Source organism: Pituophis catenifer, unplaced genomic scaffold (genome assembly GCF_029215685.1).
Source record: "Pituophis catenifer annectens isolate HBS135680 unplaced genomic scaffold, rPitCat1.0.hap2 SCAF_2, whole genome shotgun sequence".
Classification (NCBI taxonomy): Eukaryota; Metazoa; Chordata; class Lepidosauria; order Squamata; family Colubridae; genus Pituophis; species Pituophis catenifer.
The window spans coordinates 44,199,360-44,482,402 of record NW_027256882.1 but is presented as its reverse complement, the minus strand read 5'-3'; the positions used below and the strand labels follow the sequence as shown (position 1 = coordinate 44,482,402).

Here is a 283,043-nt window from a genome sequence, read left to right as displayed (position 1 = left end):
GTTGCCCTTCTCTGAGCCTACGTTCCTTTTGAGATGAAGCAGCCAAAACTGCACAGAAATAAACAAGGTGGTCCATAACTACAAGCTTTTAACAGAAACCAAAGCATAACGGTTATACTTGGGTTTTAATACTACTGAGCAGTAAGGGCAATACTCCGTCAGGAAGGCAATATTTTAGGCCTTAGCTTGATTTAGAAATAACTGCAAAAGACTAATACTTTGTGATGAGAATTTTATTTGACAGAGTATGAGTACAGCCCCCACAAAAACAGTTAAGATGAAAATCATCTTAAGAGAGAATGCAACAGAACAAATGGGTGCCTTAGCTGTCATGAACCAATTTGCTGTCATCTGATATCTTTCCATTATAGTATTAAACTCAGAGCAGCTGAATGCAAGTTAGTTTCTACACTGGACATGGTTGCTATGAATGGGAGCAGAAGCTGGCTAAAATACACAGACACACACATCACAAGAAGTCCTTGATGTCTATTTATAGCAATCTCCTATCCCCCCCCCCATTGTAATAGAATGTATTTAATATGTTATCTGCACCTTAAATATATATTAGCTCAGGACTGAACCACATCATAAATATCTCTGAAACAATACCCAAAGAATCTCAGCTTGCTAAGGCGGGCAATGCAGGCTTCTTGCTGACTCCAGGCAGACACTTGTCTAGTCCCATTCCTTGTCAGCATAGTACAGGTATCCCTTTAGATAGCACAGGAGTTTATTTGTCAAATGTCACTTTCAATTTCAATCTTCAGCATTTGTTCAGAACAAAGAGAAAAGAACAGGTTGCCATATGATGAACCCATAATCATCTATTTTATTTTCCAGATTTATATTCTGCTAATATAGCTATTAAGAGCCCTCAAAGGTTATTTTCCCCCAATTTTTGCATTCTTTATGAATAATGAACGAAGAAAAAGGAAGCCTGGGAATTGTAATTTAAATTCATACAGTACTTCTCAAAAACCACAAGAAACAAATCATGACTTTTCTACCTGAACAGGGACTGATTTCTGAGTTATAACAGGCTAGTTGTCCCTATCAGTTTAAACTGACAATGATAATTTCTGAAGTAATGATATGGCACATGCCATCCCAAACTAAACAAGAAAAAATAATGAATTGGCATTTCTGTTTAGTGGGATGTTATGGTTAACATGTCCAAACCATTCCAAAGGACTGCGCGACTAAAGACTAATAAAATGTTTAAGGCAACAGCTACAACACAGGATGGAGAAAATTTACCCTTGCCTGAACAAAAGGCGGCACTACCAGCAGAAGACAGGGACAACCCATGCTTTTTCCAAGAAATATAAGATACAGGAACCAATCAATATTCAAGGGAACCAACCACAGACATCTGGTTTTTAATTTCAAATATTGATCCAACATATAAATGCAAGCTTAACATCCAGGCCTAACATAGTGCCTTCCCTGCATGTTAGAACTAAACTTCCAGAATTGCCAGCCAATGATTTTATAGCCTATGACAAATTTTAGAAAACAAAATATGCTGACTTGTGATATTTTTGCAAATTAAATCAGAAAAAATTGTTAACACTTATGTAATAGGGAGTGCCCATTTTATTTTCAAAATACATTTTCACTTTTCATTTTCCATCATTGAAAAACATGATTAGACAATAGGAAAAGATTATGTTTCCATATACCAATCTATGAGATCTAAATTATGATAAGCAGACAAGTATGCCATCAGAATTCAGGAAATGTTTATGTAACAAGTACAGCCAGATCACTTTCTCCAATGAGCTAAGTTGCTTCCTAGAAAGAAGCAAAACATAAATACAAACAAGTTTGCTAATTAAATAATATAAACTAAACTGTAAAAATCTTTGAAACATTTTTTCTAGGCTTCAGAAAGTAAATGATAAGATTTAAGGATTTTTTAAAAGATAAGAGATAGGGTATATAGGAAGAAGAAATCATTTGTTCTATTGAAGATAAGTTACTAAAACTGTTTATACTTGCGATAAAGGGGGAAGCCATTCCTTTATATATATATATTTTCGTTACCACATTTTTTGTTTTCTTTATTTGGTGCATTTTCTATTTTAGTTAGTGTTAATTGCCATTTTAGTGCAATTACTGTAAGGGAAGAACGCATCTGGGAGGGAAGCACAATAGCCTTCATAAATGTTGAATTTGCCTCACATTATTAAAACCCTATCTTTAGAACACAATTAACAGACATCATGCCACCTCAAAGAACGACTAAACATTTCAGAGGAACACTAGGTTTTTTTTTTCCTTTTTGGTAGCCACGGGGTTCTAAAAGCCCTAAATAAAACTTCAGAGGTAGAAATAGAGGTCTGAGATCGACAAAGATTTAACTTGCAAAACACGTTTTGTCAAAAAGCTGGTGTGGGACAGTCTCCTGGGTAATCCGACTTCTTCCTTTCACCAACATGAGGCAAAGGAAGGTACCCAAAGCGGATTTCCCTGTATACTTCAGCATCTTTGTGGGGGGGGGGGGGGGGGTTGGACTAGAAGACCTCCCAAGGTCCCTTCCTGCTCTATTCTGATTGACATCTAATCCAACCCTCCACCGCCCAAGCAGGAGACCCTACACCATTTCTGACCAATGACAGTCCAGTCTCTTCTTGAAAGCCTCCAAGGATGAAGCAAACTCCCACAACTTCCGAAGGCAACCTCTGTTCTCATTGTTTGATTGTTCTCGCTGTCATAAAATTTCTCCTCATTTCTAGAGGTCGAATAATTTAATAATCTGGGCTGGACCAAAACTGAAATCTGTGTGACTCATGCAGAGACGTAGCAGGCCACCCTCTCTCTTTAGGGACTTTGCGGCATGCAAGGATTATTGAGAAGAGTCACTAGGTCCTGAAGTCTATAAGGAAGGTACCATTAAGGCTTTAAAGCAGTGGTTCCCAACCTTCCTAACGCTGAGACCCTTTAATGCAGTTCCTCATGTTGTGGTGACCCCCAACCACAAAATTATTCCTAAAACCATTGAAAATATGTGTTTTTCCGATGGTCTTAGGCAACCCCTGTGAAAGGGTCACTCGACCCCCAAAAGGGCTCCCGACCCACAGGTTGAAAACCACTGTGCTTACCTTTGGCTGTTCACCGCCCTGAGTCCTTCGGGAGAAGGGAGATATATAAATTTAAATATAAATAAATAAAAATAAAGGGTTCCTGCCACTTAGCTAGACAACCGGGCTTCCCTACCTGCTTGGCTCGCAGAGGCTTTTTGATCCCCAAAAACGAACCGTCCCAAGATCTCCTCCTCCTCAGCACCTGTCAGGGTTGTCCCAGAAGGAAGGACGCCTGTCGCGGAGCCAGCTACGACTTTCTGGCCGGGATGCGAATAATAATAATAATAATAATAATAATAATAATAATAATAATAATAAGAAGAAGAAGAAGAAGAAGAAGAAGAAGAAGAAGAAGAAGAAGAAGAAGAAGAAGAAGAAGAAGAAGAAGAAGAAGAAGAAGAAGAAGAAGAAATAATAATAATGGTGTGTTGTCCCGAGTGTAAGTGGAGCCCTCGGAGCAATACCCAAAGGGCTACCCCGCTATTTAGAAATTCTAAATTTGCCGGACTTGAACATTTTGACTCTACAAAAAACTTACTCGGAACAGCTTACATCCTCCGACGATACCTTAACAGTTCCTAGGTCCTTGGTTAGGACTCGAGCTGCTGAGCTATTAACCAGCCTCAAAGGCTGTGAATCTCACTAAAGATTAAATAATAATAGTAATAGTAAATAATAATAATAATAATAATAATAATAATAATAATAATAATAATAATAATAATAATAATATTACGCTCTTCTTTTGCAACTGAGGCAACGGCGGAGCGCGGGGGACGCTTCTACCACAAGAAGAAGAAGAAGGCGGCGGCGGGGTGGTCGTCTCCCGCCATTTGGCGCCGGGGTCCACGAGGCCGAGCGCCGGCATGCACGCAAGGAGAGGAGACGGGCGGACGGACGGAGGATTACCAGGCCACCTGCCGCGCGAGGGAGGCTGAGCGCCTTTGAAGTGACAACCGGCAAAGCAATGGCGGGGGAAAACGGCTTCTTCCCCCCCCCCTCACAGAAGCCCCACAGCCAGCGCCCCTCGTCCCCATAGAAACACCTCCCGGTTTAAAGGCCCCTCTCCGCGGACTCCCAGGCCCCGCCCTCCGCCTCTCATCCCCAAATCTCCCCCCCCACTCCTTCGCCGGAGCTCTCCCCCCTCCCCTCCCCGAATGCCCTGGGGGGGGTGTAGGGATCACTCACCTGCCCCCTCCCCCTGCAGGCCCCCGGCGACTCCCCCGCCCCCCGCGGTGGGTTTGGTTGGCTTTGGTTTCGAAACCAAGTTCCGAACGGGCAAGACGCAGGAGGAGCCAGGCCCGCGCCCCGTGACGTGTTTCCGGAAACCGGTAACGCTGCAAAAAAAAAAAAAAACAACCACGTGACGCGGAGGGAGGGAGGGAGGCGGGGGCTACCACGGCGCGAGGAGAGGCGCCCCCCTCCTACCTACTTACCTCCCCCCCCTCCCTCAAGTCGAGGAAGGATCACGTGAGCCCGGGAATTCTGCTCGCGGTCGGTGCAGAAGAGGAGGAGGAGGAGGAGCAGCAAAGGAAGGGGGAGGGGGGGAAAGAAAGAACGCCTCCGCCTTCGTGACGTCATAGCGGGCTCCCATGGCAACTGTTCTTGTTAGGTGAGGGTTTGGTAACACAAAGCCTTAATTTGCCTCGGGGGCTGTGCAGCAACCGGTCCGACCCGATAGCGTGATTAATATAATGCGGAATTGAAATTCGGATTACCGATTTTCTGTTACGTTGCTATCCGACAAAGGGAGGGAGGCCACTGTTCTTTATTCTTCTTCTTTTTTTTTTTGCAAGTATTTTTAAATTAAAAGATTACGATTACAATATTAAAAAAAAACAAATGCAAGGTGAAAGAAAGAAAAATGGTAAAAAGGTGCAAAGGAAAAGAAATGGGACAAAGAAAAGCAAAGAAATAAAAGAATATACTTATGAAAAGAAATGCATAAATAAGTGACTTATAATCTTCATCATAACACATAAAAACAATTTCAGTAACTTTTTGTTTCCTCTTAAATTAGAACTGATGAACTTCCCATACAAATCCATAAAGTATTTCAATCCTGGTATCAGCAACAGGCCATTAAAGGTTACCAGAAATAACAGCATATCAATTTTAATCTTGAGCAAGTAAACCAAGGCTATATTCCTATCTATTGCTTCTAACAATATTTATCTTCAGTACATTCAAATAATGTAATACAAATTGTAGGAAGAAATATCCTTCTGGGTTCAGCTCCAAGTGGGGAAAAAGACACTGGAAACATGGAGACTGCTTGGAAAGATGGTTTAATGGTGGACAGGATCACATGGTTTGAGTTCCTGATCAGAAAAAGGGGCGAGACGCAGTGAGCTCCCGGGTTTTATGCCCTCTCTGGCTTTGAACTTCCTGGGGCCCAGAAAGAGTATCCTGATTGGTTGTCAGACTCCCAGGCGGTGGGGGTCTTAGCTAGCCTTGCTGGCTGATGTAATCTTCCCAGGTGCCATGTGGTGAGTTTCTGTTGCTAGATGGGTCCTATTGTGTTGCAGATGATGGTCCATTGACAAAGATTGAGTTTTTGCCTCTGGCCCATTGACAAAGGGTGGAGGCAGGAAGATGGGAGCTGCTTTGTCTTTAAAACATGCTTTTCCATTTCTCATATAGGGAAACATAATATTCTGCCTTTTTAATATTTCCCAAAATATTTCATTCTTCTAGGAAAGGGGTGGATGCTAACTTCCTATACAAATGACAGCCAATATTTTTATAGCCGATAAAACAGGGCAAGCGGCTAGAATATAAATGGAGAGCAAATCCCACTCCCTACCAACAGCAATGATGTTTAGGTAATGAAACATCTGCAAGAAAACAACCAAGCTCAGGGAGCACCAAGGACCCCTCAAGATAATATAACTTTTGTCCCTTCACATAAGATTCTTCAAAGCTTTAACAAGTCTTTTTTGTACGACCAATACAGGAAAATTATCCAAGTCATTCTCTTGGTGCAGTGGTGGCTTTCAAATTTTTTTACTTCTGGTTCTGTGGGCGTAGCTTGGTGGGTGTGGTATGGCTTGGTGGGTGTAGCTTGGTCGGCATGGCAGGGGAACAATACTGTAAAATCTCCATTCCCACCCCACTCCAGGGGAAGGTTACTGTAAAATCCCCATTCCCTTCCCGATCAGCTGAGACTCAGGAGGCAGAGAATAGATGGGGGCAGGGCCAGTCAGAGGTGGTATATACCGGTTCTCCGAACTACTCAAAATTTCCACTACTGGTTCTCCAGAACTGGTCAGAACCTGCTGAATACCACCTCTGTCTTGGTGTATAGTTTGTATGTCTCTTTTAATTATTAAACCATCAGCCCATTTCTTTTCTATGTGCAGAGTACTTTTTTTATCCATTTCATTCTTGTAGCCTGTCGTATGTAAATCCAGTTTCAACTCAGTCTCTCACTTGTCAGGTAAACATTTTTCCTCTTCCATAATATCTTTTGACATCTCACCCCCACCCCCCAGCCAGACATTTATCGGCCGCTTGAATAATCCCATTAAGCCTTGGGGGTCAATACTGAGCTGAGCTGGATGGAGCAAAAGATATATAACTTTATAGTAGGGTGATGGCAGCAAATACAATATGGTTGCCATAACCTCACTTCATTTTGTTCAGTTGGCACTTTTTCCTCTTCCATGGTGTCATATAATCATCAACTAATACCCAAGAAAATAGAAGTACTACGTATTCAAATAATCTTGATAGGTTGAAGGGACAGGTTAAAAGTGATGCAATGACATTTAACAGAAGAAAAGGTGACTGCAGGGGTGTAGGACAGGAGATACCTGGCATGGTAATACAGAAAATATTGATATAGGGCTGTGAAAATAACCTTGAGGAATAAGGAGATGCAACTGAGGCAACAGACAGAGAAGAGAAATCAGAGTCCAGAGCAAGAAGGTAATTTGAGAAAGTATTTTAGGCTTGATCCTTCCTACTTCTCTTGAATGTAAAGGTAGGAAAGGAAGAGGTCCATTCAAACTTGCAAGACTCTGTTACTTCAACTTTAGAATAAAAATATTAGCATTCAGGTCTGTAGAGATTCTCAGTCATCCAGGTCATGAAAGTCCAGTTGCCTCTTGAAAAAAAGCACTTTTGGGACAACCATGACCTGGATGACTTAGAATCTCTACAGACTTTTAGCTGTACAATTTGGGATGAATACCCTTTGAATGGTGTGTGAGTAAGAATGGATTTCCAGAGGGGAAAAAAATTGCAAACTACAGGAACCAGAAGCACTACTCAAGTGACCTTGAGGACACAGATAAACCTCCAAGTGCTTCAACAACCCTCTAAAAGGATGCAAATGACCAGCTGTCTGCAAGGAATATAAATCCTTCCATTCCCCCCACTATCCTATCACAGCTGAAGAAGCTTCTTGGATGAGAAGTATTCTTGACCAGAGGTTCTACTGTAGTTGGTTGCAAATCAATTAGCCAACAGTGTGATATGTCTGCTTAAAAGGCAAGTACAATTTTAGGCAGCATCAACAGAAGTATGAGCCATGGTGGCACAGTAGTTAGAATGGAGTACTGCAGGCTAAATCTGCCAACTGCCAGGAGTTTGATCCTGACTGGCTCAAGGTTGACTCAGCCTTCCATCATTCCAAGATCAGTAAAATGAGGACTCAGTGTGTTGGGGGCCATATGCTAACTCCGCAAATTGCTTAAGAATGCTGCAAAGCACTATGAAGCAGTATATAAGCCTAAGGGCTATTGCTATAATGTCTAAATCACAGGATGTAATTTTTCAATTCTGTTGTTCAGCCTGCCACCTTGCATACTGTAGAAACAGCAAAGAAATGTGTGTAGCTCAAGGTTGAAATGTTGTATTGATTCTTACATACCTGTTGATTTCTGGGTGTTTATTAAGGGAGGATGTATTTAGGACTACATTTGCTTCCAATAATTTGTTACAATAAAATTTTAATTCAACCCAAATCCAAGACTGCAAGAAAATTCCCAGAGAATTCCTGGCATTCTGAAAGACCAGAGATTAACAGATACAGAGAGATAACCCAGGCTATAACAGGGAGAACCAACACAAATAAAAAACAACGTATAGTACACAAAATTGTCTGCTACCATGTCCTACCTGTCAATGACTACTTCAGTTTCGACCACAATAATACATGGGCAAACAATAGACGCAAACTCAAGGTAAACCGCTCTAAACTTGATTGTAGAAAATACGACTTCAGCAACAGAATGGTCAATGCCTGGAATGCTCTACCCGACTCCATTGTTACATCCTCAAACCCCCATAGGTTCAACTTTAAACTGTCTACCATGGACCTCACCCCATTCCTAAGAGGTCCATAAGGGGACGTACATAAGCGCACCAGCATGCCTACCGTCCCTGTCCCACTGTCCCATTTATTTGTACTCATTACCTGTGCTCATGTCCATGTTTATACTTATACCTGTTATCTCGTACATGTTTGACAAACTAAATAAGATTAATTAATTAATTAATTAATTAATTAATTAATTAATTAAAAATAATATAATAAAATAAAATAAAATAAAATAAAATAAAATAAAATAAACAATGGGCAAGAACCATATAAGACAGAGTTGTCAAACTCAATTTCATTGAAGGCTGCATCAGGGTTGTGTTTGACCTCGGGGGGGGGGGGGCGGAGTGGGCGTAGCCAGGGTGGGTGTGGCCATCTTGATGTCACTCGTGTTGGCCTGAGTGCTCTGCTAGCGAAAATGAGCTCCCGAGCTCAGTTTTCGGCTGTGACAGCCTCCTGCAACCCTCTGCCAGCGACAACGGAGCTCGGGAGGGCCACACGTGGCCCTCCTGAGCTCTGTTTTCCCTGGCAGAGGCACTGTGGGCCAGTCCTTTACTTTTTCCAGGGTGGCCCTATGGGCCAGTTCTAAGCACCCTGCGGACTGGATCTGGCCCCTGAGCCTTGAGTTTGACACCCCTGAACTAAGATGAAACAATTCAAACCAACCAAATTAGCTCACCATGGCTTATACTTCTGGCCTAATCAGAAACAGACACACAAACTCCCAACTGCCATATATAAAATGCCAGCAAGCTCCCTTGTATCAGAACACTGACAAATGCCACTCAGCTTGATCATGAAACATTTGCAGGAAGAAAATGAAGCTCAATAAACACCAGGATCCCAACACCAGGTCCTGTATCCAGTTCTGGATGGCACACTTTAAGAAGGAGTCAGAGAAATTGGAACAGGATCAGAGAAAGACAACAAGATGATCCTGGGATTAGAAAGTAAATCCTGTGAAAAGAGATTGAAGGAGGTTGTTATGTTTAGCCTTGGGAAAAAGACAACTGAGTGGGGGACACAACTGCGTTCTTCAAATACTGGAAATAATGTCACACAGAAGGTTGCTATGACTTGTTCTTCATTGTAGAGTGTAGGATATAGAATAAAGGATTTGTCAGATGTAAATGCCTTATTCTCTAATGTGTAAATAATGTATATATGGAACATCAGGGGTTAACTTATTCTTTGGACTTTAATGTATTCATAATTTACCACTCCCATTCCTGGCTCCACCCCTTGTATATATAAGGAGCCATCCTCCCCATTTTTCCTTGCTTCTATCTTGAATATTCAGCGAATATAGAATGCCTATTATGATTAAAGAGAGATATATTTAAATCTTTAACTTCTATTATCTTTATTGAGTCTGATCCTGAAAATATTGCAACAAGCTGGTAGCAGAGGATGGTTAATTGACTCAATAAGTAATTAAAAATGTCCAAGAAAGATAGGCCCAACACCAGGGCCTACAGCAAAGAAATAGAAACTGATCAAGAGATGATCAACGAATCCACTAATGCGATTTCGAGAGAATCCGAAGAATACACCACTGAAGAAGAAGAACTGATGAGTGAAAACAACGACCAGGAAGAAATTGAGATAGAAAATAACGAACTCAGGTCAGAGATATTAAAGATACTAAAAAGCCAAAAGAATGATGAAAGCCTCATCGCGGACCTCCAGGAGATGCTGAGGAACAGCGGAGCAGCGAGAGAGAAAAACGTCATTAAAGAAAAACCCAAAGATCAAAAAACTGTGAGTGAAATGACTACTGAGAAAATAGTTGTAAAAAAGAAAAGATGTGACCTCGCGCGAAATTTTGAACGGCAGCCATCTTGGTTTCAACGAACTTCAAAAGAGAGTGAAGCAGAGCCAATCAAAACGCTCAGTTCAAAATTTCTGGCGCGAAAAACGCTATCAGACGAAGAAAGTGAAAAAGAAGTCTCAAACTCTTCAGATGAACCAAAATCAGAAAGTGAAGACGATTTAACAAAGTCTCAAGTAAAGTCAGCAATGAAAACGCTTTTTGCTGCTTTTGGGCCAAGATTGAAAATCTCCAAGACATCAACGAAGAAGCAAGAAATCAAACCGACAACTCAAGACCTGCACGCTCCCATCCTGACTTCGAAAACGACGACACCCGAGCCCAGAGAGCCATGCCGATTCCGTCCTACACCGCAGACAGAATCGAGTGCCAGCGCACACAAGAGAAAGAGAAGAACCGTCGCCATCACCAAAGCCTCAAAAACCGAGCCAGAGACCGACTCATCTGAAGAGGAGCGGATCGAGAGAGCTGAAATGGAGAGAACCTTCCACAACGGCGCCAAAGAAGAAATGAGCAACGCGCATGTGCAAAACTACGTAGACGGCCCCGAAAGACTTGAACTGGCCAGAGAACCGCGCAGACTCGTTACAAGCATCCCAATGCCGTTCTGTAATTTCCTGCACTTGAGAGACCACGGACTGCCTCAGGTTGTAAGTAATGGACAAAATAATGTGGGGAACTTACCCAGTGACTTCCCAAAACTTAGAGTTGATGGCATTAATTTACAAGAGTGGTACCAACAGCTTCAGGTTATTTTCATGAAAGAAAATTTACTATTCTTTATAACTAGTCCTCCAAGAAGACCTTGGACTTTAAAAATAGATTGTTTACATCATAGAGCATTTTTCATAATAATTTCTAGCGTGTCTCCTGCAATGTATCATAGCATCAAACCAAACCTAACTGTATCAGAAATAATTCAATGCATGTTTAATCTATTTCACAGCGATAGCGTAGCCACAACCACAAGAATGTCTAAGGATTTCTTTTCTTCTAGAGTGAAACCAGGGGTTTCTATAAGTGAGCATTTGATAAATCTAAACAAAATAAGAGCTGAGCTGCAATTGAGGGGGGAAGTGATTTCAGATCAAACAATGAAAAGTGTTATTATCAATTCACTTGATCCATCATGGGATAGCTTTATGTCACACTTAGATACCATTAATTTAGGATATTTATCAATAGAAAGTCTATCTAACAAATTGATAGCAGAAGACAATTCAAGAAAAAATCGTTCCAGTAACCAAACAGAACACAAATCTTTTAGGAAAGTAGTCTTTCAAGATAAATATAATGAGGCCTTTAGATGCCACAATTGTGGATCCAGGGAACACAGTAGAAGAGACTGTCCCAAAGTCCCAAGGGAGAGACATAGGCCAGAATATAGGAGCAAATACAATTACAGACAATCTTCCACAGATAGACACAAATATAGAAGTCCACCAAATTACAGAGAAAGTAGAGGGGGTAGAGAAAATTCAAAAGAGAGAAAATCTGGGTCACTAAATGGGCTAAATAAACAAGACAGCACCAGAACACAACAAGATGAGAACAATAATTGGCTTATTGATTCTGGTGCAACAAATCACACCACTAACAACAAAAGTATATTAACTTCATTTACAGAAGATAAGTTTGTGATAAAGGTAGCTAATCAAGAAAAGGTTCAAGTATTAGGCAGAGGAAATGTGACCTTGCCTGGTTTAGGGAAAATAGAGGGGGTATTATTAATCCCAGAAATACCTCACAACATACTGAGTGCTATAAAACTAAGCAGAGAATCTGACATCAATATAGTTTTCTCAAAGGGGAAAGCAACTATAGAAAAGAACAAAACAAATGTAGGTACTGTGATGATAAAAGGGGGTCTACCCTATCTGATAACCAAAGAAAGATGGTTACATAACATTGATTCAAATATGGAAGATTGTATTGAAGCAGATGATGAAAATGTCAGTAACAGTGACAATGATGAATGTAAAATAACTCATGATAACAAAAATACACACAATGAGAAGAAACCAAAAATAGGTAAACCAATTCATGATGAGTGTGCTCACATCTTACATAGGAAGTTAGGACATGCAAGCTTTCCCGTAGTACAAAAAATGACTGAACACGCAGAAGGTGTCAAAATAAAAAATTGTGAAAATTATTTGGAATGCTCAGTATGTAAATCCACCAAACTAAAAACCAGTCCCAGACCAAAAAAATCTAACAGATCAACTAACAATATTTTTGATTTGGTACATATGGACTTAGTTGGTCCATTAACTCCATCAATTACCTATAGAAAACGTTACTTCCTAACAATAGTGGATGATTACAGTCGCTATGGTTTTGTTTACACATTAAAGCACAAGGATGAAACCTTTCAGAAATTTAAGGAATTCTACAAACGCATAGAAACACAGCATAATATCAGAATAAAACAAATTATGACAGATAGGGGATGTGAATTCATGTCTAAAGAATTCTCCCAATGGTTAAAGGATAGAGGGATGCTACATTTCACGTCCAATCCATTTTCTGCATTTCAAAATGGGATTGCAGAGAGAAAGAATTCCACACTACAAACCATGATTAGATGCACATTAGAGGATGCTGGTTTAGGCAAACAATTTTGGTCAGAAGCCTTACATTATTCAAATTACACTCAAAATAGAACATGGTCCAGTATTGTGAATAAGACACCATATGAGGTGATGTACAATAGAAAACCCAAATTAGCACACATGCACATATTTGGAGTTACTGCAGACGTACACATACCTAAACAATTGAGAAGAAAGGGAGAAAACGTATCCAGGAGATTAAGATTCATGGGATACGAAACTGGAACCAAAGGGTACAGATTCATTGATAATAATAACAAATTTATAGTATCCAGAACAGCTGTGTTCCATGAGCAGGCCAATTGGTCTAAATTGCACCTTAATGAAATATTTCCTAATAAAAGCAAAGATAATATATCTTGCGAGGAAGGAACAACAGAAAATCAAAATATTAACAAAAGTAAGAACAAAACCAAAACTTGGACAAATAGTCAGCATAAAATAAAGACAGACACATTAACAAAAAAGGAAGCCAGATATTTGCATGACAACCATAGCAAACCTGAAAGAAATATTAGAAACAATAGAAACCAAATACCAAATAAATACAAAGATTACATAATGCATATGGATGGAGAACAAATAACACCTAATACATATGAGGAAGTATTGAAACTTCCCCGTGAAGAAAGAGAAAAATGGGAACTAGCTATGGAAAAAGAGATGGAAAGTTTACAAGAATTAAATGTATTCACACCTGCGATCGCACCTAAGGATAAAACAATTATAGGTACCAGGTGGATTTATAAAATTAAGAATTTGGAAGGAGGTAATACCTTATACAAGGCCAGACTAGTTGCACAAGGTTATGCACAAAAATATCCAGAAGACTATACTGACACTTATTCACCAACAGTGAGAACAGAGAGTGTCAAAACAGCTCTTGTAGTAGCATCTGCACTCAATCTGGACGTGTTTCAATATGACATACAGACTGCATACTTACACGCAAAATTAGATAAGGAAATATATGTAAGAGCACCACACAGTCAATACACTAATAAGAACGAAATTTGGTTATTAAATAAGAGTCTGTACGGATTGAAGCAATCTGGCAAAAGATGGTACGATTGTTTGGTAAAAGTACTTAAGACCATGGATTTCAACGCCACCACTGCTGATAACTGTTTCTTTGTAAAAAAGAGTAATGATCATATTGAATTTGTATTAATTTATGTGGATGATATTTTATATATTGGAAAGCATAAAGAGAGCAGGGAAATCTTTGTAAATAAGTTAAACGAACATTTCTCATTGAAATCACTAGGTAGAGTGAATAAATACCTTGGTGTACAAATTAACAAAACTAAAAGGGGATTCAAACTTACTCAGAAAGATAAAATTATTGAACTCCTAAACAAATGTAACTTAAATAATGCCAAAACATGTGACACACCTATGCAAACTGATTTTCTTAGAAACACTGATGAATCTTCCCCTGAGTTTAAAGACAACACATTTTACAGATCAGTTATAGGTTCACTCCTTTATATATCTAATTGGACTAGGCCAGATATTGCATTACCTCTCAATTTATTGTCAAGATATGTTAGCAAACCAACCTTGTATCATTGGGAAGCTGTCAAAAGAATTTTAAGATATCTGAAAAGTACATTAGATTTTTGTTTAATATTGGAACCAAATAATGACAAAGAACCAAAAATTACTTGTTATGCTGATGCAGATTGGGCTGGTGATACATCATGCAGAAAGAGTACCTCTGGTTATGTTTTTCTATTGAACGATTGTCCAGTTTACTGGTATACTGGTAAACAAGAACTGGTAGCCACTTCTACCACAGAAGCGGAATATGTTTGCTTGTCTAAAGCTGCAAATAACCTTGTATGGTTCAATGATTTGATCACAGATGTTTGGAAGAAACCTACTTTACCATTTATTATGCATGAAGACAATAAAGCGGCCATTGAAATATCTAGATCCGATGCAATTGGACAAAGGTCCAGGCATATTGATATAAAATTTAAGCACGTGAGACAACTATCTCAAGACGGATTCATCAAAGCAATACATTGTGATACTTCTGAACAATTAGCTGATATATTAACAAAACCCTTACCTTCTAAACAACACAAATATTTAACTTCTAAATTATATGTATTATATTGTCCTGAATCTGAATGTAACTGGTGTTGTATAACGAACCGGCATTTAGAGGGGGATTTGTCAGATGTAAATGCCTTATTCTCTAATGTGTAAATAATGTATATATGGAACATCAGGGGTTAACTTATTCTTTGGACTTTAATGTATTCATAATTTACCACTCCCATTCCTGGCTCCACCCCTTGTATATATAAGGAGCCATCCTCCCCATTTTTCCTTGCTTCTATCTTGAATATTCAGCGAATATAGAATGCCTATTATGATTAAAGAGAGATATATTTAAATCTTTAACTTCTATTATCTTTATTGAGTCTGATCCTGAAAATATTGCAACAGGATTTCCATCACAGGGAGACAGATCCTGATTGAATGCTTAGGAAAACAAATATCTTTAACAGTAGCAGCAATTAGTCAAGGGGCTTCCTTACATCCGATGCTTTTAGTAGGAAGCTGTGCAGCCATCTGTCAGGGATACTGCGATTTGGATTCAACCTGGTCAGAGATTGAACTCAGTGGCTTAAGTGTGCTCTTCTAACCCTGCGATTCTGTTAGTATTTGCTTAGCTGATGGCTGGGCAAGCCTTTTATGTACCAGATAGTTTAACGCTCAGCATAAGTCCCAGATCCCTGTAAAGCCCCTGTTTATTTAGATTTCTCTCTTAATTATGATACAAAGGGCAATTCCCCATGTTCCAAAAAGCACAGACATAGGTAAAAGAATCAAATCAAAAGTTATATATCTGTCTGTCTATCATGTATGTATGTATGTATGTATGTATGTATGTATGTATGTATGTATCTGTCTGTCTGTCTATCTATCTGTCTGTCTGTCTGTCTGTCTATCTATCTGTCTGTCTGTCTGTCTGTCTATCTGTCTAATCTTCACACTCTAAAGTCTAAAGTCTATTGTTGCTGCCACCATCCAACCAGACAGCTCTTAATCAGAATTTGATGGTTATGGCAAAATTCTAGTAATTGGAATGTCATGGATTTAGGCCAGTGGTGGAATTCAATTTTTTTACTACTGGTTCTGTGGGCGAGGCTCGGTGGGCATGGCAGGGGAAGGATACTGCAAAATCCCCATTTCCTCCCCACTCCTGGGGGAAGGATATTGCAAAATCTTCACTCCCACCCCACTCTGGGGTCAGCCAAGGTGGTACTTGCCAGTTATCTGAACTACTCAAAATTTCCGCTACCGGCTCTCCAGAACCAGTCAGAACCTGCTGAATAGCACCCCTGATTTAGGCAGTATAAACCACAAGGTAAACAGCTGAAATCCAGGACACAATTATTTTCCTGAGATTTTAGAGGAATTTAGAAGTGGGAAGTTCTTTGCTTTTGAAAATATTACTAGACTGCCCATGAACACTTGGGTCAGGGATATTTCCTTACCGGATTCCTCAACACTTTCAACAATGACAGAGCTTCTAATATATTTCAAAAGTTCCTAAAAATTCAGGGAGATATTCAAAGATGTACGTGCCTTGAACAGATTTGTGACATTTTGTACCATGTCATAAAATGATTTATGATAATTTTTGTCATAAAATGTTTTATAGGTAAAGGTTCCCCTCATACATATGTGCTAGTCGTTCCCAACTCTAGGGGCTGGTACTCATCTCTGTTTCAAAGCTGAAGAGCCAGCGCTGTCTGAAGACGTCTCTGTGGTCATGTGGTTGGAATGACTAAATGCCAAATGTGCACGGAACGCTGTTACCTTCCCACCAAAGGTGGTCCCTATTTTTCTACTTGTATTTTTTATGTGCTTTCGAACTGCTAGGTTGGTAGAAGCTGGGACAAGTAATGGGAGCTCACCCTGTTATGCGGCACTAGGGATTCGAACTGCTGAACAGCTGACCTTTCGATCGACAAGCTCAGTATTTTAGCCACTGAGCCCCCGCATCCCTTTTAAAATGTTTTATAAAATCTGCCATATTTCAAATCCACAGGAGACATGGGTCCCAGATTTTGGACACATTCTGTAAGTTAGCCCATTTGAGGTACTTTTGATTGAAAAGGTTTTTCCATATGTTCACTCTTGTACCCCTATTTTGCAGGTGTGCATAGCAATTTTCATGTTTCCTTCTCAAAAAAGCAGAACATTGATGCTCATTTTTGGCAATGGCTATAGAAAAGGAGGGTTCAGTCCCTAATCACTCAGCCCAAAATCAGACTTTACAACTCTGCTCTATTTGCATCATTGCCTCCCTCACTACTGCTGTCTACTGTTGACCTCACCCCATTCCTAAGCGGCCTTTAAGGGGCATGCATAAGCGCACTACCATGCCTACCGTCCCTGTCCTAATGTTCCCTTTTATTCGTATCCATTTCATGTATTCATAATCATGTTAAAACTTATATCTGTTATTTAATACATGCTTGACAAATAAATAAAAATTAAAATTAAAAATACGGTGCCTCCTATATAAAAAAGCTGCCCATCCCTTCTTTAGATAAAGAGAAAAACAACAGCCAAATGTTCCTTTCACTTCTCCTTTTCTTTTGTTTCCCAAACATTATTTTGTGTCCTCTAGTTATTTTCTAATCATCCACAAGGGATTTTCATTTAGGATGAACTGTTGGAATCTACATATTAATTCCTGTCGTTTTGTAATTTGGGGATTATTTCTGACACAAGGCTTTTAAGCATACCCTGCATTGATCCATGAAACCTGAAACTCTTGAACATGCTGGGATGTTTTAGGGCAGTGATGGCGAACCTATGGCATGCGTGCCACACAGAGCCATATTAGTGGGCACATGAGTTCAGCTCTGGCGCGCATGCACGTGCCGGCCAGCTGATTTTCAGGCCTTCTGGGCCCACTGGAAGTAGGGAAACAGGCTGTTTCCTGCCTCTGGAGGGCCTGGGGAGAGAGAAAAAAGGGCCTTCCGGTCCCACCGTTTCTGGCCTGTGGAGGGTCTTCAGGTGGATGGGTAAGGCCGTTTTCACCCTCCCCAGGTTCCTAGAAAGCCTCTGGAGCCTGGGAAGGGCGAAAAAACGGGCCTACTGGGCCCACCGTGCCATCATGTAAAAAAAGTGGGGGTCGCGTGGGGGGGTCGCGTGTGCATGCGTGGGGGAAGGACGCATAGAATTATGGGTGTGGGCACGCACGTGCGTGACCCCCCACGCTCCGTCCACTTTTGGCACGTGATGGCAAAAAGGTTAGCCATCACTGTTTTAGGGCAATGTACAATAAATTACTAGAATAAAAGGCATGCAGCAAAATGAGAAATGCAGATTTACTAGAAAGAGAAGACTCTGGGTAGCTCTGGGTACCAAATCTTTAAAAGGATTTCTGATAAACAGCCTTCTACTAAAAAAAAGTTAAAATACAACGCTGGAATTAAATGAAATTCTATTTGCTTTTAAGGTATGGTTCTCAGTGACAGGTTCGCATGTAACACGTGCTTTATATCTAGGATTTGATGAATCAATTAACAGGGCTTATATAGAATACCTTAAGCCATAACCAATGATTTACAAACTCCGGGGCTTGGGTTTACTCAGAACAGCTGAACCAAAATTCAACTGCATTATGGCCCAAACCCACTGCATGAGCCCAGTGGGTGTTATTGTTTTCGTTATCTGTGTTAAGGGTGTCTACAGGCTAGGTTAAGCAAAGTCAAGATGATGGCTGTGTCACTGTATTCAATGTGACACATATAAAACATATATCAAGGAGAGAAGCAATTAAGAACTGAGGAGAAATTTCCTGACAGTTAGAACAATTAATAAGTGGAACAACTTGCCTCCAGAAGTTGTGAATGTTCCAACACTGGAAGTTTTAAAGATTATGTTGGATAACCATTTGTCTGAAGTGGTGTAGGGTTTCCTGCCTGGGCAGGGGGTTGGACTAGAAGACCTCCAAGGTCCCTTCCAACTCTGTTATTCTATTCTATTCTATTCTATTCTATTCTATTCTATTCTATTCTATTCTATTCTATTCTATTCTATTCTATTCTATTCTATTCTATTCTATTCTATTCTATTCTATTCTAATCTATTCTATTCTATTCTATTCTATTCTATTCTATTCTATTCTATTCTATAAATAGACAGGGTTTTAGAACACAGAAAACTACCATGATTTCCCAAAAATAAAACCCTGTCTTATATTTTTTTGAACCCTGAAATAAGCACTTGGCCTTATTGCCATGTGCTCAAAAGCCTGATTGGGTTTATCAGGGGATGTCTTATTTTGAGGGAAACAGGGTAGAGTTGGAAGGGCCTTGGCCCAAGCAGGAGACCCTATACTCATCTGGACAAATGACTGTCCAATCTTTTCTTAAAAGCCTCCAGTGTTGGAGCACCCACAATTTCTGAAGGCAAGCCGTTCCACTGATTGATTGTTCTGTCAGGAAATTTCTCCTTAATTCTAGATTGGATCCCTCTTTGATAATTTTCCATCCATTGCTTTGTCTTGCCCTCAGGTGCTTTGAATAATAGGTTGACCCCTTCTTCTTTGTGATAGCCTCAGATATTGGAATACTATTATGCCATCCGTACTCCATCTCTTTGTTAGACTAGATATACCCAGTTCTTGCAACCATTCATCGTATGGTTCATCATGTTTTAGCCTCTAGTCCCCTAATCATCTTTGTTGCTCTTTTTTGCACTTTAGAAAAAGTCTCAGCATCTTTTTTTTTAATTGTGACCAGAATTGGACGTAATATTCCAAGTGTGTTCTTACAAAGGCATTTGACTGAAACATCAGAGTTACCATCTTGACTTTTTTGATACACTGTAGACACGCCTCTGGTCACAGACATGGCCATACCTAAAGATCCAGCTGAATTTTATCTCTAGAAGCAAAACGCTTTCAATTTTTTTCTGCGTAGGTTTGTTGCACTGACTTCATTCTGGTATGAAGAAGTGGATCTGCAATTACAGAAAAATATGAAGGCGTATCTCCTCTCCCCCACCTTATTATTTTGGAAAATTATTTTCCAAAATGCAAAACTAAAATAAATCTTGGCAGAAAAATCTCTCAATGACTATTAGCCAGGATGGCTTTATACAGTCTTCATCTTTAGTAATAATGTGCCCTTGGATGCCAATTGCTTGACAAAAATAGTTGTTGCTTTTTTTTGTAGGCTTCTCGGAAACTAATCTGATCTAGCTCGGCTTTTATAAGGATAGTTCTTCTGCAGCAAAGCTGTAATTGCTTTCCTATTGCTACCGCCACTCTTGCTGTTGCCTGGTTTCTGCCCTTTGGGACTATTTCCAATTTTGGATAATGGCCATGTTTGGCATTTCAGTGTCAACATCTCTGCAATATCCTGCATCAATTCTACCCAGCCCGTACTATCTGAACCAGCATTTCTCATCCTCAGTGGCTTTTTAAGATGTGGACTTCAACTCCCAGAATTCCTCAGCCAGAATTCTGGCTGGGGAATTCTGGGAGTTGAAGTCCATGTATCTTTAAAAAGTTGCTAAGGTTGAGAAACACTGGTCTAAACTAATAGTGTCAGCATTTTCTAGCTTACTTCTAGTTTCTGTGAGGAGAATCGAAACTTGTTTTAAGCAGACAAAGGAACAAGGTAATTTTGCAAAAAGCACTGCCACTTTGGGTCTTTATTTTCCCACAAATGTAAGCCACTCCAGTTGGGGCAGATCATGTAAAACAGTGGTCCCCAACCTTTTTATCGCCGCGGCCCGCTGAGCGCGCGCAGGGGTGGGGCCGCGGCCCGCTGAGCGCGCGCAGGGGTGGGGCCGCGGCCCGCTGAGCGCGCGCAGGGGTGGGGCCGCGGCCCGCTGAGCGTGCGCAGGGGTGGGGCCACGGCCCAGGAGCCTTTGCGCAGGCCCATTGCGCACGGCCCAGGAGCCTGAGCCTTTGCGCAGGCCCATTGCGCACGGCCCAGGAGCCTTTGTGCTGAAGCGTTCCTGTCCCCCGGCCGCTGCGCGGCCCGGTGCCAGGTACTTCACGGCCCGGCACCGGTCCGCGGACCGGGGGTTGGGGACCACTGATGTAAAACATATACACCAGTGTAACTACCTCATGTGATCCATTCTTAGACCATCCTTCTCTGTTTTTGCCCGCATGCTTTGAAAGGAGAGTCCTACATTACCATGTGTGAAACGCTGAAAATAAAAACAGTATAAGAAAAACTGGGCAGAGTGTTAGCAGTCTCACAAGTCATGGGGCAGTGTTGTGTTTTTGATACAATAGAGGTTGTGAGCAGGGTGATGCTGATATATCAAAGAGATGCCGAGAAGGAATGGCCGTAAGAATCAGTGCTCTGTGTAGTAGTTGGAGCTGGGCCATGCTAAGCCGAAAAGCGTTGCTGCTTTAAGCACATGGACAGGGGTAGTAAGTGGGAGCACATGATGGGGAATCATTGGCAAGTGTTGTAGATTTGGATTTGCTCATTGATGTCTTTTAAGATGCTTCTCATCTTGGCTTCCAGCCCATCCAGCTGGGCTGCCTTTTCTTGTAGCAGCTTCTCATTTTCTTCATAGGTTTCTTCCAGCTCTGAGTAAGGAAGGAGGGGAAAAAAGGGTTAAAGATGAAGAAATTCGAACAGTATACAGAATAATCTTCGCCTATGGTGCATTCAGTTCTGACTCTAATATAAACAGCTAGTTCTATGTTGACTTTGTCTGAAAATCCAGGCAAGAAGCCTGCAGTGGGCACCGCCTCTGGCCAAGATACAGATAGTCACTTAGAATCAGAACAGAGCTGGAAGGGACCTTGGAGGTCTTCTAGTCCAGCCCACTGCTCAAGCAGGATATCCTATACCCGTGATGGCAAACCTATGGTACGCGTGCCACAGGTGGCACGCAGAGCCATATCGGTGGGCACGCAAGTTTTGCCCTAGCTCAGGTCCGGCGCGTATGCGCACACTGGCCAACTGGTTTTTGGGCCTTCCGGGCCCACTGGAAGTCGGGAAACAGGCTGTTTCTGGCCTCCAGGGGGGTAGGGAAGGCCGTTTTCGCCCTCTCCAGGCTCCTAGAAAGGCTCTGGAGCCTGGGGAGGGCGACAAATGGACCTACCGGGCCCACCGGGCCATCACATGCCAAAAGCGGGAGGAGTTTGGGGGGATGGGGCACATTGAATTATGGGTGTGGGCACATGCTCGCACGACCCCTTGCACTTCCCCCGCTTTCGGCACACGATGGCAGAAAGGTTAGCCATCACTGTCCTATACCATTTCAGAAAAGCAGCTGTCCAGTCTCTTCTTAAAAACCTCCATGATGAAGCACCCACAACGTCTGAAGGCAAGCTGTTCCACTGATTAAATGTCCTTACTGTTAGGAAGTTTCTCCTCAATTGTAGTTCTAAGTGAAGTTGACTTACAACTACAATTGAGCCCAAAATTTCTGTTGCTAAGCTAGGGCGCTGTTAAGTGAGTCATGATCCATTGGATCATTGTTGTTAAGGGAATCACTGTAGTTGTTAAGTGAATCATGCAGTCATTAAGCCAATCCAGTTTCCCTCATATACTTTCAGGGATGAAATCCAGCAGGTTCTGACAAGTTCTGGAGAACCGGTAGTGGAAATTTTGAACAGTTCGGAGAACCGGCAGCGGAAATTTTGAGTAGTTCGGAAAACCAGCAAATACCACTTCTGGCTGGCCCCAGAGTGGGGTGGGAATGGAGATTTTTTAATATCCTTCCCCCAGGAGTGGGGTGGAAATGGAGATTTTGCAATATCCTTCCCCTGCCACCCCCACCAAGCCACGCCTACCAAGCCATACCACATCCACCAAGCCACGCCCACATAACCAGTAGTAAAAAAATTAGATTTCACCACTGTTTACTTTGCTTGTCAGAAGCTGGCTGGGAAGTCTCCAATGTCAATCATATGACCCAGGGACACATTAAAAATGTATATCTGCACCATTTATTCTGATACACACACACACACACACACACACACACACACACACACACGTCTTAGGCACTCACTGCTCAGCCGCCGTAGTTTTTCGTGAGCATCGCGCAGAAGTCCTTTGGCCTCATCTCGCAGGTGCTCTGCTTTCTTTCGGGCCCCCACGACATGCTGGGCTTTTCTTTCCACTAACTCCTGCATGGTGCGGTATCGATCACCCAGCGGTCCCTCCAATACCTGAGATTCAGTAGGAAACATCAGCAGGCAGTATAGGTAGTCTTCGACATACGAGTATAATTGAGCCTAGCAATCATGGTTGTAAGTCGGTTGTGAAACGGGCCACCACATGACTGGGCCCATTTTTATAACCTTTTTTGCGGTGGTCATTCAGCGAACGCAGAGGTCATAAAGCAAACTCTCCAGTGATTCAACAAACATTGTGGTGGTTAAGTTGCTAAGTGAACCCATTGTTTCCTATAGGCTGGTTTTTGGCAAAAAACTGAAGTAAACACTAGGAGATAGTGAGTGATGATCCTGTTTCTTGGTCTTCGGGGTTTTTTTTTAAGGGCTTTCATGTAAAATGCTACGCAGGAGAGGCTGATGGCTATTAGCAGGATGGAGTATCTGAAGCTTTTCAGAGCAGTGTTTCTCAATCACTTTATTTATTTATTTATTTATTTATTTATTTATTTATTTATTTATTTATTTATTTAATTTAATTTAATTTAATTTAATTTATATACCGCCCTTCTCCCAGAAGGACTCAGGGCGGTGTACAGCCAGAATAAAACACACAGATATAAAATTTAAAAAACAATTTAAGAAATATTAAATAGTTTGGCCCATATCTAATTAAAATAAAACTACCCGTTTTGGACATTTAAAAATTAAGAGTTAACGATTAAAAAATTAAAAAATTAGGCCAGCCCGGCTTGTTGGAATAAAAGCGTCTTGAGGGCCCGGCAGAAGGTGCGTAAGTCTTGGAAGTGTGTGGACTTCAACTCCCAGAATTCCACAGCCAGCATATTAGAATAGAATAACAGAGTTGGAAGGGACCTTGGAGGTCTTCTAGTCCTACCCTCTGACCAGGTAGAAAACCCTACACCACTTCAGACAAATGGTTATCCAACATCTTCTTAAAAATTTCCAGTGTTGGAGCATTCACAATTTCTGGAGGCAAGTTGTTCCACGGATTAATTGTTCTAACTGTCAGGAAATTTCTCCTTAGATCTAAGTTGCTTCTCTCCTTGATTAGTTTCCACCCATTGCTTCTTGTCCTGCCCTCAGGTGCTTTGGAGAATAGCTTGACTCCCTCTTCTTTGTGGCAGCCCCTGAGATATTGGAACACAGCTATCATGTCTTCCCTTGTCCTTCTTTTCATTAAACTAGACATACCCAGTTCCTGCAACCATTCTTCATATGTTTTAGCTTCCAGTCCTCTAATCATCTTTGCTGCTCTTCTCTGCACTCTCTTTCTATTGGGCTACAGAATTCTGGATGTTAAGGTCCAAACATCTTAAAGTTGCCAAGGTTGAGAAACACTGTTCCAGAGGAACAGCGGCAGAGGATGCTGAGAGTTGTAGCTCTCTAAATATTGATGAATATTCACCACAACGAGGCTAGAGGGAGGATGAATATCTCTCTATTTGTTCCTGCACACACCCCTGCAATTCCTAGTAAAAATTAATTTTTATGGATGCCGGTTATCTTGGCCCTGGCCACGGCAGTGGTTAAAATGCAGTATTGCGGCAAACTCTGCCCAGAGCCTGGAGTTTGATCTTGACAAAGCTCAAGGTTGACTCAGCCTTCCATCTTTTCGAGGTTAGTAAAATGAGGACCCAGATTGTTGGGGGCAATATGTAAATAATGCTTACATTGTGAATCTCCCAGAGAGTGCTGTAAAGAGCTATAGAGCAGTGTACAAGTCTAAATATTATTGCTATTTTTGCTACCATGTATTAGCATCTGATCATTAGCTGACCGTTTCTTAGGCCACACGATTTCACTGTTTTGACGGGAAATCATTGTGAGAACAAATTTTGGATAACACCTGATAAAATACAAGCAATTTGTGTGGTACAATTGTCAGGACATATTTGTAGTAATTCTCTTGAGATCTCAATAAAATCAGCAAGCTTGAATCTCTGAAGAGACTGAGACAAAAACAAAATACAGTGAATCTATTATGTCCTAAACAAAGAAACAAGGAGAGTTCCTAAGTATCATTTTTAATCAGAAATGTCTGATTTTGGTTATTTGTTGTGATCTGTACGAAAGGGTGCAAATATTTTAGAATGAAAATTAACCAGTTAAGACTCCAACAGACTGAGTTATGGCTCTGGACACACAACTGAGCAAAGAAAAGGTATTTAAAATCCCAAGCCATTGTTGATTTTTGCCAGAATCCTACCTGTTCAGCTTCCTCAGCTCGGTTCTTGGCAGCACTGGCCGTCTCTTCGGCTCGGGTGGCTGCCAAGATGTTGCTGGCCCGCTTCATTTTGAGGACATCCACCTGCCGGTCAAGATGGCCCACCCGTTTCTTGGCTGCAGCCAACTCAACCTCAGCATTTGCAGTCTTCCTGTTAATCTGGTGGAAAAAGATAGATAAGGGAGGGACAGGAGAAACATGCGTGGAGGCCCATGTTCTGGAAGCATCGACATGTCCAGTGACTTGCCATTCCTGAGGGAGTCCTTGGTCCAGGAGATGAAGCGACAGAAGTGATACCTAGTATTGTGGCTCCGACCCCCGAGCCCGTCTTATCGGAGGAAGAAGGCTCCGAAAGGGAAGAAGAGGAGTTGGCCGGGCCTCCCTCTCCAGGACCCTCCTCTCTGGCAATGCCTCAGGTGTCTCCCGACGGAGAAGAGATTGGCCAGGAGCCAGGTATCCCCGCGCAGGTGCAGTTGGACAGTGATGGGGATAAGTCTTGGCTGGATCCACGCCAGCGTCGGAGAGATAAGCACACACAACAGAAGAGGAGGTGTGCCAGATATTAGGCTGAGTCACTGGACCACACCCCACAGGGTATAAAAGGGAGCGTGGTGGCCAGTCAAGCCTTGTGATGAACAAAGCTGAAAGCTTCCACGCCATTCTGCATTGCCGGACTTTTGCTATAGCCTTTGCTGGATTATATTTGGACTTAAGTTACTCTGTAATTATTGAACATTTTACTTTGATGTACCAAAAGCAGAGAGAAGTTATCTCTTCCCTTCGTGAGTAATAAACTCTTGCCAGGCAGCCACTAGGTTGCTGCCAAGTTCCGTTATCATAAGGATAAGGATTTTGTTGGCTGGTTTGGTATTTAACTCTTGGACGTCTGTTGGTGTGTGTGTGTGGGACGGGGACAGAACACCTAGATACAAGAAGTGAACGCAGCCAAACCTAAGTACAAGCTGAAGTTCAAGCGTATAGTGATAAGGGAGGTGAAGGGCTTGTATTTACCTCATTGTGTTGGTATGTATTTGGCCAGTAGCCTTGTTTGGGGCGAGGGGAACAATTCCCTCTTGAGGAGAAATGAGCAGATAAAATCTACTAATACTGGGCTAACCACAGATGGTTTAGGGATCTAGTGAATGGAGGTGATCCTTCTTCTTGGACTTTAGGATTGATTTTTTTTAAGGGCCTTTCAATTTAATGATTTCACGTAAATGTTTAGAGGTTCTACGCAGGAGGGTTTGATGGTTATTAGCATGATGGAGTGTTTAGAACTTCCCAAAACAGTGTTTTCCTATCCTCCTTTTGTTATCCTTTTATTTTGTTTTACCATTTTATCTTTTTACTGCACTGTTTTGATTTATTGTTAATTACTGAGTGTCCTTGGAGATTTTAGTGATATATAAATGTAGATACAAGTAACATACAGGTAGTCTTCGACCTACCACCACGATTAAACCCAAAATTTCCATTGCTAAGCAAGGCAGTTGTTAAATGTGTCTTGCTTCATTTTACAAGAGTTTTGGCCACAGTTGTTAAGCAAAACACTGTAATCATTAAGTGAATCATGTGGTTGTTAAGTGAACCCGGCTTCCCCCATTGATTTTGTTTGTCGGAAACCCTCTGGGAAGGTTACAAACCCTGTTCATACCCTGCTCAGTGCAACTATCATCAAACAGGCCAGTTGCCAAGTGCCCAAATTTTGATGACGTGACCGTGTGGATGCTGCATCGGTCGTAAGTGTGAAAAACGGTCAGAAGTCACTTTTTTCCCAGTGCTGTTGTAACTTTGGTCACTAAATAATAGTTGTAAGTTGAGGACTACCTGGAACGGCTAACATTTTGATTGGCATGAATGGGAATCTGGAAGACACATTTAGGCTTAAAAAGGTCAATGGCTGATTCATTATATGCCATCAAGCTGGTGTTGGCCCTTAGCCACACAAATTGATTCTCCAGGATGATCTGTCCACAACCTGGTCCATCAGGTCTTTCAGTGATGTACAGGGGTGGGTTCTAAAGTTTTTTACTACGTGGCTTATTTTGTGGGCGTGGCTTGATGATCATGTGACAATTATTTAGGATTTAGCAGAGGTACTGGTCTACCAGGCTTTTAACTGCTTGCAGAGCTATACTGATCTACCCATTTATTTTTTGCAGGCACTGGTCTACCCATGTACTTTTGCAGGCACTGATCTACTCATGTATTTTTGCAGGCACTGGGCTACTCATTTGTTTTCTTTTAACACTGATCAGCTGTAGGGCGGCCCTTTGAAGCCCTGCTGCAAGAGTTTAAACAGTTTTTTCCCCCTCTAGCCATCAGCTGGGACTCAGGAGGCAGCAATAGATTCGGGGTGGGGCCAAATAAAAGGTAAGAATAATGCGGGGAGTGGGAGGTGCGGGGGGGCAGAACTGGTTTGGTGACGTCATATCGTCACCACTACTGGCTTGGGAGAACCGGGCCGAACCGGGAGGAACCCATCACTGCTGATGTACCAATCACCAACGTAACCAAGTCCATCCACTTTGCTGCTGGCTCTCATCTTTTTCCTTTCATCTTTCCTAGCATTACGACTCTTTGCATGATACGGTAATCTGAGCTTGGTGCCTTGGTGCCTTCAGCTGAGGTTGATATGTTCAATGATAAAATTCATTCACTTTCTTGGTTATCCATGGTATTCTTAGGAATCTTTTAATGTTATAAGCCACCCCCAGAGTCTCTTCAAGAAGGGAGGACCGATAAATTTAATTTTAAAAAAATAAAATAAAATCTTTTCCAGCTGTGGGCTTCAAAAGTGTTAAGTCATAAACATGGGTTAAAGCCAAATATGGGAAGCTAGTAACATGGTAGCTTGCGCATACTGGTTAAGCGAGCAGGGAAATTCACAAATCACTACATCTTAACTTGCCTTGCAGGAAATTATTGGCACCTTGCCACTCACGAGCCACAACACCAAGGCAACACAGCTAGAAAGAACTACACAAGCATACAGTACTTAGCGTTGCTTCACAGGTTAAAGACAAATATTAAACGGCTGTCAGGATGTGCTCTCGATTTCAGGAAAGTGGTTTGGAAGCTTGATTGGTTGCCCTCTGGCCTTGAAACCCCCTTTTTAAAAAAATCTTCCAGAACCTCCAAGGTTGCACTGCTAAAAATCTGATGGTAAAATGCTGAGTGACAAATTTGATGGTAAAGTGCTGAGCAACAGTGGTGCAATTCCATGTCAATTTTCATCGGGGAATAAAAAGAAGAGCTGACACGTGAAGACTTGGATATGCAAAATCACAGCATAGAAAAACTAAAGGATGCCCTTCAGCAGCATCATTAATTGTCCTGCCACTAATGGTTGTTATAGATGTTGGCTGTAACCACAAAAGAAGTAATACTACTAGGCATACTTTATCTGACATATCTAATGCAACATACATCCGGACATGTTATTTTCTTTGGGCTGGTAAAAATAATTCATTATAGTGCCTTACCTCATTAACAACTGTGTTGGTGTGTTGGATATCATTGTCTGCAGAGTTGATGGCTTTTTCGGCAGCAGTTTGAGCCCTTTTGGCATCATCCAGAGCCCTTTTCACTGCTTCAGCTGTGTTTTTAACACTCTCTGCTCGAGCGCTGGGGAGGAAAAATTCGGTAAGACTGAATAGAAGCCTACACTCATCAGCAAATTTGACGCAATAAGTATCAACATCAAATGGGAGTTTGTGATATATGAAATGAAATTAAGATAAAATGTGTAAACACTTCTTTTAGGGGAAAAGAACATTTGTCATATATTGATATTTTCAAGAGCACAAAAGGATTTTAACCGATCGAAACACTGTCTGTAATTGTTTGAAAGGATGATGTTTTTATGTTGTTTTTGTTTAAAAAAATAAAAAAATTCTTTTTAAAAAACAAACAAACATCAAATGGGAGTTTGTGGAACTATTAGTGGCCATTATCACTAAATGAAATCTTCCCATTGCAGGTGCTTTGCATAGGTAGTCCTCGACTTATGACTGTAATTCCATTACAGTCACTACAAGTTGCGCCGGTCTTTAGGTGGGTCACCATGTGAGTATGCCTGATTGTGTGATCCTTTTTTTTTGGCAGTCATTAAATAAATTACGACAGCTGTTAAGTGAAAGCCGAGGTTGTTATTAAGAGCCGTGGTGGCGCAGTGGTTAGAATACAGTACTGCAGGCTACTTCTGCTGACTGCTGGCTGCCAGCAGTTCAGCAATTTTGAGTCTCACCAGCTCAAGGTTGACTCAGCCTTCCATCATTCCGAGGTCAGTAAAATGAAGACCCAGATTAGGCTGACTCCGGAAAGCACTCAGAGAGAACTGTAAAGCACTGTGAAGTGGTATATAAATATAAATGGTGTTGCTATTGAGTGAGCATACTTGTTAAAGGAATACATTCAGAGGTGGTATTCAGCAGGTTCTGACCAGTTCTGGAGAACCGTTAAATACCACTTCTGACTGGCCCAGCTCCCATCTATTCTCCGCCTCCCGAGTCCCAGCTGATTGGGAGGAAATGGGGACTTTTGCTGTAACCTTCCCCTGGAGTGGGGTGGGAATGGAGATTTTACAGTATCCTTCCCCTGCCACGCCCACCAAGCCATGCCCACAGAACCGGTAGTAAAAATTTTTGAATCCCACCACTGAATACATTGTCCACAATGTGAGGTTTTTTTGCCAGAAACTAGAACTAAACATTGGTTTCCAGAAAGAGAGAAAAGGAAGGAAGGAAGAAAAAGAAAGAAAGGTAAGGTAAGGTAAGGTAAGGTAAGGTAAGGTAAGGTAAGGTAAGGTAAGGTAAGGAAGGAAGGAAGGAAGGAAGGAAGGAAGGAAGGAAGGAAGGAAGGAAGGAAGAAAGAAAGAAAGAAAGAAAGAAAGAAAGAAAGAAAGAAAGAAAGAAAGAAAGAAAGAAAGAAAGAATAAATCATGGTCATGTGACCAAACCAGGGGTGAAATGCTCCTGGTTCGGACCGGATCGCCCGATCCGGTCCCGATGGCGGTGGGTGGTTCGGAGAACTGGTAGCAAAAATCCCTGCCCCCCATAAGCCCAGCTGAGCCGCACAATCATCAGAGGCTTCTGATGATCGCGCGGCTCAGCTGGGATCGTCAGAGGCTTTTAAAAGTATTTTTTCTACAACCTCTTCGGCCGAAGAGGTTGTAGAAAAAAAAATGCCTTTAAAAGCCTCTGACAATCCCAGCTGAGGTGCCTGATTGTCAGAGGCTTTTAAAAGCATTTTTTTCTGCAACCTCTTAAGATTGTAGAAAAAATGCTTTTAAAAGTAAAAAAAAAAAGTTGGCCATGCCCACCCAGTCACATTAACCCCTCCCACCAAGCCATGCCCACAGAACCGGTAGTAACAAATTTTACATTTCATCACTGGATCAAACCGATGCAAATGTGAGCTGGTTTTCCAAGTACTCAAAAGATGATCATGTGACTGTGTGGTGGTGGTGGTTGAGGCCACCAGAACTTCAATAAGTAGACCTGAAGAGGTCCTTCGTAACTTTAAATGGTTGTTAAGAGACCAGTTACAATTCAATGACTACCTGTATCTCTAATCGTAAGACACTCAGGATATAAAGCAGAGAGTTAATTTGTCTGAATTATGCTTGCTTGTGAATTTCCCAGACCGTTTAAATGAGACCCTATAGTTTTTTGCCAGATCAAGTGATATTGGAGCACACTTCAATTCAGTAGAAAGAAGAGGACAGCCATGGAAAAGGCAGTTCCAATTTCCAACACATAACATATTCAGCTCCTATGCAATCATCCTCCGGAAATTGATCAGAAAAATCCAGGTGAAAAAGAAATTCAGCTCTGCTTTTCCTAAGCTCCCTCTACTCTCCCTGCCATACTTACTTGGCCCGGCGTGCATCCTGCAGTAGCTGTCCTGCGATGCGGACATCGCCTGCTGTTTGATCCAGGATGGCATCCACATTGGCCAGGCTGCTGACCCTCTCCTTGATCTCCTCGGCCAGATGGTGGATCTGCACGGGGGATGCTGGGATGGAGAGCTCCAGCACACGGGAAGCCACCAGTGCAATGCTGTCAGGATCTGCCCCCTCGACTGTATGCAGGATGGATCCATTAGAGCTGTGGAAAAGTAAATGGCAGCCCCCTTCCTGGCTATCCACAGGACTCCCTCTTAAAGGGGCCCCCTGCCTTAAGTCTGGGGTCTTCCATCCCGATGCAAATGTTCTCCCAAATTCCTCCCAAAAGTATATTACTCTATATACCCGTGATGGCGAACCTATGGCACGCGTGCCACAGGTGGCACGTGGAGCCATATCAGTGGGCACGCGAGTGTTGCCCTATCTCAGCGCCGGCCAGCTGATTTTCGGGCCTTCCGCGCCCACTGGAAGTCGGGAAACAGGCTATTTCCGGCCTCCGGAGGGCCTCCAGGGGGCTGGGGAAGGCTGTTTTCACCCTCCCCAGCTCCTAGAAAGGCTCTGGAGCCTGGGGAGGGCAAAAAACGGGCCTTCCAGTCCCACCGGAAGTCGGCAAATGGGCCGTTTCCAGCCTCTGGGGGGATGGTGAAGGCTGTTTTTGCCCTCCCCAGGCTCCAAGAAAGCATCTGGAGCCTGGGGAGGGCGAAAAAACGGGCCTATTGGGCCCACTGTGCCATTGTGTGCCAAAAGCGGGGGGAGCGCAGGGGTGTTGCGCACGCATGCGTGGGGGGCAGGGCGCACTGAATTATGGGTGTGGGCACAACCCCCCTGCGCTCCCCCCGTTTTTGGCACATGACGGCAAAAAGGTTAGCCATCACTGCTATATACATTTTCTCACTGAGATATTTTCCTTTTTAAATTTAGGAGACACTTTGGATGCTTTGCTGAGAAATGGGCCCATCGGGGAGAAGAGGCCAAATCAGAAGAGTCGTTGGCTCTGAGTCTCTCAAGTGCAAAAACAACTCAATTTTAAGATTGCTTTTTTATATATTCTATTTTAAAACAGTTCAATGATGTCTCATCTTTTGTTCTTTTGATGCTTTGCAAGGGTGTCAAAACCAGTGGAAGGCACACAGATGTTGCACACATGTGCAAAAGAGCTTAGATCTCAATATGCCACTTGCATATTTTCACCATCATTGCCCCCCTGCCCCAATACTTTTGTTCTGTTTTCATAAGTTTTTACTATTTTGGGCTGAGGCCCTCAAAAATTGGAAATGGCCTGAAGCTGCTCAGATCTTCGAGAAGATCTGATTGCGATGCCAGATTCAGAGAGGGATTTGGTTGCTGCGGCTGCAGCCGAGGTAACTGATCTATGCATTTAGTTAACCATTATTGCAGCTGTAAACCAATATATCTGGAGGGGTTGGGGAAGGCTGCACAAGTGATTGGTTTTTACAAACTGGGAGAGAAGTAAAGGAAGTAAAAAATTAATTCAGGCATGTCTGGAGAAAAGCATGGAGGAATTTGGGACACATTCAGGAATAGTGACTTTCTTTCTTTCTTTCTTTCTTTCTTTCTTTCTTTCTTTCTTTCTTTCTTTCTTTCTTTCTTTCTTTCTTTCTTTCTTAAATAGGAATAGCAATAGCACTTAGACTTCTTAACCGCTTCATAGTGCTTTATAGCCCTCTCTAAGCGGTTTACAGAGTCAGCATATCTGCCCCCAACAATCTGGGTCCTCATTTTACCCACCTCGGAAGGATGGAAGGCTGAGTCAACCTTGAGCCGGTGAGATTCGATCTGCTGAACTGCAGCTAGCAGTCAGCTGAAGTAGCCTGCAGTACTGCATTCTAACCACTGCGCCACCTCGGCTCTTAACAGTTGCCCTATTAGGGAGATGGGCAACATATGCATTTAATAAATAAACAAACAAACAAATAAATCTTCATGTACTTTCTACTTCTAGTTTCCCGGAATTGCCATTTTTGAAGCAAAATGAGTTAGTGTATGAACATTCATGATCACATTTTGAATCCCAACATTTTAATATTTTTTAAAGATGTTTCTGCCAAATTCAGAGATCTTATAATAAGTCTTATCTCAGAGAGGCCATTCTGGCATCAGACACAGAAGGATTCCCTTGAGTTGAATTTGATTCCCAAAATCATCATAGCTGTATTTAGACAGGGTTCTAGGCAATAATGGGGTAAGGATGGCCTGCTAATGTCTTCTTTGAAGTTGTTTATTCAATAATACCTTTTTTCTTAATTAGATCTAGGCCTTGCCTTTTGTCTAGGACTTCACGGTGTAATATTATATTCCCTTTCCACAACAATAACCCTGTGAGGTAGCTTGTGCCGAAAGGGAGTGAGTGAGGATTTTAGGGCTGAGGGTAGATTTGAACCAATATCTGCCTCCCCAGGCTGGCACTTTAACCATGAACCACAATGGCTCTTTCAAAGTCCTGCTCTTTCTCTTTCTCTTTCTCTCTCTCTCTCTCTCTCTCTCTCTGTGTGTGTGTGTGTGTCTCATCCAAGATTTAGCCACAACTGGGCCTGTTTAGCTTTTTGAAATCAGTCAAAAATGGCTAGCTGTTATCACTGAGCTGGGCCAGGGAAGATGTCAGAAAATTGAATGCTACTGAAGGCACGAAGGCTGGGTTTTCTTTTTTACGCCTTTCGATTTTATTTTATACTTATTAGATTTTCTTGAACGTTTTGGACTATACCTGGAATGTTTTACACAACTTTTTTTGAAAGACACCCTGTTCACAGAGGGCAGAATATATACTTTTAATAAAACACAGCAAAAACAGAAGGGGTGTGTGTCTCGCAGCTCTCATACTTACGATTAAGGAATTCTTTGACTTGCTGGATAAGGTCTCGCAATTCCTTATTTGAGTGCTCCAGCCGAGCTTTGGTGGCATTGGCATGATCCAAAGCTGCCTGTGCCCTCTGCTTTGCTTCAGCTGCCCGGGCCTTTGCGTTGGAGACCTGTCCAAAACACATCCCAGGGCCTAGTCAACCAGCAGGGGGCAGCAGATACACAGGGATGAGGAAGTTGCTGCAGAATTAATGCTGCTTCCCAAAAATGAAAGGAATCCCATTGGGATCATCATCTGATGAGATAATGAAAGGCACAGAATCGAGCTGTTCTCGGATTTGCCCTGCCCAAATGTCAACCACGCAACCCTCCCTTACCTGATGCAGCAGACTTTCCACTTCAGAGACTGCGTTGTGCAGCTCCTCTTCGACATGGCGGGCACGGTTCAGTGCATTGTCAGCGGTGGCCACTGCTCCGTTGCAGTGGAGGCCTCCACAGTGACGTCTGCCATCCTCGTCATAGCAACCAGCCCCTCCACAGGAATCAATGGCACAGGGAGTATCTCCCTGGGCCCCACAGACCTAAAGGGGGGGGGCAGGAAGAGTTACTGCTGAAGCTGCAGGGTCTTTCACTCTACCCCCCTCCCCCCTGCTTTTCACAACAGCTCATCTCGGACTGTTCTTCCCCTCAACTGACACTGGCAATTTGCATAAACCTTCATTTTGACTCCATTATGCCCGCAAGAGATTTATGGCTCCCTAGAGACAAATAAATAAACTTTTAGGGAACACAGTTCCCTTGATTAGTTGAAAAAAAAGAGAGTGGATTTACTGGTATTCATATTTATTTATAGAAACACACTCACAGCGACTGTTGGGGAGGGAGCAGAGAAAGGGGAAGGAAATAATTGAAGGAAAGGTGGGAAATAGTGGTAATTTTCTTCCAAGAGAAAAAGCAGTTCTATGTGACAGATATTCTTTGCACTGATAAGCTAATTAACCTGCAGAGAGCAACCCTTTCTTTGTTTCATATATGAAAAAATGGTGTTAAATCTTGCAATGAACTTCAACTCTGCTACTGCCAAGCTCCCTGAAGCTGACAAACCAAAGAAACAAGAACCACATGGTTTTTAAAGTCAGTTTGTGGCAAAAAAAAAACGCACAAATCTTGAAAATTATGACAATAAATTCCCAGGCAGATTTACAATTAGCTGATTAAGGCAAGGAAACACTTTCTTCCCAAAGCAGCTCATACCTGTATGGTGGATTTATTTCAATTACACTGATATCAAGAGGCCCAAGTTCGCTGATGTGTATATTTATGTATGGTGCAGCTATATGTTTATGTATGTATGTATATAGCATGTGTGTATGTATGTCGTGTATGTGTTTGTGTAGATACGCACTTTCTCTTGAGAGCAGGCAACAGAATTTCATTTTTAAGGTGGCCAGTGTGCTCACAGTAAAAAAATGACAATAAAAGTTTGCCTGCCCCTCTCTCTCTCTCTCTCTCTCTCTCTCTCTCTCTCTCTCTCTCTCTCTCTCTCTCTCATCTATCTATATCATCTAGTCCCACCTTCAATCATCAGGCGACAGAGAGTTCTAGTACCGCCTTAGGCATGAAAACTGATTTGGTGATTTTGGGTCAATCACCAGGAAAATGGTGAGTTCTAATCCTGATTTAGGCATGAAAACCAGCAGGATGACTTTGGGCTGGAGACTCTCTCTCAGCCCAACCCACCAGAAGTGGGATCCAGCAGGTTCTGACCAGTTCTGGAGAACCAGTAGCAGAAATTTTGAGTAGTTCGGAGAACCGGTAGTAAAAATTCTGACTGGCCCTGCCCCCATCTATTCTCTGCCTCCCAAGTACCAGCTGATTGGGAGGAAATGGGGATTTTGTAGTAACCTTCCCCTGGAGTGGGGTGGGAATGGAGATTTTACAGTATCCTTCCCCTGCCATGCCCACCAAGCCACACCCACAGAACTGGTAGTAAAAAATCCACCTCATAGAGTTGTGGGGGAAATAGGAGGAGGAAGGAATATTAGGCATGCTTACCAAGCCTTGAGTTACTTATAAAATAATAAAGATGGGATAAAATAATAAAGATGGGATAAAATAACTAACACAAAAATTTTCCAAGTTGTCTTAACAGACTTGAAACATCCTGTTGCCATGCTCCCTCACCTTCTCATTAATCAGATCCAGGCTCAGCCCTTGGGTGCGCGTTGAGAGGTCCACCAGCCCTCGGCGGTTGGCGGCATTCTGTCGATTGAAAGCTTCCCTTCGGGACGTCATCAGGTGTTCTGTGCGACGCCTGGAAGCAGCTGATTGGCTGACGGGGCTGGGCACAGCTAAGGTCGAGGCATTAGCCTGGTGCTCTGCTTCGCGTGACTGCAGAAAGGACTGGTGGATGCTGTCATAGGCCCCTGCCAGGGGAGGAATTATTTAAAATAAGCATCCCAGGAGCCTCTCCTGGGCAGTAAAACCTCTTTCACTAGACCATCCTAGAATCATCAATGTGTTTCTTAAATTCCCACTTGAGGGAAAGAGACGATACAGAACATGATTTGTTTCCACAGCACAGTTGTAAATCCCAGTTTCAAACTAGGTGAAATACTCCCTACTATCTCATTAGAATTGGTTTGCTCTGTTGGATTTGAGAAAACGAGGGTAGGAGAGGAGAGACCTGGTCTTATCTCCACAGTATCAATTCCAAAGACAGACAAGGAGCATGAGAAATGTGGGAGACGTTTCAATAGAACAGAATATCTATAGCTCAGGGTTGGAGTCAGGGGTGAAATCCAGCAGGTTCTGACAGGTTCTGGAGAACCGGTAGCGGAAATTTTGAATAGTTCAGAGAACCGGCAAATACCCCCTCTGGCTGGCCCCAGAGTGGGGTGGGAATGGAGATTTTGCAATATCCTTCCTCCAGGAGTGGGGAGGGAATGGGGATTTTGCAGTATCCTTCCCCTGGAGTGGGGTGGGAATGGAGATTTTGCAGTATTCTCCCCCTGCCACGTCCACCAGTGAGGGATTCTGGTAAGAGATGGGCTGTACCTCATGAGATCCAGGAAGAATTAAAATGCCTTGCAAACCTAATTCAGAGAGCTTTAAGCTGAATTTTGTGCAGGAGGGAGAAGATAGTCAAGAAAATGATGCAGTGACAGGTACTGGGAATGGAACTAAGGCCGAGATGTGGATATGGAAGCACCAATAAAAAGCGTAGCTCAGAGTTTCTCAACTTTGGCAACTTCACGATCTGTGGACTTCAATTCCCAGAATTCTTTCTCAGGAACAGAAAGGAAGGGAGACTGGGGAGGAAGTGGCCCTTTATCTGAAAGTTCTCAGATTCTCATTGGACAGCTCATTGTTTGTCTGCATAGTGGCACTACCCATTTCAAACAAAATCTTCCTACCCAAAACATGCTCCTCCCCAAGATGTTAATGTAGCGAGAGCCATTCCAGCATTTCCTAAAGATGGGACTTTCCCCAAAAGCCTTTGGGGCAGGGATGTCACCTAATCAGAGGCAGCTGGGAATGGGGATTGCTAGAACAGAGGCAGATGGTACTGTTGAAGATTTCAGGACTGTTTTAGGTTGTATGAATGTGAGAGAAACATGAGGAATAAGCAGCAGACAAACTGTAAGCAAAATAATTAAAGCTAGCTAATAGGTTCACCACCGCCCTATGATTTAAACCCAAAGCAACATATTTGCAGCATACATTTTATATTATGATGATCACCAGAGAAGACACTCCAATGGAATAGAAAGTTTGGAGGATTTGCTGGCTCAATCCATTATAAAGGAGAACCACTGTACTGTATAAGTGGTTCTCACTTAACAAATTTTGGTTGTAAGTCAATGCAATCATTACACTAAGTGACCTGACTTGATTTTATATCCGTTTTTACAACGGTTGTAAAGTGCACCGCAGTTAAGCAGAGCACATGGTTGTTAAGTGAATATCCAATAGGCTGATTTTGCCACTTTCTGCCAGAAAACAACAAAAAAGTAGCAAATCACAGTCATACAACTGTGGGATGCTGCAACTGGTTATAAATGCGAGATGGTTGCCAAGACACAAAATGAATCGTGTGGCTTGGAACTGTGTGTGTGTGTGTGGCAGTCATGACTTTAAGGATGGGTCATAACTTTCTTTTTTTTGAGTCCGTCGTTACTTCAAACAATAATTAGTAACTAGTTGTTAAGCAAGGACTAACTGTAGTGTTTAGCAGGTCAAACTAAGTGGGAAAAACTACATTCTAATTCTCATTCAGTCAAGCAGCTCCACAGAGGCTGCCTAAAGAGAAAAGATAATACCAAGGGTAGGGATGCAGGTAAGAACACCATGTGGATAAATACGGAATAGTCCTCGGCTTACAACAGTTTGTTTAGTGACCGAAGTTACGACGACACTGAAAAAAGTGACTTATGGCCATTTTTCACACTCATGATCCTTGCAGCATCCCCACAGTCGCGTGATTTACATTCGGATAGTTCATATTTATGACGGTCACAGTGTCCCGGGGTCTCTAACCCTAACCTTTTGCGACCTTTTGACAAGCAAAGTCAATGGGGAATCCAGATTCACTTAACAACAGCGTAACTAATTTAACAACTGCAGCAATTCGCTTCAGAAATGAAGCAAGAAAAGACGTAAAATGGGGCAGAACTCACTTAACAATTTTCTCACTTAGCAACATAAGTTTTGGGCTCCATTGTGGTCGTAAGTCAAGGGCTACCTGTATAGACAAGGGATTCGTAGTTGTGGATTGCTTTGTTTTCTAGATGGAACAATGACCGAAAACACTTACCCAGCAGGTTGGTGTTTATGAGAATATTAAGCTGGCGTTTCAGGTCTGCTAGGCTAAGGTTGAGGCTTCGAACGCCACGCTCCAGGGTGCCCAGTGCGTGGTTGGCATTAAAATTCTTGTCCTGGGTGGCTGTCAGCAATCCCTCCAGCTGGGTCAGTGTTTCTGTTATATCAGCTATCTCCTGCCTGATCAGAGCAAGAGAGAGACATGAAATACTTCCCCCAGACTTGTTAATCCAATGTGATGCTTTTTCTTTAGAGGCTACTTTAAGATATGTGGACTTCAACTCCCAGAATTCCCCAGCCAACCAAGGCTGGCTGGGGGATTCTAGAAGTTGAAGTCCACACATTTTTTTTAAAAAAAATTAATTTTTTATTTTATAAATAAATGGATAAATAATCCATCTTTCATTAAACAGTGTGTCGTCTGGGTACAAATATTTGTGCAATAACTGTTAAAATTTACAATCATATTCATTATTTAATCTATTCTTAGCTTAATACCAATACATTAAATATCTGATACTTTACATTAGTTTGCTTAACTCTATTAATTATTTTCTATATTTTACTCATCTACTTTTATTTCTAATTTTATATTTATTCTCTAACCATCGATAAAATGCTTCCCGTATCGCATAACAACCAGTTTGTTCTTTCTCTTTCATTGTCAGTGTTAATCTATTCATTTCTGTACATTCTAATATTTTCCTTATCATATTCTCCTATGTAGGAATCTCTTCACTTTTCCAGTTTTGTGCAAATACAATTCTAGTTGTGGTTATTACATGAATAATCAAATATCCCCAACAGAAATATTTCAGGTTTCAAGTCAATATGTTGTTGTATCATGTTTTCCAACCACGTGCATATTTTTATCCAATAAAATTCCACACATCTTAAAGTCATCAAGTTTGAGAGACATTGAATTAGAGAGACTAGAGTTCAGCGACAAAAAGCAACTGCTTTATATCCAGAAATTCCTCAGTTCCACGTCACTCTTGGAAGAACTATTGCCAGCAGGAATATGATTTTGGTGATAGATGATGCAAAGCAGTTTTCTATAGTCAATGTACTGCTATAGAGGGAAGCTAATAACCAAACCCCGATGGGGACAGAGATACGTTCTCTAATGTTTATTCAGTGTATCTAATCCCTGGAGTTACACCTGCTTGGAAGATGGGGATTTGAGGGCTTTTTAAATTAGGTTAGGCTAAATTCAATATTTATAATAAAGAATAATTATTAGGATTTATCTCATTTTAAGAAAACACTGGTGAGCAATAGTAAAAGAAACATGCAAGTGTCTTCACATATTACCATACATATAATGGCACAATTTGTTTGATTTGGTGCCGGGATGTGTTATGAACTCATCATAGTTTATTCTTTAGCAGGAGTTATGGACTCTATTAATTGTGTTTAGTCAATTAATTGCTTTTGAGTTAATGAATTAATATATCCAATTAATTGCTTTTGAGTTAATGACTTAATTCTGCAGAAACTTGCTTGGGATGGAATTATTCTTTTTTGAAATAAAATCAGCTGACTTCATTTTAAATGTACATTCCTTTGTTGCAGCAGGTATATTGTGTGACTGGCCTTGAATAGGTGTTTAAAACTCTGTGGTCAAGTTAACTGGGGAAGTCTTGAATAACTGGAGATTTTTTAATCAGTCAATTAAAAAATCTCCAGTTATTCAAGACTTCCCCAGTTAACTTGACCACAGAGTTTTAAACACCTATTCAAGGCCAATCACACAATATACCTGCTGCAACAAATTAATGTACACATTTAAGAGACCTCTAGCTTACAAAACTTGCACTCAGGACAATGAATCCTGCCTAATCCCTGTTCTTCCGCTCCTGTTTGCTCCAACTTTTGGGCCAGTTGATGTGAATTATTAGTACCGCTTTATAAATCCTTAGTAAGACCACAGCTAGTATACCGGATCCAGTTTTGGTCACTACATTTCAAAAAATTGCACCCAAATTCCAAAAATGTTAGAAAAAGTGCAAAAAAAAAAAAAAAAAAAAAAGCAACTAAGATGATTAAAGGCCTGGAGACTAAAACATATGAAGAATGGTTGCAGGATTTGGGTATGGCTAGTCTAGAGAAAAGAAGGACTAGGGGGGACATGACAGCAATATTCCAGTATTTGAGAGGTTGCCACAAAGAGGAAGAGGTCAATTTATTTTCCAAAGCACCAGTGGGCAAAAAAAAAAAAAAAAAAGAATGGTTGGAAACTAATTAAGGAGAGAAGCAACCTGGAATTGAGGAGAAACTTCCTAAAAGTGAGGACAATTAACCAGTGGAACAGCTTTGCCTTCAGAAATTGTGGATGCTTCATCACTGGAGGTTTTTAAGAAGAGACTGGACAGTCACTTGTCTGAAATGGTATAGAATCTCCTGCTTGAGCAGGGGGCTGGACTAGATGACCTCCAAGTTCCCTTGCAACTCTATTCTGATTCAGTTTAGTGGAAGTTGTGGCTGGGCTGCCTTTTGACTTACCGCACATCGTCCATATTATGCAAGAGGTGAGTGATGGCAGTGGCGGTGGCATTGCGAGCACTGACTACAGCCTGGATGGCACTCAGTTTGTCCTGCAGCCGACGGAAGGGACCCTCAAAAGTGCCAGCAAGCCCCGTTTGGTGGAGCTGTTGAGCCCGCTGCATCAGGTTGCGAGTGTGGGCAGCCAGGTCTTGCACAATGCGATCCCAGTCTCCAAAACATTGGTGGCAGGGCTGGCAGGCAGGGAAATCACCAGCAAAACCACGGGAGCACTGGTCACAGCGCACGCCAGACACTCCCGGGCGGCAGGAGCAGTGCCCAGTAGTACGGTGGCATTGCAGCTTCTCAATCCCACGTGGATCACAGTCGCAGGCTGCCAACAACACACAAGAAGCTTAGCCCACCCTCTCTGCTCTTCTGCACAGTGCCCCTTAGCAAGCTAAGTTCAGCAGGGCTGCATTCTTCCAGAAATAATTCCTGTAACAAGTTGAACTGAACCTCAGACATCAAACGCATTTTCCTATATTGCGTACAGGTAGTCAGGCCTCAACTCACTGTTGTGGTCCGCCAGCAGCCTGCAGAGCTGGCAGCAGAGTCGGACAGTGAGGAGGCTGGGGACAGTGGTGGGTTCCTCCCGGTTCGGTTGAGCCGGTAGCGGTGACGATATGACGTCACCGAACCGGTTCTCCCCCCCTGCCCTCCCACCTCACCCACGTTATTCTTACCTTTTATTTGGTCCCACCCCCAATCTATTGCTGCCTCCTGAGTCCCAGCTGATGACTAGAGGGAAAAAAACTGTTTAAACTCTTGCCGCAGGGCTTCAAAGGGCCGTCCTACAGCTGATCAGTGTTAAAAGCAAACAAATGAGTCAGGTCGTAAGTGCGATGACTGGTCGTAAGTGCGAGGACCTTCCAGAAATGACTCTGACTAGCTAGCCATGCCCACCTAGTCACATGACCTCCAAGCCACACCCACAAAATAAGCCATGCCCACAGAACCGGTAGTAAAAAAATTTAGAACACACCCCTGTCTGGGGAGGACCATGGGCCAATCCTGGAGTCTGGGGAAGGCTCAGACAAGGGCTCTGCATCGGAGGCAGAGAAAGAGCCATCTGGGAGGTACGTGCTGCCTCTGGAGCCTCCAGAGTTGGACCTCAGTGAGGAAGAGGAACAGGGGGAGCCTGTTCCCAGTATGCGTGTGAGCAGACCTGCCAGAAGGCAAGAACAGCTAAAACAAAAGGGACGACTCAGGAGTAGGGCTGGGAGATGATTGGCCCCTCCCATAAGGCTGCAGGTGCCATCGCTGACTATTGGGGGTGAATCTTTGCCCCCCACAGAGAGGGCTCGCAATCTGGGTGTCCTCCTGGACGCACGGCTGTCTTTAGAAGAGCATATGACGGCCGTGGCCAGGGGGGCCTTTTATCAGGTTCGCCTGATCCACCAGTTGCAGCCCTTTCTGGACCGGGACGCCTTGCGCACGGTCACTCATGCCCTTGTCACCTCCCGGCTGGACTATTGTAATGCTCTCTACATGGGGCTCCCCTTGAAGAGCACTCGGAGGCTCCAACTGGTCCAGAATGCGGCCGCGCGGGTGGTTATGGGCGCAACTCGTTGTGCCCGCGTGACACCCCTCCTGCGCAAGCTGCACTGGCTCCCAGTGGTCTTCCGGGTGCGATTCAAGGTGTTGGTTACCACCTTTAAAGCGCTCCATGGCATAGGACCCGGGTACCTTCGAGACCGTCTTCTCCCACCAATAGCCTCCCACCGACCAGTCCGCTCCCACAGAGAGGGTCTCCTTAGGGTGCCATCAGCCAAGTTATGTCGGCTGGCGACACCCAGGGGGAGGGCCTTCTCTGTGGGAGCCCCAGCCCTGTGGAATGAACTGCCCCCGGAAATACGCAAGATCTCTGACCTCCGGGTGTTTCGTTGCGCATTGAAGACCCTGTTGTTCCGCCAGGCCGGGCTATCAACTTAATAATTTTAAATTGGGGTATTTTAAATTTTTGGGGTTTTAAATCGGCCAAATCTATTTAATTATTTTAATTTTTAATTATTGTTGTGTCTTGTGTTTTTAAATTGGCTGTACACCGCCCTGAGTCCTTCGGGAGAAGGGCGGTATAGAAATAAAATAATAATAATAATAATAATAATAATAATAATAATAATAATAATAATAATAATAATTATTATTATTATTATTATTATTATTATTATTATTATTATTATTATTATTATTATTAAAAGAGGAGCAAAGGCATGTGGGCCTTTGCAGGAAGCAACGTTTGTTCATTCTGTTCAGCTTAAAGCCTGAAGCTCTGTTTGATTCTGGACTCCATGTGGCTTTGCCAATTAGGTCTTTGGCAGCATGTCAAGGGAGATAAAGTTGGGTGATTATCCCGAAGGACTTCTCCCAAAGGACTCTTTACAATTAATTGGGACTCATCTGTGAATGAACAGAATTCACAGCTGTTGCAATAAAAGAGGTTTTGGGGACTACTTGTGTGTTTTAGTGACTCAGGAAGCCTAGGCCAGAACACTCACAACTCATATATTAAGTGACCATTCACAGTTACAATGGCATTGAAACATGACTAGTCCTCACACTTACGACTGCTGCAGCATTCCCACAGTCACATGTTCAGAATTTGATGCATGGCAACCAGCATATATTTACGATGGTTGCAGTGTCCCAGGACACATGATTGCCTTTTTTTTTATCTTTCTGGCCAGCTTTTGACAAGCAAAGTCAGTGAGGGAAGCCTGGTTTTGCTTAACGACCACGTGATTTATTTAATCACGTGGTCATTAAGCAGTTATTTGCTTAACCAATTGCGGGAAGGGCCATAAAACCGGGCACGAGTCATTTAACTTTCTTGCTTAGCAATGGAAACGAAAACTTACAATTGTGATCGTAAATTGAGGATTACCAGTATGCTTCAGTTCTATTTATTCCAATCAATAATAAAAGCTCTATTTTCTCAGCATGGGAGCCTTATTTCAGGTAGGATTGTTTTAAAAGAAGAACCATTGTTTCATAATTTCATCCGCTTGACTGCTTGCACGCTTTCAGGGATATAATTGCACACTTGGCTGTCACAATCTCTGCGGAGGACTCGTTTACCTTATTCTAACACTTTCTTCAGTCTTTTTGGAATAAATGAATCAAACAGTATGCTAAAGTGTCGCTTTTCAATGATAACATTTTTGGGTTGTTGTTTTTTTTAAATGAACTTAAATAAGAATATTAAGACTCTATTAGATGTAAGAAATTTACTTTGCTTTTAAAAGCAACCCGCCAGGGGTGAAATCCAGCAGGTTCTGACAAGTTCTGGAGAACCAGTAGCGGAAATTTTCAGTAGTTCGGAGAACTGTCAAATACCACCTCTGGCTGGCCCCAGAATGGGGTGGGAATGGAGATTTTGCAATCTCCTTCCCCCAGGAGTGGGGAGGGTATCAGTGGTGGGCTGCCCCTGGTTCAGACTGGTTCTTGCGAACCGGTAGTAAAACCGGGGGGAGGCTCCGCCCTCCGACGCCAACGTCATCAGGAAGCTTCTGCGCATGTGCAAAACACGTGCGCGCGATCCCGCTGAAAACCGGTAGTAAAGGTAAGTAGAACCCACCCCTGGAGGTAATGGGGACTTTGCAGTATCCTTCCCCTGGAGTGGGGTGGGAATGGAGATTTTGCAGTATCCTTCCCCTGTCACGCCCACCAAGCCACACCACACCCACCAAGCCACACCCACAGAACCAGTAGTAAAAAAATTGGATTTCACCACTACAACCTGCCTATTCCCCTCCCCCAAAAAAATAGATTGACATTTGGAGTCTGTCATTTTGATAAAGTTTCACATCTTGCTTTCTCTCTTACCTCTGCATTGCTGACCTGGCTGACCCCAATGGTTCTCCTGGCACTCTGAACAGGTGCGGCCTCCAAATCCTGGCCGGCATTGGCATTGCCCTGTGAACTACAAAGATAGGCGCCATTAGGGATCCCGAGGCTGCTAACAAGGGCAGAGGTAGAAATAAGGTGTGAGGCATGGGAGAGAAGCAGGAAGAAATGGCAGTAGAAATAACAATAACAATGTTAATAATACCGGTAACAATAATATACTAGTATATAATATTAGAACCAGTGGTAGGATGCTACAGGTTTAACAACTGGTTTGATAAGCGTGTGCTTTGCGTGCACACGTGTGCTTGGCATGCGCGCACACGCCTAACACGCTTGTACGCAGCATTCAAAATACAGCAATTTGAAGCTCAGCTGCTTAGGCAGCCCCGGTGCGGAGGTGCGGAAATCAGCTGTGCCACGCGAATCAGCTGAGCCGGAAAGAAGGAAATATAGGACAGGATAGGGCGGGGCTGGGTGGGAGGGGCCAGCTGATCGTCACAACTACCGGTTCGCCTGAACCTGTATGAAACTGCTGAATACCACCTCTGATTAGTACATGTTGAAGTATAATCTCTGTAAAGCCTGATTATCTTCTCCTGGTATCTTCCCAATAGAGGTATTGGTTCACAGATTGGTTCACAGATTTAGGTTCTACAATAGAACCTAACTCTGTGAGAATAACCTTGGGAGGCAGAAGGAAGAGCTCCAGTCTAGACTATGGTCTAATAACAGAAAACTGAATCCAAAGAATGGATGGGAGTAGAGAAAGCATCTCAGAAGGAACCTCCCTGGTTCTCAGCGAAGTATAGACAAGGCAGGAGAGGAGTACCATACTTTTCGGAATATAAAATGCACTCCCCCCCCCCACTAAAATAGGGTGGAAATGTTGATGCGTCTTATACACTGAATACAGCCTTTTTTGGCCTCCTGAAACCCCGCCCGTTTTTCTCAAAAATGGGATGCGCAGAGGGTTTGGGAGGCCTGCAGAGTGCTCCTGGGGGCTGGGGAGGACAAAAACACGATGTGAGGGTTTTTTGCCCTCCCCAGCCCCCAGGAGCACTCTGCAGGCCTCCCAAACCCTCTGCACATTCCTATTTTCGCAAAAACAGGACGCACAGAGGGTTTGGGAGGACTGCAGAGTGCTCCTGGGGGCTGGGGAGGGCAAAAACCTTTTTTTTTCTTGTTTGCCTCTTCGAAATCTTGGTCCGTCTTATACTCCGGTGCATCTTATAGTTCGAAAAATACGGTACTTTCAGACTTGAAAAATTCTGTTATTCTAATCTTACAATAGAGGTAGTATTAATACTCATTGTTTTGGTTTCCTGAACGACTAACAATATCTGCACACTACCAAGGTGGAAGAAATGATAACAAATCTATACAGTAGATAAGGTGTAAAATTATGGACATCAGCCAGTTTGGGACAATATGGCTTTCTTGCCCCAAACTATTTAAATTCACTGTGGGGCGGGGGGGGGGATTTCCTGTCAGAAGGATTTCATACGACCTTGGGACACAGCAACGGTCATAAGTACGAACCAGTGGCCAAGCTTCTGAATTTTGATCACATGATCTTGGGGATGCTGCAAAGATTGTAACTGTGAAAAACAGTCGTAAGTCACATTTTTCAGTGCCGTTGTAACTTTGAGTAGTCACTAAATGAATTGTTGTAAGTCGAGGACTACCTGTATTGCTTCATAAGGCTTACAGCACACTCTAAGTGGTTTACAGAGTCAGCCTATTACCCCCAACTATCTGGGTCTTCATTTCTCGGAAGGATGGAAAGCCGAGTCAACCTTGACCTGGTGAGAATCGAACTCCTGGAGTGAGCAGTGAGTTAGCCTGCAGTACTGCATTCTAACCACTGCGCCATCATGGCTCCAGCCCACTTTTTATCCTCTTATCAAGCCTATGAAATACAGCTAATTAAACTCTCCTCCTCTTCACCCAGCCTATCAGTCAAGGGCTTCATGCAAGCTGGGGTCTTCCAGGTTGTGGCCCACCCTGTTCTTCTACATTGGAAGCTCTCCTGTTTTCAGCACAACATTGACCACGATGTCTACGCCTGTCTACACAGAGCTCAGACTGACCTGATTGCAAGCGGGGCTCAATGAGTAATAGGAATGGCAATCACAGGGTTGGCAGCCTTGCCCGCTGGTTAAGTTCCAGAAGTTGGGGGCACAACGGTCACAGCTCTGTCCTTGGACATTGGGTAGGCACTGGCACTGCCCACTGTACCAATCACATTGGCACTGGTCCTGCGAGGAGCATTTGTTCTGCACAGTACCCAGGTAGTTACAAGAGCAACCTGCAGGGGAAAAAATATATACATACAGTATATGATATTCAGCCCACTTCTTTGAAGGAAAAAGGATACAACAATTAGTAAGCCAAGGCATCTTTACAGAGAAGTAAATAAATATGCCAATTAAAAAGAAGCCAATCTCATTGGGCACCATAAACCAAACCTTTTTATTTTGGAGACGGCTGGGATATATAGGTTAGCACCAATGTTTTAGTAAGGTTGTGCAGACTGTCTTTTTAATAAGACAGTCTGCACAATCTTCTAGTTAAGTGTTTTAATAAGATTTGAAGGACTGTCTTTTTCCCAGTCATATCTACCCAACCAGTAGTGGGTTTCAAATCCTGTTGCTACTGGTTTGTTTGTGGGTGTGTGCGTCTTTCTGCGCATGCGCAGAGACGTCCAGGCGGGTGGGCAGAGCTTCCCACTGCCGCAGCTACCAGTTCGCCCCGGGTCGGGCGAACCGGTAGCAACCCACCACTGTATCCAACCCACCATAGGGAGGAGGCAGGGAATGCTATGCGTCCCCTCTGCTAAACAGGTCCATCTATCAGGACCCAGAAGAAGGGCCTTCTCCGTGATGGCTCCCTCCCTTCCAATGGAACATCATCCAGATAGAGATAAGATTGACCTCCCCTGTTGACTCTCTTTTGCAAGGCCATGAAGACGTGGTTGTGCCAATGGGCCTGGGGACCCAGAGTGAGATGAAGCCAATCAAATGGCTCATCTGATTCATATTGCCAAGGGTGGGGGGGTTATTGCTTTTTGTATTGGGTTCCTCTTAAACCACCCAGAGTCATTGTGAGTGAGTTGGGAAGCCATATAACTTTTCTAAAATAAAAATAAAAATAATAATAAAAATAAAAATAAAATAAAATAATAAAATAATAAAATAATAAAATAAAATAAAATAAAATAAAATAAAATAAAATAATAAAATAAAATAAAATAATAAAATAAAATAAAATAAAATAAAATAAAATCCATGCAATCAGTGTTTGCAGCAGACACTTACGGCGGCAGGTGTGTCGAGTGGCATCGCCATAGTAACCCCTTTGGCAGTGTTGACACTGGTCTCCCTCGGTGTGGTAGAGGCAGCGAAGGCATTGGCCTGTGCGTCGATCGCAGGATTTGGGGTCTGCCAGATCAATGTTGTTATTACAGGCGCAGGGCTGGCATTGTCCTCTAACCTGCCAGGGGTTACCATAGTAACCAGGAGCACACTCGTCACAGCGCGGGCCTGTGTGAAAGAAGAGTGCCAGTTGGGACGGCTGGGACAAACAAGAGCAAACTCAGCAGCCCAACCAAAGAACCACTAAGGTTACTCCCACCAACACTGACAGGGCAAGCCATTAAAATATAAATTAAGCAAACCCCCCCCTCCCCATCACCACTGATGACATTGCCTAGTTTGGTAATGAAACATCTGCAAGAAAACAACCAAGCTCAGAGAGCACCGGGATCCCTCATTTCAACCCCGAGCTACAAATATTTTCCTTTATTGGAGCAAACTCACTTGTCTCCCCAACATACATAACCCAACCGGAAGTTTTTCACCTCCCTCAGTTCCAGCCTCCAAAGCCCAGACTTGTGTTCTGTTCTTTCAATGCAGCTGGTGTTGTGTAGAGAGCCATTCCTCCAACTTCGCTACAAGGTGAATGAAGACCTGCCTTTGTGCCCCAAAGCTGGACTTGCCTGTATAACCTCCAAGGCAGCTGCACATCACAGTTCCGGAGGGATTGTCTTGATGGCAAGTGACTGCAAAATTGCGCCCGGAGCCAGGAGCCTCCGGACAAGGGCAAGGACGGCATTGGCCACCCAAGGACAGTGCTGGGTTCCCATAGTATCCACCTACGCATCTGCACATGAGGGAAGAGATTGTTTTAGGAACACGTGATTTTATTTCTATTTTATTTTTTTATTTGTATACCAGCAGTGAACACGTCCAACGCACCTTCCTCCTCCTATTTTCCCTACAACAACAACAACAACAACAACTGTGAGGTGAATTGGGCTGAGAGAGAGTGATTGTTAAAAAGTCACCCAGTTGGTTTCCATGGCTAAGGTGGGACTAAAACTCTCTTCCACATCATCTTCGTACATGATTTCTACTTCCAATTTGGTTTCTTTCACTTTCCTCTTCTTCCATATCCATTTGTTCCCAAGATCCAGTTTTGATACTTACTACACAATGCTTTTACTCAGCAAGGTCTACTCTTGGTTTATCTCTACTACATGAGAGGCAATTGTGCTGTTGTACTTCAAGTATTTATTTAGGACTGAAATGGAAAAATCAATTTGAATGGAGCTCAAGTTCTAGTAGTTTCGTAGTTTTGTTTGTAGTTTTTTGGGGGGCAGGAATACCTTCTCCCAAAATGTGCATTTTTCAACTTACATGTTAGCCTTCAGTTATAATATTATCTGGAAGGTTTCTCATCTAACTATTAAACTATTAAAGAAGCCTACCTTGATTAGCTTCTGTTAAGGATATTGTTGTTGTGTTACCAACCAGCAGAGTGTAGAGCACAGAGAAACATTGCTGAGAGCAACGAATAAGAGATGTGCAAACTGGTTTATCAAAAGTTTACTTTATAGTGAAAAAACAATCTCATAGTCTTTAAATCAATCCAAGTCTTTAAATCAGTCCAGTGATACAGAAACTCTTCTTACTACACAAACAGTAGTTGGTTAGAATAACAAACTCACTCTGGTTCACAAACCACAATGGTAGCAGATCCATCCAACCGATGATAGCACAATGGTAGCAACTCCTCACACAATGGTAGCTTATCATCAACTGAATACGTTACAGTACCTTTCTTAAATATGTTCACAACCAGTGATTATCTAATTACAGCATGACTCAGCATTATAATGAATCAGCAGGAAAACTTTAAAGTCACACAATACATATTCATATTAAAGGCACAGAACACATATATTGCCTGGACAACTTGTTAGGCTCAAACCATATCCTAACAGCTTCCAAGTCTGATAGAGCCACCAGATGATAACTCCTAGCTGTGATGGCGAACCTATGGCATGCGTGCCAGAGGTGGCATGCAGCATGCCCTCTGTGGGTACGTGAGCCGTCGCCCCAGTTCAGCTCTGCTGTGCATGCGTGCACACCTCCCGCTGGCCAGCTCGTCTTCGGGTCTCTGCTGCACATGCATGCAGCAGAGACCCGGGAGGCCGCACACGCATACATGTGACACAGGGCTGCAAGTGCATGCATGGGGGAGGGGTGCATGCACGGGGGCCGAACGCGCATTGCATTTTGGGGGTTCGGGTGCGCTTTGGGCACTCGGTCCGGAAAAGGTTAGTCATCACTGTCCTAGACAAATGGCAGGACTGTGATGAATCATCCATGGTATACATAGTTGTACATCTGGTTTTTGCAAATAGATTTTCTAAATTATCTGTACAACTAAAATGTAATGTACTATAAGCACTCATAAGTCTAAATAGTGGAGGAATGGAAAAATTTTGAGGAGGCAGAAGAAGAAGCAAGAGTTACAAATACTGTAAAGGAACAATGTAGAAAAGTGGAGCTGGCTGTAAAAAATTGATACAAAGACTTTAGGCTACCAAGAAAGTGATAAAAAATGCTGAGAATGCCTTATTATCAATAAGCTAAGGAATTTGCTTAAAGTTACAAAAGAATGATAGCTGGTTACTGAAGGAGCAGAGCTGTGTTAGTCTATGGAAACCCAAAATCAGGAAGAGCCAGTAGCACCTTTTCAGGTTATCACATTTGATTAAAAGGCATAAACTTTGAATAAAATTTGTTTGCTACATAGATGCTTCCAGAATAGCTGGGTATGTCTCAAGAAATGTAAGTTCCACCAACAATTAAGTTACAGATTTATCATCAAATCATGATGATATTTTGAAAAATATCATCATCATATTTTGAAAAAAAATCTTGTCTATTGTATAAATGAAGGTGTAGGAATACCAATAGGAGTATTATTTATAAAGATGTCTTTAAACTTTAAATTTTGGCGTTGGTCACTATCCCTCTTTAATGATCCTGCAATGCATGAATGATCACCCCTGGTTTATATTCAGAGATGAGAGTGGTGAAGTACAGGATGTGTCAATGCTGCACATAACAATTCTGGATGGGAGAGGACGTCAATCTAATCAATGAATGAATGAAGTAATGCTGATTTTGCTTTCCCCTGTCATTCTGGTTCTGCAATAGACATATTAAACTTGCTTTTAACTGAACCAAAAACTTCCCTGGGAAGTTATTTCAATTGGAAGCAAAAACAAAATGCATCTTTATAAAGCGCAGGACATTAAAATATACTTCATACAGGTAGTCCTTGACTTATGGCCATTCATTTAGTGACTGTTCAAAGTTACCCCAGCACTGAAAAAATGACTTATGATAGTTTTTCACATCACAACCATTGCAGCATCCCCATAGTCACGTGATCAAAATTTGGATGCTCGGCAACCAAACTTTGACGGGTGCAGTGTCCTGGGGTCATGTAATCCCCTTTTGCAACCTTCTGACAAACGAAGTCAATGGGGAAGCCAGATTCACTTAACACCCATTAAGTTACTAACTTAACAACTGCAGTGATTCACTTAACAACTGAGCAAGAAAGGTTATGAAATGGGGCAAAGCCAGGGGTAAAATCCAGCAGGTTCTGACAGGTTCTGGAGAACCTGTAGTAGAAATTTTGAGTAGTTCAGAGAACCGATAGCGGAAATTTTGAGCAATTTGGAGAACCCGCAAATGCTACTTCTGGCTGGCCCCAGGAGTGGGGAGGGAATAGAGATTTTGCAATATCCTTCCCCCAGGAGTGAGGAGGGAATGGGGATTTTGCAATATCCTTCCCCCAGGAGTGAGGAGGGAATGGGGATTTTGCAATATCCTTCCCCCAGGAGTGAGGAGGGAATGGGGATTTTGCAATATCCTTCCCCTGCCACACCTGCCAAGCCAAGCCATGCCCACCAAGCCATAACCACAGAACCGATAGTAAAAAAAATTGGATTTCACCACTGGGCAAAGCTCATTTAACAACTGTCTCGTTTAGCAACAGAAATTTTGGGCACAACTGTGGTCATAAGTCGAGGACTACCTGTATTCTAGGCTGCTGTAGATCTTGAAATCCACGCAGGAGATCATGGATGGACTTATGCCTATTAGCTAACGGCCGGCTCTCAGCACACCCAACCATTCCTCCCTTACCTCTCACACCGATCTCCTTCCGTATGGCCCCGGCAATGCAAACATCTGCCTGTCCGTGACTCACATTCTTCTGATCGGCCATTACACTGGCATGGACGGCAGTTTGGGAAGCCCCAGTGACCGGCCTGGCAGTGGTCGCAGCGAAGCCCAAAAACACCTGCCTGGCAAGGACACTGTCCACTGAAGTTATCACAAAAACTGCTCAGGGATCCTTGGCTGCTGCACTGGCATGCTGGAAGGAGAAAGAGAAATTGTATCATGGCAAGCCCTTGCTAACAATATTGCTATTGTTTCCTGATTGCTTATTTGTATCCTATGACTATCATTAAATGTTGTACCTTATGATTTATTTTTTTTAAAATTTGATTTATATGCCACCCTTCTCCGGAGACTCAGGGCGGCTTACAATGCGTTAAGCAATAGCCTTCATACTTTTGTATATTTATACAAAGTCAGCTTATTGTCCCCACAAACTGGGTCCTCAATTTACCTACCTTAGAAAGGATGGAAGGCTGAGTCAACCTTGAGCCTTGGAGAGATTCGAACCAGCAGTAACTGCAGGCAGCTGTGTTAATGACAGGGTGCTTAGACCACTGTGCTATCAAGGCTCCTGATGAACATATCTTTTCTTTTATGTACACTGAGAGCATATGCACCAAAGACAAATTCCTTGTGTGTCCAATCACACTTGGCCAATAAAAAATTCTATTCTATTCTATTCTATTGAAAGTTTCCTACTTGGAATGAAGGAAGGCAGAAAAGACCCCAACGGTTCAGAAAGTAAAACAGATGAAATTAGAAGTGAATCATAATAATAGTAATAGCATGTAGCAGTGGTGAAATCCAAATTTTTTTACTACCAGTTCTGTGGGCGTCGCTTGGTGGACGTGGCAGGGGAAGGTAGGTAAATTGAGGACCCAGTTTGCGGGGGCAATAAACTGACTTTGTATAAATATACAAAAGTATGAAGGCTATTGCTTAACGCATTGTAAGCCGCCCTGAGTCTCTGGAGAAGGGCGGCATATAAATCAAATTTAAAAAAAAAAGGATATTGAAAAATCTCCATTCCCTCCCCACTCTGGGGCCAGCCAGAGGTGGTATTTGCTGGTTCTCTGAACTACTCAAAATTTCCACTGCCGGTTCTTCAGAACCTGTCAGAACCTGCTGGATTTCATCCCTGAAAGTAAATGAGGGAAACTGGATTTGCTTAATGACTGCATGATTCAACTAATGATCCTCTGGGCAATGATGTTAACCCTCTGGAGAGCTGTCCTAACTGTCACTGTGCAATTGGCAAACCATAAACAGATGCAGTAAATTAAAATACTCTCTATGGTGCAGTGGTAGAAGGTCATCAGCAGTTTTTCATTCAGTTATTGTTTCCCGAGAAGCCTCAGGTAGTATAATCTCTGCTGGGCCCTTTTGACCAGTGCTGCAATGCGAGTGCCCCAGGTCAGGTCTTCTTTTATGATAACACCCAGAAACTTAAAACTGGCCACTTGCTTCACTCGGCCTCCATTGATAACCAAGGGCTGGATATCTGATCTATTCTTTCTGTAGTCCACTATAAGCTCTTTGGTCTCATTGGTGCTAAGGACTAAATTATTGTCTCCACACCAAGAAAAGAATCAAGAGAGTGACAGAAAGAACATGAGCTATTTTTAAGTCTGTTCATGTCCCCAGGGCAGAGGATGGCCATGGTCTTCCCCATCACTGATGTGTAACAAGGTTCCCACCACTATTCCTGTGACAACGTGCTCCTTGATGGATAAATGGTTCCTTACCATCAGCCTGATGGTAAGACCATTCTTGTGTCTCCTCCCAATCGTGCTCTACGAATGATTCAAGCTCAATAGGATGCATCTACACACTTCCCCCACCCGTGTCTATATTTTCTTCATGGTCTGTGCCAAATATTTTATCTCTGCTCTCATCTGGCCACATATATCACTAAATGGAAAGACTGCTATTTTGCATAACTTCAACCATCTCTTAAGCATGACAGTTTTTTTTTTAATTTGATTTATATGCCGCCCTTCTCCGGAGACTCAGGGAGGCTTACAATGCGTTAAGCAATAGCCTTCATACTTTTGTATATTTTTACAAAGTCAGCTTATTGCCCCCACAAACTGGGTCCTCAATTTACCTACCTTAGAAAGGATGGAAGGCTGAGTCAACCTTGAGCCTGGGGAGATTCGAACATGCAATAATTGCAGACAGCTGGAGTTAAATTACAATGCATTAGTCTGCTGAGCTATCCAGGCTATTTTGGGCGAAACATTCAGTCCCCCCCCCCTCCTCCGTAAGACTACCCACATATAGAAGTAGCTTGCCATTGTCTTCAGACAATTTCACTTCCCCAGCTTTGTTTTTCTTGGTGATTTCCCATCCAAGTCCTATTTAGGCAAAACCCCACCTGGACACTAAAGGTCAACCTGCTGAAACAAGGTATATATCAAATGAATAAACTACTATAGAATTGGACAACCCACATTCAAGTCCCTCCTTAACCATGGAGCTACTGGCCAGCACTATCTCTCAAGTAGACAATCTTGTTGGATCCTTATCCTACGGTTGGGTAGATAATATGTACTGTTACTTAAACTGCTATAAGATGACATTGAGTAAGTGGTTAAAACAGAAATAAAAGGAAGGCAGGAAGCTCATTCACTCCTGCTCACTCGTGCTCGTGATATTACTGCTAAAGATACTGTGACGGTATTACGGAACTAGAACTGTAAGCAAACTTTGTTTTGTATTGAAAGTGTTATCTTTGTTTATGAGAAGCCAGTTTTGTTTGTTTTACAACAAGTAAAGACTATTTATTTTTCTAACGACGTTCAGAGTCTGAGAGTATCTGTGTTGCAATGCTGCCTGGTCCGTCGCTCTACTCTGCAGAGGGCAGTTTACCCTCAACAAATCTAACATGGAGGCAATGGAGATACATCTTGTTTGGAAATATAATAACCGGTAAATAAACTAATGAGAAGAAATAGCTGATTCCAGATACAGCACAAGATACAGATGTTTTGTATGTTGTGCTGTAAAAGGAGAGAAGCAACCTGGAATTAAAGAGGTGAAGACAATTAACAGTGAAGACAATTAACCAATAAAACAGTTTGCCGTCAGAAGTTATGGGTGATTCATCACTGTAGGTTTTTAAGAAGAAATTGTCAATTGTCTGGAATGGTATAGGGTCTCCTGTTTGAGCAGGGGGTTGGACTAGAAGACCTCCAAGGTCCCTTCCAGCTCTATTCAGATTAATTGATAAAAATATCCATTTATACATGGAAAAGGGCTAAAGTTTCCATAGAGGACCAGTTCCCACTAAATACATTTTCAAAAATAGAGAGGCAGATAGGAGCCTTCAGCTCAACCCCGCCAAGACAGAGTGGCTGTGGATACCGGCATCCCAGTTCCAAGGGAATATTCCATCGTTGGCTATAGGGGGTGAGGTGTTGCCCCCTGTTGATAGAGCGTGCAACTTAGGCGTCCTCCTGGATTCACGGTTGACTTTTGAAGATCATGTTACGACCGTGACCGGGGGGCATTTGCCCAGATTCATCTGGTACGTCAGTTGCGCCCCTACCTGGACTGTGATGCCCTACGCACAGTCACCCATGCGCTCGTCACCTCCCAGATCGACTACTGCAATGCTCTCTACATGGGGCTGCCCCTGAAGACCACTTGGAGGCTTCAGCTGGTGCAGAATGCGGCCGCGCGGGTAGTAATGGGAGTGTCCCGACACTCTCATGTTACACCTCTCCTGCGGGACCTGCACTGGCTACCGGTTGCCCTCCGGGTGAGATTCAAGGTGCTGGTAATTACCTATAAAGCCCTACATGGCTTAGGCCTGGGGTATTTGGCTGACCATCTGTGGCCAGCAACAGCTCCCCATCACCCAGTGCGTTCTCACAGGGAGGGCCTCCTTGGGGTGCTGTCGGCCAGACAATGTCGGCTGGCGACCCCTAGGGTACGGGCCTTCTCTGTAGGCGCACCTACCCTGTGGAATCAGCTCCTCCTGGAGCTCCGGGTGGCCCCTAACCTTCGCTCTTTCCGCCGTGACCTTAAAACATGGCTATTTTGCCTGGCTGGTTTGGACTGAAGGGGTTTTAAAGGGGATTTTAATGGTCTTTTTATAATCTTATTGGGTATTTTTAACATTGATTTTGCTTGTTTTTATTGTTGTGAGCCGCCCTGAGTCCTTTCGGAGATAGGGCGGCATACAAGCTCAAATAATAAATAAATAATAAATAAACTTCATCCTGTCCTTGCAAGCTGCTTCCCTACTTCAACAAGCCCCACCTAAATAATTTCCATCACCTCTAACGGTACTTCCAGTAAATGCTCAGTCAGCAAAAGCAACCAGCTTAGATCAATATTTCTGTACTGTCTCTAGCAGAACATGAGCTGGGCTGGCTTTAAGGAGAAAGGAAGCTGAATTTCACTTACACTTGCATCCCCCGGGCCCAAAGCCAAAGGTTCCAGGAGTGCAGCGTTCACAGCGGCGGCCCATGACGTGAGGCTTGCACTGACACTGTCCACCATCTGGGTTGCACTCGAGGCTCAGAGATCCCTGGAGATCACATTGGCAGGCTGGAGACAGAGGAAAGAACAAGCAGCAGAGAAAAGGACTTGATGCTCTTGATGAGAAGCTTCTTCGTTTCTCCTTCCCACTGGCACAGAAATGGACCAGAGACCCATGCGACTATGGATCCCTTCTCCATTATGTAATGGGGGGAAAATCTGAAGGCGTTTGCCAGGGTCAGCCCTGTCTGTGCTTGCAGGCAAACCAGAATTGGAGAAGAACAGCCATGACTCTTCTCCCAGAGCTCGGTTAGATAACTCCCTTGGACCATTTGCCTCTTGGCTGTGAATGAACAGAAAGCTAAACTGGCATAGTTTATATCCCATTAACCAGTCCCAAAGGTCTCTATTCTGACTTGACGGTGTCTTCATTTCTTCTGCAGGAAACCCCAAGCCCTTCTCTGCATCGTCAAGGCAAGCGTGTCCCAATCATAGCCCCACTGCCATTGGCAATAGACTTGGAGGCGGCTCAGCCTGTGGATTTGGCATCTACCTGTTTTCTACCTGCTTCCATTCCTGCCTTCCCCAGCTGGAAGACCACCTGCCAGACTGGGAGAGGTAGCAAGTGAGTGGAAGAGGAGGCTCTTTGCATGCCAGATCTGAGCTGATCTCTGCCTTGGATCGCTGCCCACAAAAACAGCTGTCGGGGTGTTGGGACCGCACGAGCCAGATGTATCTCTGGTGCTGTTTCATAATGCAACCCCACAGTTCCTGTTAGATATGGTTCAGGCTGATTTTGAACACAGTTTTGGCATTCTTCCAGACTTTAGTGCTCTTCTGGAAAAGCCATAAACCGGTGTTCAAAGGCAGCCTGAACAATAGCAATAGTTTGCTCTCCCTTATTTCACCACGCAGCCATCCCTCCACCACTGATCAGCTGCTTTTCAGACTGCAGCCACAGTAAAGCTACTGCAACCTATGGGCTGCTAAAAGGAAACATCTTAACACTGGAATTATGGACAACTTAAAACTATCTGGAGTAAAGGCTGGGAACAAGGTAAAAGCAACCTCATGGAGACTGGTGGTGGGTTGCTACCGGTTCGGTCCGGATCTTGCGAACCGGTAGTAATGGTGGCGAGAGGCTCCGCCCACCCACCCGGACATCATCACAAATGCTCTGCGTATGCGCAGAAGCACCGCGCATGAGCGAAGCGAGCGAGCGCATGCGTGTGCTCCCGTTGCGAACCGGTAGCAAAGGTAAGTGATGGAGACCTTAGATAAAAGTGGTTACCAGCACATATTCACACCCTGCTGAGATACACGTGGGAAAGGCCTAGAGCGGTGATGGCTAACCTTTTTGTCATCGTGTGCCAGAAGGGTGGGGGCTGGGGGGGGTCGCACGTCTGTGTGCCCACACTCATAATTCTATGCACCCCGCCCCTGCACATGTGCGCGCAACCCCCCCACTCCTGCCCGCTCCTGGCACATGATGGCCCAGTAAGTCCGTTTTTCTCTCTCACTTGGCTCCAGAGCCTTTCTAGGAGTCTGGGGAGGGCAAAAACGGCCTTCCCCAGAGGTCCTCCTGAGGACAGAAATGGCCTGTTTGCCAACTTCCGGTGGGACCGGAAGGCCCATTTTTTGCTGTCCCCAGCCTCCGGAGCCTCTCTAGGAGTCTGGGGAGGGCGAAAATGGCCTTCCCCACCCCCCCGGAGGCCGAAAACGGCCCGTTTGCCAACTTCCTAGAGAGGCTCTGGAGGCTGGGGACAGCAAAAAACGGGCCTTCCCCACCAAAACCTCCGAGGCCCTCTGGTGACAGGAAACAGCCTGTTTCGTGCCGGAGCTGAGCTTGTATGCCCACAGATATGGCTACGCATGCCACCTGTGGCACGCGTGCCATAGGTTCGCCATCACGGGCCTAGAGTCTCCAGGAACCATCTCTCCCATCCCATCAGGGCTTCACTTTGAACCTTCCCCGTCTTCCTCTGAGTGAATGGAAAAGCCTCCCTTAGTACATGAATGATTTCTCTGGGTCGAGCCCCTGGGTTGCAGTTGTATCTGGGCAATTTAACACTCACGGAGTGCCCCCTGGTGAATGATGGCTGACATGCTGGTAAGCAAGTTGGCACAAGCTTCCGGGGTGGGCCCCTTAATCACAGGGCGAGCCTGCTGGGCACAGCGGTAGCGCTCAAAGGTCTCTTTGCGAGCAATAGAGGCGACATCCCCGGCGATGAACATCTCCAAGAAGGTGTAACGTGGCACGAGTACCAACTTCCAAGGAAGAGAAATGAGAAGGAGAGAAGGAGAAAAGAGGATATGGTTGGGTATTTGCAACTAGTTCCACCAGCTATGGTTCTCTCCACTAGGCGTGCTAGGGTTAGCAATCTCAGTACTTACAGAGTCCAAGAGGACAGCAGTGCCTTGCAAATGCTCACGTCCTCCAGAACGGGTAAACTCTACCCTTATGGTGTACCTGACTCCTTGTTCTAGGCAGACTGGCTGTGGCAGCACAATGTACCTGTGGGATGAGAATGCCAGTTCACTTCACAGAGGTCTCCAGCATCTATCTTACATACCCCCCATAGCATCTTTCTGATGGTCCTCGGTTAATGACTACCAGTGTAGGAACTGTTTGAAATTACAGTGGTGCTGAACAAGTGATACTTATGATCAATCTTCAATCAAGTTCCAGCTTTTGCAGTGCCCCCTGTTGTCACATGATCACGAACCAGGTGTTTGGTAAATGGCCCTCATTTCCAAATGTTGCAGCAACCCACAGCTGCTCCAGATTTTCCAGCTTCCCACAAGCAAGGTCAAGAAGGAAGCCCGCAATGGTTACGAGAGGACCTTGCTTAATGTTGACGCCCATGATGAATTCGCTTAAAGATGGCAATTGGGGACTGCCACAACTGTGGTCATTAAGCAGTGCAGTGACATGATGTTGCTCTCTATCACTTAGCAATGGTAATTTTGGGCCCAATTATCATCATTAAGCAAGGACTACCTTTATCAAATGTGCAGAAGAGCTTTCCTGCATCTGGTACTATGGAGATAACTGAATGACATCACCAAGGAATCTCTGCCTCCTGGTATGGATGGGAGGAGAAGCAAAACAAGTGGGCTTCTGTGAATCCCACTTGCTTATTATTTTGCTACATACACAAAAATAATATTATATATATTTTAAATGTACCAGTTATCATGGCTACAGAGAAAAGTTTGTTTAGAGAGTGTCATTAAGACTTTCAAACATAAGAATACAGTATGGTTTCCAGGAAAAATTGACTAAGGCATTGTTACTTGCTGCCAACTTAACCCCTAATCCTTTTTTTTTTCCCCCAAGAGATTTCTGGTACTTTACTGAAGATGGTTTATTATGCTGTTTATATTTGTTTCTTATGCTTTAAAAAACTTCAGCTACAGAAGCAGAATAAATTATGACAAGGAAAAGTCATGCAAACACACTGGAGTTACTCAATCTGTCCTGGCACAGTCCTTTAGTGTCCGTGCCATCTTTTTAAGAAAACAAAAATTTTGAAGATTAAGAATTTGTTAATCATGCAATCCATCCTCGTCCTTGAATTGACACCAAGTATTTAAAGTATTACACATCCTAGTCTCCTGATTTACTTGTTTACTGAATCAATATAAATATACCACACAGAATAAAACCCCCCCAAAACAATTATTTTTTATAGTTAAAGCAAACCTGGACAGTCTTAGCTCAAACAGGATGGAGAACTGAGTTGAGTTGATCCTGCCAATATATGCCTCAAAATCCATCCCTCTTAATCCCAAAGGTGCTTTTTCAGGAGGCAACTGGACTTTCTTGTTTTTTCTTTGAAAACATTTTGCTTCTTACCCAAGAAGCTTCTTCAGCTCTGACTGGATGAGAAGCGAAATGTCTTCAAAGGAAAAAAACCAAAAAGTCCAGTTGCCCCTTGAAAAAGCACCTTTGGGAGAACCATGACTTGGATGATTGAGAATCTCTGTAGAATCCCTCTTAATATTTCCCTTTCTCAGGGATAAAAATACCACTACCTCAATTTACGACCACAACTGAGCCCAACATTTCTGTTGTTAAGTGAGATATTTGTTAACATTTTGCCCCATTTTATGACAGTTGTTAAGTGAATCACTGCAGTTGATAAGTTAGCAACCCGTTTGTTAAATGAACCTAGCTTCTCCACTGACTTTGCTTGGGAGAAGGTCGCAAAAGGGGATCCCATGATCTTGGGACACAGCAATGGTCATAAATATGAACCAGTTTGTCAAGCATCTGTATTTTGATCACATGACCATGGGGGATGCTGCAAAGGTCATAACTGTGAAAAACAGTCATAAGTCACATTGTTCAGTGCCGTTGTAACTTTGAATGATCACTAAATGAACCGTTCTAAGTCGAGGACTACTTGTATTTGTCAGTTCGAACTACACTTTCCCAGCAATAAAATCAAGGTATCTCTATTTTCTAGTTTTTCACTGAAACTTACCGGGATGTGGGTAACAGAGCTGTAGATATCAAGTCATCAGAAGGAATGATGTTTCCACATGGACTGCCACTGGGGACAGGCCCAGGTCGCACCACGGACACCTTCACTTTTTCCCATTTTCCTGGAAACTGAAAGAAGAGGCAAGCAATGTACATTTATCTTTGTAATCTTCTTTGGGTAAAATGAGAAAGAAATTGAAAAGAAAATGTATATTATTAGAAAATTGGAGTTGCTCGGATAACAAATAAGGGAAATATTGCACAAGAAAGGAGAAAGAAAGGAGAGAGGAGGAGAGGGAGAGAGGAGGAGAGGGAGAGAGAGGAATGGAAGAAAGGGGAAGGAGAGGAAGAAAGGATAGGTGGCAAGAGCAGGAGAGAGGCAAGAAGAGGGAAAAGAGGGAGGAGTGGGGGAGAGGAAGGGGAAGTAGGGAAGAGGAGAGGAGAGGAGGAGGAAGAAAGTAGAAGAGGAGAGGAGGGAGGGAGGGGAAAGAAAGAAGAAGGAGAAGAAGGTTTGTTGTGAAAAGAGGGAAAAGAGAGGGTAGAAAAGCAACCTCAAATGTAATTAAAAGGTCTTATTTTTATGCTTTCGTTAGAAAAAAATGTGTATATATGATTAATTATGGATAAGAGAATGTACATTTACAATATGTGTATAAGAAATAAAAATAAAAAACTTTTTTCAAAAAAAAAAAAAAGAGGCCAGCAATGCAGCCTGAGGAATTCTGGGAATTGAAGTCCATACATCTTAAAATGGTTGAGCAACACTGCCATGTAGCAGTCCGGCCAAGAATAAGGGACAGATAGAAAGATTAAAATAATTCAGACTTATATATGAATGAGAAGACTGTGTGTGCCGATGTTTTGGGGACCTTGAATGGATTTAAGACAAAAGGAATGGGAACATGAAGAAGTTTAAAGTGGGGTGGAACAAAGGAGGATTTTGCACAGGCAACACCAGCAAAGGAACTGATTTTTCCCTTTAGCTTTTCCCAGACAATTTAGACCAACGCAACTTTCTTCCTGGGGTAGATTTGCAGAAATCTCTCCAAGCCTCCTATTATTAAACAAAAAAGAGAAGACTTGGTTTGAATTCCTTGCTCAGAGGTGGTGGAAATAAACTGAGAAATGAAACATGTTGATCCTATAAAGTTTACTGAGGATCTCCTAGCCAAATATGACTTTATAACCTGAGGAAAAATTAGAGGCAATTGAGGATACAGGTTCTGGAATCAGTTCCTCCCTGACAATGACCTGAGTTGTTAAGAGTGTTGTTTTGGTGATTGCCAATTTTTTTTTTAAAAAACAGGCTCTATCCTTATGCCTTTAACAGGGATCTTCCAGGCACCAGACACATTTTTTCCTGGCATGAGGAGGACTATGTAATACAATGGCCTCCAGATGTTTTATTTTTGTACAGCAGGTTGCTGTGAAATCAAAGGAAATAGTTTGGGAAGTAGATAGAGAAGGTGAAAAAATACAATAGAACACGGGTGTCAAACTCCATTGCGCCATGTGACGTATCACGACGTTTTGAGCCTTGGTGGCGCAGTGGTTAGAGTGCAGGACTGCAGGCTACTTCTGCTGCCTGCCGGCTGCCTGCAATTTGGCAGTTCGAATCTCACCAGGCTCAAGGTTGACTCAGCCTTCCATCCTTCCGAGGTGGGTAAAATGAGGACCCAAATTGTTGGGGGCAATAGACTGACTCTGTAAACCGCTTAGAGAGGGTTGTAAAGCACTGTGAAGCAGTATATAAGTCTAAGTGCTATTACTTTGTGAAGCCAGGGTGGGTGTGGCCTATGCGTGACACATCCGGCCCACTGGCTGCCAGTTTGACAGGCCTGCATAGAGCAATGTTTTTTAACCTTGGTAACTCTAAGATGTATGGACTTCAACTCCCAGCATGCTGGCTGGGAAATTCTGGTAGTTGAAATCTACACATCTTCAAAGTTGCCAAGGTTGAGAGAGACCGCAGCAGAAGCTGAAAATTGGTGAATACTCCAGATGAAATTTAGCAGCAGACCAAAACAATAGTACCTATTATTTTTTAAACTTTACATTCATAAAATTGAAATTCACCATTTTAAATAGTAACAATGAAAATTTAAAGAATTTTGTTAAAAGTAACCATTGCAGGTAGTCCTTGACCTATGACCACAACTGGCAATGGAAATCGGGTCGCAAGTCATTGCAATCATAAGTAGAGGCACCCCTGTGACCAGATCCATTTTTTTCAATGTTTTTTTCTTGCAGTCGTTAAGCAAATCAAGTGGCCGTTAAATGAAAAGCATGGCTGTTAAGTGAACCCCCTTTTTCCCAAATGGGTGTTTTTTGCCAGAAAATGGTAAAGGTCACACATCGTGGTCTTGTCGCTAACATGCTTTTATTACGCTGATACTTACATCTTATAAATCCCTAGCCACTTTATTAAAGGTTTGACTTCTGATGAGTACAGTATATCATACATTTTGAATCAGGGGTGTCAAACTCAAAGCCCGCGGGCCACATCTGTTCCTTGGGGTGCTTAGATCTGGCCCACGGGACCACTCTGGAAACAGCAATGGACTCGCCTGCAGCGCCTCTGCCAGTGAAAACGGAGGGCTGCTGGCAAAGCACTTGGGCCACCACAGGCTCCCTCAACACGAGTGACATCAAGCTGGCCACACGCCCCCTGGCCACACACACCCAGCCCCCCCCCCCAAGGTGAAACACAACCCTGCTGCGGCTCTCAGTGAAATGGAGTTTTGACACCCCTGTTTTAAATTGTGAAGGGCAGAATTAATAAAAATGTTGTGTTCCCAAAGGATGTATTTTAATGGCAAAGAAGAAGCAGAGCAACAGGTGGCAAGTCAAAGGGGTCTTACCTGAGGTTCATAGCGCAGCAGGATATCATATTCCATAGAAAATGGCACATTATTGATACGGAATTCTACCACGCTGCCTTCCAACGCCCGAGCAAACCCCAGCCCGGTCCATGTGACTGGACGGCCAGGCAGGGGCACTCGCTGTATAACTTCAGCTCCCTGCCAACAGAAGGGACGGTAAGCAATTAACATTTCCACAGAAAGACACCTGTACAGGTAGTCCTCGATTTACAACAGTTCATTTAGTGACCGTTCGAAGCAGTGGTGAAATGAAAAATTTGTTACTACCAGTTCTGTGGGCGTGGCTTGGTGGGGGGTAAAGTGACTGGATAGGCGTGGCCAACTTTTTTTTTTTTTTTTTTTACTTTTAAAAGCATTTTTTCTACAACCTCTTTGGCATGTAAAAATGCTTTTAAAAGGCTTTGACGGTCAGGCAACTCAGCTGGGATTGTCAGAACCTTTTAAAAGCATTTTTTTTACAACCTCTTCAGCTGAAGAGGTTGTAGAAAAAATGCTTTTAAAAGCCTCTGATGATCCCAGCTGAGCAGAGTGATCATCAGAGGCTTTTTTTTTTTACTTTTAAAAGCATTTTTTCGGCAGAAGAGGTTGTAGAAAAAATGCTTTTAAAAGTAAAAAAAAAAAGCCTCTGATGATCATGCGGCTCAGCTGGGCATGCTGGGGACGTGCAGGGATTTTTGCTACCGGTTCTCCGAACCACCCGTCGCCATCGCTACCGGATCGGGCGATCTGGTCCAAACTGGGAGCATTTCACCCCTGGTCCAAAGCCTACTCCCTTAACAGATTAACAGAGTTGGAAGGGACCTTATAGGTCATCTCCACCCAAGCAGGACACCCTATACCATTTTTGACAAATGGCAGTCCAGCCTCTTCTTGAAAGCTTCCGGTGATGAAGCTCCCACAACTTCTAAAGGCAAAGCTGTTCCATTGGTTGATTGTTCTCACTGTCAGAAAATTTCTCCTTATTTCCAGGTTGAATCTCTCCTTGATCAGTTTCCATCCATTAATTCTTGTCTGGCCTTCGGGTTGCTTTGGAAAATAGCTTCACCTCCTCCTCTCTGTGGCAGCTGCTTAAATATTAGAACACTGCTATCATGTCTCCCCTGGTTCTTCTCTTCACTAGACTAGCCATGCTGAGTACTTGCAACCGTTCATCGTATGTTTGAGCCTCTAGTCCCCTAATCATCCTGGTTGCTCTCTTCGACACTTTTTCTAGAGTCTCAACATCTTTTTTTTATAGTGTGGTGATCAAAACCTGATGCAGTATTCTAGGTGTGGTCTTACTAAGGCTTTATAAAGTGGTATAAGTATCTCACTTGATCTTGATTGTATCCCTAATATTTGCTTTCTTTATTAAAAAATAGTATCTTTTCCAAACTGCCGTTTGTATTTCCAGGGTTAAAACTCCACTAAGGATTAACAAAAGGTTAAAAAGTTTTGCTTCTAAGCAATGGGTCTCTGGACTTCCCCTATGCTGCTTATAACAAAACCTGTATGTGTGAACAGAGTTCGGCATTTAGGATTGTGCCTAGGATTTGATTTATAAATGTGGATGTGAGTAAATTTGGCAGCAGGTAAAGACTGACAGCCCCCTTTCCCCCAATCAGCATTAAGTCCTTACCCTGCTTCTTGTCCTCACTGGATCATTTAGCAGTGAAATATACAATTACCTGGTTTTACTGCTTCTGCCCTGTGGCTAGCCTGAGGCCACACACGAATTTACTCCCAGGTAATTCTTTGCCATTCCTCACCTGGTGGAGGCGGGCTTCTTCTGCCTCGTATGTATAGTGATCCAACACTATGCGATAATAGCCAGTCTGAACTTGATTACACTGCCGGCCCACCATATGGCTACGGCAACGACACTGTCCTGTTTCTGTAGCACATCTGTGAAAAGAAAAGGAGCCAGGTTCAAAATAAGCAAACAGATCTCCCAAGTATCGGGTCCTTGGTGCTCTCTGAGCTTGGTTGTTTCCTTGAGACGTTTCTTTACCCAGCTAGGTAACTTCATCAGTATTGATCTTGTTGTTAAACTCTGCTTATGAATCCATGTGGCAGCACTACCTGTTGTGGCCCGTCAGCGGCCTGTGCAGCTAGTAGCTGATTTCGACAGTGAGGAGGTTGGTGTGGTGCTGTGCCAGCAGCCTGTGCAGCTGGCACTCGAGTCGGACAATGAGGAGGCTGGAGAAGATGTGGTGCCAGAGGTGGGGATTCAGCCAGGGCCTTCAGAACCTCCAGAAGCTTCCATGGGTGAAGAGGAAGAAGAGGAGGAGCCTCTTCTCGATACATGGGCGTGCAGAGCTGTCAAAAAGCAGGAGTGGCTCCTCAGGAGGAGGTCTTCTCGAGAGTAAGGCTTGGGGCTAATTGGCCACTCCCTTAGCCTATTTAAGGAAGGACAACGACTGAGGCAATTTGCAGGGAACAATTTTGTTCACTCTTCTTCGCGTCTTGATCTTAGTTCTCTGCAAATTGCTTCTGGGCTTTCTGCCAACCATAGTAAGATTACGATTATTTATTCTTTGGATTGTTGTAGGCTGTTAAGAAAGCTAATTAACAGCCTTTGTTTGAAAAAGACTGATTTAATTTAGTAAACTAAGGTTTGTACAGACTTTGTGTGTGCTGCATTCTTTGGGGTCCGTAGCTGGGGCACTACCGCATGGCACACTCAACCTAACCAACATCTACATGCCATTCAAAAGAGACAATCAAAAAGCCCAAAAGGAAATAATACTGCAATTAAGAAACAACTTGGACAAATAAGCTAACAGTGAACAACTGCCTAATCAAGGAAGAACACCAAGAACACTCCCACCAATGCTGAAAAGGCAAACCGCTTGTATATAAAAATAAGAGCACACCCCACTCCCTTCTAGTACTGATAATATTACCTAGTTTGGTAATGAAATGTCTGCAAGAAAAATAACCAAGTTCAGAGAGCACCAAGGACCCCACAGATCAAAATAGGAATGACCACTCTAGTTTCTGTGTATAAAACGTATTGGGGAGAACTTTATTTCATCTGAGGAAGGAAGTAGTGAGGACATTGATACAGAGAAGGCAAAAATGCAGTTCAACCCTGAGCTACAAATATTCTCTTCCTTCAGTTGAGTGAGAACAGGACTTGACTCAGGGGATAAAACTGGCTCTGGTCTTCTGGAAGTTTACTAAAGTTAAATAGGTTCAGGCTTAGTCAGTGCTTCTATGGGAGACCTCAGCATCTGTCTCAGGTGCAGACACCTTATTCTGAATTATATGGAAGAAAGATGAGATAAATAAGAATAGAGTTCTCTCTCCTTTGCTTCTCCTCCCACAGCAATCTGATTCTTCGCCATCCCATCTCATTTTTTCTCATCCGGGATATTGCATGGATAATACTGCACCCATTTTTTCCCCTGCACCCAGCTTCTCCATCTTTGCACACAGAACTGTAGCCATAGTTCCTTACTGGTTGTCGTAGGCACCCCCTACATCGCAATCACAAGGACGGCAGCCATGCAGATCAAGACTCAAAGCCCAGTGTTCCGGCTGGAAAGCAACATAAAGTTCGTTAGTCCATGAGAGACATAATGCACAAATGAGACTCGCAAGTGGTACTTAATGGTCTAGTACTTACCAGACACTGATTACAGCTGCGCCCGGAAACCAAGCGTTTGCAGAAGCAATCGCCTGTGATAGCATCACATTGGGGGCCCTCTTTCACTGTGCCTCGGGGGTCACACTGGCAGCCTGTTAAGTCAAACATGGCAAGCTCACCCCTGTCTCACAAATTTCCCGGTTTATCAAACCTTAAGGATTGTATTTCCCCACTGAAGAACCACTGGTGGCGCAGTGCTTAGATTGCAGCCTAACTCTGCTCATTGCCAGGAGTTCGATCCTGACTGGCTGAAGGTGGACTCAATCTTCCATCCTGTCAAGGTCGGTAAAATGAGGACCCCGATGGTTAGGGGACAATAGGCTGACTCTGTAAACTGCTTAGAGAGTAAAGTAAAGCAGAGTTCCCCAATATTTCTGACTTTGCAGATGGATGGGGAAGGGAGAGAGGTGATTGTTCCATGTGAGGTACCAGCAAGCGTGTGCACGCTTAAATAGAGCGCACATATGCTTGCCCATTGCTCACACAAGTGAGGATGCACATGTGCATGCATGCCCTTGCTGGCCGTTTCCGCAGCCCGGTTGCAAACCCCACATGGCCCACTAGTGGGCCACGGCTGTAAAGCACTATGAAGCAGTATATAAGTCTAAATGCTATTGCAGGGGTGTCAAACTCGCAGCCCGTAGGTCGGATGTGTCACGTGCTGGCCACGCCCACCCGTTTAGCGAAGGGGGGGGAAAGTTGTGATACGTCATGTGATGATGACATGGCAACATAAGTTTGAAACTGTTAGGATATGGTATAAGTCTAACAAGTTGTCCAGGCAATATATGTGTTCTATCACTTTAAATGTATTCTGTAACTTTAAATGTAATGCTGAGTAATTGTACTGCTGAGTCATTGTAATGACTAATGACTGCTGACTGAATGCTGACTGCAATTATCATAATTGTACTGTTGAGTCATTCCACTGCTGACTTCACTTATCTTAAGTGGATAATTACTAGTGTAAACTGTATATAAGAAGAAAGCCGAGCTATAGGCATTGTTGGACCTGCTCTCATCATTGCTTGACTTGCTGCTTGACTGGAACTGTTGATTGGAACTGTTACTGTCATGTGTGAAGAAGTGGATGGATCTGCTACCATCATGATTTGTTACCAGCATGAATTACTGCTGTTTGTCTGGTAAGAAGATATCTGTAACTTCGGACTGATTTGAAAGGCTAAAGACTTGGATTGACTAAAAGACTATGCAATTGTTTTTCACTACAAGGTAAAAGCTTTGTTAAACCAGTTTGTATGTATTGTATTCATTGCTCTCAGTACCGTTTCTCTGTGCACTTACTCTGCTGGTTGGTAACACAACAATATCCTTAACAGAAACCCCTGTGCTATTGGCTATTCCCAGTTTTTAGAGGACAGACACTGGAGCCCTAAAGCATTTCTTTTATCTTTTTTGGTTTGGCTTTGAGAGACAAGCTGAAGTTTTAACTGGTAAGATTTAGGGCCAGAGTTTCAAATGTATCCTTCATTTTGTTCCTCATGCCACCCTGGCTAAAGTAGAAGCTTCACTACTTTAAGAGAATCCATTCCAAGAGAACAGCCGGGGCTTAAGAGTCACGTGGGGTTCCCCAGAAGAAAACCCCATCTAAGCCCAAGAGAACCCTTCAAGGAGGAAGGTACCTACGCTGGCATCCTTGTGGGTTTTCTGCACTCAGTCCAGAGAAGCCAGATTTGCATCTGTCACAGCGGGCTCCCTCCACATGCTCCTTGCACCGACACTGACCGGCTATCAGCCCCAGCATTGGATCATCGTGTGTGTCACACACTCCGCCATCTAACGCCCCATCAGGATCACAGTCACAGGCTACATGGCAGAGGGGAAAAAAAAAAAGAGCTGTGAATACTTGGAAGGAATGGCCACAAATTCAGATTCTAAAGAAAGACCAGCAAGGAACAATTAACACACAACTGTTTTTAGATCCAAACTAAAAAGCAAAAAAAAACCCACCCCACTCTATCATTTTTCGTAGATTATCACTTGCTAATAGAAAAGGTGAGATACTACATGTAGTCCTCAGCTTACGACTAATTGCTTGACCAATTCAAGTTATGATAGACTTCAGGGCTACCTACGACCGATTTGAAATTCTGTTGGCCACCCATGGTCATACGATCACATCTTGAGTGCTAAGCAACCAGTCCACACTTATGGCCATTTGCTGTGTCTGACACTCACATGGTTGCTATTTATGACTTTTTTTTTTGCTGAAAACCAGCATTTACTTCTACCTGTGTTTCCCCGAAAATATGACCTACTCAGAAAGTAAGTCCTAGCTTGATTTTTACACGTGAGCCCAATATAAGCCCTACCCCCCCAAATAATCCCTAATTAAGACCCCACCCACTCCAGGGTGCACAGGTAAAAATTAAGCTTGGGTGGGGATGGGGGGTGGTGCTCTACTACTTACCTTCGGATAGTTGCAGCCAGGCCTCGCACACCTCGGCCCATTTCTTCCCACGGCCAGCAGGGCTTTCCTGAAGGCCTCTGTAGCCGATAACAGAGCTCCAAATTGATCCACAGTTCTGTTATCGGTTGTAGAGGCCTTCAGGAAAGCCTTGCCGGATGAAGCTCTGATAGCGAAAAAGAGGCCAGAGTCGACACGTGCAAGTGAGGTGAGTCAGTGGATGACATTCCCCCTCCACCCGAAAATAAGGCCTGGTGCCTTTTTGGTGGGAAAAAAATAGATAGGACAGGGTCTTATTTTCGGGGAAACACGATGGTTTCCAGCAAAGAATGCCCATTGCAGATAATGGATTCGCTTAACAATTATGGAGCTCACCTAACAACAGTGGTGCTTCACTTAATGACCACTGTTAAAAAAAGGTTGTAAAATCGGACATGGTCACCTGGTGACTCCTTAATGACTGGCACGACTTACAACTGTAATTCTGGGCTGAATTATGGTCATAAGTCGAGGGCTACCTGTGGTTTATCTTTCCTACTTCAAGCTTGAGTGAAAACACTGCCCTTTTAAGTTCCCATCCTTGTGCTGAACCATGTGCTAAGCCAGCATCTTTCAGCCTCGCCAACTTTAAGATGTGTGGACACGTTTTAAAGTTGTCAAGGTTGAAAAGAACAGGGCTGAATTCTCCACTCTGCTAGCTGAGCAATGACGAAACAGGCAGCTCACCTGTAGGCGGATGTGGAGAACAATGCTCGCTGAATGCACAATGAACATGTTGGTTCCAAAGCCTCTAATCTAGCTTTTGTAGATTGTCACTTAGTGCTTCGTGCTGCTGTGGATCAGCAGGGTTCTGTCTACACCAATTATGGCTAACCTTTTTGCTGTCGTGTGCCAAAAGCGGGAGTAGTGGGGGGGAGTTTGCACATGCGCATGCCTACACACATAATTCAATGTGCCCTGTCCTCCCATGCATGCGTGCGTGACCCCCCAGCTCTCCCCCTGCTTTTGGCACGCAATGGCACGGTGGGCCCGGTAGGCCCATTTTTTTGCCCTCCCCAGGCTCCAGAGCCTTTCTAGGAGCCTGGGGAGGGCAAAAACGGCCTTCCCCACCCCCTGGAGGCCCTCCAGAGGCCCTGAAACAGCTCATTTCCCGACTTCCATTGGGCCCGGAAGGCCCAAAAATCAAATGGCCAGCACGCACATGCGTGCTGGACTGAGGTAGGGCAACACTCGCGTGCCCACAAATATGGCTCCGTGTGCCACTTGTGGCAACAGTGCCATAGATTCGCCATCACAGGTCTATACGTTCAGGGAAAAATGACAAAGCTGCACTAGTAGCAGAGGCACTAATACATCTTATGGCTGTGAGATGGAGAACACAACCAGCCATTCCCAAGAAGGATATTTTTGTCTTGTTCAAATGCTCCAGGCCACGTTTAAGAAGGCCGAAGGTATTTCTCAGTCCTCACTGAAGTCAATTATTGAACAATCAAAGTGCAATTTTCCATTGATCTGTCCCATGACAGGATGAAAGTACTGTGTTTAGTGTTGGGGAGAAATGGCTTTTCAAAATTCTCCACCGTTTTAGGGGAGAAATAAAGCAGGAGGATAGGTTAATTTTCTCCAATGGAAGGAGAAATTCTCCTCAGGAATTTTTCTCAGCAGTGACCGAAGTTCTGCTCCTAAAAAACCCCATGGGGGAAATTCCTATGTTCTCCTTAGGGATTTCATTGAAGCCTGGGAAGTCAGAAGGCTGCTGTCCCTAGTGAGATGACTGAATAAAAAGAGAATAATTATGCATATCTCCTTAGCTATTTTTCAACTAAGTACAGGCACTCCTTGCTTAAAGAACAATTGCTTACCAAGCGTTCAAAGTTACGATGGACCTTCTCAAAAGCTATGTGCAATCTGGTTCCAGAGTTCCGATGGCTGCACACATCCCCACAGCCACATATTTCATGTGTCTCTTAATCTTTAGCATTTAATTTTCAACAAAGGTTCAAAGGGCATAAAGAACCTGGAGATATCAGGGGTTAGATGCCTACATATAGGTAGTCTTCAACTTATGACCACAACAGAGCCTGGTGTTCTGTGAGCGTGTGCTTTGCGTGAGCACACGTGCTTTATGTGCGCATGCGCCTAATGTGCTTGCATGCAGTGTTCAAATTACAGCAATTTGAAGCTCAGCTGCCTACCTTCTAAGGTTAAGTAGAACAGAGGAGCGCAGAAATCAGCTGTGCCGCGCGAATCAGCTGAGCCAGAAATAAGGAAATATAGGACAGGACAGGACAGGGGTGGGTGGGCGGAGCCAGCTGATCGTCGGAACTATCGGTTCAAACTATTGGTCCAAACCGGCAGCAGCCCACCACTGCTCGTATGTTTGAAAAATGGTCATAAATCACTTTTTTTCCAGGGCCGTTGTAACTTCACATGGTCATTCAATGAATGGTTGTAAGTTGAGAACTACCTGTGCTCTCGTCCTCCAACTCTCCCAGTGCTGAAGAGTGGAGCCTGTCTTCAAGAAAATCCCTCTCTTCCTGCAGATTCTCAGACCCTGAGTCCATTTTCTTCTGCCCGCCCTCAGCTGCCTCCCTTACCTCTGCACATGCCAGGATCACGAATATCCTTGGTGGGATCCTTATAGTAGAATGGTTTGCAGAACTGGCAGTGATGGCCCATGGTGTTGTGCTGGCATTGATCACAGACGCCACCGCTGGTGTTGCCCGTGGCCAGGTACACAGCCATGTCGAAGTGGCACCGGTGGGAATGTTCGTTGCAGTTGCATTCTGAGGAGGGCAAGAACGCAAAAGTGCTTCCCTGTATACTCTATCAGTCAATGGCACTTCCCACCCCCCAACCACATCAAAAACAGCATCCAATAGAGCACAAGGATACATCCCCTGAATCACCTGGCTAGGAGATAGAGGCTCTTCTTTAATCTTGTTTGTTCCCTTGTGGCAAAACAGATGCCAGCTCCAGCCAGCCAATCTATGCACACAACAGAGCATGGCTGCTGAGACCTGTCCCAAACCTGAGAGAGCCCTTCTCTAAACCCCTTCACATATAAGAGTTTCCTGCACGTAATTTATTTCCTTGCATGTCTGTGTGTCAACAATCCCATGGGATCTGTTTGACCAAGTTCTGTGGGATCTGCTACCACGTAAGAATTCATCCACTGTTTGTGCTTGAAAGGTAAACCTTTCTTTGTGTATAAAATACTTTGTTAAGTAATTGACAAGTTGCTTTGCTGTACCCTAATGAACATGTGGAGAGATATGTGATTTTCCAGATGTTGCTACATTTAGACTCCTAGCATCCCTTTACTATAGGCCATACTCATCATATTTTTGAGAGTGACTCTGTCCAGTAACATCTGGAAGGCTTCAGTCTACTAGATCCCTCAGGGGAAGGGAGCCTTCTGTGTCGTAAATGTCTTATAATAACAATTGATAGAGTATACCATACTTTCGGCGTATAAGACGCACTCCCCCCCCCCCAAAAGTGGGTGAAAATTGCAGTGCATCTTATACACCTAATGTTGCCAAAGCCCCACCCACCCACCAGCCCCCACTGTTCAGCCATTTTCGGCCTCCGTGCATCGCATATTTGGCCTCCGCACGCCCCATTTTTGGCCTCCGCATGTCACATTTTTGGCCGGTTCCAGGTGGCGGGGATCGGCAGTGGCGAATGGGCCGTGCTGAATGGGCCGCACGGGCGATGAACAGGCTTTGGTGAATGGGCCGCAGCAAACAGGCCGCTGCGGTGGCAAACGGGCCGCAGTGGCGGTGAACGGGCTATAGCTTGTTTTCCTCCCCCAAAAAGTTAGGTGCATCTTATAGTCTGGAGCGTTTTATACTCTGAAAAAAACGGTATATCTTTACCAACAACATCTCTCCTCTGAGGTCCTCTACATAAATGCTTTGGGAGGACACGTGCCATTTTTGACCCCACAGCCTCCCCCAATTTGTCCTTAGAGGCACTGCAGCAGGGATGCCCAATCTGTGGGCTGCGGCCCACTACCTATCTGTGGCCTATTCTCAACCGGGCCTCCTGAGTGGCCGGCTGGTGCACATACATGCACAGCCCCACTCATGAGAGCATCGCAGGTGCTCATGGCCTCACTCACACAAGCAGCAGGCGCTCACATGCACGCACACATCTCCCCTCCCACAAAACCATCCCTTCTTTCCCCCCTCCCGCGTCGCTCTGGGCCGCCAACCCAATAAAGGTTGGGGAACTCTGCACTACAGTGTTCACACACACTCACTCTTGCAGGCATTTGTGCGGCGTCCCTCAGCCGGGCGCCAGGGCTGATCATGGTAAAAGTCGTTGCATAGCTCACAGTTCAGCCCTTTGGTGTTGTGCTTGCAGACACAGCGACCGTGGACCTGTTGGTAGACAAACAAAAGTGGCAGAGGACAGATGGACCCTCCACATGCAGGGACAAGAGTCATGTGGTCTAGGTCTATTCGGTAAGTTTGGGAGAGCCTCAGGCAAAAACAAGAGCCTTGGTACTACAGTGGTTTAAAGCACCCTGTTATTAACACAGCTGCCTGCAATTTACTGCTGGTTCGAATCTCTCCAAGGCTCAAGGTTGACTCAGCCTTCCATCCTTTCTAAGGTAGGTTAAATGAGGACCCAGTTTGTGGGGGCAATAAGCTGACTTTGTATAAATATACAAAAGTATGAAGGCTATTGCTTAACGCACTGTAAGCCGCCCTGAGTCTTCGGAGAAGGGCGGCATATAAATCAAATTAAAAAAAAAAAAAAAAAAAAAACAAGGCCTTTTGTTTCCGGCATAAACTATGGCTTCCTGTGAAAAGACTTTGAAAAGAATGATGCTGGCTCTTAAGGTAACATGGAAAACCTCAAAAGACAAAAGAGAATAGTTCTCTGGTCGGGAAGGAAAAGTTCATACATTTTGCATATGAAGCACATACAGTAGGGGCCAAAATTGTGGAAACCTTTTGGGAAAAGTGTATTTTTGAGGTTTGATGGCTAATAACACCACTTTTTGGGGGGAGTTTCGAGATAACCATATTCCACTGCTGGAATGGCCTGGGAATAACTCAGACCTTAATCCAATTGAAAAGCTATGGAGCTGACTAAAGAAACTTGTTAGTCAGACTCAGAAGCGACCCAGCAATAAAACCCAGTTAATAGAAGCAGTCATTCAATCTTGGTTTCACATTATAACAGCTGCAGAACTAAAAGACTTGGTTCGCTCCATGGGAAGATGTTGTAAGGCCGTAATTCATGCTAAAGGTTCCCCAACTAAGTATTAACTGACATGGTGATAATTTTTGTATATCTCATTTTTTCTACGTGTTTCACATTTCTTCTTTATACTGTAACTGCGATTCTAATAGCAAATCCTTCATAAAAGTTATTGCATTACATTCTTGATTAAATTATCTTTCCATTTTATGGTATGATATCTAATTTTATGGTACTACTCCAAAAAAAAAGTGGTGTTATTAGCTAGTTCTAGAAAATACACTTTCCCCAAAAAGTTTCCACAATTTTGGCCATTACTGTAAATAGCCAAATCTAGGAACAGGTACTGTAGTCCTCAATTTATGACAATAATTGAGCCCAAAATTTCTCTTACTAAGTGAGACAGTTGTTAAGTGAATTTTACTCCATTTTGTGACCTTTCTTGCCATAGTCGCTAAGTGAATCATTGCAGTTGTTAATTACAAGTTTGTTAAGTGAATCTGGCTTCCCCATTGACTTTGCTTTTCAGAGAGTTGCTAAGGGGATCACATGACCAAGGGACACTGCAACAGTCATAAATATGAGTCAGTTGCCAAGCAGCCAAATTTGATCACATGATAGAAGTGCTGCAATGGTCATTAACTGGGAAAAACAGTCGAGTCACTTTTTTCAGCGCTGTTGTAACTTTGAATGGTCACTAAATGAACTATTGTAAGTCAAGGACTATCTGTATTTCTTTCAGCTTACTTAATTTATTTATTTCTTGCCTTTTTTGTCTATCACTAAATTCCAGGAAGTGTGCATGAACTGCACGCTCTACTGATTCAGTAATAAGCAGACTGGGGCAGGCAATGCTATTCTACAGAGGATTATATTTTACTTAAAAAATATAGTTTTGCAGGCTTTCGAGGGGAGCAACATTCATACTGGTGACAGTCAAAAGAGGAGGGGATGATATTTTGAGCCATTCATCATATGATTTAGTATCCAGGCCAGGGGTGAAATCCAAAATTTTTCCCTACCGGTTCTGTGGGCGTGGCTTGGTGGGTGTGGCAGGGGAAGGACATTGCAAAATTTCCATTCCCACTCAACTCCAGATGAAGGATATTGCAAAATTTCCATTCCTACTCCACTCTGGGGTCAGCCAGAGGTGGTATTTTTTTTTTTTAATTTGATTTATATGCCGCCCTTCTCCGGAGACTCAGGGCGGCTTACAATGCGCTAAGCAATAGCCTTCATCCTTTTGTATATTTATACAAAGTCAGCTTATTGCCCCCACAAACTGGGTCCTCAATTTACCTACCTTAGAAAGGATGGAAGGCTGAGTCAACCTTGAGCCTGGTGAGATTCAGACTTACAGTAATTGCAGGCAGCTGGATGATAATAACAGGCTATTAACAGGTATTTGCTGGTTCTCTGAACCAATCAACCACTACCAGTTCTTCAGACCCTGTTAGAACCTGCTGGATTGATTGATTATTTATTTATTTGTTTGTTTGTTTGTTTGTTTGTTCGATTTATATGCCGCCCTTCTCCGGAGACTCCGGGCGGCGTACAATGCATTAAGCAATAGCCTTCATACTTTTGTATATACCTGTTTAGTAGGGCTTTTGCCCCCCCCCAAGCGGTGTTCTTTATACAAAGTCAGCTTATTGCCCCCACAAACTGGGTCCTCATTTTACCTACCTCGAAAGGATGGAAGGCTGAGTCAACCTTGAGCCTGGTGAGATTTGAACTTGCAGTAATTGCAGGCAGCTGGTGCTACTTAACAGCACTTTAGTCTGCTGCGCCACCAAGGCTTTTTCCCCTGATTTCACCCCTGATCCAGGCCCTTTATCATCTTTGTTACTCTGCATTTTTTTCTAGGGCCTCAGCATCTTTGCTGTGGTATCAGGATGCCTTACCATGCCTTCCACAGCAGCAGCAGGACTGCCAGCGAGAGGGGCACATTCAGAGGCATGCCCATAGCAGAAGCAGTTGCCCCGCAGCACCATCTCATACACCGCATAGTAGTATTTCTCCTTGATTTCCCGACGTGAATCCAAGAGGTTGTCTCCCAGAGTGTGCAATTTAGTCAAGTTCATCCTCAGGTTGGTGACTTTCAGGAGATCTGGGCATTGAAACCACGAGATGCAAGAAGATCGTAAGACTGTGGCGACTAACAAAGGAGAATAGTTGTAGCTCAAGGTTGACACAAGGGGTCTTTTTGGGCTTGGTTGTTTTTTTGCAGACATTTCATTAGTGAAATTAGGTAACATCAACAGTGTTAGTGAGGAGTGGGGTTTGCTCTCAGTTTATATTCTGGTGTCTTGCCTGTGTGTGTGTGTGTGTGTGTGTGTGTGTGTGTGTGTGTGTGTGTGGTGGGGGGAGAGGTGTCTTAGAGGATCTTTGGCTGGGCTATTTGCTGTTGGCTTCTTTGACAGTTTCTTGACTGGGGTTTTGTTTACTTGATTGTTGGTCTGATGTTGACCCTGGAATTAATCATTCTGATCTGGGTGCTGATTGTTAGTGGAGAAGTGCTTTGGATTTTTTGTTCCTTTTTGGGCTGGGCGATTGTGTCTTTTGCATAGTCTATAAATGTGGTTAAGGTCTATGTGTCTATTGATGGCTGATTTGTCAGATTGCCAGGCTTCTAGAAATTCCTTGGTGTTTTTGGACTTGGCCTGGTCTAGGATTGTCACATTTTCCCAGTGGAAACTATGATTAAATCTGCCTATATGTTGTGAAATTAAAGAATTTTCATCATGTCTTCTGACTGCTAGTTGGTGTTTGTGGATGGATTCTGTCAGTCTTCTGCCTGTTTGTCCTACATATAGTGGTTGTTGCAGCCAACAGCCAACAGCCCAACCAAAGAATCTCTAAGACCGTTCCCACCAACACTGAAAGGCAAACCACTAGAATATAAACTGACAGCAAACAGCACTCCTTACTATCACTGATGATGTTACCTAGTCTGGGTAATGAAACATCTGCAAGAAAACGAGCGAGCTCAGAGAGCGCCAAGGACCCCTCAAGATGGTGGTGAGAAAGCAAGAAGCTTGACCATTTTAGATTAACTGGCTTGTACAAAGTATCAGCTAGAACCGTGATGGTGAACCTATGGCACGCCATATTGATGGGCACGCGACTCAGCTCCAGTGCACATGCGCGCGCCGGCCATCTGATTTTCGGGCCTTCTGTGCCCATTGGAAGTGGACAAACAGGCCACTTCCGGCCTCCAGAGGGCCTCCGGGAGGGTAGGGAAGGCCATTTTCACCCTCCCCAGGCTCCTAGAAAGGCTCTGGAGCCTGGGGAGGGCGAAAAACGGGCTTACCGGGCCCACCGTGCCATCACGTACCAAAAACAGGGGAAGCGGGTGGGGGGGGTCACACACACATGCGCAAGGGCGGGGCACATAGAATTATGGGTGTGGGCACACACATGCACGACCCCCCCCCCCAGCATTCCCCCCACTTTTGGCACGTGATGGCAAAAAGGTTAGCCATCACTGAGCTAGAATCAGAAAAATATGCACTATTAGGGAGGAGGGAAGGCAAGGGATAGTAAATGCCCAGACAGATCCTTGGAGCCAACGGAGTAATTGCTAGAGCAAAAAATAAACCGAGGGCCAAAATTAACTAGCCAGAAATAGGGCAAAAGACAAGGCCAGCTGCAGACTGCACTGCGAACAGAGTGAACTAACTAGTTAGCTAAATAAATCTCTCCTGCTTTATATGGATAGGGGTGTGTGTATTTGTGTGCTACATAGACTGGTTTAGTATATTTTCTCATTGGGAAGAGATTCTTGTAGGAATAGCATGTTTACCTAGCATTTTAAGTCTAGTGGGGAATATATATTTTTCAGAAGAATCATCACGTTGGAAAAGAACTGGAAAAGTTGGAAAAGTAATTTCATAATCCCCTTCACTGCCAATAAAAGAAGTCCCTGGATAGCTCTTCACCCATGATAAATGGCTATGCAGTTTCTGCTTAATATACTCCGGTGAAGTATTCTGGATATGGAACTGCCTGCCTTTGGAAACCATTCTCATCAACAAGTTGATATTTAGCAACTGAGAATAAAGAAATGGCCTTCCCCAAAGAGATGACTTTGAAATGTATTCTTATCTTTATTGCCATGGTGGCTGAGAATTTTAGAAGCTGTAGTAGTCTCAACACATATGGGACACTACTAAAGAAGCAAAGGCTTTACTTAGTTGCATGTAAAATAGTGGGATCCATTCCTTGAATGTCGCAATGTTTCCTGGAGCATTCTATTCCTCCACCCACACCCCCAAGAACATGCCACCCTATTTGGACTTTTCCTGAAATAAAACTGGAACAGGAAAGAATTTGCAGTAATTTGGACATGGCCCAGCTCTGGAAATCTTGAAGGGAGATGGAATATATTGAATCTTTTCTATACCTCAAACTATTGCTCTACTCCAGTGTTTCTCAACCTTGGTAATTTTAAGATAGCTGGACTTCAACACCCAGATTCCTCACCCAGAAGGCTGGCTGGGGAATTCTGGGAGCTGAAGTCCACATATCTTAAAGTTGGCAAGGTAGAGAAACACTGTTCTATTCTTTTCAGCCCCAGAATCCATAAAAAAAACTCACTCTGAATTTTTGCACTGTAGGGGTCATGGATTGGAATAGCTGGATCCAGCACTCTGTAGATGACCTAGAACAAAGAAGAAAGACATAGCACAGAGAAGAGAAAGAGCCCTGGTTGAATGCAGGTTGTCCTCAACATACAACCCTTACGGAGCTTGCTGGCCAATGACCTACCCATTTTACAATCTTTCCTTGCACTGGTCATTAAGTGAGCCAATGGTTCACTACGGGTGGGGTTTTGTTTGGCAAAACTGTCCTAAAATAGGGTCACGTGACTGCAAAGAGGGTCCAACTTCGGAATTTCAAATCCAGATCCTGAGGCCCTTTTTCAGGTTGGTCATGACATCGCTAAGTGATTGGTCGTAAGTCAAGGACTATGCATTCTCAACTTTGCAGCCCTGAAGCCAGAGGTTACACTCACCTCCCCTTCTGTAGAAGGTTCAATATCCGAGTATCGTGACTCGCAGATCACATCATCCACGCGTCTCAAGGGTCCAATGGAGGCAGTGGGGAAAGATGCTGCACAGTCATATGCAAAATAGCGGTACACCTGCCAGGTGCGGCCAAAGTCTGCCGAGCGCTCCACCAGCATGGCTGCAGGTCGGAAGGTCTGTGGGGTAGAAATGGTCACCCAACAAATCATTCCAAACTGGACTAGAGATCTACAAGAATCACTTTGGGTGTCTTCAGGTTACCATCTGAAGTGTTGTTCAGCTTTTAGTTTTTATTACGATTCTATACTGTCTGCCATTTAAAATTACTGTATTGTTATTATTATTAATAGTAGCAGTACCATCATGATCATTATAGAATAGAATTCTTTATTGGCCAAGTGTGATTGGACACACAAGGAATTTGTCTTTGGTGTATATGCTCTCAGTGTACATAAGGAGAATAAAATACATTCATGAAGAATAAAAAGACACAACACTTAATGTTAGTCAAGGTTATTAATAAGCTATCAAATCGTACTAGGAAACAATAAAAACAATATAAATTGAAAGATACAATCAACATGGTTATAGTAATAAGTGGGAAGAGACAGATACTAGTAAGGAAGAGAAGAATAATAGTAATACAGTCTTAGTAAATTATTTGACAGTGTTGTGGGAATTAGTTGTTTAGCAGAGTGATGGCATTTGGGGAAAAAAATGTCCTTGTGTCTAATTGTTCTGGTGTGTTTTGACTTGTGCAGTATACAGATTCTCAATGGAAGACATTATCATCATTATTAATTGTCCATGTTATATCTTGCCTGGAGTTAAGCTGGATTGAGGTAGTGTGTAAATTTCACAATTAAATAAAATACTGAGATGGGATAATGATAAAGGAATAAATAAACATGGGTGAACCAGGCCCTACATTATAAATTTTGTGTAAAGGTCTGTCAGCCCTTCAAGATCAAGAAACAGACATCACAAAAAACTCCAGAGTTTTACTTTATTGATAAAGACTATCAATACTGTAGGTTTGATTTGGTTTAAGGAAGGAAGAGGAAATATCAGATTTCCATATAAAGTAAAGATAAAGGTTCCCCTCGCAATATGTGCTAGTTGTTCCCGACTCTAGGGGGCGGTGCTCATCTCCGTTTCAAAGCCGAAGAGCCAGCGCTGTCCGAAGACGTCTCCATGGTCATGTGGCCGGCACGACTAAATGCCAAAGGCGCACGGAACGCTGTTACCTTCCCACCAAAGGTGGTCCCAATTTTTCTACTTGCATTTTTTATGTGCTTTCGAACTGCTAGGTTAGCAGAAGCTGGGACAAGTAAGGGGAGCTCACCCCATTACACGGCACTAGGGGGAAATCTGGTGATATTTTTCCTTCACTCTTTAACCAGAGAGAATCAAGGTAAGACAATTCTGAGTTTCTCTCTCACACTTCCTGTTTGCCTGGGCTAAGTTTTATGAATGGTTACCACATATTTTCTCTGTGGTCATCTCTGTATTAATCCACATGGCCCTAGATTTCAGGGATACAGTCAACCCTTGAGTTAAGAAACTCAATTTAACATGGCTATGCAATATGCTGCAATGCTGGCACGAGTGTTGCTTTAGGGAAGGGAAGGGAAGGGAAGGGAAGGGAAGGGAAGAGAAGGGAAGGGAATTTAACAAAATCATCTTTACAACTTGCCTCCAGAAGTTGTGAATGCGCCAACACTGGAAGTTTTTAAGAAGAGATTGGACAACCATTTGTCTGAATTGGTACAGGATTTCCTGTCTGAGCAGGAGGTTGGACTAGAAGACCTCCAAGGTCCCTTCCAACTCTGTTATTCTGTTATTCCCCTCAATAACCCATCAAATCAAGTGCTAATTATACATGTTTACATAATAGATGTAACAGATTTAATCTGATATTTAACAAAGTAGTTTTATAAGGCTTTCCCCCAAACATTTCATAAGAATCATTTGCATCACTGTATACAATGGAATTAGGAAACTGCATACAAAGGTGTTGCCTTTAGATACTGCAGACAGGAAACTTGCCCATGGAAATGGGTGTCTGTTCTGTACTTTAAATAAAGGCCCTCCCTTATGAAGAACTCCATCGTGGGAACCCTCCCCTATGGTCTATGGTCAAATGGAACATACCTTGAAAGTCATGATTAAGTGCGTGAAGTGGAATTCAGCCTCTAAGTCCAGGCGGATACTGACTTGCTCCACTCCTAAAGAAATAAAGAGATGGGTGTTGGTGGACCCCAGAAAAATATCAGGGGAATGATTTCTGACCTAATTTTATTTATTTATTAAATTTATATACCGCCATCTCGCTTATTTGAAACATCTCTAGGCAGCTATTTTGGAAGGGAATCCAAGATTCCTCGGAAACTTTTGGGGATTCTCATTATAGAAAATCAATAATGGTGGTGACCCAATTTCCTGAATGACAGCTGGCCCACTGTTGCTCTTCTTCCCATCCTAACTATATTGGGCAGTGTTTCTTAACCTTGAAAACTTTAAGATATGTGGGCTTCAAATCCCAGAATTTCCCAGCTGGGGAATTTTGGGAGTTGAAGGCCACATATCTTAAAGTTGTGAAGGTTGAGAAACACTCTTGTGTATTTTCTATGAGCCATAGAGAAATCTAAGGACCATAGTAAATCCCCCTCCCCTCTATAGGTACAACATGCAGGGCAGGGGTGAAATCCAGCAGGTACTGACAGGTTCTAGAAAACTGGTACCGGAAATTTTGAGCAGTTCGGAGAACTGGTAGCAGAAATTTTGAGTAATCTGGAGAACCGGTAAATACCACCTCTGGCTGGCCCCAGAATGGGGTGGGAATGGAGATTTTGCAATATCCTTCCCCCAGGAGTGGGGAGGGAATGGGGATTTTGCAGTATCTTTCCCCTGCCACACCCACCAAGCCACACCACGCCCACCAAGCCACGCCCACAGAACCCGTAGTAAAAAAAAATGGATTTCACCACTGATGCCGGGATACCTTAGTTCCAGCAGCAGCCAAAATCCCACCACCAGCAGCTGACAAGGAAGGCAGATGTCTTTTAACAAAACTTCCCCACTACCACTCAATATGTCTTGTAAATCATACAGGTGGTAGGAAAGAGTTCCTGAATTTATAGGATTCTACCATTAGGTCAGACAGAGTTGAACTATAAAGAAATAATTGCATCTGTGCATTTATGATACAAGAATGTAATTCCAGATAATATTGGTAATATATTGGATTATTTTATGTATGACTTTTATAACTGAATTTGCTAGCTTCCTGGGAGGTGTGGTTCAAAAATAAAACAAAATACAGTAAGCACAGGACAACTTAAATTACTGATATATTGCAGTAGTGAAATCCAATTTTTTTTACTACCGGTTCTGTGGGCGTGGCTTGGTGGGCATGGCAGGGGAAGGATACTGCAAAATCTCCATTCCCATCCCACTCCAGGGGAAGGATACTGCAAAATCCCCATTCCCTCCCCACTCTGGAGCCAGCCATAGGTGGTAAGAGGTGGAGAAAGAGCCTGGTGGCGCAGCAGACTAATAGCCTGTTATTAACATTCAGCTGCCTGCAATTACTGCAAGTTCAAATCTCCCCAGGCTCAAGGTTGACTCAGCTTTCCATCCTTTCTAAGGTAGGTAAGTTGAGGACCCAGTTTGTGGGGGCAATAAGCTGACTTTGTATAAATATACAAAAGGATGAAGGCTATTGCTTAACGCATTGTAAGCCGCCCTGAGTCTCCGGAGAAGGGCGGCATATAAATCAAATTAAAAAAAAAAAAAAATTGCCAGTTCTCTGAACTACTCAAAATTTCCGCTACCGGTTCTCCAGAACCTGTCAGAACCTGCTGGATTTCACCCCTAATATACCGTACATATATTCACAACGTTTTTTGAAAACTTACAAAAAGTGAGGTCAGTTTCACACCCCTAGAACTGTGCATTTTTATTTTCTTAAATGGATCCAAACAATCTGCTCTTACTTATAAAAATCCTTTTTGCAAAAAAACAAAACAAAAAAACAAAACCCACACTGTATTGGGCAGATAAAATATTTCTCTGGTGTAAATATTCTAAGCAAACTGTTGTCTTGATTACTTTCTTTTTGGCTGCAAATTGCCTCTTAAAAGCTGAGAATGGGGAAAAAAATAATTCATCCTGACCACCCTCTCCAATCTGGAACAAAGGATAAGAGCAACTCCAGATGAATCAACAGTAGGCAGAAGAAGCACCTGAGAACTTCGTGGAATCAGCTGAAGAAGTCCCCGTTAAGGAGACTTGATTTCTAAGCTGTGTGGGTGATTTTTGGACCCAGAGAGAGACAGTCTGGCTGCCAGAGGTCAGTTGCTGGTGCTGAGTTCCTCTCTGAGTAGCTGGCTCTTCCTGTAGGAGCCCCCACCCCCCCCCCCCACCTGGCAAAAATCAGAGGAAGAAGGGACTTGGTTATACATGATTCAGCATTTCCCCTGCTGTGTGGGAGGAAAAGGAAAGCAACAGGACTCTAGGGAAGCCCTCTCTCCTACTCTGCATGGGAGGTGACATGTCCTGAACGAAGAACACGCAGATCCAGGGCAGGCCAACCCGGTTGTGAGGTTGGCTTGCTGCAGAGAAGCACGGGGGTAGCGCAGCAAGGAAGGAAACGGCTATGCATATCTAGGAGCCCTGCTGGTAGACAGCTTATAACACCCTTGTTGTGATGGTACAGCAGGGATCAGGTCATACAGCTCCCATCAGCTTTACCTCTCCTATGCAGAGCACTGTGCATTACGGTAAAGCATCTGAAGGGTGACTTGAGCACTAGACATTAAGTGGCTTGAGAGGACTTTCTGATGTTTTCCTTGTCTATATATATAAAAGCTAAATACCATTCACTCATCATGAAATCTCCAGAACGCTAAAGCCTACAAACTTGAAATTTGGCACATATGTTCCTCATGGCTTCTAGGTGCTTGCTAAGAAAGTATTTTTCGAAATGACCATCAGATCATCAGTATTTCATATACAGTATTATATTCACACGCTCTGATGCTAAGGAGTTAGACGTTCTATTCCCCTCCCCACCTGAAAGGAACTCTGTCCCAACTGCCAGTTGCCTTATATTAACACGCTCTGATGCTATGCCTTCACTAAACTGAGTGTGGGCATGGCCAATGTGTGACTCATCCGGCCTGCGGGCTGGGACATTCTACTCCCACTCCCCCTCTATTCCAATTTATATTAACACGCTCTGATGCTATGGAGTTACACATTCTACATTAAGTTTCAGGCTTTAAGTGTCAATTTATCATACCCGATCACATAGTTTCGTAGTGAAGCATGGGCATCCAGCTAGTTATCTTATAAAAGGCCTTAACGCACCTTTCTTGGAAAGCTTTTACTCATTATTAAGCAATGGGTCATAAGATATGAAGACTGCCTGTATTCAACCATAAATCTTATAGTGTAATAAATCTAAAGTCTAATAAATAAAGAGATTATCCAGCCTCATTGATGACATTTAATGGAGGGTGGAAGGGGGGCACATGACCACTTAGATGATAACTTTTCCATGGTTTTTTTTTTTTTGCAATTTCTTCTTTTTTTTTCTTTCCACAAAAATATCTACAGAAGAAGACGTAGCACAATGTCTTTTAACTAGTAGCAATTCACATAATCTCCTTGCCCCAATATAAGGGTGACATACAAACCATTTCCTAAGCCCATCTACATCTCGGGATGGCTAAGATAACTCGAGGACATTTACGGTCCTCTACTCCAAAAGATGGTTCCATTTATTTCATTATTTACAGGACTCACATGGTCACCTATCTCATACAATGACTCTAGGCAACAACAATCCATAAAACATAGTTAATACACCCTTCCTAATAGGTGCTAGATCAAACACCCTTATAGTCCAATACTCCATGAGGGGTCCTTGGTATTCTCTGAGCTTGGTTGTTTTCTCGCAGATCTTTCATTACCAAACTAGGTAACATCATCAGCACTGACACCTAAAGATTGGACAACTGATTTGCACTGACGACTGCCTTTACAACTCCTCAAAAACTTGTCATCCTGGCATTTATGTATGGAGATTTCCATTTCTTACCATTCTCTGACTGCCACCAGGTCTTCTTCCGATAGCGAGCAAAGGCAGTGATGACATTCTCAATGCGATGGCTGTTACGGTTGGACACAGCATCATAAGGTCGACGTGAGTCGCACACAAAACACTTTTTCTCATCCTGTTAAAGAAATGGAGCCACATACAGGCTGTTCTCTCCATAGAAATGGATTCGGGGGAGAATTTGATACGGAAGGAAACTTGAATTTTATCACATATAAACATATAGAGAAGGAGCTATTAGTTTTTGTACTGCAAAAAATTAGCTCTGAGTCCTGGAAGGTAGAATTACTAATGAACAGAAGTCCAATTACTGGGGTGCAATTACTGGGGCCATGTTTCAACAACTTTTTGTTATAGTGGTTGTTAAGAAAATGCTGCAGTCAAAGAGCAACAGCATGGTTGTTAAGTGAATCCATGGTGGCCACATGACCATAGGACACTGCAAGCAGCTGTAAATGTGGGCGGATGGCCCAGTCACTCTCTCACAACCCTAGGAAGGAGAAAATGGCAAACCACTTCTGAAATCTTGTCATGAAAACTGTAGGGACTTGTCCAATTGTCAGGAGTCAACAATGACTTGAAGGCACAAAATAACAACAACAACAACAACCAGCGGAACTGCAAAAAACTGTGCTCTTGGAACATCATACATCTTAAGAAGGTACTTGGTTGATACCTAGGACGCTGACAGCAACCCATATCAACTATTAGCACCAGTCAATGGTATTTGTGATGCATTTTTGAATGTTCAGTCGACTGAGTTTCAAGTTTAATGAATAAAGTAAATCATCATCATCATCATCATCATCATCACACAACTCAGCTAGATGTTCAGACTGGATTTGGCTTTTTTGTCTACCTATCGAGTCCTTACCAAGGCCCTGGGATAGGCAAATCTGGATGTTTTACGGTGTTAGAGATATCGTCGCAGGATGGAAGCTGTTCCAAGTAAAACCACATTCTGCAATTGACTGATGGCAAATTTGTCAATGCCTATGGTGTTCAAGTGGTGCTCCAGTTGTTCTGGGATTGCACCCAAGGCGCCTACTGCTACTACTGCTATTATAATTATTGTTGTTGTTATTGTTTCAAGGTTCAATTTTCAAGATTTCTAGATTTGTTTCAAAATTTCAATTATTATTATTTACTTTATTCATTAAACATGAAACTCAGTCAACTGAACATTCAAAAATGCATCACAAATACCATTGACTGGTGCTAATGGTTGATACACGTTGCTGCCAGCGTCCTAGGTATCAACCAAATACTTTCTTAAGATGTACGATGTTCCAAGTAGCACAGTTTTTTGCAGTTCCACTGGTGTTATTGCAGGAAGCTGCAATTTGCTGATGTATCTTATAAAATTCTTGGACACGGTACCAAGTGCTCCGATGACAATGGGTATCACTGTTACATGTTTCATCCATAGCCGTGTAGTTTCGATGGCCAGGTCATGATATTTCATGATTTTTTCCAGTTCTTTTTCTTCGACTCTGACATCTTGGCGATGTCAATAAATTGTATGTTTCGGTTTTCGACAACTGTGATATCTGGCGTGTTGTGTTCCAAGTGACGATCTGTCTGTATTCGAAAAGTCCCACAAGATCTTCACCTTCTCATTTTCTATAACTTTTTCCACTTTATGTTCCCATGACTTTTTGGATACAGGTAAGTCGTATTTTTTTACAAAATGAACAGTGGATTAATTTAGCAACTCAGTCGTGTCTAGCTTTGTAATCAGTTGTAATAAATTATTATTATTATTATTATTATTATTATTATTATTATACTTTATTCATTAAACATGTAACTCAGTCAACTGAACATTAAAAAATGCATCACAAATACCATTGACTGGTGCTAAGGGTCAATACGGGTTGCTGCCAGCGTCCTAGGTATCAACCAAGTACCTTCTTAAGATGTACCATGTTCCGTATTATTATTATTATTATTATTATTATTATTATTATTATTATTATTATTATTAAATCTTCAAATCATTTCATAGCCTGGGACTGGTAAAAACTTAACATTTTAAGTCCTAACCAAGGACATAAGAGCTGTTAAGATAACTTCATAGTATATAGATTATTTACTTTTATTCATTAAACATGAAATTCATGCTTCTATTTATAATTAGAACTAATATTATTAAATTAATTTAATAATTTATTTATTTATGTATTTAATTAAATAATAATAATAATAATAATAATAATAATAAATGAATTTAAATTAAATTAAACTAATCATCATCATCATCCCTACCTACCTTTGCAATCCAATACTCACCTGCAAATGACTGACAATGCAGTAAGGCCGTGGGTGTCGCAGGCCACAGGTAGAAGTGACAGAGAGTCGATCAACCCTGCCTACCAGCAGATCTCCAGTGGCTGGGTAGCAGCTGCCGTGGGAACAGCCATGGGGATGTTCAGGTCCCTGGCACAGCACTCCTCCCAGCACTGTGGAGACAGAAGGTGCCAAAGGGAAATATTATCCTGGAGACAGTGCCCTAGGAAGCACTGAACCATTGGGACCTGAATTACAAGCAAAGAATAAGTTTCCATTAGCAGTATTTGGATTTGCTAAAAGCAAAGTCTGAGTTTCAGGTAACACAAAGCAGTAGTTTTCCAACTGAAAAATTATTGGAAGAGAAACTTTTTCTACTGCATAATTATTCAAGAACAAATTATTGGATCAGGGCATTATCTGTTTATTATTATTATTATTATTATTATTATTATTATTATTATTATTATTATTATTTATTAAATTTATATCCTGCCCTTCTCCCCGAAGGGACTCAGGGCGGTGAACAACCGAGAATTAAAATAACATACAATATAAAAGTTAAAATAATTAAAAATAAATTAAATTAAACGGCCGCCCCAATTTAAAACCCCTAGCAATACAATTAAAAAAACTAACCCATAAAACCTATTCAGTTTAGTATCCATCAAAAAAGAAATCTCAGATAAAACACTAAACAAACTGTTGTAAGTCAAGATCGATCTGTGGTTGCCAATCACTGATCTGCAGATTCCTTCCTGTTATGAGCTGAGGCAAAGTGAAGGCCTGAGCTGGCAATAGCACTATATAAGTTACATTATTTCATCTATTTTTTTTTATAAATAATTTTTTTATTTATTTATAGCATACTATTTCACTATTATGTTATCCCAGACCCCTAGCAGTTTCCTGAAAGAGCTATGTCCAGCTCTTTAAGGAGCAAAAAGCAGAATGGCAGCATTCAGAAGCTGACCAGAAGTGACCACAAAATTGTAGTCACATTCCACTTGAAAACCCAGCCTGGCTCCCACTGTTGAACACCTAACTTTGACTCCCAGGGTCAAGGCTGGTAAAACCTAACAATTTTTCCACACCATAAAGCTAGCACTGGATGGTGTGGGAAAGATGTCTTTTAATATTATTCCTATAGCTAAAAATAAATTAAGCTTAAAGTTGGACAGAAGATGAAGGAAACATCATGGGAACAAAGTGGAAAATTGCTGCTCAGGCAGTCCTCAACGTACGACCGACCAGTTAGTGACTGTTCAAAGTTACAACGGGCACCCCAAAAGGTACGTTACAACCAAGCCTCCTACTGTCCCCTCCCCCCTTTAGACACATGACTGTATTTTGGACACTTTGGACAAGTGGCAGTCCATTACAGTCATTTGCAGACTCCTGCAGTTAAGTGACGGTGATTTATAAAGTTTTTGCCAAAAAAATGGCATTTAATTATCAGCTATGGGTTTCGTTAGCGACCATGGCACTCGCTTAATGACCACCAGAAAACAAAGATATAAAATCGGATCATTCATGTGATAACCTGCTTTACGGATTTATGACCATAATTGCCAGACTCCATTATGGTCATAAGTCAAGGACTACTTGTAATCAAGGGAAGGCTTTGCTGTGCAAATGGGGGAGCAAACCCTGGGGCACTTACAACTAGGTGTCCGAAAAAAAGGAAGGATTTAGAACTTTAACACCACCTCTGAAAGTAAAAGAAGACCAACAAAAAAGGCAGAGCAGGCAGAGCTAAATACTTCAACAAAATTCACTACATTTAATCAGAAAAATGTATGGCTCAATCCTCTGCATATTTACTGAGCAGTGATCTCCTGGAGGCTAAATGGAATTGATTTCCAGGTAACTATATAAGTTATTTTCCCTGAAATCACAGTGTTTTATTGGCTGCATAATGCCCATTTTAAAGAAAACTCATCTCCAATGCATTCTATTTCTTTACTAGGAAAGAAGTATTTTTTTTCCGGACTCCTGAAGAAATAGCTTATGGAAAAAAATACCTGTTTTACTGTATTTGTTTTTTTTACAGGGTCTTCCTGTAAGTACAGCTTATTTTCCATTTGATGTGCTGCTTTGACTTGTTCCTTCTTTCTTGATAATATACAGGGAGCGACTGGCAAACACTCCACAGTCTTATGCATTCCATAGCACTTGGCCCCCAGTCAAGTTTTTTTAAAACTTAAATACGCCTAACCCCCCTACCAAATAACATCCATCATCACATACCATCATTCCAGAGATGTCTTTCTCAGTCTAATGGGGGAAGAGGAAAAAGGGGCCAAATCATTTTGTTCCAAACCAAAGCTCCCTCCAAATACAAAAAAATATTAATTCTGCATATAAACACATTTTAAAAAATGAAGATTTGGACTTTAATGAAGACAGAACAGGGGTGGTCTTCAGTCTGGCTGTTTATTATTCAGATTTAAGAAATGCTTTTCAAATTGTTCTCTTCCCCCTCGTTTTATCTTTACAAAGAAAGCCTGAGATTTTAATACAAGACTCAGATGAATTGAAACTCTATGTCTTAGGCAGGTGTGAACTGAAAAATTGCCTTGGATAAAAGTTTACAAGAGCCCCACTCAAAATGTTCTTTTTTTTAAAAAAAGTAATAAATATATAAGAGTCCGAGTGGACAAACATTTAAATATGAGCCAGCAGTGTGCAGCAGCTGCCAAAAAAGCCAACACTGTTCCAGGCTGCATAAACAGAGGGATAGAATCAAGATCATGTGAAGTGTTAATACCACTTTATAATGCCTTGGTAAGGCCACACTTGGAATACTGCATTGAGTTTTGGTTGCCACCATGTAAAAAAGATGTGGAGACTCTAGAAAAAGTGCAGAGAAGAGCAACGAAGATGATTAGGGGAGTGGAGGCTAAAACATATGAAGAACGGTTGCTGGAATTGGGTATGTCTAGTTTGATGAAAAGAAGGACTAGGGGAGACATGATAGCAGTGTTCCAATACCTCAGGGGCTGCCACAAAGAAGAGGGAGTCAAGCTATTCTCCAGAGCACCTGAGGGTAGGACAAGAAGCAATGAGTGGAAACTAATCAAGGAGAGAAGCAACTTAGAACTAAGGAGAAATTTCCTGACAGTTAGAACAATTAATCAGTGGAACAACTTGCCTGCAGAAGTTGTAAATGCTCCAACACTGGAAGTTTTTAAGAAGATGTTGGATAACCATTTGTCTGAAGTGGTGTAGGGTTTCCTGCCTAAGCAGGAGGTTGAACTGGAAGACCTCCAAAGTCCCTTCCAACTCTGCTATTCTATTCTATACACATCCAGAGATTGGTGCAGTAGTTAAGGCACCAAGCTATAAATTGGGAGATGGTGAATTCTAATCCTGCATTAAACAAGGAGTCAGCTGGGTGACTTTGGGTCCGTCAGTCTCTCTCAGTTTTTGGAAGAAGGCAGCAAGGGAAAAACCACTGAAATTTGCAAGAAAACTGCTGGAACTAGTCCAGGCCATATCCAGGAGTCAAAACTGACTTGAAAGCGATACAGGTTGTCCTCAACTTACTATCACAATGGAACCCAAAATTTCTGTTGCTACACAAGATAGTTGTTAAGTGAGTCCCATTTTGCAACCTTTTTTGCCACTGTGGTTAAATGATTCACTATAGTTGTTAAATGAATCATGCTGTTGTTAAGTGAATCTGACTTTCCCCATTGACTTTGCTTGTCAGAACCTGGATGGAAAGATTACAAACCATGATCACATGACCCCCAGAAGAGTGCAACTATCATAAATACAGGTAGTCCTCGACTTACGACCATAATTGAGCCCAACGTTTATGTTGTGAAGTGAGACATTTGTTAAAGTGAGTTTTGCCCCATTTTATGACTTTTCTTGCCACAGTTGTTATAAGCGCACCACCGCAGTTGATAAGTTAGTAACCTGGTTGTTAAGTGAATCTGGTTTCCCCCTTGACTTTGCTTATAAGAAGGAGGCAAAAGGAGATCACATGATCCTGGGACACAGAAAAGGTCATAAATAGGAACCAGTGGCCAACCATCTGAATTTTGATCACATGATCATAGGGATGCTGCAAAGGTCGTCACTATGAAAAATGGTCATAAGTCACATTTCTCAGTGCCGTTGTAACTTTGAACGGTCACTAAATGAACTGTTATATAAGTCAAAGACTACCTGTAAATAACAGTCATCATGCACCTGAATTTGAATCATGTGATCATGGGGACGCTGCAATGGTCATTAAGTGTGAAACTCGGTTATATTTTCGCCATTACTTTCCATGACGCTGTAACCAGAGCCCTGGTGGCGCAGCAGACTAAAGCACTGTTATTAACATCAGCTGCCTGCAATTACTGCAAGTTCAAATCTCACCAGGCTCAAGGTTGACTCAGCCTTCTATCCTTTCTAAGGTAGGTAAAATGAGGACCCAGTTGAGGGGGCAATAAGCTGACTTTGTATAAATATACAAAAGGATGAAGGCTATTGCTTAGCACATTGTAAGCCGCCCTGAGTCTCCAGAGAAGGGCGGCATATAAATAAATAAATAAATAAAACTTCCAACGGTCACTAAATGAATCATTGTAGGTCACGGACTACCTGTCATCAATTCAGAGCTGCTTTTAAACCGGGAGTGATTTCAATTTGGTTTGGGGTGAGTCGCATTCCCCATCTGCGAAATGAAGCTCAAGGCTATTTGATGTGATAGTGAGAAGAAGGTGGAGGACAGATTCCAACATGCTCTGCGAATTCAAGAACTGACAGTGGCTTTTTGTCATCGCGATCCTCCATCCATCTATCTATGCTCTGCCCCAGGCAGTTGCTAGTTTGGTGATCCTCACGCAGAGACAAATCACACCCCTTGGCCCTAAAAGATCCTAGCAGATCTTTCAGATCAAAGCAGGTTTCCTTCCTCCAGATTCTTCATCCTAATTCTTCCACCTGTTTCTATGGCTCATGCAAGGGTGGGGCTGGAAAAGAGAAATGTCAAAGCTGCCCTCCCCTCCCCTTCCTTTAGGCCTGAGAGCGGAAGCTGCAGCACTGCCAGAAATAACCCTAGCGGGGATTGGCTCTGTTGTTCGGCCAGCCTGGCCCCGGCCCAGAGATGTGGGGGCTGAGAGTTGTATTTGTGAACGATGATGGCTGAGTTTCAGAAAACATCTCCTCTCGAGAGGCTGCGGCGGGAAGGGGGGGGAGGCGATGGCACAGCCTCAAGCAGGGATCACAATCGTGTGAGTGGGGGGTCCTGCTGGACGCCACAAGCATGAGATTCTGTCCACCCTACCCAAGCTTTTACTGCAGGATGGCATGCAAAGCATTCTTCCAATCCACCTGCTTCTTGTAAATCCCGTCCCCCCAAGCAGGGACGTCTCAGCTGCCAGGGAGGTGCGGCAAGTGGGAGCCTTCAATCTCCCCACCACACGCTCTCGCATTGCGATGGTGCTTCCAGGCAGCTGGCCAACTCCCTGAGCCTCAAATCCTCCGGAGCCAAAACTTCAAAGAGAATTGGGAACAAAGGCTCCAGCTGGTGGAAATGGGTGTGCGGCTTCCCCACACAACCAAGGTTGGTTAGAAATCAGGAATGCACAGACCACACACTCCATGGACTCCAAAAAGGCATTAGATACGGAGATATGGAGGTTAAAGGGGTCGACAGATTAAAAACAGGTAACCGATAGACCCGCATGATTATTTAAATGGATTACAACTCTCAAAATTGATAGGCATTCTGGAAGTCGATGCAAGGCGATCAAACTGGTCAGTCGTAGAGGAGATCAATCCTGACTGCTCTTTAGAAGGGCAGATCCTGAAGATGAAACTCAAATACTGTGGCCACCTAATGAGAAGGAAGGACTCACTGGAGAAGAGGGCAGGAAAGATTGAGGGCAAAAGAAGAAAGGGATGGCAGAGAACGAGGTGGCTGGATGGAGTCACTGAAGCAATCCGTGAGAGCTTAAATGGACTCCAGAGGATGGTAGAGGACAGGAAGGCCTGGAGGAACGTTGTCCATGGGGTTGCGATGGGTCGGACACAACTTCGCAACTAACAACAACTGGAAGTCAGAATCTTTACCTGAGAAAGGCACCACAATTAGAGAAGTTTCCATAAACTTGTATTCACAAGTATAAAACTCTGATCCCACTGGTAAGGATGCACCACAAATGAGCCTCTCCCAATTATTAATGCGAAGACTGAATCAAAGAGATTCAGGAGTAAAAATCAACATGCCACGTGCCATTTATAGGTAAAGGGAGGCTTTCCTCCCTGCTCCTATGACAGATGGTGCTTCTTGATATTTATCTTCACAGAGGATATGATACAAGCCCTTTGGCTCTCAGGAACAGCATCTCCAGTCCAGCACTTACTTCAGTATCTCCTTCACTTCCTGAGAGTTTCTCCTGCACAAAAAGTCATAGGACTGAGCTGCTGGTTATAGAGCAGAGGGTGAAAAAAATCAGACCATTAGTTAAGTCTTGGGGGTCCGTGGCTCGTGACCACAAAAGGTATTTTAGGGGGGTCCATGGTGAAGGAAAGGTTGAGAATTTAGAAGATTACAGGTAATCCTCGACTTACAAATTTATTTGCTGACTGTTCGAAGTTACAATGGCACTGAAAAAAGTGACTTAAGACCATTTTTTCCACCAGGGGTCATGTGATCCCCCCTTTTGTGACCTTCTGACAAGCGAAGTCAATGGGGATGTTAAGTTAGTTACTAACTTGAACAACTGAAGTGATTCACTTAACAAATGTGGCAAGGAGTCACAAAACAGGGCAAAACTCAGTTAACAAATTTACTCACTTAGCAACAGAAATTTGGAAACTCAATTATGATTGTAAGTTGAGGACTACCTGTAGTTGGGACTCCCCCATCCTCATTCATCCCCAAAATAGAGGGATCATTCTCCTATTGGCATCTCACCCACCCACCCCCATAGACACCTACACTAATTTGGAACAGACTGCTACACTGAAACTCCCAAAACTGGACTCAAAACCCTTTGGTGTGCCTTCCAGTGGACAAGAGGTGTCTCTCCAAGACCCCTCGGCCCTACTCAACGGGGCCCGAACACCCCAGGGAAAAAAACCCCCAAACCCCAAAATCACAATGGCACTATTACACCCGGGTGCTTTCGCCTCCTCTCCTTCCTCTCTCCTTCCCAGCTAGTCCGGAGTGTGCACCCTCTTCTCTACCAGTGTAACCAACTCTTCCTGCCAACTTAGGTCTGACCTAAGAGTAGTACACAAAATTATCTGCTACAACATCCTACCTGTCAATGACTACTTCAGCTTCAACCGCAACAATACATCAGCACACAATAGATACAAACTCAAGGTAAACCGCTCCAAACTTGATTGCAGAAAATACGACTTCAGCAACAGAGTGGTCAATGCCTGGACTCTGTGGTTTCATCCCCAAACCCCCAAAACTTTAACCTTAAGACTGTCTACTGTTGACCTCACCCCATTCCTAAGAGGTCTGTAAGGGTTAGGGTTAGGGTTAGGGTTAGGGGTGTGCAAAAGCACACCAGCGTGCCTCCCATCGCTGTCCTACTGTCCCCATTTATTTGTATCCTTATGGTGTATTCATAACCATGTTTATACTTATATCTGTTATCTTATACACGTTTGACAAAATAAATAAAATAAAATAAAATAAAAATAGGCATGTCTGGCGGGGTTTGACAAGCCAAGCCTGAGGCAGGTCTCCCCATTTCCCAGAGGGAGCACGGATGAACGCGAGAAAGACTCACCTGCCAGGAGGAAACCCCACACTCTGATGCCCGGTGCCGTCGGCCTGGAGGGAGCCATGGTGAGGAGAGCTGATCCACAGGGGACAAGCCAAAAGATGATGCTAGGAAGGGGAACCCAAGGCGGAGATCCTAGAGACAGGACAGGGCAGGGCAGGGTTGCCCACAGCTTTTCGCTTCGCCCGAGACCGCGCCTCTGACTCGGGACTTCTGCAGCTGGCCCGGCTGGGTCACCCTTTTTCTTTCTTCGTCCCACCAGCAGCCGCTGCCCACCCCGGGCGCTCACCTTCCCCCGCGCTGCGGGGAAATAAAATAGCAGCTCGTTTCACGCCGGCGTCACGGCTGCTCCAAACATTAAACTTCGTCGGAAAAAGTTAGCCACAGGGCCGAAGGAAAAGCGCGGGCCGGATTCTGCTGGGATCCGGGGGTGCCCGAAAACCGCAAAAAAAAAGAGGCCCGCGCCCGTTTGCAAACTCGGTCTGCACCGTCCTAAAGTTGGAAAACGCTGCCGGGACCCCCCCCCACTCCACCCCCCCATGGTTTGTTTATTTGTTGGCTGCATGCCAGGGGAGCTGCTAAGCCATTTGCGTCTGAAAATATGTACTTCAAGTTCAGTGTCAGCAATTATTTAAAAAAAAAAAAAAGCAAGAGAGCTTTGCCGATTTAGAATCTTTTTATTATTATTATTTTAAAATCCCTTCAGGTTTTCAAACAGAAGATGGCATGGATACAACTGTCCTGAGAAGCAGGGTGGATTCTGACATGTCAATTATTATCCGCATCTCCAAAACGTGGCCCTCATTTACTTAGCAAATTGTCAGGCCAGGAGGGTTTTATTCCAGAAGATCCGGGGTGCCCATATGATTATATCTGAATTATATATATATATATTTGGGCAGCAATTTTCAATGGAGTGTTTTAAAGCCATTTGTGACAATCTGTTATTAGCCTTTCTGATCAGTTACAATGAAGGAAGTGGTGTTTGCAAGGAACTACTTTGATTAATGGAAGCAGCTCAAATGGATTAGTGCAATACAGGTAGTCCTCCATTTACAACAGTTCATTTAGTGACCATTCAAATTACAACAGGACTGAAAAAAAGTGACATGACCGTTTTTCACAGTTGCAACCTTTGCAGCACCCGCAGGGTCATGCGATCAAAATTCAGATGCTTGGCAACTGGTTCATACTTATGACCATTGCTGTGCCCCAAAATCATGTGAACAGGTTTTTGCAACCCTTTGACAAGCAAAATCAATGGGGAAGCCAGATTCTCTTAACAACCATATTATTAGCTTATCAATTGCAGTCATTCAGTTAACAATCGTGGCAAGAAAAGTCATAAAATGGGGCAAAACGCACTTACCACATGTCTCACTTAAGATAAATTTTGGTCTCAATTGTGGTCGTAAATCCAGTATTGGAATATCATGAAGATGCAGGTTTTGAAAAGTTAGACTGCGGTCGTTGCTGCTTGGTAAAATGTTGCTTGGTTAAGAAAATACAGAAAAGGAGCAGGTTCAAGAATAACACTGTGAGCCAAATCTTTTCTGGTTTCTTGGCTTGTGGCAGGCATTGTACAAACACAAAAGGATTTCTTCTCTAAACATTAAAAGATAAACTTGTGGCAGTTAGAAAACTAACACATTTATTCTGTTTTGGGCTTTCATGGATTACATTACATTCAAAAGCTCATTCAGAATAAATAAATCAGTGTTTAAAGTACTGTGGGTTTTTTTTGTTTTTTTTTGCAACAGATTAATAGCCACTCTTAAAAGTCACATTACATCGACTAGTTGTGCAGGCCACTGGATAGAAGGGCTGTATCGATCTGTTGGTTCTGGTTCTCAATGGGACTTCCGTGTTTGGGGCACTGGGCCATTGAAACTGGAATTTAAGCACAGATGGACTATATTGGCACAGTGGTTAGAGTGCAGTATTGCAGGCTAACTCTGCCCACTGCCAGGAGTTCGATCCTGATGGGCTCAAGGTTGACTCAGCCTTCCATCCTTCTGAGATCAGTAAAATGAGGACCCAGATTGTTGAGAGCAAAATGTTGACTCTGTAAACTGTTTAGAGAATGCTGTAAAGCACTATGAAGTGGTATACAAGTCTAAGTGCCAGTGCTATATTCTTTGAGAATCAGTTTGTATTCATGGTAAAAAAAAAACCCATATTCCTCAGATGGATTCCACATGAAGAATTAAGTGTAAAATGTCTGTGTTCACTCAAATTTTCTGGAGTTTAGGCCTAGGGCTGTCCCCACTGCTGAGCAGGAGTGCTACACTATACACCCATCCTTAAAATGGTAGAAAACTCCCCAGCATAATAATTTGGGAGTCCACTGCCAATCCCTCCTTATTTCTATTGCATTTCATGCCATGGTGTGAGGACAAAGTAAGAGCCATGTCATAGCAACATGACAGAAAAAATAATTATGTTTAATTTAATGAATTGATAAAGTTGCCCAGTCTGGACACAGATTCTAAGAGTGATGCATAGTGCATTATTATTATTATTATTATTTGCTTTAATTTATATGCCGCCCTTCTCCGGAAACTCAGGGCGGCTTACAATGTGTTAAGCAATAGCCTTCATACTTTTGTATCAGGGATGGGTTCTAATTTTTTTTACTACCGGTTCTGTGGGCGTGGCTTATTTTGTGGGTGTGGCTTGGAGGTCATGTGACTAGGTGGGCGTGGCTAGCTGGTCAGAGTCATTTCTGGAAGGTCCTCACACTTACGACCAGTCCTCGCACTTACGACCTGACTCATTTGTTTGCTTTTAACACTGATCAGCTGTAGGGTGGCCCTTTGAAGCCCCGGCAAGAGTTTAAACAGTTTTTTTCCCTCTAGTCATCAGCTGGGACTCAGGAGGCAGCAATAGATTGGGGGTGGGACCAAATAAAAGGTAAGAATAATGTGGGTGCGAGGGCGGGGGGGGGAGAGAACCGGTTCGGTGACGTCATATCGTCACCGCTACCGGCTGGGGAGGAACCCACCACTGTTTTGTATATTTATACAAAGTCAGCTTATTGCCCGCACAATCTGGGTCCTCATTTCACCTACCTTTGAAAGGATGGAAGGCTGAGTCAACCTTGAGCCTGGTGAGATTTGAACTTGCAGTAATTGCAAGCAGCAGATGTTAATCTGTTAATAACAGTGCTTTAGTCCACTGTACTACAGGCTTTATTTTATTTTATAAAATAAAATGAGAATTCTGTTAAAATCCAGACAACCAGGAAATCCCAATTCTATCCCTTTCTTGATGGGAAACCCAATAATCTCAGCCCTAAAAGTCTGAAGAAAAAGTCATGTTTTTAATTACCTTTCTGAAGACCAACAAGGTTGGAATCAGCTCTACCCATGAGGAGATCTGGAATGATTTGCAGACAGCACAGCAAAAAATGGCACACCTCTTGGGTCCCATCAATTGTGATTGTTTCAGGAAGGGATCTAAAGCACGGCCACTCAAGTACGTAGGACTGACAGATATATTTGGGAAAAGGCGGTCCTGCAAATAACCCAACCCTGTGACTATGGAGAGCTTTATGGATGATAACAATACCTTAAATTTCACCTGAAAGATAATGGGAGGAGCCAATGCAGCTTGCAAAGTAGTAGTGTTACATAAGCCCACTGAGGTGCATCCCTCACACATTTTAAATTGTCCTCTTTGGATCCAAATTGTGTCATGTCTCCAACACCTTTTCCCTTTTAGGGAAGGTTATTCAGAGAGCTGTAGTGGAAGCAGATTATCTGACCCTTTTCAGTCAGGGTTTTGTTCCATTTATAGTACTGATATGGCCTTTGTTGTAGTTGTAGATGACTTCTGGAGGGCTCTGGACAAGCGTAGTGCATCTGTCCTGGCCCTTCTCTCAATAGCCTTGGTAGTACAGTGGTCTAAAGCACCCTGTTATTAAGACCAGCTGCCTGCAATTACTGCAGGTTCGAATCTTGCCAGGCTCAAGGTTGACTCAGCTTTCCATCCTTTCTAAGGTAGGTAAATTGAGGACCCAGTTGAGGGGGCAATAAGCTGACTTTGTATAAATATACAAAAGGATGAAGGCTATTGCTTAGCACATTGTAAGCCGCCCTGAGTCTCCGGAGAAGGGCAGCATATAAATCAATTTTTTAAAAAAAAAAATAGTATTTGATTCTGTTGATCTAGTGTTCTTCTGGATTGACTCCAGGGATTGGAGGGTGGGCACTGTTTTGCAAGGCTTCTCCTCCTTCCTCAGTGGCAGGTTCCAGGTGGCATTGAGTGTGGGTGAGAAGTTAAACCCTTGGGGGCTGCAATGAGGCACCCCTTCAGAGCTCTGATCTTTCACCCCCTTTTTTGACATTTACACCAGGATTTCTACAATGCACTCTACTAGGAGATGCCCTTGAAAACCATCCAGAAATCACAAGCAATTGAGAATGCAGTGGTGCGTGCAGTTCTGGGCACCAAGAGGTTGTCCATGCTGCATTACTACTACATGATCTGCCCTGGCTTCCAGTTCTTTTCCAGGTGCAATTCAATGTGCTAGTTATCACCTTTAAAGTCCTGAAGGGCATGTGGCCAGGTTAGTTGTATCTGAGTGTATCTGCTTGCTCCAAACCAGATCCGATAGCATGGTCATTCTCTGCGTCCTTTCCCTTAACTGGGAAAGGACGACCTAGATCAGGGGTGTCAAACTCAAGGCCTGTAGGCCAGTTTCGGCTCATGGGGTGCTTAGATCTGGTCCGCGGGGCCATCCTGGAAGCGAAGGACCGGTGGTGCCTCTGTCAGCAAAAACAAAGCTTGGGAGGGCCATGCGTGGCCCTCCCAGGCTCCGTTTTCGGCCACTATGGCCTCCTACCACCCTCTGCCAACAAAAATGGAGTTCAGCAGGGTGTGCACACACACACACACACACACACACACACACACACACACACACACACACACACCGAGCTCTGTTTTCACTGGCAGAGGGCAGCAGGAGGCTGTCGCAGCCGAAAACAGAGATTGGGAGTCCGTTTTCGCTGGCAGGAGTGACGTCAAGCTGACCACACCCACCTTGGCCACACCCACCCTGGCCCCCAAGGTCAAACAACCCTCAATAAAATTGAGTTTGACCCCCCCTGACCTAGATGGTGAGGCTCTTGGTAGCTACCCCTTTCTTTTGGAGCAACTTTCCCCCTGAGATCTGGCTCTACCCTCCTAGTTTTCAAGAAAACATTTTCACACAAGCATTGGGATAGTGTGCTGGCGGGAGCCCAGGCAAGTGGTCTCTTGAATGTGATGAGAGAAATTGTTTTATTATTGGTTGTATGTGAGATGGGAAGCTATATAAATCTTTCAAATAAATACAATTGTAGCTCCCAGGTGGTTTTCAAGGGCAGCCACAGTGTGGTAATCCAGTCAGGTGGTGACTAGGGTGTGACTTTGAGCGGGGCCTCTCAATCCATAGTGCAACTAGCGCACAATATGAAATTGTGCAAAGACCGTCTTCGTGACAGCTGCCACCTGCTCTTCTTAACTCTGCACGTGTAAGGGTGTGTTTGTGCCATGGTGATGTACAAGTGAAAAAAGGGACTCTGTTACGATCCGATTAGTAATTCTCCTGGAGTTTTTATAGTGTTGCTTTTCTTCTGTATTGGTGTATTAACCACAAAAAAAAATCCAAATTTGGGGGAAAGAACCCGCAGGTGGAAATGTTTGTATTTGAAATGATATGACCAAAGACATCAGGTAGATGTAGTTAATACAACTCAATAGACACACTATTTATAACATTATTTATAACCCTTGCATTGGGTAGCACTTTATAATCCTTTTTTTAAAAAAAATTAATGAATGATAAGTATTTTCTGCCAATACGTTTAGAAGTATTAAAATATTTTGAAACACTGCTTCAGTAGAAGGGTGCCATTTCTGATTCAAAGGAACATTATAAAGTTAGAATTTTTTTTTGGCATTTTGTGGGTGGCAATAGGTGAGATTTGAATCAGTAAGAAGTGGCTGTTTTACACCAAACAGATCTTTATGTTAGCTGATATTTTCACAAGGGACACTCAGGAACAGTTAGTCCTCCACTTAACAACCATTCGTTCAGTGACTGAAGTTACAACAGCACTGAAAAAAGTGACTTAAAACCAACCTTGCACTTACACACATTGTAGCATCCCCACCGCCACGTGATCAGAATTTGGGTACTTGTCAACCAGCATGTATTTATGATGGTTGCAGCATCCTTTGGGTCACCTAATTGCCACTTGCAACCTTTTCAGTTGGCTTCTGACATGGAAAGTCAATGAGGGAAGCCGGATTTGCTTAACGATGGCATAATTCACGTAACAACTGCAGTGATTCTCTTAACAGCAGCAAAATGGGTCATAAAATCAGACGTGACTCATTGAACAACTGCCACGCTTAGCAATGGAAATTCTGATCCAGTTGTTGAGGACTATCCTTAGTCAGGCTCTTTTTTTTGCTCATTTATAGCCCCCATGTCAATATTCCCTGATGGGAATAACGCAAAGTGCAATAACCCAGAGAGCATGGAAAATCAGCTGCAATTCCAGTTGCAATTTATGGACCAAGAGGGTGAGGTATACATGCTTGGAAGAAAGCCATGGTCTTGTCTGGAACGGCTCTTTTAGCAACACGATGATGAGACTCCAATTAGTAGTACACACAAATTCAACCAACCTTCCTGGATAAATAAGCCTGTCATTTTGCTTTCAATAGCAGCCAGATATTTCTGGGAAGTTTACAAATTAGACATGAATATAAACTTCTCGGTGTAATGTCCGTAATGATTAATGCTACCCCAGAACATGGATATTAATTTTAGCCGTGGTACAACCATATAGCAATTCAATTTATATATTTATTTATTATTTATTAATTCAATTTGTATGCCGCCCCTCTCCGAAGACTCAGGGCAGCTCACAATGCATTTAAAATCATTATAAAAAACATTTAAGAATTAAAAACATTAAAACTCATTCACACCATTCATGGCTGGATCTCGCCGGATCGCAAGAGTGTGATCAACGGCCCCAGGCCTGCTGGAAAAGCCAGGTCTTCACCGCTTTTCGGAAGGCCAATCAGGTGGGGATGGTCCGGACCTCAGGAGGTAACTGGTTCCAGAGAGCTGGGGCAGCCACAGAGAAGGCCCTCCCCCGCGGGCCCGCCAGCCGGCATTGTTTAGCTGATGGGACCTGGAGGAGACCAACTCTTTGGGAGTTACGTGGTAGAAGGCGGTCTCGAAGATACCCTGGCCCTGAGCCATGTAGGACTTTAAAAGTAATAACCAACACCTTGAATTGTGACCGGAGACCAATAGGGAGCCAGTGCAGCTCACGGAGAATTGGTGTAATGTGGGTGTACCTAGGTGCACCCACGACAGCTTGCGCAGCTGCGTTCTGGACCAACTGTAGTCTCCGAACACTTTTCAAGGGTAGCCCCATGTAGAGCGCATTGCAATAATCTAACCGTGAGGTGACAGGGGCATGAGTGACCATGAGGAGAGCCTCCTGATCCAAGTAGGGTCGCAATTGGTGCACCAGGCGAACCTGTGCAAAGGTCCTCCTAGCCACAGTTGTCAGATGTTGCTCTATATAACTGAGAACTATTGTTCTTACCAGTCTTATACTCATGAAATGTTGCTGGATTTCTCTATTCTATTCCAGTATTTTGTTTCCATAGTGAGGATTTAAAAATTTCTTCCTCAGAGTATTGTTATTATGGCAGACAACTAAAAGCCTCATTGAAGCCTCTAAATGTCAATTTATGGAGTTTTATGGTACTTTAAAATTGTTTTAAACATAGTTGCAGCGTGGTGAGCACAGAGTTACAAGGGAAGGGGACACATCCTTATATGAACAGCAAAATTTTCTTTTGACACATATAGGAATGTATCTTTGCTTTTTTTAAAAGACTGGATTATCTAAGATTGTAAAAGATGCCCAACATACTGTATACTAAGAACAAACGATTTTCCTTCTTAATGGTACCGTAGTAAGATCTATTTTGTGGTCATATCCGTCCTGAAATGCAACAATCTACAGTATTTTTCAGATCTTTTTTATCTCCGATTCTTGGAGAGTTTGGCCAAGGAACAGTCAGGATATATACTTAAAAAATTAAATTGGAAGGATTTCTTTGGAAGGATAATCAGGAACAAATAAATAATCACATGGAGAAGATATTGAATTTAAGGGCTGGAAAATCTCCATTCTAGAACTGGGTAGTTAGTTATTCCATTGTCCAATGATCTCTCACTCACAGGCTAGGATGAGTTGAGAATAAAATCATGGTTTCCTGTCACAAAAGGACATGTTTGTGTCATGCATGGCTGCAAGCGTGGGGAAAATATTTTTCTTTTCCATCAAGTCCACACATTATACTCTGATTCTCTACACAGCATGCCTGTAAGTCCCAATGGCTATAACTCTGAATCGGAAATGTCTAGGAATTAAAATCATTTTTCTACAGTAAAAATAACACTCAGGAAGCGGGAGGGACGGGCTGATTTCCCTGTTTTTTCTAAGCTGACCTCCTTGGATGTTCTCAGGAATGTAGCTCTCCATTTCCGAATTTCACCTCCAGATTCTGCAAGTGAAGAACACGGTGCAGGGAGCTGACCTGCTCCAGTTGTTATAGATAAAGCACAACAAAACTCATCCACACAACTATGTTGTTACGTTGTCCTGGCGTTTCAAAAAGAGAAGGGATTGTCTGCAGTCCAGTTTGTCAGTTTAGTTCCACTTCCTATGGCTCCAGACTCAAAAATTCCGCTTCTACAGCAGTTCCATAGGTGAATAATCTGGTTTTAAGTGATCTTCTGCAAGTAGACGGTTAGGCTAGCTAGTATATAATCTGTACTAGTTGACTTGCCAGTGTCATGTCTGCTTATTTCTTAACACAGTACCCATTTCCCCCCCTCCTCCATGCTGTGGGTGGACAAACTCCCATCCCTGCTAAGGAGAGAGAAAGAGCAGGCTCCAGCTTTTCCTATGTACAAAATGGGCTGGTCTTCCAGACGGACTGGAATGTGCTTTCCCTAGCTTGCTCCTTTTCATGCGGAGAGCTGAGCATAGTTCTGAATTCTCTAATGCAAGTTAGGCATGTCTCCCCCTCCTGCTTTTACATGAGGTGTCCCCCCTCCTCATTCCCACTTTTGAGAGATCTTTATACTGGCAAATGGAGAGTCCAGAAAAGGACCTTCTCGAAGGGGTACAAAATGAAAGAGATCTATTAAGTTCCGCCAATGCTGTTTGCTACTGCTACGATGCTGTACGATGGGAAGGGACAGCAAAATAAAGTTTCTCCACCCAAAGCTAAAGGCTGTTTGTCAAAACATGCACTGCACATCCAACGGATCCAGCAGTCTGGGTTGGTCCAATCCTGCCTGCTTCAATCAGCTGATTCATTCTAAAAGGGCAATCTTATTTCCAGCCATAGAATAGTATCTTGTTTCTAGTGTCGATCTAGGAATAAGCCTTTAGGCACTGCTTCGGGAGACCTATGGTAGATACTTCCCTTCATCTGCCAAGCTCTGTGGATTTCGGCAAGTCATTTCCAGATACAGCTACGTATGTGTGAGGGGAAAAAAAAAATCAGGGTTACATGATACAAAGGCTGCTTATCTATTTTGTGAACTAGGAACATTTGGAACCTTGGCCAGTATTTCTTAGCTGGAAAATAAGAACTAATTCCTTTCAATCAATTGATCAATCATCTGCGCATGTGTGTGTGTGTGTGTGTGTCAGTGGTGGTATTCATCCGGTTCTATCCGGTTTGGGCGAACTGGTAGCGGCAGCTGTGGGAGGATCCACCCACCTGCCTGGACATCATCATGTCCCATTTTTGACACTCTGCACATGCGCGGAAGCAAGGGTGGGTTCTACTTACCTTTATTACCAGTTTGGAATGGGAGCGTGCACGTGTGTGCGCTTTGCTCGCATGCGAGTACGCGCTTCTGCGCATGCACAGATCACCCGTGATGTCATTGTGGCGGGTGGGCGGAGCATCCCGCTGGTTTTACTACCGGTTCTATAGAACCAGACTGAAACGGGAGCAACCCACCACTGCGCGTAAGTCCCTGCGCGTGCTCACATTTGCGAACCGGTAGTGAAGGTAAGTGAATACCACCCCTGGTGTGTGTGTGTGTGTGTGTGTGTGTGTGTGTGTGTGTGTGTGTGTAAAATTGAAATAATTGATAATAATACAGTGACAGACTGAAGCAACAACATACTGGATATATCCCTATGATGTAGTTTATCATGCTGTAGGTATTTTTTTTACAAAAACAAGTTTTTATTGATAAAATTTAGCCAAGTATGAGCACAGATGAATGAGTATGAAAAATCAAGTCATTGCCATGCAGGTTAGGTGACAGATTTCATTAGCCTCAAATTTATCCAACCTGTTGAGAAACAGATGGGAAAATATTACTGTATCCTAATTGGGGGGAGCAATAGACTTTTGTATGGCATTAGAGACTTATTATAACACATCTCTTCTTCCTTTCTAGCTTAAAAGCCAGCCGTGGGAGGAACTACCATAAAAACACACTTGTTTTTCTCTTTCTGTTATAGGTAGTCCTTGACTTACAACCATTCATTTCGCAACCATTCAAAATTACATCAGCCACTGAAAAAAGCGACTAACAACCGATTCTCATATTTACTGTATAACCATCAAGCATTCCCATAGTCCTATGATCAGAATTTGGGTGCTTGGCAACCGGCATGTATTTACAATGATGGCAACATCCCAGGATCATCTGATCACAATTTGCAATCTTCCCAGACGACTTCTGAGCAGCAGAATTAGCGGGGGAAGCTAGATTCATTTCTCTGGGGGGCAAAAAAAGGTTGCAAAATCCCTTCGCTACTGCCTTCCTTAGCAATGGAAATTCTGATTCCCATTGTGGTCGTAAATCAAGGACTACCCTGCCTGTATCTGGAAATAAGTGAAGCATTGTTCTTTCCTTTTATTTAGATATCATGTTTAGCTTCTGCTATTAATCCCTCCTCTTAATACTGTGGGCGTGATAAAAGTCAGAGAGATTTAATATTGGTGTGAAAAAGACATGTTTGATTTTTGTCTGACACCCAGCTATTAATGTACATTTTTTCCTCATGTTGGCTGAGAATGATGGGGGTTCGAGTCCAATATGTTTGGAAAACACTAGGATAAGGAAGTCTTCATTAAAAGCCTAGGCCAGGAAAAATTGCCTCAGCAAAGAAAAGGGGATTCCCAAAGATCTTTCCATCGCAAGTAGATAAAGTAAAGCCGAAATATCTAGCTGCAGTTTCAGAGTTCAGGGTTCACAGGAATTCCTTGAAGCATAAATAAGATTAGCATATCAGGAGGCACAGATATATAAATATACACCAGAAAATCAGAAAGGTCAAAGGCTTTATTACTACAAGGAAAGAACATTTTAAAATTCCACTTTGTAGACGTCTAGCTCCATTAAGTTAGGAAAACCCGTAAAGGTAGTGAGGCATTTCTTTATCTCCAGATAATTACATCTGTAACAGGAAAACATTACATGGAGGAGGGCATACTATATTGGGCTAAATATCTACCTAAGTAGCTTTGAAACACAGTCTTCTCTAAACAAATAGGTAAAAAAAAAAATGGCTGTGGGAATCGAGTTGAATGATGGATGGAAGAAAAAAGAAAGAAAAAGCAAAGACCTCATAAAATCTAGGATTGCCTTCAATGCCCGCTGTATTGTACCGGCTCGGTCTGAAGGGGAGGAGGAGACATGCAAATAAGGTAAAAACTTCAATTCATTTATTTTTCTGCATTTGTCAACACGGTTAAAAGAGAATCTCTTATCTATCTCATTCCAACAAATCATCTCTAACTGATCATTTGCTAAATTGTCCAATTCTCCATCTCCATCTAATGTTTAATCAAACGTTGGAGGAAAATTCATCCACAGACTTTGGGGGAACCCTCTTCTCTCCTTACATTTTACTTGTACAGGGGAATAAGAGAACCAGAGTTCATCCTAAACTATTAAGATTACAATGGGTATGAATCTATTTCAATCTTTTTTTTATTCTTCCCAGCCCAACAGAATGTTGGAAAGAAATTATGTAAAGGGATTTAGGATTATGCCTGCCTATCAATCGGTCTGTGTGTCTTTCTATCAGCAAAACTGATGCAAACTGGATATTTAAGGGGTGTGTGCAGAGGGAGAAATCAAGAAAAGAAAAATGGAGTTAGAAAATGGGTTAGATCTGATGAAGAATAATAAAGTTCAGAAACATGCATCCCAGTCCCCATTAGGGGACTGGAGGCTAAAACATATCAAGAATAGTTGCTGGAGTTGGGTATGACATGATAGCAGTGTTCCAATATCTAAGGGAGAGGGAGTCAACCTATTCTCCAAAATACCTGAAGGCAGGACAAGAAGTAATGGATGGAAACTAATCAAGGAGAGAAGCAACCTAAAACTGAGGAGACATTTCCTGACAGAACAATTAATCAGTGGAACGACTTGCCTCCAGAAGTTGTGGATGCTCCAACGCTGGCAGTTTTTAAGATGAGATTGGACAACCATTTGTCTGAAATGATATAGGGTTTCCCGCCTGAGCAGGGGGTTGGACTAGAAGACCTCCAAGGTCCCTTCCAACTCTGTTATTCTGTTATCCCTATGGGAGACTCATAATAGGATGCTACCAGCTGCTCTATTCTTAAGCCCCCACTTATCCTGCCCAGAATAGAGCCACTCTTAAAGGCCTGGAAAGAATTCTAGAAGCCATGCTAAGCATGCTTTCCATAACTTGCTTTTTTAAAAAAATAATATTAATGTGTGCTGATGTCTATGGTAACCCAAAATAATCATTACTGACATTAACTCACTAATGGAAGTTCCTCATCTGGAGTGGGATATAGGAGACCTTCATAAGTATTCATAGGAGGTGAATATTGTGTCATGACCTGCTGTCTTCTCCAAACCAGCGGTGTTGGACTTAAAACCATACAATAGTAAATTGAAAATAAACATGGAGATCTTTTAGTCCAGCCCTGGACTAGAAGATCTTTATATCACGTCATACAAATGGTTGTTCAGCCTTTGTTTGAAAACCACCAGTGATGGAGTGGCCATGACTCCAGGAGGGGTTTCACTGCTTAATGGTTGTCACAGTTAGGAAAATTCTCCTAATTTTGAGTTTGTATGTGTGTTGCTGTAACCAACACCTAGTTGCTAACTGATGACTATGGGAATTGAGGGAACCAGGATAGGAAAATATCTTAGAAAATTATTGTTTTTGTGTATATGTGCATTACTTTATTTAAAAAAAAAATAAGGACACCAATAATTTAAAAAGATGTGAGGAAAGATCAGTAATCTCAAATGGCAGTCAATTAAATTAGCTTTTATGGCATTCATATTGGCAGTCTGGCTGATACAGAAATGATGGCTGTTTCCACACTATAATGAAAATAACATTGTGAATGGTAAGAAGAGGGTATTGAAAGAGGAAGTATATCCATAACCAGGATAATAATTTGGTGCCTTCAAATCATGGTTGACTGGTGGCAACTGCCTGGATAAGTCCCTGCTGTTTCCTTGGCAAGATTGCAGAAGTTGGTTTGCCTGTGGCTCTTTTCTAGGGCAGAGAGTGAGTGACTGGCCCAAGGTCACCTCGCTGGTTCATGCCTTAGGCAAGACTAAAACTCATAATCTCCTGGTTTCTAGCCTAGTACCTTAACCACTACACCAAACTGGTTCCCATTCTACGACTACAGGGGGAATATTCTATCTCTCCAGCTGATACCTTCAGAAACTGGCCTATGTTCCAGAGTCCTGGGTCAAAACAAACTAGACATATTGTTTGTACAAAACATTCACATTAGAATCATCCTATTAACGTCTGATCCCGGGTAGATTTAAGTGCTACACTCAGTTGAGGATGAAATGATCTGGGTTACATTAAGACTCTGGATTTACTGCCAAAGTCTTGTCTCTAAGAGCCAATTATTGACGTCAGTAGAAAGCACCATACCATAGTTGTGTCCAGAGCTGGCAGGAAGCCAACTCAAAGGGCTGTCCACAGAAACCTTGACCTTAGCAGGTAGTATAGGCAGTGGCTTTGTCTTGGATATACCGCAGTAATTCCAGTGCAGTGTACTCCAACTCCTGCAGTTTTGTGGTTTTGCTTGTCATTTCTTTCTCATTGTCCTCAAAGCGCTTCTCCAATTCTGAAAGAATAGCCAGACATTTTTAAAATTTGAGACATTGCAGACTATGGAACACTTACTTTACTCTGGTGCCTTCCAGAAGCATAGGGTTTATACTGCTGCAACAGCCAGAATTTCTATCCAGCTTGGCAAAGATGCAACTTTAGTTACACTAAGATGCAGACCAGGAATTCCATCGCATCTAAAGGCCCCAGATTAGGAAACACTGTCCTGAAATAGCAAGGGGTTTTTTTTTGCTTTTAAGAAGGGGAGTGAGATGTATGAAGCAAAATGCCAAAGCTGTTACATTATGAATGATGGATTCTGATCGTACTGTTACTTCAAAACTCCAAACTTGGGTGATGATAATGGCTCTGATTTTAATTTTTACAAAACCTGCCTTGATTTGAATAGCTGCACTATTATTAATTTAAATATCCCAACATTTGCTAAAGTAACCTGCAAACCCTATTCCAAGTCAGAGTTCCCTTGAAATCATAGCCTCTTTGCATTTTGAATATTTTCTAAAAACCGCAAGATGATTTTCATTGTGCAACTTATTGTGCTATGTTCGCATGGCATGCTTAGCAAGGTCCCTAACACCCTAAATGATCAGGATATTTATGATCATCTGTTATTGTTCAGTAGATTGTTTAGCCTGGGGTAGTGGCACCCTGGACTACGTAGTCTCAAAGGTGCTTTTTTTTCTTCAAAAGGCAACTGGATTGTTTTTTTTCCCTGAGATAGAAGAAGAAAACGTTTCGCTTCTCATCCAAGAAGCTTCATCACTTCTGATGATGTGGGGGGAGGGGGGAATAGGATAAGTATTGACAGTTGAGATTGGATGGGGTGGTGGTGGAAGGATAGATTCTGATAGGATGGGGGGCGGAATGGAAGGATTGTATTTCTTTGCAGTCATCTGGTCATTAGCACTCTTTTTGAGACCTCTAGAGGCCACTTGGGGGTTTATCTTTGTCCTCGGGGTCACCTGAATCAGGGTGCAATTGTTTGTGGAATCTTCTTGGAACAGTTGCAAAAGTTGCATTGTAAACTAGAGATAGGTGGAATCTTACTCCTCCCCCTCTGTTGAGGGAGGGGTGTTCAGTTCTAACACAGATGGATTACAGGTAATCCTCAATTTACAACAGTTCATTTAGTGACTGTTCAGAGTTACAACATCACTGAAAAAAAGTGACTTAGGACTGTTTTTTACATTTATGACAGTTGTAGCATTCTCATGGTTATGGTGATTTATATTCAGATGCTTGACAACTGACTCACATTTATGACAGTTGAAGTGTCCCGGGGTCAGATGATCCCCTTTTGTGGCCTTCTGACAAGCAAAATCAATGGGGAAACCAGATTCACTTAACAACCAAGTTATTCATTTAACAGCTGCAGTGATTCACTTAACAAATATGGCAAGAAAAGATGTAAAAAGGGGGAAAACTCACTTAACAAATTTCTCACTTAGCAACATAAATTATGGGCTCAATTGTGGTCGTACATTGAGGACTACCTGTGTTTACCCCTCTTTCAAACCAATAGTCCTCTCTATCCAAAATGTGGACTTTGTGCCAGACAATGTAGCTCTGTTCCCATACCACCTGTCAATAAATATCCATCATCAACACCAATGTTTATTTTTTGAATATATTTGAGAAGATACATGAGGTTGGGATTTAGCCAAACTCTCCTCTTGGATTCTCACCTTCCAGTTTTCTTTTGCTGTTGTTGGCCTTATCTAGGAGGTTCTGGGCTTCCTCCCTAAGATTTTTCAGCCTGAGCAGGACATCCTTGGGCTGTTTCTCCAATTCGTCCTGCAGCTTCTGGTAGTTCTGCTTCACCTCGTCTACCTCCTGGACACAGAGGGAAAAACATCATCACAAAGTGAATGGGTAGAAGTTGGCAATCAATCCCAGAGTAAATATGGGTGAAGAATGGTGAGGTGGTTGCCTTTGAGCCAACCACTAGTCTATTTCCAGCAAACCAAGCAGATGAAGAAATTAGGTCCCAGAAATTAAGAACAGTATCTAGGTTTCCATACCACCTTCAGAATCATTAGTGGACTTTGCAAGCCATTTACAAACTTCTAGACCCGTGATGGCAAACCTATGGCATGCGTGCCACAAGTGGCATGCAGAGCCCCCTAGGTACGTGAGCCATCGCCCCAGTTCAGCTCCATCGTGCATGTGCATGCGCCTCCTGCCAGCCAGCTGGTTTTTGGGTCTCTGCTGTGCATGTGCGGGGTCAGGCGTATGTGGGAGATGCATGTGTATGTGCGGGGGGGTGAGGTGCACATGGCGGGGTCGCGTGCTCATGCGTGGTGGGGCACACCGGGGGGATGTCAGCACTCGGCGACAAAAAGCCTAGCCATCACTGTTCTAGACAGATCAAATGAAACCATGGCCTATCTCACAATTTATCTAAGTCAGCAGCCGTTCTGCATTTTTCTCTTGATCTGCTTGATCACTTGATCATGGCTTGTCATTTACCATGTTTCTACTCTGCCTGCAGGCTTTATTTTTGGCACTTGGGGGATACTTTGCAGCGGTGACCAATATTTCTCCTGCAATCCGACTGATCTCTATTTTCCAGATATTCTAATTAACAGATGTAAAGCATACAAATAGCGTAACCTCTGGCCGAATTTACATATACATGCACGTAGATTAATTGATTGTGAGTTCATTCTTCTGTTCCCTAACTGTGATACAAACAGGCCTTGGTAATCCTTTTAATATGCTGTAACTTCATGATGTTGCCTTTTGAGTTGTTTTTCAGAGGCAGATTTGGCTATTTCAGTTTTAATGAACAGTGGTCTTTTGTGTCATCCCTCCTCAACAGAGTTTCTGCTGTGGGCCTGATCTAGTATGCTTTCTTTAATTTCTTTAATTCAATTTAGTCACGGCTCGACTCTGAATCGATTCTAGGCGGCTCACAATATAGCAAAGCAAGATAAAAGCACAATACCGCACAAAATAAATTGACAAGATGGGATCCAGCCACTCCATACAAAAACATACACAAAACCTACATTTAAAAAAGGGGCCCCATCCACCCTCACCCAAATCTTGAGCACATAAATGCTTCATCAAGGTTACGATTGATGATTAGGGAATGGGGTCTGTTCAACATCTACTGGCCATTTCAGCATGAGAATATTTCCTCCTCTCTCGCTGTTGGGCATTGCCCTCCATTACCATTTTGGTGTCATGAGAGACTGATGCCATGTGGTTCCCATAGAGACATCTGCCTATCTAATGCCTGATTGATGCTTTCCAAAGTACTCGCCAGATCTTACAAGGTCTCTTTAAAAACCTGGAAACTAGAAAGAGAAACATGGAAACTAGAACAAACTAGAAAAAATGCAGAGAAGAGCAGCAAAGATGATTAGGGGACTGGAGGCTAAAACATATGAAGAACGGTTGCTGGAATTGGGTATGTCTAGTTTGATGAAAAGAAGGACTAGGGGAGACATGATAGCAGTGTTCCAATACCTCAGGGGCTGCCACAAAGAAGAGGGAATCAAACTATTCTCCAAAGCACCTGAGGGTAGAACATGAAGCAATGGGTGGAAACTAATCAAGGAGAGAAGCAACCTAGAACTAAGGAGAAATTTCCTGACAGTTAGAACAATTAATCAATGAGACAACTTGCCTCCGGAGGTTGTGAATGCTCCAACACTGGAAATTTTTAAGAAGACGTTGGATAACCATTTGTGTGAAGTGGTGTAGGGTTTCCTGCCTAAGCAGGGGGTTGGACTAGAAGACCTCCAAGGTCCAAGGTGCAGGAGGCCGAGTGCTGCCTTTCACACCCACTGGCCATGTCCATCATGGCCACGCCCACCCAGCCGGTCATTAGGGCAGAGAACCGGTTGTTAAGTTATTTGAATCCCACCACTGGATGAATACTAATAATTTGAATTATCTTTTCTACAAAGCCCTGTGCAGAAAGACAACGGACCTTTCAAGGGAAGGAGATATACAGGAAGTTCCAAAGAGGAGACGAAGATAGAGGCCATTACCAAGAAGGAGATACAACAAGGTGGGGGAAAACATGTCAAGTAGCAATTCTGGAATTCTTCTGTTTTTCAACCTTGGCAACTGTAAGATATGTAGACTTCAACTACCAGAATTCTCCAGCCAGCATGAATTCTGGGAGTTGAAGTCCACACATCTTAAAGTTTCCAAGGATGAGAAAAACTGCACTATAGTGTGAATCTACAGTTCGTTACTACCACTACGGAAAACAGCCTTTAATGAAAGTAATGACAAGGATGGGTCTCTCACATTTTTAAGCCGGAGGGCTATGTTAGTGGCACGCTCAGCTTTTCCCGTGGCCTGCTGAGCTTGGCGTTGATTATCCTGGGACTTCTTTTGTAAGGTGGCCACATCCTGTGCCAAGTCTTTCAGACGCCTTTCCAGTCGCAGTTCCTTATTGAGGAGTGTTTCAAGCTGGCTCCCAGCCTGAGAGAAAAAAAAGTCACAAAGCATGATTAAGGGTTGACTTTTGAGAAAGGTTACATCCACATTCAGGGCACATCCACACAAAAATGAGTTTTGGAATTGGGACTCCTCCAGTATATCTTTGGCACACAAAGATTGCAATTAATAGAAAGTTAATAGAGTAGAATAATGCTTCCCAAATGTTTATGGAGATTCTCAGTCATCCAGGTCATGGTTGTCCCATAGGTGCTTTTTCAAGAGGAAACTGAACTTTCTGGTTTTTCTTTGAAGTCATTTCGCTTCTCATCCAAGAAGCTTCTTCAGCTCTATAGCTTCCCACGAGCTGAAGAAGCTTATTGGATGAGAAGCGAAATGTCTTCAAAGAAAAACCAGAAAGTCCAGTTGCCTCTTGAAAAAGCACCTATGGGATGCTTCCCAAATGTTTCCTTCATTACCTCAAACTACTTATCAGAAATTCCCTAAAATTGACTTCAAGTCAATTTTATTTATGTCCTGCCTTTTTTGGGAGGGAGGTCAATTGTAACTTTGAATAGTTGCTAAGTGACCAGCCAGAAGTTGATGACTACCTGTATGAGCTGAAAGTTATATCCAAATGTATGTCAGGAAATATTAATTAGAGTCAACTGGGTTAATGTGGGCATATAGGGAAGTCAGAATTCATAGGCTGGTAATAGTTGCAGTACAATGAATAACGAATAATAGAAAAAACAAACATGAGTTTGGGGGAAAATACACAACATTCTAAATCAATGTGATCCTATAGAAAAAAAGTATTCCATTAGATTTCTTAGGTGAATAGGCATAGATGAGATGTGAGACCGCAGAAAAAGTGATTCGGTTATTCAGAAACCCACAAATGAATAGTTTGGCAACTGCTGTTCAGAAATAATTATATGTTGGGCTGTTGGACTGAGCTCCGAGCTTGGCAATTTGGTTGCAAACGTTTCATCACCATTCGAGCGCACTGATGATGTCTCCTTGAATGGTGACAAAACGTTTGCAACCAAATTGCCAAGCTCGGAGCTCAGACCAATAGCCCAGCTACTTATATTCAAATACATTTCATAATTATATGTTTCTTTAGAATATACAACAACGCTTTAACCATAAAACTATTCATGTGCAAGCATAAAAAAAACCTGATTGATTTGATTGTCTATGATGAAAGCCTTGAAAGAATTACTGAAGGTCCAAGTATATATAGTAAGAAGGTCTGAATGTGAGACGTTACGAGTGGATCAGAGAAAAATCATTTTGGAAGAAAGGAAGGAAGTGAAAGAAATGAAAAGTACACTAACTGCAAGAGAAAGCATGAGCCTCACATGAAACAGCATTAGAAGATAGATTAATCTCCTAATACAGGAGGAGCCAGGATTAATAGAAAATGAGTGTAAGGAAAGGGGATTTGGAAGTGATGTGGAACAGAATGATAGGAATTAAGCTGCAGACGACAGGGAGTTTGTGGAATTACATTAATATGAAATATGAAAAAGAATGCTTGCTGGAAGGATGAAGTTGTAGATAAGAAAAATTGCATAGAAGAAAATGATTGCTGCAATAAATTAGAGAAAGGTACTGTATAATATATAGGGCAATAAAATGATAATCGCAAAGGATGCACAGGTAATCCTTGACTTTTTTTTTCTTTTGAAGACATTTCGCTTCTCACCGTGACCTGGTTGACCGAGAATTTCTATAGACTTTTAGCTATATAATTTGGGATGAACACCCTTTGAATGGTGTGAAAGTAGGAATGGATTTCCAGAAGAAAAAAATTGCAGACTACAGGAACCAGGAGCACTACTCAGGTGACCCTGAGGACACAGATATACCGCCACGTGCTTCAACCACCGTCTAAAATAGGCCTGTCAAACTCCCGGCCCACGGGCCAGATGCGTCACGCGCTGGCCACGCCCATGCCCAGTTTAGAGAAGGGGGGAAAAAGTTCTGATATGTCACGTGACACCGCCATGATGCCGTGAGTTTGACACCCCTGCTCTAAAAGGATGCAGATTTACCAGCTGTCTGCAAGGAATAGAAATCCTTCCATTCCTCACTGCCCTGTCAGAGCTGAAGAAGCTTCTTGGATGAGAAGCAAAACATCTTCAAAAGAAAAAACACGAAAGTACAGTTGTCTCCTGAAAAATCACCTTGGGACAACCATGACCTGTATGATTGAGAATCTCTATAGTCTTTGAGGCCACAATTATAGTCATAAGTTGTGTTGGTCATAAAATTGTTTTTTGCAGGGGTCACAGCTTTGCCGAACAGATCTAAGTGCCAATTTTCAGCAAAACCATCATAAAATGCTGTTACATGATTGTGGGAGGCTGCAAATTAGTATAATAGTGACCATGTTGCCCAAGGACCTCAAACTTGATCACATGACGATGATGAGGGCAACCATCAGAACTTCAAATCTGAGTCATAAGTAGCCCCAAGGCAGGCCCGTCGTAACTTTGAAACGGTCACTAGTCAAGGATTAGCTGTATCTATTTTGCTGCTAAATCTGCCTTCTGATGTTTAAGAATAATAAGATGCCAGATAATTTTTTAAAATCTTCCATAATCAGAAAAGTAACCTTCTCATTTCTATCTCATAAACAACCCCTCAATCTGAAGTTTTAGTGCTATACCATTTTGCTTATTTTAACTATATATCGTAAAATAAACTGGCAAGATCGGTATATATTTGACAGATGGTACTGATTATGGATTACTGGGACCATTTCATAATAGCCATGATAGGATTTTGTACAGTGGTGGGTTTCAAAATTTTTTACTACCGGTTCTCTGGGTGTGGCTTGTTGGGCGTGGCTTGTTGGGCGTGGCATGGGAAGGATACTGTAAAATCTCCATTCCCTCCCCAATCCAGGGGAAGGTTACTGCAAAATCCCCATTTCCTTCCGATCAGCTGGGACTCGGGAGGCAGAGATTAGATGGGGCGGGGCCTGTCAGAATTTTTACTACCGGTTCTCCGAACTACTCAAAATTTCTGCTACTGGTTTTCCAGAACTGGTCAGAACCTGCTGAAACCCACCTCTGATTTTGAAGCAGAAGTGACTGTCTTGCGGCACCATAAAAGTCTAAATTTATATTTATGTGTGTATATGTGACATTTTAGCATTACGAATTTGGTATCACAAATACATCTCTCATGCATTAATGGTAATTCCATAATGTTGGGGGCATGTACAATACATATTATATTCAGGTTAAGACTAGATTGGTTGACATTCTGTATGCAGACTGACGCCAAGATCATTTAAAAATGGACTAGAAGAAGTCAGATAAAGCAGGGGATACTGTGAGGGTGAGATAAGCTATATTTAATGCATTAACCAGAGGCCTTTCAAAAGGGTGGTGATATATGGTGAAGTGATCTTGCAAACAATGACGGATACTTAAGAGAGGGAAGTGTAACTCCTTCAGTGAGCTTGGTACTATTAGGCACTGTCTCTCAACCCTGATAACGTTAAGATGTGTGCTGGCTGGGGAATTCTGGGATTGGAAATCCACTCATTTTCAAGTGGCCAAGGTTGAAGAACATTGCTATTAGGTACCCAAAGCTTCATAGAATCATAATCCACTGGCTTAATACAGGTAGTCCTCAATTTACAACAGTTCATTGAGTGACCATTCATACTGGTCCATTCCCATTTGCGATTTTTGAAGCCTCCCCATGATTCACGTGATCAAAATTCAGACACTTGGCGACTGATTCACATGTATGACGGCTGCGGTGTCCCAAAGTTACGTGATCACACTTTGCAACCTCCTGACGAGCAAAGTCAAGGGGGGAAAACCAGATTCACTTAACAACCGGGTTACTAACTTTATCAAGTGCAGTGATTCACTTAACAACTGTGGCAAGAAAGGTGGTAAAATGGGGCAAAACTCACTTAACAAATGTCTCACTTAATAACAGAAATGTTTGGGGCTCAATTGTGGTCGTAAGTCGAGGACTACCTGCATTAAAGAGCTTTTGCCCTCAGGAAATATCCATGACATTTTCAGCTTTGGAGTGACATTAAAGAGCATTTTCTTAAATGCCAGTCTTGGGTCATGCTGAAAAGCAAAAGAGGATTGGTTCATTCATTATGTGGCCATCAAGTTGTTTTCAACTCCTAGAGACCACTTAGATAAAGAGTTTTTCCAGGACATTGTAACCTGTCTTTCAGGTTTCTCAAAAGTTGCACTTATCGCCACTGAACGAGAGTCCAAAAGTGGTTTGGATCTGGTTAATCCCTGGATGGGAGATGTCAAGAAAATACCAGGGCTATAAATTAATCTGGGAATACAAATACAAGTCCCAAGAGAAGGCAGCAGATTGGTTCTTTGTTGACAAGAAAATGGCATGCACGCAGCCCTGAAAACAGGAGGAGCTGAATTTGAATCTTACCTCCAGAATCATCGAAGGGCAGAATGAAAGGGCAGATACAGAAAATACTCCGGAACTGTCCACTGAAATAGCCCTTAGACTTATATACCACTTCACGGTGCTTTTACAGTCCTCTCTAAGCGGTTTTACAGAGTCGGCCTATTGCCCCCAACAATCTGGGTCCTTGTTTCACTCACCTCTGAAGGATAGAAGGCTGAGTCAACCTTGAACCTGGTGAGATTCGATCTGCCAAATTGCAGTCAGCCGGCAGTCAGCAGAGGTAGCCTGCAGTACTGCATTCTAACCACTGCGTCACCACAGAATATCTGAAAAGCTATCCAGGGTCTTGATTACCTCACAACTCCCTTCCTTCCCCAAAATTAGAAACTTCTGCACTTTACCTGTTTGACTTTGCCTTCCACACTCTGGATGGCTTCTTTTGTCTTTTTCAGGGCCTGCTCAGCTGCCTTCACTTTGTTCTTGGCACTGTCCAGTGCTCCAGATGTTTCTGCCACCGTTTCCTGTACACCTTCTGCTTTTTTCCTGTGGAGAAGAAGCACAACAAAACAAAAGAACTTCATCACATTTCACCAAGGGTAACAGTGATTGCATATTAAGCTTTGGGGACGAAAGTACAGGTTACGACAGCCATCTGGAGTGGAATTTCTGTTGCTAAGCAATGCAGTTATAAACCACGATGATATGTAACCACATCATTTAGGCGATAGCAATCCCAACAGTCCCAGTTGCTATCATAACCAAAAACCATGCAGCTTGTTAAGAGAAAACAAACTACATGACCAGAGTCCTAGGCAAAGCAGGCTCGTGGGTGAGGAGCTACGGGTGAGTAGAACTGAATGTGGGTTGGCTGGTGAGGGGCTGGGGGAGGGCACTACTTAGAGTGTGCCAGCCAGTGAGGAGAGCAGAAAGGCGCTCCTTGAATGCAGGGAGACCAGTGGGTACCACTAGAGAGCATGGGCAGGAAAGTGGGTACTACAGAGATATCTCCAGGTAGTCCTCAACTTACAACCGTTCAAAGTGACAACATTTAGTGACCGTTCAAGGTTACAACAGCACTGAAAATGTGACGTATGACTCTTTTTCACAGTTACGACCTATGCAGCATCCCCACAATCATGTGATCAAAATTCTGATGCTCGGCAACTGGGACCGTTGCTGTGTCCCAAGGTCATGTGACCTTCTGCAACCTTCTCACGAGCAAAGTCAACGAGGAAACCAGATTCACTTAACAACTGGGTTAGTAACTTATCAGCTGCGGGCCTTGAGTTTGATACCCCTGCAATATGCTAAAGTGAGGGCTGCATCCTCACAACATAGCGAATCATAACAGGTCCTGTGCTAACCTTTGAACTTCAGAGGGGGTTAATAAAAGATGAGAGGGACCCATCCTACCCAAGGTCACATGCTCTCATTGGCCATTTAGCTTGGATCCCAACTAAATGACTTGATCCTGCAAAATATGTAACATTGTTATTTCCTTACCGAAAAATTTAATGAATAAAATGAGTTGGTTTTGTTCCTGCCAGAGACACTTACCTGGCCTGTTCTGCTTTCGTCAGCAAATCCCTAGCAAGGGTTAGGTTTTGCACTGTACAGTTCAGGATAACATCCACCCTGTTAAGCTGGCCGATTCTGTCCCAGATCTCCTTAATCAGACTGTCGATCTCACTTTGGCTGATGGGCTGGGGAATGTTCAGGACCTGTTGGGCCACCAGCTCAATGCTCTCTGGATCGGCACCTTCCTCTAGGGAGCAAAAGCACAGGCCTTTAATGTCCTCCTACCCTGCAAACTGTCCATCCAGCTTCCCAGTCACCAGCCTAGCCCCCTCCCCCAAAACAAATCATTACAATATGAACATTGTCAGAACACACTTCCATTACTAAGATCCTTATTCTCCTTCCTGCATAGGGCAAGAATGGGTGGAAGCTTTACAGAGGGAGATCCAAACTTAAAATGAAGAATTTTTAGCCCCCCAAATCCTCATTAGCCTGACTAGGTGGCTCGGTGGCTAAGACAAGTGAGCTTGTCGATCAGAAAGGTCGGCAGTTTGTCGGTTCGAATCCCTAGTACAGGTCTCCTGCGTGAGCAGGGGGTTGGACTAGATGACCTCCAAGGTCCCTTCCAACTTTGTTACTGTTACTTATTTCTTGAGCGTGAGAGTCCCTAGAATCATGGGAGCTTCATCCCCGGAAGTTTTCAAGTAAAGGTTGGATAGCCATAAGTCTGTAGATATTCTCAATCATCCAGGTGAGGGGTCTCCAACCTTGGCAACTTGAAAACTTGTGGACTTCAACTCCCAGAATTCCTCAGCCAGGCTGAGGAAGCTGGCTGAGGAATTCTGGGAGTTGAAATCCACAAGTCTTAAAGTTGCCAAGGTTGGAGACCCCTGATCCAGATCATGGTTGTCCCAAAGGTGCTTTATCAGGAGGCAACTGGACTTCCTTGGGTTTTTTTCTTTTGAAAACGTTTCACTTCTCATCCAAGAAGCTTCTTCAGCTCTGACAGGATAATGGGGAATGGAAGCAGAGATGGGTTTCAGCAGGTTCTGACCAGTTCTGGAGAACCGGTAGCGGAAATTTTGAGTAGTTCAGAGAACCAGTAGTAAAAATTCTGACTGGCCCTGCCCCCATCTATTCTCTGCCACCTGAGTCCCAGCTGATCGGGAGGAAATGGGGATTTTGCAGTAATCTTCCCCTGGAGTAGGGTGGGAATGGAGATTTTACAGTATCCTTCCCAAGCCACGCCCACCAAGCCACACCCACAGAACCGGTAGTAAAAAAATTTGAAACCCACCACTGAATGGAAGGTTGGATAGCCATGTGTCTGGGGAGAGCATGAGGATTCCTGCTCTGGGCTGGGGATTAGATTAGAAGATCTCCAATATTTCTCCCAACTCTATGATTCTATGAAGGTGCCTTTTATTAAGGCAGCAGGAGGATACATTTACTTTTAGACATACTTTATTTCAGGTTTGGTGTGAGCAATGCTCTGGTACCTGCTAGGAAGTCTTTTATCTTCTGGATGAATTCTCTCAGCTTGGCTGTGGACTTCTCCACCTGATTCCGAGCTCCTTGAGCATGGTCCAAGATGTCCTGAGCATGATTCCTGGCATCCTGTGCCAGGTTCTGGACTTCTTGCACCTAGAATGGAAGCTTCAGCTTAGTATTTCTCAGGGACATCTAGTAGGGGGATCAAAAAAATGATGCCATGACCATGTAATGCAGGGGTGTCAAACTCAAGGCCCGCGGTTCAGATGCAGTCCACTGAGTGTTTAGATCTGGCCTGCAGGGCCACCCTGGAAACAGCCCGTGATACCTCTGCCAGCAAAACAGAACTCATGTGGGCTGCACACGGACTTCCTGAGCTCCGTTTTTGCTGGCAGAGGGTTGCCGTCGCAGCCAAAAAGGAAGCTCGGGAGCCCATTTTTGCTGGCAGAGCGCTCGGGCCACCACAGGCGCCCCCAACCCAAGTGATGTCAAGCTGGCCACGCCCACCCTGGCCACGCCCACCCCGTGAGGTCAAACACAACCCTGATGCGGCCCGCAATGAAATCTAGTTTGGCATCCCTGATGTAATGCGTGTAGGGTGGGCTTTGTTTGAACAGTGGTAAATACTATCTTGATTTTTTTTTCAATTCAACCTGTGCACTTTACTGTAGTTGGTTTTTTTTTTTTATTTATTTATTTATTTGATTTATATTTATTTATTTGATTTTATTTATTTATTTATTTTGGACACTTTTGTGACTTAACATTGGAACTGTTCACAACAGGAACAGTACCCTGACTTTTAAGGAAGAATGCTTATTTACAGGTAGTCCTCGACTTACAACAGTTCATTTAGTGACCATTCAAAGTTACAACAGGGCTGAAAAAAAGTGACCTGACCGTTTTTCACAGTTGCAACCTTTGCAGCGCCCTCAGGGTCATGCGATCAAAATTCAGATGCTTGGCATCGGAATGGGCATACTTATGACCATTGCTGTGCCCCAAAATCACGTGAACAGGCTTTGCAACCTTTTGACAAGCAAAATCAATGGGGAAGCCAGATTCCCTTAACAACCATGTTATTAGCTCATCAATTGCAGCCATTTAGTTAAGAGTTGTGGCAAGAAAGGTCATAAAAGGGGGCAAAACTCACTTAGCACACTTTTTTTTAAGCCATTCCTGGGGACAGGAGGAGTTAACCAGAAATCATTAATCAGCATATGTGAATCAGCTGCTCAACACAATAAGTCAGAATACTTAGCAAATCAGGCTTAATATCGTCTGCAAAATAGTACCATTTAAAGGCTCACATACGGTTATACATTACTGCATATTGTTTTAGTTTAGGCTTTTAGTTCCTTTCTTTTTTTTTTTTTTTTAAATAATAATCTGGTGTAAAAGTGTGTTAGAATCCGAGTCCAGGGGAGGACTAAAAATGTTGACTAGCCTTGAATCAGTTGATGGGGAGAAAGCTGCGGAAAGCAGGCCCTCCCATTGCTTCTGCAGTAGTTTCTGTTGTGAATGCAGAATCACCTCATGGCGATATGCGTGGCAAACAAATTCAATAAATAAATAAAATAAATTAGTCTGGCAAGATTCCTATCAATAGGCAAGTAGAAATAAGCACACCATTCTGATCAGCTCCCTAGGTCATCCTGGTTCCTTACACCTGACAAAAGCACATATGTACGTACGTACATACATACATACATACATACATACATACATACATACATACATACCAGTGGTAGGATCCTCCCTGTTTAACAACCGGTTCGGTGTTCGTGTGATTCGCGTGCGCTGTGCGTGCACTTTCAAGGAATCTTCACTTCCCAGTTTCTTTGGAGGAGTAACACCGCTGATTTGCGCAGCAATCTGCTCTACCGCGCGAATCAGCTGAGAAGATAAAGGTCTGAAAATAGCGCGGGCGGGCGGGCCCATCTGAATGTCAAGGTGAACCGGTTTGCTCCCAGCTGATTGTCGGAGCTACCAGTTCTCCCGAACCAGTCCGAACCGGTAGAATCCCAACCCGATACATACATTAAATCAATTAAGAAATGTAATCTACAATTTAACAGCATCTCTTCATGGGATGCTTCCATACAGTTAGCCTGGCATTGTACCTTGTTAACAATGGTGACCAGCTGACTTGCTGTAGTCTCCAGCTGTTGTGAGAGATTCTGGGCAGAATGTAGGGCCTTGGTGGACACAGGAAGAGCTCCAGTACAATCAGGGCCTCCACAGTGCCTTTGGCCTGAACTGTCCTTACAGGAAGCTCCTCCACAAGGAGCGTCTTCACAGGCCTCTTCTCCAAAACCTCCGCAGATCTAGAACAAGACAACAAACCAAGATTATCCAGCGAAAAGAAATCTCCGGTGAACAGTGGACCTCATCAATAGACCAAGAATGAAAATGCTGGACTCAGGAACAAGGAGCAGGAAAGGGATATGAATTCAATGTGCATTTGACTGCAAAATTGTCTATTTTTGCTTGTTTGTTTAACCAATATGCATGAACCTAAATTTGGCATTTTTTTTCCAAATTCTGCAATGTAATTTCTATTAAAAATAACATATGAGGGAAAAATCTCAACAAAATACAAATTGCCATGCGTAAACATCTGTTACATTAGGGAATGCGGTGGAATGTAATATGGATTCCCAGGGGGGAGGGGCTGCTTTCCAGAGGGCAAAAAGGAACAGAGCTTGGAAAGTTTGCTCAGCAGGAAGAGAGTTAAAACTAGCAGTTCTCAAGAGTATAACTTATAGTTATATGTAGCTGTAGCTATGTAGATAGTTGCTTTAGTCTGGCAAGATTCTGTCTATAGGTGAAGAACAATAAAGGAAACTACTCAGAAGCTTCTCCCTATGTCATTCTTGGTTCTTGGGGCCTGACAGGGAATATTTTAAAAATTGTGTGTATTAGACACCATTGCAAAGAAAAATGTACATGATTGGAGATCGCATGAAAACCATACATGTTTAAGTGACCATTCTTATAGAAAAGTTCTCAAATTCAACTTAGTAAACCTGGCTGGCTTGCAAACATCAGGAATTGGAAAAAAAAACCCAAACTTTTTAGAACTGGCAAACTTGCAGAATCAGAACTGGCACTTTGGTCCATCTGTAGTCTAACCAGAAGGCGGTTTGGGCAGGGCTACCATTTCCATCTCCGAGCAAACTCCTCTCGGCTTCTCCCACTGCTACTCCTTCCCTCTTACGGAACTTACTTTCTGGTTGATCCTGTTTAGGCTGAGGGCATCGACTTTTCGTTGGATATTATTCAGAGTCCTTTGGCGAGCAGCTGCCCTCTTGCCAAAATCATTTCCTCTTTGTCTCAACAGCTCAACCGTGACCTGCCGGGTATGTTTGGCTTGGACCACAGGACTTTGACGCCCTCTAACGGAGGCATTGGCCTGCCTCATAGCCTGTTCTGACTGCTGGAAGTATTCCACGATGCTACGGAAAGACTCTGCCGGCAGAGGAAAAACAGGGTTTAATCAAGAAAGGAACATGAGTTGTTCCTTTTACGTAACATGGCAACTACAATTAGAACAGAATAACAGAGTTAAAAGGGACCTTGGAGGTTTTCTAGTCCAACCCCCTGCTTAGGCAGGAAACCCTATTTCACTTCTGACAAATGGTTATCCAATCTCTTCATAAAAACTTCCAGTGTTGGAGCATTCACAAGTTCTGGAGGCAAGTTGTTCCACTGATTAATTGTTTAATGTCTAGTTAATGTTTAACTGTCAGGAAATTTCTCCTTAGTTCTAAGTTGCTTCTCTTCTTGATTACTTTCCACCCATTGCTTGTTGTCCTGTCCTCAGGTGCTTTGGAGAATAGCTTGACTCCCTCTTCTTTGTGGCAGCCCCTGAGATAGTGGAACACTGCTATCATGCCTCCCCTAGTCCTTTTCATCAGACTAGACATACCCAGTTCCAGCAATTGTTCTTTATATGTTTTAGCCTCCAGTCCCCTAATCATCTTTGTTGCTCTTCTCTGCACTCTTTCTAGGGTCTCCACATCTTTTTTACATCGTGGTGACCAAAACTGGGTTCCTTACCACTGAAGCTGGCGTTTACCATCTTTCCCAGCTGACTTCTAAGGTAGTTGACAGTCTGGTTCAGTTCGTCTACTTCTTCATTTAACGCATTGAGGTGGCCCCTCTGCTCTGTGACTTTCCATTCAGTGCTATCCAGGCACGAATCTGTATCTTGCAGGTAGTCCCACAGTTTATCCATGTCTGCCCTAAGAAAAGGGAGGTAACATAATGGCACAGGTCCCACTCCGCCATATGCTTTTTGGCCAAGACATTCCTTGCAATAAAGATAGGATATACAGGTGGTCCTCAACTTACGACCATAATAGAGTCCAAAATTTCTGTTGCTAAGTGAGACAGTTTTTAGGTGAGTTTTGCCCTCATTTTACGATCTTCCTTGCCCCAGTAATTACATGAATCATTGCAGTTGTTAAGTTTGCAACATGGTTGTTAAGTGAATCTGTCTTCCCCATTGACATTGCTTGTCAGGAGGTTGCAAAAAAATGATCACATGACCCTGGGATACTGCAACTGTCATAAGTACTGTACATGCCAATTGCCAAGCATCCAACAGTTGTAAATGTGACAAATGGTCATAAGTGACTTTTTTCAGCACTGTTGTACCTTTGAATGGTCACTAAATGAATGGTTCCAAGACATGGACTAGCTGTAAATGAGACACAGAGGCAAAATAATTCAGTGATCTGTACTCCCCTCATGGGGGATATCCTTCTGCTTTAAAAGAAAAACTTCAAAGTCAAATTCAGGAAGATTTGAAAAAAGAAAAACAAGGAAAGCCATAATTTAAGACACTCAATGGAAATTAGCCACACATAAATTATACAACCATGAATAGGACAGAGGACTTGCAGCAAGGGGTGGATATAAATGAAAATACAGAAAGAAAATAATTCAGTGATGCCTATCCCCTTTATTCTCTTCCTCTCTTTAAAGGTTTAGAACTTTAATTCAGGAAGACTTTTCAAAGGAAAGGATAGACATCTCTGTGGTTTTGAAAAAGTCATTCAAGTAAACCTTAGAACCGTGATGGCGAACCTGTGGCACGTGTGCCACAGGTGGCACGCGGAGCCGTATCTGTGGGCACGTGAGCGTTGCCCTAGCTCAGCTCCAGCATGCATGCGTACACCAGCCAGCTGATTTTCAGGCCTTTCCGGCCTTCCAGAAATCGGGAAATGGGCTGTTTCTGGCTGCCAGGGGGGTGAGGAAGGCCATTTTCGCCCTCCTCAGGCTCCTAGAAAGCCTCTGGAGCCTGGGGAGGGCAAAAAAACAGGCCTACCGGGCCCACCGGGCCATCACATGCCAAAAGCAGGGGGAGCACGGGGGAGGTCGTGTGTGCATGGGGGGCGGGGCACATTGAATTATGGGTGTGGGCACACGCACGCTCGACCCCGCACGTTCCCTCACGCTTTTGGCACGCAACGGCAAAAAGGTTAGCCATCACTGCCCTAGAACTATCATTATAAGTAAAGTTCCAAAATTGTAGGAACTATATAATTTTCAAGACCCTGTGTGTACGTATTGTTGCTTCTGTGAGAGGTGCAGTCCAAAGTACAGGTAATCCTTGATGTTGGATATTTATCCTACGGTTGGGTAGGTAATATATAGAAAAACTATGTTTTGTGACTTTAAATGATATAAGAAGAATGATTGGCTGTGCTATTATCAGGCAGCCATAAAAGTAGACAGGAAGCCCGGGAGCTCCTGCTCCTGCTATTTGATGATTGATCACCTGAAGAGGGACTGTGTGTGACTGAAGAGAACTGTAAGCAAACTATGTTTTGTGTTGGAGAGTGATTATTCGAAGACGTGTTATCGTTGTTTTGAGTAGGGTTGCCAGGTCTGCTTCCAAAAAATAGCGGACAAGCCGGGGGGGGGGGGGGAGTGGGGTTAAGTAGTAAAAAAAAAAAAAATTACAATTAAATTATATATTTTCTTACAAACATTTTAACACGTATTAAAATAGTCACTTCAAAACTTTACTTAAAATTCAAAACATCAAATATATAATAATATGTAAAATATGAAATTACATTTTACTTTGCTGTCGTGTGTATTTTTTATTTGACTGCGCAGCTTTGATCAATTCTTTGTGTTTAAGGAATAATTCTTTAATTTCAGTACAACGTTGAGAAATATTAAAAAATATACAATCATAAAGCTTTTGAATAAAAAAAAATGTCCACTATTTTGTGAAAAAAAATAGTGAACATAATGTGAAAAAAGTGGACTGTCCGCTCAAATAGTGGACACCTGGCAACCTTAGTTTTGAGAAACCAAGTTTGTGTTTTCACTAAGAGTAAAGAATGCTTTTTTTCACCGTTCAGAGTCTGTGAGTATCTGTGTGTTTAACCAGCAACGTATCTCTTTGCTGTCCGGTCTGTTGCCTACTATGCAGAGGGAAGTTTTACCCTCAACACTTGACTTATAACAGTTTGTTTAATGACCATTCAAAATTACAACAGCACTGGAAAAAAAAAGTGTCTAATGACGGTTTTTCATACCTACAACCGTTGCAGTATCTCTATTGTCACATGATCAAAATGCGGAAACTTAAGCAACTGACTCATACTTGGGCTCAATTGTGGTCATAAATCGAGGACTACCTGAACAGTGCTTCTTTCAACTACTGTCCACCAGGGGGCCATAGGCAACAGATAGAGAGAGTAAGGATTTACTTTGGGTTCCTTTCCCACCTTGCCTGGGCTTTGTTCGCTAATCTGAGGTCACTTCCTTCTTCCTTGACACAATTGGGATTGGAATGTCAGTAGCTAAGGCAATCATTAAGTGAGCCGCACCCAATTTTACGACCTTTTATGTCATGATCGTTAAGTGAATAATCACAGTCGTTAAGTGAATTAGATGGTCATTAAGTGAATCTGGCATTTGTAGTTTTTTTTACCTAACATGATTTTTTTGGCCTGGCTTTTTTTGGCTTGGAAGTCACTGTCAGAACAGACTTCTAGGCAAAAAATAGTAAAGTAATAGGAAGTGTAGGAAGTTAGCACCCACCCCTCCCCTAGAAAAATGAAATATTCTAGGAAGTATTAAAAGGGCAGAATATTACACCTCCCTAGAGGAGAAATGGAGAAACATGTTTTTTGGCAGGAAGCAGACTCACTCTTAATAGCTCCCACGAGATCCAACAAAGGTAGGATTAGCCCTCAGCCATAATAGGAATTCCCCAAAACCCTCTTCATTACATCATCACCCAGCAAGATTCAACCAGGCCTGGGACTCAAAAAACAACCTACAAAGTTACCCCTGCATGGCCCCATGGGAGTCTAACAACCAATCAGAATACAAGCTCAAATTCAAAGCCCAACAGAGGGTATAAATATATCCCTCTCTCCACCACATGTGCTTTTTTTGTTTTTTGCCCAGGACTCAAAAACCCCACCATTAAACCAACTTTCCAAGTAGTCTCCATGTTTCCAGTGTTTTTCTCCCTACTTGGAACTGAACCCAGATGGACATTTCTTCCAACAATTGTAACACTTAAGATCATCTTAGTGAATTCTAGGATAAGTCTGCAGCTTTAGAACTGTACAGAGAATTGACGGTAACTGACTGAGAATTGATTTATGATGGTCTTAGGTCTTACTTCAACATCATCCATCTCCTCCCACTTATGACTGTATGACTGTAATTTTGTTGCTGGCATCCTTATGATTTATATTGATATTGTTTCCTGATTGCTTATTTGTACCCTATGACTATCATTAAGTGTTGTACCTTATGATTCTTGATAAACGTATCTTTTCTTTTATGTACACTGAGAGTATATGCACCAAAGACAAATTCCTTGTGTGTCCAATCACACTGGGCCAATAAAAAATTCTATTCTATTCTATTCTATTCTATTCTATTCTATTCTATTCTATTCTATTCTATTCTATTCTATTCTATTCTACTTTCAGCAGCTGATGATGATAATGATCATCATCATCAAAAAGCAGAGTGTGTGTCATGCACAGAAAACAAACAAGAGACCACATCTCTGTTTCTCCTACCTGTTCTCCCCACCTCCTGCCTATTGGCATACCTATTTCTCCTACCTTGTATCTGCTAGGAGGTTGTTGAGCTGCTGCAGCACAGAACCACTCAGACTCTTTCCATCCATCAGAAGCTGCTCCACCCAAGCCAAGCTGCTCTCCAGGCTGCGCAGACGGCTGTTGCTGGCTTCAGGTATCGGGCCGCCTTCCTTCAGGGCCCGCACTCTGTCCTGCAGCCTTTGCAGCTGCTCATTGAGCTGGTTCAGCACGAGATCCCACTGGCCAAAGCACTTATGGCAGGGAGAACAGTGGGGAAAATTCTTCTGGAAACCACGTTGGCACTGGTTACAGTTTCTCCCCGTAAAGCCGCCGCGGCATAAACAATGTCCAGTGAGACGGTCACACTGCGGACTCTCAGAGCCGATAGGGTCACATTTACAAGCTGCAGAGGGTAAAGACGGAGGTCATATCCAAGAAAAGTTAATAAGCTAATAAGAGAGAGAGAGAAAGAAAGAAAGAAAGAAAGAGAAAGAAAAATTAAGGAAGGAAGGAAGGAAAGAAGAAAAGAAAGGAAGGAAGGAAGGGTCATCGTATATAATTGTTAATATTATTTTTTTATATTTTGGATCCACTACTAAATTATAGGGACGCGGTGGCTCAGTGAGACACTGAGCTTGTCGAGCAAAAGGTCGGTAGTTCAGCGGTTCAAATCCCTACTGCCGCGTAACAGCGTAACAGCGTGAGCTCCCATTATTTGTCCCAGCTTCTGCCCAACCTGGCAGTTCGAAATCACATAAAAAATGCAAGTAGAAAAATAGGGACCACCTTTGGTGGGAAGGTAACAGCGTTCCGTGCGCCTTTGGCGTTTAGTCATGCCGGCCCCATGACCACGGAGACGTCTTCGGACAGCGCTGTTTCTTCGGCTTTGAAACAGAGATGAGCACACTGCCCCCTAGAGTCAGGAATGATTAGCACTTATGTGCGAGGGGAACCTTTACCTTTACTAAACTATAGAATAGGTTTGATAGGAGATGGAGGTTAGAGCAAGATACCAATTTGGTATCTTGCCCAAGTGTGCAGCTTCAATTTTTTTAAAAAAATTGTGAATGCAACATTTAAGCTCAATGTTTATTTAATATAAATAAATAACACAATAAAGAAAATCAAGCACGGATACCAAAATATGGGGGCATAAACAAGCAACCTGAAATGTCATAAAATATAAAACTAATATATTCTGCTCCCTCATTACAAGCCTACCATTGTATGTGACATTTCACATTTTCATTTGTATGGAGATAGTTCCATTTTCTAGCTTTGATTAGAATTTAAGAGTTTTGATTCTAATGAGAATGATGGCAGGAGACATCTAATATGCCAAATTGGGGAAAGCTGGTTTACAATCTGGCATAATTCTAAACTTATTCCCACGAGAACAACCTCCCAAACAGGTGAAATGTTCCCGGTTTGGACCAGATCGCCCAATCCGGTAGCAATGATGGCGGGTGGTTTGGAGAACCGGTAGCAAAAATCCCTGCCCACCCCCCTCCCATGCCCAGCTGAGCAGCGCGATCATCAGAGGCTTTTTTTTTTACTTTTAAAAGCATTTTTTTCTTTGGCCGAAGAGATTGTAGAAAAAATGTTTTTAAAAAGCTCTGACGATCTCAGCTGAGTTGCCTGATCGTCAGAGACTTTTTTTTTTTCTTTTAAAAGCAAAAAAAAAATAAATGCTTTTAAAAGAGAACAAAAGCCTCTGACGATCAGGCAACTCAGCTGGGATCGTCAGAGCCTTTTAAAAGCATTTTTTCTACAATCTTTTCCGCCGAAGGGGTTGTAGAAAAAATGCTTTAAAAAGTAAAAAAAAAAAAGTTGGCCAAGCTCACTCAGTCACATTACCCACCACCACCACCAAACCATGCCCACAGAACCGGTAGTAACAAATTTTACATTTCACCACTGCTCCCAAACATCCAACTCTTAATCTGATAGGGTTTTCAATCTGCTGTTTTGTGTGCGCATTGTACTGTTGGTAGAAAGTGCCTGATTACATTTGATGCTCATATTTACCTAAGCACTGGTCTTCTGGGTCGCCCCAGTGGTTTTCTTGGCAATGAGAACAAACGCGGCCTCCAAAACCTGGCTGGCAGTGGCACTGCCCTGTAAACTGAGTAAAAATAAAAACGGGGGGGGGAGGGAAGCAATTTAGAATGAGGGCAGTGATATAGCAGAAGCCCCAAAGTCAGCGGGCCTGTTTTAGCACCTCTCATTTGGGGTTAACTTTCCAAAGTCTTAGTCCCTCACCATGTTGCAGTCTGCGCGCAACGAATGGGTCGGATCACAGTTACATGGCTGGCAGCCCAAGTCGCTGCCGAAGCCCCAGAAGTTCTGGGCACATCTGTCGCAGTTCTTTTCCACCACGTTGGCACGGCAGGGGCAATGGCCTGTAGTTTGATCGCAATGGCAGATGCTTTCGGAGCAGTGGGTGGGCAAAGTGCCCTGTTCATTACAAGTGCAGCCTGGGAGAAAAAGTAAAGGATTAGCATCAGTAAAGCTACAACCTCCTTGCCTGCCTGGCTCATAGTTTTTCCTGCCAAGAATTTCTCTGGAATCCACAAACAGAATTTCTGTTTCACCCACCTGTGGGATCTGGTGTGATTCACGAGACGACAGAATGTGTAGCATTTAAGAATTTCAGAAGGAATACATAAGCATATATTGATTTTTGCTTCAGGTGCAGTTGTAAGAATCACATAGGATCTTTCACTGAAGTCTTTTTTTAGAGGTCTCATTTTCCACCCCCCCTGAATCTAGTTTGGGAACAGCTCCCAAACACCATTTTGCCAGCGTGCAGCTGTGCCAAGATATTTGGGTTAATACACACATCCATTGATATCCCGGCCCAGAAGATTTTTGAGGCTTCTCTGGATTGATTAAGCTATTAGCTGTTCAGGAGGAATGTTTCATACATGACCAGGCAAATATACATGCACTAATTCAGATGGATAAATGCGCAGACCGTATATGTGATTTTGGGAGGAAGGAGAGAGAAGAGCTGTTTGAAGGGGTGGGAAAGCACTGGGATCTTCTGGAGTTGTTGGGAGATGGGAGCAGAGAAAATAAGCCCTGATTAGCTGCCCTACTTCTAAACCAGCTTACTTCGTTTTCTAGGAATCCAGCTGAAATTAGTGGAAAATACAAAATATTGGGTGAAGTTGAAAGAAAGCTGGGATGCGAATCAACATGGGGAAAAGGGGCCAATATTGACTCAGATACAGAAACTACATGAAAGAAGGCTCCACATTTTCTCCCACTGATACCAGTGTAAATAGGCTCCAGTCCCAATGATTGTTCACAGCATTACTGGTGTGAATGAGAATTGAAATGTCGGTCAGAAACCAGGAGGACGAAAATGTGATTTTTGAATATAAATTCAAACAAAGACTGGACAACCGTTTGACCGTTTGATGGTGTAAGGTCTCCTGCCTTGAGCAAGGGATTGGATTGCAGCTGGCACTCGAGTCGGACAATGAGGCGGCTGGAGAAGATGTGGTGCCAGAGGCGGGGATTCAGCCAGGGCCTTCAGAACCTCCAGAAGCTCCCTTAAATGAAGAGGACGAAGAGGAGGAGCCAGGAGTGGCAGGAGTGGCTCCTCAGGAGGAGGTCTCCTTGAGAGTAAGGCTTGCAACTAATTGGCCACTCCCTTAGCCTATTTAAGGAGGAACGCCGACTGAAGCAATTTGCAGGGAACAACTTAGTTCACATACCTTCGTGTCTTGTCTTGCTTATCTTATCAGCTTCCTGCAAATTGCTTCTGGGCATTCTGCCAACCATAGTAAGTTTTCAGTTATTATTTTTTGAATTCTTGGCGGCTGTTAATGCAATTAATTAACAGCCGTTGTTGTAAAAGACTGGTTTATTCAGTAAATTAAGGTTTGAACGGACTTTGTGTGTGCTGCATTCTTTGGTGTCCGTAGCTGGGGCAGAACAGTCCCCAATTCCCGGGCCGCAGCCCACTACCGATCTATGGCCTGTTTGAAATTGGGTCATGCAAGCGATGGATAGGCATGCACTCACAAAGCTCCAATTGCGCGAGTGGCAGGCAAGCGCATGTGTGCGAAGCTCCGCTTGTGTGAGTGGAGGGTGCTTGCGCTCACGTGCAAAGCTCCACTTGCACGAATGGAGCTTTGCATACGAGTGTAAGCATCCTCCGCTCATATGAATGCACGAAGCTGCATTCATGTGAGCAGAGGGCACGTGCGCCTGCCCCTCACAGCCCCTCACCCGCCGTACCGGGCCACCAAGCTGGGGACCGCTGTTCTATATTCTCTCAACCCAATCTACTTTATCAGATTGCTGCTGGGAGGATGAAATAATTCCCCCACGCACCATCCTAAGCTTCCAGAAGAAAGGAAGGAGAGAAAGGGAGAGAAAGGGAGACATGATAGCAGTGTTCCAATATCTCAGGGGCTGCCACAAAGAAGAGGGAATCAAACTATTCTCCAAAGCACCTGAGGGCAGGACAAGAAGCAATGGGTGGAAACTAATCAAGGAGAGAAGCAATTTAGAACTAAGGAGAAATTTCCTGACAGTTAGAACAATTAATCAGTGGAACAAGTTGCCTGCAGAAGTTGTGAATGCTCCAACACTGAAAGTTTTTAAGAAGAGATTAGATAACCATTTGTCTGAAGTGGTGTAGGGTTTCCTGCCTGGGCAGGGGGTTGAACTAGAAGACCTCCAAGGTCCCTTCCAACTCTGTTATTCTATTTTATTCTAAATGAAATTAAATAAAGACTTATCATAATCTCAGAACTTCAAGGAGAGGAGTCCACCCAAAAGCCTCTTCTCATTCCCCCATGAATTTCTGCCTATCATTCAAGCTGGCTCAGTCAAGAACTCTGGTGGTGCAGTGGTTAGAATGTAGTACCAGTTTTGCGGGTACTAAATTCTGCCGACTTCCAGGAGTTCAATCCTGACTGGCTCAAGGTTGACTCAGCCTCCCATCCTTGTGAGGTGGGTAAAATGTGGACCCAGATTGTTGGGGGAAATATGCTGGCTCTGTAAACCGCTTAGAGAGGGCTGTAAAAGCACTGTGAAGCGGTATATAAATCCGAATGCTATTGCTATTTCACTCACGTCGGCAGCTCCGTTGAAAGGCATTGCCGTAGTAGCCAGGCTGACATTCGGCACAGTGAGGTCCACCAGTGTTGTAAAGGCAATGTAGACACTGACCAGTATGTGGGTCACAGGCCTCGGGGTCACTGGGGTCAATGTTATTGTTACACTGACAAGGGCGGCAGGCACCACCTTCCTGCCCAGGGCTTCCAAAATAGCCAGGGGAACAGCGATCACATCGTGGCCCTGCCAGAAAAAGAGCAAGTTATCCATGAGATTTTTTTTTTTAAAAAAATGGAACTTTCTCCTTCCTCTTCCTTCCGCTACTTTACAATCGGCCAATCAGGGCCGGATTTTCCTATAGGCTAACTAGGCTTCAGCCTAGGGCCTCAAGATCAAGAGGGGCCTACATTCAAATTGTTAGCAAAATTAAAATTACACTTTCACTATAGGTGAAAGGGCCTCATAAGTGGAATAGCCTAGGGCCTCTTTTCATCTAAATCCGGCCCTGCGGCCAATACTACTGAATTTCTGAGAAATTGGGAGAAGGGATTGGGTTGCAGTTGGTGGAGGAAATTTGGATTCATAGGATTTCTGGTGTCCAAAGTCAGATATTGGATAACCATTTGTCTGAAGTGGTGTAGGGTTTCCTGCCTAAGCAGGGGGTTGGACTAGAAGACCTCCAAGGCCCCTTCCAACTCTGTTATTCTGTAAATAATTACATTCACTGTCCCAGTTGGGTATGTACCAGAGGTGCTATTCAGCAGGTTCTGACCAGTTCTGGAGAACCGGTAGTGGAAATTTTGAGTAGTTCGGAGAACTGGTAAATACTACCTCTGACTGGCCCCGTCCCCATCTATTCTCTGCCTCCCGAGACCCAGCTGATCAGGAAGAAATGGGGATTTTGCAGTATCCTTCCCCTGGAGTGGGAAGGGAATGGAGATTTTACAGTATCCTTCCCCTGCCACGCCCACCAAGCCATGCCCACAGAACCAGTAGTAAAAAAATTTGAATTCTACCATTGGTGTGTACTATATGTCTGTATATGCATGGAAGGGAGGGAAAATTAGCAGGAGATAAATCAAGTGATTGCAAATCTTAAGACTGCACAATCCTGCTCCCTGCATCAGTCTGCAAAAGACATGGGAGTGGGGGTCTCAAGTATCTTCTGACTGTATTCTTTTGGTGAGTCACATGTTGGGCAGGCCAACTTAGCATAACTGTGGCAAAAGTCCAATAATGCTTCAAAGGGATACTGGAGAAGGTGGCCTTGCAAAGGATGGAACATCACAGAATTCTGAAACTTAAATTATTGCAGCAATCATACCCCTTCCTTGACCCAGGATACAGGTAGTCCTCGACTTGCAACCATAATGGAGTCTGTTAATTACAGATATAAGTCATGGTAGCTGTTAGGAACCTGATTTTATGACCTCTTTTGCAATGATTGTTAAGCGAATGCCATAGTTGTTAAACAAATTCCTGTTCTCCAATGGGCTTTTTTTTTTGCCAGAAGTAAATGCCCAAGACAGCAAAAAAACCTACAGAAAATCAGAGTCATGTGATCACGGGACATCACAAATGGCCGTAAACACAAGCCAGTTATGAAATGTGATCACATGACTGTTGGAACTTTGAAATGGGATCGTAAGTAGCTGTGGAGGTCTGCTTTAACTCTGAACTGTCACTAAGCAACTGGTCGTTAAGTGAGAATTACCTGTATACCTTACCTGTGTAGCCAGGAGCACACAAGCAAACGATCTGATTTGTGTCTCTGTCAGCCTGGCACGAAATGCCGTGATAGTGCCGAGAACCTGGATATCCAGGACAGGGACACGGCCGACACTGTTGCCCTGATCCCAGGACTGGGTCTCCATAGTATCCATCCAGGCACCTGCAAGTGAAGCAAAAGTCCAAGCAATGATCAGGATCTGAAATTATCACGACCTTTTCAAGGTTATCTTTCACAAATTAGTATTGTCCAGAATGGGCACTTAAATCGATATTATATCGAACCTGCTGCAGCAGATTCTGTGGAGCACTACCAACATTATAATGTCCAATGAAGAAGATGGTCTTATCAAATACAGGTAGTCCTCAACTTACAACAGTTCATTTAGTGACCATTCAAAGTTATAACAACACTGAAAAAAGTGACTTATGACCATTTTTCACAGTTACAACCTTTATAGCATTTTATTTATTTATTTTATTTTATTTATTTATTTTGTCAAGTACATATTAGATAATATATATACCGTATTTTTCGGAGTATAAAACGCACTGGATTATAAGACGCACCTACCTTTTTTGGTGAGAAAAAGAAGAAAAAGAAATCTCTCTCTGCCTCTGCGCAATTTTGCCTCGTTGCAGCAAACAGCCTGCTTTACTTTCATTTTCGTTTTCAGCATAGCTTGATTAGCACAAGGAAAAAAAATCTGCTCCCAGCAATTTACCTCTTTGCAGCAAGCAGCAGAGGCCCAGGCAAAACAGCTGAGAGCAAATCAGCTGAGAGTCGGGAGGCCAATCCAATCAACTTGTGTTAATTAGGCTGTGCTGAAGCTGAAAGGAGCTGTTTTTTCTTGCTGTTTGCTTGCAAGGAGGTAACTGCTGCGAGGCAGAGGCCAAAGGGTGGGGGCCAGTGGGTGGGCGGGGCTACATTCAGTGTATAAGACACACCTAAATTTTCACCCCCTTTTAGGGGGGAAAAGGGTGCGTTTTATACTCCAAAAAATATGGTAAGTATAAGCATGAATTGAATACAGTTAAAGGGAACATTAGGACAGGGATGGTAGGCACGCTGGTGCTCTTATGCACGCCCCTTACAGACCTCTTAGGAAAGTAGTGAGGTCAACAGTAGCCAGTCCAAAGTTAAGCATCCCCATTTTGATCATGCGATCTAAAATCAGATTCTCGGCAAGGGTCACTTCAGGTCTGAAACAGGTGCTCTATTACTACTTGATGGACATTAATTACTGGGTTCCAGCCCTGAGTAAGGGGTTAGACTGGATGACCTATAAGTGTCTTTTAATTCATAATTTCTATGACTCTAAAGTTAATATTGCACTCTACAGCACCCTTCAACATATTCCTTCTTAACATTTCCCTCCTCAAACTCATAGGTAACCTACTTTCTGCTAAACTTCCTATGCCATCAATTGTTTATTTAGTTACGCAATTTATCTATCATCTCTTTATTGACCGGTTCATAGATGTCACACAGGTTCTTCCTAAAACAACTCTGCAAGCTCAGCTCAACTCTTCCCCTGAAGATTGGTATCTACGGAGTAAGAATAATGCCATTCTTAGGGGAGAATAAATGAAAGGCCCTTCTAGATTGCTTCGAGGCTGAGAACAAGATGGGGGAAGAATACCACTTGTATCTTTGATCATTAATCCTGACCAGCATAAATAGATACATCTCTCAAAACATTTTATTCATTGAAAATGCTTAATCAATAGTTCTCAGCGCAACATTTCTACCATGGCTTAATGAAGTGGGTGGGGCTTACTCTTAACTTTCCATTGGTCTGCCATACTCACCTTTCACAATGGCGGCCTGCTGTATAATCTCGGCATTCTTGACAGGCTCCGGTGTGTGAATCACATTTCTCTGCGTGCCCGTTACAGTGACAAGGACGGCAGTGAGGGAAGCCCCACTGGTCTAGTGGACACTGTTCACACTGGCGTCCCACGATACCTTGCTGGCATCGGCATTGCCCACTGACTGGGTCACAGATTTTGGAGACCGAGCCCTCAGGGGAACAAGCACAGGCTGTGAAAACAAAAACTCAGGGATCAACAAACATGGAGACTTTGATAGATAGAATTTAGGATAATTGGGAAATTGTGTTAAAGAGCATTATTTGAACTAAGAACTATGTTTAAATGTTAAATTGCTATATTTCTAAAATTAAAAAGATAAAGATTTAAATTTGATAAAGTAATAATGGAATAAAGACTTAATGAGCATAATGAAACATAAATAGGGTTGCCAGGTCTGCTTCCAAAAAATAGCTGACAAGTGGGGGGGGGCGGGGGCGGGGGTTAAGTAGTAAAAAAATAAAAAAAAAATTACAATTAAATTATATATTTTCTTACAAACATTTTAACATGCCACTTTAGGTCAGTCAACACAAGCTACAATACATTTTAAAAAATGTGAACTGTACATAATTTTATAATATATTTTTATTTTAATCTCATCATTAATTTTTTCGGAGAACCGAGTTCAATGGATATTCGATCTTTGTCTCATTCTAATTTATGAAAAAAAAGACAAAACGCGATTCTCCTATCCTTATTCTCTTAGACTGTACAGCTTTAGATTACGTACAATTTCATCATAAAGCTTTTGAATAAAAAAAATGTCCACTATTTTGTGAAAAAAAATAGTGAACATAATGTGAAAAAAGCGGACTGTCCGCTCAAATAGTGGACACCTGGCAACATTAAACATAAATATGTTTGAATTGTATTGTCAATAGTGAGGATTTAGGGTAAGAATTGTTGCATTATGAGTTAAATTGAAGTTAATAGAAGGCTTATTGTTTTGATTAAGTAAATATGTGTTGATTTTTTTTCTAAGATGGTATTAGTTGTATATGTGATCTAAGATTTAGAAATAAGTGCTATGGCAAAATAGAATAGATAAAATTTTGTGAAAGATTTTGTTAAAAATTGAACAAAGTGATGACCGGATCAAAGCTCTGTTCCGAAAGGATGTAATCTGTATGTTTGGAAAAAAATAAAAAAACTTTTTGCAAAACAAACAAACAAACATGGAGACCTTATTCTGATGGTGGGTCAGGAAGGCTTATTCAAGGGTGTCCATTGAATGAGAACGGAATTGCAGGGATGGAAGTAATTTGTGTCATTACAGGCAGTCCTCGGTTTACAACCGCAATTGAGCCCAAAATGTCTGTTTCTAAAGCAAGACAGCTGTTAAGTGAGTTTTGCCCCATTTTACGACCTTTCTTGCTGCAAGGGTTAAAATGATCACTGCTGTTGTTAAGTTAGTAACACAGCTGTAAAAGGAATCCGGCATCCCCATCAGCTTTGCTTGTCCAAAGATCACAAAAGATTACCACCTCTTGTTAGATACAGAACAGCAACCTGGGAAAAAAGCAACTGTCATAAATATGAATCAGTTGCCATGTGGCCAAATTTTGATCACGTGACCATGGGGATGCTGCAATGGTCGCAAATGTGAATTGGTCGTAAGTCCAATTGGTCGATAGATTGGGGTGTCACTGAGTTATCTGTTAGGCTATCTATTCTGCTGAACAGATGGAGAATAGATTTGTCCCAGTGGAGGCACAAGTTTCCTGATGCAGCTATTATGCCCATCTCACCTCTGGCACAAAACACTTTTTGGTTTTTTTTGTTACCTACAGTATAGCAAAGGCAAATAGAACATCTCCTTCGAGGTGACCTCAGCTCCTGGTAACTGCATAGTGATGACCATGAGGTTTTCCTGGTCACAACAGAGAAGTGATTTGCTAGTCTGTTGTCTTTTCAGAGATGCTGTTTTTTTCCTGCATCTCAAACTTTAAATGCTGCTGTAATAAAAATTTTCAATGCAGCCTTTGAATTACTGTTGTGTGGATAAGGAGGAAAGACTAGATAATATAATCTCATGTGATCTAGGTTCGGTTCAAATTTAATCACTGTTGGATATTTAAGTATTTTCCATCATTATTTTGGTTTTTGTTTGGTTGAGTACTGCATTTGTTCCAGGGGTGGATGCTACTTACCTTTACTACCGGTTCGCAACGGGATCGCGCTTCTGCGCATGTGCAGATCGCCTATGATGACATCTTGGGTGGGTGGGCGGAGCCTCCCGCCGGTTTTAATACCGGTTCTTGCGAACTGGTCCAAAGCGGGGGCAACCCACCACTGATTTGTTCCCCCAACGTTTGGGCTTTTTTAAAAAGTAGCTTAATATATCATTACATTTTTTTCTACACCAAATTTATTTTTCTTGTGTGTGTGTGTGTGTGTGTGTGTGTGTGTGTAAAACATTAGATATCTTCAACTATGTAGTTTAATTATAAAACAATAACATATTTGATTATATTCTTACTTAGTTTATACTATATATAATCTATCATCTCTCTCCCATCTCTCTATTATCTCTCTCTCTCAATCTAATACTAATCCTGATCCTGATCCTGATCCTGATCTAATCTAATCTAATCTAATCTAATCTAATCTAATCTAATCTAATCTAAATCAAAATTGACATCGCTTGTGCCACAATATAAAGAAAGAGTACCCTGCTTTCAACCAGCTGTTGCATACCTCTCTGACTTAGAATGCTGGTTGTTATTGTGCTTGTGTGTTTCCTTCCAAGCATACACTTTGGAAAAAGATAAAAATGAATTAGCTACTCACAACTGCAGCCATAAGGTCCAAATCCGTAAGTGCCTGGGATACACCGGTCACATTGCCGACCTGTAACATTGGGCTTACACTGGCACTGTCCTCCCAGTTTATGGCAGACGCTGCTAGTGGAACCCTGGAGGTCACACTGGCAGGCTTAGGAGGGATAAAAAAACAGCAATGTAAGAATTAGGGTTATAGGTGGAACACAAAAGACATTCTGCAATCAAGTAAGATTGGACAGATCTTGGATTTTTGGGTCACAAGATGAAGGATGTGAGAGAATGCCTCCCTGGAACACCGAATAAAACTTCTCCCTCTAGAGCTGACTCAGAAGGCAAGAAGTGTTAGGGACATGCCTGCTTATGTTATGCAGTAGATTATGCAGCAGAACTCCAAAAAGCTATTGGAGATAATGAAATAATCAAGGAATTAAGACATAGTTTTCAGCAGTAATCAGGCTACTGCATTCCTGATATTCTCAGCATTTGCTTTATTAGCTTGAAAACTTTAAAGGTTTCTAGACTTCATGATTGTAGATTTTAAGACATCTCAGCCACTGGTCTGGAAATAATGTTTTCTGACTGTGGAATTCAGAAACAATCATTCACAGCAAAATTCCCTTTCTTATACTTCTCTCGTAATGCCTCCTTAGGCGTTTTAGTCACCACCCTATAAAAAAGAGGTTGAGACTCTAGAAAGTTTGTTTTTAATTTTTATATGTATGTATTTGATCTTGGCTGTTCACCGCCCTGAGTCCTTCGGGAGAAGGGCGGTATATAAATATAATAAATAAATAAATAAATAAATAAATAAATAAATAAATAAATAAATAAATAAGTGCAGAGAAGAGCAACCAGGATGATTAGGGGTCTGGAGGCTAAAACATACAATGAACAGTTGCAGGAACTGGGCATGACTAGTCTAGTGAAGAGAAGGACCAGGGGAGACATGATAGCAGGGTTCCAATATTAGAGGGGCTGTCACAGAAAGGAGGGGACAATCTATTTTCCAAAGCATCCGAAGGCCAGACAAAGAATGGATAGAAACTGATCAAGGAGAGATTCAGCCTAGAAATAAGGAGAAATTTCCTGATACTGAGAACAATCAACTAATGGAACAGCTTGCCTTCAGAAGTTGTGGTAGCTTTATCACTGGAAGCTTATAAGAAGAGACTGGACAGCCATTTGTCAGAAATGACATAAGGTCTCCTCCTTGATCAGGAGATTGGACTAGATGACCTACAAGATCCCTTCTAATTCTCTTATTCTGTATTCTTATGTACAAATGGAGCTCACCAGGGGTGGGCTGCTGGGGGTTCGCAGGGGTTCGGGAGAACCTCTAGCTAAGATGATGTGCAGTTCGCAGAACCCCCAAATCCCATTCCTGGCTGGTCCCATCCACCCCACCCCGCCCTGCCCAGGAGTCCCCATACGGCCCATTTTGGATGCAGGTAAGGGCAGGGTGGGCACAGAGGCTCGGGGAGGGCAAAAAACAGGAAGTTTGGGAAGGCCGGAAATGGGCCTGTTTCTGGCCTCTAGAGGGCCTCCGGAGCCTGGGGAGGCCGTTTTCGCCCTCCTGGAGGCTTGAGAAAAGCCTCTGGAACCCGGGGAGGGCAAAAATGACACACACACCCCGTGGTGCAGGAGGCTGACTAGGCCACACCCACCATGGCCACGCCCACCCAGCGTGGCCATGGTGGGTTTTCAAGCCTATCCTGAGGAAACTTCCAGCCTTCAGACCAAAACTTGCTGATTATAGGAAATATTTTGCTACGTTTGTCCCCATTTAATTTTCAGACACTGGGCTCTATCCTTGCCCATAGCATTATAACACCAATTTCAAGAAGATCAAAGCCGGAATTCTCACCATCGGTCCATACATGTTTGTTGACGATTCCTAGAATTCAACATCCTTGGAGAATGAGATACTGGCCCTCTCCTACCTGGGGGTGGGTGGGAGGTAGGGCATTCTTTCACTTACGCAGAGCCCCGTCGTGGATTATGGCAGAAATGCTGCAGAGCAGGTGGGCACAGGTCTCAGGCAGGTCAGGCATGGTGGCCATGCGAAATAATTCCAGGCATGTGTAGTGTTCCAGGGCCTCCCGGCGCTCCACAGAAGCTGGATCGTCACCATGGAGACCAGGTAGTTCTGTCACGTGGGGTAAAAGAACCAGCTGTGGGATAAAGGGGGGGAGGAATCTTAGAGCGGGGAGGAACACTAATGGAAGGAAAGATACATGTCCCAGGATAATGTTGCAGGATCCAATCTGGGTCCATCACTGGCACCAGAGGTTTAGTCTTCCGAGCTTTCGGGCTCGTGCTGGAGCCCATCCTCAGGGAACTTCTTTCTCACCAGTTCCCTGAGGATGTGCTCCAGCATGAGCCTGAAAGCTCAGAAGACTGAATCTCTGGTGCCAGTGACTGAGCCAGACTGGATCCTGTGAAAAAAAAACATTGTCAAATCTCTCTCTCTCTCTCTAACACCCCACCCCCCATCCCCATCTATCTACCTCATTTACCTCTCACTCAATCTTTCCATTCACAAAATGCTCAGGTAGCTTGACACATTAACACATTACAGGTATTCCTTAGTTTACAACCATTCGTTTAATGACCGCTCAAATTTACAATGGCCCTGGAAAAGGTGAGTGATGATCGTTTTCCACACTTATAGTGTCCCCATGGTCACGTGTTCAAAATTTGGATGCTTGGCAACAGGTTCAGAATCATGCTGGTTACAATAGGCCCAGAATCAAGGGGTTACCTTTTGTGACCTTCTGACAAGCAAAATCAATGGGGAAGGCAGAGTCACTTAACAACCATGTTACTAAACTTAAGAACTGCAGTGATTCCCTTAACAATTGTGGCAAGAAAGGCCGTAAAATGGGTCAGATCTCAGTTAACCGTTTTGCTTAGCAGCAGAAATGTTGCGCTCAATTGTAAGATCGTATATCAAGGACTGTCTGTTCACCAGATCATAATTTGTTTACTAGTAGCTTCTGGATTAAAACACCCCAGGGGTGGGTTCTAAATTTTTTTACCACCAGTTCTGTGGGCGTGGCTTATTTTGTGGGCGTGGCTTGATGGTCATGTGACAATTATTTAGGATTTAGCAGAGGTACTAGTCTACCAGGCTTTTAACTGCTTGCAGAGCTGTAATGATCTACCTATTTATTTTTGCAGGCACTGGTCTACCCATTTATTTTTGCAGGCACCGGTCTACTCATTTGTTTTCTTTTAACACTGATCAGCTGTAGGGCGGCCCTTTGAAGCCCCGCGGCAAGAGTTTAAACAGTTTTTTTCCCTCTAGCCATCAGCTGGGACTCAGGAGGCAGCAATAGATTGGGGGTGGGGCCAAATAAAAGGTCAGAATAACGCGGGGGGGAGAACCAGTTCGGTGATGTCATATCGTCACCACTACCGGCTCGGCAGAACAGGCCAAACCGGGAGGAACCCACCACTGAAACACCCTCACCTAGAGTTCCACCAACAAAGTGAAAAAGGAAATGACAATCAAAGAAATACGAAAATAATCATCAAAATACAGGTAGTCCTTGACTTTCAACCATTCATTGAATGAATGTTTGAAGTTACAATAGCACTGAAAAAATGGACTTACAATTGGTCCTTGTACTTATGACCATCACAGCATCCCCGTGGTCTCGTGATGAAAATTTGGGCTCTCGGCAACCAGGATGTATTTATAACAGTCATAACCTGGGATCATATGATCACTATTTGTGACCTTCCCAGCTGTCTTCAAACAAGGAATATCAATAGAGGAAAACAAATTCACTTAACGACTGTGCAATTCACTTAACAACTACGGTGATTCGCTTAACAACCCTGGCAAAAAAGGTGGTAAAAATCAGGCGTGATTCATTAACAACTGCCTTGCTAGCAACAGAAATTCTGATGCCAACTGTGATCATGAATCCAGGACTACTTACACATTAAAACATGAGGGAGAATGAAATGAGATGAATAGCCTTAGGAGACATTAATATAAGACTCAAGGAAAGTAGCTTAGACCACAGTGGAGCCACTGGGCTGCCCTTAAAGAGAAAGGAGTTCTCACCGAGTCTACCAGGATGAAAGCTCCAGGATGGCGTTGTGCCACGCCTGCTCGCTGGAACCGCACGATGATCTTGTAATGGTTTCTGGGCTCAAAACAGAAGGGCCTTGGCAGAAGCAAGTATCTGGGGAGCAACGATAAGCAAAGATCTTGTCAGGAAAAAACACATTACGTGAATGACAGTAGAGACAGATGCCGGCAAGATGAAGAGCTCAGTTCATAAATCAAGAAGGTTATGATAGTAAGCTTGGGGAATGGATACCTGCACTTGCCAGATCTGAAGATCAAAGACAACTATGTTGAGAAGAAAGACATAGGGCCAGATCACCTATAAGCCCATCTGCTGAGCCAAACTAATAAGCATCTTGTTAAAAAGAAGGAGATGTCCCATAACCCAGCGGTAATCTTCGGACTGCAGTGGTGGGCTCCAAATTTTTTAACAATGGGTTTCCTGCCATAATGACTGGCTGGGCGGGTGTGGCCAACTCTACATCACTTGTGTGGGTGGTACCCGTATGGGAGAGGCAGGGTTGGGGAGGGAATCTAGGTGTCTCTGGTGGGGGGAGGAAGAAAGATCCAATGCCCAGCAGCAGAGATGGAGAGGGAGAAGGGGCCAGTAGCAGCCGCTAGCATTGAGGGGAGAGTGCCACACAGAAACGGGAGCACACAGAAACGCTGCGTCCTTCTCCCTCTGCGTCTCCATTGCTGAGTGATCCCGTGCGAAGAAGGGGGCTAGCAGAGAGGGGAAGAGTGCGAGGTTGCTGCTTCTGGGATGGGGAGACCCGGAACTTGTCTGGATCCGGCTTACGCGGCTTCTCTTCCTCTTGCAGCCAGCTTTTTTGGGCCGTTTTCAGGCTGTTTTTCGGGCCATTTTTGGGAGAGAGGGAGAGAGAGAGAGGGAGAGGGAAGGAGAGAGAGAGAATCTATAAAGTGAAAAGGAGAGAAATAGAACAAGATTGGAAAGCCAGAGAAAAGAAAATCCATAAATTGATCAGAATCTCTCACAAATGTTAGAAGCTAAATTCATGCAAAATGGAATTTGTGTGTAGAGAAATAAGCCGTACAATTAAAAAAAAAAACTGGATAGACAGTTTTGAAAAGAAATATCGAGTTAGTAAGTATTTTAGAAAGAAATTATGGAAGTGATGAGTCAAAGTCTCATGCAAGATCAAATTCCACCGGCACACGCAGAGGCCCTTGGCCAAACCAAAATATCAATAACTTTCTAACCACATAAAACACAGGAGCTTTTCATTTAATTATAGGGAAAAAAATCAGTCAATCCAGCACCAAATATCCAGATGAAAGAAAAGTCAGTTGTGCCAAAACACAAGTTTCAACCTTACAATGTTACAATTGGAACATGGGTAAAGAGACTTGTTGGTTAAGTCATTATTTGGCAACCTATCTACCTCATTCAGAGAAAAGATACCAGGTGCCATTATCTTCCATTTTTAACCCTTCTTTCTTCTCCCACACCTTCTTCCATCTTTTCCTTACCAGTAAAAATCCCTTAAGGATAGAAAATCAGAGTACTGCACAGTGTCTTATTAAAAATGAATAATTACTATTTTTCAGAAAATTTTAGCACTTTGTTTGCTGTAGATTTTTTGTATTTTGTATCTAAGCACTGATGATGTTACCTAGTTTGGTAACAAAATGTCAAAAAGTTAAAAATGGCAGCTGCATCCACGTGATCAAAGTCCCACCCCTTTTTAACATGCGACACACAAAGAAAGAGGCAGAGTGTTGAGTGCGTGATCACAGCTCCATCCTAACATTTTAAGCCTCTCTGCAGACATTCATCTGCTGAATAATATATTCTGTTCTTGAGTATCAAAGGACTCTGGAAAATATGGAATTTAGCCCACGGCGCTGTTTCATTTTGTCAGGCACATCCTAAAATCCATCAACTAAAGAACAGTCATTAGTGATGGGAAGCCAGTGAAAACAAACAGTAGCAGACTCTGTAATAAACCTCTCCATTGAGTAAGCAATTTGGAATAAGATTAAAGAACAACATTTTAGTTTAAGATCTCTTGTGTCCACAAAAATTGCCCGCCAGCTCCCATCCTTTTTTCTCACCTGGAGGTATGAGGCAAACTCCCTTGATACACTTGCTCGGAGGGCAGCAAGTTGCCACAACGTGGACTCACTGGTAGGTCCTGCGAGCTGACGCTGACAACAACTTCCCAATCTTCTGTGGACTGAAGAGGAGATACAACAGGTTTAAAGACAGAATCCCAGAGTAAATAGTGCCTTCTCAAATTTTCACACAGAGTGAAGATCCTTCATGAGAGCTTTATTTATTTATTAGATTTGTATCTCACCCTTATTACTTGATAAGTAATTCAAGATGGCAAACATACATAATATTCCTTCCTCCTCTTATTTTCCTCACAATAACAATCCTGGGACGTGAATTCAGCTGAGAGGGAGTGACTGGCCTAAAGTCACTCAGCTGGCTTTTATACCAAAGGCAGCACTAGAACTCACATTCTCCTAGTTTCCAGGCTGGCACCTTAACTACTGCACCAAACTTCATAACTCTTTCTGACTCAAAAAGTGTTCATAGCTAAGATTCATTATTAAAAAACAAATCAGTAATCACAAAATTAAATCCAGAGAAAAAGATAGGCGTGGTTTAGAAACCACTAAAACCTGACCAAACATTTATTATGATCATAGCCAGTGGTGAAATCCAATTTTTTTTACTACCAGTTCTGTGGACGTGGCTTGGTGGGCGTGGTGTTGCTTGGTGGGTTTGGCTTGGTGGGCGTGGCAAGGGAAGGATACTGCAAAATCTCCATTCCCATCCCATTCCAGGAGAAGGATACTGCAAAATCCCCATTCCCTCCCCATTCCTAGGGGAAGGATATTGCAAAATCTCCATTCCCACCCCACTCCAGGGGAAGGATACTGCAAAATCCCCATTCCCTCTCCACTCTGGGGCCAACCAGAGGTAATATTTGTCGGGTCCCTGAACTGCTCAAAATGTCTGCTACCGGTTCTCCAGAACCTGTCAGAGCCTGCTGGATTTCACCCCTGATCATAGCCCTTCTTTCAGTCAAGGAGACCTTGGTGACCATGCATATGGAGTCAGACACCACATTATTCTCAGAACAATCAATCTGTGAAACAGATTTTGCTGAAAAAAGTGACTGGCCCAAATTCAGGTGATATCAGCCTTCCCAAGTAGACCAGACAGCAAACACGACCAGATGAGCTAATTCTACTTGTATGACTATATGAGGCTTGTGTAAAGGTCATGTAAGGCTATATGAACAGAAATGCGCAAGTCTCCGTGTGCACATTTCCCACTTTTACAGCCTGACAAGCTAGGTAGGGTCCCTTTTGAGCTGCTTTCTCTCCCTATTATGCAGCTGTGGGCTATGCTGTCTCTTATTCCCTTGGCAGAATGTCTTCACACCATCTCTCAAGGTCTTCTCACATACCAGTTAGATGTAGTGAGTTCCAAAACCTAACATGGACTTGAATCTGGGTCTCTTTTGCCCAAGAATAACAATGTGATATGTTCACACTCTGGTTTTTTATAATTTAAATATTTTCACTGCCAGCATAGCCATCATTGGAGCCAGTTTGATGTAGTTTTTAAGGTACGAGACTAGAAACCAGGAGACTGTGAGTTCTGGTCCTTTCTCAAGCACAAAGCCAGCTGGGTGATCTTGGGCCAGTCACTTTCTCACAGCCCTAGAAAGGAGACAAGGACAAACCACTTCTGAGATCTTGCCAAGGAAACTACACTATCAGCAAAGCTGAAGGTCATAGTTGGCCTTATATATGTGGACTTTAATAATAACAAGGATAGATTTGTATAATTACAAATAGCAATAACAATAGCTTTTAGACTTATATACCGCTTTACAATGCTTTACAGCCCTCTCTAAGCGGTTTACAGAGTCAGCATATTGCCCCCAACAATTTGAGTCCTCATTTTATCGACCTTGGAAGGATGGAAGGCTGCGTCAACCTTGAGCCTGGTGAGATTCAAACTGCCAAATTGCAGGCAGCCAGCAGGCAACAGACATAGCCTGTTGTACTGCACTCTAAGCACTGCATCACTGTATACATGTATGGCTCATGTATACATGTATGAATTGAGAACTGCTCTCCTCCTTGGAACAGTCCAGATATATATCACATTGCAATATTCAATATTCCAGGCTCAAAAATTATAGCAGATCTCTTGTGGTGGTGGAATCTCCAGCTAGACTGGAAGGAGGTATTAAAAGAGTGCTTAGCTTAGAGTCATTGCACTGTAGAAAGTGGCATAGCTTGAACTTCCCCAGAATCTCTGAAGCCTTATCTCACCATTCCCAAGACAATGTATGTAATCTGGTGCAATTCTTATAAAATAGGATTACTAACAATAAAACTTCTGTTAATTCACAAGTGGTTCTTGTTGCTTGCACCCGACACTAAATAACTTATTTTGCTTCTTCTTTTACTATCACCCATGCAGTTGTGGTTAAGAATATGAGACCTAAGTTGAGAAGATGCTTCTGCAAGTCCATTTCTTAATCTTAGCACTTTGATCTAATAATGACCTACCAATATGTATTCGTGAAAAGCACAAGTATAGATAATCAAAGCAATTGTATTAGAAAAATGAATTTTTAAAGATTTCCTCCCAAATGATTTGCTACTTATTCTAATAAATCATTCTTGCTCCCATGCATATGCTGAAGATAAGATCAGGACTTTGGCCGTCAAAAGCCCACCTGTCTTCCCTCCAACAGTTTCTACCTACCTCAGGTTCATAGCGGAACAAGATGCCATATTCCATTGGGTAAGGAATGTTGTCAATGTGGAAGGATAGTCCAGCCCCATCGCGCACACGGGCAAAGCCTGGCCCTGTCCATGTGATCATATGGCCTGTGTGCTCCCGCTGTACAACTTCCACATCAGGCTGTAGATAAAAATGCAGTGTCAGCAGCAAAGACATGGTACCGTAGTCTTCCCAGTGTTTCTTACTCATACCCTCCTGGCGCTTCCTTGAGTATGTTTTTAGCACCTTGATTGGCAAGTGGAAACAGCCCTTTGAGGAAGCCTTCCCTGCTACAACGCAGAGCTACTGTTCCAGCAAAACCACATGCCTTTCTTACAAGCTCAAGATGTTTTTAAATAACGACAGAGAGAAGCACAATGGATTTAAGTTTTATTCTTTTACCTTTTGGCTTAAAAAAACCCAGAGCTCAACAATTTCCAGGCATCCTCTCCCATCTCTCAAACCTATATTTCTTTCTTTCTTTCTTTCTTCCCTTCTTTCTTTCTTTCTTTCTTTCTTTCTTTCTTTCTTTCTTTCTTTCTTTCTTCCTTCCTTCCTTCCTTCCTTCCTTCCTTCCTTCCTTCCTTCCTTCCCTCTCTCTCTCTTTCTTTCTTTCTTTCTTCCTTCCCTCTCTCTCTCTCTCTCTCTTTCTTTTTTCTTTCTTTCTTTCTCTTTCTTTCATCATCTAATCTATCTATGGATCCATCCATTTTCACTTTCATCCCTACAACACAATTTATTTTTCAGAGAAAAAAAGGAACATAGGAAATAGAGGTAGTCCTTGACTTATGACTGATCCCTTAGTGACTGTTCAGAGTTACCATAGACCTCTTTGGGGGTACTTATGAACTAGTCCTGAGGTTCCAACAGCCACACACATATACGCCGCAATTATGTGACAGCATTTTGAGCAATTGGCATGCATTTATGCCTGTTTGCAGCATTTTATGATGATATGACCTTGTTTGATGATATTTTTACCAAAAAGTGGCATTTACCTCCAGTTTTCAGCAAAACTGGCTCGCAGCAAATGATTAGTTTGCTTAATGACTACATCATTCACTTAATGACTGCCAAAAGAAGGGTATAAAATCAGGTTGATCAAGCTCCATTACAGTCTTAAATTGAGGACTACCTGAATCTAATTTATATACTGCCCAACTCCCTTTGATTCTGGGATGCAAGAGGTATGTACTATGTTACCAGACCCATAGCTATCTATAAATTCCCCTAAACTAGGACTTCATGTGCAGTGCAGGACAATGTCCCTTCACTGGGATCAAAATGAAATTCAGCTGTCAGTCCTGTGACTCGGAAAGAAGATCTCATCTTATTCTTTCTTTCCCCCTTTGGAAGTTGAGTCTTCTGGGGTAGCCCTACTAGTATCTCAGAGAGCTCTGGGCAATCCCATTTTCTCTTCCAGCATCATTTTTCCCCCAAGACGATTTCCCACAGTCACCTTTTGTTGAAGCTGTCGAGCTCGCGAGAGCCCCCCTCGCTGCTGCAAGAGTCTCATTGTGCTGTGCTGGCGCCTCAGCCTCACTCGGCGCCCATTCTGGACTCCGTTGTAATATTCCACACAATCCACAGGCGATTCTTGCCTCAAGGGACCCTGTCACCGGGAGGAAAGCAGATCTCACTGCAATTGTTAGGGGTGATTGTGTCTTTCTGCTTTGGCCACCCAACAATCCAAAGGAGCTAAAATCTGAAAGGGCAAAATGGAAAGGAACCACGGACCTTACCCCAAATTTCTCAAGATTGGGGTGTGCTCTAAATACTATAAAAATACACAGACAAATATAGCTGTTGGACTACAACGGGCGGGAGTCAAACTCAATTTCCTTGTGGGCCACATCAGGGCTGTGGTTGACCTCAGGGGCCCAGGTGGATGTGGCTGATTGGGTGGGTGTGGCCAACTGGGTGGGCGTGGCCAGTTTGATGACACTCACTGGGCATGGCCAACTGGTTGGGTGTGGCTGACTGGGTGGGCGTGGCCAACTTGACGCCACTCCCCAAACTGCTGGCATGTTTCCTCTTTGCGCTGGGTAGTCCAGGCCGAAGCCACACTGGCCTGATGTTTCCTCTTCGCATTGAGTAGATTGAGCCAAAGCAATGCAGGCCGGCCCCTTACATTTTCCAGGACAGCCCCGCAGGCCAAATCAGCGGATCTTGTGTTAGATACTCCTGGACGAGACAGAGGCAATACATGGACCTCCCAACTTCTCTTTCACAGCAGCCCCCAGCACCTTGAGTTTCTGCACCAACAAGATTTGGTGTGTGAATTCAGCACATGGATGGGGTTGATCTCGTCCCAAATTCAAAAAGAACAGGCTAAAAATTGTGAGCCATATCCTTTCCAGTAGTATAATACACTACAGCATCTCTGGATAGCCTCTTGCAGCCTTTTAGTAGGCTAGGACGTTGGATTGTATTCCCTAGCACTTAAGCAGTCTTCAAATATGCCTTAAGCCAGCCTCAGACCACCTGTATCCTCTCCCTTCCTTATTTAATTCTTAAATAAATGACAATGGTTTTCTAGACACAGACAAAGCTCAATGCAGATACAGCAGTTTTTCGTCCTACCCAGTTCATTCCCTCCTCCTTTGCCTGGCACACTTACTGGGAGATCTGGATCAGTTGGAGGAAGACCGGTGGCATGTTCAGCTTCATACATGTAGTAGTCCAAGGGCATACAGAAAAACCCTGGCTGCACATTGTTGCACTGACGACCTATAAGGTGGGGCCTACAGGGACACTGGCCATCATTCATGGAGCATCTGGAGACAGAAGGCACAACAGCAAAAATAAACCTCTTTTAGCTACCGGCAAATCTTTGAACAATGTAAGTGGAGTGGGAATTTCAAAAAGCAGGCAACATTCAACAGTGCCAATGGCTTCAGACAGGTTGTCCTCGACTTATGACCTCCATGGGGACCAGAATTTCCATTGCGAAGCAAGGCTAAGTGAATTGCGCCCGATTTTACAATTTTTTGTTAAGCAAATCACTGCAGTTATTAAGAGAATTATGTGATTGCTAAACAAAACCATCCTCCTCCATTGATTTGGCTGATCAGCACGTGCCCCACCCCCTGCGCATGCATGCACGGCCCCCCGCATGCCCCCGCCCTCTGCACATGCGTGTGCAGGGGCCCCCGCATGCATCTCGCCCCCTCATATGCGCGTGCACCCCCCTGTATGCCCCCTGCCTCCCCGCAATGTGCGGTAGAGACCCCAAGACCAGCTGGCTGGCAGTGGGTGCGCACGCATGCGCGGCTGAGCTGAATTGGGGCGACAGCTCGAGTGCCATCAGAGAGGGCGCTGCGTGCCACCTCTGGCACATGTGCCGTAGGTTTGCCATCATGGCAATAAGGAGTATCCCATTTTTTGCAGCCCTTGGCTCTCCCTAAATTCTCCGATTCAGTCTTGCAAAATGCAATGGATGTTATCACAGCAGATAGCCGAGGCTCCCACTAGTGCAGTGCCAAAATTCCACCCACACCCGCTCTTGCAATCCTTTTCTTGCCTTGCCATGTTTAGTTTTGCGATGAGAAAAACAAATATTTTTTTGTCTGCTTGGCTGCCCTAAGCCCTGTATCAGGTCATAGGACACTACAAGGCAGCTTGCCAGCTGCAGAAAAAGGGGAGTGCCATGTTCCTGGAAGGTTCAAGGAGAAACTGGCCCACCTCCAAGTCCCAAGAAGTGTTTGCATCTTACATCTCAAAATATCTGTGTTGTGAGTTGAGATCTTGGCAACTGAGTTGGAAGAAAATCAGCCCAGCTCCTTGGTAGAGGTGCTAGCACGAGAATCCGACCCCGTCCCAGTCCATAGAGGTGCTCAGTGTTGTGGGCTGAACGGGCCAGGCATACAGCTGAATGAACAGATAGTCCTCAGCTTATAACCATCTGCATAGTGACCATTCAAAGTTACAACAGCACTGAAAAAAGTGACTTATGATTGTTTTTCACACTTACGACCATTGTAGCATCCCACAGTCATGTGATCAAATTTCAGACATTTGGCAACTAGAATGTATTTATGATGGGCTGCAGTGTCCTGGGATCATGTGATCACTTTTTGCAACCTTCTGACCAGGGGTGAAATGCTACCGCTTCGGACCGGTTCGGGCGAACTGGTAGTAAAAAATGCTACTGGTTCGGGCGAATCAGTATTTCTGAGGATCAGCTGGGTGGCGATCAGCTGTGACATGCAATTTATATTAGCTAGAATCATCGGATTTCCTGCTTTCTAGCTAATCTAAATTGTGTGGCACAGCGGATTTCCCCCCCCCTCACTGTTCTACTTACCTTTACAGACTCGGAAGGCTTCGAAATGTTCCTTTTTTAGCACTGCGTGGGCGCACCTCAAGCACGCATGCATGGGCAAAGCGCACGCTCAGTAGCAGACTCACAGAACCAGTAGCAGACTTCAGAGGATTTCACCCCTGCTTCTGACCAACAAAATCAATGGGGAAACTACGTTCACTTAATAACCGTGTTACTAACTTAACAACTGCAGTGATTTATGGCAAAAGGTTGGTAAAATGGGACACGGCTCACTTAACAACTGTCTTGGATACCAACAGAAAAGTTGGCCTCCATTATGGTCGTAAGTTGAGGTACCACCTTTATTTCTGTCTGGCTTCGTCTCATCAGATAGTTGGTTCACCCAACCAAAAAGGAATGTAACTTGGAGGGCACTAGGACACAGAGGATAATTTTTACAGTAAGTATTGCTAAGCTAAGCACGGCCTTGGGGGAGACACTGAGAACACAGTAAAGTGGCCCCCAAGGACCAGGCCCTGTTCCCAAAGCACTTTGGTCTGGTTCCTGATGGTTTTCTCGAATTCATTAGGGTATATGTCACCATTTTGTGAAATTTCACTCAAGAAAGAAAGAAAGAAAGAAAGGAAGGAAGGAAGGAAGGAAGGAAGGAAGGAAGGAAGGAAGGAAGGAAGGAAGGAAGGAAGGAAGGAAGGAAGGAAGGAAGTCCAAGCTGCATGAAATGGAAGCAATTCTACACATCAGTGTTAATTTCAATTAACAAATGAATGGATAAGCATTTGTCTAGAGACATTGTTAGGTCATAACAACATTACAGTTCACAGCAGTGCTCAAGCATAGCAAGGAGTGTCTTATAAAATCATAAATCCCATTGTTTACAATGAAATTTAGAAAACGTGAAAAGTTTTAAAAAAGTTAAACATGCAAGTTAAAAAAATGTTTAAATGTATTTTTGATACCAAAAACCTACAATCCCTATTTGTGCACAATGCTGAAAAATGTTAGTGCTGTTGCAGGAAACTGCTTAAGAGTGTCGGTGTTATTACGGAATTTGACCACTAGCCACTGAATCAATTTGTGAAGCTCTATTTTCAGGATCTGTCAATTCAGAATTCTCAGCTGTGGAGAAACAGATGGTCTCTCGGGAGCCACTTAAAATGTTTCCTTCTGCCCTTTGGTGTCCGCTCACTGCAGTCCTACCTATTGTCGTAGGCACCTCCAAAATCACAAGCACAGCTTCGGCAGCCTGCCACGTCGTAGCTCAAACCCCAGTATTCAGGCTGTGGAAGAGAAGAACCAACACACCCATTATGGAATGGACTCAAAGAATGCACAGTAGAAATCCAATTAATACAACCCTCACTCACCAAACACTGGTCGCAGTATTGCCCAGTGACAAAACGCTTGCAATAGCAATCACCGGTGATCTGGTCACAGGGGCTGCTATCTGTGGTGATCCCACGAGGGTCACACCTGCAGGCTGAGAACACAGACCAGTAATTTCCATGTCTGGTCTTTAAAAAGTGGGGTAGGCAACCTAAAAGTCATGAGGACCGATAGAAGAGAATATTTGTAGCTCAGGGTTGAACTGTGAGGCCTCTGGTGCTCTTTGAGCTTGATTGTTTTTTCATTACCCAACTGAGTAACATCATCAATGCTAGAAGGGAATGGGGTTTGTCTCTCTGCTCTCCTCAACAGATACATACAGATCAGGGGTGGGTTATACTTATCTTTACTACCGGTTCGCAATGGGATCTCGCTTCGCTCGTGCGTACGTCTTGCTTCTGCGCATGCACAGATCGCCAATGATGACATCCGGGGCGGTGGGCGGGGCCTCCCGTCGGTTTTACTACCGGTTCTTGCGAACCGGTCCGAACTGGGGGCAACCCACCACTGATACAGAAAATCAATATCTACATATCCGATTTGGTCATGACCCAAACCTAATTTTGGAAAAAAGGGTACGGAAGGGGAAATCGGCCACACAAAAAAAAAAAAAAAGTGAAGTTTTTGGTCAGAACTCGATTTGATCGTAGTCAGAAGCATTTGTGACCAGAGGTTCTACTGTATGATTAAAAGGAGACAATCAAAAAGATAAAAGATTGCACCTTCTTGCCAGCAATCAACATAGATAGAATAGAATACTTTATTGGCCAAGTGTGATTGGACACACAAAGAATTTGTCTTTGGTGCATGTGCTCTCAGTGTACATAAAAGCTATAAGTGATAAATCATGATCATAGTCATCATAAGATTACATTCATCATAAATCGTAAGATACAACACTTAGTCATAGGATACTAAATAAGCAATCAACATAAATCATATGAGGAAACTAAATAAAACAATATAAACCATAAAGATATAAGCAACAAAGTTATAGTCATAAGTAGAAAAGGAGATAGGTAATAGGAAAGATGAGAAGAATAAGAGTAATACAGCCTTACTAAATAGTTCGACGGTGTTGTGGGAATTAGTTGTTTAGCAGAGTGATGGGATGGGGGAAAAAACTGTCCTTGTATCTAGTATAAGCAGAGATTAATACCTAGATTAATACTAGACCAACAATCAATTGGTAAGCAATATTTCAACGAAGGAATTATCAATTTAGACGTACCGTAAACAATAGCTTAATGAAGGAACTACCAAGAACACTCCGACCAACATTGATGGAACAAGCCATTTGTATATAAACAAAAAGCAAACCTCACAGCCTTCTAGCATTGATGATGTTACCTAGTTGGATAATAAAACGTCTGCAAGAAAATAACCAAGTTCAGAGTGCACCAAGGACCTCACAGCTCAAGAATGACATGCAACCAGTGGTGGGATTCAGCCAGTTCGCACCACTTCGGGAGAACCAGTTGTTAACTTTCTGAGCAGTTTGGCAAACTGGTTGTTGGAAGAAATCATTAGGGCAGAGAACTGGTTGTTAAATTACTTGAATCCCATCACTGCATGAAACCCTCAACTCTCACTTTACACCTTGCAAAGCACCTCCAGATTGTGTTGCGATGAGGTTTGAGGCACACATTTCTCTGCTTAAACATCTCCCCCCCCAAAGCCAACATAGCAGACTCAATGGCTGCAAAGTCAGAGGGAATGCCTAACGGCTTTGCTCCACCCAACATGGTGCAACCTCAACATTCAAATTCTGCTAAGAGAATTCACGTAGTACAAGCTATTTCTTCACCTTGCTCCATAGAAGTAATTTCTAAAGAATTTCCATTCCATAGTTGTTTAAAGAAAAAAACACTAAAGAACAGGGAGTACTGTTTAAGTAAATATAGACAGAAGGTGGGAAATAATAGGCTGCATAAGAGATACTGGAAACTGCACTGATAGAGCCTGGTTTTCTAATCTCTCTAAGCCAGTGAGCACATTCGGAATTTTGAGAGCATGCTAGAGGTTGTCTCAAAAAATAGCTGTCATGTTGGGTATGGCCAACTAAGCTTGGTTTAGACTTCTTCAGAACTGCACAAATGCGTTGACACACTTCTACGCTGCAAAGGGGTTGATGGATAAGCATAGGTTGCAGATGATTGCAGGCAGGCCAATGCGCACAACTCCTAAATCTCAACAATACATTGTGTGGAGATGTGTGTCCTGCATGCTCATTGGTTGATCTGACTTCGTGTTGGGAGTCAGGCGGTTTTAGAGCACCCCTAGCCAGAACATTAACAAATTTTTTTACTACCGGTTCTGTGGGCGTGGCAGGGGAAGGATACTGTAAAATCTCCATTCCCTCCCCAATCCGGTTTGTGAGGGCAATAAGCTGACTTTGTATAAAAAAAGAACACCGCTTGGGGGGGCCGAAAGCCCTACTAAGCAGGTATATACAAAAGTATGAAGGTTATTGCTTAACACATTGTAAGCCACCCTGAATCGAACCAATCATCATCATCATCATCATCATCATCATCATCATCCAGGGGAAGGTTACTGCAAAATCCCCATTTCCTCCCAATCAGCTGGGACTTGGGAGGCAGAGAATAGATGGGGGTGGGACCAGTCAGAATTTTTACTACTGGTTCTCTGAACTACTCAAAATTTCCACTACCGGTTCTCCAGAACTGGTCAGAACCTGCTGAAACCCACCTCTGCGTGCAATCATGCTGAAGTCTAACCCCAGCTTTATTCCCATTTTAACTGAAGGCAAACAAAACACTAGGTTTCACTTTTTTAAAAATCTTCTACAAAGCCTCTCTGGGGATTACAAGGGCCCAGGCTCCAGATGCAGTGCTAAAAATTTAAATTAAGCTTGATGCTGGTGCTTCCCTCTGCAGTGTGCTTACTTTTACATTCTCTTTTTATTTAATTTTTTAAATTAAAGCAAAGCATATATACACATGGGGTGTGAGCAACGTTAAGCATATTGGCTTACAAGGAAGTCTTCAGAATTCTGGCTTGCACAGAATAGCACAAGACCCTTGAGATAAAGCTGGATAGTGGTTTACCCTTGTGGCACACTGGTCCAAATGTGCCAAAACTGACTGGCATATAGACTCAGTATGATTAACCTTGATAACCTAGTTTATACATTGTCCATGTTAGTTAAAAGCTTTATGTGAAAGCCTTGATTGACCGAAGCCACGGTAGATGGTGGAAGTCAGCATCTATAGATCCATCAGGTGACGATCGTAACAGATGGAAGAGGGAGGCTTGGAATATAAGAGGATTAATTGGTAGTGAGGATGAATGAATGCATGAAAAGAAACAAATAAAAATAGATCTATTGCATACCCATGAAATTAAGGGAAAGGAGGTGACTTTTCTACAGTTATTCTGCTCCACTAGGACTCAAGGAGTGTGACAGGTACAGAGAGTCTTCGACTTATGAAAGTTCATTTAGTTACAACGGCACTGAACAAAGTGACTTATGGCCGTTTTTCACACTTACGACTGTTGCAGCATCCCCGTGGTCACGTGATCAAAATTCAGATGCTTGGCAACTGGTTCATATTTATGACAGTCACAATATCCCGGGGTCATGTGATCACCTTTTGTGACTGTCTGACAAGCAAAGTCAATGGGGAAGCCAGATTCACTTAACAACCATGTTAACTAACAACTGTGGTGATTCACTTAACAACTGTGACAAGAAAGGTGGTAAAACAGGGCAAAGCTCCCTTAACAAATCTCTCGCTTAACAACAGAAACGTTGCACTCCATTGTGGTCGTAAATCGAGGACTACCTGTAGAATCTCTATACCTGTAAAGCCACCCGGTTTCCCCAGACAGCCTTGTTACTTACGTTGGCAGCCAAGAGGATCGTTGAGGCCGTAAAAGCCTTCTTTGCAGCTGTCACAACGCACACCTTTGACGTTCTCTTTGCAGCGACACTGTCCCGCAATCATGCCCAGCGTTGTGTCGGTGTGACTGTCGCACACACCTCCATCCGAAGAGCCTGCTGGGTCACAGTCACAGGCTACGAGATGAAACAGAAAAAGTGTGTATGTGGTGTTGAACCAATTGGTAAATTGGATAGGCAGAACAATGCCACGCCGCTATTCATTTTATCTGCAAAGCATGCCAAAGGCTCTGTAAAACCAGTCGCCAATTGATGGCGACTTTCAGAAATAGTGATTTGTTAACCACTCTCTGCACGCAGCTTCAGGAATACCAGGGCTAACTATATAAAAAAATTAAGATTTTTTTTGGGCCCCTCTCCCTATTGATACTGGCCTGTCCATGTTTCTCTAATTTGAGGGCCACATCAGGATTGTGTTTGACCTCGGGGTGGGGGGGGCATGACCAGCTCGACGTCACTCATCGCGGCTCCGTTTTTGGCCCCAACTCCCTCCTGCAGCCCTCTGCCAGCGAAAATGGAGCTCGGGGAGGCAGCCCACAGCCTGCCTGGACTCAGTTTTTGCTGGCAGAGGCACTACAGGCAAGTCCTTCGCTGTTTTCAGGGCGGCCCCACGGGCCAGATCTAAGTATCCTGCGACCCGGATGCGGCCCGCGGGCCCTGATTTGACCTCCCTGCTCTAAGGAGAAAGACACATTCTTGGAGGGAAAGGTATTACACACAAACACGTTGGAACATGCATTTTGGTTGTGCCTAGTGCATTTTGCTAGGAAAAGCAAAAGTTTGGTTCGCCGAAGATGTCCAGGAACTGGATCTTTGCATTTTGCCACACATGAGCTTAGACTTGACATTGGCACTTTCTGGCCAACTGAGTATTATGCCACCATATTGAACTTCTGACCCCTGCAGATACCCTTGGTTAGGAGTGGTATTCACTTACCTTTACTATCAGTTCACAAATGTGAGCGCGCCCACCTCCTCCACACATGTGCAGAGACTTATGCACATGCGCAGAGGGTCAAAACAGGACGTGATGACGTCCGGGTGAGTGGGAGGAGCTTCCTGCTGCCGGCGCTACCGGATCGCATGATCCGGATATAACCGGCTGAATTTCACCACCGGCCCTGGTGTTGATATGTCATGAGCCACGAAAAGGGCCACAAAAAAAGAATCCAGAGGGAAACCTTGTGAGTAATTTCAGGCTTTTGTTTCAATAAAAACCTCGACTGAACACTTGATTTAGAACTGAGCTGAGCTGAACAAACCGCTAAAGAAGTTGATGGGATGGGATCATAGAGGGCAGAGTCATCCAGCACGAAACACTTTGTAGGGAAGCATCCGTGAATCAAATGCAGGGACCGTTGTGTGCAGTAATCATTTCTACTGGGTTCTGACAGTTTATTACATAATCCCCTTCAAATCCTTTCCTCTGGAGGAAAGCTCCAATAATACCTTACAAGCAACAGTGTCCTTCGTAGAGATCAATACATCCTAGAAGTGCTCAAAACGGTAGCACCTTATCGCTGACAAGTTTAAAAATTGCTAGCAATTTAACCAATGGGGATTTAAAATAGAGTTAGGGTCAAGAGAGCCGGTTTAGTTTAGTGGTTAAAGTCACCGAGAGACTGTGACTTTTTGTCCTGCTTCAGGAACAAAGCCAGATGGGTGGCCATTAGGCCAGTCACTTTCTCTAAGCCCTAGGAAGAAGGCAATGGCAAACCACTTCTGGAAAACCTTGCCAAGAAAACTGAAGGGATTTGTCCAGATAATCTCCAAGAATCAGACACAATGGGGGGGAAAATAAAAGAGAAATGGTCAATGAAAGAATGGAAACTTTTCAGTTCTACAGAGTGTTTCCCAAAGCAATTGGCGATGCCACTCACTTTCAGTCGTGTACAGATTCAGATTACTCCCTCTTTGCTCCTGGGGCATGGGAGGAGAAAGTGACATACGGTACTTACAAATGCACGCCGTTTTGGCCCTGATGTCAGCCAGTGGGTTGCGGTAGAAGAACGGTTTGCAGCTCTGGCAGTGGCGGCCCATGGTGTTGTCCTGGCACTCATCACAGACCCCACCGCTAGAGTTACCTGTAGCCAGGTAGACGGCTATGTCAAAGTGGCACCGGTGGGAGTGTTCGTTGCAGTTGCACTCTAGAGAGAAGACAGGAAAGTGGTTCAGTGGCCTGCATCCCGCTCGTGTCCATTCTCCTCCATGGGTACCACCCAAGATAACCCCCCTGATCTAGCAATACTTATAGCAATAGCACTTATTTATTTATTTATTTATTTATTTATTTATTTATTTATTTATTTATTTATTTATTTATTATATTTCTATACCCCCTTTCTCTCGTAGGACTCAAGGCGGTGTACAGTCAAGAAAAATATAGACACACAAACATCATAAAATTGCTAATTAAAATTATTACTTAGTTTGGTCAATTAAATAAAACCCAGAATTAGATAACATTTAAAAAAATCATTCCCATGTTCGTATGTTTAGCCCCGCCTGTTGGAACATCAGGGTCTTGAGGGCACGGTGGAAAGCACGGAGATCAGGGATATTCCGTATCTCCGGGGGCAGTTCATTCCAAAGGGTTGGAGCCCCCACAGAGAAGGCCCTCCCCCTGGGAGTCGCCAGTCGACATAATTTGACTGACGGTACCCTGAGTAGTCCCTCCCTGTGAGAACGAACTGGTCGGTGGGAGGCTATTGGTGGCAAAAGACGGTCTCGTAGGTACCCAGGTCCTAAGCCATGGAGCGCTTTAAAGGTGATAACTAACACCTTGAATCTTATATACACTTAGACTTATATACCGCTTCATAGTGCTTTTACAGCCCTATTTAAGCGGTTTACAGAGTCAGCCTCTTGCCCCCAACAATCTGGCTCCTCATTTTACCGACCTCGGAAGGATGGAAGGCTGAGTCAACCTTGAGCCTGGTGGGATTCAAACTGCCAAATTGCAGGCAGCCAGCAGTCAGAAGAAATAGCCTGCAGTACTGCACTCTAACTTTTTAACCGCGGATCTTATTCCAGTAGCGGCTAAATAAACAGTGACACAGACTATCATCTCCCCTGAAAGATGGGATCCTAAATGGACTCAAGTCATGACAATTGTGGTGCTCTCACAGGATCCTCCCCAGGAGTATCACAAAGAAGCAAGGCAGCCAAGAGGAAGGAGCCTTCAACCGGAGTGGAGAAAGCTTCAGGAGTTTCTGCAGTGGGATTGGATGGCCATCTGAAAGAGGAGGCTCTCTGCCTGGATTTTGACTAGATGTGTGATTCAGGATAGCATACAGGTGGTCCTCGACTTACGACCAAAATTGAGCCCGAAATGTCTTTTGTTAAGTGAGAAATTTGTTAAGCGAGTTTTGCCCTGTTTTACGATCTTTCTTGCCACAGCTGTGAAGTGACTCACTCCAGTTGATAAGTTAGTGACCTGGTTGTTAAGTGAATCTGGCTTCCTCATTGACTTTGCTTGTCAGAAGGCCGCAAAGGGCGATCACACAACCCTGGGATGCTGCAATGGTCATAATGAGCCGCGGTGGCACAGTGGTTAGAGTGCAGTACTGCAGGCTACTTCTGCTGATCACCGGCTGCCAGCAGTTTGGCAGATCAAATCTCACCAGGCTCAAGGTTGACTCAGCCTTCCATCCTTCCGAGGTGGGTAAAATGAGGAGCCAGATTGTTGGAGGCAATTATGCTGACTCGGTAAACCGCTTAGAGAGGGTTGTAAAAGCAATGTGAAGCAGTATATAAGTCTAAGTGCTATTGCTATTGCTATTGCTATAAGTACGAACCAATTGCCAAGCATCTGAATTTTGATCATGGACCATGGGAATGCTGCAAAGGTTGTAATTGTGAAAAACGGTCATAAGTCGCTTTTTTCAGTGCCCTTGTAACTTTTTTTTTTTTTTAATTTGATTTATATGCCGCCCTTCTCCGAAGACTCAGGGCGGCTTACAATGTGCTCAGCAATAGCCTTCATCCTTTTGTATATTTATACAAAGTCAGCTTATTGCCCCCACAAACTGGGTCCTCATTTCACCAACCTTAGAAAGGATGGAAGGCTGAGTCAACCTTGAGCCTTGGCGAGATTTGATCTGCCAAACTGCTGGCACCCGGTGATCAGCAGAACTTTGAACGGCCATTACCTGTACAGGTAGACCTTGATTTACAACCATTTGTTACTGACCATTCAAAGTTATAACGGCACTGAAAAAAGTGATTTACAATCCAGTCCTTGCATTTATGACCATCTCAGTTGCATGATCGAAATTCAGGCACTTGGCAAAGGATATGTATTTACGAAGGTTGCAATGTCTTGGGGGTCACCATTTGCGATCTTCCCCATCTGGCTTCCGATCAGTGAAGTCAATGGGGGAAGCCAGATTCACTTAACAACTGCATTGTTCATTTAACAACTCCCAAAACAATTGCAATGATTCTCTTAACAATTGTGGATAAAAAGATTATAAAATCGGACATGATTGAGGTAACAACCCCCTTGCTAAGAGCCGCGGTGGTGCAGTGGTTAGAGTGTAGTACTGCAGGCTACTTCTGCTGGTCACTGGCTGCCAGCAGTTTGGAAGATCGAATCTCACCAGGCTCAAGGTTGACTCAGCCTTTCATCCCTCCAAGGTGGGTAAAATGAGGACCCTGATTGTTGGGGGAAATACGCTGACACTGTAAACCGCTTAGAGAAGATTGTAAAGCACTATGAAGCAGTATATAAGTCTAAGTGCTATTGCTATTGCTATTGTTTAGTAATGGAAATTCTACTCCCAATTGTAGTTTCAAGTCAAAAACTTCCTGAATGGTTTAATAAATCAGTAAGTACATCCATGATTAAACTTTTCTAGGGCTTGTGGTCTTGGCTATGCAACCACCACAAAGCCAGTGATCATGTGTTGTGGCCCGTCAGCGGCCTGTGCAGATTGTAGCTGATTCTGACAACGAGGAGGCTGGTGTGGTGCTGCGCCAGCAGCCTGTGCAGCTGGCGCTTGAGTCGGACAGTGAGGAGGCTGGAGAAGATGTGGGGCCAGAGGCAGGGATTCAGCCAGGGCCTTCAGAACCTCCAGAAGCTTCTTTAAGTGAAGAGGACGAAGAGGAGGCGCGCAGAGCTGCCAAAAGGCAGGAGTGGCTCCTCAGGAGGAGGTCTCCTCGAGAGTAAGGCTTGGGGCTAATTGGCCACTCCCTTAGCCTATTTAAGGAGGAACACCGATTGCAGCAAGCTGTAGGGAACAACTTTAGTTCACTCTCCTTCACGTCTGGATTCTCTGCAAAATTGCTTCTGGGCTTTCTGCCAACCCTAGTAAGACTGTGATTACCTTATCTTAGAATTCTTGTATTTTGTTTTTGGTTGAAAAAGACTGAGTTATTTGAGTAAAATAAGCTTTGTATAGATTTTGTGTGTGCTGCGTTCTTTGGGGTCCGTAGCTGGGGCAGAACACCATGTGCATCACAGACCGATCTTCCTGCAATGACTCCCCACTGGTTTAGTGTGCAATCCCTGACTGCTCCATGTAAGCACAATGGCATATAGCCTTCAACTCACACCTTTGCAAGCATGTGGATTGTGGACCTCAGCTGGACTCCAGGGCAAGTCCTGATAGAAATCCTTGCAGAACTCACAGTTGAGACCTTTAGTGTGGTGCTTACAGACACATCGTCCATGGATCTGGAACAGAGGAGACAAATAAAATAGATTTACGAGGCCTTTCACACCAATTCGCGAGAGACTCCTGAATGCGAAATAACATCATAACTACGTAGTACGATGGACTTGCAGGGCCGGCGCAACGTGTAACATGTTCACACTGGTGCAATAGGACTGGGTGATTGTTAATATGATTTATTGGGTTAGGGATTTTCTGTCTTCACTGTGAGTTGTATTGTGTGTTGGGGGGGTTGCACTGAGGGACCTCAACCAATCTCATTGTACATATGTTGTGCACTGCCAATAAAGATTTGAATTGAGAGCATCTCCCAGCATAGAGGTATTTTTTAAAGTGAGCATGAATTCCTATAGTAGGTGCAGAGGACTCCTGATACAAGCTAAGCTCACATAAACTTCATGTGGTTGCCCATTTCTCATCACCCTGATCTTCTCCTTGCCTCCCACTGAGCAACTTACCATGCCTTCAACCAGGTTAGCTGATCCTGTAAAAGGAGCACATTCGGAGGCATGTCCATAACAGAAGCAGCTCCCTCGAAGCACCATCTCATACACCGCGTAGTAGTATTTCTGCAGTACTTGGTGTCGTGAGTCTAACAGGTTGTCTCCCAGGGTATGCAGCTTTGTGAAGTTCACCCGCAAGTTGGTGACACGTAACAAATCTGGGCAAGAGAGGGAATTGTTGGGAGCAGTAGTTTAACTTTTACAGATTCTTCAGCCTCCCCCCCCCCTTTCTATCTTCTTGCTTTTCTCCCTCCTTTTTTTTATGGTCATGGTTATCAGGCAGGAAGCACAATAAGATAACTACCACCTTTTCCCAAATGTATCTCTTCCAAAGTGTTGAATAAACATTCCCATCACATTCTCACAGGGTGTGATTGTCCAACACATCTGGAGGATACCTTGAGCTGAGATGGGCAGCCTATAAATTTGATAAATAAAAAAGTAAACTGAAAAACTGGCATATACAGGACTGTGTTATCATAACCTACAATAAGCCCTGTTAAATTAACCCGAATGCCAATCCAGTTTGAGATGACGGTCAGCCTCCCAAGTCGACCAGAGGGAAACAGGACATGGTGAGCTAATTTGATTTTATTATAAGCAGTGGTGGGATTCAAATAATTTAACAACTGGTTCTCTGCCCTAATGATTTCTTCCAACAACCAGTTCACCAAACTGCTCAGAAAGTTAACAACCGGTTCTCCTGAAGTGGTGCGAACTGCCTGAATCCCACCACTGATTATAAGGCTACGTTGGTAGAATCTTGCAAGTCTGAAAGTACAAATCTCCCACCGTCTCTTTTTACTGCCTGATTACTTAGAGTGGATCCTCTCTTAAGTTTCTTTCTCCGCCCAGTACTCAGTTGTGGGCTCCGCCCTCTTTTATCTAATTGTTCCCTAGGCAGCATCTCTTTCCTCCCATCTACCAAGGTCATTCTCACACTCCACTACAGCCGTGATGGCGAACCTATGGCACGCGTGCCGGAAGTGGCACACAGAGCCATCTCTCTGGGTACATGAACCATCGCTCGTTGTACTTCCGGGTTCCGGTGTGCCTGTCAGCTGGTCTTCACACACGCGGGAGCACAGGAAACTGGAAGAGCAGCTGCCTGGTGCGCCTGTGCGTGCTGGGAAGATGACATTTTGGTTTCCGGTGCACACATGCGCACTAGCCAGCTGGCCTTTGCGCACACGAGTGCCAGAAATGGGAAGACCAGGTTGCCGGTGTGCATGCACGCACAGGAAACTGGAAGGTCATCTTCCTGGTGCATACATGCGCACCAGGAGGCTGCTCTTCCGGTTTCCGGCACATGTGTGCACTCGCACACATGCACGCTCTCCCGTTTTGTCACTCAGTGCTGAAAACATTCGCCAACACTTCACTACAGTGATCTTCCTCATAATAGTGATGCCTTTTCTTTATTAAAAAGTCCTCTATACCCTTGCCACTCGTTCCCATATTTGCTTGTTTGGGGCATGACTGACTCTGTGAGGGGGGGAGGTTTGTTCTCTGAGCTTGCGGATTGGTTTCCGAACATTTCATTACCAGGTTAGGTAACATCTTCAGTGGAAATTAGGGAAATTCTGTTCTGTTCCCTAGATTCCATTGAAGATATGATGTAGCCCAGGGGTGGGTTCTACTTACCTTTACTACCGGTTCACAACGGGATCGCGCACACGTCCTGGCTTCGTTCGTGTGCGCACCGAGCTTCTGCGCATGCGCAGATCACCTATGATGACATCCGGGGTGGTGGGCAGAGCCTCCTGCCAGTTTTACTACCGGTTCTTGCAAACCGGTCCGAACCAAGGGCAACCCACCGCTGATGTAGCCTGGTAATGAAACATTTGGAAACCAACCCATAAACTCGGAGAAGAAACCTCCACCCTAATCCCTCATTTGAGCTACAGATTTTCGCCACTATTGCAAGCATGACTCTGTGTCATTGGTGAAATCTAAAATTTGTTACTACCGGTTCTGTGGGCGTGGCTTGGGGGGTAATGTGACTGCGTGGGCATGGCCAATTTTTTTTTTTACTTTTAAAACCATTTTTTCTACAACCTCTTCGTTGAAGAGGTTGTAAAAAAATGCTTTCAAAAGGCTCTGACGATCCCAGCAGAGGCTTTTTTAAAAAGCCTCTGCCGATCAGGCAACTCAGCTGGGATCGTCAGAAGCATTTAAAAGAAAAAAAGTTTTTCTTTTCTTTTAAATGCCTCTGACGATCCCAGCTGAGTTTTTTAAAAAGCCTCTGCCGATCAGGCAACTCAGCTGGGATCGTCAGAGGCATTTAAAAGAAAAAAAAAACTTTTTTTCTTTTAAATGCCTCTGACGATCCAAGCTGAGTTTTTTTTAAAAGCCTCTGCCGATCAGGCAACTCAGCTGGGATCGTCAGAGACATTTAAAAGAAAAAAAGGGTTTTTTTTCTTTTAAAAGCCTTTGACAATCCCAGCTGAGACGCGCGATCATCAGAGGCTTTTTTTTTTTTACTTTTAAAAGCATTTTTTTGGCCAAAGAGGTTGTAGAAAAAATGCTTTTAAAAGTAAAAAAAAAAAAAGCCTCTGATGATTGCGTGGCTCAGCTGGGCATGGGCGGGGGCAGGGATTTTTGCTACTGGTTCTCCAAATCACCCGTCTCCATCGCTACCGGATCGGGTGATCTGGTCCGAACCGGGAGCATTTCACCCCTGCTCTGTGTCAATATCTAAAGCCTTGGCAACATATTTTAATCCTTGGCAACATTTCTTTTCAATTCTCGGAAGCAGTCTCTTCCTTACTTCCCGTGGAAGCCATACCTTGGATTTCCTGGCTGTAGGGATCTTCTACTTTCACAGCTGGATCTAGTACCTTGAAAATGACCTGCAGAGAGAAGTTAAAAGATACATCTAACTTTTCCCTGACTTCCTAAGAGCATACAGGTAGACTTCGACTTAGGATCACAACTGAGGCTGGAATTTTGATCATAAGTTGTTGCAGTCGTAAGTCTAGTCAATTTTATGACCGCTTTTACAAGGGTTGGAAAGCAAGCCACCATGGTTGTTAAGTGAACCATGCGATCATTAAGCAAACCCCAGCATAGCCGATGGGTGTTTTTTCCTGTTTTCTGACAGCAAAAAAGTCAAAAGTCACAGTCACATAAACATAGGACACTGTGACCGGTCTTAAATGTAAGCACCTGAAATGAGTTCATGTGCTCATGGTGTGTGTGTGTGTGTGTGTGTGTGTGTGTGTGTGTGTAGCAGTTGTAATCTTCAGGATGGGTCATAAGTAGCTTTTTTTGAAGTTTGTTGTAACCTCAAATGGTATTTTATGCAACCAGTCGTAAGTCAAGGACAACCTGTAAAGTCATTGAGTTTGCAAGATCAATGTCCAAGAAAAAAAAAGAGTGAGACTGGGTCTAATAATAATTAATCATGTTCATCCTTCAAAATAAGAGAGTAGTCCAAAGTAGTGAATAAACTACATAAACACAGAGAAGGCATCTTTTTAAAAGCTGTGTTACAACAGCATGTCATAACACTGTCGCTATGAAAGGGGTTCTTCTCATATTTAGTGGTACCACAACGCACCAAACTTCAAAGAAGGCTGATCTTTCCCATCACCTTAATATTACAAATTCAGGAATCTGCCCTAAAAAAAGACAACTGAGCTAATGTTAAAATGAGCCCTTGAGAAATACAGGAGTTTTGAGATGAGGGGGGGAAAAATCTCCCATGTAAAGAATTAAGGTTGTGCTGAATAGCATATTTTGATATGAAAAGCCTAAGAGATTCGATCCCAGCTGCTTTACTTAGAACTGAAGATATCAGGAGAAATTCCTTGATATCTCTCTGGCATGTGGATAGGGAAACTATGAATGCTTAGAATATTTTTTTCTTATTTTAACTTGCACTTTCTTTTAACACTGTTGATACGGTAATTCAACATAAAAACTTGGCGCCCAATTCTGTCAGGGTTATAGTCATGTATCCAAAACCTACTGCAGGTAACCTTTGACTTTTAACAGACTCCCCACAAGCTACTTATGACCTGATTTTGAGTGTTATGACAGCCGTAAACAAACACCCTTCAGTTTCATTCTCACATTTTGGGTGGTTGGCAACCTTTACGGTACTTTGTAACATGCTGTGGTCATGTGATCACAATTTTTGATGGGTTTTGCTGGTTTCCAGCATTTTATTTATTTATTTATTTATTTATTTATTTATTTATTTATTTATTTATTTATTTATTTATTTATTATGTCAATTTGTATACTGCCCTACTCCCGAAGGACTCAGGGCAGTGAACAGCCATAGAATAAAACATATGAGTACAACATATGAGTACAACATACAACATAAAACATATGATTTACTTTTGGTTCCATCAAAAGCCGATAAAGTAGATCAATTCACTTTGATAAAGTAGATTAATATAATTACCATTGCATTCTCTTAACGACTGTCACAAATATGTTGTATAAATTAGGGCTGGTCACATGGTGACTCGCTTAATGATGCAATGTTCCAGGCTCAATTATAGTCATAAACCAAGGACCATTTGCACCTGTCAGATCTGCTCTGTCCTGCTCTTCCTAGATGAGGAGCAAGAAAAATGTGACATTCTGGCTTAAAGGTAAAGGTTCCCCTCGTATGTGCTAGTCGTTCCTGACTCTAGGAGGCGGTGCTCATCTCCGTTTCAAAGCTGAAGAGCCAGCGCTGTCCGAAGACATCTCCATGGTCATGTGGCAGGCATGACTAAACACCAAAGGTGCATGGAACACTGTTATCTTCCCACCAAAGGTGGTCCCTATTTTTCTACTTGCATTTTTTACATGCTTTCGAACTGCTAGGTTGGCAGAAGCTCACTCCGTTACGCGACACTAGGGATTCGAACCACTGAGGTGCCGACCTTTCGATCGACAAGCTCAGCGTCCTAGCCACTGAGCCACCGCATCTCTTTTGTCCCATTCTGGCTTAGCTGCAATCTATACAGGTAGTCCTTGATTTACAACAAATGAAACAAAATGTTACAAAAGTTATGACATTTATACTTACCAGGTTACTTACCAAGCACATCTAAATTATATTAAAGTAACCAAAATATCTTTAAGGCATGTCACAACTTTTGAGCACCTCTAATGTTTGGAAATTGAAAGTCGAAAAATTTGACACACCCTAAAACAGTTCATTGAGTGATCGTTCAAAGTTACCAATGCACTAAAAAATGACAAGCATCCTTGTGATCACATGATCAAAATTCAGACACTTGGCAACTGACTCATACTTATGACGGTTGCAGTGTCCCAGGGTCGTGTGATCATCTTTTGTGAACTTCTGACAAGCAAAGTCAATGATGCAGTTAACAACTGTGTTATTAAAAATTTCAACGATCTATATATATAAAAATGGCTCTGTGTGTGTGTGTGTGTGTGTGTGTGTGTGTGTGTGTGTGTGTGTTCCAGCATAACTCTGGAACGTCTCGAGCAATTTCAACCAAACTTGGTACACAGATGACTTACTCTCTGGAAAGAAATAATGTGGGGGTAAGACACCCCTGACACCCCTTGGTGTGTGTGTGTCAGTGTGTCTGTGTCTGTGTATGTTCCAGTATAATTCTGGAATGCCTGGGCTGCTGAAATGAAAAGGAATGAATTATATCTATGTGCATTTTGGATTCAACTTCTGTTAAGATACAGCCTGTTGTGCCTTAAAATGGCTTCTACTGTACAGCACAGTGCAGTTGCCATGGTAACAGCTTCACAGTACTCCACAAGGGGGCTACCTCTGGTAAGGGAGATTGGTTCTTAAAAAAAAACCCAAACACCCTAGGCCCTCAGTTTCAAGCAAAGAGGGCAAGTTGTCGGGGGAGGTGCCTGTAAATGCAGATAATCACCTCAAAGGCTGATCCCTGTAGAATTTTTCCCAGGCTGTTGCCAGGGCAATTAGGTCTCTAATTCTCACCGCAATGGTTGAGCCACTGCTGTTCCTGACTAATACAGGATTGGGATAAATAAATACCCGGGCAACGCCGGGTTATCAGCTAGTTCACTATAAACTGTAGCAAGAAAGATTATAAAATGGGGCAAAACTCACTTAACAAATCCTTCACTTAGCAACAGAAATTTGAGGTTCAGTAGGGGTTGTAATTCAAGGACTATCTGTGTAAGGACTTAAGAAGGGGTTCTTACAAACCAGATGAAACCAATTCCCTTCAGAGTCATACTCCCAATTTAAGTTCAGTATTCCCATGGCTACTGTTTGATAACATTTTAAGACTCGACCTCATCCAGTTAGCCCCAAGAGATGCATCTCAAAAACCTAACTAGACTTTACTGCTTTCCAAGTTCATTTCAAGAATTGTGGCTGTCTGCATTCATACTCAGAACTTGAGATTTTGCATTCCTTTCTGCTGTTTAAAAATTAATTTGAATGTCACGTTGATCTTTCTATTCAGTGAACACAGTAAACTATATTACAATGAATCAGACCATTACTTTTTCTCCACTCTGTATTATCCACTCTGACAGGCAGCCATCTTAAAAACCTTCCCACCTCTTACCTAAATTAAATCTAGGACATCCCGCCTGCAAATTATGTTTGCTATCAGATTTTAGCCCTTTCTCAGAGCCAAGTATCTATCTGTATCCATTAATCTTAGTCCAGAGAGACAAACTGAGCTATGAATCAGCTTGTGTTGCTGGAGCTGAATAGAAAACAGTGGTGAATTTGGGGAAGGGATTTAAATCTGCTCGAGTAAATAAAGACTGCCTGCTTATCTTCCCCAGGTTGTTCATATAATTACAGAGATACAATTCCAAGTGACAATTGCCAATTGCATTTCATTCTACTGCCATAGAATAGCACTGACTTCACCATAGCTGGAGGGCTCAATCTCAGAGTATCGCTCGTCGCACATTGCTTGATTGACATGTGTTGGGATCTGAGTAGGAACAGCTGGGAAGAGCTTGGAGCAATTGAAGGCAAAGTAGCGATAAACTTTCCAGCTTTGCCCAAAATCTGATGAACGTTCAATGAGCATTGCTGCTGGACGGAAAGTCTGAAAGAGAAGGAAGAGAAGAGTTAGCTGGAGAACATTTGTCGCTATTCTAGCTAATTTCCCTGTACACCATTAAGAGATGATCTCTAAATTAAAATGTCCAAAACATACATGAATACCAAAGCAAGTCATGTTGTGGCCCGCCGGTGGCCAGTGGAGCTGAGCAGAGTCAGACAGTGAGGAGGTTGGGAAGGAACTTGGGCCAGTCCTGGGAGCTGGGGAAAGCTCAGACGAGGGCTCTGCGTCGGAGGCAGAGAGGGAGATAGACAGCAGTGAGGTAGAGGAACAGCTGGAGCCCATTCCCAGTGTGCGCATGCACAGAGCTGCCAGAAGACAAAAACAATTAAGAAAGCAGGGTCGACTTGGGAGTAAGGCCACACCTTGGAGATAATTGGCCCCTCCGAGAGGACATAAAAGAGGAGCGAACGGGACATGGGCTTTTGCAGGAAGCAATTAGTTCATTTGGTCGATTCAAGTTTGGAAAGTTCTGTTTGTGACTCTAATAGAATTCTGTACCAAGTTTGGCTTTGTCCTGGATTTGGAAATTGGTTCTCTGGCAGGATTCCAAGTGAGATACTATGAGTGTTGATAAACATTCCTCTAAAAGACTGTTTGCCAAAGCCTTGTTGACTGTGAATGACAGTAATTCACAGTCATTTAAATAAAAGAGGTTTGGCCGGAATTAAGACTTTGCTTCATGCTTTCTAAGGAAGCCTAGGTCAGAACAAATCAGATATTTGGGAACAAAAGAGACTGACTTTTCTAGATTCAAGTTTGATTTTCACTTTTTTCCTCTCAGACCCTCTGTATATTTCTTTCTTTCTTTCTTTCTTTCTTTCTTTCTTTCTTTCTTTCTTTCTTTCTTTCTTTCTTTCTTTCTTTCTTCCATTCATTCTTTCATTCATTCATTCATTCATTCAATCATTCATTCAATTTCTATGTAATACAGTATGTTTCCATGTTATTATGGAAGAGTTTCCATGACTGGTTTAAGAATATCACACATTTTTATTTTACCAGCACTTTTCTTACATATTTCCATCTGTGGAATACCTACAGGATATGTCCCAGAGCGTTGAGTGTTAATTTGACTTACAACACTTTTTTGGATCAGGTGCTGCAGTGATTCAGGGAGTCCCAGTAAATAGAAGGGAAGGGGCTGTCATGTTTTACTGCTCACCCCCACCCCAATCAGGTTTCGATTGATGACTAGACCCATCTAGCCCTCTGATATAGGATATCTCCTCCCATAGTCCCAGATCTGCTTGGGGGAGCAACATATGGATGTTTCAGCCGCATCTAGAGAAATCCACCAATTTTGCACTAGCATGCCCTGCAATGAATTGTTAGGATAGTTTCACTCACTGGCCTCATTATGAAGCACTGCTGAGATCGGTCACAGGAAAAGAGCAAAATTATGTCAACATTGTTTGTGCTACTCATGGATGAGACTAGAGGATCCCTTAGTAAGCTGGTTCTTCAGATGTGCATTAAAGGTAGCTTATTCTGAGGCTGAGAATCTCTGGAATGCAAATCCCGGCAACCCAAGACAGCATGGTGACTGACTTGAAGTGATGGAGCTGTGGTCCAACAAATCTGAGAAGAATCAAGTTGATTCTAGAGATAAATAACATCCATATACCCTTCAAAAGAGGTAATCAAAAGCTAAAAGGAAGCATAAAAGCCACCTAGAGTCACCTTGTAGGGAAGGTGGGCGGCATAGAAATGTAATAAATAAATTTTTAAAAAGACCAAACACCCCCTCACCAGCAATCAACACCCAGATAATCAGAAATTAACACCAAGATTAATACAAGACCAACAATCAAGAAGCAAACAATACCCCAATCCTGGGCGCCAAGATTACCGCAGATGGGGACTACAGCCAAGAAATTAAAAGATGCTTGCTCCTGGGGAGGAAATCTATGGCAAATCTAGATAGCTTACTAAAAAGCAGAGACATCACCCTGCCAACAAAAGCGCGTATAGTCAAGGCTATGGTTTTCCCAGTTGCAATGTATGGCTGTGAAAGTTGGACCATAAGAAAGGCTGAGCGCCAAAGAATTGAAGCCTTTGAACTATGGTGCTGGAGAAGACTCCTGCGAGTCCCTTGGACTGCAAGGAGATCAAACTGATCAGTCCTAGAGGAGATCGACCCTGACTGCTCTTTAGAAGGCCAGATCCTGAAGATGAAACTCAAATATTTTGCCCACCTAATGAGAAGGAAGGACTCACTGGAGAAGAGCCTAATGCTGGGAAAGATAGAGGGCAAAAGAAGAAGGGGATGACAGAGAACGAGGTGGCGGGATGGAGTCACTGAAGCAGTAGGCGTGAACTTAAATGGACTCCAAAGGATGGTAGAGGACAGAAAGGCCTGGAGGAACGTTGTCCATGGGGTCGCAATGGGTCGGACACGACTTCGCAACTAACAACAACAACCTCAATCAAAGAACTACCAAATGAGACAAACAATCAAATCGTAAGCAACAACTTAATCAAGGAACCACCAAGAACGCTCCCACTAACACTCATAGGGCAAGCCACTTGTATATAAAGAGAGTAAACCCCACACCCTTCTAGCACTGATGATGTTACCTAGTTGGATAATGAAATGTCTAGCAAGAAAACAATCAAGCCCAGAGACCACCAAGGACCCCACAAATCAAGTTGGGGGGGGGAGACCACCCTAGTTTTTGTGAGTAAAACATATTGGGGAGAATTTTATTCAACTGAGGAAGGAAGTAATGAGGACATGAGTGCAGAATAGGCATGTAGTGCTTTGTGGTGCACTTCATGATACACTCAGCTTAGATTAAAAACAGACATTCCTGCTGTGCTGGGTAACATTTGATTGCCAACTTAAAGGTTAAATATATTATTGTATTAACATGTATGAGTTTCACAAATGCAAATAGCCACTGGGAATGGATGTGTGGAATAATAATCAAGTGCGCAGCAGGCAGGGAGATCTTTAAACTCTTCCCTGCTCGTTGGGGTTTTTATGAAAATCATTTCTCTAAAAAAGAGAGGAAATCCTCCATTGGCACAAACTTAAATTGGCCCAGCCAGACACCTAAGTATTTGCAGAAAAGCACATTAATTTATACACTATGTTTTTGAAAGAAATATCAAAAAATATAACTATGCAATACTTTCATCAGATACTTTTTCTACTTCCTGTGAAGGCAAAACATCTAATATCCTCTCTATTGTATCTGCCGATTCATAGATCTTCAGTACAGTACCTTAAATTTCATTATGAGGTGAGTAAAGTGGAATTCAGCTTCCAGGTCCAATTGAATGCTGACCTGCTCTACACCTGGAGAGGGACAAAAGACAAAAATTAGACCTTTCTCAAGAACTCTGCTCAAGAAGACTTGATATCTTGTAATGCTCAAGAAAGCAGAGACTTGCTATCTAGTACCACCATCCTTTTTCTAACTCCCCTCCATTCGTTAGTCTTCCTGAACTGAAGGGTGAAGTGGGTGCAGTAGGAAGTCTAATCTGTCATGGCAGCTTCCCACGTGACTGAGAACCTTCATCATTCAGATTCCAAATTGTGTGTGGAGATTCCAAGAATCAGGTTCTCTTCAGCAAACATGCAACTTCTAACCCAAAGAGGACAGCACAGCAGAATGACAAGAACGCAGCAAAAAAGCTGAATTTAGATAACGTGTCTCCATTTCTTCTGGTTATGTATGGAGAAAAAAAAATCCTCCATAAAGTTTTGAGATATCTCTCATCATATATCACATTCTGAGAGACAAAGTGTCCAAGATACAAAGGATGCTGCCACCAAGCATCTGTTGTGGTCCACCAGCAGCTGCAGAGCTGGCAGTGGAGTCGGACAGTGAGGAGGTTGGGGAGGAACATGGGCCAGTCCTGGAGTCTGGGGAAGGCTCGGACGAGGGCTTTGTGTCGGAAGCAGAGATGGGGCCAGGGCCATCTGGGAGCGATACATGGACTCCGGAGCCTCCAGAGTTGGACATCAGAGAGGCAGAGGAACAGGAGGAGCCTGTTCCTAGTGCGCGCATGTACAGAGCTGCCAGAAGGCAAGAACAGTTAAAACTAAAGGGATGACTCGGGGGTAAGGCCTGGAGATGATTGGCCCCTCCCATAAGGCTTAAAAGAGGAGCAAAGGCATGTGGGCCCTTTGCAGGAAAGCAACGTTGTTAATTCTGTTCCCAGTCGGCATCTCTGTTTGATTCTGGACTCTGTGCGGCTTTGCCAAGTAGGTCTTTGGCAGCGTGTCAAGGGAGATAAAGGTTGGTGATTATCCCGAAGGACTTCTCCCAAAGGATTTTTTTGCAACTAATTGGGACTCAACTGTGAATGAACGTAATTTACAGCTGTTGCAATAAAAGAGGTTTTTGGGACTACTCGTGTGTTTTAATGACTCAGGAAGCATAGAATAGAATAGAATAGAATAGAATAGAATAGAATAGAATAGAATAGAATAGAATAGAATAGAATAGAATAGAATAGAATAGAATTTTTTATTGGCCAAGTGTGAATGGACACACAAGGAATTTATCTTGATGCATATGCTCTCAGCGTACATAAAAGAAAAGATACGTTCATCAAGAATCATAAGGTACAACAGCATCATTCTCAATTCTTACTTGTATACCTTGATTTAATGTCTCAGGCTATGGTCAGATTTTCTCCTGGGGGTCTGGAAAAAATAGTCTCATAAAGCTGCAGATACATTAATTTTTCTAGTACTCTGCTCTAGTTTCTGTAATATTCTCTATAAGGCTTCAAACTTGCAAAAACATTGTTCAATAAGAGACCACAGGAATCAGCATTCTGGAGAATGTCTATGTGGTTGTTAAGAATTGAAACCATTTACTGGCACATAATCAATGTGTGTTAAATTTATACTCTGCTTTTCCTCAAAGCAGTTTCTTTGAAGATGTCCATTCATTTTATTTTCACAGTATAAGACACACCCAGATTTTCACCTTCTTTTTTGGGGGGGAATGGTGCGTCTTATACTCTGAAAAATACGGTAGTTCCCTATAGTTCCAGCTTAGCCAATGATGATTGATACTGGTAATTGCAGTTCCGCAGTATTTGGAACAGAGACTCCATTTCATGTAGTAGTTTAGGCATCGGGCTAGAAACTTGGAAACTGTGAGGTCTAGTCTCACCTGAGGCACAAAGCCAGCTGGTGATCTTGGGCCAAGATTCTCTCTTGCACAATCTCTCTTTTTCAATTCATGAAAAATACAATACGACTATCAGATCTGGACTTCAAAAGTCTGAGAGACCACTAGGTGGCAGCAAATATAGTGATGCCGATATAGAGGTCAGCTGTGGTCAGCCAAGATCTGGCAAAACTAATGATGAAAAATGTCTTGTTGGAGACCAACAAGATCTCTGGAGATATGTAATTTTGGGGAGTTGCTGGACACCTGGAACCAATGAAGATGAAACATTAGCTTCCAAAACTTCCAAATTTCTCATTCTTACCATTCTCAGACTGCCACCAGGTCTGTTCACCATTCTGCCCAGTAAGGTAGATGACATTCTCAATGTGATGGCTCTCACGGAAAGAGGCTGAGCGTGAGTCACAAATGAAGCATTTCTCAGAGTCCTGTCAAAAGAATCATTCTGGTTTAAATATACAAAAGCAATGCACGTACCTTCAATGACCTTCATGGTGTGCGTTACCGACAACTCTAGTCCAGAGGTCTCCAAACATGGTAACTTTAAGACTTGTGGACTTCAATTCCCAGAATTCCCCAGCCAGCATGAGTTCACAAGTTCTCAACCAGTGTTACCTGAAGATGGCTGACAATGCAATACTCCTGAGGCTCTTCCAGGCCGCATGTTGATGTAGCGCTCAGGTTTTGGGTCCTCCCAATGAGCAGGTTTCCTGTGGCTGGGTAACAGCTTCCTTCCAAACAACCATGGTATAAGTCAGGCTCTTCTGTGCCCTGAGCGTCAGCTATCTGGCCTGGTCAAAGAAACAACAGAACAGCCCCATCCAGTCCGTTTTTTAAAAAAATCATGAAATACTTTGGCATTGGGAAAAAATATGATCCCTTCCAAAAAGACCAGAACACCTTGTCCCCTCCCCACAAAGAAACCTATTCACGATTAATAATAGTGTCAACTAAGTTAAATGACTCCAACCTGGTACATCCGAGCCAAAAAAAATCTCAAAAAGCAGAGATGAAAACAAGGTAACTATTGTTCCAGAAGGAAGATATAAAGGCTAGATTTGCATGTCACAGAAACCCAATTGCTCACAAGGATTTTATTACGTCGCTAATACAGGTAATCCTCGACGTATGACCAGAATTGAGTGCAAAGTTTCTACTGCTAAGCGAGACAGTTGTCAAGTGAGCTTCGCCCCATTTTACGACCTTTCTTGCCGCAGTTGTTAAGTGAATCGCTGCAGTGGTTAAATCAGTAACATGGTTGTTAAGTGAGTCAATCCACCACTGGTCAGAAGGTTGCATAAGGTGATCGCACGACCCCGGGACACTGCAACCGCCATAAATATGAACCAGTGGCCAAACATCTAAGTTTTGATCACATGACCATGGGGATGCTGCAATGGTCCTAAGTCTAAAAAATAGTCATAAGTCACTTTTTTCAGTGCTGTTTGTAACTTCGAATGGTCACTAAATGAATGGTTGTGTAGGAAGAAATATCCTTCTGGGTTCAGCTCCAAGTGGGGAAAAAGACACTGGAAACATGGGAGACTGCTTAGAAAGATGGTTTAATGGTGGACAGGATCACATGGTTTGAGTTCCTGAACAGAAAAAGGGGCGAGAGACAGCGAGTCCCCAGGTTTTATGCTCTCTCTGGCTTTGAACTTCCTGGGGCCCAGAAAGAGTATCCTGATTGGTTGTCAGACTCCCAGGGGGTGGGGGTCTTAGGTAGCCTTGCTGGCTGGTGTCAGCTTCCCAGGTGCCATATGGTGAGTTTCTGTTGCTAGATGGGTCCCATTGTGTTGGAGATGATGGTCCTTTGACAAAGGATTGGGTTTCTGCCTCTGGCCCATTAACAAAAGGGTGGGGGCAGGAAGGTGGGAGCTGCTTTGTCTTTAAAACATGCTTCTCCATTTCTCATCCAGGGAAACATAATATTCTGCCTTTTCGATATTTCCCAACATATTTCATTCTTCTAGGAAAGGGGTGGGTACTAACTTCCTACAAGGTTGCATAAGGTGATCGCACGATCCCGGGACACTGCAACTGCCATAAATATGAACCAGTTGCCAAGCATCTAAGTTTTGATCACATGACCATGGGGATGCTGCAATGGTCCTAAGTCTAAAAAATAGTCCTAAGTCACTTTTTTCAGTGCCATTTGTAACCTCGAATGGTCACTAAATGATTGGTTGTAAGTTGAGAACTACCTGTACTCACAAGAATTTTAATAGATTAATAGTTGATTGCTCCCGATTAGCTCTTTCTGCCAGGGGCCAGCCTTCTTATTTCCCCCAAAAGTCAACAAACAGAAACCAAGTGTAGGAAGAAATATCCTTCTGGGTTCAGCTCCAAGTAGGGAAAAAGACACTGGAAACATGGAGAATGCCTGGAAAGATGGTTTAATGGTGGACAGGATCACATGGCTTGAGTTCCTGAACAGAAAAGGGCCGAGACGCAGTGAGTCTCTGGTTTTTATGCCCTCTCTGGCTTTGAACTTCCTGGGGCACAAGAAGGGTATCCTGATTGATTGCTGCCAGAGGTCATAGCTAGCCTTTTAGATTGTCTGTGTGCCAAGTTTGGTTGAAACTTGGTGGGTGGTGCAATAAAGGGCAATTAAATGGCTCTGCCTGAAGGAGGTAGATCTTTGTTATGTAGAATAGACTGGCTCAGGCCTTAATGGCCCATTGACAAAAGTGGGGGACTGAGTTTCTGCTTCTCTGAGTTTCTGCTTCTCTTTTAGGGAACATATTCTGCCTTTTTAGTATATCCTAAAACAATGATGGCTAACCTTTTTGCCATCATGTGCCAGAAGTGGGGGGAGTAGGGGGGGCACACACCCACGTGCTCACACCCATAATTCTATGTGCCCCAGCCCCCCCGTGCATGTGCACGCGACCCCCCACGCTCCCCACACTTTTGGCACATGATGGCATAGTGGGCCCGGTAGGCCTGTTTTTTGCCCTCTCCAGGCACCAGAGGCTTCTAGGAGCCTGGGGAGGGCAAAAATGGCCTCCCCGCCCCTTCCCGGAGGCCAGAAACGGTCCGTTTGCTGACTTCCAATGGGACCAAAAGGCCCAAAAATCAGCTGGCCAGCGTGTGCATTTGCGCCGGAGCAGAGCTCGCGTGCCCACCGATATGGCTCCGTGTGCCACCTGTGACACGCGTGCCATAGGTTCGCCATCACGGTCCTAAAATATTTCATTTTTCTAGGAGAGGGATGAGTGCTAACTTCCTGCACAAGAATAAACCATGACTTCTTATTCTGGCCTATTAAGAGTTCCCATATCCCAACTGGTCCATCTCAGTAACCAAAATTTAAGCTTCTGGGTTTCTTTAGCTATTTTCTATTGGTTAGACGGGCCAGCTAGGAACAATTGCTTCAGAAAATTGTTCATTCTGTCTTGCTATGAAATAAAAAATGCACTGCTGTAAAATCCTAGAACTATATGCCAGTTCGACTCATGAGTTTCCATTAGGTATCAGTGGAAGAAAGCAGATCATGAATGAAGTAGCTTGCTGATTCTGGGGCTAACTCCCAATAAAAAATGCCTTTTAGTTCTTAGAGGGGAATAGTGTTGGAAGTAATTTCCCCGGTTCGGTCCCAGCTGGGAAGCAGTCACCGATGCTGAGAAGAAATAGACATGAAAGCAGCTGCCAGAAAAGGGATCCTTTAATTCAGGAAGGCAAGAAAAGTAGTGACGCAGCTGGAGCATTCTTGGCTTGCAAGCAAGGTGGCCTGATAAGGGTATGGATTTTTATACCCATCTTCCCTTTGAAGTTGGTGTGATTTGATGAGATTTTGTATGTGCCTTTAGTTAAGGTAATTGCTCTGAATTCTGCCTTCCTACCTTAATGGTTTAATCATGTTCCTGGGGTTCTGTCTTTCCTATCCTGGGGGTTAATTCTGCCAGGAAAGGGGAAAAGGGGAGTTCCAGGTGAGTTATTTTTAGTCTGATTCCCCTTATCTTAATGGCTCTACTTAAGTATTTCTATCGTCAGCTCTGTTAACAGGGCTGCTCTGTGTTTTTCTTTCAGCTGTTGCTTCTTGGTTTTCTTAAAGGGGAAAGGGCTGGCTTGAATATCTTGGCACTGTTTTCTGAGGTTTCTGATGCTGTAAGCAGAGATGGGTTTTAGCAGGTTCTAACCACTTCTGGAGAACCAGTATTGGGAATTTTGAGTAGTTTGGAGAACCAGTAGTAAAAATTCTGACTGGCCCTGCCCCCATCTATTTTCTGCCTCCCGAGTCCCAGCTGATCGGGAGGAAATGGGGATTTTGCAGTAACCTTCCCCTGGAGTGGGGAGGGAATGGAGATTTTACAATATCCTTGCCCTGCCATGCCCACCAAGCCATGCCCACCAAGCCATGCCACACCCACCAAGCCACACCCACAGAACCAGTACTAAAAAATTTTGAAACCCACCACTGCCCTGGGGTACACCTCCCAAAACAGAATGAAAAATAAAATCTTATTTTGTATTCCCTTACCAAAGGAAAAGCTAATAACTGTGATTTTTCTCTCTATACACACTAATGATCTACTATGCACATACTGAAGATTAAAATAATAAACAAACCCACATCTGGGAATTCTAATTTCCCCAGCCACTTGCAGTGAATTTTAATCATGCCTCTTGAAATCCAATGCCCATAATTGAACTGCATAATTAGAATCCTAAGAAGAAACAACTGGGAGTTAAGTAGGAGACAGAATTCCTCACTGCGGACCACATGATCTCTTTATCACAAAGGTACTTTTTCAAAAGGCAACTAGGCTTTTTCTGGTTTTTATTCCTTGAAGACGTTTCACTTCTCGTCCAAGAAGCTTCTTCGGTTCTGACTCATCACCTTGCCCAGTTTTCTGCCACCCATTGTGCCATCAATCCTGCCTACGATTAAAAAGTACAGGTTGCCCTCAACTTACAACTATTCATTTAGCGACTGTTCAAAGTTACAACATTGAAAGAAAAAGTAACTTATGACCAGTGCTTGCGATTATGACATAATCACGGTCACATAATCAAAATTTATTTAACCGGCATTTACAAATGGTTGCAGCATCCTGGGGTGGTGTGATCCCCGTTTGCAACCTTCCCAGCCAACTTCTGAGAAGCAGAAGTCAGTGGGGAAAGCTGGATTCACTTAACCACGTAAATCACTTAACAACTGTGGTGAATTGCTTAATGACCATTGCAAAAAAAAGGTCATAAAACTGCTGATTGCCAGCTGCCAGCAGTTCGGCAGATCGAATCTCACCATGCTCAAAGTTGCTCAGGCTTCCATCCTTCCGAGGTGGGTAAAATGAGGACCCAGATTGTTGGGGGCAATATGCTGACTCTGTAAACCGCTTAGAGAGGGCTGTTAAAGCCCTGTGAAGCAGTATATAAGTCTATATATAAGACTCTATAAGACTTATAAGTATATAAGTCTAAGGGCTATTGCTATCACATAACTGGAGGATGGTCACCACCTTTTAGGGAAGTCTGTTTCACTATTGATCAAAATTTACTTCCTTCTAAATTAGATCCATTTTTCCCTTCCTTCTTATAGCAACACCAACATTTCTTCCTCATCTTGTACATGATAGCCTTTTGGATACTAGGAGATGGCTATCATAATTCTGCATGGTTCCCTGACCACTGTTTGAATTTCTGACTGATGAACTGCTGGCGTAAATTGGGTTGCACCTCAAAGGACTGAGAGAACCATATTCATATGGTGAGCTACAGCAGGCTGAAGACAGAAGGAATTAGAATTATTCTTCAAATGGTGTCTATTAAATCACTCAACGAAAAGGTTAAAAAGAACACTGGTGTATAAAGTTCATGGCTTCCACTGTCTATACCCGTGATGGCGAACCTATGGTACGTGTGCCACAGGTGGCACGCAGAGCCGTATCTGTAGGCACGCAAGCGTTGCCCTAGCTCATCTTCAGCATTCATGCGCGCGCCGGCCAGCTGATTTTCGGGCCTTGTGGACCCACCGGAAGTCGGGAAATGGGCCGTTTCCGGCCTCCAGAGGGCCTCCTGGGGGGGGAGGCTGTTTTTGCCCTCCCCAGGCTCCTAGAAAGTCTCTGGAGCCTGATGAGGACAAAAAACGGACTTACCGGACCCACCAATAACCTTTTTGCTGTCATGTGCCAAAAGCGGGGGGAGCGCAGGAGGTTGCGCATGCATGTGTGGGGGGGCATGGAGGGCATTGAATTATGGGTGTGGGCACGCATGTGCGCGACCCCTCTGCGCTCCCCTCGCTTTTGGCACACGATGGCAAAAAGGTTAGCCATTGCTGGTCTATACTCTTGTAGGAAGATAGCACCCCACCCCTTTCCTCGAAGAATGAAATATTTTAGGAAATATTAAAAAGGCAGAATATTATATTTCCCTGGATGAGAAATGGAGAAACATGTTTTAAAGACAAAGCAGCTTCCTGCCTCCCCACCACACCTTTGTTAATGGGCCAGAGGCAGAAACTCAATTCCCTCCCATCTTTGACAATAGGACCCATCTGCAACACAATAGCAACAGAAACTAACACAATGGGACCCATCTAGGACAGAAACTCACCACATGGCACCTGGGAAGATTACATCAGCCAGCAAGGCTAGCTAAGACCCCCAACCCCTGGGAGTCTGACAACCAATCAGGATACTATTTTGGGGCCCCAGGAAGTTCAAAGCCAGAGAAAGCATAAAACCCGGGGACTCACTGTATCTCGTCTCTTGTCTGTTCAGGAACTCAAACCATGTGATCCTGTCCACCATTAAACCATTTTTCCAAGCAGTCTCCATGTTTCCAGTGTCTTTTTCTCCACTTGGAGCTGAACCCAGAAGGATATTTCTTCCTACACTCTAAAACTCAATACATGAGAGATAAGATGAAACTGAACTCTTAATAAATGAAAGCAAGTATGTCTTGTTTTATTGAAATATAGAAACTGGACTTCAACCATAGTGACTTTTAATAAACTCAGAGCTAAGATTCCAGGCCAGGAGAATCTGATGGAACTCGTTGATTCAAACTCCTACTCAAATAAATGGAATGAATTAAACATGGAACAGTGTAGGAGACACCAACATTTCTAGATAAACATTTAGTGAAGTTCTGAAGACAAAACAAAACAAAAATCAGAATGTCGAAAGAGAGATAAGTCACCAAGAAAGAATACATTTTAGTAGGCTGCACTTGTAAAGATGGTATTGAAAAAGGCTAATGAAGGATTATTTTTTAAAAAATCTTTAAATATATTAAATGAAAAGATTCAGTTTATCAATTGCTGTATGAAGATGGTAAAATGAAGAGAAAAAACAAAGCTACTTTTATAAGAGGTGGGTGGCACATGAATTAACAACCGGTTTGTCCCAGCACCGAAAATGTGAGAGAGAGCGGCCTCCTGCGCATGTGCTTTGCTCTCGCGCACGCTTGCACGCATGTGCGCAGCTTAAAAAACACAGCTAAATAGGACGGCATAGCACAGGGTGGGGGTAGGTCCACCTGCCCGCAGGTCACAACTACCGATTCGCCCGAACCGGTCTGAACCGGCAGTATCCCACCCCTGACTTCTCTTTGCTTGAGTTTCCTCCAACAAGAACATCTATGTTCCACCAAGCAATTGCGAACACTAGAGGGAAAAGGCAGGATAGAAACGTGAGATGAATGTAAACATCATCTTGAAATATCTACTTATTTTGGATGAATTTAAATCTCTAGGATCAGAAGAATTACATCCTAGGATATTGAACAACAAGATCTGCTAAAAGTCCTACTTCAAAAATCAGGAAAAAAAGAAATAAGGGAGAAAAGGGGAAACCATGGAACTGTAGCTCAGAAACCTTGGAAAATTCTAGAGCAAATCCTAAATGGATCTTGAAACATTCTGAGAAAAAGGTGGTAATTACCACAAATCAGCATAGACTTCTGAGAAAATCTTACCACACTAAAGTTATCTATTTTTTTTTAACCAGGTAGTTCCAATTTATAAAATATGGGGAAACTGTACACATATGTTATCTTGATTTCAGCAAAGGATTTTGTAAAGCACTGTCAGCTTGATTAGCAAGCTAATTAAAGAATGGGCTGAATGGCCTGAAAATCAGGTAGTCAGAAAGCTTATTTGAACATCGTATTTGAGGAGTGCTCATTAGCACTTTATCAACAGTGAAGCATTGATGGAGTGCCCAAAAGTTCCCACATTTTTTAAAAAATATTTTTATTAATGGATTGAATGAAGACAGGTAGAGAATGATTATTAAATTTTAGATAATACAAAATTGGATGGGCTAGCTAACACTCTGGAAGCTAGAATAAAATTCAAGAATGATCTTGATAAGTTACAGAAAATTGCTGAAAATATAATGAAATGCAACAAAGACCAATGCAAAGTTCCTCGTTTATACTGATAGAATTCACAAGCCCAGGTACAGAATGATGGCTATTTAGCTTGATAAGAACACTTGAAAAACAATACAATTGGAGTAGTTGATTGCAAACGGAATATGTGTAATGGGGCTGCGAAGAAGGGAAATTTTAGGCTTCATCGGTAGAAATATCATTTCCGTAGGAAGCAATCATTCTGCTTTATTTTGAATTGATCAAATCCCACATCAAGCGCTATACCCAGTTTTAGGCACTGCACTTTGAGATGGATTCAGGGAGGATGCCCCAAAGTTAGGTTTGTGAAAGATGAGGAAGTAAGGAAGAGTTTTAATGTAGCTCTTAGTTTATCTCCAAGATGCTCATATGTCAAGTTCAATGCAAACTAATAAGATACCTCTGAAATACAGAGCCTCTTATATTTTCATGTGCCTGCAACAATAAACTCCCTTTTTACGATCCTCTAATCCAGGGGTGCCAAACTGGATTTCTTAGAGGACCAGATTAGCATTGTAGTTCTCCTCCACAGGCCGGTGGGGGGGTGGCGGGGGGGGGGGGAGACAGGATGGCTGCCTCCTGCAGCACCCTGCCGGCCAAAATGGGGTGGCGTGGGGGGTCCACGCACAGCCCCCTGTGCTTTGTTTTTGCCCTCCATGGCCTCTTGCAGCACTCTCCTGGCCGAAAACAGGCCCCGCATGGCCCGTTTTTGGCTGGCAGAGTGCTGCAGGAGGCCATGGAGGGTGAAAATGAGGCGCAGGGCCCCTGCATGCGGCCACTTTAAGCCGGCAGAGGCACCGTGGGCCGGTCCTTTGATATTCCAGGCCGGCCCCACAGGCTGGATTTAAGCACCCCTCAGCCTGGATCCAGCCCCCGGGGCCTTGAGTTTGACACCTCTGCTCTAATCCCTTAATTCGGAGTGAAGTCAGAGTGACTGGATAAAGCTAAGCTAAGCTGCCCTTCCTGACACCAGGCAGAATTCACAAGAGATATTTTTTCTTTGCACTCTAGGAGATAAATATCTGACGTTACCTAGGAACTCCCAAGGCAAGCATCTTCACCACTAGGCCACCACGCCACTCAACTATCTATCTGCAACAATGAAAATATGAATGTTGCTCTCTCCAAACATAAAAACAAGCTTCCGCGTAGTCTCTTCTTTACTCACTCTTTAGAACCAAGGAAAAAAAACCCAAATCCTTCCCTTCTTGTGACTCTGCAGCTTACTAAGAGGACCTGAAAAAGGAACTGTCACGTGTTCAAGATTGGGACTCGCAGGCAGAAAGGATGTCTGCCTTGGCAGAGGAGGCCCAACCCTGCCTCGGATCCTGTCAATTCTGAGCCACTGCTCAGAATTGTGACCGCTGCTTGAATTTTCACATGGGAATTTAGTACAAGGAAAGTGGGTCACAGGGATTTTGGAGTGTTGCCCCGTACACATGGGCCTCGTTCCACCAGCTATTTAGAGTTTAGTGCTCCATCTCCAACTCGGCCTCATAACTCACCCTGTTCTTTGCCTTCTGCTTTTATTTTTTATTAATAGCTAACCTCCCACCTCCAAATCTTTGCCAATCATTAACTCACACAATGTGTCTGCCCAGCCAGAGACAAACCTAACGCATTCCAAACGGCCACACCTGGGCATTCGGGAGAGTTTATTTCTAAGAAAGTAGGAGGTCAAAATGCTTGGAAGCCACACCTGTTAAGGAATGTCTTTCCATCGGTCTCAAGTAGGGGCAAAGTTTCTTTTGCATCCGGCCAAACCTTTTCTTCAGATAAATGGGGAGAAACTTCATCAAAGGGAAAGTGTAATGTAATGTTAAGGGGTTCTGCTAGGATCAGGATGATCCCAATTAAATCTGCACTCAGTCATGGAAGTCTGTAGGGTCCTTTCCCTGAGTTACTATTTCTCCGTTCAACCTACTTCATTGAATTATTGTTGTGTGAATGTCTATGGAGGTTCTCAATCATCCAGGTCGTGGATGTCCCTGTCAGATATTGCCTGCATATGATGCACCAGAGACTAGAAGGGGTTAAGTCTTTACAGACATCACATGTGACTATATCAGCCAATGAACTCTCTTATTGGACTCTTACCTAGAAACCACTTGGATATCTTCCCCTTTCTTTTCTCTCTATCTTTTTTATCTCTCAGCGAGACAACACGTGAACTTCTCTCTCCTCTCAACATCTGAGTCATACAGTTAGGGTAAAAATATAACAGGATACCCTGTTCATTATCGTATGCATGTATATATTTGTAAATAATAAAAACAACCTTTTGAACCTGAAGCTGTATTGACCAAATAACTTCCTCGTAGAACCAAATGAGCACGACCATCAATATATATCTGATAGTCCCCAAAGGTGCTTTTTCAAAAGGCAATTGGATTTTCTTTGCTTTTTTTTGAAGGTGTTTCACTACTCATCGAAGAAGCATCCTCAGTTCTGGCTGAATACTGGGGAATGGAAGGATATATATTCCTTGCAGTTATCTGGTTCTTTGCACTTTGAAAGTGGGCCATTAGCTCTCTTAGAGTCTTGAGGACCTGTGTGGGATTATCTGTGCCCTCAGGATACCTGAATCAGAGTGCAAATGGGTGTGGAAGCTTCTTGGAACTGCTGAAATGACTATTGTAAACAGGAGAGAGGTGGTGTCATTTCCCTCCCTCTCTGTTGAGAAAGGGCTGTTCAGTTTTAACACAGATGGCTTCTTTTACCTCTTTTTCAAATCAGTGGTCCTCTCTGTCCAGAATGTGGATGGAGGATGGGACACTAAATTAAAATGCCTTGAGCTTCTGGAAGATAAAAATCCAGCTAATAATAATTGCTGTCAGTGTCAATTTCAGAAGGGCAATAAAAAAACCCATTGTCATTCTAGATATATTCAATGGCTTGCAATTATTCAGAGGGGAAACTTTTTACATATTCAATTGCTCCCTTGTTATTTTACTTTATATATCCGAAGGTTAAGATTCCTTGTTGAAAGTAATTTGTAATTATTTCTCTCTGGGAAAGGCGGGTGCTGTTACAGAATAACCCCATCATACTTTCTCAGAAAAGCATTGGAATATGAGTCATGGGAATCATTAAATGATCAAGGAACATTGTACATCGACATATATTTGAGAATGATCAGCAGAGTTCTCAAGATCCTGCCTTAAACCCTAGGCAAAAAGATATATATATATATTTTTTAAAAAGAAAGTGGTTCCAACAATATGCAGAGTATATTGGACACATCATAAGGATGACAGGTAGAATTTTTAGGCAGATCTTGGCCCAATCTCCTCTGAGCCCTGGTGGCGCAGTGGTTAGAATGCAGTATTGCAGGTTAACTGCCCATTGCCAAAAGTTCGATCCTGACCGGCTCAAGGTTGACTCAGCCTTCCATCCTTCTGAGCAGTGGTAAAATCCAATTTTTTTTAATACTGGTTCTGTGGGCGTGGTATGGCTTGATGGGTGTGGCAGGGGAAGGATACTGCAAAATCTCCATTCCCACCCCGCACCAGGGGAAGGATACTGCAAAATCTCCATTCCCACCCCACTCTGGGGCCAGCTGGAAGTGGTATTTGCCAGTTCTCTGAACTACTCAAAATTTATTTGTTTCCATTTCTATACCACCCTTCTCCAAATAGGACTCAGGGTGGTGAACAGCCAAAGTATTTTTCCGCTACCAGTTCTCCAGAACCTGTCAGAACCTGCTGGATTTCACCCCTGCTTCTGAGATTGGTAAAATGAAGAACTAGATTGCTGGGGGCAATGTGCTGACATTCGTAAACCACCCAGAGACAACTGTAAAGCACTACGAAGCGGTATATAAGTCTTAAGTGCTATTGCTATCGCTACATTTTAGGACTGACTCACCGGAGTCTACTGTCAGCATTTGAGAGTTCCTTTTGCAGTTGTGGACAGATGTGGCACAGTGCCAGCTGTTCTCAGAGCCATACTCCTACCAATGCTTGTTGTGACCTAGTTGGATTAGTAATGGGCCTCCAGGGCATGAGTGGTGCACAGGATGATCAAGGCGTGTCATTACATGCATGGCCTGACTGAAATGTGTTGGAAACTGACAGAGATATATGAGTTACAACCAGACAGAAAATGCTTTGTCTTACGGGCGACATAGAAACCTTGGCAAGCCACTCTGTGGAGCAAGATGTTGCCATCCCTGGGAAGCATAATCAAGGGTATATCTTTTCATACAGGTCTTTTTTTTTTTTTTAAACCCTTCTTGCTTTCCAGCTCTGGGATTTTGTTCCGCTGAGATTTCTAGAGTTGGATGAACAAAGTAAAATCCTCTTCTTAAGCTATCTTTATCTCTCTGGCTTAGGTATACGTGTGTGCCTCTGTTTTTACAACCGCACAAACATGCATACATATTTTTAAACGTACCACAGCAACAGAGTTGGGTTTTTGATTTGTTTGCCTTCAAGTCAGATTTTGGAAGTTTGCCCTTGCCTCCTCCTCCGCCTTCCTAGGAGAAGAGAGTGACTTAAGTCCCCCAGCTAGCTTTGTGTCTAAGGCAGTACTAGAATTCATCATCTTCCGGTTTCTAGCCTGGCACCTTAAGCATAGCACCAAATTCATTACACAGTAATGTGTAATGTGATGCAAAATCATACGAATAATCATTGAAATGTATTGATCAGATATATGCGCTTGAAGATGATTCACCCAATGTTTTGTATCGGTCCAAAATTTTTGTTCTTCTTAGATCTCAATGCACGGGACTATCCGTCCTAAGCAAAATCTGAAATTCAGCATGACACCGGCAAGAGCCGCAATCAGCTAAATCAGTTTTTCATATCTATTTTGACTGATACTGGTAGTGACTCTTTCCGATATTTAGATAAATTGGCTAGACTGGATTTAGAGTCTTCTGCATACAAGATTCTAGAACAGAGGTCTCCAACCTTGACAACTTTAAGACTTGTGGACTTCAGCTCCCAGAGCTCCTCAGCCAGCTTAGACCCCTGCTCTAGAACCAGTGGTGGATTGCCCTCGGTTTGGACTGGTTCGCAAGGACCGGTAGTAAAACCGACAGGAGGCTCCACCCACTGACCCGAATGTCATCAGGAAGCTTCTGCGCATGCACAGAAGCGTACGCGGTCCCGTTGCAAACCAGTAGTAAAGGTAAATAGAACCCACCCCTGTCTAGAACTAATCAGAGGCCCATAACTGAGTGGAACTCAACATTGTAGAGTGTATTCTTCCAATTTATAACAATGATTCTGAGTATATTTACTAATGAAATTTTTACTGCATCCCCAGAAAATACTTTCCTGAAAATAGAACTAGACTCATGCCTGCCTGCCTTCCTACCTTCTTTCCTTCCTTCCCTCCCTCCCTTTCTTCCTTTATTTGACAAATTTACATAGCCACCCAATTCACACAGAGTGACTCTGGGCAGCTTACAATATTTTCAAATGCAATGGATAATAAAAACCCAACCCCTACCGCCCCATAGCAACAACAACATAATCATATCAGCCACTTGGTCAGCTCTATTTCCATTCATGGTCCCCAGACTGACTGAGAAAACCACGTTTTTAGGGCCTTTTGGAAAAGCAACAGGGTGGAGCCAACCATATATTGGAGGTGTGGGGTGTGGCGGGGAAATGATATTCCACTACTGAGAAAGCCCTTTTTCATGGCCTCACTAGGTGAGAATCCCTAATCGATGGGACCTGTGAATCATACCCTGTCCTCCCATCCTGGTGGGTCAGGTGGATGTAATAGGGAACCAGTTGCCTTTCAGATAACCTGGCCCCAAGGCATTTAAAGGTGATAACTAACATTTTGGATTGGAATTATACCCAGAAGCAGATTAGCAACCAGTGCAATTCATGCAGAAAAAGAAAATTGTCAAGAGTCTAAACCAGAGGTCTTCAAACTTGGCAACTTTAAGACTTGTGAACTTCATTTCCCAGAATTCTGGGTGAGGAATTCTGGGAGTTGAAGTTCACAAGTCTTAAAGCTGCCAAGTTTGGAGACCCCTGACCTATGGCATAATCAGCAAACAGATGTCAAGACTGTTCATTCACAAAATATATGCCTATAGGATTTAGCCCAGACCAATGACAGGTTCTGTATCAACACTTACCCCAGAGAGTCAAGTAGTACAGCAGTACCATTGGCATGGCAGAAAATTTCAACATTTCAACCTGCAGGTTAAAAAAAAAAGCAGAAATTAAAATCCTGACTTTTTCTGTCTGCCGTATCTAAGAAAAATGTGTAGGGACGGGGGTTTATATAATGGTGGAAGAACTGGAATTCAGTTAGTTAATAACTAATTAATTAAACTAATTAAGGACATTTTTAAGCCATATAGAGTCACTTCACAGTGAGATGGGCAGCATATAAATTTAATTAATAAATAGACAATTAAATACATTTAGAATATTTGGGTCAAATCTTCCTCTCCCAGCAAAAAATATAGAGAAACATATACAAACATGTATTTATTTTGTTGTTAAATAAAAGTTTATTTACAACTTTAACTGCACGAAATACAGCACATCATTTATACTTTATGAAGGCATATAAAAGTTTACTATATGATGTGTTGATTAAATTAAAACAGCAATTGAGTAAAGCGTGTTTACTCAAGAGATCCAATCTGTTCAGTGGAGTTTATGCACAAGTTACGTGCACCTAGGATAGCAAAATAAGCTTTTTTTCATAACATCCAAATGGAAGGAAAGATGCAAACTTCTCTTGTTATTAGTTTTTTGATATCTTCTTCTTAGTTTTTGCCATTTGGGAAAATAGGAGGAAATAAAATGTAAATATTAGAATTCAGTTTTGCAAAGCAAAATTCAGTTTTGGTCTACAGTTTGAATCCTTAGCCAGGGCTTAACCAATTCTAAAAAAAAAAGAGAGATTTTTTTTTTTCCTAGGAGTTTTCTAAAATTCTCCTTCCTTCGTCCTTCACGTTGGAGGGTGGGATTAACTCTGAGTTACCTATATTCTGTATCAGGGGTGAAATCCAATTTTTTTCCCTACCAGTTCTGTGGGCATGGCTTGGTAGGCATGGCATGGCTTGGTGGGCATGGCAGGGGAAGGATATAGCAAAATCTCCATTCCCACCCCGCTTTGGGGCCAGCTAGAGGTGGGGTTTGCCGGTTCTCTGAACTACTCAAAATTTCCGCTACTGGTTCTCCAGAACCTGTTAGAACCTGCTGGATTTCACCTCTGCTCTGTATTATTTGGTGTGGGGAGGCGGATAGTAGCTCATACAGGCAGCACATGATGGAAAAAGCTCACAGTATGATTTTCAAGGCAACCATGAGTAGAATAGCAAAGAATATTGGGGGGGGGGGGTGTTTCTCATTCAGAAAAATTAAAATTTGCATCTATTTAGACTGAACTGAAGCTGAAATTGGAGCAACTTCATTTCAGTTCCTGATCATCTCTTCTCTTAGAGAGAGACGTGCCTATCAATTAATATATTGGTCTGCCTGCCTGCATTTTCAGGGAGAGAAATGAACATAAATTTTATGTGACAAAGGAAAAATCTGGGAGGGGATGGCAGATGGAAAGAGAAGGGTCCAGATGGATGGAGGTAAGAGAAGGAAGGAAGGAAGGAAGGAAGGAAGGAAGGGAGGGAGGGAGGGAGGGAGGGAGGAAGGAAGGAAGGAAGGAAGGAAGGAAGGAAGGAAGGAAGGAAGGAAGGAAGGCAGGAGAGAAAAAAGGAAGGAAGGAGAGAGAAAGATAGGGAGGGAGGGTGGATGGAAGGAAGGAGAGAAAAAAGGAAGGAAGGAGAGAAAAAAGGAAGGAAGGAGAGAGAAAGATAGGGAGGGAGGGAGGGAAGGAAGGAGGGAAGAAGGAAGGAAGGAAGGAAGGAAGGAAGGAAGGAAGGAAGGAAGGAAGGAAGGAAGGAAGGAAGGGGTATGAGAAGGAAACACAATGTGAGAACTTATTAGAGAGTTGGTGCATGGGTAAAAAGAGACATCAGTCATCCTTCTTTCTGTGTGAGCCACAGATCTCAGCCTGTATTCCTCACACAAACACCATATGAACCTCCCTGTAACAATATTAGAAAAAAATCCTGCTCTAGATAATATGCCATTCTCATCACATACTTTGCAAAATAAGCATCCCAAACAGCCACTATGCTCTTTAGCATTAAAATATTTTGGGTTTTTTTCTAGTCTGGGAATAAATTGAGCAGGAGGAAAATCACTATGGGGCGGAATAAGCCCACCCCCACGGTCCCAGCCAGAGAAGTGTGGCCCTTCTCCCCATCCTGGCTGCCTTCTCCTCCCGGATGTTCTCTCATACTCACTTCATGAAGGCCAGCGTGGGCCCTCTCACCTGTTGTTTCATCTGCTCCTCTGGCTGCCAGGATTTAGAGAAGAGCCGAAGTGATTCTTCCCTTTCCTTCGTCAATAAGGAACTTTCCACTTGTCCGGCTGAAATGTCCTAATTCCCTGTTGTCCGGGCAGCGTGAGAACTCTCTACTATGCAAACTCAACTGCCGATGGGTAAAAATAATCCGGCTCTTCCCACCCGCCACTCTCCATGAGGGCAAAGCAGAGCTGGAGGCTGAGCTACATTCAAATGGAGCTGGGACTCTGAAAGGGACTAACGGTCTCTAAGCTACGGGAATGTCACAGCCTATTCTTTCTGCTCCACGGCACACAAAAGTCTGTCTGCTCCGCTCCAGGCGCAGGCCCGGCGTTGGCTGTCTGAAAGGAGTGAAAGACGGAGGAATCTCCCATAGAGGAGACGAGAGCAAAACAGGCCCCTCGCTTCATTCTTAAAGCAGGCCTCGCCAGACTTCGGATGCTTGAGACAAAGGCCAGGAAGCCAAGGAGAAATCCTCGGGGGGCAGCCTAAAAAACCTGACCAGTTTGGTGATCCATGACATCCTGAAGGAAGGATTCCCAGCTCACTGTCCTGCCAAAGGAGCAGAAATCTCTTCAGACTTTGAAATATAGGAAGTCCTCAACTTACAACCGTTCGTTTAGTGACTGTTCGAAGTTACAACGGCACTGAGGAAAAAAAAGTGACTTATGACCGTTTTTCATACTTATAACTGTTGCAGCATCTCAATGGTCGTGGGATCAAAATTCAGATGCTTGGCAACTGACGCATATTTAAAACCGTTGCCGTGTCCCGTGGTCGCGTGATCACCTTTTGTGACTTTCTGACAAGCGAAGAGAATGCGGAAGCCAGATTCACTTAAACACTGTGTTACTAACTTCACAACCGCAGGGTTTTGCTTATCAGCTGTGTCAAGGAAAGTGGTAAAATGGAGCAAGATTCATTCACTTAGTAACAAAAATGTGGGGGTCAGTTATGGTTGTAAGTCAAGGACCACCTGTACGTAGGGAGTCCAAGCACCAAGCTGTTTAGAGCAGGGGTCTCCAACCTTGAGGAACTCTGGGAGTTGAAGTCCACAAGTCTTAAAGTTGCCAAGGTTGGAGACCCCTGGTTTAAAGAGCAGCTCACCGATGGGTAATTACACACCAAACAAGGTCAACGCCTCAGTCTTGTCTTTTGGGCAAGAGGTCATGGGTCTGAAGGCCAAGGGATTCCCCTCTCAGAGGCCCTGAAAAGCAAAGCACCGCCTGCTTTTTGGGACCCGTGAGGACAAAGGCATCATTTGTGCTTCCACCCAGCCCAGCCTCAACCGGTTCCCTGGGAGCCTGGCGGAGTTAGGCAGGAATGTACTTGTTGTGTCTTGCACCAGGCTTTCTCATAAAGGTACCAAGAATAGCTTATCCTTCCTCCCCTTCTCAGCTTTGTTCCCTCCCCAGCCGCTCTTCTTCTTCGGTTTTGGTAGGATGCTTTCTTATACACACAGGAGGCAGGGTGGGAAAAAGAGAATGTTTTCCCCAGAGGCTCCATCAAGGGCTTAGCCAGGCAGAAAGCTGTTCTTAGAATGAGCTGGGACGGGCAATCGAAGACGTTTGCAAATTGGTAAATCACGCAGGCCAGAAACCGGCCCCTCAGCACCCCCTGACAGAACCTTCTGAGGTTTTGGCAGCAAAATGAAATCGCTTGGATAGCAGGCAGAATGGAACATGTCCTAATAGCTTGGGAAAAATACACCTAGGGTTACCAACTTTCTTGCGTTTCCTTCTTGCCGGGCTGTTAAGCTTCAGTAAGCACACGCAGGTCATCCTCAACTTACAACCACAATTGAACCCAACATTTATGACGCTGAGTGGGAAATTTGTGAAGTGAGTTTTGTCCCATTTTACGACTTTCCTTGCCATATTTGTTAAGGGAATCACTGCAGTTGTTAAGTGAGTAACACGGTTGTTAAGCGAATCTGACTTCCCCCATTGTCTTTGCTCGTCAGAAGGTCCCAAAAGGTCATTGCATGTAACCCGGGATACTGCAACCGTCATAAATATAGTTGTCAAGTGTCCAAATTTTGATCACGTAACCATGAGGATGCCATAACGGTTATAAGTGTGAAAAATGGTCGTAAGTCACTTTTTCCCCCCACTGCCATTGTAATTTTGAACAGTTGCTAAATGAACTGTTGCAAGTTGAGCACTATCTCTAACTAGAAATTCAATTGGTGGTTTTTAAAAAAAAAAAAACAAAACTTCAAGAAGGAGATGTGATGCTGAATTTTTTTCCGTTCAACATGGGGACAAAGGAAAAATGGCAAAAAGAAAAGATAAAGAATATTAAATACCTTGAATTTTTCCCTGGCTATCATTTGACTGCCAAGAACAGGCTCACTTTCCCTTTAAAACCCCAATAGTTTTATCCGTCTGTCTGCTGACTCATTTGTGGGTGTATCAATATTATTAATGCGCTTCCCGAAGAGAGCTCTGAAATTTTGTATATTGGCATCCCAGACTTTCTGACTAACAGTTGGGAAACAGAAGATTCAGAAATAAGCCAAAGGATTAAACTACTCCCACAGAAGCTAAACTATTGCAAGTTAGTAAAAAGAGAAACCTGGAGGGATATGCAGTCATTTCTGCCTCAAAGCGGGAGAGCTAAAAATATAAATTACTAAGAATTACTCAGAACACTGAAGGGCCAAATATATCCAACATAAGATGCTGCATTAACTGGGGAAATACTAAGTATCCTGGTGCCTTTTATATATTTTGAAGTTTGACTCCCATTAAATCCCAGGTAGCATAGCCCAACGTTGGGAATTCTGGCAGGTCCCAAATTAACACTGCTTTGCTAGGAAAATCTAACAGAGGGTAATCAATAATTCACTCTTGAGAAAGAGGAGGGGAAAGAATGTATTCCGAAACGATTTCAAGGAAACATTCACATAGAGCAGGGGTGTCAAACTCGATTTCATTGAGGGCTGTATCAGGGTTGTGTTTGACCTCGAGGGCAGGGGGCGTTGCCAGGATGAGTGTGGCCAGCTCGACGTCACTCACGTTGGAGGCGCCTCTGCTGGCCCGAGTGCTCTGCCAGTGAAAACGGGCTCCCAAGTTCCGTTTTCGGCTGGCACGGCCTCCTGAAACCCTCTGCTGTCTCCGTTTTCACTGGCAGAGGGTTGCAGGAGGCCATGGCAGCCAAAAATGGAGCTTGGGAGCCCGTTTTCACTGGCAGAAGTACCGCAGGCTGGTCCTTCGCTGTTTCCAGGGTGGCCCCGTGGGCCAGATCTAAGTACCCCGCCGGGTGGATCCAGCCCCCAGCCCTTGAGTTTGACACCCCTGACATAGAGAATACTGTGCATAGCCAAGGAAAGGAATAAGCAGGGATCACCAAACAAATCAACCCAGAGTTTTCACTCAAGGTACAACTGACTGGACTCAAATCAGTGGTGGGTTGTTCCCGGTTCGCACCAGTTCTATAGAACCGGTAGTTAAACCGCTAGGAGGCTCCGCCCACTGACCCTGTCATCAAAACACTTCTGCGCATGCGCAGAAGCTTCCGCGCGCGTGCGGCCCCACTGAGAACCGGTAGTAAAGGTAAGTAGAACCCACCCCTGACTCAAATGACCTACAGTATTTTGGACATACTGTGTGAAGTCCCAGCCCTTTGGAGAAGGCTCTAGAGCTGAGAAAGATGGAAGGAAAGGGAAGAAGCCATGTGGTGGATAGAGGTACAGTGACAAGAGGTGTGCCACTGAGAAATTTGAAAGAGTAGGCCTGGGAATATATTGTTACGGAGAAAAATCTAACAGGTAGTCCTCGACTTATGACCACAACTGAGGCCAAAATTTCTGTTGCTGAGCGAGATAGTTAAGTGCGTTTTGCCTCATTTTACGACCTTTCTTGTCACCGTTGTTAAGTGAATCACTGCACTTGTTAAGATAGTAACATGGTTGTTAATTGAATCTGACTTCCCATTTGACTTTGCTTATCAGAAGGTCGCAAAAGGGGATCACATGATCCTGGGACACTGCAAACGTCATAAACATGAGCCAGTTGCCAATCGTCTGAATTTTGATCACGGGACCAGGGGGGGATGCTGCAATGGTCATAAGTGTAAAAAATGGTTATACTGTAAGTCACTGTTTTCAGTGCCATTGAAACTTCAAACACTAAAGTCACTAAACAAAAGCTTGTTGGTCAAGGATTTCTTGTATGTGGTTGCTAGGAGTAAAAAATGATTTGATAGCATATAATCAATCAATCAATCAATCAATCAATCAATCAATCAAGAAGAACATCATCCTACTTATTTGGAGAAGCCCTGCTTGCAATTGTGGTCCACTTCAGGGGTCTCCAACCTTGGCAACTTTAAGCCTGGAGGACTTCAACTCCCAGAATTCCCTAGCCAGCTTTGCTTTGCTGGCTGGGGAATTCTGGGAGTTGAAGTCTTCCAGGCTTAAAGTTGCCAAGGTTGGAGACCCGTGGTCCAGTTTATGAGTGGAGACCACACTAACTTCTTAAGCTACGTTTTTCTGAACACTGCTGCGGACAGAATACAATGTTCTGCCCACCTAAGGAGGGTACAAATAACCTTTATATAGTTTATTTATTTATTTATTTATTTATTTATTTATTTATTTATTTATTTATTTATTTATTTATTTATTTATTTATTTATTTATTAATAAAATTTCTATACCGCCCTACTCCCGAAGGACTCAGGGCGGTGAACAGCCAAGATAAAATACAGATAATACAAATATTAAAAATCCCTTAAAATTATTAAATATTTTGGCCGAAACAGATTAAAACACCCAATTTATAAAATCACGAATTAAAAATTTAAAAGAGGAGAGTTAGGCCAGGCCAGCCTGCTGAAATAGAAAAGTTTTGAGAGCACGGCGAAACGTGCGCAGGTCCGGGATCCTCCGTATCTCTGGGGGGAGCTCGTTCCAGATGGTAGGTGCCCCCACAGAGAAGGCTCTCCCCCTGGGGGCCGCCAGTCAACATTGTTTGGCCGACGGCACCCTGAGGAGCCCCTCTCTATGGGAGCGTACTGGTCGGTGAGAGGCTATTGGTAGCAGAAGGCGGTCTCGTAAATACCCCGGTCCGATGCCATAGTTGTACAATAAATGCTGACTAGTAATGACATTAAATGTCAATCATCTTATTTTTGGTAACATGGGTTAGATTTTCTTCTTATAGTGAGAAGAAACAGTTAATAAAACAGAGGTTGGCATGAGCCACTTTTTGTGGTTAGTTACTTCCTAATTCCCATTTAAAAGTACAAGTGCTGATTTAAGGTAACTCGTGAGCCAGCATCTGCAAATGCCTAAGTATGCTATTAATGAGGCTTACTTGAGTCCAGGAGCTTTGGTAGTTTGGAGATTTTAGTTCAGGAATTTATTTTGTTCCTTCAATACACTTTTTCACAATTTATTAAGCAGCAAAATGCATAGAATTACAGAGTTGGAAGGGACCTTGTAAGTCATCTAGTCTGCTCAAGCAGGAGACCCTACACCATTTCTGGCAGATGGCTGTCCAGTCTCTTCTTGAAAGTTTCCAGTGATGAAGCTCCCCCAACTTCTGAAAGCAAGCTGTTCCATTGGTTGATTGTTCTCACTGTCAGAAAATTTCTCCTTATTTCCAGGTTGAATCTCTCCTTGTTCATTATTCCTTGTCTGGCCTTCAGGTGTTTTGGAAAATAGCTTGACCCCTTCCTCTCTGTGGCAGCCCCTCAAATATTGGAACACTGCTATCATGTCTCCCCTGGTCCTTCTCTTCAGTAGACTAGCCATGCCCAGTTCCTGCAACTGTTCATCGTATGTTTTAGCCTCCAGTCCACTAATCATCTTTCTTGCTCTTCTCTGCACTCTTTCTAGAATCTCAACATCTTTTTTATATTGTGGTGACCACATGTGGAGTCTGCCAGACTCGGTTTCCAGTCTCCCTTTCATAAGTTCACTTAGCACCTGGAATTTATCTTGCATCAGGAGACAACGTTTCTAATTTCAATTATGCCTGGCCTAAAATCTTGGTTTATCAGAGTTTCATTTGCATTCTACTCCGATTATAGTCCATTCCATAACACTAACATTTTCACTGTCCACTGTGCTTGATCTTGCTTTTCCTCACCACAAACACCTGACCTTGAAACTTTTTTCTATTAGGAAGCAATATTTGGAGTGGTTCCTTTTTGCACTCAGCTGACCTGGAAGCAAATCAGCTAGGCTGCCGAAAAGAGACAATGGAAGCACAGGAGTCCAGAGTCAACCCAAAATTAAGCAAATGCTATGTGTGGTTAAGAAAATGTGCCTACATTTGCATAATGCATCACTGATCACTGTAGTCTCCTATTATCAAAGCCATCTTCTTGCCCTGTTTTAATTTTTTTTATTAGTTTATAATACAAAATACAAAAGCAAATAATAGAAAAAATAGGGGAGGGAAAAGGGAAAAGTGTAGAGAAGAAGGGAAAAAGAAAGAAAAGACATTGACTCCCGACTCCCTTTGGTGCAGTAGAATAAAATAGGAACATCAAACTCAACTTTTTACTTTTACATAATAGTATTAACTAGCTATTTCTATAAGAATTCTTGCCCTGTTTTAAGAGCATCCCTTAAAGGTCAAAGAGGAGACCACCTGAAGTTTACTGGATGACCTTGGACCACTCACTTTTCTTCAGCCTGAGTGTTTGCTTTCTTGCCTTCAGGTAGCTTTTTTAGGGCCTGCTTTTTCCACTTAGGCCTCATTGATCCTAATAGATCAATAGGCGTTTCCCACATCCATTAGATTTTGCTTGTCAGAAGATCTCAAAAGGAGATCACGTGACCTTGGGACACAGCAATGATCATAAATATGAGGCAGTTGACAAGCATCTGAATTTTGATCATATGACCAGGAGGATGCTGCAAAGGTTGTAACTCTGAAAAACGGCCATGTGTCTCATTTTTCAGATATATTTTTATTGTTTACATATGAATATACTGAATACAGTGTAACCGTCCTGGCATTCCACTTACCCTAAAACAAAAGTTAAAAAAAACAGAATAACAGAATACCATATACCAAAAAGAGCCTTGATACAAAGCTGCCTGCAATTTACTGCTGGTTCGAATCTCTCCAAGGCTCAAGGTTGACTCAGCCTTCCATCCTTTCTAAGGTAGGTAAATTGAGGACCCAGTTTGTGGGGGCAATAAGCTGACTTTGTATAAATATACAAAAGGATGAAGGCTATTGCTTAACGCATTGTAAGCCGCCCTGAGTCTCCAGAGAAGGGCGGCATATAAATCAAATTAAAAAAACAAACAAACAGAATAACATATATACTATTTCAAACAGTGCTGGTGTAGTGCAATAGCTTCTGACCATCCTATTCTAGTATGTCAACTTATCTATAATTCTAATACTTATTATATTAAAAATAATATCTCTTTCTATGTCCACCTAACCTGATTCTTTCGCTGTGTGTCTCATTTTTCAATGCCGCTGTAACTTTGAGCGGTCACTAAACGAACTGTTGGAAGTCGAGGACTACCTGTACAGGTAATTCTCAATTTGCAGCCGTTCGTTTTGTGACCGTTCAGAGTTACAACGGGACTGAAAAAAGTGACTTACAGCTAATCCTCATACTTACAACCAATGTCGCTGTCAGTGTTCCAGAAAAACCCCAACTCCAAGTAAAGACGCGGAAGCAAACATTTTTCCAAAGTTCTCTTTACTAGAATAAGCAAACTGGCACATCTGGGAAAACCCGAATCTGAAAAGCCCAGGTTTTCCTTCAGTAAGTCAAAGCTCCCAAAACCATCCCCTTTTCCCCCCAGTCAGTCACATGCTCCAATCAACATCCGCTCCATCTCAATCCAGCCCCCTGACCACTCCTTCTCCAGATGCAGGATCGCCCTGACCTTGACCGACAAGAAAAATGCTATTATGTCTACTAACAACCCCTCTCCTTAATCCCCCCTCCTACTTTCCCACACAAGAGCCTTGGTAGTACAGTGGTCTAAGGCACCCTGTTATTAAGCTGGTTATTAAGACCAGCTGCCTGCAATTACTGCAGGTTCGAATCTCGCCAAGGCTCAAGGTTGACTCAGCCTTCCATCCTTTCTAAGGTAGGTAAATTGAGGACCCAGTTGTGGGGGCAATAAGCTGACTTTGTATAAATATACAAAAAGGATGAAGGCTATTGCTGAGCACATTGTAAGCCACCCTGAGTCTCCGGAGAAGGGCGGCATATAAATCAAATTAAAAAAAAAACAAAAAAACATGAGAAGGTTGCAGCATTGAAGCTTCCGGCCTAATATGGCTTCCAAAGCTGACAGTCGCATGCGCACCATCATGTGATTAAACTTTGGGTGCTTGGCCACCAGCATGTGTTTACAACAGTTGCAGTGCCCCAGAGTCATGTTGATCATCATTTGTGACCTTCCCATCTGCCTTCCAGAAATCAATGTCAATGGGGGAAACCAGACTCACTTAATGACTGCCTGATTCTTTTAACAACCGCAGTGATTAACCACTAAGGCAAAAATGTCAAAAAATTGGGCCCAACTCAGAACACCCACTTTGCATAATGACAGAAATTTTGCTCTCAGTTGTGGTTGTAAGTCAAGGACTACCCGCACCCATATGAACAAAATTCTGCACCAATTTTGCACCTATTTATTTTGGTACAGATGAAAGCAAAAACAAAAAACTCCTATGCACTGGAAATCTAAATGATGCTCTTCCTTCAGTTTATTCCTCAATCCTGAAATCTCAGCAAACCTCCTTCCATGTACCTTTTATTATCTGAGGGCTGGAGATATGGTGTTCTTTTAAAAATACTACTAATGGAAGCTGCAACAGCTTTCTGAATGTGGTGCCAAATACCATTTTTTGTTCTTGCATAGCAAAAGGGATTCCTGCAGCTTTCTGCAACGACTGTATAGTAATCTCGTTGCATTCCCATTCATAACAATGTATCGGTGATTCCCCATAACACAGCATTAGATTAATCACCTTTTGCCAGGGTTTCTTAACCTAAAAAGTTTTGAGCAAGAATTTTAGGTTTGGAACGCATGTCTGTCTTCTCTCTTGGCAGCCGGTCCAGAGATTTAATTTTCACCTGAGCTGCTCAGTTCCAAGATCTGAGCTTCAGTGGGAACTACTCCAGCCTTCCTTTTGCAACTGCAGCTTTTGTTCTGCTTCCTTTTGCTGGATTAAATTATATTTATCTCTCCAATCTCAAAAGTATGGATGGAAGACATACTTTGGCCAGGACACCAGAGTTGGACACTGACCTCTGTGCTGCCTGTCGTCTCCCAATCCCCATCCTGTGTTGTTAATTTAAATTTTTACATTGATAAATAAATTTAGCAGGTTGCATCCTTTTCTTGCACTGACTGCTTACAGAACAGCAATCCTCTTTTCTTTATGCCTTTGAGTTGAGCCAGGACACCAAGCGAGAGATGAAGCCTGATAGCTCCCATTAGTAGATGAGGAAGCCGGATAGGAGTATCTCAGTTATTCCAGAAGGATTAGAAGTAGAACCTTTTTTGAGAGTCTCCAAGAGGACAAATGGATCTGCCAAAAGCCTTAGGAGTTGGCTACACTGCCCACCTTTCCCCCTCCAAGCTAAAGGACACAAGATGGCTTGCAAAGAAGCTCTTCCATATCCAATCATCCACTCCACAAATTTCCACTACAAAAAAAAAAAAAAAAGAAAAAATTCTGGCCAGCCAAAGGATCTCTCATGCCATGGCCAGGTGTCCCCAGGAGCAGGAGAGAGGCAGGGAGAGGGAAAGGCCCAACTCTTACCTGGGAAGAAGACCCGGTTGTGGCTCCAGGCCTCATGCCAATTTGGGGAAGGTGGCCCAGTTGGGGCCCCTCTGCAGTTTGCACATGCCAGAGCTATTGCCTTAAGCGGTGCAAAGTGCTCTGCGGAGCTGCCTGTTCCTGGAGAAGGGCTCCTTCTTTCAGCAGCTCCTCCTCCCTTCATGCAGTGCCAGGGGACTGAAGGAAGGGAGGGAGGGACCAGCCCTCCTTGGCAGCCGACTAGGTAGAGACTCTCCCCATTTCCGGGAATGGCCTGGTGCCTGACAGGAGGGAAAGGTGATTCCCTGCCGTTCTCCAAGGAGCACTGGCTTTCCTGATTCACACATACAGGTGTTTTGGCCAGAGTTACACACTGATGGAGGGAGTTATACGTGCCTTGGTCCAGCAGAAATCTCTGACACAGAAGTTTCAACTGGCATATGAGTTAGTGCTATCGAGTCTGGGCTGACAAAATCTAGATGACCCCAGCAAAGATAAGAAAACACTCGCTTATGACTATCATCCTCTGGATTTTCACAGTCCAGGTTTAGGAGTCTGAATAGTGATCCACAACCAGATCTTTGCCACAGCAGTGTTCATGCTCTTCAGAACTGAGACCTTCATGCCAGGGGTGGGTTCTAAAATTTTTTACTACCGGTTCTGTGGGCATGGCTTATTTTGTGGGCATGGCTTGATGGTCATGTGACAATTATTTAGGATTTAGCAGAGGTACTGGTCTACCAGGCTTTTAACTGCTTGCAGAGCTGTACCGATCTACCCATTTATTTTTTGCAGGCACTGATTTACTCACGTATTTTTGCAGGCACTGATCTACTCATGTATTTTTGCAGGCACTGATCTACCCATTTATTTTTGCAGGCACTGATCTACTCATATATTTTTGCAGGCACTGATCTACTCATGTATTTTTGCAGGCACTGGTCTACCCATTTATTTTTGCAGGCACTGATCTACTCATGTATTTTTGCAGGCATTAGTCTACTCATTTGTTTGCTTTTAACACTGATCAGCTGTAGGGCGGCCCTTTGAAGCCCCAGGGCAAGAGTTTAAACAGTTTTTTCCCTCTAGCCATCAGCTGGGACTCAGGAGGCAGCAATAGTTTGGGGATGGGGCCAAATAAAAGGTAAGAATAACGCGGGGGTGGGGGTGGCACGGGGGGTGGGGATGCAGAGGGGCGGGGGGTGTCAGAACCGGTTTGGTGATGTCATATCGTCACCGCTACCGGCTCGGGAGAACCGGGCCGAACCAGGAGGAACCCACCACTGCTTCATGCTCTTCAGAACTGAGACCTACCACCAGCCTACTCCCAGATTTTGAAAACCACCTCTTTTTGATAGACCTGTATGGCAGCAACACTCTTGCTATGACCAAGAAGTCAAGCTGTAAATCAGCAGAAGATCCTGAAAACCTTTAATGAGGTACAAGATATTTAGTTATTCATCCACTGCCAGGCGTTTGATCCTGAGCAGCTCAAGGTAGACTCAGACTTCCATCCTTCTGAGGTGGGTAAAATGAGGGCCCAGATTGTTGGGGGCAATAGGCTGACTCTGTAAACAGTTAAGAGAGGGCTGTAAAGCACTGTGAAGGGGTATATAAGTATAAGTGCTATTACTATATGTACATGTGTGCCAGTAGTGGGTTTCAATTTAGTTTGCTATCGGTTAGCTTGTGTGCATGTGCACACTTACATGCGTGTGCAACATTTCTGCACATGCAGAGAAGCATCCAGGCGGGTGGGCGGAGCTTCCCGCCGCTACTGGTTCACCCAATCCGTGGCAAATTGGTAGGAACCCACCACTGATGTGTGCCTTCAAGTTAATTTTCGATGCCTGGTGACAGCCTGAACTATTCCCTGCAGTTTTTAATGGCAAGATTGTTCAGAAGTAGTTTGCCATTGTTTCCTTCCCAGGGCTGAAAGAGAGGGACAGGCTCATGATCACTCATCTGTCAGGATTAGAACTCAAAACCTTCCAGTTTCTAGCCTGCTGCCTTAAGCACTACGCCCAATTGGCTCTCTGTTATTTTTTTTTCTTCTGTTCAGTCATGACCAATTCTTGGAGATTGCCTGGACATGTCCCCGTAGTTTTCTTGGCAATATTTTTCAGAAGAGGTTTGCCATTGCGTCCTAAAAAAAAAAAAAAAGCATCGAAAAATGCATCAAGGCTCAGCGAAAACACAAACCAACGTGTTAACCCATGCCAAAGCTCCTGAATTCATTATCCCGCTCACAATGCTTGGGTTTCAGGCTGGGATTTAGGGATAAAGAAGGATTGTGGGACTCCAAAAATGACTATTAAATTTTGAGATGACAGAAAGCTAGAAGGAGTGGATTACATTTTCGAAGATGTCAGAAGATGTTCAAGATTGGCTTCAACATTGAGCTGAAACAAACAAATGTAACAGGAAGAAACATGAAATTGTGCATCCCAGGAGAAAAAAAAATGAAAGTGACTAACCCAGGAGGTCTTGGGAGTGGAATGTGTGAAAAGGATCTGGGTGTTGTAGGAAATCATGAGTCAAAACTGGGGTGCAATTGGCCAAGATCCCAGCTCTGTTCCTGAAACCCTGAAAATGACAAATAAAACTCCAGTGGCAAATTATATAGGATACCTGAATAGCAATAAGACTTATATACTGCTCTATAGTGCCTTACAGCACTCTCTGAGCGGTTTACAGTGTCAGCGTATTGCTCCCAACAATCTGGGTCCTCGTTTTACCGACCTCGGAAGAATGGAAGGCTGAGTCAACCTTGAGCCAGTCGGGATCGAACTCCAGGCTATGTGCTGAGTGCATCTCTCCCCAAATAGAATAGAATATAATTCTTTATTGGCCAAGTGTGATTGGACACACGAGGAACAAACCTGTAAATTTATAGACTTTTAAAAAGTTTCAAAAACCTGACCCAGGATCTCTTTTTGATCTGCCCCTCAATTATGCCCATTTTAAGGATTAGAAGTGAGGTTCAGAAGATCTGGGGCTTGCCATATTGGCAAGCCAGCTGCTTCTATGTACCATAGTTCTTCTCAGCCAACTAGGGTTGCCAGGTCTGCTTCCAAAAAATAGCAGACAAGCGGGGGGGGGGTGTTTAAGTAGTAAAAAAAAATACAAATATATAATTACAATTAAATTATATATTTTCTTACAAACATTTTAACACGTATTAAAATAATCACTTCAAAACTTTACTTAAAATTCAAAACATCAAATATATTATAATAATATGTAAAATATTAAATTACATTTTACTTTGCTGTAGTGTGTATTTTTTATTTGACTGTGCAGCTTTGATCAATTCTTTGTGTTTAAGGAATAATTCTTTAATTTCAGTACAATGTTGAGAAATATTAAAAAATATACAAAGTTCACTTCGAACTGATGGTATAAGCAGTCGGTTACGTTCGTCAGTCCACAAATTTCCCATGACGCTGAAATTCATTCAACGTTTGCATTTGATACCGGAATTGATGCACAATACTGGAACAGTTTCAGTAAACTCGGAGCTGGCTCTTTCATTCTAACTTATGAAAAAAAAGACAAAACGCGATTCTCCTATCCTTATTCTCTTAGACTGTACAGCTTTAGATTACGTACCATTTCATCATAAAGCTTTTGAATAAAAAAAAATGTCCACTATTTTGTGAAAAAAAATAGTGAACATAATGTGAAAAAAGCGGACTGTCCGCTCAAATAGTGAACACCTGGCAACTCAGCAGTGGAGAAGTGGCTGGAAGAGAGGCATGTGCTGGCTCTCTTCAACTGACCTTGAAGAGCAGTGAATGCCACCACATTGTCAACAGGACTAGGAAAAGTACCTTCTGTCCCAACTTCTGTCTTTAGTATCTTTGGAGTGTGGGAATTTTCTGTTTCATCTGGTTGTAGCTATTTCAAGGACTCCTGCTATGATGCCCGTTTTTTCTCTTGAGTGTTCCATCAATCACATTTCAGTGCTTCCTGTGTGGTTGCTGGCACATCAGGCTCTTTTCTTGAAATGCCTGATTGTGGGGTGGGGGGTGGCCTTATCTCCGCTGGCCTCAGCCCCCACTGATGGGAGAATGAATGAAGCTGTAGCTGCCTACAGTTCAGTCTCCTTCTGGGGATCACCTTGGAAAATTCTTGATTTCATTGTTCATGTGCAAATACTCCACACCAGAGATTCTTATTAGCCAGCACTATGGTTCTTTCTGAAGGCTGGTATTTCTTCCCTCCTCTTTTTTGTTTTGGACTTTTTAAAAAAATGTATTAAAGAGCTTATACGCTGCCAGTGAAGGGGTTCCTCTTTGAAATGACTTCACAAGAGCTTATTTGGGGAAAGGGGAAAGCTGGATAAGTTATCCACAGAAAAATATGGAGCAGTTAATAACACAGGGAACTGAGAGTTGAAATAGAACTGTAGCTATTTACTTACTTACTTACTTACCTATTTACATATTTAGAATAGAATAGAATAGAATAGAATAGAATAGAATAGAATAGAATAGAATAGAATAGAATAGAATAGAATAGAATAGAATAGAATAACAGAGTTGGAAGGGACCTTGGAGGTTTTCTAGTCCAACCCCCTGCTTAGGCAGGAAACGCTACATCACTTCAAACAAATGGTTATCCAACATCTTAAAAACATTCAGTGTTGTAGCATTCACAACTTCTGGAGGCAAGTTGTTCCACTGATTAATTGTTCTAACTGTCAGGAAATTTCTCCTTAGTTCTAAGTTGCTTCTCTCCTTGATTAGTTTCCATTTCATCCACCCATACTATTTTCTTTATTTACAGATATGTGGGTGATGGTATATAGATGGAGACCATCTGCAGGCAGAGCATTTCTGACAAGGAAGCAAATCACACAGGGGTGAAATCCAGCAGGTTCTGACAGATTTCTGGAGAACCGGTAGTGGAAATTTTGAGTAATTCAGAGAACTGGCAAATACCACCTCTGGCTGGCCCCAGAGTGGGGTGGGAATGGAGATTTTGCAATATCCTTCCCCCAGGAGTGGGGAGAGAATGGTGATTTTGCAGTATCCTTCCCCTGCCATGTCCATCAAGCCACGCCCACCAAGCCACACCACACCCATCAAGCCACACCCACAGAACCGGTAGTAAAAAAAATTGAATTTCACCACTGCAGCTTCACAGCAGAGAAAAAAGTCTTGCATCCTCCGGTGCTCATAGGAGATCAAAACAAGTTCTATCTCCAACATTGGATTCTTTAATAAGCATCCTTATCTGAGAGGAGACGGATGAGTTGCCTTCCCTTAGTTCGGGGGACAGGGATGGGGGTGGGGGACTACGGCCCCTTTATGACTTGTGAACTTCAACTCCCACAATTCCTGAGCCAGCCAGTTGAAGTCCACAAATCTTAAAGGGGCCATGGATCCCCACCCTTGCCTTAGTTGAGTGGTGCTTCTATCCAAGAAGACCATCCCGTCTTCATGTCAACTCATATCATGCCACTGTGATATTATTGTTCATTATCAAGAACCCTCCAGCTTCTTTTGTGGCAGCTACGTAGAGGGCATTACTCATTCCTTTTTCAAGCTAAATCATCACTGATTGGGCCCTACTAGTACAAGGAGGTCATTCTATCAGCTGTGCAAATACAGTTCGAATAGGTGACCCAGGTCAGATTCCTTTTTCCATATATACCAATCAAACATGCCCAGAGATAGAGTGGTAGCTCTGATTTCATACTGAGACCAATAACAACTGAAAGAGGAGGAAGGTGATTTTTCAAGTGGTGCAAGAGGAGAACTGGTCCAGGGCCATCTGTTTCATGCAGCTGTTTTGACTAAAACACGTCCAAATGTAAAGACTAATTCTTGAGCCTGGAATTACAGTTGTAAGTGATGTTGGGTTATCCCGTGACTATGTCCGATTTTACAATCTTTTTTTTTTTGCAGCAATTGTTAAGTGAACCCATTTTAGTTAATGGGTGATTTTTTTTTTGTTGGAAACCGAACATAAATGCGATTTACATTGTAAATCACAGTCATGTGACTGTGGGACGCTATAATCAGTCGTAAATACAAGCTGATTGCCAAGTGCCCAAAATCTGATCGCATGATCACAGGAGGAGCTGGCTATTGGAACTTCAAATCAGGATCGTAAGTAGTGTTTTTGGGGTGTGTTTCGTAACTTCAAACAGTCACTAAGCAACCAGTTGTAAGTCAAGGACTACCTGCAGGTTTGCTGTGATGGGCAAAAGGCAGCATTAGACGGTGCTAAAGGAATAATCCATCAAGAACTCTTTTTTTTTTTTTAATTTGATTTATATGCCGCCCTTCTCCGGAGACTCAGGGCGGCTTACAGTGTGCTAAGCAATAGCCTTCATCCTTTTGTATATTTATACAAAGTCAGCTTATTGCCCCCACAACTGGGTCCTCAATTTACCTACCTTAGAAAGGATGGAAGGCTGAGTCAACCTTGAGCCTGGCGAGATTCGAACCTGCAGTAATTGCAGGCAGCTGGTCTTAATAACAGGGTGCTTTAGACCACTGTACTACCAAGGCTCTTGATTATCTTCTAACACAGGGTTGAGACGTCCTTCCTCGTTCAGGGTGTCTGCTTGAGGACGACAAGATCCACTCTGCATTCCATATACAAATGTCAAGAAAATTGTGTTTTTTTCTTGCCGCTGGAGTAGCAGCACGTCCTAGAAGGGTTGATGCCAGGTGATGATACCTGCTTCTTGCTCAAAGTATTGTGGAAGTAGCGGGTTGGGCCTTCAGTCCCATAGGAGTTGTTGAGGTCAGGCAGTTGATTGGTGGCCAGGAGATAGAGGGCTGCATACTGGTGCTGCTTCCCCAGACGATGCATTGCACACAGCTGCTGCTGCCAACTAGCCACTTGCCGTAGCCGGTGGGTGGTTGCAGGACGTCCCAGCCAGGGTACCTGGAAAAAGGCAGTGCTGCTTTAGGCAATGGTTGTACCTCAACTTCCAACACTGGAAGTTTTTAAGAAGAGACTGGATAACCATTTGTCTAAAATGGTATAGGGCTGTGATGGCAAACCTATGGCATGCATGCCACAGGTGGCACGCGGAGCCATATCTGTGGGCATACGAGCATTGCCGTAGCTCAGCTCCAGCATGCAAACGTGCGCCGGCCAGCTGATTTTGGGGCGTTCCGGGCCTACCAGAAGTCGGGAAACGAACTATTTCCGGTCTCCGGAGGGCCTCCGGGGAGGTGGGGAGGGCCATTTTTATCCTTCCCAGGCCTACCGTGTCATTGCGTGCCAAAAGTGAGGGGAGCGCGTGGGGGGGGGCATCATGCACACATTTTCAGGGGGTGGGTATATTGAATTATGGGTGTGGGCATGTGCAAGACCCCCCCCCACTTTTGGCATGCGACGGCAAAAAGGTTAGCCATCACTGGTATAGGGTTTCCTGCCTAAGCAGGGGGTTGGACTAGAAGACCTCCAAAGTCCCTTCCAACTTTGTTGTTCTATTCTATGGGGCATCCTAGATAGGGTGGGATGGGGTTTTATGTGAGGTCATCAAAAAAGCCAAGAGAGCAGCCAAGACATTGCACTCAAAGCCTCACCCATCCTTTTTTATATGCGCTGCATGAAGTTCACATTAAAAAAAAAGTGTGGGCTTTGAGCGTATGGTCATATTCACCAGGTTGGCTTTTCTGACCCTCCAGGTGGGCAGCCTTCCAGAAGCTTCCGAGTTGCTCTTAATTTTAGTGAAAAGATGAACACCATGGGGGACAGTGTAATACAGAATGAATGTTCTGTCCTCGCGTCCCATTACTCTGTGTGTAGCTCGACATGCAGTTAAACCCTCTTATCCTTCAATAAGCCAGACTGTAAATGTAGAACTTGATACTTTATTAAAGAACTGGATGAGGTGAAGCAGTGATGCTATTTATGGGATGTAGATTTTGTCCCCAGGAGAAAAACATGTCATGGACTAAGCTGGATTCTTCTAGATCAGGGGTGTCAAACTCATATTGTCACGGTTGCATCACGTGACATATCGAGACTTTCCCCCCCTTTGCTAAACTGGGAGTGGGCGTGGCCAGAACGTGGCGCATCTGGCCCGTAGGCCGGGAGTTTGACAGCCCCTGTTCTAGATGCTTCTCTTATCTCAGAATGCCACAAAATGGAGTCTGGCTTCTCAGGATGCACCTTTTTACCCCAGAATGAGGGCTGATGGGAGGATAGTTGCTCTGTAAACACCATCAAAACCAACTTTCCAAACAATGAAAGATTTGGGTTTGGTCACCAGATGGAAATCAATACACGTTAAAGAACAACAACAGCAATAAAAATACACAAACTATATGCTGGAGGCATGACAATGAACCCAATTTACCTCACAGGATTTTTGTTGTGGAGAAAATAGGAAGGGGAAGGAATATGTTTGCCACCTTGAGGTATTCATAAAAATAAAAAGGTGGGAAAGAAAGAAAGAGAAAGGAAGGAAGGAAGGAAGGGAGGGAGGGAGGGAGAGAGGGAGGAAGGAAGGAAGGAAGGAAGGAAGGAAGGAAGGAAGGAAGGAAGGAAGGAAGGAAGGAAGGAAGGAAGAAGGAAATGTGTCACCACACTTGGGATGTGGGGGAGTGTAGTGGCCAGCTTCTCCAATGGTTGCACTAAATCTGCCATGTGCAAAAAATCAGGGCCATACGTTGACTTGCCATTCAGAAGATTTATTAGTCAAGCTTAGGCACAAGAATCTAGTCAAGAAAAGTTCAATACTAAATTGGTACCAGCTATTGGTACCAATTGGTACCAGCTATGGATCAAAGAAATTCAAGAGGGATTGGATTTAGACCGTTTGTGGGAACGTAAGAACTCTAAGTTGGCGACTCTACCCCCAGCTGTACCTGTTCTTCTCCTGTAAAATCTGATGTATTGATTGTATTTAGCCACTGATTAGAATTATACTTTTTGTACTTCATTAGGTTTTATTTTATTTATTTATTAAATTTATTTGCTGCCCATCTCTTCAAAATGACTCTGAATGTTTTAATAGTGGTTTTAGTATCGTTCTATGGTTCTTGTTTCTACCTCTATTTTTTATTGTTCTTGCTGTTATTTTAACTGTTGTGAGCCATTCAGGCTCATATCTTTGAGATGGGTTAAGCTGTTGTTCTCAACTCTGAGCTTTGCAATTTGGTTGCAAACATTTTGTCACTATTTGAGGAGACATTGTCAGTGCGTTTTGAGTTGTGCTCATCGATATGCAGTTAAACCCTCTTATCCTTCAATAAGCCAGACCGTAAATGTAGATCTTGATACTTTATTAAAGAACAAGATGAGGTGAAACATTGGTGCTATGTATGGCATATACATTTTCGAGGACAACATTGTCAGTGCGTTTTGAGTTGTGCTCATCGAGCACAACTCAAAACGGACTGACAATGTCTCCTCGAATGGTGACAAAATGTTTGCAACCAAATTGCCAAGCTCAGAGCTCAAACCAACAGCCTAACTAGCAACCTGAGCTACTAATATTTAAACACATTTCATATAAGATGGATGTCTATACCAATTGAATAAACAAATACATTTTTAAAAGATATATTATACATATAGATAAAGGTCAGGATTTTCTTTTTCTCTCTTTTTCTTAAAATAAAATCAAGTCAAACCTTTTTAGGGCCTCAGTTTTAATATGTTCTCTATCTGAAAATAGCAGAAACTGCAATAAACTTTTAGGCAATTGTGACCAAAACAGAAAGTTGGGTATTAACAGTCCAGATCTGAGTGAATAGCTTTTGATATCCTAAGGACCAAGAAACCTGGTTTGCACAGCCAGAGATTAACTAGAGGCTTAACTATGGTGCCAGTTCATGGGCTAGTCCTCGATTTATAACAGTTCATTTAGTGACCATTCAAAGTTACAGTAACACTGAAAAGAGTGACTTATGACTGTTTTTCACTCCTATGACCATTACGTAAGCATCCCCATGATCATGTGATCAAAATTCAGATGCGATGCTTGGCAACGGACTCATATTTATGACGGTCGCAGTGTCCCAGGGTCACGTGATCCCCTTTTGTGACCTTCTGAGAAATAAAGTCAATGAGGAGTCCAGATTCACTTTACAACCGTGTTACTAACTTAACAAATGTGGGAAGGGAGCTCAGAAAAGGAGGCAAAACTCACTTACCAAACCTCAAAACTCACTTACTCACTTACCAACTTACCAACCAGCTTAGCAACAGAAATGTTGGGCTCAATTGTGGTCATAAATTGAGGACTACCTGAATTAACAGGACATTTAACCTGGATTCATTAGAGAGAGATTTGTAATATTAACTGTTGGTGGAGATACCGCCCGCCTCGCTTTGCTGTGGCAGTTATCACTTATGGTGAACAAGGGAACTATTCTCCTCACTTCAGCTTAAAGGAAGAGAATCAAACTTCCTGACAATAAGTACAATTCACTTCAGTTTGGATTTAAACAATGGTATCTTTCTCTTCAACCTCAGGTATTAATTAACATAGCAAAGTCAGGAAAGTATAAACAGTGACTCCGGCAGTGCTGATTGTCACTACTTCTTTTCCTCTTGCCAATTGAAAATTCCAGACCTTCCGCATTTCTTATGCCAAGAAAATATATGATTCTAAGTGCCATTAATACACCTTTTTCTTGTTATAGATGCACACTAATTCAGCTATTTTTCTGGATATCTATGACCGATCCCAGCTATAGTTATACCAAAGGCTGCTCATAGTCTAAACCAGGGGTGTCAAACTGTAGGCCCAGGGTCCAGATCCGGCCTGCAGGGTGCTTAGATCTGGCCCGTGGGGCCACCCTGGAAACAGTGAAGGATTGGCCCGTGGTGCCTCTGCCAGTGAAAATGGAACTCGGAAGGGCCACGCCAGAGGTTGGTTTCAGCAGGTTCTGACCAGTTCTGGAGAACCAGTAGCGGAAATTTTGAGTAGTTTGGAGAACCAGTAAATACCACCTCTGACTGGCCCCGCCCCCATCTATTCTCTGCCTCCCGAGTCCCAGTTGATTGGGAGGAAATGGGGATTTTGGGAGGGAATGGAGATTTTACAGTATCCTTCCCCTGCCACACCCACCAAGCCACACCCACCAAGTCATGCCATGCCCACCAAGCCACACCCACAGAACTGGTAGTAAAAAAATTTGAAAGCCACCACTGAATAATTTCTAAAAGCTCCAAATTGGAGATATAGGTTTAGACCAGGGATGTCAAACTCAATTTCATTGAGGGCCACATCAGGGTTGTGTTCGGTGGTGGGATTCAAGTAATTGATTTCTTCTAATGATTTCTTCCAACAACCAGTTTGCCAAACTGCTCAGAAAGTTAACAACCGGTTCTCCCGAAGTGGTGCGAACTGGCTGAATCCCACCACTGAAATTATTGAATACAATGGCTATATTAGCTGGGGATAGTGTGAGTTATAGTGCCCCACTAAGTGACTAGCCATCCAGAGTTGTGATTTTGTTTTTATCGGAGTACGAAGAAAAAAAACCATTTCAACAGAATGAAAAATGAAGCTTAAACTGAGTTATTACATTCCTTCTACCTCAGGGGTCCCAGGGGTGGGCTCTAAATTTTTTTACTACTGGTTATGTGGGCGTGGCTTATTTTGTGGGTGTGGCTTGGAGGTCATGTGATTAGATGGGCATGGCTAGCTGGTCAGAGTCATTTCTGGAAGGTCCTCGCACTTACGACCAGTCCTCGCACTTACGACCCGACTCATTTGTTTGCTTTTAACACTGATCAGCTGTAGGACGGCCCTTTGAAGCCCCGCGGCAAGAGTTTAAACAGGTTTTTTTCCCTCTAGTCATCAGCTGGGACTCAGGAGGCAGCAATAGATTGGAGGTGGGACCAAATAAAAGGTAAGAATAATGTGGAGGGTGGGGGGGAGAACCAGTTCGGTGACGTCATATCATCACCGCTACCGGCTCTGCCGAACCGGACCGAACCAGGAGGAACTCACCACTGAGGGGTCCCCAACTCCTGGTCCACAGACTGGCACTTAGCCGTGGTCTGCTGGGAACTAGTCCACACAAGCAGTGGGCAAGTATACAAAGCTCTGTTTGCACATGCTCAGGATAAGGTTGCGTGTGTGAAACCATTCCCCCCTCCCGCCACCACCCCCACCTGCCCCCTTCGCCACTGCCAGTCTGCAGATCCAGAAAGGTTGGGGATGGCTGTTCTAACTGATGTCACTTGGTTGTTGAAGATTGTGGCTTCTGGAATGGACAACTTTCTGTTGGGGAATGGCTTCCATAGGGCATCCTGCAAAAATATACAGGTCCCATAATGTTAGCTTTTAAGCAGTTAGCCAGAACATTGACAGGCAAAACATATTTACCTTCAAGTATAAAATAGTTTATTATTTATTTATTTTACTTATTTATTTATTACATTTCTATGCCGCCCATCTCATTAATACAGGAACTCTGGGCTAATATGTCATTAGCTCCCCACACTTATCCACACACTGCCTTTTCTTTATGTGAAATTGTGAGTAAGACTTTTACTTTACTTTGGTGGAGATACCCTTAGGGTGTCTGTACATCCAGACTAAAAACAACTGGACTCTAGGCGGCCATTTCGGTAGCACAGTGGTTAGAGTGCAGTACTGCAGGCTACTTCTGCTGACTGCCTGCTGCCTGCAGTTTGGCAGTTCGAATCTCAACAGGCTCAAGGTTGACTCAGCCTTCCATCCTTCCGAGGTGGGTAAAATGTGGACCCAAATTGTTGGGAGCGATAGCTGACTCTGTAAACTGCTTAGAGAGGGCTGCAAAGCACTGTGAAGTGGTATATAAGTCTAAGTGTGTTGCTATTCCTACAAATAAATTCATAATTCAGGGCATGGCAAAATGACACCATTCAAACAGGAGGAAGTCTCTGTTCAGGAGAAACCTGACTTATCATAAATACATACTTGGCAATGAAAAGATTACTGGTAGTCCTTGACTTACAACCATCTGTTTAATGATCATTCAAAGTTACAAGGCACTAAAAAAATGACTTATGATCAGTCCTTGCATTTAACAATTGTTGCAGCATCTCCACAAACATGTGATCAAAATTCAGATGCTTGGCAACTAGCAAGTATCTACAACAACTGCAGTGCTCCAGGATCACGTGATGACCATTTGTGACCTTCCCAGCCAGTTTCCAACAAGCGAAGTCAATTGGGGGAGGAGGGGGGGCATGACTGCATGATTCACTTAGATCATAAATTGAAGACTACTTACAGTCAGGTCCAGAAATATTGGGACATCGACACAATTCTAACATCTTTGGCTCTATACACCACCACAATGGAGTTGGAATGAAACAAACACAATGTGCGTTAACTGCAGACTGTCAGCTTTAATTTGAGGGTAAGTACATCCAACTCAGGTGAACGGTGTAGGACTTACAGTAGTTTGTATATGTGCCTCCCACTTGTTAAGGAACCAAAAGTAATGGGACAATTGGCTTCTCAGCTGTTCCATGGCCAGGTGTGTGATATTCCCTCATTACCCCAATTACAATGTGCAGATAAAAGGCCCAGAGTTCATTTCAAGTGTGCTATTTACATTTGGAATCTGTTGCTGTCAACTCTCAAAATGAGATCCAAAGAGCTGTCACTATCAGTGAAGCAAGCCATCATTAGGCTGAAGAAACAAAACAAACCCATCAGAGAGATAGCAAAAACATTAGGCATGGCCAAAACAACTGTTTGAAACATTCTCAAAAAGAAGGAATGCACCGGTGAGCTCAGCAACACCAAAAGACCTGGGAGACCATGGAAAACAAGTGTGGTGGATGACCGAAGAATTCTTTCCCTGGTGAAGAAAACACCCTTCACAACAGTTGGCCAGATCAAGAACACTCTCCAGGAGGTAGGTGTATGTGTGTCGAAGTCAACAATCAAGAGAAGACTTCACCAGAGTGAATACAGAGGGTTCACCACGAGATGTAAACCATTGGTGAGCCTCAAAAACAGGAAGGCCAGATTAGAGTTTGCCAAACAACATCTAACAAAGCCTTCACAGTTCTGGAACAAGATCCTATGGACAGATGAGACCAAGATCAACTTGTACCAGAGTGATGGGAAGAGAAGAGTATGGAGAAGGAAAGGAATTGCTCATGATCCTAAGCATACCACCTCATCAGTGAAGCATGGTGGTGGTAGTGTCATGGCGTGGGCATGTATGGCTGCCAATGGAACTGGTTCTCTTGTATTTATTGATGATGTGACTGCTGACAAAAGCAGCAGGATGAATTCTGAAGTGTTTTGGGCAATATTATCTGCTAACATTCAGCCAAATGCTGCAGAACTCATTGGACGGCGCTTCACAGTGCAGATGGACAATGACCCAAAGCATACTGCAAAAGCAACCAAAGAGTTTTTGAAGGGACAGAAGTGGGATGTTATGCAATGGCCAAGTCAATCACCTGACCTGAATCCCATTGAGCATGCATTTCACTTGCTGAAGACAAAACTGAAGGGAAAATGCCCCAAGAACAAGCAGGAACTGAAGACAGTTGCAGTAGAGGCCTGGCAGAGCATCACCAGGGATGAAACCCAGCGTCTGGTGATGTCTATGCGTTCCAGACTTCAGGCTGTGATTGACTGCAAAGGATTTGCAACCAAGTATTAAGAAGGGAAAGTTTGATTTATGATTATTATTCTGTCCCATTACTTTTGGTCCCTTAACAAGTGGGAGGCACATATGCAAACTGCTGTAAGTCCTACACCGTTCACCTGAGTTGGATGTACATACCCTCAAATTAAAGCTGACAGTCTGCAGTTAACGCACATTGTGTTTGTTTCATTCCAACTCCATTTTGGTGGTGTATAGAGCCAAAGATGTTAGAATTGTGTCGATGTCCCAATATTTCTGGACCTGACTGTATATTTAGGCCTTGTTTCCTCATCAAAAGCATCCTTCTCACCTGTTCAGAGAGTGAATGGCCTTTTGAACTTGCTGTAATCTCGTGTCGGTACTTGGGTTCTTCATGAAGGGCCCTCCACACCTCCTCAGCCCCCATATCTGTGTGGCAAAGAGCAACAAACATGATTAGGGGTCTGGAGGCTAAAACTTATGAAAAACGATTGCTGGAATTGGGTATGTCTAGTTTCATGAAAAGAAGGGCTGGGGTGACATGATAGCAGTGTTCCAAGATCTCAAGGGCTGCCACAAAAGAAGAGGGAATCAAGCTGTTCTCCAAAGCACCTGAGGGCAGGACAAGAAGCAATGGAGAGAAGCAACCTAGAACTAAGAAGAAATTTCCTGACAGAACAAGTAATTAGTGGAACAACTTGCCTCCGGAGGTTGCGAATGCTTCGACACTGGAAGTTTTTAAGAAAAGATTGAACAACCATTTGTCTGAAATGGTACAGGTTTTACTGCCTAAGCAGGGGGTTGGACTAGAAGACCTCCAAGGCCCTTCCAACTCTGTTATTCTATTCTATTCTATTGCAACAGATGAGACATGGCAGCGTTACACTTGTTACAGTGCTGAAATGTGTTGGGTCTCTTAGAAAAAAAGTATGAACCCTCTCACCATTTCTGAAGAAAAGTTCCTACACAAAGCTTTAAGTAAACCATCCCTACTCCGTGCCTAGCAGTTCCAGCAATCATTCATCAATACAGGTAGTCCTCGACTTATGACCACAATTGAGCCCAAAACTTCCTGCTGCTAAGCAAAACAATTGTTAGGTTTGCCCCATTTTGCAATCTTTCTTGCCACAGTTGATAAGTGAATCAGTGCACTTAAGCTAGTAGCACGGTTGTTAAGTGAATCTGGCTTTCCATTGACTTGGCTTGTCAGAAGGTAGCAAAAGGGGATCACATGACCCCAGGACACTGCAACCGCCATAAGTATGAGTCAGTTGCCAAGCATCTGAATTTTGATCACATGATCATGGGGATGCTGCAACGGTCGGGAGTGGGAAAAACGGTCATAAGTCACTTTTTTTCAATGCCATTGTAACTTAGTAAATGGTCACTAAGTGAACTGTTGTAAATCGAGGACTCTCTGTAGTATTCCCAGATTGGCTGGATTACAACTACTGGGGTTCTAGGCCAGGTCAGCCCTTCTGCAATCTCCCAAATTGGAGAAGGTGGTTCTACACCAGGGGTGTCAAACTGAAGACCGGTGGGGCGGATGCAACCTGTGGGGTGCTTAAATCTGGCCCATGGGGCCAGCCTGGAAATACCAAAGGACCGGCCCGTGGTGCCTCTGGCAGCCAAAATGGAGCGTGGGGGGACTGCGGGTGCCCCCCCGCACCGCATCTTGGCCAGCAAAGTGCTGCAGGAGGCCGTCCAGGCCATCCGGTCCCCACACACCAGCCGGCCCACGAAGGAGAACTACCATATTTTTCAGAGTATAAGACGCACCTTTTCCCCCCCTAAAAGAGGGTGAAAATTTGGGTGCATCTTATACGCCAAATCAGTGGTGGGTTCCTCCCGGTTCGGTCCGGTCCGGCCGAGCCGGTAGCAGTGACGATATGACGTCACCGAACCAGTTCTCCCCCCTGCCCTCCCACCCCCCCCACCCCCCCCACGTTATTCTTACCTTTTATTTGGTCCCATCCCCAATCTATTGCTGCCTCCTGAGTCCCAGTTGATGACTAGAGGGGAAAAAACCTGTTTAAACTCTTCCCGTGGGGCTTCAAAGGGCCGTCCTACAGCTGATCAGTGTTAAAAGCAAACAAATGAGTCGGGTCGTAAGTGCGAAGACTGGTCGTAAGTGCGAGGACCTTCCAGAAATGACTCTGACCAGCTAGCCACGCCCACCTAGTCACATGACCTCCAAGCCACACCCACAAAATAAGCCACGCCCACAGAACTGGTAGTAAAAAAATTTAGAACCCACCCCTGTGCCAAATGTAGCTTTTTCAAAGCTATTTTTCAGCCCTAACGAGGCACTAGCGAGTGAAGCGATCTTCCCAACCTTGCCTGCTCCCTTGACTTTCTGCTGTGCTTTAACAAGGCGAGTGAAGTGATCTCCATGCTTTGCTCCGACTCTCAGCTGTTCTTTAGAAGCTTTTTTTCAGCCCTAACTAGGCGCTAGCCGAGTGAAACGATCTCCCCGTGCTTTGCCTGCTTTTCTCATTGCTGCTTCCTCTCAGCTGTGCCTTAGAAGCTGTTTTTTATCCCCAAGCAGGGGATAAAAAAACCCAGCAAACTAATGTGCTGAAGCTGACCAGACTAAGGAGGCTAGCCAGATGAATACCTGGTAGGCAGGGTTTTTTTTTTTCCTATTTTCCTCCCCAAAAACTAAGCTGCGTCTTATACTCCGGTGCGTCTTATACTCCGAAAAATACGGTATAATGCTGAACCAGCCTTTGAAGAAATCCAGACACCCCTGTTCTACACAGACCAGGGGAGATTTGCTCTTTGATGCCTGGTTTTCATTTCCATTCTTATTGGGCTCCAGAAGAAAAGGACATCACGGCCTCCACCTCACAGCCCAATTTTAGGTAAAGTCTCGCAAGGAAGAACAGGTCCCCCAAGAGCTGGAAAGTTCTCCAAAAGGGAAAGAGCACCTGACAGAAGTTGCAATCTTTGCCCAGAGGCCAAAACACTCTTCTGGCTGCCAAAGACTCAGGACCGAGACAAGTTAAAATACTGCAGGCAGTGGCGTGCTCCCTTTCATCTCTTTAATTGCATAATCTTAGGAAGAAAGCCAACAGATGCTGCGTTACCTACTATTACATTTCTATATTAAGATTAGTTCGTACAGTCTGTCAAGAGAAACCGAAAGCAGAAGATTTATTGTCATGAGATGCAGGTTTCCTCTAATTCTGCATTTCCCAAAGTTCGCCAAGTACCACACGTACAAGATTATGCCCTTGTACTCCAAGCTGATTATCTACACAGATAGCCCTCAACTTACAACATTTAGTGACGGTTCAAAGTTACAACGGCACTGAAAAAAAGTTACTTATGACCGTTTTTCCCAGTTACAACCTTTGCAGCATCCCCATGATCGTGTGATCAAAATCCAGACATTCGGCAACTGGCTCATACTTATGACCGTTGCTGGGTCCCCAAGGTCACATGATCCAGGGGTGAAATCCAGCAGGTTCTGACAGGTTGTGGAGAACTGGTAGCGGAAATTTTGAGAAGTTCAGAGAACCGGCAAATGCCACCTCTGGCTGGCTCCAGAGTGGGTGGGAATGGAGATTTTGTAGTATCCTTCCCCTGCCATGCCCACCAAGCCCCGCCCATTAAGTCACACCACGCCCATCCAGCCACGCCCACAGAACCGGTAGTAAAAAAATTTGGATTTCACCACTGGCATGATCCCCTTTTATGACCTTCTGACAAGCAATATCTAATGGAGAAGCCAGATTCACTTAACAACCAGGTTACTAATTTAACAATTGCAGTGATTCACTTAACAACTGTGGCAGGAAAGGTCATAAAATGGAGCAAAACTCATTTAACAAATGTCTTACTTAATAATGGAAATTTGGGGCTCAATTGTGATCGTAAATTGAGGGCTACCTGTAGTCCTCAACTTATGACTACAATTGGGACCGGAACTTCCATTACTAAGCAATGGAGTCATTGAGTCGTACCCAATTTTGCAACCTTCTTGCTATGGTTATTAAGCAAAACGCCTCTGCCGTTAAGCGGATCTTGTGGTTGTTAAGTGAATCTGGCTTCCCCCATTTACTTTGGTTACTCATGTGACCCTGTGACACACAACCACCGTAACTGCACATTGGTTGCCAACTGCCTGAAATTTGATCATGTGACTTCAGGGATCCTGCGAAAGCCGTTAAGGGCAGAGCCTGATCATAAGTAACGTTTTTCCGGTCAGTCGTAAACTTTGAGCAATTGTTAAATGAATGGTTGTAGGTCGAGGACTACCTGTAATTTGTAACAGTCATGATCTCTTGCTTCCATGTTATTATACCCCATAAGGAATTGAAGGAGAATAGCAAAGAAGGTTCATTGTCTTTTAATGATCCCATAATCCCTTGTGGGATGGAGTCTTGGCAACTGAATGGAGCGGAGTGCTTGCCGGATGCCCTTCCTGTCACCAGTGCAGAGCTATATTCAGCAGATATAGTCTCATCGTGCCCAGAGAGAGAAATATCTGCCTCTACCTAGGATTGAACTCACAGCCTTCTGATTGTGAGGTAAGAGCTCCACCTCTGGGCCACCACACCACTCTTTCTAAAGCAGGAAATGCCTTACCGATACCAGCCACCAGCAGGCGCCTCACTCGCAGGCTAATTGGTTTCTCTGTTGTAGGTGGATTCAAAAAATAGGAAGCTTTTTCAGAGCCCAAGAGTCTAGGGAGAAAGAAAAAAAAGAGAGAGAGAGAAAACCACAGTAGCAAACATGGCTCCTTAAAAGTGATAGGTCTTCCATCACTGGAGGTTTTTAAGAAGGGATTGGACAGCCATTTGATGGGAATGGTATAGGGCCGTGATGGCGAACCTATGGCACACGTAGCCATATCAGTGGGTACCCTAGCTCAGCTCTGGGGCGCATGTGCGCGCCGGCCAGCTGATTTTCGGGCCTTCTGGGCCCACCAGGAGTAGGGAAACAGGCTGTTTCCTGCCTCCGGAGGGCCTGGGGGGGTATATACTATAGGGCAAGGATGTGAAACTCAAGGCCCATGGGTCGGATGTGACCCATGGGGTGTTTAGATCTGGCCCGCAGTGCTGCCCTGGAAACAGCGAAGGACCGGCCTGTGGTGCCTCTGCAAGCGAAAATGGAGCTCGGGAGGGCCATGCACGTCCCTCCCAGACTTTGTTTTCAGCTGTGACAGCCTCCTGCAGCCCTCCACCAGTGAAAGGGGAGTTTGGGGGGGAGCACGTGTGCCGTCCCCCTGTTGTAGAATGAAGGGACCAAACAACATTCCTGAGTCAGCCAGAGACAGTTTTATTGCGCAAGGTTCAGAGCCAGATTTGTACCTGAAGCTTTGAACAAGGAAAGAACTGTGATATCTCTGTTTTTATACATTTCTAAGACAAAGGATTCGGTGAGATCATGCATTTTTCATATATGGTCAACCTGAGATCATACATTCTCCATATATGGCTAACACACACCTGTCATATGATAATTGACACATTTCCTAATTACTAAACCATTAGTAAACCATTAATTTTAGTTTATAAAATTATCTTAGCTTAGACAACCTTCCTTAAGTGCTTGTAGTTGCTAATGGGAAATTTACTGCTGTCCTTGGGTAAATTTATTGGATTAAGTAACTCTTTGTAACATATATGTCCTTATGTCATTCACAATGAGGTCACTCAGATGTTTTTCATATGGCTGTCTTTCCGTGACATCTAGGTCTCATCAGAAGATATATTACCACTTATGGGGTTTAGCTGATTTTTAATATAATCTCCAAGCAAGCACTTTTCTATTTTATAATAATGTGAATAGAGAGGGTCCTTTAGAGTTCATGTAGCTTTATAATAATGTGAATAGAGAGGGTCTCCTAGAGCTCATTTTTCTGACTCTGTATGATTCCTTCTTTTATCCACATTACCCCAAACAGTTTTTGCTGGCGGAGGGCTGCAGGAGGCTGTTGTGGCTGAAAACAGAGCTCGGGAGCCCATTTTCAGAGTGCTCAGGCACCACAGGCACCTCCCCCCCCGACATGAGTGACATCAAGCTGGCCATGGCCCTACCAGCATCAAACACAACCCTGATGCGGCCCTCAATGAAATCGAGTTTGACACCCCTGGTATAGGTTCTCCTGAATAGGGGGTTGGACTAGATGACCTCCAAAATCCCTTCCAGTTCTTGTTATTCTGTATTCTAAAGCACTAGCAGCCCACTTTGATTGGACCAACTCTCTGGTCATCAATAATCAGGTGAATGAGCAGCTGGCAGGAGATGAAAGCAATGCTCCAGGCTTCCATTGTCAGCCCACAGAAGAAAAATATAGACATGCAGTGAACTGGTGGAAGTAGATCATTCTGTCCCTCCTGTACTTGACCTTTGCAGACGTTTGGTAGGAGATCAAGGTTATACCCCGTTGTTCTGGGTACCAAGGAAAAGGGTGTCATTTGGTAAAACAAATGGGACCTGCATCATCCCACGATTTGGGGGAGCAGATGACACTAATAGGAAGTCAGAGGAAAAACGAGGGAGAAGTGCACACAGGAACAGAAGCAGTAAGGGCATATTTTCCAAGCCGTGATAAGCCTGTTTCAAAACCTCGTTCCCTGATCATTTGTGTTGTGCCTTAAATATACAGCCATGTCTTGTGATTTCTGCAACAGCACACACTCACACTTTACACATGTCCATTATACATGCTCAAAAGCACGGCTTAAATCACGTTAAAGGAAAAGGCACTGGAACAATTCTTGCCTCAAGTCAAATTCCAGATAGCAATGTCACCGGCCCTGTGCTTTTGAGCTGCCTGGATCTTCGCATCCCCAAATCTGGTTGCCCTAGTATAATAACAGCTCTTTCTGATCGCTGTGATCAGAGGAGACCCTGCTACCGATGCTGAGATTGGCAAGGATGCCATGCTGTGGTTGTTCACAGGAGTGTCTTGTTGGTGGCAGAGCTTGTGTTCTAGAATGGCCTTTCCCTAAAATTTCCAGAATTTTTAATATTCTCTATTTTAGCCACTTCTTAAAGATCTATCATTGGTGGTTAAAATTTGGTTAAAATGCAGTATTGCAGGCAAACTCTGCCCACAGCCTGAAGTTTGATCCAGACCGGCTCAAGGTTGACTCAGCCCTTCCATCTTTCTGAGATAGGTAAAAGAATGACCCAGATTGTTGGGAGCATTATGCCACTTACCCATGAAGGTACTCTTGATAGTCCAGCAGAGGTCTGCTTGAGACTTCCTTCTTCTGGATCCTTTGCAGACTCCAACTCCCAGACCTTCTGAAGTCAGGCCCCTTGTGAGAATCTCTGGTTTGTCCTGAAATTGCCCACATACAATTTGAATATGCCATCTCTCTTCCTTGATAGAATAAGGAGCAAGGAAGGAGACTGGGATGAACTTGAAGTCTTATTGATTCATTTCCTTCTAAGGTCCCATTTCAAGCTTCCATCCGCTCTGAATCATTCCCTCTTCCTTCCCATTATTTGTTTGTCTGTCTTCACTACAACTAACTTCCTGGATTCTGAATTAAGCATCTGATCTGCTGTCATATCATGGCATTCAGGTTCTTTAAGTTTCTTGTTTGGGCATCACCATGGCATCATTAATTTCACTGACTTATGACAGACATCAAGCCATTCCCTTGAGGCTGGACAGCGGCCAGGTGAAGCTAAAGCTGAATTCATATGCTCATTTGTCAGAGAAGTTAAATAAATGCAAGGGGAATTATTTACAAATTTAAGTAGCATCTGGCTGCAGTTTACCAGACAGTAAATAATTTTGAATTAAAAGCAGCATTTCCTTCGGAATATATCTTGCAGACAATTTGGCCACTATCAGACCATGCTGAAATTATTAAATTCAATTTCAGGGAACTCACTTTTATATGAACATGCACATACATTTGCCTGCATTGCAATGAACGTTTTTTTAAAGATTAAATGAGGACTTAATTCTAATGCACAGGCGTGATTTCAACAGCCATTACAACAGGCAGGAACATCCAAGAGATATGGGTTTTTTTAAAAAAAAAATGAAGATGGTGACTGATAATGTAATCGAAGCTCCACCTCTTTTAACGGGTCCACATAAAAGGGCAGAGCTTCAATCTATAGATATTTATAGATATTTCTGACAACAACAGAGGGCAATTTTCTCAGAATTAAAGGCCAATTAAATTAAAAGTAAATTAAATTAAAGAATCAACTAGGCAGAGGTCTCCAATGTTGGAAACTTTAAGACTTGTGGACGTCAATTCCCAGAACTCTCCAGCCAGCTTGGCTGGGGAATTCTGGGAGCTGACGTCCACAAGACTTAAAGTTGCAAAGATTGGAAATCCCTAAATTAGAGGGCATTATGAAGTGACTCTTAAAGGCTGTATTATCCCAGGAAGGGTCAAACTTGTGCTTTGGGGGGGGCAGGTGGTTTATTAAGGGTGGGAATGGCAGCAAAAGCCCCCAATTCCTTTAAAAAGATGTATATGCACCCCAAATTGTGCTGCTGAAATTTTGTGGGAAAACGGCTGAATTTCAGCAGTGGAATTTGTGGCTGTTTTAGGCGTCTTAAATTCATAAAGCGAATTTCCAGAAGTTTCATTCAATTTCATCTTAATGTTTTAAAGTGAGAGCGGGGAGTCTAAAAAAACCTCATGGTGTGGAAAAGTGGCTATTTTGCCAATGAAGCTCGGTGGCATGAGCTAAGGCTGCTGGGAAGGGTTCTTGATGGATTTCTCCAAAAGTAAATCAAATTAGGGAGACATACTTTTGCTACAAGATTATAAAAATTGCATTAGTGTGTGGCTGAGACCATCAAGATTTTTGCCCTAATACTTTTGAGGCTTATTAATATATTTAACTGTTATTTGGCTAGACGATTTAAGATATTAATCTCAGCATGTGAACACTGGATATGTGCTTAGTGACTATATAACAAATAATAAATAGCATCTAATCTCTAATTAAACCTTGACAAGCCTGGCCAAACCATGAAAGCGTATTAAAAAAAACCATGGAGGGGGGAAATCACTTATTTATATATAGCCATTGAAACAACAATGCAGAAAAAAATATAAAAACTGTAGATTAAATACAGTTATTTATTTATTTATTTATTTATTTATTTATTTATTTATTTATTTATTTATTTATTTATTTATTTGTCGCATTTCTATGCCGCCCAACTCCCTAGGGACTCTGGGCGGCTTACAGCAAAAAAAATAATGCAAACAATATCCCGTAAAATTTTTTAAAAAGAAAACATTAAAAACCCATTCCATGGCCAGGTCTCGCAAGATCGCTGTAGCGAGATGAACGGCCCCAGGCCTGCCGGAAAAGCCAGGCCTTCACCGCTTTCTGGAAAGCCAATAGAGTGGGGGCGGTCCGGACCTCAGGAGTTAATTGGTTCCAGAGAGCCAGAGCAGCCACAGAGAAGGCCCTCCCCCGCGGGCCCACCAACCAACATTGTTTAGCTGATGGGACCTGGAGGAGACCAGTTCTGTGGGATCTTCCCGGTTGCTGGGAGCTATGCGGTAGAAGGCGGTCTCGAAGATAAGAAGTTAGAATGTAATACAAATACTTCGACTAATAGTAGGATATTAGATTGCATGACATAAAAGAGGCAACGTGATTTCAGAATCAACTGTTGATTTTTGTTTTAGAGCTAAATGGGAAAGGCGTGAATTTCTTATCTTTCCCCTCATGCATATTCTTGCTTTGGCACAAGTGTGTAGTTTATTTAAATACTGGTTTTTCAAGAGCTAAAAATGTTTTCATTCCAAGTTTCAGCACAAATGACTGACACTTGGGAGACCCAGCCACTGCGTTTCTAACCAAGCTGTTTTCAGTCGAAGAAGAAATTCATATTAGAAAATGTGGATTTGTTCAGAATCTCAGCATTCGTTTATAATTAAAACTAAAAATTTAGGTTTTGGAGTTTAGGTGATGTGTGCTGGCCAAATGTTCCTAAGCATCACCATGGAAAAGTTACCTTGTTATGGGTAGTCTTAGGTTTTAGGCACATATTCAACAACATGCCAGTTTGGTCTATTGATGAAGGACCAGATTACAAGTCAGGAGATGGTGAGTTCTAATCCTGCCTTAGGCACAAAAGCTGATTGGGTGATTTAAGGCCAATCACCAGACTGTGAGTTTTTGTCCCGCCTTAGACAAGAAGGCTGGCTGGGTTACTTTGGGCCAGTCACTTTCTCTCTGACTAACCCACCTCATGTGGTTGTGAGTAAAGTAGGAGTCCACAAGTCTTAAAAGTTGTGAATGTTGGAAATCCCTGAATGAGAGGGCATTATGAAGTGATTCTTGAAGGCTGTATCATCCCAGAAAGAAACAAGATTGTGCTTTGGGGGCGGGATTTATTAAGGGTGGGAATGTCACCAAAAGCCTCCCAAAAGGCAGTCCACTGCATGTTTACCACCTTGAGTCATTTATAAAAATAACAAAGGTGGGATATAAACTAACTAACTAACTAACTAATAATGGACATTTCTACCCAAAGCATATAAAGATGCATGAATACAACTTTATTTGAAATGGTGATTGCATAATAATAATAAATAAATAAATAAATAAATAAATAAATAAATAAATAAATAAATAATTAACAGCCAAGAATAGCATCCTTTAACTGGATATCATTTAGATGTGTTGGACTAAACTACCTAGAATTCCCAGCCAATGGCCATGTTGTCTAAAGAGGAGGGAAGCTGTATTACAACACATTGCTTTAGTCTCCTGCACATCTCAAACTCTGGAAATGATAAGAATACTCTTTATTCTCCGCTCTTGCAGGCTATCTGCCTTATTATCACCCTGCCTTTTGTTTAAATTTCCAAGGCACTCTGAGGTGCTTTATTTATTTATCTGTTTTAAAGATCATTTCCTTTCCTTAAACATTCCATTGTGTAAATGCCACCTATTGATGGTTAGTAATCTTCAGCGATTGTAGTTTTGTTATGCCGAGGTCCATGGCTGTAATAAAGTCATTCATTCATTCATTTTCATTCACCCATCCATTCATAAAACTGTGTTCCAAATAAAGGAGAGAATGTAATTTTTCGTTTTCCAGTTTTTTCTTTGCACTTGCACTTTGAATTTCTTTGGAGCGGGGTGAGCGGGAATATATCACTCTTGACCATGAGCCTATCTTGGAGCCCAACTATTATTATGGTAATTCTTAAGCAGAATTGGGTCTGGCTCAGATAAAGTACAGATAGTCCTTGACCTATGACCACAACTGATCCCATAATTTATGTTGCTGAGACAATTGTTAACTGAGCTCTACCCCGTTTTACGACCTTTCCTGCCACAGTTGTTAAGTGAATCACTACAGTTTTTTTTTCCAGGATTGAAACATTTTATTAGATTATAGAATAAAATACAAAAATACAAAAGCAAATAGTAAGACACAGTGGGGAGGAAAAGGGGAAAGAGAAATGAGGAGGGGAGGGGAGGAAGAAAAAAAAAGTTGACTTCCTACTCACTCCGTTGCAGTAGTAGAATAAAGCATTAATGTCGAACTTCAGCTTTTTACTTTTCCATAATAATATAAAGTAGCCATTTCTATAACAAATAATCAATGTAATCAGTAAAACCCAAAATCAAAGTTTCATTTTTTCCCACCTCAAGCACAAAGTCCAGAAGCGGTTTCCATGTAGCAACAAAAGTACTTATATTTTTTTCTTTGGGCAATTTAGCCATCTCTGCCAATTCCATCAACTTCTGTAAGTGAATCACTACAGTTGTTAACTTTAATAACATGGTTGTTAAGTGAATCTGGCTTCTCCATTTTCTTTGCTTATCAGAAGGTCGTAAAAGGGGATCACATGACTCCGGGACACTGCAACCGTCATAAATATGAGCCACTTGACAAGCATCTGAATTTTGGTCACATGATCATGGGGATGCTGCAGTCGTGTGAAAAAAAAAATTAGTGCCCTTGTAACTTCCAACGGTCATTAAACAAACTTGTAAGTCAAACACTACCTGTAAAGCAAATAAGAACAGTTAAGAAATAGGGCAATAGATGCTGCATATTCCCTAAACCCTCCATTTAATACTACTTTTAAAGGAAAAGGATCTCCAGGAAATATTAATGCAACTAACATTCTTCTGTGGAATTAAATTAATTGAATCAAGGAATATTAGTAGTGGAGTTTGCTTTGGAAGTGACAAACTTTGTTGGAGTAGAAGCTGAGGTAAAATTTGTCCTGTTTTCAAAATCTGTTAAACTTGGCATTCTGGAGAATTACGGCTTTACTGTATATAAAATGTTAAAACTCCGTGATTTAGACAAGAAAGGAAAGTAGTCAGAATCAGATAAAGATATGCTTTATGACTTGCTGCTCAGTAACTATAACAATTGTTCCCCCTCCCCCCCAAAAAACTATCTTGAGTTGTAGTGTTAGAAGAAATGTCCATCTGGGTTCAGTTCCAAGTAGGGAGAAAGACACTAGAAACATGGTGGCTGTTTGGAAAGATGGTTTTTAATGGTGGACAGGATCACATGGTTTGAAATCCTGGGCAAAAAGGCACATGGGTGAGAGAGACAGAGAGAGAGAGGTTTATACCCTCTATTCGGCTTTGAATTTGAGCTTGTATTCTGACTGGTTGTCAGACTCCCATGGGGCCATGCAAGGGTAACTTTGTAGGTTGTCTTTTGAGTTCCAGGCTTGGTTGAGCCTTGCTGGGTGATGCAATCTCCCCAGGTGCCATGTGGTGAGTTCTGTTGCTAGATGGGTAGAGGGCTAATCCTATCTTTGTTGGATCTTGGCTGAGGGCATTTGCTTATGAATAGACCTAGCTATCTCTTTATCTCTTGAGTGCTGACATCTGCTGTGGGCTATTGAGGAGGGTGGGGGCTATTAAGAGTGAGTCTGCTTCCTGTCTAAAAAACATGTTTCTCCGTTTCTCATCCAGGGAAATAGAATATTCTGCCTTTTTAATATTTCCTAGAATATTCCATTCTCCTAGGAGAGGGGTGGGTGCTAACTTCCTACAGTAGCTTTGGACCAATGGAACAAAATATTTAAATCATAAGATCTGCCATCTGTACTGGTTTTTGAAATATATTAAAAATTAGACCAAAAATATAAAAAAAAATATAGCAGAATTTATGATTGCCACAAGAGTCTGCTCCTTTGACTAGACTAATCATAGTACAGGGGGAAAAAACCATTATAACCCAAAATGGACTTTTTCATTTAGAAATTGCCTGGGATAGGTGTGTTCATGTCATTTTTTTCAATAATTCCAGACTCCTTGTTCTGGTATCTGAGATAGACATCCAAGTGGCAGTAGATCATGAAATGGTCTGAAATGATATTTAGATTTGGATGACTAAACTTCTACAGAAATTTCTTGCAGGGTGGATGATAGTAGAAGAAAAACATTTGTGACAAAAATATTATAGTGAAACAGACTGTCTGAAAAATGCAGGACAGATGGGAATAGATCAGTTTGTTTAAGAATCCAAAGAAAAACTCATCCCATGTGTTTAACATTTTTTTTCTATATATAGAGCTTGCTCTTGAACTTCAGGATTTACTAAAAATCTTCTTCTTCTCCTTTTCCTTCTTCCTCTTCTTTCTCTTCTTCTTCCTCCTCCTCCCTCCCCTTCTTCTTCTCATATTTATCTGTAGTCTTTGGAATTCTTGTGAACTCTGGAATTCATTTCTACCTATAGGATGATACCTAATATTTGCTGAAACTTTTGAGCGTCAAAAAGTGGCGTTAAAACTCATCCATTCCCATTTCTAGATTGTATCTAAGGATATGTCCAATACAAAATCTTCCGAAGCATTTTTTCCCATCAATATTCAAGTAGTGAATTTCCATGAAAAAAATCCATCTGCCTGCTGACATTCTCCTTAGGATTTCCATGGCTATTTTTTCCCATGTGGTCAATTGCTTACTTGAGTTGAAAGGTTTGAATTGGATGTATTGTGCTTCATGAATGCAAAGTGGAACTCCAAAAGTATGCAGTTTTCTCAAAGGCAGATGACCCGCAAAGGTGCTGACATCTCCAATAAAAAAGCTCACAGAGACAATGAGAAAAACTCTCACTGTTTCCAGACCAGAGATGGACCAGATGGACAAAGAGTGGGCTCTGGCATAAGGCCATTTCCCATCTTCTTGTGATCTGTAACATTAAGGATGCGTATAATTTCAGCACTCCGATGCCGACCCAAAACAATCTGGTCAGAAGTCAGCCATGAGAGGACAAAAGAGTTTTGTGAGTTTACAGATGCCTAAAATACCACAAGGATTCTGATAAGCTGAGAAAAAGACGGCAATCATACAGTAATCCAAAATAATGGTGAAACAGAAAGGAAAGCTGTTCCAAGACTTTTGTAGAGCAGGAGTTAGGAGGTCACCTGGTGGAGGACCAAAGTAACTGACAGAATTTCCCTCCCCTACAAGATTTCCCAGATTCCTTGTGGCATATCCAAGGAAGCAGAAAAGGAGGAAATAATCAAGCAGAGGCTAGATTTGTTTTTTTTTTAAACCTTCTCCTTGATGGGTTCCGTAGACATTCTAAGTAGTTTCTCTAGTGGAATGTAGAGTGTGAAGATGGTTTTCTTCTCAAATGTAAATGTCTTTAGCAAGTTGAATTAAATGCCCATAAATTTAATTATGAAGACTATTAAAGTGTCCCCCACCCCACCTCCCCAGGGATTACCACCTTGATGTGATGGGAGAACTCAATCGCTTCAGTAATTCTGAGAACAGCAGGCAGAGGAACTAGATTTCCTTTTTTCCACGGGTGTAGAGAAGTTTACATCACAATACGGCTGTTGTCCCCAGTAAACTGGTGCACTCCATGCCATGTTTTCCCAGGCTGATCATCCTCAGACGCATGGAACCGGAGCTCTCCCATGTCCCCAGTTAGTGTGGTCATTGGTCACCCTGTCTGTAGATGTTAAAAGTTACAATCCAACCTAATCTGAAGGCCATCAATGCTTGATTCAGAATAAGGAAATATCCAATGAAGCAAAACACTCTCTCAAGTATTACTGTATTTTTAGGAGTATAAAACACTCCGGAGTATAAAATGGATCTTAGTTTTTGGGGAGGAAAATAGGGGAAAACAATCCTGCCTCTGCCTACCAGGTATTCATCTGGCTAGCGTCGTTAGCCTGGTCAGCTTCAGCACATTAGTTTGCTGGTTGTGAGCGCACACTCATTGGGACTGATAAGCAGCTTCAAAAGCACAGCTGATCGTCGGAGGGAGCTCCAGTGAGTAAAGCAGGCGAAGCACAGAAGCAGTAAGACAAGGCAGCTGCAGTTACAGGTTGCCTTGCATTTTCGGCTTCTGAACACTCCACTTGAGAGGCGTTGAAGGCAGCAGGGATTGCCAAAGCACATTGCTGCCAATCGCCGCCCAAAAATGTGACGTGCAGAGGCCAAAAATGGGGCGTGCGGAGGCGGCGATGTGCTTTGGAGATCCCCACAGGCTTGAACGGCTCTCAAACGGGAGCATTGGAAGCTGAAAACATGAGGTGTGAATGAAACAACTGAAAGTATTAGCCAAAACATGGCTACCTGGCTTCCCATGCATAAAACTAGCATTTCTGACCTGAAGCAATCATTCTCACATTGTTTCTGGTTCAGCTCCCGCTATGTTCCCAGAAGAGAAAGAACACGAAAGACAAAAGAGACAGCAGAGTATGTTTTGAAGCACCATTTTTACTGTAGAAGAAATGGCAGAGTGGGATCATCTGCTACAATTTCAAAACCAAAGATGGGGGGGAGGGGGAATCCACTTCGTTAAAATATAAAGACAATCCGATTTTGCTTCCCTTCATCGTAATTGCACCGCCCAAGGCTGCCCATAACATACAAACATTAAAACTGGGAAACATGGGCTGCGTGTATAATGCTGAAACAGAGACACTGGGAAACATCCTGCAAGATAAAACTGAAAAACAGACATGAAACTCTAGTGAGGCCACCAAGACGCCAATTCAAACCGGTTAATACCAAAAAGGGATTAGAACACTCCACATATCCTCTTTCCACCAAGTATCAAATGGTGGTTCAATAGAAGTACCAATGTTTTTAAGAATCCAAGTTAATCAATGGCCAGAGAAAATATGATATAATGTTGTGCCAAAATTTATGCAGTACCCTGTTCGCCCCAAAATAAGACATCCCCTGATAATAAGCCCAATTGGGCTTTTGAGTGCATGGCAATAAGGCCAAGCGCTTATTTCAGGGTTCGAAAAAATATAAGAAAGGGTCTTATTTTCGGGGAAACACGGTATATTGTACAAACGCTGGATGACCATGAAGTTCAAAATGGAAGAGGACATCCATGGCAAAAGCTAGCTTCCATGTAAAGAGACCAGGTTTGTGCTTGGCAATGTAGAAAGGTTCAGAGGGACCACATGCAATGCCAGGTGGCGGCATCAACTTATGGAGTCTGGCTGGCATCTACCTGCTGGATAGGTAATTTATATTAGGGAAGACAGCACCAAAAGCACAAAGGGGTAAAAGGGAGAAGGGGGTGATGTGTGCTACAGAAACCAATACCCCCTTTGTGGTTTCTGTGTCCTTCAGGCGCAAAAAGGAAACAATTCAAAGTGCTTAGCGTATGGAGTTTGGCAGGGAAAGCCAGGACAGTGTGATTCTCAAGTGCCTTGTGTTCAACAAATGCTTGTCTAGCTATGGGCTCACAGAGTCCCCCTTTTTTTTCTCCAGGCACTGATGTAGCAGCAATACCCTGACCACAGTGATAGGAACAAAAACAAGGGGAAGGGACAATGCAAGAGAGCCAACTCTGCAGACACTATGGAGGACACAACCATGTCGTTCTGATTTAAGAGCACGGGTTTTAGTACTTTTGTATTTTTAATCTGCAGAGGTGCAAAGATTCTGTCAATTCTTTTCAAGCTAACCTGCATGACAAGAGACGAATAACCCATGTCTTTGGGTTGTTCCCCGAAGACAACTGCGCAGTCATAGGCCAACTAGACATGCCACCAGGAGGAGCGGCTGAGCAGGCCTTCGTTCTGGAATCACCATAGCGACAGGGGGAAATAAATGTATTTCAAGCAAAGTCAAAAGAAGCCCGACTTGCAAGTCATCCACATGTCTTGTTAAATGGAAAGGGCCCAGCTCCTGCTGAAAATCATAGGTCTTCCCAATACAGGAGAAAACTCTTGAATTTACAGTCTCCTCAAAAAGTGCCATAAAAAAAAGCTAATTAAGGGAGATGGATTAGGGAATCACATATCTCTATCGTTCAACCTCTGCTACTCCTCAGATGTGTTGGGCTGCAACTCTTGTTACCATGCTGGCAGGAGATAGCAACCATTTAAGAGTCCAACACATCATCCGGCTGCCCAGGGCAACCATCTATCTTGTGACTATTTCTCACCTTTTCCACATCTTCCGATACCCCCTTTTTCCCCCCCACAGAACCAGCACTTCTTCACATTTATCATATGCAGAAGCTATATAGAGTATTATCAACCAGCAAACAGAGCATAAACCAAGAAGGATGTCAAGGTATCTATTAATGGACAACAGGGAGGCAACAAAATGTATAATTCCTCATTAAAGGAACATATCAACTTTGAAACTGCTGTGATGTTTTCTGGTTATGGATGTAAAAATCACATTTACTACATAAGGGCTAAAGTGGCCACAGCATGATGCTCTAGCATTAAATTGCCTAGCCTAAAATCTCATCTCCACGTACAATTGCCTATCACAAGGCACTTGGTTTGAGAGTCTAATTCTCATCTCTAAATTGTCGAGCATTTCAGTTAAGAAATACAGGTAGTCCTCAATTTACAACCATTTGTTTAGTGACCGTTCAAGGTTAAAATGGCACTGGAAAAAAAATGACCATTTTTCACATACAACGTTTGCAACATTCCCATGGTCGTGTGATCAAAATTTGGGTGCTTGGTAACTGACATTTACTTATGATGGTTGCAGTGTCCTGGGGTCATGTGATCTCCTTTTGTGACCTTCTCGCCATCAAAGTCAACGGGGAAGCCAGATTCACTTAACCACCATATTACTAACTTTTACAACTGCAGTGATTACTTAAAAACTGTGTGGCAAGAAAAGTCATAAAATGGGACAAAACTCACTTAACCAATTTCCCACTTAGCAGAGGAAATTTTGGGCTCAATTGTGGTCGTTGAATCAAGGACTACCTGTATAGTATGCAAATATTCAGTCCGTCCAATGACTCAAAAAGCTTTCCCAAGGAATTCCTTTTTTTTTTAATTTGGTACAGATTAGCAAAAAGGAAGTCCTATGGTCGGTATTAATGACTGATCAGGATCCAAAAATTGAATTCAACTAGCCATATCAGATGTTTACAAACAGATGAAGTAGCTTTATAACCAGTTGCACTGCTGATCTATTTATATCAGTACTGTCTGTTGCAGGAGTGGGTCTCTGAAGTCTCAAACAAAACATTTCTTTCTTTTTTCCCCCCCTCATCCCAAGATCTTTTTAGAATGCTGGAGACTGAATCCACGAGGGGTGCAAAGGAATGGCTGCAGAAGGACACAAGGCAGAAAAAGATCTGTTTGAAGAACAAATGTCAGAAAATAAGGATAAATGAAGCAATAATCAGGCAGAAATGCTGACTGCTTTAGGGTGATCCTTCCAAATATCTCCGGGAAGTGATTGGCAGAGGCTGTGTACCTATCTGAAAAGTCATTTCCCTTATTCCAGCTGGTCTTTAAACATTTGGCACTGTGCAGTCAGCATTTAACACAAAACACTTTCTCTCTTATAAAATTCTTGTAGAAAAATGGAAATAATGTTAAAGCACAAGAAGACAAGGCAAAAGACAGCCTCTGCCTTAAATTAAGTTGCTGCTAAAGCTGCCAGCGGACTAAGGTGTCATAACTTTCACCTCCATTTCAGCTGAAGGGCCCGAAGATCTAAAGCCAATCTTCCAATTCAAAACACCGCACAACTCGCTTTGATAACCCAATTCCGCTAACTGTACGGCCTGCTTGACCATCAACTGCAAAACAGCTGCATAAAAAGGTGTGAAAACCGTGAAGGCACAAAAACCGCCTTACGTTTTAGCTTTAGATTTTTCTTTATAAGTTTAGCTGCTGTGATGCCAGCATCTTCTGGGTTCAGGATGCCTAACCACAGTTCAAAATATACTTTTTCAGAGTCACCCTTGCTCTGCGGTTCAGGGTTTTGGGGTTGTGGTGGTTGTTTTTTTGCCTTGTGCTATTATTATCTTTCCAGATCAATATTGAGAAATAAAAACGGAGAACGTTGTTAATCGAAATGACCTTCCCTCCACCAGTCAAGGCTTATCATACTTCACCCAGAAAGAGACAATTCTAGGAATCAAGCGAGCAATTGCACAATTTCATTCCCTGTTAAACCAATTGCTAGAAACAAAGAAAAACACACACATAAAATACACTGTCTCCAATGAATTACATTAGCCCCTGGTAACCATCGTTGGACTGACAAAAGCCAATGACCTTCTGGGATTTCTAATGACTATAACCCTTGATGCTAACAGCCAAATAACAATGCCTACAGTGAATATAATCTAGATCAGGGGTGTCAAAGTCAATTTCATTGAGGGCCACATCAGGGTTGTGTTTGACCTCAAGGGGCGGGGGGGGGGGGCATGGCCAGCACGTCACTCGTGTTGGGGGCGCCTGTGGTGGCCCGAGCCCTCTGCCAGCAAAAACGGGCTCCTGAGCTCTGTTTTTGGCTGCCATGGCCTCCTGCAACCCTCTGCCAGTGAAAATGGAGCTCAGGAGGGCCACGCGCTCCGTTTTCATGGGCAGAGGGTTGCAGGAGGCTGTGGTAGCCAAAAACAGAGCTCAGGAGCCCGTTTTTGCTAGCAGAAGCACCGCGGGCCGGTCCTTCACTGTTTCCAGGGCAGCCCCACAGGCCAGATCTAAGTACCCTGCGGCCTTGAGTTTGACACCCCTGGTCTAGATGCCTCAATCTTGAATCAATGTGTTGTGTCGCTCCAATCTTTTCCACATGTACGGGTTGATAGGGAAAGAAAAGATCTTCTCTGCAAGAACCCAGAACAATTTCTCATCTCCTGGGATTTCAAAAGCCCCCAGATAGACTGAGAAGTTCAGGACAGGTATGGATTCTTGCTTCAATAAAAGTCAAGGCATCTATCATTCACGCAGTTGGATCAACACTTCAAGTCTCACATCGACCCATGAATGCCAGGCTATTAGAGCTTGACTTCAGACATACCGTAGACAGAGCAATTCCCCGGTGCAGATTCTCCAGCTGGCAACATGAAAGTGAAGAGAACCAACAGTTGGTCTATAAAAGGTTATTTACCTGCATTGCTATATCACCTTTTTTCTTGAGGGTGGAGCATTCCTCTAAAAGGCTTTTGCCGCATACTTTCACCTCAGAAGCCAAAGTGCTTATTTTCTAAGGCTCTTTATTTCTTATTTCTTCCAGTGGTTTGAAAGGGTATCTTTTTGCAAATGCAGAGACTAAGACAAGTCCCCCCCCCACCCCGCCTACAATCTCCATTGCAAATGCAACGATAGTATTTGGGATCCCCATTGCCTGTAATCTTAAGAAATAACAAAAACATTTTACAGTGTGTCGCCGGGCAGCTTAGCAGCAAGCGAGTATTGACAATACTTGAGTTTAAAGCAGTCTGACTTCTTGTCAAAGGCAGTTCAGAAATATTGGCAGGAGAGACATTAGCACCTATTGGTCATATCGGGCACGAAAACCAACCACATAAATCACAGGCGTACAGTTTTGTGACACAAGTAAAAATTCTACAGGAACCCCTGCAAAAAAGTGACAAAAATATTTTAGAGTACTGGGGAGGGAGGGAGGAAGGAAGGGAGGAAGGTTGGTAAAAACTATTGTCAGCTCTAATATTAGTGTAAAAATGGATACAATCTACTGGTAATTCCAAGGTTTTTTTTTTTTTGAGAGCTATGCTACATAGAAAAAAAAAAACCAGCCTTTCTCTTTTTCACCCTGATGATATGCCAATATATCTCTGTGTTTTCCGATATTTTGTATGTGCATGAGGAGGAAGCAAAGGAAGTTTAAAGGGTAGCATGGAAAGATCTTTAAAAAATGGCATGTGGGGGGACAGGGAGAGCTGTAGCTGCTGTATTTGGATAATGCAGAGATCTTCAAACATGGCAGCTTTAAGACTTGTGGACTTCAACTCTATGCTGGCTGGAGAATTCTGGGAGTTGAAGTCCGCAAGTCTTAAAGCTGCCATGTTTGAAGACCTCTGGGGTAATGAATACCCCAAAGAGAAAGCTAGGCTCTTATAATTCAGAAAGAATTAATTCTAGAAAAATCTGGGAATGACACCTGGAATCCAGTCAGGGCTGTAGAGACCCAAGCAGAAGAGACTGAGGTTTCTCCTCGCCGTTTTTTCTTAAGCACAAACAAGGGAGAGTAAACGTGCAGAAGAAGGCCAGATAGCTAATTAAAGATTCTCTGCCATGTAAGCAAAGATTGTCTCAACAATGGCTCAGCTGAGAATAGCTTTTCAAAGTAGCCTGGTAGAACATTTGATGACAGCATGTAGAGCCTGCCATCAAAACATCTACAGAGGGCTCAGAGGAGGTTCCCCCCCCTCCCCCAATCTTATGAAGCTTTGAAACTCAACAAATTAACCAGATATCCTCAATGAAGCAGTGTATCTATCACTGTTTGAGGGAACCTTCAGAAACCCAGTGATGGCAGGGGTGGGCTGCTGGGGGTTCGCAGGGGTTCGGGAGAACCTCTAACTAAGATTCTGTGCAGTTCGGAGAACCCCCAAATCCTACTCCTGTCTGGCCCCGCCCCGGAGTCCCCACGTGTCCTGTTTTGGATTCAGGTAAGTGCAGGGTGCACGTAGAGGCTCAGGTAAGGGGAAAAATGGGCCTACTGGAAGTTTGGGAAGGCCAGAAACGGGCCTTTTCCGTTTCTGGCCTCCAGAGGAGGCCATTTTCACCCTCCTGGAGGCTCGAGGAAAGCCTCTGGAGCCTGGTTAGGGCAAAAACGTCCCCCCCACCATGGTGCAGGAGGCCAACTAGGCCACGCCCACCATGGCCACGCCCACCCAGCAACCAGGCAGAGTACCTCTTGATAAAATTTTTGAAGCCCACCCGAGTGATGGGTTGATCCAATTAAGGTTTGTTCCCCAAAACAGACTACTGATGGGAGGTCTGCCAAGTAAAGATTTTCCGTTCATGAATTCCTACGTGATGGAAAGCAGCATGGTAGTCTCGTTCAAAGTGGTACAGAACAAGTATTGTCTTTGGGGGGGGGGTTAGAAATGTACTTGTTACATTACTAGAGGGCTGGTTTTCTACATACTTTATGTAATGGTAGAATTTCTGAATACATCTCTGCAACAAAATTCCCATGCATACAGAAAACTAGCACTTGAGGGAGAAATTTTCAGGGCTTTAATGCTTAAAAACATTACCACTCGCCATCGCCAGCTGCTGTTTGCGATGGCGCACGCCCGATTTCTACTTCCAAAATCCATTAGCTTAAGTTTGCAAAAGTTGGAACATGGTTATTGGTTTGGGCTAACCTAAATGGTAAAGCCCAATTGCCTTCAAGCAACGCAAGTGTTTACAATTTATTTAAACATCAGTCAACAGAACAAAACTTAAACTGCACTGAGAAGCAGCAGAGAAATTACACCACTATGCCGCCTAACATCAAGACCACATGAAAAAAAAAAAGAAGAAGTCAGTTTTGATTGTAGTGGCTTTCGGTAGTCTGAGTACTGCAACCTTAAAGGAAAATAGGCTCTCCCACACTGTTCTCAATACTTTCACTTAACTCTTACTGCCATTGTTCCCAGCAGAAATAATAATCATGGTGGTAAAATAAGAGTAGATGTGGCACAAAGCAAATGTAAAATTACACTTCTGAAACACTGAAAGAACTGGCAAATCTCTCTTTCTCCAATGGTTTTAGGCCAGAAATTTCTACTATAATTTAGCTCCACATTTGCAATACTGGACAAAAAAAAAATGAAAATCATACCCAACCATCCCTACATCTAGTTCTAAAACCTCCTGCTTGTGCGAAAGGAGATATAACACAGCCTGTTCAGACCTGCAGCCGATACATTCAAAAGCCCAATGTCTACAGGCCAGGTTCACTTGAAATGTCTCTGACTGCAGAAACGCTTCGTGACAATTGCAGTAGAAAATATTATTTGCCAGGGGTTTTTTTATCGAGTTCTTAGGCTCATAAGCAGCCGGGGGATTCATTTAAACAAACAAAAATAACAAGAGGGACACGATGTTAACAATCTCGCTGGGTTCCGTTAACGATCCCCCAAAGGAGACCAATACATAGAAGAATACAGAACGTTGATTGGCAGACATTAACCCCCCACCCCCCACCCTCAAGATGAACACCGTAAAGAGGCACCGAGTCTTCAAAAAGTATATTCAGAAGAGGTATTTCCTGCCTCTGTGGCACAAATGTGGCAATAGCCACTTGGACAACATTCTTGGATTATCTGAGATACGCTGGGGATTGCATCTGTCTTCTCTAACCAAGAAGCAATGCCTCCATGCTTGGGATATGAAACGATCTTTCTCCCTCTCTACTCCGTTGGGAGATTATTTTTTTAAAAAAATCTCTTCCAAAAGAGAAAGACCATATTAGAGAAAGGATGTTTCTCCAGCTCTCCCTTCCTGTGGACTTGGAACACTCCTCCAGCTGTCATGTACTTTTTCACTCTGGTCAGCAAAGACGTGACAATAATGGCAATAAACAGGACCAGGGGCTAGTAGATGACAGCAAGCCACTAGGTTTTAGAGAAAAGAGAGGCAAACGCTACAGGCAAGCAAAGGCCTTTGTGTTTTGTCAACAAGTAACCCGGGGAGAAAAAGCTGAGGGGAAAAACTTCTGAACCCAGTTCTTGAAAAAGAAAGAACAAAGAATTAAGGGATCACATTCTGACAGCCCTTGGGCAATGCATATGTATGAGTCAATAGATATTTATATTTAATAAGTATATAAAATAGGATCAAAATAAAACCAAGTAGATTTACAGATTTTAAAATAAAAAGGAACCAGAAATATCACAGTACAAGAACAGCCCAAGTGCCGCCATATCCCAGATGTGCACTTTTGCCATGTTTACAAAAGTACTGTAGAAAAGTGTCTCAGAGGAAGGCCAGTGATGGTCTATATTCTTCTCAACGGGGCCTTAAAAGATCTCCTCCGGTATTTCTTAACACGGTTTTGTAATCCAATTGTTGCTCAGCTCTGCAGAATTTCCCCCCAATTGCCAGCCAGGAGCTGAGCCTCAGCTGCCCGAGGAGTACAGACGTGTGCCTATGCCCTCACCCAGTCCGAGAGACTCGATGCTGATTTGATCATCCTCATGGTGTGGCCTTGGAGCTCCAACTCAACCGAATGACTCAAGGAATGCTGAGAGATTGAGGCAATGGCTGAATTCTGATCACAGGGGACAGGTTAACTTTAAGGATCTGTTGTGCTCTCCTCCTCAGTTCGTCATCTGAACAGCTGTCCACTTTGATGGCCTGGAATGTCAGCAGGTTTAACGCTTTCGAAGCCAGTTCTGGTTTATTAGGCGGTGGGACAGAACCGGGCCTCTTTCTACACGGTAACTCTTTTCCTTCATCTGCACTTCTTTTCTCCCCAATCGCCTGCTGATGGCTGCCACCACTTCTCCATTCAGTTTTGGCCACTGATGGTTCCTTAATTCTGGAGGCCCCCGTGCTACAGCTCTGGGAGTTGCTCCCAGAAATTCGGCCGTTCAGGATTCCAGATGCTTTACAAGCGTTGCTTTCCTGAAGCACCCCACCCTTTGGTCCTTTTATAAGGCTCATTGTGAGAGCAGCAGAGTCTGGCACTTTTGTTATTAAATGCCTGTATCCTTTGGGGTCCAACTGATTAGACGATATCTTAGTGGCCTTCACAGCTGAAGACTGCACGGATGCACTGGGTGCTTTGAGCCGCTTAAGGTCCGAAGGAGACATCTCCAGGTGCCCTTGTTTGCATTTTGATTCCAAACAAGAGGCAGTGGCTTTCAGTGGGACTAAGGCTTCCAGCACCACTGACAGCCTCATGGCCGGATAGACGCCAGGGTACATATTAGCCGGGAAGCTCATTGCTGAGGCTTTGGATGTGCCCGAACGTGTCCGTTTCAAGGAGTTCAATAGGAGGTTTGTGGAGTTACTGCTCTTTGACATTGGCTTCGCAGATTCTTTAGAAGAGCTCACTGTAATCCCCGCCAAGGGGGCAGATACTTTTTCTATGGTTACTATGTTCCTTGCTGGAGCCTTGGCAGACTCTGAAATGGGAACAGCTGCTTCTGAAACGTCTTGAATATTGCCTTTTGTTTGGCCAGGTGCATTGGCAGTGCAGGAACTGTATCCATACACGTCTTTGCTCCTTAGGACTGTGGGTTGGTAGCCTTCTTCTTTAAGGCCTTGGAGAAAAGATACTAACTGGGTCTCCGTGTCGGACAGGTCCTTGGACATGGGGTTAAACACCCGGAGAGCTTCTTCCAAGGCTTTCTGCCCTGCAGAGGAGATCCTTGACCAGGAATGGACAGCTTTCTCTTCCACATTGTCCGCTTCAACATTCATGGCATTAGGCTGGTAGGAGCTTCTAGTAGATCCAAACCACTGGGAAACCAGCATAGGTCACCTTAAAGGGAAAAGAAGAAAAAGCAATTAATGAATTTAAAAAAACTCAAGAAACATTTACGTGGAAGATTTTAGGAGGTGAGGAGAACTGGTAAAGCTTTTAAAGAGACTTTTTCATGGAAACCAAACTTTACATGTACTATTAGACCTTTCCTCCTTTCTGTTGGTTTTTTTTTTTAATTAATTAATTTCTGGCTTCAGTTATGGTGTTTATCTACACATCCTGAGACAACAGTACCTAATTTCATGCCTGCTTCTGCAGGATTTCTCTTTAAGTATTAAATTCAATATATCCAGAAGGTTGTTTGAAAGGGAGGGTCCTTTCTCTCTATTCTGACCCAGCCTTAGCAGAAGCAGAGCCTTGGTACTACAGTGGTTTAAAGCACCCTGTTATTAACACAGCTGCCTGCAATTTACTGCTGGTTCGAATCTCTCCAAGGCTCAAGGTTGACTCAGACTTCCATCCTTTCTAAGGTAGGTTAAATGAGGACCCAGTTTGTGGGGGCAATAAGCTGACTTTGTATAAATATACAAAAGTATGAAGGCTATTGCTTAATGCACTGTAAGCCGCCCTGAGTCTCCGGAGAAGGGCGGCATATAAATCAAATTAAAAAAAAAATAAAAAAAAATAAAAAAAAATAAAAAAAAGCAAGAAACAGGCTCCTTGTCACAAAAACCCCGTCTTTATTTATCTCTTGTGAATTAATGGCATTCACCCACTGAAAGTCCAGGCAATAGTCCTTCAAAGAGCTTATCAGTTCCTTGCGATAATTGCAAGGCCAGGAGCTCCCAGCTGAAAGGCTGCAAGCAGTCTTTGTAGCACGAACGCAATGAGCCAAATCTTCCAAAATATGAACTGTTGTCTCCTACGATAACCACTCCCCTTTCCTTCTATTTATTCTCCAGCCAGGGAGGGGCCATTCAGCGTCCACGTGTGCTTTGCTTCCCAAGTCAACTCCTTGTCCTCCGCTGTTCACCTCTCCTAACTGCTCTGCGCATACGTGCATCTGGAACAGGCCCCAGCTTTTCTTCCTCCTCACTCATCTCAGCCTCCAAAGGCAGCTGCCTCTCCGGTGGCTGGGAAATGTCAGATGGCCCTGGCTCTATCTCTGCATCCAACGCAGAGCATCCATCAGAGCCTTCCCCAGATTCCAGAACTGACCCAAGTTCCTCCCCAACCTCCTCATTGTCCAAGTCTGCTGCCAGCTCTGCTGGCAGCTAGCGGGCCACAACACTCTCCTCTACCCTGCCAGCTATGGAATTTTCTCCCTATCCTTTTGCCTGTCAAAATTTGCAGGCTTTTTGTTGGAGATGTAAATGTGATGATGCAACGTATTTTCATATATGGTGGACATGTAAAAAAATTAAGGCATTTTGGATTAAGATATGGTGGATTATACAAAATATTCTTAAAAGGAAGATAAAATTTACTCCACAGCTGTTTTTATTGGGTATAACTGTAGATTGTACAGTTACAGAGACTAATTTGATTTTGAATTTAATAACTGTAGCCAGACTTTTGGTGGCGCAATACTGGAAGAAGGAAGAACTACCTACTATTGAAGAATGGACATTAAAAGTAGCTAATTTGGTGGAGATGGCTAAAATCTCTGCATATTTGAAGGATCGTTCGAATGAAAGATACGTACTGGAATGGAGAAGATGGATTGACTATATACAAAACAAATATGGGACTAAAAAGTTGCAAATAGCTTATGAATGAAATGTTTAGATGATTTTGCTTTTTACTCTGACATTTTGGTACCTATGGGGGAGTTAAAGAGTACGGGGGAGTTAAGAGCTTATAGTTAGTTTGTTTATGTTAGATTATGTTTGTTAAATGCAATACCCTGTATTTTGCTCTGGGAAGTCAGGGGCGGGGGGAGGGAGAAGGGAATGGGTGGGGGAGGAGGGGGGAAATTTGTTTGTAAAACATTTTAAAACTTTTCAATAAAAAAAAATTGCAGGCTTTTAGAATACGTTACTATATAAATATGGATGGTATATAAAAGTGTGTTTCATTTATTTATTGTAATTTCAAACAAAGATGTTCAACTGCATGAAGGGTTTATTAAATAACATAGACCAAAGGTATAGTTAGGAGTGGATTTCCTTCCAATAATCATAAATTAAGAATAATTACAATATGTTGGAGTTTGACTGAAATAAATCCAAGATCAAATAAAACTCCTGAATGATTATTTATAACCAAGATAAAGGAGAAAGCAAACAAATCCATGTTTCATTCTAGCTTGTGCTTATAAGCTAACTACTGGGTTGCTTGTCCCAAAGGTGCTTTTTTTGAAGAGGCAATTGGACTTTCTGGTTTTCCTTTGAAGGCCAGAAAGTCCGGTTGCCTCTTGAAAAAAGCACCTTTGGGACAGCCATGACCTGGATGACTGAGAATCTCCATAGATACCTGGTTGCTTGAAAGTACAAATGAGCTAAATTCTCTTACCGCTGGCATACATATATATTCTCGTAATATTCTAAAATTACAAATGACGAACAACAGTTATTCCTTTACTGAGAGATTTTTGTGATTGGTAGCTCCCCCTCCACCCCCCCCCCCCCAAAGTCGTTTCTAATTCTTGGAGACTGCCTGGAAAAATCCCTGCAGTTTCTCCCCGCCCTCCCCCCCAAGTTTTTTCAGAAGTGGTTTGCCATTGCTTCATTTCTAGGGCTGAAAGAAAGTGACTGGCCTAAAGCCAGTCAACCGTTTTTGTGTCTAAAGTGGGACTAGAACTCACAGTCTCCTGGTTTCTAGTCTGATGCCTTCGACACTACAGCAAACTGGTTCTTGTCTTTCTCTTAAAGATAAATGGTGTAAATGTTTAGTCTACTTTTAAATTCTTTCATTTTAAAAAGGTTGACTTTCTAATCCTAAAACCAGATTCATCATGGGGATGGAAACAGAAACGTCTCAACCATCAGATACAGGGGACCGTAGCATGCTCCAATTGCAATCCTAATTTTCCATTACCCTCTTAATAATTAAAGTGTGATCAGATGAAATCATCTGTCAATTCTTGTTCTAATACTGTACTGAAAGCTGAATTCTTCAAGGGTGGCCTTCACTTTGTAGTTCTCCCAAACAGTACTATAGTTTTCAGGAAACCTTTAAATAATGGCTCTCAGGATTAACTAAAACACTTTCCGATAAATTCATGTTATCCCCTCAGTGTTCGCTCAGTTGTTCTATGTGTCAGGGTTCCAAGTAACACCCCAACAAAAAAAGACTCCGAGGCTTGAAGTTCCTCAAAGTTCCATTTTATTAGAGATGTCATATTGGCACATCTGGAAAAACCCGAATCAGAAAGCTTCCAGATTTTCCCCACCCAAAGGAAAGTCCAAGTTCCTTCTCCTGCACCCACATGTCCATCACATGGTCCAACCAAGGCACCGTCCCAACTGGAGATGCCTCCCAGTTCCAGCCTTCCAGGTGCAGGGCAAGATGTCCTTGACTCTCTGAGAAAGGAATGTTATTATGACTATATATCACCCATGGTCCATACAATCCCCCCTCCCAGTTTCCCACAGTAGCAAGTGTGGCAGGCCTGAAGGTCCAATGCAAAAGATGGCTTCCAGGCCTGACACTATGTTTATACAACCTTCTGGGAATGTGGGGTTGTTGTTTTTTTTGTAAATATTTTTTATTTATTTTTTTCAAATTTAAACATAAAAACATAACTTTCAAGAGCAAAAATCTCGATCCGGTCATAGATGGTTACCACGCTTACATTCCTTTCACAAGCTCAATTCACAATTTCCATTACATCTTTTATAAATAAACAAAAAAAGAAAAAAAAAGAAGATAAAAAAGAAATTCAAAACTTAAGAAAAAACCAATTTTACCTCAAATTTATCATTTTCATCTATATAAATCCATTATATCTATCCAAAATTAGTTTCAAATTCACTTTCATTTTTACATCTGCATAACAATTCTAAACATATCTTTATTCTCCTTTACCTTATATCTTATACAAGTCATATCAAAATAATTTTAACAATATTCTAACCTCTTAAGTGTTTACCTTACAATTTTATCACCATTTATTCTTAGTTTCAATTCAATACCACTCCATTTTTATTATATTTTATAAAACAACATTTTGTCTAATTTTAATCCTTTGACCCTTATCCTCAAATCAGTTTACCTTAGTTTTTTTTTCCCTCCCAGTTTACATATAACACAGATTTCTCACAAAGGCATATTTTATTTACTCCAATTTCTAATATATTTTCCACTATATCTCCCTCTAATATTTAACTATCTTCCAGCTTGTTCTATTTGATTAATTCTCAGCTTGATCCCCTCCAAAACACCAACTATTTAGTTAATTTCAGAATAGTTCCTCAATCTCCTCCAACTCTCCTCCTATTTGTTTGACTGTTTCCAGCATTTTGTAGGCTGATTTCCAGCATAGTCTCCTCCTTAACTCCCTCCATTGTTTGGCTGATTTCCAGCATAGTCTCCTCCAACTCTCCTCCTATTTGTTTGGCTGTTTCCAGCATTTTATGGGCTGATTTCCAGCATAATCTCCTCCAACTCTCCTCCTATTTGTTTGGCTGTTTCCAGCATTTTGAATTAATTTCCAACGTATTTCCACTGAGTCTCAAACTCTTATCTAGTTGGTATCCATCCCACACATTTTAACTGTAATATAATTATCTGTTTTATATCATTTTTCCATCCTGTTCTTTCAATTTAAATCTCAGTATATTTCATAATGGTCATCATTTCCAACTAGTATTACCTTAATTCAAGACTAATCACTAGCATCTGTGTATCTTGTATTTTGTTCAATCAATCCTTATTCATCAGTTTAACATTTGTTTGCAAATTAAAATTAAAACGTATTACATCAAACAGTACATTTTCTTAAAATTTTCCTGCCTCAAAATATATTCTTCTTTATTATTTTTATCCCCTTGATATCATCCACTATTTTAATAGCCACCTCTTATTTTCTATTTTTATTATTTCACAACCCTTCCTGTTTTTATCCAAAAATCATATATACCTAGGCTTTTAAACTTTATCATATATACCTAGGCTTTTAAACTTTACATTTCAGTTAGTCACATTTAAATTTATCCACTTTAATTCTTCCTTTTCTTCCTTTTCCTCTCTGTCCAAAGTGCTCTATTTCAAGGTTGATCAGTTCAAAGTAAAGAATTTCTGTATGTCCCTTTAAACCTTTTAAAATGTCTGTTCCAGGCATAGTGCATCAGCTTCCTGTCTTTGTTAACTACACCACACCTAGTTTTGTCAGTCTCCATTGTTAAAATCCAAAATGTTCTTTCTTTCTTCTTTCTTAAAATCATCTGGGACAGAGTAGGAATCTCCAAAATCCTTATATCCAATATTAATTTCAAGTAATCCAAGGTAAAAAGCCAATTAACATGTTTCTTTTCCACCCAGAAAGGGAAATCTCTTCAATCCACTTCCCTGCTTAATCACTGCAGACTCCATGGCTATTTTGTAGCCATCCATCTGTCTATCTTCATTAGCTTCATTTTCTTTTAGAGGCATTAATTCTCAGGAATATCCATTTCCCCTCTCCACTCCAGTTAAAGGCACAGTCAAATTTCAGAAATTTATTAATGCCAAATCATCCAGTTTAAGTTTACTGCAACAAAATTCAATTTGGGTCTTTTACCCATTTTTTTTCCTTTTCAATCTTTAAGCCCCGCAGTCCAGCAGCCGCTTTTAATTTTGGGGTCTTATTTTCCAATAATTCCAAATAGGTACACTATATTGCCTGGGTTGGTGTCACTCACCCGGCTTCTTGATTTTTGCTCTTTCTTCATCTTCTTCCTCCAGCACAATCCTTGTTCACGGTTGCCGCGGTTTCAGTGCAGCCGCCATGGCTGCCGCCAACGTGAAGGAGAAGCCTCCGGCCCCAAGGAACCTGCCCGTTCCTCTTGGCCGCCCAAGGCATTCCTTCTTGTCCCCCTGTCCCTACAAGACAGGGGAGGTCCGCAGACCTATCGGCGGCAGCTTAGCAGAGGGGATTTGGCAGGGCTCAGCGGAGCTCGCCATTTCTCCGTCTGTGTCCCCGCGGCGCCAACCGTAAGTCCCCAGGTTTGTTTGTTTGTTTGTTTGTTTTTTGATGTCCTTGTATTTTGAAGGACACTTGACCCATAAAGCTAAACATTCTGCATTTTCAACAAGGTAGACCAGGGGTCCCCAAACTTGGCGACTTGTAAGACTTGTGGACTTCAATTCCCAGAATTCCCCAGCCAACATAGCTGGCTGGCGAATTCTGGGAGTTGAAGTCCACAAGTCTTAAAGTCGCCAAGTTTGGGGACCCCTGAGGTAGACAGAAACAAAAATTGCATTAAACGCTCTTAAGAAGTTGAAGTCATTTAAAGACCATTTACATGGACTGTACAATAACTTCAAACTCAGCCCATTTGCACAAACAATTCCCTTTCCAAGCCTAGAGGCATTGCCAAAACATGTTATTACAGTAGAGGTTTACAATGGTTTCAGGGGAAATTTACAATAACCTGAATACCAGACATTTTTACATTTATAACATCCATATGCCAAGATTCTAATTGCCATTTTGGATAGGAATTTTGGAAACTGATCTCCAAACTTATTTGGAGAGCACCAGATAAGCGAAGCTGATATATGCTAATCAATTTCAGATGTACTCCCCCCCCGCCTCATCTTGTACCTGAAATTTCAGGGACTGAACTGCATGCCTTCAGCACGCAAAATATGTGCTCCAGCAATGATCTGCTTAGCTGCAGATATTAGCAAAATAAACTAATGCCTTCCTCAGCAACATTTACAGATCCCTCGCATCCTGGACATAAACTGTTTCAACTCCTACCCTCAAAACAACGCTATAGAGCACTGCACAACTAGACACAAGAACAGTTTTTTCCCGAACGCCATCACTCTGGTAAACAAGTAATTCCCTCAACACTGTTAAACTAGTTACTAAATCTGCATTACTATTAATTTTCTCATCGTTCCTATCACCCATCTTCTCCCGCTTATGACTGTATGACTGTAACCTTGTTGCTGGTATCCTTAAAATTTATATTGACTGTTTCCCTATGACTATCATTAAGTGTTGTACCTTATGATTCTTGACAAATGTATCTTTTCTTTTATGTACACCCAGAGCATATGCACCAAGACAAATTAGCCAATAAAGAATTCTATTCTATTCTATTCCAATATTTCATGGCACTAGTTTTACAGTTGTAAAGGACTGGAGGATAAACTACCCTGACTTAAATAGCAGAGTATGTGCGCCTATACCTGTAAGGTCTTGCCTCTCCAATCTTCCCAAGAAAGCAGGACTTTTGAAACTGAAGTTGTTCCAAAAGGAGCCTGTATTTTTACAGCCCTCCATGGAAGCAACTGGCTATAGTGAACGGGCAAATCCCATTAGGCACTTCCCTCTCCTGCATTAACTCAATAACTTTGACTTAAGAGTCAAAGAATCCTGAGCGCCTGAGTACACAAGTAGGAGTGTCTGTAATGGCTGCAAATGGCATAGATAGGCACAAACCTTCACCGACTCATATTTGCAACAGATGGAATGGAGGCAAGCTTTAGATAGAACTGGATTTGTGGCCAGTTTGTAGTCCAAGGAAGAAGAAGGAAAGAAAAGCACTTTCCTGGGCAGGCCCAGCAGAGCAGGCCCATCCTTGTGGCCAAGTCTAAAGAAGGGGAATTGAGGGGAAAGCACCTGAGTGAAGATCAAAGAGAAAATACACAGACGGAAGAAACTGGGATTGACAAAAGATATAAGCAAAATGATTGGAAACAGCCACATGACCTCAGTATGTTAGTTTAGAGCAGAAACTGAGAGCTAAATAATGCTCAGATGGGAGAAACTACGGCTGGAGCAAAGTCTTTTCTGGAAAAATAATACATTCAGGAGAAAATCTCCTAGGCAGCAGGAAGGCAGGGGCTCTAGGGCAGCGTTTCTCAACTTCAACAATTTTAAGATCTGTGGATTTTAACTCTTCAAATTCAAATTCCCCAGCCAGCATGAAGTCCACATGGTCTTATAGTTGCTGAGGTTGAGAAATACTGTGTCAGCCCTGGAGGCCATCTTTTTCTTTGAATCTACAGGGCTGCCACACTTAGTGCTGTGGGAAATTGGGATGGGGGGATTGCATGCAGTTGTTTAGCTATTTAGCCATAATAACATTCCTTTCTTTGAGAGTCAAGGACGTTCAGCCTGCACTTGGAGAGGTGTGACTGGGGGGCATCTCCAGTTGGGACGGTGCATTGATTGGACCATGTGATGGGCATGTGGGTGCAGGGGAAGGGACTTTGACTTTCTTTTGGGCTGGGAGCTTTCAGATTCGGGTTCTCCCAGATGTGCCAATATGACATCTCTAATAAAGTGGAACTTTGAGGAACTTCTAGCCTCGGAGCCTTCTTTCTTTGGGGGTGTTACTTGGAACCCTGACATATTGCTCTAGAGGAATGGAGTGGGCTGCCTGATAGAATCGAACTAAGCTTTGGGACCACAAGTGAAACCAGATGCCAAACTGCATCCCCATAGGACTTTTTGGAATGGGTTTTTGAGACACCGCAATTTTTCAGTGTTAAATGCCTTATCTCATCCCACTGGGTAAAGGAGAATAGACATGGTATTTGAAGAAGACGCTCAATAGCCATTAGGCAAACACCAGCAGAGCTTTGAAAGGGAAGATGGAGTGAGGAAGAAACTGAAGATTGCCCCACCTTCGTTCATTTGGGATAAAAGGAAGGGGGGAAAACCTGTCAGGCTTTCAAAATTCTGGTTTAAACACTGCAACACTAGAGTTATGGTCGTCCTTGTGCAGTTTACTTCAGACCTTGACTGTCCATTTGGCTACTCAACCTAAAAGGAAGCTTTCGTTTCCTCTTTCATTTTTAATAAGATTCATTCTTAAGAGACAGATACTTTTGCTTTCGTTTCCTCAAAAAGATGTGGGATGGCTGCTCTTTAGTCACATGCCACAAACCATTGCCACAGAGTTGGTTTTCCTTTTCTCAAGAAGCAAGTATCATTTTCATCATTATGCGTATTTTAGAGTAAATTACTCAAACTATGAGAGCCTCGTCTGTCACACAAACCGGTATTAATGGGAAGGAGCTGGTCAATATATTTCCTTCCTCCATGGAGAACCTGCGCCCAAGACAGATGGGGCAAAATGAGGAGAGGAGAGGGGAGGGGGAAGAGGAGAGAAAAGATGGATCCATGATGTGGATCTAAAAAGGAAGTATTAAAAGAACTATTACCAACAACACCAATGAGGGGAAAATAATTGTCATAGAGGAAGAAGCTAACATGGCTGCACAGAAAAGCAGGGAGATTCTCCAAACAGAAAGGAAGATGTTAGAAATACAGATCAATCCAGTTTCTCAAAAGATGCTGGGAGCAATAAAAAGTGTTTAATCAAAATAATAAGCAAATAACGAGCATACTAGCCGCTCAACAAAAACGACGATTTGATAAACAATGAACAAAATGGTAGAATTGCTTAATTACTATTTTGGATCCCACTTGTGGGCAAAGATAGTACATATTCTACCACAAAACTGAGGTGGGAGGGAGAAGAGGTTTGATGTTTAAGGCTGGTAGCATCCTTCAGTACCGAAAAAAACAAAGTGATGTTCTGGCCAAAATGTTTGAGATGTCCTAAATAATGGATTTGTCAGAGGCAATTAGCCCGATTACCTTCCTGGGGTAATTGCCTGGATCGTGGCATTTTCCTTGTGTATACCTTTGAAAAATAAAACCAGAATACATCTTCTAATTAAACTCATATTTATTGTAAAGAAGAAAATAAAACATCTTACTGATCTAAAATAATTAAATTGTTACATTTTGATAAAGTTCCTATCGGCTACATCTCTGCAGCCGGACTTCTCTTGGCAAGAGAACAAAGAAAAGTGTGAAGTAGAAAGAAAGGAATGCGGATATACGTAGTATCAGTTACTGATAAGAAATTTTGGCAAGCTACGGAAAGTCTGACAGTCCAGAAATAATACAAAAACGCAGTGACAGGATTAAGTGCCAGGAGACTGGAAGAGGCAAAATTTGCCCTATCTTCAAACAGGGAAAAGAAGAATTAAGGAAACCATAGGTCAGAAGACTGCTGAGCTTTAGTTTGAAATGCTTCATTTCTTCATTATTAAGATTGTACTAGACAACCCATAACCTCTTGGCTCATCATTTCAGAGACATTTGCTTACCAGATTTCTCACCTTCAATAATGGCAAAGCTTCTAACGTACTTGAAAAGTTCTTTAAAAATTCAGGGAGATATTCAGAGATATTGCCTTGGAAGTAGTAGCACGTGTTGAACTGTATAGCATAGTCCAGCATCAGCAGTTGACCACAAGAAATATTTTATGACATTTTGTATTACTGTAATTTTCGGATTATAAGACGCACCAGAGTATAAGACACACCAAGAATTTGAAGAGGTAAACAAGAAAAAAAAAGTTTTTGCCCTCCCCGGCCCCCAGGAGCACTCTGCAGGCCTCCCAAACCCTCTGCTTGGCCCGTTTTTCGCAAAAACAGGATGCGCAGAGGGTTTGGGAGGCCTGCAGAGTGCTCCTGAGAGCTGGGGAGGGAAAAACGCGATATGTGGGGGGTTTGGGAAGTCAAAAATGGGCCCCCTTTTTGTGAAAACGGGATGCACAGAGGGTTTGGGAGGCCTGCAGAGGGCTCCTGGGGGCTGGGGACGGCAAAAACGTGATGCATGGGGGGTTTGGGAGGCTAAAAATGGGCCCATTTTTGTGAAAATGGGATGTGCAGAGGGTTTGGGAGGCCTGTAGAGTGCTCCTGGGAGCTAGGGAGGGCAAAAACGCAATGCGACGGGGGGTTGGGAGGCCAAAAGCGGGCCCGTTCTTAGCAAGAATAGGCCCGTTCTTCGCAAAAAATGGGGCCTGCAGAGGGTTTGGGAGACCTGCAGAGTGCTCCTGGGGGCTAGGGAGGCCAAAAATGGGCCGTTTTTTGCAAAAACGAGGTGCACAGAGTGTTTGGGAGGTCTGCAGAGTGCTCCTGGGGACTGGGGAGGGCAAAAATGCTCCTGGTTTTGCAAAAAATGGGCCAATTTTTGGCCTCCCAACCCCCCCGTGTCACAGTTTTGCCCTCCCCAGTCCCCAGGAGCACTCTGCAGGCCTCCCAAACCCTCTGCAGGCCCCATTTTTGAAAAAAAAGGGCCCGTTTTCATGAAAAATGGGCCCGTTTCTGGCCTCCCAAACCCCCCACACATCGAGTTTTTGCCCTCCCCGGTTCCCAGGAGCACTCTGCAAGCCTCCCAAACCCTCTGCACATCCTGTTTTTGCGAAAAACAGGCCTGTTTTTGGTGAAAACGGAACACACGGGGCGGGGTTTCGGGAGACCAAAAATGGTCTAAAAACGGTGTATAAGACGCACCAACATTTCCACCCTCTTTTAGGGGGGAAAAAGTGTGTCATACTCCGAAAAGTATTGTATGTCATAAAAGGCTTGATAATTTTTATGTCAAGAGGTATTTTATAAAATTTGCCGTATTTCAATTCCACAGGAGTCATAAATTCTGGATTCCGGACATATTAAGTATGTTAGTCCATTTGAGATACCATGGTCTCCCATCAGGTAATCTTCAGAGTCAATCACACTATTTGTTGTTCTTTCACAGCTAACAGAACTGTCCCCATTTAAAAATATACCAAACTTTCCATCTAAATATCTTCTGCACTATCTGGGAGATGTTTGTTACTATATTAAACACGTTCTTGTAATCTGTAATCTATTATTCTTTCAGAAACAATATGTCTCTACCAACACTCAAACTTCAGGAGAAGGTGCGGAAGAGGAAATGGAAGCAGAGGTTTGAAAATCCTACATGACATCTCATTGAGTAGTTCCTTACAAAAAGGCTTCATAAATGGAAATAATTCTGCTTACCTTGTAAGGGATTTCACAAGTTGTATCAATTAGTTTTCCATTTTGCATGCTGGATTAGTCGGCTGGTGTTCTTTACAGGTTTTTGGATGACAAGCTTTATAATAAACCAATAAGCCAACCATCATGGCTACCTATTATGACCACTGTAGTTCAAAACAGTTGGATGGCAACAGGTTCCCTACTTCTAAATCAGCAAGATGGTCTGGTAAGCAGCATACTCATTTAAGGATTTGCATGTGGGTTCCAAACACTAGGAAGAATGACTTCTGGGAAACCTTACTACAGAAACCTGCCTCTAAAAATAATGCCTTTATGTATAACAGAGAATTCTGGAATGCATTCAGCTTTAGAGAACACAATTTCTCTTCTCTTTGTTAGACCTCTTAAGTCTTGATACTGATCTAAGTAAATCCAAAATATAATACATCCAGTACTACTCGCTCACTGCCATTTTAGAGGTCAAATAACAAGTCTTAACTTTTTCAGATAAATCTGTGCCTTAGGTCTTCACAGTGAAGAACCTCACTCAAATTAGGAGTGATTTGAAACTAACAAATATTTTCTTTTTGGCTATATGAGTCTAACAGCTAGTTAGAAGATTATATTTAACAAGGAGTAGGAGTGCTTTCAAAATGATTCAACAAATATATATTTAAACTAACTCAGACACAGCAATCGCTTCCCGAGAAATATATGATTAAATGCAGAAGTGAAATTACACTTCTTTATTTTGGTCACTTTTTTGATCATTATTCCAGGTGATGTTTAGAAATCGGAAGCTTATGAAATATCACACCCTTTCACAGTTAAATATTTTCATACTTCATAGTTAACTTATTCTAAGATGCAAGGAATGCTGAATTTAAACTAGTTTAAAACACACACACACACACTGATTCAGAACTAGGTTTTAGTGCCAGGCCTGTTATAAGCGCATGAAACAATAATAAAGTTGATGCTGCATTAAATAAATGCAAAATTTCACTTTCCGAAAACTATGCAACTTACAAGAGTAGTGCATGTTGAAATGTCCAGCATCAACAGTTGACCACAGGAAAAGTTTTATGACATTTTGTATTATGTCATAAAACATTTATTTACTTGTTTGTTTGTTTGTTTGTTTGTTTGGTTGGTTGGTTGGTTGGTTGGTTCGATTTTATATGCCGCCCTTTTCCGGAGACTCAGGGCGGCTTACAATGCATTAAGCAATAGCCTTTATACTTTTGTATATACTTCCTTAGTAGGGCTTTTGGGGGGCCCCAAGCGGTGTTCTTTTTTATACAAAGTCAGCTTATTGCCCCCACAAACCGGGTCCTCATTTTACCTACCTTGAAACAAACAAACAAACAAACAAACAAACAAACAAACAAACAAGTAATTGGTCACTGGTCAGGACTGACAGGGAGAAATTCTAGATACATATTTTTTTTATTTTAAAACTGAAACACTAGGACACAAAACAAGTGAATAGCCCAGCAACTCGATTCAATTAGCCATTAAGGGTGAAGACGACTATGGAACAAAGGCACAAGGGCAAGAGTGAATGGAAGATGGATAAGGCCACAGTTTGCCACCGGCCTATGTTAAAAAAAATGATATAAATTACCAGTCTATTATGTTAAAAGCCTAGGATTATATGAATAACAATCAAAACAGGTAACTGGTTCATTTATTAAACTATTCGGTGATTTCTTTAGTTTGGGCATACCGTGTCGTACAAACCTAGTAAAATATAATATCCAGCCAAAATATGATTAGCCAAAACAAGATTGATTGCAATGATTAAATATTCAACAAGGTTCCATTCCCACCGGCTCTACTTTTTATTCAATCTCATGGCAATTGAGATCAGATTTGGGTTTAACAGTAACCTAGCCCAGTTCATTTTCTCCATTCCTCATGTAATATCATGCTATGAACACAGAGAACATATCAGAGTGACAGCATTGCAGCATGACACAATCCTGTCATGTAATTAAGATGATCAGTCACTAAGGGAGGAGAAAAATAATGACACAACACTGTTGCGCGTCCAAAGCTAGAAGTGCCTCTTCCAAATACAGTATGTCACTCAAAGCCAGCTGGCCCATCAATAGGCATTTGATTTTTGCACATCACATTGTAATTTTTCCATGAAATGAAAAGACGAATTAAGCAAGTCTTTTGCAGGCTCTGGACCCATTTGTAAAACAGAACATCTTTCAAATAACCGTTTCAAAGATGCACAAAGCAGATTATATAACAAAGGTTTTCGAAACCAATGATCTCATCCCCCAAATAATTATCTCTATCATATACTAAATGACCTCTCAACATCACTCATTTAGGATCAAATTCAAACTCAAATATTGTGGTGCCACTCCAAAAGTCCTGCTGGAAATAACTGTTAATCAACAGCAGCGCACCCAGTTGCCACAATTGTGAACACTTATCAGAGAATAAGCTCTTCTTTAGACAGGAACTTTCAAATAAACATGCAATGCAAGACAACTTTAAAGTGTTTTCACACAACACATTCATCATTATAGTTTATGACCTGTTTGTGAATAGGTCTTAAATTCTAGCCAGCTCCTCCTTACAACCAAAATGGCTCACTTATTAGTTTATTTTAGGCTTTGAGTAGTTGTCATGCCAGAACTTGGGTAACAAGAAAAGCAACCCTAAAAGAACTCATTGTTTTAGCTTCACCTCTTTTAGTGGTGGGTAGAAGTTTTTACAAAGACTTCAACTGGGGAGGAGGGAGAGAGACTCTAAAAATCAAGACAAATTATTAACCATAGTGTGATGTAAATGATCTTTTATTTTAAAAAAATGGTGGCCAATAGTCACAACCCCAAAGAGAAATTAAAGCTATCAATTTTTTTTAATGTAAAACAATGGTTTTGGATCTTCACATTAATCAGTGAAAGATGTCAGTTGGTTTTGAAAGAGTGGATGATATATTAACCAAAACGAATTAAGACTTACACCACAGTAAACAAGAGGATAATTTGCCTGTTGATGAAAACTTGCTTGATAAAATAAATGTAAGAGTTATTTCGGATAGTTTCTCAAAGGCGTACACCACAAATTAACTTCACAGACGTTGAACGAAAAAATAAATACTTCCAAACTAAGATCCTTTTTTTTTTAATTCATCCCTAGAGTTTTGCAAGATGTGGATCTCTGTTGTGATACTAATATATATATAAATATATAAGCAAATAACTGCAACCTTATGTATTGCCCACAAATGACTGAAGAAGTTCAAAGAAATGTTGTGATCACTGATCCTGAATGTATTATTTACAGCACCCTTTTCTGTATGGGCTTTCGAAATCGCATCCGATCTCGTCAATTCAAAGCTGCGAAAATCTTTAAGAATTGCAAGCATCTCTGCCATTTCCTAATCATGTCTACATCCTATCTATCTATCTATCTATCTATCTATCTATCTATCTATCTATCTATCTATATATATGTATTTCTCTTTAGCCAGATTCTTCCTACGTAAACCAAGATTTTTATGCAGCCCTAAATCTTGGTTTACGTAGGAAGAACCTGGCTATATATAGTTTTTCTATCAAGACACCTGGTCTACCCCAACATGTGGGAGGGGGCTCCCTTTCGCCTTTCAGCTCCAATCCAGGAGCCCTCAGTCGCATTCACGACAACCCATTTTATACCAAAATTTATATTTTTGCTGATAAATATATATTATATATTATAGCTGTATCACCTGTGAGATGTTATTATTCACGTATTGTATTCTTTGTGGCCATGAAACTTGTGTGGAAGCAAGAGAGGAAGGACTCCTACCAATTCAATCCAAGATGTGCACCCTCCAAGGTGGGGGGTGCAAAACAATAGCGGAACCCTCTTGCAAAACCACAAGGACAGCCCACTTTTTTCTCTCCCTCTCTTTTGGAGAAAGCTGCAAAAAAGGCAGAAGCAGAATCGGAAGCGGAAAGCCTTCCGGATCCCAAAGGGATGGATCTCCCCAAAAACGAATCCAGATCTTGAGGATGACAGCTCGGTGAAGGGAATGGGGGGGGGGAAGGAAGGAAGAAAAAGGCTCCGTCCTGACAGCTGGTCCGCTCCCAAAGACCAGGCGCAGAAGGGCTGGGGAGGCTTCTTCCCCCCCCCCACCCCACCTTCCCTAAAACTGAAGCCAAAGTAAGCCGGGAGCAGGAGGACGAGGGGACGATGCCAAGGCAAAAGAGGGGCGGGGCCGGGCCAGGCGGAGGGGAAGGAGGCTTTGGGTTGGGGAAAAGAGGTGTGTCGCCCGGCGGGACCCCGCGGAATCGGCGGCCGATGGTGTGGGGGGGGGGGCGATCCGCAGACCGGCCGGGAGAGGGCGGGGAGGAGAGCGCCCAGGGAGGAGCATCCCGTGGCCGGGAAGAGGGGGGGGGGAGAGGAGAAGGCGAGGCCGAGGAGCCCCCCCCTCCCCTCCCTTCCCCCGATCCGCCACGCCTCGAGTCGAGTCCCAGCTGCAGCGCCCCCCCTCGGGGATTGGCCGCGCCCGGGCAGGCGCCAGCCCGCAACCTACCGGCCACCGCGGGACCCAGCAAAAGCCGCTGCGCCGATCCACCCCTGCAACATGGCCGCCCGCCCGCGGAGCGCCGGAAATACCAGGAGACTTCCGCTTCCGGCCGCAGGAAAAGTGCCCTAACTGCCCCCCTCGGGGGGCACCCTCTCCCCCCCCCACGTCCCTCCCTCCCAACCCCTTCAGCACCTGGGCAACACCTCCACCGAAGCAGCTTCCGTCCCTCCTGCACGTGACAGGCCCCGCCCTTTCCTTCCCACGTGTTGGCCCGCCCACCTCCCCAAGCCCTGCCCCCCCCAAGCCCCTGCCTCAATGGCAGCACTCAAGCCCTGCCCACCCCTTTGCCCATCTTCTTCCCACCACCAATCCCTTTGGTGCCTCACCTGGTACCTGTGTCTCTTACCCTCCACTCATCTCAAAAAGTTCCTCAGGCAGCCTAACAATTCCCCTCTTTTTCTGTTCTCAGGTAGAGACTCATTTGCCCAGAGCATCTTTTAGGTCTTCCTGGTATCTTCTTGCCTCTCCCACCCCATGAAGATTAGATAGTTTTCCAGATTGACCTAGATATGGATTCATCTGGTGCAGAACCTCCCATAACAGTCTCTTCATAATGATGATGATGGATGATGATGATGATGGATGAGGACGGTGATGGTGATGGATAAGGATGGATGAGGATGATAAGGATGACATGCCATCAAATCATGGTTGACTCTTAACGACCGTATCAGGGGTGGGTTCTACTTACCTTTACTACTGGTTCGCAACAGGATCGCAGAAGCTTTTGCGCATGCGCAGATCACTGATGACGGCATCTGGGGCGGTGGGTGGGGCATCCCGCCGGTTTTATTACCGGTTCTTGCGAACCGGTCCGAACCGGGGGCAACCCACCACTGAACTGTATAGATTTTCTCCATGATTGTCGGTCCCTAATCTGTCCTTTCAGGTCTTCCAATGGTGTCTTCATTACCACTGTAAAATGCTGGTCATCCTCTTGTCTTTCCTTCCATTTTTTCCAGCATTAAAGCTTTTCAAGGGAGCTTGGTGTCATGCCTGGAAGCCATATTACCTGTGTGCCTTGAGGATCCAGGCCTGCCACAATCATACCGTGGGAAGTTGGGAGGGGGGATTGCGTGAGTGAAGTAGAGATAGCCATAACAAACGTCTCTAAGAGAAGTTCAAGGCCATGGTGTCCAGCAGCTGTGCAAAAAAATTGGAGGATGTCTTCTGTTCAGGAAAGAACTGATTGGAGCTGTGTGGACCTGTGGGAGATGTGGGCAAGGTCTTGAACTTTCTTGTGGGTGAGGAAAACCCGGAAGCTTTCAGATTCGGGTTTTCCCAGATGTGCCAATATGACATCCCTAATAAAAGTTAGCTTTGAGGAAGTTCAAGCCTCGGAGTTTGATTTCGTTGGGGGTGTTACTTGGAACCCTGACACTTGGTCTTTGCATAATGTGTCTAGGACAATTTGAGCCCGATCATTGGCGCCTTGACACAGAACCTTGGATTGACTAAATGAATGATCCTTTGATCCAAAGTTCAGAGCCGTCAATACTCTTCCTGTTCTGCATCTTCAAATCCAACTTTTGCTTCACAAAGACTGGAATACCATAACTTTCACAATTCTGATCTTTGTAAGTACAATGGATAAATCGTGTCCTTTGAATATCTTTTCCAAGGGCCATCATGGCTCCTCTACCAAATGCTACTCTGTGGCAACTATCTGTTGATAGCTGAGCTAAAACCTCAAATATTGCTATTCATCAATTCATGTCAAAGCTTACTTTTGAATCCACAGTTGATTCCATATCATCCTTATGATAACTCAATACTGGTAGTCCTTGACTTAAAACCATTTTTGGCATTGCCAAAAAGGCATTAAGAGTTGTTAACCTAGTTTTGTGAAGCTTTTTCTCCGGTAACACTGTACTGCTAACTAGGGCATACAAAACCTTTGCCAGACCAATCCTTGAATACAGCTTGTCTGCCTGGAATCCACACTATATCGGACATTAATACAATCGAGTGGGTCCAGAGGTATTTCAGGAGAAGAGTCCTCTACTCCTCTGCTCACGATAGAATACCTTATGCCACCAGGCTTGAAATTTTGAGCTTGGACAACCTGGAACTACGCCGCCGATGGTTTGACCTAAGTATAGTACACAAAATTGTGTGCTACAACATCCTACCTGTCAACAACTACTACAGCTTCAACTACAATAATACAGAGGCAAACAATAGATACAAACTCAAGGTAAACCGCTCTAAACATGATTGTAGAAAATACGAATTCAGCAGCAGAGTGGTCAATACCTGGAATGCTCTACCCAACTCCATTGTTACTTCCTCAAACCCTCATAGCTTTAACCTTAAAACTGTCTACCGTGGACCTCACACCACTCCTAAGAGGTCTGTAAAGGGGCGTGCATAAGCGCACCAGTGTGCCTACCATCCCTGTCCTACTGTCCCCATTTATTTGTACTCATTTCATGTGCTCATGTCCATGTTTATACTTATACCTGTTATCTCGTACATGTTTGACAAACTAAATAAAATAAAAAATAAACCACAATTGGAACCATAATTTCCATTGCTAAGCAAGGCAGTTGTTAAGTGACTCATGCCTCATTTTATGTTCTTTTTTGCCACAGTTATTAAGTGAATCATTCAGAGATGGGTTTCAGCAGGTTCTGATCAGTTCTGGAGAACCGGTAGCGGAAATTTTGAGTAGTTAGGAGAACCGGTAGTAAAAATTCTGACTGGCCCCGCTCCCATCTATTCTCTGCCTCCCAAGTCCCAGCTGATCAGGAGGAAATGGAGATTTTGCAGTAACCTTCCCCTGGATTGGGGAGAGAATGGAGATTTTACAGTATCCTTCCCCTGGAGTAGGGTGGGAATGGAGATTTTACAGTATCCTTCCCCTGCCATGCCCACCAAGCCACGCCCACCAAGCCATGCCACGCCCACCAAGCCACACCCACAAAACTGGTAGTAAAAATTTTTGAAACCCATCACTGGAATCATTGCATTTGTTAAGTGAATCATGCAGTCATTAAATAAATCCACCTTCACCCATTGATTTTGCATGTTGGAAGCTGGCTGGGAAAGTCGCAAAAGGCAATCCTATGACCTCAGGATTCTGCCATCATCACAATTACATGCCGGTTACCAATCACTCATGTGACCATGAGGATACTGTGATGGTCATAAGATGGGTTGTGAGTCACTTTTTCAGTGGCACTTCAAACAATTGCTAAACAAATAGTTGTAAGGTGAGGACAATCTGTACTAAGTTTAAGTTATTCATTTAGCCAGTAGATGCCTTCCGATATGTTGTAACCACAATGTCTGGATTTTCCAGCCGATGGGAAACACTGCAAGCTGTAATTCCAACAAAACCTGCAGGCATCAATCGGGCAAGGCATCATTGCATCAGGATGTGCTTGTCTTGTACATTATATGCACTACTGTTTTATATTACTCATAAATCAGGAAGAGCCTGATAGTACAGAGGACTAAAGCACTCTTATTAACATCTGCTGCTTGCAATTACTGCAAGTTCAAATCTCACCAGGCTCAAGGTTGACTCAGCCTTCCATCCTTTCAAAGGTAGGTAAAATGAGGACCCAGATTGTGGGGGCAATAAGATGACTTTGTATAAATATACAAAAGTATGAAGGCTATTGCTTAACGCATTGTAAGCCGCCTTGAGTCTCCGGAGAAGGGCAGCATATAAATTAAAGCAAAAAAAATACTTATTTATACTTAATGACCAATGTAGTGTAGGGTAGCGGTACTCAACCTTTGTGGCTTGGCAGCCCAGTGGGGTGGGGGGGAGAAGAGGGGAACCAGCATGCGCAGCTCAACTTACGTGAATGGCACAGGTGAATGCACGCACACCTCAATTTGCGCAAGTTGAGCTGCGCGCATATGAGCGTGTGTATGGGCCCACCATTCACGCAAGTCGAGCTGTGTGCATGTATGTGTCCGCCAGCCTGCTGCTTCTGTAGCCTGGTTCCAAATGGGCTGTGGGTAGTGGGCCATGGCCTAGGGACCCCAAATGAAGGGTATATCCAGGAACAACCCAGATGACCAATAAAATCTTTGGATGATCTTGGACTGACCACAGTCTTTTCAGCCTATTTTCCTTTACAGGGTCATTGTTGAAAGTATCAAATGAGGGGAGATTCTTCAAGTGCATTCCCTTGAGCTCCAAGAAAAAAGGATATTAGCACAAGTGCTATTATTATATTTTTAGCATAAGTAAAATTGATAACATCACTCTGTTTTACTCGAGATCAAATGATAAAGCAGCTTTAGCCCACAAGCTTGTACTATAAAAACAAACACCCAGCTTTAAATGAATGGAGCAATCCTTTTTCAGCTGAATCCTTCCCAAACCTAAGCTGATAATTAGTCAAAATGGGTTTTGGAAAAGTATGGGAACACCAGATGAAATAGGTGCAGTGGCATATGAGCTAAGCCTTATCTTTTACAACTTACATGCTCAAAGGTCAAAAACTGTACATTCAATTTTCAAAAAGAGAGACTTTGTTACACCCTCAAGTGCTATGGATCATTGGTAGATATCTGTCAGAAGCCATAACAGTACGCACATCGTGATGTCATGACACGTCATGAATTGTATAATTTGTATTATTTGTGTAGTCACATGATGAAGTTCGTGGCAATAGAAATCAAACGAATAAATACATAAAAAGAATTGCCATTCCTTGCTCTTTTTGATGCTCATATGTTCACTGTCTCATACATTGATGGATATGTACACATCAGTAGTGGGTTTCAATTTAGTTTGCTACTGGTTCGCTCGTGCATGCTTGCACTCATGTGTAACGCTTCTGCATGTATATCCCTACACAACTCAATATAAACAGTACACAAAACTTGAGTTTCAGAAGATTTGATGCCTCCGAAGTACTAGAATTTTGTCCCTTTTATATCTTCTGAGAAGGCTTGGACATAGTTTGTGTTTCTCATTCCTGTCAGCATTTTTAATTTGAGTGCCATCACTTCATCCATATAGGATCCATCTTTTAACTTGAGGAGTGGGTTGTCCCCGGTTTGGACCGGTTCGCAAGAACCGGTAGTAAAACTGGTGGGAGGCTCCGCCCACCGCCCGGATGTCATCATAGGCGATCTGCGCATGTGCGATCCCGTTGCAAACCGGTAGTAAAGGTAACTCACCCACCCCTGAACTTGAGAAACATGTTTGGGGTACTGTTTTGTAAGAACTATCCTTTGTTGAGTCTTCTGGTATTTTTCCATATACTGTATAAGGTGAAATCCTGCAAAACAAGTTGTTTTATCTCTCTAGTCTGCTTTGACTGGGTTTCATATAGTTGGTCAATCCTTCAAGATAGGCCAGGTCAGGAATCCTTGGCATCACAAGGATTCCAAAAAACCTACTTTATTGTTATAGAGCAGGGGTGTCAAACTCAATTTCATTGAGGGCCACATCAAGGCTGTGTTTGACCTTGGGGTGGGTGGGCGTGGCCAGCTTGACATCACTTGTGTCGGGGGCCTGTGGTGGCCCGAGCGCTGTGTCAGCGAAAATGGAGCTCCGAGCTCCGTTTTTGCTGGCAGAGGCACCGCAGGCCAATACTTCTATTTCCAAGGCGGCCTCGCGGCCAGTTCTAAGCACCGTGTGAGCCGGATCCAGCCCCCAGGCCTTGAGTTAGACACCCGATATAATGTATCGTAACAATCTTGAGAACTTGTCAGAATTTCTATGTGCCCTCTCTTATATCAAACAGAACCAAATGGACGCTGCTTTGAGTTTTGTTTTTCTCAGGCTTTCCACTTTCCATAAAATTATGTTGCTGTTTTATTTTCCTTCACATTTCCTCCCTTTTGCAGTCATCTCTTCATTCCTTTACACATTCTTACTATCACAAAAAATATATGGCAAAAGATATATCTGAACAAGATAACTATAAAACAACATGTATGATAAACTTTACATGTTGGTACCCTGTTTCCCCAAAAATAAGACATCCCCTGATAATAAGCCCAATTGGGCTTTTGAGCACCTGCGCTAAAATAAGCCTCCCCCCAAAAATAAGCCCTCCCCGACAATATTTAAACGCAGAGCTGGAAATCAGGTAAGACGGCAAGAGGAGTCCTATCTTGCTCCACGTGCCCCAAAATAATAAGACCTCCCCGAAAATAAAGCCAAGTGCTTATTTTGGGGTTCAAAAAAATATAAGACAGGGACTTATTTTCGGGGAAACACGGTAACATGATTGCATAGATTGTCCCAAAATTATCTTTGACTCCTACTGGTTTCATGGGCATCTTGGAAAAAAATATGTCAATTAATAGTTTCCCAGCTAAGTACCAGCAACAACCAAGTCTTAGTTTTGGAATTCAGCCAAAGTCCACTTGCTGTTGTCACCCAGGCCATTAGTAAATACTGGCATTGTGTACATAATAGCTGTAGTTGAAGAGCCCTCATTGGACAGGGAGTTAGACCCTAACCCTTCCAATTCTTACATTTTATCATTCTAAATCCCTTCACATGTTGACAATACTGGCTCCCAGTGGTCTTCCGGGTGCGCTTCAAGGTGTTGGTTATCACCTTTAAAGCGCTCCATGGCATAGGACCTAGATATCTTCGAGACCATCTGCTGTTACCAACGGCCTCCCATAGACCTATGCGCTCCCACAGAGAGGGCCTCCTCGGGGTGCCATCAGCCAAACAATGTAGCTGGTGACCCCCAGGGGGAGGGCCTTCTCTGTGGGGGCACCTACCCTCTGGAACCAACTGCCCCCAGAGATAAAGAGAATCGAAGACCTCGGTGCCTTCCGCCGTGCCCTTAAAACTTTCTTTTTTCAGCAAGCTGGGCTGGCTTAACACTTTTAAATGTTTTATTGTTATTGTTTATTGTTTATTGTTATTATTTATTATTTATTGTTTGTTATTGTTTTTTAATTACGGGGCCAAATTTATATATATCTTTTTAATAGTATTTTAATGTTTGTAGTCTATGTTTTTATTTGGCTGTACACCACCCTGAGTCCTCAGGGAGAAGGGCGGTATATAAATTTGATATAAAATAAATAAATAAATAAATAAATAAATAAATAAATAAATAAATAAATAAATACGGGGTTTGTACCACCTATGCATCACGAGAGAACCACCCGTACAACTCCGCTTGTGCACCTTTAAGGTCGTCTAATTTTCCCTCCCTCTCACTGTCATTTCTCACAATTGGAATAACCATTAGAATCCTTGAAAGTTAAACCTCAAGAAAGTGGTATGGCAATGGAGATCGAGTCTAATGCTCATGGATGCCTTCAGATGTGCATTTGTCACATGTTTTAATTATTAATCCTGTATGAGTCAAATCCTGTCTCGCTCACCTGTCATGGGAAAACTCATCACATCTGACCTATGGATTATGCATAAACATAGTCAGTTGTTAGGCATGACTCAGAGGTATTTCCTTATCAGATTCCTTAATGCCTTCAACAACCACAGAGCTTCAGGGGAAAAGTTGGGATACATTCAAAGATGTAGCTGGTTTGAAAATAGCCCGTGTTGAAATGTACAGCACAAAGATCAGTACAGGAAACATTTTGCATTATGTCATAAACTCTTTTATAATAATTGCTGTGTCATAAACGGTTTTTAAAAATTGGCCAGATTTCAGTTCCACAGGACTTACAGGCCCGAGATTTTGGACATAGTCTGTAGTTTAGCCCATTTGAGGTACCTTGGTTCAAAAATTGTTGGCCTGTTTTTGTTTTTGAGGGAGGGTGTGGCCTAAGGAGTTCAACACCCTATATCAAGTTGTGAATAATTATTAGACAGCTTCTTTTCCTCAGACAAAATGGGCCAAAAAAGAGATTTATCTGACTCTGAAAAGTCAAACATTGTAAAAAGTCTTTCAGATGGATGCAGCTACTCTTGAAGTTGCTAAGATATTGGGGCGTGATCACAGAACTATCAAATGTTTTGTTGCAAATAGTCAACAAGGGTTGCAAGAAAAGACACACATTAACTGCTAAAGATTTGAGAAGAATCAAATCTGAAACTACCAGGAATCCATTATCTTCCAGTGCTGTCATATTCCAGAACTGCAACCTACCTGGAGTGCCCAGAGGTACAAGGTGTTCAATGCTCAGAGACATGGCCAAGGTAAGGAAGGCTGAAACCTGACCACCACTGAACAAGATACATAAGTTGAAACAACAAGACTGGGCCAAGAAATATCTGAAGGCAGATTTTTCAAAGGTTTTATGGACTGATGAGATGAGAGTGACTCTTCTTGATGGACCAGATGGATGGGCCTGTGGCTGGATCAGTAATGGGCACAGAGCTCCACTTCGACTCAGATGCCTGCAAGGTGGAGGTGGGGTACTAATATGGGTTGGTATTATTAAAGATGAGCTAGTTGGACCTTTTGGGGTTGAAGATGGACTCAAAATCAACTCCCAAGCCTACTGCCAGTTTTTAGAAGACACTTTCTTCAAGCAGTGGTACAGGAAAAAGTCTGCATCTTTCAAGAAGATCATGACTGTTATGGAGGACAATGCTCAACACATTCATCAAAGTATTCCACTGTGTGGCTAGCCAGTAAAGGCCTTAAAGATGAGAAAAGAATGACATGGCCCCCTTCCTCACCTGCCCTAAACCCCATTGAGTACTTGTGGGCCTTTATTAAACAGGAGATTTACGGTGAAGGAAAACAATACACCTCTCCAAACAGTGTCTGGGAGGCTGTGGTTGCTGCTGCACAAAAAGTTGATCGTTAACAGATCAAGAAACTGACAAGACACCATGAATGACTGTTATTGAAAAGAAGGGTGGGGATATTGATCAGATTTTTTTTTTTTGAAATGTCAGAAATGTTTATTTGTACATTTTGAGTTGTTTATTATTCTCACTTTAACAGATAAATAAATAGAGATGGGCAAATTTTCATTTTTCAATTAGTTACATAATAATTCTGCACACTAATAGTTGCCTAATAATTGTGCACACATAGATATTCTCGGGTGGGCTTCAAAAATTTTAGCAAGGGGTTCTCTGTCTGGTTGCTGGGTGGGCGTGGCCATGGTGGGCATGGCTTAGTTGGCCTCCTGCACCATGGCGGGGGGGGGGGGCGTTTTTGCCCTCCCTGGGCTCTGGAGACTTTCTTCAAGCCTCCGGGAGGGCGAAAACGGCCTCCTCAGGCTCTGAAGGCCCTGCTCCGATACTTTCTTCCCGAACTTCTGATAGGCCCATTTTTCGCCCTCCTTGGGCCACCCCCGAACGCTCTGCACTTACCTGCATCCAAAATGTGCTGCATGGGGACTCCTGAGACGGGCGGGGTGTCAGGTTTCGATGTCATCTCAAATAAATTGCATTTCCAAACAAATAGTCTTTGATGAAATCTTTCATTTATTAAGCACGACAATCTGTCCCCGATTATGTCGTAGCCAACACTGACTTCCTGAACCCAAATCTTCCCTTTCCATTCCACAATTCTCTGCGTCTCATTGGCCATCTTCCAAATCACTCTCCCCATATCTACTACTTCAGCTCCCAGGAATGTCCCCCCTCCCAACCCATCTCCTAGAGGATATTATCTTCAGGGAAAATAAGTAGGTGAAAAGTCAAGTGTCCTCTTGCCAGCTGCCCCCTCTTCTCCTCCTTATGTCAGCACTGGAACAAATGTAGTTTGAAGTGCTGACACCGGGCAGGATGGGCAGGGCCAACCAGGAGTGGGATTTGGGAGTTCTCTGAACTACACAGAATCTTAGCTAGAGGTTTTCCTGAACCCCTGCGAACCCCCAGCAGCCCATCCCTGGATATTCTCCTAAGAAAGCCATAACCTCACTTTTACTTTCTTAAATATTCAGGTTTGTGGTTTATAACATCTTGGATTGACCGAGAATGCTGTAGTTGTTCAATAATAAAATTAACTCTCCAAAATACAACTTACCTAATAATTGTGCACACAGTGTATAGATCAGTGTTTCTCAACATTGACAGCTTTAAGGTGAGTGGATTTCAGTTGACGTCTACCCATCTTAAAGCTGCCAAGGTTGAGAAACACTGTTATAGATGGCTGCTATATTGTCTTTTGAATCACAAGCCATGTACTTCAAATACCAGATGCTGACAATGGAAGAAGCCAATCGATCTGGCTGGCTCTTGTATGGCACAGAATGCTAGACTAGATGAAGTTCCAACCTGATTTATCTGGATACCGTTAAAGTTATTAAGGATCAAGCATAGCCTTGGGTTCTCATGGACTGAACACCATCACTGAGAATAATTTAATCTGATTTAGCAGACTAAACTTCACAACAAAAAATGCTGCAGTCAAAAAGTGATGGCTGTTTATATAAGTCTTTTATTGTACAATGCCCTGGCTCATTTCTTAAATGTTATATTGTAGAGGGTCATCCCATCCAGGGGTGAAATCTACTTACCTTCCTTACCGGTTCAGAAGTGTGCGCTTGCTTCACTTGCGCGCATCACATGTGTACACAGACCCTCTACACATGCGCAAAACCTTCTGCGCAAGGGCAGAGGGTAAAAAACACATTACGACAACTGGGCAGGTGGGCGGAGCCTCACACCGCCATCGCTACCGGTTCTCCAAATCACCCGCCACGATTGTTACTGGATTGGCTGAACTGGTCCGAACCGGGAGCATTTCACCCCTGATCCCATGCCATCGAAATGTTTCTACATTTTCCCAGTCTACAGTCCCCAACAGTTCATTTAGTGAGGTTCAAAATTACAACACTGAAAAAAAGGTGTCTTATGACTGTTTTTCACATTTATGACCATTGCAGCAATCCCTACAGTCATAGGATCTAAATTCAGACACTTGGCAATTGGCTCTTATTTATGTCGGTTGCAGTGTCCTGGGGTCATGTGATCCCCTTTTGCAACCTGACCAGCAAAGTCAATGGGGAAGACAGATTCAAGGGCCTGGTGGCTCAGCAGACTAATAGCATTGTGATTAACACCAGCTGTCTGCAATTACTGTAAGTTCGAATCTCACCAGGCTCAAGGTTGACTCAGCCTTCCATCCTTTCTAAGGTAGGTAAATTGAGGACCCCGTTTGTGGGGGCAATAAGCTGACTTTGTATAAATATACAAAAGTATGAAGGCTATTGCTTAACGCATTGTAGGCCACCCTGAGTCTCCGGAGAAGGGCGGCATATAAATCAAATTAAAAAAAACTTAACTGTGTTACTAACTTAACAGCTGCAGTGATTCACTCTAACAACTGTAGCAAGAAAGGTCATAAAATGAGGCAAAACTCATATGTCTCCTTTAGCAAAAGAAATTTTGGGCTAAGTCGAGAACCACCTGTACAAAACAGTAGTTTTTTTTTTTTTTTTAATTTGATTTATATATAGTTATAGTTTTCTTGGGCAATTGTATAGAGGTATTACGCCATTACCGTCTGGATTTTTTTTTTCATTTCCAAGTTAATTTTACATTATAGGGATGTATTTTTTATTGGTCTCCCATCCAAGTTGGCATAGTTTTTCCAAGATCCACAAAGATGGATTGCTTTAATATAACTTATTTACCTAAAAATGTGCACTTTCCACCATTGGAAACGTAACATGTTAAACTGAAAAAAAGAAAATAAAAGAAAAAGCAATAAATTAATGGAAAACTGAATGTTTAATTGATTTCTCTCACAGGAATATGATATGATAATGCACCATTATTGTTCAGAAAGCTGAAAACTAATCAACATGTAATAGAGTTTTCCTTGTAGAACATTTCCAAAAGTGATGCTAATATTAACACAAAATTAGTAGGCAATAGCTTTTGTATATGTCTGTGTTTTTTGATTGAAGTTCCCCTTTGGGTATTTTGTAGAATTTAAAAAAAGGTAATAAGGAAATAAAATCTTATTTTTGTAAAAAAAAAGACATTGCTTCCTAATGAAAACAATAGTTGGCTGTAGCATCAGTTAGAATATATGGATCCATTATGAAGGAAATACGATGTTCTCCATTAGAGACCCGGCAGCTATTCCTCCCGATCTCTGCTGCAGAGGGATATTTATGTTCCAATTTGTGCCAGAGACTCACACAAGCCAAATATAACATTCAAAAGAGATCTGCTCTTGAATAGTTAAAGGGATCTTAGCAGTGGTGGGTTGCTACTGGTTCTCCCCGGATCGGGCAAACTGGTAGCGGTGGTGGCGGGAGGCTCTGCCCACCCTCCTGGATGTCTTTGCACATGCGCAGAAACGTTGCATGCGTGCATGAGTGCGCATGTGCCCATGAGTGAACCTGTAGCGGCCAAAATTGAAACCCACTACTGGATCTTAACAATGCATTGCTCCGGGTTCCCCTCCCACGATCTGTAGAAATGACAATGTTGGAAGTTGCGCTAGCAAAACATAGGAAGTGCTGACTAGAAAACAATATTGTTTTCATCCTGTATATAATTCGAGGAAGAAGACCAGGAGACTGCCTAGTAAAAGCTAAGACCAAAAGCACCCTGTGACCTTGAGTGCATTTGCTTTGATCTTATAAGTAAAAGTATTAGGTTGAGTCTGAAGGAAGGAAACTGGCCTCCGTTTTCACAAAATATCTCTTTCATTGCTCCAGGGGTTAAGGAAGCAACATTAAAAAGTTTAGAAATGAAATTAAAAGTCAACATGATGTATCTCAACTAACTATTGTACCAATAATGAGATGCTCTGTGCAAACAAAATATAATAATAATACAAGAAATGCTGTTAAATACATTGCCACAAACAGTACATTACAGGTTCCATATTCTGGTCTACTAGCATTTTGCAGAAGATAATCCAACAAAAAGGATTGTTTTGTTCAATACCATATCAGAAGAGATGTTCTTGCTTGGCTTTCAGCTGGTTTAAGAAAGCATCTCTTCCTGGACGGGAGCAACGGTTATGGATACTTCTTAGGTGTGTGGGTGGAACCTGCAGTTGCCTCTTTGTCTGGCCTTTCAGTACACGGGATGTGTTGACGTGCGTTCAGAAAAGCTTTGTCTCTCTGAAGAAAGCCCAGCTTCTCCATTGCTTCATCCCGCGTAGATCTTTGACTATCGGACAAAAGTCTCACGGTATCGTTTGCCGGTTGCTTGGCAGAGGCAGAATTGTCGAGGTGGTGCAAGAAACGTAAGCGGAGTTCCTGAACGTTGACTCCTGACTTCAGTATGGTGTCAAACTTCTTTGAGTGGGTGGGGTGAGAGTTGGCTGATCTAGCAGGAAGTTTGGCTCGAGGATGATAAGGATCAGACCATCTCCTCAAAGTGACTTCATCGGACTCCTCTGAATGGGACTTGATCATTTTACTTTTAGCAACTGCTGGGCAGGGACCATTTTTCACCGGGGCATTTTCCTCAAATGTACTTTGTTGCTGCATGCTGCAGATGACATGATGCTGACATTGGACCCGAGTACCTGTACATGCAATTGACATAGGGTCAGATTATTAGAAGTATAAAAAGTGTGTGTGTGGGGGGTTGCTATAGGGAACAGAGAGACAGAAAGTTGTTTTTCAATTATTCTATCTAGTCATGGAAGATCACTCACGTGTTACATGGCAACTGGAGTGGTTGCCATGTAACTCTTCCAACGTGATGTTCATCCGTAAACATATGCAGAATGGGGGCAGAAAGCAGAGAGGTGATACTGATTGGAAATATGTAGCTACTGATTTTGTCTACCATAGAGAGGAGTACAAATAATCGACTTACAACATAATCGAGTGCTATTTTGGTCGTAAGTTGTGATGGGCACCATATGAGCATGCCTGATTTTACAACCATTTGTTGCAGAAGTTGTTAAACAAACACCATGGTCGTTAAACAAAGCCATTCTTAGCTATGGAACATTTTTTGCCAGAAACTGGAAAAACGTCAGATTCTGGGCAAAAAAAAAAGATCATATAAATCACAGTCACTTGGCTGTGGAATGCTCTAAATGGCCATAAATGAGTGCCAATCGCCAACTGCCCAAAATGTGGTTGTGTGACCACGGTGGAGGCCTGGATGTTGGTACTTTAACTCCAGATCATAAGTGGCTTTTTCAAGATGTGTCATAATTTTGAACGGTCGCTAAGTGACTATTCGTAACTCAAGGAATACTTGTACCTGTGCGCACAACCTGCAGGACTGCATGAATGAAAAGTGACAACTACAGTCTAAATGTTGGGAAAATCTGCCACAGAATGACAAGAATAACACTGACATGGAAAGACAGTGTATTACCTCTTTTCGTTGGGTAAAAGGTAGAAAAGGAGGAAGGTAGTTGTGCTGATTGAAACAAAGTTGGCCAAATCATATTTGGGGAAAGACCATGTTTGACATTCAAAGGCTTGCTCCCCCAGCCAATTGGTTAATTGATAGTGCCCAGGGATCCATGTAAACAAACTACTGGTACTATATAACTTTACCTAGAGATCCTTCCGTTTTCTCATGACTCCACTCATCGTCTTCTGAGATTTCCTTATCCAAATTGTTGATTGTCTGAATCAAGAACTCCAGACATTCTTTTTCCTCTGGATTCAGTTCAGAAAGGAAATCTTCATCCTCTTTTGAGGACCCTTCAGGATTAAGTCCCGGAATCAACTAATGGCAAAATTAGAAAATTTAATATAAAAGGCCTTCTCGAAGGTCACCTCTCACGTATCTGGCTAGTTGCAAGATGATGTATGATGTATGACCTGTACAATTCTGATATTCTAGATATAGTTATAGCCCAGCATCTGAGCATCTTTCCTAAGGGCTTCATAGCTATTCTACCAAGTATTGGTCAACCAAGCATATGCCTTGAATTGCTATAATGGGAAGAAGGAATAACCCTGAGGAACAGGAGGAAGAGCCGCTACCAAAATAGTCAAGCTAAAAGAAATTCAAGTCCAGACTAGAACTGTAATTCGAGAAAGCTTCTCAGATAAGACCTTTCTAATTCTCATGACGATAAAGGGAGGAGGTACATTCAGACTTGCAAGATTCTGTTAGTACAATCTTATAATGAAAATAGCATTAGTATGCATGATGTGGGTTTCCTAGTCTGGTCTACCTCAAAGGGCTGAGAATTAATTCCTTGTTTGATAGTTGATCCTAAACAGCAGAAGCTATTCACCACTTGAATGTCTTCATTGTCAATTCAAAGACTGGTTGATATACCTGTTGTCATACCTGACTCCCTACTTTCCCTATGTTCAGCTGGTGGTCTGAAAGGGAGGTCTCTTTGCATTGATTTGAATACAAGCTCTTCAGACAATCTAAGAGCCTAATAAAGGAAGGTCTTTGATTTTGTGAATAACATACTTAAAGAAAATGCAAGTTGTAGATCTCTTGTTTAAAAGTGGGAAGGAAGAGAGTGAGGCGAGCGCTTACATCCCATTCTCTAGGTTGAGCCTAGAGGTTGAGCTGGTTGAGCCTCCAAGCATTCAGTTGAATGCTTCAATAGGGTTTGACTCAGTGGTGGGATCCTGCCAGTTTAACAACCAGTTCTGTGATTGTGTATTTTGCTGCGCGCGCATGCGCAGTTTTGACAAAACTAAACTTCTGCGTTACTTCTGGGAACTAACACAGCTGAGGCACAGCAATCCGCTCTGCCGCACGAATCAGGTGAGAGGATAAAGGTAAGTAAAGTGCGCAGGGGCGGCTGGACGGGCCTACCTGATCGTCGGAGCTACCGGTACGCCCAAACAGATCCGAACCAGCTGAATCTCACCCCTGGTTTGACTTCTACTTCCTCACATTTGCTACTGTGGCCTTGAATACTATCCTGTGCCTTCACCTCAGCCTCTGTCCCTCAGCCAGAAGAAATTACTTGGCTGCTGTCCTTTCCTTCAGACACCTTATCATTGCTCATTTGAGCTTTATGCCATATCTGTGTGGTACTGGACATGTGCAATGTAAGTACTGTGGCAGTGGTGGGTTTCAACATTTTTTACTACCAGTTCTGTGGGTGTGGCTTGGTGGGCGTGGCATGGCTTGGTGGGCATGGCAAGGGAAGGATACTGTAAAATCTCCATTCCCTCCCCACTCCAGGGGAAGGTTACTGCAAAATCCCCATTTCCTCCCAATCAGCTGGGACTCGGGAGGCAGAGAATAGATGGGGGCGTGGCCAGTCAGAATTTTTACTACCGGTTCTCCGAACTACTCAAAATTTCCGCTACCGGTTCTCCAGAACTGGTCAGAACCTGCTGAAACCCCTCTGTACTGTGGACTAGTCGAACACACGTCCAACTCACTGTGGAAGGATAGGACAGTGAAGAACTGTGTCAGGAATGTACATGACAAATTATATGCCTATTAGATTGCACACCAGAGAACACAAAATAGGACCCCAGAAAACACTCCCTGCTCCAAGCAGTGTTGTAACAATTATAATTAAAATAATTATACCATAATAATTGTAATAATGGACAGTTGGCTTTTATATAACTAGACATCAGTATGACTACTTAGTGATTTCTTCCCTCATAGGAGAACTCTGGCAAACCTCTTTTGTGCCAACATAGCATTCCCCAATGGACTGATTAACTGCTTTATAAAAAATAAATAGCCATCACTTTGGTGCGCTCTGCATCTATTCCACACCATACATATAATTATCTCTGATTACCAATTTTTCATTGGGGATAAAAAGCCACTTATTATTGGACAGATAGACTATGAAAAAGATCAGATACCTGCACTTCTTTATAAAAATAACTAACCTCAGGATCTAAATTCAATTAAAAAAATATATATGGCAGCTTTCTGTCTGCTTTCTTCTAAATACTTCAGAACTGCCGTTCCCAGAATTCTTTGCCTGGCAACCTCAACGTATTTGGAAGTTGCCAGTTTGGTGTAGGCCAGTGTTTCTCAACCTTGGAAGCTTGAAGATGGGTGGACTTCAACTCCCAGAATCCCCCAGCCAGCAGCGTCCACCCATCTTCAAGCTACCAAGGTTGAGAAACACTGTTGTAGGCCTTGAGTTTGACACCCGTGCTCTATTACTTTTGTGTGGAGAATTGCAGGGCAGAACTGGTTCAGGCCTCGTCTCTAAAATCTGTTGTACAGTATTTACATAATTATAGGTAGTCCTTAACATACAGCCATTTGCTTAGCAACTGTTTGAAGTTACAAGGGCAGTGTAAAAAAATGATTATCACCCAATACTCACACTTAACAATCATCACAACATCCCCATGGAGATGTGATTAAAATTTGAGCGCATGGCAACCGGCATATTATGACAATGGTTACAAGTTCCTGGAGTCAGGCGGTCCCCATTTGCAACCTTCCCAGCAGGGTTTCCCACAAGCAAAATTAATGGGGGACGTTGGATTTGACCATGCGATTCGCTTAACGATGGCAATGATTCACTTAATAACCATGGCAAAAAAGGTAATAAAACTAGGAATGATTCACTGAGAGCAGCAAAATTGTGGCCCCAATTGTGGTCGTAAGTTGAGGCCTACCTATAACACATTCCTGGGCTAAGTTTCGGGACAAAAACTCAGCAAAGGCTGCTTAAGTTTCCCAAGTTCGGAGTGACTTAGTTAATAGGCTTGTGAGAGTGGTGTTTTGAGAAATATACCATCTAAGGCAGGGGTCAGCAACCTGCGGCTCTGGAGCCGCATGTGGCTCTTTCACATCTCTGCTACGGCTCCGTGTAACTCAAAATATGTGTCACAGCCGCCAATGTGCGACACCCGCTGGCACGTGATTTATTGAGCTTTTCAACCCTGGGTAGGCCAAGCATGGATAAATCCAAGAAAAGAAAACTTTCAGAAGAAAACAGAACGTTTAATTCAACTACATATGCTAGTTTTGTGGCCGCTCAAGAAATCGTCAGGCACGGGAAGGGTTTTGTGGCTCCCGGTGTTTTCTTTTCTGTGGGAAACAGGTCCAAATGGCTCTTTGAGTGTTTAAGGTTGCAGACCCCTGATCTAAGGTCTCTATAATGGGAAATGGTTAAACAAGTCAAGATAGTAGCTGTGACCATGTCATTGAGGCCCTGACACTCCTTTTTATATGGACTTCCTCCCATGGATGCCCTCAGACGATCCCCCCCAGTGGTGGAATTCAAATTATTTTACTACCGGTTCTGTGGGCGTAGCTTGGTGGGCGTGGTGTGGCTTAGTGCGTGTGGCAGGGGAAGGATACTGCAGAATCTCCATTCCCTCCCCACTCTTGGGGGAAGGATATTACAAAATCTCCATTCCCACCCCACTCTGGGGCCAGCCAGAGGTGGTATTTGACGGTTCTCCGAACTACTACAAATTTCTGCTACCGGTTCTCCAGAACCTGTCAGAACCTGCTGAATAGCACCCCTGATCCCCCCCCAAATATCCAATAATATTGGATATTATTACTATGGAATAATAATGATCGGTCCTCATGAAATAGTATTTTGCAAAGGAGAAGGGAAGTATGGATGTTGCCTTTCTCATAGAGAGGGACTCCTCCGGGTGCCGTCAGCCAAACAGTGTCGGCTGGCGGCCCCTAGGGGGAGAGCCTTCTCTGTGGGGGCACCTACCGTCTGGAATGAGCTCCCCCCAGAGATACGGAGGATCCCGGATCTGCGCACCTTCCGCTGCGCTGTGAAGACCTTTTTATTCCATCAAGCGGGCTTGGCCTAATCTCCTCCCTCTTTTAATATGTAAATTTTAATCTGTTTTTAAATTATTGGGGTGTTTTAATCTGTCCGGGCCAAAATGATTTAATTTGATTTTATCTGGTTTTTAAATTTTTTGTATTTATGTATTTTATTGTTTGGCTGTTCACCGCCCTGAGTCCATCGGGAGTAGGGCGGTATACAAATCAAATAAACTAAACTAAACTAAACTAACTAAACTTTACTTGTGATGTTTCTCCTTTTGGCATCTGCTCCATTCTGTGGTGGTTATTTCTTGCTTTCTCAATAGACTCCATTTCCAATCCTCAGAAGAACAGCTTCATGAAATCTATAGGTTACATGACAAAAGCCATAACATTAGGATTGAAATGTACAAAAGCAGAACTCTATGTGAATAGAAGTCCAGCAACCCCCCTTCCATATTCTTGTCAGGAAAAACCAGATGAACATGGCTAGGAAGTCTCTAAGAGTCGACAGTTGACTCAAGAAAAAATTTGCTTTGATGTGAGGTGGAGGGGCAGGGGTGAAATCCAGCAGGTTCTGACCGGTTCTGGAGAACCGGTAGCGGAAATTTTGAGTAGTTCGGAGAACCGGTAAATACCACTTCTGGCTGGCCCCCGAGTGGGGTGGGAACGGAGATTTTGCAATATCCTTCCCCTACCATGCCCACCAATCCATACCATGCCCACCAAGCCACACCCACAGAACCAGTAGTAAAAAATAAAATTGGATATCACCACTAAGGAGGGGGGAAGGGGGGAGAAGGAGAGGAGAGGAGAGAAAAAAGGATGAGAGGAAAGGGGAAAGGAAGGAAAGGAAAAAGAGGAAAGGCAAGGTTGGGGAGGGGAGGAAAGGAAAAAGAAAGGAAAGCAAAAAAAGGAGGAAAGAAAGGGGGATGAAAGGAAAAAGGAGAGAAAAGGAAAGAAGGGAGGAAAGAAAAGAAAAGAGGAGGAAAGAAAAAGGGAAAAGAAAAAGAGGAAAGGGGGAGGAAAGGAGAAAGGGAGGAAAAGAAAAAGCAAGGCAAGGCAAGGCAATGGCCCCACTGAGGACTGAGAACAACTGAGCATCTTTCTTCAGTGATTCCACTGAACTACAGCTTGAACTACCTGAGCAGCATGCAAATTAGCAAGGATATATCACTAACCCAACATATCTGAACAATACCTGGCTAGGGAGATCGAGAAGATGAACAAGATCAAATCCCAGTTCAGTTCTTTCAGAGAGACAAACCTCTTGATCCTATGAATTAAAAAAAAACAATATTCATTATTCAAAGCGGATGACGACTGTAAGAAAGGAGTCTGCGAGCCTGGGAAGAGAGCAAAGGTAAGCTGTCCAAGAAATTTGGCAGCTTAACACATAAATGATAATTTGACCCAGGCGAAGAAAGGAATTCTGGGAGATGAAGTCCACAGATCTTAAAGTTGCCAAAGTTGAGAAATAGCAATAGCACATATACCACTTCACAGTGCTTCACAGCCCTCTCTAAGGGGTTTACAGAGTCAGCATATCATATGCTACATATGGTCCCTCCCCAACAATCTTGGTCCTCATTTTACTGACCTCAGAAGGATGGAAGGCTGAATCAACCTTGAGCCTGATGAGGATCGAACCCCTGGCAGTCAGCAGAATTAGCCTGCAATACTATATTCTAACTACTGCGACACCAGTAGATTCTCTGTTCTTGAGAATGGAAGAAATGAGGCAAGGGATCCTGATTGCACGATTTGTCTGCTCTCTTGGAAAGAAATAAGTGATTCATGGGACAGGGCATTCTTTCTTTGGATTATAAATAATT

General features: G+C 43.0%; 3 protein-coding genes across 4 annotated transcripts; all 3 read right to left on the bottom strand.

Moving 5' to 3' along the window:
* Positions 1 to 20,753: 20,753 nt before the first annotated feature.
* Positions 20,754 to 97,186, bottom strand: LAMB2 (laminin subunit beta 2). Its single transcript, XM_070936774.1, has 33 exons — positions 97,069 to 97,186; positions 89,318 to 89,487; positions 87,008 to 87,143; positions 83,056 to 83,129; positions 80,889 to 81,077; positions 80,471 to 80,534; positions 77,776 to 77,981; positions 74,922 to 75,042; positions 73,252 to 73,440; positions 69,874 to 70,053; positions 68,206 to 68,318; positions 68,038 to 68,117; positions 66,344 to 66,479; positions 64,575 to 64,733; positions 61,715 to 61,842; positions 59,619 to 59,739; positions 59,300 to 59,492; positions 57,150 to 57,293; positions 52,698 to 52,929; positions 49,187 to 49,350; positions 48,507 to 48,731; positions 47,280 to 47,497; positions 45,166 to 45,262; positions 41,299 to 41,671; positions 38,789 to 38,973; positions 36,157 to 36,398; positions 34,350 to 34,553; positions 33,998 to 34,142; positions 31,121 to 31,328; positions 28,730 to 28,871; positions 25,227 to 25,403; positions 22,894 to 23,053; positions 20,754 to 21,457 (listed from the first exon to the last, which is right to left on the bottom strand). The coding sequence occupies exons 1-33, from the start codon at positions 97,124 to 97,126 to the stop codon at positions 21,321 to 21,323; spliced, it is 5,370 nt and encodes a 1,789-aa protein (XP_070792875.1). The 5' UTR covers positions 97,127 to 97,186; the 3' UTR covers positions 20,754 to 21,320.
* A 13,950-nt stretch (positions 97,187 to 111,136) lies between these two features.
* LOC139310180 (laminin subunit beta-1-like) lies at positions 111,137 to 226,579 on the bottom strand. The gene is made up of 38 exons (XM_070934343.1): positions 226,446 to 226,579; positions 225,134 to 225,231; positions 220,872 to 220,969; positions 212,667 to 212,876; positions 193,964 to 194,024; positions 180,112 to 180,287; positions 179,801 to 179,924; positions 177,571 to 177,644; positions 174,137 to 174,325; positions 170,080 to 170,143; positions 167,247 to 167,449; positions 166,670 to 166,790; positions 163,072 to 163,260; positions 161,057 to 161,230; positions 157,170 to 157,282; positions 157,003 to 157,082; positions 154,141 to 154,297; positions 152,980 to 153,132; positions 151,503 to 151,661; positions 148,817 to 148,938; positions 146,735 to 146,855; positions 144,638 to 144,830; positions 142,667 to 142,810; positions 139,814 to 140,045; positions 138,001 to 138,164; positions 136,292 to 136,516; positions 133,460 to 133,674; positions 133,226 to 133,322; positions 131,222 to 131,600; positions 127,170 to 127,354; positions 126,337 to 126,578; positions 125,231 to 125,434; positions 123,116 to 123,260; positions 121,656 to 121,863; positions 120,500 to 120,641; positions 115,542 to 115,718; positions 112,961 to 113,108; positions 111,137 to 111,270 (listed from the first exon to the last, which is right to left on the bottom strand). Exons 1-38 carry the CDS (start codon positions 226,577 to 226,579, stop codon positions 111,137 to 111,139), a joined length of 6,054 nt encoding a protein of 2,017 aa, XP_070790444.1.
* A 17,908-nt stretch (positions 226,580 to 244,487) lies between these two features.
* Positions 244,488 to 262,693, bottom strand: CCDC71 (coiled-coil domain containing 71). Of its 2 annotated transcripts, none has more exons than XM_070933520.1 (2): positions 262,644 to 262,693; positions 244,488 to 246,184 (listed from the first exon to the last, which is right to left on the bottom strand). In XM_070933520.1, exon 2 carries the CDS (start codon positions 246,175 to 246,177, stop codon positions 244,930 to 244,932), a length of 1,248 nt encoding a protein of 415 aa, XP_070789621.1. In that variant the 5' UTR covers positions 246,178 to 246,184; positions 262,644 to 262,693; the 3' UTR covers positions 244,488 to 244,929. The 2 variants fall into 2 exon arrangements, with proteins under 2 accessions (XP_070789621.1, XP_070789622.1); XM_070933521.1 differs by lacking the exon at positions 262,644 to 262,693 and adding an exon at positions 261,834 to 262,124.
* Between the last annotated feature and the right edge of the window lie 20,350 nt (positions 262,694 to 283,043).

What these genes read in the sequence shown, in the direction of transcription:
- LOC139310180 (XM_070934343.1), bottom strand. Translation starts at nt 226,579, where the DNA reads ATGGCCAGCTTGATGTCACTCATGTCGGGGGGGGAGGTGCCTGTGGTG. An exon ending in TGGACCTTATGGCTGCAGTT is followed by an intron (nt 140,046 to 142,666) that starts GTGAGTAGCTAA and finishes TTGTTTTCACAG; the next exon opens with CCTGTGCTTGTTCCCCTGAG. An exon ending in CCCAGAAGACCAGTGCTTAG is followed by an intron (nt 131,601 to 133,225) that starts GTAAATATGAGC and finishes TACCCTCTGCAG; the next exon opens with CTTGTAAATGTGACCCTATC.
- LAMB2 (XM_070936774.1), bottom strand. Translation starts at nt 97,126, where the DNA reads ATGGCTCCCTCCAGGCCGACGGCACCGGGCATCAGAGTGTGGGGTTTC. An exon ending in CATTCACCAGGGGGCACTCC is followed by an intron (nt 57,294 to 59,299) that starts GTGAGTGTTAAA and finishes CTCTGTCTCCAG; the next exon opens with CCTGCCAATGTGATCTCCAG. An exon ending in CCAACACAGTTGTTAATGAG is followed by an intron (nt 25,404 to 28,729) that starts GTAAGGCACTAT and finishes TTTTTCCACCAG; the next exon opens with ATTAACAGGAAGACTGCAAA.
- CCDC71 (XM_070933520.1), bottom strand. Translation starts at nt 246,177, where the DNA reads ATGCTGGTTTCCCAGTGGTTTGGATCTACTAGAAGCTCCTACCAGCCT.